This window comes from Corvus cornix, chromosome 2, assembly GCF_000738735.6.
Source record: "Corvus cornix cornix isolate S_Up_H32 chromosome 2, ASM73873v5, whole genome shotgun sequence".
In the NCBI taxonomy this organism is placed as follows: Eukaryota; Metazoa; Chordata; class Aves; order Passeriformes; family Corvidae; genus Corvus; species Corvus cornix.
Genome location: NC_046333.1, coordinates 62310486 through 62526966, shown reverse-complemented (window position 1 = coordinate 62526966; position 216481 = coordinate 62310486). Strand labels below are relative to the sequence as shown.

At 42.0% G+C, this 216481-nt stretch overlaps 3 long non-coding RNA genes across 4 annotated transcripts; 2 read left to right on the top strand and 1 right to left on the bottom strand.

The window, feature by feature from the left end:
* The first annotated feature begins 10049 nt into the window (after positions 1-10049).
* LOC109145074 lies at positions 10050-18903 on the top strand. Its single transcript, XR_002046273.1, has 3 exons — positions 10050-10146; positions 10956-11027; positions 18648-18903. It is a non-coding gene; the product is annotated as an uncharacterized LOC109145074 (long non-coding RNA).
* Positions 18904-53333: 34430 nt separating this feature from the next.
* LOC109145073 lies at positions 53334-164946 on the top strand. The gene is made up of 3 exons (XR_005601502.1): positions 53334-53534; positions 71934-71999; positions 162579-164946. It is a non-coding gene; the product is annotated as an uncharacterized LOC109145073 (long non-coding RNA).
* On the bottom strand, positions 156727-181623 carry LOC104691434. Of its 2 annotated transcripts, XR_002046269.3 has the most exons (6): positions 181503-181623; positions 181307-181399; positions 176213-176331; positions 162968-163042; positions 162605-162681; positions 156727-161812 (listed from the first exon to the last, which is right to left on the bottom strand). It is a non-coding gene; the product is annotated as an uncharacterized LOC104691434 (long non-coding RNA). The 2 variants fall into 2 exon arrangements; XR_752159.4 differs by lacking the exon at positions 176213-176331.
* Positions 181624-216481: the final 34858 nt, after the last annotated feature.

Below are 216481 nucleotides of genomic sequence, written 5' to 3'. Positions count from 1 at the left end.
CTTCATGGCTCAAACACCACCCTGAAAGTTGTAGTGAAGTTCAGGGGAAGAGAGGAGACTCATTCCCTTTCTGGTTGGGTAAAGTAGTTGCTGTATACTATTTGGTACAGCACTGGCCTCCAGACCAGAAGGTCCCCAGCTGGAATCTCATCACTGCCACTGTTTCTAGATTAAATTCTAAATTGTGTACTGTCATTTGGAGGCCTTCTGTGCAGGGTCTCACTGAGTCACCAGTTATTAGGGATGCCTCCTATTATCGCAGCCCTAAAAGCTATTTGAACAGAAGCCTAATGTGAGAGTGATTTCCAAGGGCCATTTGCTGTTATTGCAGCTCTGCTTTGCTGTGACTGAGAAACAAACCAAAGTTGCTTTCAGATCACATGAAAGGGAGGAACACGGAAGCAGTAGAGCTGGAGTCACATTCAAGCTGCCAACAAATGTAAATTCACCAAAAATAAACAATCTTTTTATTAACGAAAGCAGGGTCATTTCTAATGCAAGAAAACAAAGAGGTTGCTTTTCTTCAAGCAGGCATATTTTGAAATTCTTGCTTTTCCAAGTAGCTGAAAAATTAGCTGCTGAAGAAGTGTGCAGAACCTATGCAGCGCCATACCCTATGGGCCAGAAGGACCTTCTCCTCCGTAGAGGAGGAGGACATAGCAGAAAGGCAAATGCCTGCTCTCTGGGAGAGGAACGCAGTAACTTGTGTGCACAGAATGGGAAACTACAAATGCAAACATTATTCTGAAGACACACAGATGCATGTAGAAATATATATAATGTGGGAGGGTTTGGAGTCTGAATAATACAGTTTATGGGCTGGATTTCAGAGCAGTCCTGATTCTACTTTATTGCTGACTCTTTCTAAGACTTCTTAGTCCTAAATCATCTCCATAAAATGAAAGTGGAGTTCTGCCATCAAGAGGGACGATTAAGGTACTAGGAAAATAGGCCTTTCACAAAGAATTTTTTAGAAATTCTGTTTTATCTACAGCTGAATGTGCTGTGAACAGCTTGCTCCTGTTTAGAAGGACTGATGTGAAATGGCACTGGTCCATTACAACTAGTGGTGCTGGGTTTGCTGGTGGTTGAATATTTTGACAAATATTTATATTCGTCCTGTATTATACAGTTGTATACATGAATTAGCCCTGCCTTTTCCTTAGCCTAGTGCTGGGGTGTTTGGCAAGGATGAGGGGCTACATCAAAGAGTCTATTTTGAGCAGGAGGTGCCAGACATCATCTTCATATCAGACGGACTGCAGCCAGCCATGCTCACAGAAGGACAGACGTCTGGTGAGGGAGAAGACAACTGAAAGCTGGGGCCATTAGAAGAAGGCAGTGGTGCTCCCAGCTATATTTCCTGTCCCAGCTGGATATACCCCATTTAAGATGCTGCTGTGTTGCCTCTAGCAAACAGATCAGTAAATAGGGAAGGAAGGACAGTAGGATAATAGAAAGGTGGTCAAAAAGAAGAAAGAGCAAAAATGTTTCTGCATCCATTTTATGCATCCATATGCTCATAGAGCTAGCTTGCTGTACTTGGAAATCTTTGAAACTTAGGACAGAAGTTTCAGTGATTTCAAAGTGACAAAAATCTCAACTGCAGCAGCAGCCGACACAGTTTCTGGGCAGCCTGAGATGCAAAAAGGATATTCCTACCATGATTGTCCCCTGGAATCTAAAAGCAGCAACTGATCCATTTCTGTTGAAAACTGGCAGCCTGGAAAAAGTCAGGCCTGAATGTCCAGTGGAGTCACCTGAGCACCAGCAGCCTTTGTTACATGTTTTAAACCTCCTACAGGCATTGCTTTTGCTTAATGGGGACGGAGCCTAGGACAGCTTGCTCCTACCCACACACAGAATTCGATCTCATGGCTTGGGGGTGCAGGTGAAGTGGCTGCTCCCATACTGATGACGTGGCAGGCTCACCAGACTTACAGTCTGTGTCAGGGCCAGCTTGCTGAACCAAAGTGGTGGCAAGCTGGAAGACTTCTAGGATGACTGCTTTGACCCTGAAGAAATGTAAGGCTACTGGTAACACCTCTCAGGGGCTGCTGGTAAATGAAGAAATGTTCTATCTGCAGGCTGTGACTAAAACTGCCATTAAGAGTCTGCTTAAACTAAAGGACTAAAGGTTTGATTGGAGTGTCTCCCACACCCTGAAGTCCTTAAAGTAAGTTTGCTCAGCAAACCCATAGGTACCTACTGGCATTATCAAAAATTTCTGAGTGCCCAGTTCAGGAGGATCTGAACATGCGTGCTTTTGGAGATTGCTGCCAGTATCGTTCTGCTGTCTAAATCTTTAGGTGTGTAAGCAGTAGTGTGTTGTTGTGCTTAAGAGAGCGTTAAAGATGTGACTTGAGCAGCCTATCACTTAAGACCCTTTATGAGAGGTCTCATCATTTAATTTCTTATCATTGCTGCAGGTACTTTCCTCCTTTTACCAGATTGTGAGGTACAGCCTCTGCCATCATACACTTATGTGGCTCTCAGCACAGCTGGCTGAGACTATAAGTCCTCCCAAGATGCAAACAGTAAACAGGAATAAGAGCGTGAGGTGGGTATGCAGTGACAGAAGTGAGATGCTCACAGCTGGCAAGTTGTGTGTCACTGGTTTGTAGATTTGAAATGCCATTTATATCCTGAGTGCTTGTCTCAGTGCACTGACTTTGTTCCTGTGCCAGGTGTTGCATTTGGCCTTTGGCATCAGCCTGTGCAACCATCATGATCTTCATCTGAAGCTGTGCTGGAGTGCTGCACTGTGTTGCCTTTTCCTTCCCCAGAATTTGTTTGAATTGCTAAGCGTGTGATCCTTCTTCCACTTAATGACACAGGATGGTTGTACTTTGTCTTTTGTCAGCTTGGGGTTTTCCTTTAGCATGGTACAACTGGGAGCTGCTTTTGAGCCCTGATGGTTTGGGGCTTTTTTCACCAGTCCCATGAAAATCTTTTGCTCTTGCTGGAGAGCACATCTGGGAGCACAGAGCATTAGTATAAACTTCAAGCCCTGATCTGCATTTGAGGTTCTTGTTAAATCTCGGCGATACCAGCTCAGGAAACCTTTCCAACCTGCTGCCTATAGGATGGAGCTGCTAGCACACTCCGTGTCAGGCTGCTCTGCAGCCCTCCATCTGCCTTGCTTAGATGGAGCATTTATTGTCCAAAGCCCTCCTGACAGGAAACATTCTGGCTGTAGTGAAGTATCCACAGAGATTATTATGGTATTTGTTCCCAAAATGTCTCCCAAACCCACAGTACTGATTTCTGTGTCCTAATTATCCTGCATCTGTTTCCAGCCTTGGAATATTACCTCTTAGGTGGAGGGGCTGATGTAACCACACTGTCTCTTGGTATCCATTGTGGTGTCTATGTTGTTCACGACCTAAGGAAATAACATGGTGCTACAAGGATCCAGTGGAATCTGGGATCCAGGGACAATCTGGGTTTATAAATATGACTACATGTCTTCTGGAGGCATTTGAAATCCTTGATATAAAATCCCTTTCTCGAGAGTACTTATTTTATGGCTCACATTTTTTTCTCTGTGAATGTCAATACATGTACATGCATATGCATGTGTTTGTGCATGACATATATGACAAATTTTTGTCCCTAAATAGGGAAAACATGGATTGGTGTGTGTTTTCATGAGCCTGTGTGTCCCATCCACAGCATCAGCTCTCACCCTAATGAGCTGAAGCTACATTAGCAATATCCCAGGCAGATAAATTGACTTTAAACCTTGGTTTGATGATCCTACTAAGACATTCAATTAATTCTGTTTTGCTACAAGCTAATTTATGACTTTGTGTTTATTCCAAAAAAATGTTGAATGTACAAATCAGTAGCAGACAAGGTAATGAATTATTCTACCTTCCTTCATGCTCTTGTCTTCACACTTCACTACCATAAGAATGGAAGAGGAAATATGAAAGAAATGTCTTTTGATGTATGAAATGTGGGTATTTTCTCATACTGAGCTGTATCTAACTGGTGTAAACACATAATCAAGCCCTCTAGGAGATGCTAATTAGTGCAGTAAATGTTAGTTTATTAATTGCCATTACGTTTCTCTTTGTTTCACCAGTGAATGTGCCTTTTCAGGAGAACAGATTTGATATGGCATGTCTGTAGAATTTGTTTGTGTTCATGGCAAATGAAGACAAGTAGCCTAGCAGAGCTGTGATGAATTAACAACATTCCATGCGATCAACGTTTCTGTAACAGAGTCCACAAAGTGCATGGGCTTCTGTGTGATCTGAGAAGAAAAACAACACAAAACAAAAAACCCCAGAGGATTTGATAAAAATTTTCTGCTCCATCTCTCTACTTGGTGTGTTTTTAATGAGCCCTCCAAAAGCACAGGTAGTAAAACTTTTTCCTTTTTGATGTGGCAGAATACACTGCCAAGACATACTGCAGGAGAGGCACTTCAAAGGCAAACAGCCAGCGAATACAATTACGTTAGGTGAGGCTGCTGGGTATAATTGAGTTCCTCCCATCCTTGGAAAGTGATAGAAGACAGTCCCTTAACAATTCCCTCTTCCTGCTCCTCCAGCTTGTCATTATGAATCAATACTTACCCTGTGATGTTCACATTTGTAAACTTTACCATTATCACATGCTACATTGCCTGTGTCAGGTACTGGGAGCCAAATAAAGGATCAAGTGAGAGGTCCCCCGCTAGGCAGCTGCAGCATGGAGTATGGAGACAGCAGAACCAGCAAAGCCTGGAAGACATCCCTTTGCCTCTGTGAAGGCTGCCAAAAATTGCTGGAAGCACTCATGCCAGGAGGTGCCGGTGCTTCCAAGAAGCACCAAAGTGGATGGTTGTCTGGGTTGCAGAGAGGGGGCAGAGCTAAGGTGTGGGTGTGGCAAGCTTGTGTTCTACACTATCACATCATCACTAGGGGCCTTGGTTTTGGGAGGAAATGCTGGGTACCCCATCGGAAGTGTGCCACTTTTGCCTTCCCCTGTCCAGTGGGAAGGTGTTTGGGTCAGCCCCTGTGTGTTTTTGCTCCCAGTGGTGAGTACCTTTTTGTGGGTAAGACACCTTCTACCTTTGTATACTTTTGGTATTAAGATTGTTATTATTATCAGGTACGTCTCATTCCATTGCTTTTTGCTTTCAGTAAAATGTTATTTCAACCCATAGTCTCTGCTGTTTTCCCTCCTTTACCAGAAGACGTAGGGGGAAGGGGAGTGACTTATTTGGAATTTAATTTCCTGCTGGTGTTAAACAATCACAGCTGTGTGTGTTGAAGCAACTTGCTGTCCCAGAAGGACCACTGTGGAAAGCAACTTTGCTGGGTGTGGATCTAGGTCATAGCTTGACCAAGCTCTCAGGATCTACTTTTAGACTTTGTATGGAGAGAAAGGCTTTGCATGTTTTTAATCACTTGTTTTGTGAAGCCAAAGCATAGGAGGAGGTGTTTCCTTCTTTGTGGAACATGAGCAGTTGTTGTGTTTTCATGGATTTTGGCTAACACAAACCAAACCCCAGATATCTCTTCATACTCCTTTCCCTGCAGAATAGGCTCTACAAAGCCTTAAACTATGAAACAAAGAATATTTTTCACCCTGACATTTGAAAAAGTTTTTTCATAATTTTCTTCAGTTATTTGCCTAGAAAAGTTTTAGTAGGCCACTGAAAATCTGAGGCTAGAATTCTTGTTTCATCTTAATCTTTGAGAGCAAGGTTGCTTTGCAATGTCTTTGAAGCATTCGAGTCCCACCCTAATCCTGTTCAGGACATCTTCTGTTTTATATTATTGTTCAAATAACAACATTCATATGTCAGAAACTTCTAGCTTGGACTTCTAAAGCTGTCTGTTCAAGAGGCAGAATCCATCTTGCCCCTTTCCCTTAGGCACATATCTTGCCTCTGTGCTTCTGCAGAAGTCAAAGGCAGGCATGGATGACTCTCTGCTGGGACTCTGCATGGCAACAGTGGGTGTTGCTGCTGCAGGTCTTAGTTGCCATTAAGTCATTGGTTTATTTTTTGGTGATAAATAATCATAACAAGTGTATAAATATGTAGTTCTTCTACGCTGAATTTGGAGGTTCTGTCCAAATGTTTGCATAATGAGTGACAAAAAAAAAATATTGGAGCACCTTTTATTTTCCAGATTGAGAAGATTTAAAAAAAATTGTAAATTTTGTGTTCAGTGTTATACTTCAGCACAGCTTGAGCAAAATTTCACATTTTAAGTAGGGACCTTTGGGTTTTTTTGGACTCTAGCAGCAGAAGTGTATGGAGGATGGACCTAGCTTAGAAATTTGCTGCAAATCTGGAGATAGAAACTGGCTTATCCTCTGAGACACGCTCCATATATGCAGAATCTATCTGAATAAATGAGCCCCTTACTTAACTGGGAACGTACTGTATATTCCATCTGCAGACTGAATGATTGCTCCATTTCAAGCCTCCTGACTCCCATGGAGCCATCTGGTACATGCTAGTTTGTACGAATAGGTGAGGATTCCTGCTAACACAACAGTCTTCAACTAGGCAGAGTGCTGATATTTAGCACTCTGCTTCACATCTGCGCGCAAAGCCGTAACAAAAACCCCAACATTTTCTGTGTTTAATATTTAAATGAACCTTCCTTTTTCTCCTGAAAAACCAGTTGGGACAGGAACAATTAAAGCAATTGCATCAGAAAATGAGTTGAGCTATTAATACATCCAACTAAGCAGAGATTTCCTGTTATGTGGCATTGTGAATTTTTTTTTTTACCCATTGAGTGCGTAGGGTTGAGCGGGGAGGAAGGTGGGAGAGGAGAAGGTATGTGTCCTATAGATATTTTAATATCACTTTGAGATATTGTCAGAAAATTAAGCTAATGGACATAATTCATGTCTGTAGGCAGCAGTGGGCTGGTCAAAGGACTTACCAATAGATATGTAAAGGTTGTATCCTTTTTGGCTGCCCTGCTATGTCGCAGATGTATATATGAGATTGGTGGCCTGGCACAACACCACAGAGAAGGTGCCTTTGTGGTAGGTGAGTCACTCCAAAGGGTTTCAGTGAAAGCGGACAGAACAAGGTGAATGGGGGAGAAAGGGAAGCGGGCTAAAATCCAAAGGCTGCCTGCATACTCACACTTCTATTCTCTGGCACAGAGATCCACAGATATGTTTAAGACACCTAATATCTAGCTGGAGAGACCTGTGTGCTCTTTGGCAATTTAAAAAGTATAAAGAGACATTCGATCCCGTGTTCCTCCCAGACACTGCTCGGGGTTCTGGAGGGAAGGAGGTCAAAAGGACTTTGCATCGTCTGTGTAGAAAGTGCTGCCTCTTCCCTGGGCTGAGCAATGGTAACCCTCATGCCTCTGGAACTTGTAGGGAAGTCTCAGCTCGGAAAAGTCCTACCAAGTCTTGCTGTTCTCAGATGTTTTGCTGAGTGTGGGTTACTTAAGATGTTTTGCTTAGTCTGGAATGACACTTGCATCAGTAGCAGACACCTATCTGGTTTTGGTTTGACTGTATTCATTTATTTATTTCAGCAGCAAAAATACTGAAGGATCTTTCCAATGTAAGTGCCTTTTTTCAGCCTTTTGAGCTAGCTCTAGCTTCTGATGCATCTTGACTAAATGGGAGTCAGTGTGTATGGTGCCAAGACTCATATTCGCTCACACCATGGCAAATACGTGGTTTAGCAGTGCAGGATTGCGTCTGTGAAGATTCTTGTGATTCACGTCACTGCCATCTCACTTTGTTTTGGTAAATGTTGCCTCTCAGACATGGGATCTCTTACAAACTGGGATCTGTGCTCACATGCCTATTGCAAAATACAGCTTGCTAAAAACAGCTGTAAGGAGCTCCCTTTGTCTGGTTGGGGTTCTTCACTTAAGTGCTTGTGGTGCCTGATTAAATTAGTAATCAGAGATATAGTCATGCTATTTTGTGACTCTGAGAGCCTTGATTGTGGATTATATTTACACACTGCAATTTCTTTCTAAATGGAGCTCTTTGTATTCAAGGACTTTAAGAGTCTTTCAGCCTGTGATAAAATCCAGTTTGCTATATAGACTAGTTCTTGCTGTGGTGCCAAGCTCTTGGTCAGGCATGCTGTGTAAAACAGTTTTTCATTTGCACAATAACTACGGCTATGTAAGAGTTCATGCGTGGTGCAGTGGTTTTGCTGACCCTTTACACTGAAAAACTGCATGACGGCAGGCTGGCAGATGCATTGAATGCCTTCATGTTGTGTTCTCTCAAAAAACCAGAGTTTCCTTTTTTGTCAAAACAGGAGTTGGCTTGAACCAAAGTCACATAAATGGTACCAACAAACTTTGCGGTATTTAAAATCCCTGCATGCATTCAAACCCTGTGGCCTATCCCTGGTAAAAACAATAGGGCCGGAAAGTCAGGCAGCCCTTACAGAATATTTTGTTGTGTTTAGAATCCACAGTGTATGCTAAGATGGTGGCTCTGTCACATGCATGTATGTAGCAGAGGTAGGCAGAAGGAGATCTGACTACCCTGCTGATTTTGAGGCTCCAGAGTAATTCAGGTGAGTCCTGTGGTTGGAAGTCCCTGTTTAAAGTTTCTTCTAGTCCTGTTCAGAACAGGGACAGGAAACTTGATCTTCTGCATCAGGCCAACTGTGTTCACTTCCAAAAGTGTGCAGGGAAAATGAGGAGGACTTGGCCTGCCATGACAGGGTGCTCCAGTACGAAGGCAGCCTTGGGCCAGGCTGTGGTTTGAATCATCTCAGAGAGGGCTCTAGTCACTTAGGGCTTTCTCTAGGCATGGCCAGAAATTTCACCCAGGGTTTGAGGAAACTCTTGCAGGATGGGTTTTCTTGCTTGCTTTGCTTTGTTTTTCTTTTTTTTTTTCCTTCTGGAAACTAATGGGTTTTCATGAAAAAAATCATACTTCCTTCTTGATGACATTTGATTCAAGCTCTGAAAAACTCCTGATCATCGTTAGTGGGCACTGTTTTTTAATTTTTTTTTTAGGTGAGTTTTACTAGCAGTACAGTTTATTTGAATACCTTACATTGGTACTAAAATGAAGGTCCTTTTATAAATACGTCAGTGAGGTTAAAACAGGTAATTCTATTTCTTGCTTTAGTATCCTGCTGAAGTAGTACTTCAAATCTCTGTGCCTTAATTTCCCTTCTCCCATTGCTTGCCTCCTCCATAAAAATTCTTTGGAACTAGATTTTTACTACTTGTGCTAGGAAACGGAACTCTGATCTCACTTGGATCTTTGTATTGGTATAATGCAAATAATGCTCTATTTATTGGAGTACCTTTAATAATTATTTTGAGGTATCTTATCAGCTACATTAGCCACTGAGCCTATTAGAAAGGTGAAGCCTTTGGATGAATTAACCAGATGAACAGATACAACTTACACACTTATAATAAAATTCACTCTTTCCAGAAAATTAGAGTACCATCTTGCAGACTGTTGGAATGATGCTGCCTAATGGCCTATTCCTTCTGTCACAGAATAGTTGCAGATCACTCCCTAGTGAACTGAAGAGTCCTACAGGATAGCAAATGGATCAGGAGTGCCCCTGGAGTGAAGTCTCTTTGGGTTCAGGAGGTTTCTTTTCAAACACCTGGAGCTGAACTTGCCTCTTGTGTTTCCTCTTTCAGCAGAAATGTGCCTACAGGCTTGTTGAAACAACCTGCCAGGACAAAAAACAAGTCCCCCTTGCGTGGTGGCAGCTGTATTCACTGTAACGTTGTGCCTCCAAGAAGGCTCCTATCCCCATTCCTGGACAACAGGTGCTTGGTGAAGAGTGTAAGAAGGGTGACACGAGCATGGTGACATGTCTGAACACCCTCTGGTTTTTCCATGGCCCTTGACCATGGCTGGTCATGGCTCAAGCTGGCACGGGACCTGCCAGTGTGAAGGCAGACATTGGTGTGATGTGTAAATCCAGAGCCAAGCCTGAAGGGAGGGGAGGGCAAGGAGGCACACACAAACATGAAGAAGAAGGGTTGTCCCCCAGGCAGGCTGGAGCTTGCCTGAAACATTATTTAACAGGCGGCTTCATCTACCTGGAACGTACTGTCTCCAGTACAGTCCTGCCTGATCACACCCATACCAGCCTTTGCTCTTCAATAGCTGTTCAAATGCACTGGCTATCATATCGGGTTTTGCTACTGGCTCTTTTTGGTAAGTCGTATTTAGTGATCTCACCCTTCATGGGAGAAATGTGGCTGTTCGGATTTGGTCTCTGTTAGGTGTTTGATTTGGGGTTTCCCTGATCTTGGATCAATGTTCTCTGAATTGCAGAGGCTACAGGCTACCGTCTAGCATAATTTAGGAACAGAAAAATATGGCACATAGGTGCAATCGCACCCAGCCCTTTTATTGGTATATACAGCGTAGCTGTGATCTTGAAGGAGCATGTTCCCAGGGGCTCCATGTGTTGTTTAGTGTTAATGGCAAGTCATAAAATCCTAACCCAGGCTTCCTCCTGAGCCTGAGTGCCTCTGCTGGTAGCCTGCTGCTCTTGCTCCAGGCTCTTCCGCTTCACGCATTCAAATGCTTTTATTTTATGTGGTTGGATGTAATGGGACTCACCTGTTTTAACTGCCAAGCTAAGTCAGCAAAATAACCTTGAATCTCTGTGAAGATTTCTTCTAGTCTCCTGCAATCACTGGATTACTGCTCTCCTCCCCAAAATGTTAACATCTCCTTCCCTGCCACCAGAGAAAATCCAAAGCCCTCTAAACCATCAGTGCAAGAATTAAAGCTGTCACAGTCATACAGTTTCCATAGGTAGCACTTTTCATCTTGGTTAATGAACTTTTTGAGGGCCTTATTACTATGGCAGTAGAATTGCTTGGTGGCTTGTGTGGAACAAATAAAACGGGACTAAAATTGTGACTGCAAAAGTTTAAAGGAATACAGTTACTGTGTGTTTGTTAATTCTATCTTTGCAGGAGGATAGCAGCTGCTTTTCTTTTCTTTTTTAACAGATGGAGTGATTTCTCATGTAGTGTTACAGTAATGACCAACGTGACACAGAAGGAAAATTCTGTGACAATATGGTGAGCAAGATCTTATTGACAGCTCCACTTGGTTGTAATTTGTAAGCTCTATACTATTGCTCTATTCTTTTTTTTCTCCCCCCACCTCCCAAATGCTGCTTGTCTTTTCTGCCATATAGAATTAGATTTCAAGCTGAATCAAACAGTTTAATTTGAAGGACTCTTAGCTAAAAGCTGTTCAAAATGCTCACAAGAGTTTACACCCCATCACAAGTTTAAAAAACAAAAAAATAAAAAAGCATTGCATTATGAAACGGTGCGAAAATTATCCTGTATTTAATGTCTCTGTTGCGACAGCTGCCTTGATTCCTTCTGTAGCAGCTGATGCCTTCTCAAGGAAGGGAATTTCCCCCTTTGCAAAAGGAAGCTTAGCCCTAGCATGACGGAGGACACAGCCCAAATGTAGGCCATGAATGACCAGAGAGTAGTGCTTGTAGCTTGCCCTATGACTAAACGGTGTGCAGGGGCTGGAAATAAGCCCAAGGACATGATTGCCAACCAAAATCTGTGACTTCTGCCATGCATTGAGGTGCCCACACAAATGCCACCATCCATTTGTAGAGGAGCTGAAAATCTACCTGGAGACCCCCACCCACAGCCCCTCTTTTGCAAGACAGCATTAATTTTGTCACTATGTGCATTGCTCCATTAGGTAAAAGGCTCTACAAGTCCCCATAAGCTTCTCAGCTACCTTTATGGGGAATAAGCCACAAGGCAATCTATTTATTGGGCAGATAGAATGTTGTTCTATTCTTCCTTTGAATCTATTAAATTTGAAACTTGAAAAAAAAAAGAAGAATGTTTGTTAGCTTGGTACTAGCAAAGTAAAAAGTACAGTGGAAATCTTTTTTCCTAAAGGGAACGTTGCAAAATAACAGAGATGCTATTTTTCTGTGGATGATAAGGACGATAGAACCATCCAGTGGATTCGGCAGCAGTGTAAAGCAGAACTGCAGAGACTATCAGGCCAGTATGAGGACAGGTGGAGCCTGCACATGCTGCAGTCCTGACCTTCTCTGCTCCTGAGGGTTCTATAACCATCCTTGTTCCTGAGCACTGTGGACAGGCAAATTCTGCTCTTGGAAACGGTTCCCTAAAAAATAGTCCCAAGGGTTGGTTTTCATGCTTGCTACCAAATGCCAGTGGCTCTAACAATCCTACTGCACAATGTGTACAGTGCTAACACAGCCATTTCTTTATAACAGGGAGAAATGCCCCTAAGAGAGACATTTTCCTTTACAGTTCATAAATGGGACTTAACTTTTTGTGTTTTCTACACACACAAAATGAGGCTTTTTTGATCTCTATAGCAGATTTAACTTTAATTTCTGGAATTAGTGGAAACTTGTGATAGTGTTTTTCAGAAGGTTAGTTTGAATAGGGGGAGATTAGACTGATTCTTTATTTCGCATTAACTGCCTTTAAAATTTCTCCAAGTGAAGGGCTACCAGCCTGCTGCTCAGTGACTAATAAATTTGATTCATCCTCACTCCCCACAGGGTTATCCTCCTTCTTACTAATGTTTGACATTTTACATTTTAATTAAAATCACCCTCCAAGCAGCAAACCACTAAGAGAGTGACAGATATTCCTACTGCAACAGGATATAAGAAAAAGGGCAATTTGCTAACTGTATCTTCTTCAATAGTGCCTCTCACTTATTTGCTACGTGAGCACCTAATGCCTGTGTGTGTGTATGTGTGTGTGAGACAAGACAATGCCTATCTTAACATTCAGGGTGTTTCCAGTGTCCAAAGACACTATCTTTTAATGTCTGCATTTCAGTAGGAGCAACTGGGACTCAGGAGTAGCAGTGCTTGCTTGATGCTATATCCTTCCCTCCTCTTAGGCTACAAGTTGTGTAGCTTAAGAGAAGGGAGAAAGGGCAAAGAAGAACGAAGTAATTGTAAGCTTTGAAAGCAATTGCGATAAAAATACTGCACATTGCCTCATCTGGCTGATGGCTGCCCCAACCACTGATGATAGGCTGGTTTTGTGGGACTTTCCTGCAGAGAGGAGCAGAAAGAGGATGACTGGTGGATAAATAAACCTGGTGGACAGGTGTAGAGAGGGGGTGTGTGTAAAGACCTGTATTAGTCAGCACATTAAAACATCACAAGAAGCTGAAGAGCAGGCAGCAAAGCTGGTGTCAGTGGCAGCATGGAGGAGATACTTGGTGGGAGATGAAGCCAGAGGCTGGAGTGCATACAAAAGGTGTGGGGTGCACGAAGCTGGAGATCAACATTACAGTGTGCTTAGAAGGAAGAGGAGCTGATGCCATTGCAAAGGATTAATATCCCTTGCAGAGGGAGTCTGTGGGCCTCAAGAGGGGAAGTAACAAATGTTTTGATTATTTGAACAGAACAAAGGACGACCTGAAAATAGAGCAATGGGGTTTTTCTAACTGCTCTGTACATAAGTCAGAGAAAGGATAATCCATGGAAGTTGCCCTCTAGTGTACAGAGCTTGATGACAAAATGATGGTAGAGCCAAAGAGACAAGGATGGATTCAGGCAGAGGGACAGAGCAATGCTGTAAATACATTGAGGAATTGTTGCCTGACTCTATATGGAGAGACAGAGGAGGGAAAGACATTTATCTGCTTCCTGAGGAACAAGCATGAAACCCAGAACATACCCATTGCTTATGAATCTTATCTACCTTTGACAGAGAGCTCTGGTGAGATGTGTCCAGGTGTTCATGACAACCCAATTTTTTTTAGATAGCAGTGGTTGGACATGTACAATGTAAAAAATTCCATGTTTCCTCATGCAGTTTAAGTGGCAAGGTTGTGATAGGGCAGTGTCACAGCCTACACCTCACTTGTTTCTAACCCAATGCAGCATCTTCCTGATTCTCACTTGTGTCTCTTCCTCCATCTCAAACCCAACCAAAAAAAAAAATTTTCTCATATGTACCAAGTCTGCTGATATTTAGAATTTGATTTCAAATGTTTTTAGAAAAGACAGTGTGCAGGAAGATCTTGCAAAATCCTGCAAGTTACAGGCTTGTCTGGGCCTTTCTGCATTATGATATGAAACCCAAAGGAATAGTGGAGTAATGACAACTCCCTTTCATGTGATATTCTGGCTGCCCTTAGGAGATGAACAGTGGAATATGTGACTCCTTAAGAGAAATATACTGAATAAAGAAGAAGGCAGCTTCGATATAGTGGTATGAATATATGGGGAAAGAGAGAAAGCTGTAAGGTGAGGTTTTGCATTCACAGCTCATTTCTCCTCCCTTCTGGAACAGAAAAGTCAGAGAAACATGGTAGTTTCTCTTGAACAGCTTAAATGAACTGCATTTCAGCATCACCAAAAGCAATCAAGTGGGATGGACTGGTCTCCTGTAACTCCAGGGAGAGACCTGTTTTTGGTTTGCTGGAATCGCTGCTAGGTAACAAAACCTGTGTGTCATGTCCCCTTGGAAATAAAAGCTTGATGAATAAAAGTTGCTCTAAGAAAATAGTGTTTGTGTCTCCTCATGACTTGGTCCTTAGGAGGCAATTAACAAAAAATGCTAGAGGCGCCCCCTCCCATCCTGATGTCTCAATTTTGTGTGGAGGAGGCTCTTGTGTCAGGCCTGGTAGAACCACCTGGACTTCCTGAGTGCCATTGCTGGGTGTCTTTGTGTGGTTATGATGGAGAGGATTCGGGATGTTTTCAGAAGCAAGTTTCTTTGAAAACTGCAGGGGCATGTGGATGCTTGGTCAGACTTTTTGAGTGCACACAGGTATGTGAAAATAGGAAGCAGACACCAGGTCTCCAGGAAGATGGGTGCAGTTCTGTACAGGTTCTTACTCTCCGTCAGCCATTCCTCAGATATGTTGAGTCATAAGTTAGTCTACAGAGGCATGTGCAAAGAAAGAAAGAAACCCAAGCTAGCTAGATGATCTGAATTTGAAGTGGACTGATTAAATTCCATTAAATCCCTATGTAGATGTCCTTGTTCAGAATTAAGGTAAAGTAAGGTAAGTCTCATAAAGGCCAAGTTAATTCTGAAGGAGAATATGTACACAGAGATTTAATGCGTTTTTAACTAATCCATTTTAGCAGTTAATTCAGATTAACTGTACTCAGTTTTCCTCTCTGACAAAGCCCTTCAAGGGAATGAGATATGGAAAAACACCAGTCTGAGCAGTGCAATGTTTTTAAACATCCCACGCTGTTGATTACAAAGCAGATAATTGGTGCCACAGCACTCCTGTACTGAATGACTGCATGCAGACCTACCTGTGTGGGTGCTGTCAGAGGGGACAGTGGTGTTGGGAAGGACTTGCTAAGAGCATCCTTGCTTCCAGGAAAGTGCTTTGAGAAATGCCGAAGCATGCTGGCAAGGCCTTGGCTAACCTGCTGCTACAAGGAATTTTGATCATTAATGAGGTGTCTGTGCTAGCAAAGTGAATCCTCCTCACAATGAATGTGGAGTCAGCTGATACCTGTGTCTGCCCATTGTTTGTGTGCCAGAGATGCAGGGTGAATGTTAATGGTTTCCCTCCTACCTAGAGTGATGTATTCTTGGGCCAAATCCTGTCTTCACTCTTTTGTGTAAACAAAGCATTGCTTAGCCCTGTGCAGTCTCTAGATTAAAAAGTCAAAACCTGGAGTTCAAGCTTTACTATTGATTTTAAAAATATACTGCAAACAATAGTTTAAAAGGAAATGGGAGATTATGAATAAATAATAAGGTGCATAGGTGTACAGGGAAAATACAGCAGTCCATAAATATAGTTAAGAATTCAGTTTTACAGTAAAAAGAAAGGGCATTAAAATGTAGATGACTAAAGCAATATGTGTGCAGAGGAATAATAATATACCATGAATTAAAATCTGCAACTATTGGGGACTAAATTGCTTTTACTACTCTATACATTTTTTTAAAGTACCTAGAGGCCTCCAGGTAAAAGTACTAAAATAAAAATATTATTATTATGGATTTTGGGGGGCAGATGAGTTGGAACTCAAGGATGTCTCCTGTGTTTTAGCTCTATTGCATGTGGTTAAACACACTGGGCCAAATTTATCCCTGGCCTGCTATATTTACTGTTGAAAGCACTTTGGAAAAGTGCATATTAAACCTATATGTTAAAAAGCACTGATTTTTGAGCAGGCATTTAAGGCCAGGCAGTAAAATCAAAGACGTTCTCTCAGGTCAGTTTAATTTTGGGTGAGGGGAGCAATTGCTCAGTCACATTGGTCCAGTGAATCTGAAACAACAGCGTGTGAAAAGATATGGTGGCAAAATAATGGCTCCTTGTGGGATAAGTGCTAATGCTAATCACTGGCTAGGCTATTTCTCAGTTTTTACTCATGGATTTTATCCTGTTTTTTTCACTGATTATTATTCTGCCTCAGTAACCACCAACGTAACTTTTCGCCCTGTTTCACAGGGAAATTTAAGGCCAACTTTTTCTGCTGCACTATGAAGTTCATGTAGGAAAATTTTTCACAGAATTGCTTAGGTTGAAAAAGACTTCTAAGACCATCAAGTCCAACCATTAACCTAACACTGCCAAGTCCATCACTAAACCATGTCCCTCAAGGCCACAAATGTATTTTAAAGACCTCAAGGGATGGTGACTCAATCATCTATCTGGACAGCCTGTCCCAGTGCTTGACAACTCTTTCTGAGAATTTTTTCCCCCTAAGATTCAATCTGAACCTCTCCTGGAGCAACTTTGAGGCCGTTTCCTCTTGTCTTGTTGCTGGCACTTGGGAGATGAGACCACCTTCCACCTGGCTACAACCTGTGGAAGGGAGCTGGCATGTTGGGGCTCAGCGTGGCTTTTGCTCAGCACTTGGGCAAGCATGCAAGCTGCTGCAGCATTAGCCCTCATACTTGAGTGGAAGAGAATGTGGTGCTGGGGTGAGCCATGGCACCCAAATCAGCACTGCTGAGTACCCAGAGAGAGAAATGGTCAGGGACAGAGCTGGAAACCAAGACTGGTCAATGTGGTCAGCAGGGTGACCATAATGAAGCTATCACATAAAAACCCTGGGAAGAGGCTGAACTTGTCCATGGCAGGCAGCAGAGTTGGAAGAGGTTTTGATCCCAGCCTTTTTCTCCCTGGAGGAGCAGGAAACCACACATGGCCACTTTGAGGCTTTGTCCTATTTTTGTCCCCTTCATTTAAATGCTGTGGTCTGCAAAGAAGGACAAGGGAGGTTTCATTCTTGTCTGCCCCTGTTTTGCATCTGTGCTGCATCAAGATTTGTGTGTGTGTGAGACTTAAAATCTGTGTAGTGAGTTAATGGGGTGCACATATGAAGAGGTATCTCTCTTTCCTAGATGCTCTCAGATGCATCGCCATGTAGAACTTGCCTTTTGCCTTTTATTTCTATTTCTGGTAGTTGAAAGTATCCCACTAGTTGCCATGCAAGCAGCTTGTACCTCATATGGCTTGGGTTTGTTACCCTGCACTTTCCTGTGGGGAGAGGCTCTTGAACTCAGTGCAGAGGCTGCGTTTTTATTGGCAAAATGGCTTCAATGCACAAACGGTGTGAGGGGAAGCTCAATTTTCTGTTCACTTTAAAGTATATGGATCACCCAGGCTAAAAGGATTCAGCTGTTTCCAGCAGCACCTTCACAGACATTTCTGTGATGGCTGCTGTGCCTCCTGGGAGGTTCGAGTCCAGTGGATAATGCCCTGCTGTGCTGCTTCGGCACAAGATGCCTGCCAGAAGTCAGTCCGCTCCTACCGAGATCAAGGTAGAGCTGCCACTGATTTTTAAGGCTGCATGGCTACAGACTAGATCAGGTGTGCAAATCATTCCTAGGGATCATGCTTTTTTTTCGTTACAAGTGTGAAAATAAGGTTATCCTCTCAGATAGACAATTTCAGCCCCTCTTATCCTTCAAGCTGAGGAAAGCCCTTTCTTATCATATCCTTTTCTTAATCGCTGTTTCCTGAATAGAGGTAGCTGAGTATGGAGGAGCAGGGCTGTCTGTATTTTGACTGTATAGCAATTCAATTTTGTTAAAACTGTGAATCAGGCAATTGGATCAATAGAAGAAAAAATTACCCAATGTTTCCATGCAAAGCTCAGTGAGACAAAAAGAGCAACTCTCCATCAGCTCAGGGCCTGAGCATATTCTCTCTCCAGTGATGCAAGCAATATAATTACTTTATCCCAGGTGAAACTGTTCCTAAAAGTGAGGAACAGCAGACAGAGCCAACTGTCCTGGTGACCCAGTTTGAGACCTGGTGTCATCTGCACAGTGGTTCCACACTGGTGTTATGAAAAAGCAGGTTCAAATGCAACGCTGCTGCCCATGCTGAGGGGTCTCAGATGCCTCTGCTCTGATGCTCCCAGTGATGGAGGAGCCAGGACTGGCAGCCTTCAGCATGGCAGGACAAGGGTAGCTCAGGCCCTCTGTACTGCAGCAGGATTCTCAAAATAAACCCTGCAAATCACTTTTGGGGAATTCACTGTACACAGAGGAACTCCTGGCCTGGGCAAGCTCTTCCCTGCCTGGGCAAGCTCTTCCCTGCCATCCATCCTCATGGTCATCCTCCAGTGGCACAGACATCATGAGCTCACATCTGGGTTCAATAGTTCTACCCTTTGGTTGTTCCTGGCACTGAAGTCTGTCTTTCTGCTCCTGTTTCTGTTCCAGAGAAAGGCAAGTGATGTTTTGCCCATTCGATGGGTTGGTTGTGAAGATGTAAAGCCCTTTGGAGGAGATAAGTCCTGCTGGCATCCTATTTTGCAGAGCCTTATGCCTCACCCTGGATTCGAAGCACTGAGATCTGCCAGCCACTTTTCCAAGTCAGGAGCTGAAAACATCTGCATGGAGCGGGACTGACACATCTTGGGCATGGTGCTGGGGAGATAAATGTGACAAAGGGAGAAGAAAAAGTAATACCACCTCACTTTTTCCTATCTCCTTTTTTTTCAGATGGTAGGTTTTGCTCCCTTCCTTGTTACAGAGGTAATGGAGGGCAGCAGTGGCGTGCCCAGGATGCCTTTGGGGTCATGGCAGCTGCTGCGACTAAAGGGGAGCGTGGTGGGCTGGCTGGATCAGGGAGTGTGCTTGCAGGAGGCAGCAGAAGTTTACATTTGTGAGAGCAAAGTGAAGAAGCATGGGATTGGAGAACACTGGGTGCTGCCATACAAGCACCATAGCCCCAAGTCTAATGGGTAATAGAGTCATTAATTCTGCTGATTAACTTGGCCTTGGGGTTCATGGAAATGACATCCACCTCCTTTATTTTTTTTCTTCTTTCTTTTTTTTTTTTAAGCTCAAACTGTGGAACGAGGGAGCATAAAAAAACAAGCTAATTAGAGAGAAATCAGGAGAAAAGAAGCAGGGAGAAAAGAGAAGACAGTCTGAGCATTAATGAGACTGATTTGGGAAGAGGATGTGACAAGCTCTTCAAAAGCATTATTGTCAAATGTGTCACTGTTTCATAGATGGCTACTGCTACCTTTGAGCTTCACGCTGATAGTTAATGATTTGAAACTATAAAAAGATTGAAAAGGTAAAAGAGAAAATGGCAGAATCGACTGGATTTTAATGAGAGTACCCCCCTTCCCACTTTTCTCTTTTTCCATATGAAGCAGCCTTGGAAAGTAGAAAAAAAGTCCAGTTTCCCCCTGCCTGCTTGCTCTCTCAAGGCAAAAAATGTTCACAGAGGAGAGGAGAGAGTGCAGAGGTCCATCCGTCTCACTCTGACCGCCATCCATCTTCCCTTCTGCAAACCCGCAGCTCTCCCATTCACTGTCAAGCAGTGGTGGGGTTGTGGTTGTACAGGCAGAGGACTGACAAAAATAAGCTGAGATTGATGGAAGAGACAGCTATAGCTCTTGTTTGTTTTTTTGTGACGTGCTGAGCAGAAGCAGTCTTCACACTGTGAAATGTAACAAAGAAATCTGAAGTGATTACACAGGTTCATTTGTCAGTATCACTGCTCCAGCTATTGCTGTGTGCAACAATGAGATGACAAGGCATTTATTGCTGATGGTTGGTTATTAGCTGCATTATAGGAAACATTAGCACAGTCTAGGATACATAGACCAGGGAGACAATAGCTTTCTGGGCTCCAAACTCAGCAGGGTAGCCTTGTCATTAAATTTGGTGGCACCAATTTAATTTTTTTTACAATAAATTGAAAGGAAACTTTGAAAACTCAGTCTGTAACCCTGCATTTACCTTAAGACTGATCAGCGTGCTTTCTTTGGATGCTACATTTTGCGTCAGAAAAACTGTGCAGCCCAGCAGGCCAGCAAATCTAAAAGATGCAGTGGAAAAGCCGTATAATATGTGGCCTCTTGGCTGATCCCATCACTACCTTCCAGCCCTGACCTCCAAAGTGCCCCTCTGCCACTGGGGTGGACCAGGTTCTTCTCAACCAAATTGCAAGCAAACATACAAGGAGGAAAGTCTTGTATAGTTTACAGAAAGGCTTCTGTAAACTTTTGTTATGACCTTTGTCTTGCTTTTCTTATCTTACCTGGACCTGATTATTTTTTGCTTGTCTTGCCTGGGTCCTTTAGGGTCAGATTTTGGTATCTCTCTCATTCTTGCAAATGGCCCTGTAGAAGTCACAGGAAGTCACAGAATTGTGGAATGTCGTGGGTTGGAAAAGACCTTAAAGATCATCCAGTTCCAACAGCCTCTCCAGGGGCAGGGACACCTTCCATGAGACCAGATTGTTCAGAGCCCATCCTGGCTTTAAACAGCTGGCCTTAAATACTTACAGGTATGGGGCATCCATAACTTCTTTGGGCAACCTTTTCCAGTGCTTCACAACCCTAACACTAAAGAATTTCTGCCTAATATGTCATCTAAACCTACTCTCAGTTTGAATCCATTCTCCCTTGTCCTGTCACTACTTGCCTCTGTAAAATGTTCCTTTCCATGTTTCATGTAGGCTCCCTAGGTACTGGAAAACCATAACTAGTTCATCCTGAAGCCATCTCTTCTCCAGGCTGAAATATCTGAATTCTCTCAGCCTTTCTTTATAGGAAAGGTGCTCCATACCTCTGATCATCTTAGTGTTGCTCACCTGGACTCACTCCAACAGGTCCATGTCCTTCGTGTGCTGGGGACCCCAGAGCTGAATGCAGCACTGCAGGTGGGGTATCATCAGAGAAAAAAAGTCTTTGACAGTGAGGGCTGAGTGTGGAAAGTAAAGGTTTGGCATGCATGGGATGTGACTGGATGACTGCCGTGTTTATTAAGCCATAAAAGAACATGCCTGTTCCGTGGCAAAAGCTGTGTTTGCACAGTGGTGTGAAGCCAGCCCTCAGTTCTGAGGTGAAGTGCCTACTTTTTGTAGCCTTTCAGTACTGAGTTGTGCAGTAAAACTAGAAACTCTGGTGGTGGCTCGTTCTTTTCAAGGAAGGTTCTTTTATTATATAATTCATTCTCTTATGAACTCAGTCAGTGAGTAATATATTCCCTGTTCCCTTTTTTCTGACACTCAGCTTCAGTTTATTTTATGCTACCATCAGATTTCCAGAATGCCCCAGATTTTGGCACTGACAGCACTTAAATAAACTGAAACGGTTGTCCTGGGAAAGTTGGAGGTTTTGACAGCTGCATGAGGGATCATGGGACTTCAGCCCATAAAATACCAGTGTAAGGGGAATTACAATGTTTTAAAAACCACTATCACTTGATAACATTGTAAATAGCAACAGGAGCTGGATTTGAACAGATTCAGGCCAAACCCAAGTATCTTTGAATATAAAAATGAAATTTTGCTGGAATCTCTTCATCACCAGATTTGCGTGAATCAGATGTGGGGTTTTTTTCATGTTAATGAAATTTTTCATATTCTGTGCCCTATATATTGTCTGCCCAGCAGTGAATTTAATCTAAACTGTTTGTTCTGGATTCATTGATCAGAGAGGTAACCTGAAAAGATTCTGCCAGACTCATACCCTTAAGATTCATAAGTCAGGTTGTAAATTTTATAGCATTTTTGAGGTTAAAAAGTGGTAATTTTCTTTCTAAACTGCATTTACCAAATATGTGTGAGAAAATTAATAGTCAGGTCTCTTACATTTATTGAGCAAGGTGATTTCGCCCCCCACTAGACACACTTTGGGGCACATCATCTGTCTCTGCCCAGAAATTAATTTTGCCTTGAACTACCCAGACAATACTGTTCCCTCCAGTTTCAGGATCACTGGCCATTCTCTCATTATTTCTGCTCTTGTGTTAATTTTGTCTTTAATTCCAACTTCCTGCTGAAATCCTGTGATTTCAGTGAAATCTGAAAATACAGGGAGCTGATGGCACCGTAAATCAGTTTAATTAAAGAATGTGTGCCTGCTGAACTAGGGTCCCTTGAAACAAACATCCTGTGTAAGATGGACACATAGCAACACCTGTGGTCTAGCTTTCAAGTGAGGGTATTTTGTTAAAAAAAAAACCAAAAAAACCCCAGAGCAAATAATTTAATTCAACAATAAAAATATGAAACATCATCAACAACAACAACAACAACAACAACAATAATAATAGTACTAATAATATCATGCCACTCCAGACATAAGAGGATTTGAAAGGGTAGCCAATAGGTCTTAAATCTATGGTGGCAATTCAGAATCAAATAAGAATAACATCTCTTTTGAGGCCATAAAGCTTGAAACTTGTCACAGAAGAGGAATCTAAACTCTCAGAAAAGAAAGCAATCTCTATTTGAGAACACACAGGCATTTCTGATGAGTACGGTCTGATGAGTCAGCATTCCAGCTACTGAGTTAATGCAGCATTTGGCAGCTGAGCTAAAAAAAAAAAGTATAAAAAAGCCCTTTGGCATGAACTTGGCTTCTGAGATATATGCAGTGAGTGTATCTCTGAGAAGTGGGAAGGTTTTTGAAGTTATAACAGAGGCTGTTTTAATTTGGGGCAGGCTCATTAAGGAACATGGTTTAAAAACATAGATTTTGTTCCCTCTGGCTGTACGCTGTGCTTCACACTAAACTTGGCAAAGACAAAATACAATCCAAGAGAAGGTATCTGTATTGTAAGATAAAATGCCTCAAAGACTGCCTGCTTTGTGGCTGGCTCAGATCAGATAAGGGCTGCATCTATCATACCCTCCTCGTGGTGTAAGGCCAGAGCTAGAGGTATTAAGGGATATGCTAAGATGATGTGTCAAAATTTAATTTAAATCCTACTGCAGTCAAAAAGGCCAAATCTTTCAAAATATTAGATGTTTAGCAGCAGTTGGTGCCAATGGAGCTCTGTTGCCTAAAAGGGAAATGGTGGAAAATGACATAAACAAGCAGTTAGCAACCCTGCGTGCTGGTCCCACCTATTGTCAGCTGTTTCACTCAGGCAGAGGCACACCTTGCTCTTTGTAAAGGCTGAGCTGTGTTTCTGCTCGCTCTTCTCATGGTTGCCGCCTGGAATGTTAAGATTGGCTTTCAATATACAACTTATTGAGGAAGGGCAATGTCTGCTTTTCAGCTGAGAATGAAATGTTAGGCTAAAACGTAGACTTCAGATCCACAAGAATTTGTACATGAGAGAGCAGCAAGTAACTGATGACACACTTACAGGAAATGTATTAAATAAAAGTAAATTGTTCTTTCCCCTGGAGGATGCTAAACTTTCAGAGTAAAGTATTGACCAGCTATCCATTACAAATGATACACAGGTATTTCAGACAAAGGATTTTATTGTTACTATTAATCATTATTTGTGTCATGACAGAGCCTCTGAAGGCCTAGTGAAAGCAGATCACTGATGAACCAGGCCCAACAAATACTAAGAATTCATAGCTTAAATGCACAAGAGAGCCACGAGAAAGAGCTGTCTTATAAAAGCAGCACAGTGAGCTGCTGTGGAGAGAACACTCAGCCTGAAAAATGCAGCCGAGTCCTTGTGGCAGCCCCTGCCTGAGCAGCGTGATTGCTGCCCTGAGCTAAGCCTTGATGAGGCTGCAGGACCCAGGTTAACTTCTCTGCCCAGCACTGGGCTGGAAAACGTGGTTGAGTGGCTTGGAGATGGCACAGCAGCCTTTAGCATGGTGCTGTGTGTGTTTGTGCACCCACAGCACTTCCACCCCTGCAGCCAGCTGGCTGTGCAGGGGATCCCTCCTTCCCCTGGGCTGTGTTTGCTTTCCCGTGTGCGTGTGCAAAAAACACCAGTGGAGGACAATCAAAGTAATGAACAAACATTCAGGGCTGACCCTGAATGTTTGTGGTTGGTAGATTAAAACAAAGCCCGTTGCAGCAGAGTTGCTCAGGATGACCCTTGTAATTTCAGTTTTAAAGGTCAGATGGTAAAAACCACTGCTTTGCTGCTTGTAGGAAGGAGAGTTTAGCTGTAAGGTCACTTTGTTTTCACACTCTCAAAAATGTTACCTCCACCCTTCACAGGGAATATAAATCAAGTGAAAAACCACCCAGCAGGGTTATCAGGGTAACACTAAATCAACACCAGCTGCAGCTGCTAGGGGTGAATGTAAAATTTACAGTGAGGCATATGTCTATTGCTACTGAGCGATTAGCAGTATTCTCAATTAAAACATGCAAAGACCAAGATGATTTTTATTTTAGTGGTCTAAATAAAAGCAAACTTTGAGGCCAAACTAATCCAGGTTTTCAATTCAGTGGTCATGGTGTCTCTAAATCAGGACCATATTGCAAGCTGAAAGAGGATAGGGAGGAGGGCAAACTTTCAGCAATTTTAAAAAAAACTGCTGACTAAAATCTGTATCTATCATCTTGTTATTGAAAAGTATAAGTAAAAGGTGAGACAAAATTGTGTCTGATATGGGATGTTTAGTTGACAGACAGCTCATTGTAACAGATGTGGCTCCTTTTAAATAGCACCGTAAATGAGATCCCAGAAAGACAAGGACAAAGGCTAGGAGAGAGCACTTAGTCTAATTAGACAGAGAAATCCATTTCCTTTTTAACTGAATGCTTCTCTGAATGTGCAGAGATTTCCAAGTTATGAAGCACAAGCAAAGGATGGAGGCTACAGCTATCAGTTCATAATCTGCAAGGCATGGAATAATAATGGTCCTCATTTTTCAAGCACTGATCTTCAGTAGTTTGTTAAGCCTGCACATCAAGTCCTCACTTAAGCACCTGCAGATTAATGGCATGGTTAGAAAGCTTTTCATCTGGTGTGTATGTGGGGAGAAATTGTAAAGAAAGTCAAAGAATGGCCTTAAAATTTGTTCTGTTAAAAAAAAAAAAAAATCACAAAGGAAAGGACTGGTAGTCCAGATTTTTACTTATCCCAAACTTACAGGAGATAAAAAAATTAAGACAAAGAAAGAAAGACACAGAAATGGTACTATGGTTTCTATAGCAATCAGCACTCCAGACCTGACTTGCCTTTCTGTGTGCTTTCTGCTGGCCACAAGATATTAAAGGCCGGACCCCTCTCACCTGACTTCAGGTCTTTCACTGCCAGTCTTTCATATATTACTGCCCTTATAAATGTACATGAACCAAAGTTTTCCAGGATCCTCCTACAGTTAACTTTGGGAGAGAGAGACATCTTCAAAATTTGTTTTATCTTGTCCAGGGCATGTATCTGAGTCTGGCACCTCTGGAGGGTTAATCTGTCAACCTATTGCCCTGCACTGGCTGCAGAGGACAGATGTTTCAGGTTAGCAGATGTGCTTCTAGACAGAGAGGTTGCTATTTCATGAGAAGTGATTTTGCACTTGTCACCAGGAAACAGAAAAATTTTCAACAGAGGTCTGCGCACTTGCTTATTTTTGATCTTTCTCTGTTCTACCCAAGAAGAAAGGGGAGGAATCAAGAAAGGGAAGCTCAAGGAAATGGAGAACATGACTAATTCTTGTTGACTGTTTTTGAGCTGAGCAGGCAGCCAAAATTTAGTGCCTTGGACATTATGTGGAATAACCAGTTACCCAGTTGAGCATTTTTGGTGCAACTTTTGTGTTTTTCTAAATAAGTAATTCTGCTTTCTTGGAAACTGGAGAATCAAATGAATGGAAAATGTTTCTCAGCTCTCACCTCTGTACCTCTTCTGCCAGCATTTCCCTGACCTCCTTGAGAGCCTTTATTTGCAGTCCTGTTAGAGTGCTTACGCAAATCATGTCTTTGCCAGTGATTTTTGATGTTTTTCTGCACCCCACCAATAAGTAGCATGTGCTAACAGGGCAGTAGCAGCGAAGACAGAGCAATGTGGTTTTCAGAGAGCCATGAGAACCCAAAGTCTGTGGGACATCTTTAGTCTGGTTGCTGTCATGTATTGAAGCCTGGGCTGCAGTGCATTTTCACTGCTCTTGCCCATACCAGCTGCATTGACCAGGAGGGACATGCCAACATTAGTGAAAGACTAACTAAAAAGTCTGGCAAGAGACTGAAGTGAGGAGAAATAGAAAGTAATTTTTTTCTCCAAGGGAAAAAGCCTGAACCTCCTCTTCCAGAGCCAGCTCCTCTCTAAAAGAGTAGGAGTGGGAGCAGGGAACGATAAGCCCTGCTCCTTCCTACGTCTCCAGATATAAGAAGAATGTCTAGGATAAAAACATCATTTTAGGAAGGATTTGGTTCTTCTGGGCTGTGCTCCTTGCATGTAAGGGAACGTTTCATTAATTTAAAGGGGAAAGCAAAACCTCTTGTCAGAATGACAACAGCAGCTTTCTAGATGGTCTGAGGAATAGTGCAGTGTCTTAGTAACATATAAGCCAAACAAATACTGGTTTTTTTGAGCATAAGATCTGCCAGATTCTTGCCAGTGGTGTTTAACAGGCAAATTGCTTAACAGTTACAGGATGAGTTCTGCAACTGGGATTTGTGCAGGTGCAAGCTCCTGGTTATAGGCCAGGCAGATTTTGCAATGCCACTGGCTAAATTATTTTTAAAGGAAAACATGATGAAACTGTGTTTGTTTCCATGTATTTAGATACACACACCTTTGAGTGTGTGTGAGCATGTGTGAACACAGATACGTGTGTGTTTGAACTGTACATTGTCTGTATTTGGAGCAGCATAAAAATCTTGCCAACATTGCTGGTGATAAAGTAACCCCAGTGGACTGAGTTTAGTTTGATGACTCTGAAACAAAACAAAGTCATCCTCAGCCCCAAAGATTAACAGCACATGGAATGATTAAATAATGGATGTTAGAAACTCAGCAAAGTTGTTTTGTGTTTTCAAATGGCATGGGATGACATGGGCACAAAAGCATATTGCAAGCACAAGCTGGGCATGGGTCAAGACACCAATCTCAGCTGGATTTCTCCATGAATGGGGGCAGGTAGCTGAGCACACAGGGCAGTATTTTCCAGACTTAGCAGCTTGTCGACTTCATTTGCTTACAAAGCCACAGAATAGGAAATATACAGAATTATTTATCTATGATTTTGATCAGAGACTGCCTTAAGTGAGATACTAAGAGAATTAGCTGTGGAATAGATTTTGGTGACAGATGTCCTGTGCTCTGCTGTTACCTAAAAAGCTACCTTACCTTCTCTGTCAGCTGCGATATCTGGCTATAATTAGAAGAAGTAATATCTGTCAAATAATTGGTTATGCATATTTTGATTAATTTCCTGAGACAATTCCACTCCTGTGCCGCTTCTTATTCTCCCTGTGATTTTTAATTTTCTCATTTGGGGAGAACTCTCAGTTAATTAGACTCCAAAATCTTTCTAACAGCTCTGTAAACATCTGTGGTAAGATTTATTTCCTTATATTTGTGAGATCCTGGTATAAGCATTGTATGAGTATATATAATATTAACATATATAATATACATAAGCAATGCATGGTAATCTTAAAATGTGTCCTCTAAGTTATATAGCACCATTGCTACTTGAAATGGAAGGGAAAAACTAAGGTAGAGAATTTTTCTTGAAAGTTTAGTTATGTTATGAAGAAGGACTATAGCAGTCCAGGAGTGCTGTAAGCCTGCTTTGCTGGTTGGTCTTACTTCAACCAGTTAAGATTGTGAAAGACATTTTTGGTGAAATGAAATGTTTTGAAATGTGAGGCTTGTTCATTCCATTGTGGATTTGTCATATAAATTCAATTTTCTTAGAAAAGGAGTTAACCTGAAGACTTCTTAGCATCTTGAATTTGGTGTATCTGTCAGACAGGGATGATTAACCTGTTCAAAATGTAAAATCAAAACAAGCAAGAGGAGAACACATGCTTTAAGAAAAGGTGTTGTCCCAGGCACGGGACCAGCTGAAAGACAGGAAAAAGGTGTGGAGAAAGCCAAGGAAGCCAGTTCCCAGTCTTTCCCAGGGATACTGCTTCGATAGCATCTGTGTGTGTTGCATTGGCAGGCGAGCTGCCCGAGGGGCTGCAGTCATCTCCAGCGGATCCACAGGTGTTGGAGCACGAGGCTCGCTCCGGATCCGTGCCAGGCGCCCCGTGCCTTGCCTGGCTGTGCTGCCTCAGGCTCCGCTCAGGCAGGGCAGCGAGCGGCAGCAGCTGCAGTGCCAGTCCTGGCCCTCCCGCCAGCAACAGGCACCGGCATGCTGGGATGGCACTAGCCTAAGGAGCCTCCAGGCTCAGGGCAGGGTTTAGGATGAAGAGGTGATTTTCTGCGGCTTTGTATAGGTAAGAAACAATTTAACATCCAGTACTTCTCTGGAATAAGGATAACTGGAGAAAGAGCAGATTTAAAAAATCTTTTCTTTCAGCACTCCCTTTTGGGCACACAGCAGTAACTGCAATCTACCCCAAATGTGCTGTCATATTCAAGCAAATGTGCAGTATCTTCATGGAGCCTATACTGCTGACTATATCTGCTTATAAAATTTTGAATGAGATCCACCTGCATTTTGGGAAAGAAGCAGGTCAAACATCATAAGCATTAGATCAAGACTAATGATGTATTCTCAGGCCTTTCTAAGCACTTTGGAGACTTTTACTAATTTGAAAGGGGCCAAGATTTTTCCATAACATGGTGTAAAAATGGGCTAGACTTGACTTTGATCCCTCTTCTCAATCCAGTATCTACTTATTTTCTATGTGAGTTCATCCTCCTTTATGGAGAAGGCAGTTTTTACTCCAAAGCTGACCTAGGGATGGATTCACTGTGACCAAATCTTACTGGACATAGGGATCTCCCTGCTGACCTGCATGTTGTCCAGGAGATGGAGCCTGCAGAGGAACCCTGGGATTGACTCAGAGGGCAGGGACAGAGGAACCTAAGCCTCCTTTGCTCCTCCTGGGCTGATGAGAAGGGTGCACACCTATGCACAGGAGGGAACTGCACCAGGATGCTCACTTCTGTGGACGGCCTCCCATCTGGAAGATGTGGCAGGCATTGCGCTCAGCCACTAAGCCTCCTTTGCTCTTCCTAGTCCCATCTTGCTTCGGGGAGTGTAGATCTGTGGTGTTGCATTTCTTAGGCACTTTTCAGTTCTAGGGCAGAGCACCAAGGGTGGAATACATCCCACCTTACTCCTCTGGACCATTTAGCAAGGCCAGTCCATGTGAGTGTGCAGAAAGTGGACTGGACAATGCTTCCTGCTGTGCTGTGATAGATAGTGCCATGAAGTGGACGTGATGTGGTTATTAGGCTGTGATTCAGTTCATACTGAGCAGTATTGATTCGTGTTGGTTCAGCGCTTGCTATGTATTTTATCAATTGACCTTTGAGATTGTATTCCTGCTCTGCTACTTTTACTTCTAATTCTCTTTGCCTTCAGTTCCTGTAACTCCTAATCTTCCTGTGTTTGATTTGTCATAGTATCTCCTTAATATTCTAGTACAGAAAAGCTTTTTTAGTGAAGCTATACTTTCCTTCCTTTGCTTCCCTTCCCTTTGTTTGCCTCTTAATTTTTTTTTTCCCAAGAAATCCACCTGCTCTTCTTGATACATCAATTCCATTAAGAGATTCAGCTTCTAAAATATTTTGCCCTCAGCAGAAGAAAGAAGTATAAATGCAGGTGTTTTGCAATAAAGCTCAGGGGTGCAGAAGCTGGTTTTATAGCAGATCTTGTCAAATAGGATTTACAGAACCCGATAACATAATACAGTTCGATAACATAATGCCTTCGTGAACAGTTCTCCTGGCCATCTGTGGAGCCTCACGGTTACACCAGCTGAAGATCTGGTAGCCTATTTCCGAGATGCTGTTTGTAAATACGCACTGAAAACCTGAAAGAATAATTGTAGCTAAGTGCATTTAGCTGGGTGCAATTCACTGCGGGTATTAATTTTGGACTTTCACTGAAAGGAAGGAAGACAATGTTGTCTGCTGGGTTGTTTTAGCACTGGCTGGTACTAAAACAAGGTAGGGAGCTAAAATATCTGCCTAGACCTATGCAGCTGCCTATATGGCAAAATCAGGGTTGAAATGAAAGAGTTTCTGACTCACAGCAGTGCTGAAAACAAGGAGTGTGCTACCTGTGTGTCACAGACCTTTAACAAGCAGATATGCCACATCAAATAAAGTGACTCAGGTTAAAAAAAATGCAGCATGGGAAAAAAGCAAGTTTGTGCCAGTCAGAAAAGTAAAAGATAAATAATATGCTGTTAAGCCACAATGTGCACAAAACTTGCCTTCAGTAAGGGGATGCAGAGCATCAGAAAGAAGGCCACAGGATTTTCAAACCTTTTTTTTAATTGCAAGGGATATAAGATGTCCAGTAGTAAATGTGAATCCCCACAGATATCAGTTAGGATAATTTAAATATCTCAGATTTATATTCCTGGCTCAAGTTTTGAGTTATCCATTAGAAAATGCTTTCTAGGATCTTATTACAGCCTTTGTGTAAGAGGAAATTTGAAACTCACAGCCCAGAAGAGTGGTGGTTGATAGCAAAAGGGGGAAAGGAATGTCAAAATATGTATTATGAAACTGTGATAAAGTGCCATCTTTTTAGAAATCTTGCCTTGTGAATAGTGCACAAGTGCCTGTTCTCCATTCACTTTCATCCAATGCTCTCTTTAATGACCTGGATCATGGGAGGCTTAGCAAGCCTGAAGCTAAAACAAATCTAAGAAATACTGCAAGCACAACAGGAAAAGAGTTAGAATTTAAAGCAATTCTGAAAAATTGAAGATTTTTCCTAAATATAAGATGAAATTCCACAGTGCCTGGTGCCACAGTTCCCTCCTGGTGCAAGGTAGGGTGCAACAAAAAATCATTAATTAAATAAGGGGTGAGAAACTGTTGGTTTCTTTCAGGAGGGATCTCAGAGCAATGTTGGATCACAAGCCAAGCAGCTGTGAGCAACGTCAGCCTGCTGTGAAAAGGAGAAAGTCCACCCTGTGACGTGTAAACAACAAAGACATGAAATAATGCTTTCACTGCTAAAGCTATCTCATGTCCAGTGTCTGGCAGTGTGCTTCATGAAAGCCATCGATCACTTGGAGAGGATGAAGTGAAGATTAAGTTATTCAGAAAAATGTGATCTAAACACATAGCCTAAGAAGAAAAAAGGCAAAGATTTGGGTTACTTGCTCTAAGGGAGAGCACATTCATGGGGGAAATGGGACAGGATAACAGTTTTCAAGTGGAAAGAGAGGGAAATAATCTGTTCTCTATATCTGCAGCAGGCAAAGCAAGAAGCAGTGGTCATAAGCTGCAGAGAGAAGGACCTGGGAGAGAAAGCAAGAGAAAATATGAGGATAGCGAGGAACTGGACAAGAACATCTGTGGAGATGAGGAGCCATCCTCCTTGGTGAAGTGTTTTTCAGAGCAGGGGAGACAAGCAACCACCAGAAACGGCACTGAGACAGAGCTTGTCCTACCCTGGGACATCTCAGGGTGTTTTTCAGCTCTGTCTCCTGTGATTCCACAATGTCTGTATTGGTGAAAGCTGCAGGAAAGCATGGGACAGTCAGAGGATAAACTGGTCATGCAACATCATTTCTGTGTCTGTGTTGATGCTTGTGAGAGTTTTTCCACCAACAACCAGCAAGTACAGCACCCTAACGCTTACCTTAGAATTGTAGAGCTGCACTTTGGTGTTGTGCTTTGTGATGACTGAAAATAAGAAAAAATTGTGCAATCATAAGGATGCCCTTGAGACTGCTGGGGTTTCCCAGAGCATTCTTCTAAGGAGCCTTTGTGGTAGTGCTGCTTTTCCCCTCAGTTTCTCTGAGTAGGTAAGAATATTTATTCTGCACATCATCCAGACTACCTGTCGCTTGTCTTTTGGTAGATGTTGTGGTACCATTAGAAAGAAGCACTTTAGATAATAGGGTATGTACTGGGAAGCAAGCATTGATAATGACACTCCTATGGAAGCAGGCAGCTTGAGTGTATTTTGAAAAGGTAGGAGAATTCAATTTCATCGACACAGGCTGTCCTCTGCCAGTTGATCTTACTCCCCCAGGATGGTCCTGGTCATCCTTCTTTTACTAGTATGGATGGAACCTCTCTTGTCAGCAAATTCCTCTAAAGAAGTTGTTGCTATTGAAGAAAAAATTGTCATGAGAGCAGTGATTCTCCAAGCTCAATCCAACAATCAACGTGACTTCACTTAAAGAAAGGTAGTCCTGAAGAGATTCTGTCTAGTTCCCAGAACAGTACACAGTGATACTAATACATTACCCAAGCTCCACCAGCTTCAACAGATTGTCAGCAACTTTCCAACCTGCATGGCTCTTCCCAGGCTGTCTGACCCAGACAAAGCCAAAAACCAATAGACAAAAGAAGATAAAGCCCTTTTGGTCTAAGCTCTCAATGCAATGTGGAAGTGTGATGTCAGGTCTTCATCTCAGCACAGGGGGCATTCAAAGTGCCTTACCAAGCCTGTTTCTCCATCTTGTACTAATACTAGAAGGAAAAAATACGTCCATTTTAGAAATTGCCTCTCATTCACCCTGGTAGTATTTGAGTGTGTTTGTGAAACCACTTCAGAATTACACTTAAACAAAAGGATAAAAAATATCTCCTTCAATAGTGCCTGAACAGATTGTCCTGTCTGATAATAATACAGTATGAGGGCAGTGGGAGAATTATTTCACAGCCAAATCACTTACCAGGAAAAATGGTCCATTTTCTTAAAACTACCATAATTAGTAAGTCTAATATATATTCTTTTTGTTATTTCCCAATGCATTAGAAACAATTGCCATTAACATCTTTGAGATTTTAAAGTAAATTATAATGGTTACTCCAGGGGTTTGTTCTAACTTTTTTTTTTTTAATTTGTTTTAATACACTCCAGTAGTTGAAAAAAAATTTGACACTTGTGTTATCTTGTAGTGTCACATGACTACAAATGTTTGACCAGTTTTGGAATCCAACCCGAATATTTTCTCAGTTTATACCTTTGTGTGGCTCAATGATATAAAAATTAAAGTTGGAAAGATGGTGAAGACTCAGGGTGACTTCTAGCAGAGCCGACATTATTAAATATGAAGAATGATATGAAGAATGACATTTGAATATATGTACCTTGGGGTGACCATTTGGGATCCTCTGCCTCCCAAATTTTGCAGCTCAGCTTTTTTACTACCCCACAAACTGCAGGGCTTCCCTGAGGGAGCCAGAAAGATGCAATCAGTTTCAATACATGCTGTAAGAGCCACAAAGTCTGGAGAGTCTCTGGAGGTGCAGGATAGCTGAAGAGGGTCTGGCCAGAGAGTATCTTTTAAGACTGTTGCGAGGCAGACAGAGAAAATCTGTAAGATGATATTGAGAAGGAAATTTGTGTGCACCAGGGAGATAAAACAGCTCATGAGAGGGAAGAAAGAGTGAGAGATGCAGGGAAAGCATTTTCCAGAGCAAGGGGAAAAGAGGATGTTGGGAGAAGAGAGAAGAGAGAAGAGAAGAGGAAGAGAAGAGGAAGAGAAGAGAAGAGAGAAGAGAAGAATAACCTCAGTGGTTTCATTTTTGGGGCAATAATCTTGGAGCTGGAGTCTCATGATATTTTAAGTAACTTGTTTTGAAATTGTTTATCATTGCAACATTACTTACATTCAGCTTGAAAATCCGGGATGGTAGATAGCCAAAGACCATTTCTATCAACTGCCATGTTTGATCACTGGCCACCTGGGCAGTGAAAAGTAAATGGAGTAATTCTGCACCCTCTTTCTTTTTAAAATTTTTTTTTATTCCCAAGAGCCACACATGGCAGAAAAGTATGTGCCTTCAGTCTTAAAAACTGAGGGAACGTTCCCAAGGGCAAGCCGTGGAGTGATTTCAGGAATGACCACATTGCTGGCCGAAGAGCCAAAGCAGCCTGTAATGGTACAGCCCAGCGGAGCCATCCTCCACTCTCTGAGCCCACCACAGCACCTCCCCACACCAGCAGCTGAAAACCTCGAGTGCTTACGCAGCAAGGACTGGGTTTTGCTCTTTTTTTTTAATGAACCTTTCAAGCATTGATAAATTTTATTCAGTCTTCTGCAATGTGAACAGAGTGTGAAATTCTGCATTGCTGCACAGTGGAAAGGGAACAGCACTGTCTTGTGATGTACTTATTTGTCTCCATGAGGGATTGCTGCCAAGCTTCTGTGAATACACTTTTTTTGGCTGCCCTCCCTTAAATGAGCAAGAATGCTGAAAATTTATTCCCACAACCCCCAAAACTTTTTCTGGTATTTTATGACATTAAAACACACACATACAAACATGTATACACATGTGCAAAACTTTACCAGAATTAAAACCACTTTTTTTTTTGTGATGACAGCATCTTCTTTCTTAAAGCCTCAGAAAATGTGTGGAGACATCTAAATTACCAGTTTACTGAAGAGTTTAGGATTTTTTTATATCTCTGTAACACTAAAATTTTTGCCATTCTGACAGACAAAAGTAAAACATGAGAAATATATGCACATCCTCTCCAGCTTTATTAAGACTATTTCTGAGATGGAGGAAAAAAGAAGGGAGAATAGTTAAGCCTGACATTTAAGAAGTAGGCAAAAGTTCACATTCCATAGCTGCAGTAGTTTTTTATTAAAAGAAAAGCAAATAAAAATGACTGATTAAATGGTCCTTGCATCTTTATAGATCTGCTGCTCTCCAAAGAAGGCCAGGCACTTGCTTGGAGTGTGTGCACGTGAGTAAGTGTGTGTGTGCATGTTATATCTATTTCTATGAGCAGGACATATTTCCAGCAGTGGCAGGTAGTAGAAATGATGAGTACAAGATGGGAAAAGGCTTTGGTGATGAATGATCAAATTTTCGGAAACATCTCACCTCATTTGATTTGTTCATAAAATCCATTACAAGAATAAATAGTATTTTCCTACCTCAGGCATTCTGTGGTTGGTCACAGGATGATGGTTTTCTGCTGTATCTGAAGTTGGAGGTTTGATGTTTTTTGTTAAATAGTATGTCATCAGAAAAAATACCTGAATTTTTTTTGAAAAAACATTGTGGCATTGGGAAGGTGACAGCATCATCAAACAGTCAGCAGTAGTGTGTAGGTAAGGAATTTGTATGAAGAACTTTCTAGCTAGAGCGATCTATTTAATAGCCAGGACTGGGAGAAGGAGAGTGAAAGAGCCAAAGGAATGATTGTGCTGATACAAATGTTTCTCCTGTCATTTTTCTTCCTCTGAAAATAGGAGCTTCTTGAATAACCAGCATTGTCCATTTCCATCAGCTTTGGTGGGGTCAAGGTGGAAGCTTGGACTCACAACCCGGGAAAGTTTCTGAGGCTTGCAGAGTCAGAATCAATGTGTAGTTTCCTGCAAATATTGCTTTACAGTTTAATCCCAGAAAATATTGTCTACTGCTACTACTGTTACTGGCTACTCCTTTTTCAATAGCATTCATCCCTTTTTAAGCAATAAAGAAAAAAATACTGTTATTCACTTTGCTGGAAGGTGCTTTTGAGAGTCCACCTTTCTGTGTGGGCTTGTAGGACATTTGGTGAGGTTTTCTGTCCTTACATATAGCATATTATTGAATGTAGCAGCACTTCTGGGTTCCTGAGCCTGGGGACACGTTTTCTTAGGATGAAACTCTAGTGCACAATAGTCTCTGCAAGGAAAATCCAGGCCCAGTGAGAGCAGAGTACACCATGATCCCTCAGGACCCCTGGACTCTGTGGTAGATAGCTGAGCAGGTAATATAGGTGCAACCATAGTGAGTGACATTTGCATTAACTACAAATGTTAATGATTAGGCTACAGAGACTCACAAATAATTAAGCTTATTAATGTATGTAAGGCCTTAAAAAGCTGGGAACCTTTATCAGAGGCTAAAATACTTTTTTTATGGTATTGCAGTAGGGAAGTTTTGTGGTTCTTGCATCACGCACGTGCTATGGCTTCTCCTTCTCAATCTTGGCAAAATTAGCAATTAGGAACCTTTTCAGAGCTCTGACATGAGAACTTCCATGCAGCACAACTGGTGCATAGGTTCCTGCAAAATCTTCAGAAAGTCGTGCTTTTGCGCATCTGCCCCTCCCAGGCCAACAGGAAAAGGGGAATTCTCAGCCATGCACCATCCATGGATAATCAGAGAGGCTCTCTGCCATGCTGTGGTTCAGAGCGTGTCCCTGCAGATGGGATCCTGTCTGACAGTGTGCCATTTGAAGTCATGTTGGAGTTCAGATTGCTCTCTCCCATCTGAGATTGCACCAGGTGCAATAGGCAGGGCCAGACTCTGCCTTCGTCCCACATGAATTTTGTGCAAATGTGGCCTCTGCGAAGATACCGTGTCCCATGACTTGTGCCTGCCTCTAGAAAAAATGCTGTGGATGCAAACCTTTCTCCCCATCTGGCTATTTATGGTGCTGTGTCTATGACATGGTGAGAACTGCCTAGCAGGTTGCACCCCCTGTCTCAGCTCTGAACTCTGTATTCCTGCTCCCTGCTAGGTGCATTGAACTTTTTCCAGTGCTTACATTGCTGGAGGAGTGTGAACACTGGTCCAGAATGGGTGACTTTCTTTGCTTGGCAAACTCTTGTTATGGCGGCACCAAGAGTTTTTTCTCCCAGCAGGCTCTGACTGGATGTTTTGGTGCTGGTACTGATCACCCTCTGCTCCCTTGGCAAGGATAGGTTAGCCCTCTCAAAATTGATGACCAACTGCTCTGCCTTATGTACATTACAAATTCTTCTACAATTTCACAGTCTCTTCAAATTCTCGTCTGCTTTAAAACAAAATTATATTCTGATTGTTTTCCAATTTGCAATGAAGCATTATTCTAAACCTTTTCCACTTACAAGTTTCCAGAGAGTTTAATCTCTATTGCAGGTTTTACTGCTTCATTATCTTTGTAGATACTTGTTTAATTCTTCTGATGGCTAGAACCATATGCTATGTGGTCGTCACTGAGACAGGGAGTCTGAGAGAGGTTAAAAGTGCACATTAAAAATACCATTTTTCACAGGTTGCATTGGGAAAAACACTATTGATCTTCTGTCAGCCATTTGGGCTTTTTATGTGTAGTTCTGCTTAAAATGCCTTCGAGGAAGTCCTTTGAGAATGAAATTTTAGGTCATGAAAAACAGAAAGGCTGAGAACTCAAAAAACTAAAATCCTTTGTTTTTTAAGAGTGCAGCACGTCTCTTGCACCAGGCTGGTAGCAATGTACATTTCCTTCTGCCCTCCCATCAAGGTACTGAACTGGAAGGAGCTGTGCACTGCTCAGGGGACATCGTGCCGAAGGTGGGTCAAGCTCTGTCCTCTGTGGTGAGCCTACGAGAAGGAGCAGTGGGGAGGACTGGTCAGGCAGGACTGGGCTGTGGGATCAAATTTTTCGGTAGCCTGAACCACCCAGTTTATTTGGAGGAGGCTGCAGCAAAGTCCTCAAACAAGTCCTGCCTCTGCCATTTCTCAGGCTTGACCCAGGGTAGGTCTTCTGGCTGTTCCCACATATTCCTTACAGGCAACAGGCAAAGGTACCCTCCAGGAAGGCTGAACTTTGCCATTTGGGTGTCATGCTATTGTCGAGATTAAAAATAATCAGCCGCAGTCTCAGCCGTCTGAGTTAAATACTTTAAATTTTATTGCAAGTGGGTTGACTTGAAGTATTTGGACACCATGCTCTCCATGCTGAAGGAGCTGAACTTCCCTCTTCTCCTTTCTTAACTTACTTTTTGGCAGTAGATTGCAGAAAACACATCTGCTACACTTGGCAACTAAAGGCACCTTCGTTTTCAGATAGATTCTGTGTAAATACCAAACAAAACATATATTATAGATGCTTGGCTTGGATGTAGTATAAAATTTGCTTTCTAAGCTGCCTTCTTCTTCTCTGGTTTGTGCAGGCGTAAGGGCATTTCTGCAGCTATGTACAACTTTCCATTGACATAGTATTTTCATATCTAATTGAGGTCTAGTGGCCACCATCCAGCTGACCCTCCTTCTGAGCACATATAGCCTGCAAAAACACAATCTGAGGGAGCACTGCTGCTGTTCATTGCCACAGAAACAGAAGGGAATAAACCCCATTCCACCTCAACCTCAGTGGAGCTGTGTCAGGCCTCGCATGTACTTCCTGCTTTCACCAAATGTGATAGGCACACTGAGAAAATAATTTCCATGAGATGATTGCTTCATAAATTTTGTCCTTCCTCTCCTTCGGGTTTTGGTCTGCTTGTAAGCAAGCTGGGATTTTATCAGCCAGCCCCAGTACCCCTCTGAAGGATTCTTTGTCTTTGCTGGGCGCCTGTCAGGCTGGCTGGAGACAGAGGTTGTGTGGTATGTTTCTGTCCTGCGAGTGGACTTCTAGAATCCTTTTTCTGGGATAAATATTTTGGTTTGCAGTTTTGAAAATGGCTTACCACAAATATTTGCCTAAAATTTGCCAGTGAAGGGAATGTTTCTTCAGCAAACACATTTACCAGCATGTTTTCAGTCAGTAAACACCACTGAGGTGTGAATAGAGTCAAAGGGAATTAATTTTTAATGCAAATCATTATTAATATAAAATAATTTGGAGATGACTGGAATCAGCTTTTTGTCTTCTATTTTGGGGAGCACTCATCAGTTCAAATGCAGACACACTCCATGCAAGCCTGTACCTTTGGGGGTGGGGCTGAAAAGAGAAGTGTGCTTTTGGAACTCAAGATGCAGTGACACGTACCCCCATTTGGAGAGCTGAACAGGGTATCTGTGTGTGCTATGAACCAGCCCATTGAACTTGTCTGGGCATGAGTGATGAATCGTGGCACTGAGAAGGTCCTCACAGTGTCCTGGTGACCAGCCTTTTTTGTGGGGTGAAGGGAAGGTGGGAAATGGATGATCTTGATGTACTGGGCCTCAGTACAGGCAGCCTTCAGCGGGGTTGGGAACCAAAGAGCTGGTGGGACTCAACCTGATCCTGTGGTGATGTAGCCCAGGAAAAACAGGCAAGCTGAAGAAAGAGAGGTTTGGTTTTCCTTCTGCTGAGGTGGCAGCTCCTGGCTAGGCTAGTGAGTGCAACCACTTGTTTTTTGAGCTGCCTCTTTGGTGCACTTCCTTCCCCATTGAAGTTCTCTCCAATTTGGTGGTAGGGCACTTTATCCTGTGATCAGATTTCCATTGCAGGTTCTCCTGCCTTCCTTGGTGGAGAAGTGCTGCGCTGGAGTTGGTTCTCTGAGATGTTGCAACTTTGGAAGGAGAAAACAGGGTGTGGTGACATCTGCTCTCTGCTGTCCCCCTAGCTGGGGTCAGCCTGCGGTGGAATGCATTGACTCACTGTGCCCTCACTGTGCCTGGGATTGATGAAAGGAGACTTTTCCTGAGGAACTGGTGTTGGCAGTCTGTAGCAAGTCTATGGCTTGATAATTATGGATTCCCACTCCAGTACTAGAGCTAATTTGCAAGCTCTAGGGAAGTGATGGCTTGGCAGAGGGGAGATGTCATTATTCTTATTAGCACTGGTAGTTTTAGACCAAACCCTCTGTCCTCACTCTCTATGAGAGTGCAGATTTTCAATCAAGAAATGTGTGACCCAAGTTTGGGTAAAACAATTATTGTTAGGCTGTGCAAGATTATTTCATGGCCAGGAACATGAGCAAGAAATCTTATTTTCATTGCAGAGCTCTCGGAAGGTTGTCAGGGCTTCTGAAGATAATAAAACCGCTGTCTTATTAAAGGTTATTTTCTTCATCAGTACATTGTCCACTAGCAAGATGGGAGGCTCAGTCACTGATGCCAGAGCACACTGAGGGCTTCTCATAGAGAAGCTAATTATATTTAGCCCCTTTTTTTCCTTCTTTCATTGCAGAAAGACAGAATAGTTGTGAATAAATTGGGAAAGGGGAGGGTGAGGAGAACTCACAGTTCATTAATATTCATACTTAGCCACAATACACAGAAAAGGTGACAAGGAGCTGGCTGCCCAGAAACCTATGCACCTTGGTGCTAGATAGAAAATTTAATTTCATTATAGTTACCTTTAGCTCAGCACCTAATAAGCATGTTTGAAATAATGGAGGGTTGCTGTGTACTAGAAGAAGACTCAAGACTCAAACAGAAAATGCAAACCATCCCTCCTTTTTCTCTGCTCTGCCGAATTTAAAATAATTCTGCCAAGGCCCAGGAGACCAAGTAGACTTTTATTCTTGTTTTTTCAGTGATTATCACAGAAAATCATCCAGAAAAAAAAATCAAATAAGATGGTCAGTAGGGGGGAACAAACACATTTTAATGGGTAGTAAAAGAATGGAGACTTATTCCATTCTCACTTTGCCTAGTGAGCACTGCTAGGGTCTTGAGGTCCTTGTATTTCCTTTTTGTCCTCTCATTTCATGCTGTTTTATCTGTTCTCTGATAGCTCTTAGTGGTTTTTTTAATCCTTTATCTTATTTTTTGGGAGACTACTATCTGTGGAGTTTACTACCTTGTTGCTAGGGGAGAAAGGAGCCAAGGAGATTTCTTTCACACATTTGCTAGGGTTGCTTCAGAATGTTGGTTCTCACAAGAAACTTTAAAATATCAGACCCCAATCCTTCTCTGTAGCCCACAGGCACAGGCGGGGATGGAAGCTCGTGGAGATGCTCCATATAAACTTATGTGAGTTTAGGGGACAGCAGAATGTGATCTGTGCTTGGCTGTTTGTCTAATACCTTTGCCTTGCTGAAATGAGAGTTGAACAAAGCATTTGGAGCTGCTTTTAGTCTTACAGCAAGGACCTGATGTTTGTATTACAAACCCAGCAGAAATTACTTGCATTTTGGTGGCTGAGATAGGAAAGTGAGTGTCACAAATTACCCCTTATATTTTTAACCCATGCTGAAATTTATCTTTTTACAGTCCAGTCATGAGCTGTAGTTAATGACCTAGCAAAACATTGCATTTATCTTTAAGGCAAAGCTTCTTCCAAAGTGACCAAACCTTAAAAGATTTGCTCAGGGGTGAAGCCATGCAGGCTGGCAGGATGGAGGGCAGCGGGCATGGGTACCAAGCTATGAAATGATGGTCACAACCTGGCCCTGAATCTCTCAAGTTTATCCCAGTCATTTCTCAGCTTCTATTTTTTTTGTTGAGAAAGCACCATCTTTGCTTCTTTCCTGGCTCCGTTCCCAGGGGAATTTCGTAAACCTTGGGAGAAACAGAAAATCGCACGGGTTTCCATTTGGTCTCGCTCGTCTTTGGTTCTTTGTTTGGAGAAACTGTGCTAATGGCTCATGTTGATTAAATATCCCTACATTCCAAGGAGACAGATAACACTTGGCACTTGAGAGGTTTTTGAGATAAATCTCTTATGGACACATGGTAGTTTCTACACCACATGTTTTCTCCTTCCTCCTTCTTTAGCATGCTTTTGGTGATTTGTTTGTTTGCATGAATTAGTCCCAGCTTCAGAACACATCCATGTCTTTTATTTTTTATTTCCTTAATTCGGGGTGGTTTTTTCTGCTCCTGCTCTTTTTTGGATTCATATTGCTTTATTAGCAACATTACAGTCTATTTTGGGTGATTTAGAACAGAACAGATAGAAATGCATAAATATTATTCCCTGGCAAATAAGCAAGCCTAGATACGCCTCAAACACATTTTAAAACATTTTAAACACTTTTTCACAAGCAATTTGTGTAGCTGACTACTGGGCAAACATAAATCCCTAAATCCTTCTTTTCCTCCATTTTGATGAGCATTTCTTTGTCTTTCTTCTGCTTTTCTTGTCAGCTTATTTATAAGGGATGGTAGATGCCACCATGCTTTAAAAAATCCTGTTATTTTGCTTGTTTAGACACCTGCATACCACAGCAAATTTTTACCTCAGTTGCCACTTATTTTTTTGACTGAAAACAATCTTTAATTATGATCAAGACAGAAACCCTCTGTGTGTGTCTGTCTTTAAAGGCATGATAGGTACCTTGGCTGGATGCTGCTGCCACTGTGCTATCTTCTGTTTATTAGAGTCCAGCCCCTTACTAGGCTGTCAGCCGAGCAGAGGAGATGCAGAGTGACAGGCATTTCTGAGTACACTTCATGGATGTGCCAGTGCCCCAAAGTGAGTCATGAGGTGTGACGGGCATCCACAATTTTTCATCTATACGTGGAGCTTGAAAAACTGTGAGACGGTTTTCTTTGGGCAAAATAGCTGCTATCCAGAGAGCTGTGGTCCAGGCGCTGTGGGCCCTGTCTTGTCAGTGCTGCAGGGAAGGAGATGCTGTTGTGCAGGCTGGAAATGGCACAGCCCCGTTAGGAAAGAGTTATGGGAAAATCTCCTTTGGCTTCTTGGTCTCTCATGTGTGACTGTCATGGCCATTGTTATACCTTGCGATGCGTAGTGAGCATCACTTCATTGTGCTTGGGGAATGAGAAGGGATGTCCTTCGCCTGCTGTCTGGATTGCCAGTAAATGTGGTCTGAGGAAGTGTGGGGAAAGGGAAAAATACAGAGTCTGTGCAAATGTGAGCGGATTCTTTTTTCTACACTCTCTTTGCATAGACTCCCTTGGGAAAAAGGGAGTCAATGAACTAGCACGTCTCCTGAGGGACTGCAGCCATATTTCCAGTCAAAAAATTTTGGTTTTCAATGAAATGTATGTCAGAAATATTTTGGTTTCAGTGAAGTATGTGGCAAAAATATTTTCTTTAATTTTTTTTTTTCCCAGTGAAAATACAGCAATGGGGAATAAGTAGGCTTAGCTCTATTGGTAATACTATTTTCTGTCAAGAAGCTAGTTCATTTTAATGGAAAAATTATAATCAAGCATGGGAAAAGAAGCACTATTCTAGGCAGTGATCCTGTCACCTGTAGAGAAGAGATTTGGGATCTGGAGTGGTTTGCTTCTATTTTGAGCTTTAATGTTAACATTTTCAGGCTCCTCAAGTCAGCCTCATGCTGTGTGGGCATGCACAGCTGGAGCAATATGAAAAATAAATAAAAAGATATTTCTAATCGAATAGCCAGAGTTGGTAAAAGTGGCTTCACCTGCTCTGCTAAGAGGTTTGTGAAGTGATGTTCCCCTGTGGCAACAGACATGCACCCATCCTTTCCATCATCTGTATGGCTTCATGCATTTCCTTTGAAATACAATTCCTTTATGTCAGCTCTATCTTTATCAATCAGGGTTGCACGATAAAGTGCAAACACTGAGATGATAAAGAGAATTTAGATTGTGGCTAGCACTGATACCCACTGGCTGATCCTGAACTGTTGTGTAGGAGCCTGTGGGAGGATGTAGGGAGGTGTCCCTGCAACAGCATAGATGGACTATCAGATTGCACCAGGCATGAGAATAACTGTATGTACAGAATGTATCCAACCCTCAGGCACATATCCATATGTTTGGATGCTGGTGGGTGTTTTTTAAAGTTACTGTTTTAAAGATATCCACACAGGTGGCTAGCAAGCATTTGTTAGATGGCACAGCATGAATGTTGAAGCAATCTGACTGCTCGTGGGTGAGAAATAAAAGGAGAAGCAGTGCTGGGTGTCCAGGCTTTTCTGGATAATGGTTATTCGCCTTAAGAAAGAAAGGACTATTTTTTTTTCCAGTTAGCTTTGGGAGAATGCAGAGGGCTGACAGCAGCCTCTTGTTTCAGAGAAAACAAAAACCCCATCAGGCAGAGGCACTTTAGAAAAAAAAAATCCTGTTTTGGTTATGTGACTTTTTTTTTTTTAATGATAATGCCCCTGGGTGCAAAGTAGATTTCTTTTAGTCCTTCAAGGAAAAAAAAAAAAGAGAGCTCCATGTATGCGTGGGGGAAGGCAGTGTTTCAGTTTTGAGGTGGGTTAATTTTATTATTTTTGATAATGGAAGCATAGGCTAAGGCCAGAATGTGCCACTGTAGAGCAACTCTGTGATGAGCCACAGGCTCACCATAGAGGCACAGTCCTGCACCACTTCCTGACAGGACGATGAGAGTTTTCCCCTGTGTCCAGCCAGCTTCTCTGGGTTTGCTTTCTTCCCTCCATGTCACACTCAAGGGAGCATCCTCTCCAGGAGGACAGGTTTGTTGTACGGGCAATCACTTAGAGCACAGCAGATGTTCCTGGGCAGGTCCAGAAGCAGCCGAAAGGATAAAGAAGCCACTTTCAATCCACAGCTGTCTCTAGGCCTAAGTTTGCTCAATGCAGAGAAAGCAATAAACACTAAATGAAGCTAGTGTAAATGAACCAACTGTAAAGGAGGTTTCCCAGGGAGATATTGTTATGAGGAACCTTTTCTTCTAAAGCAGTAAGAGCAGCTACTAAACTGAAGGAGACACATCCTTGATTTCCGAACAGTTGCTGAGAATAAAAGGACTGTAAGAAAAAACCTCAACCTAATTAATTCTCCACCTCTTATCCAGAAGCTCCTGAATCCATGTAGAAAACAGAATTTCTTTAGGCCATCCCACGGCTTCTCCAACGTCTCCAGCATGAATACTCTCATCACAACTTTTTGTGGCTTCTACAAGATTTGTACCAGTGCTCACTGAGGAAAGCAATCCCAAAGTGGATTTGCTGGCTCATTAGCTGCAAGTCTGTAAGGACATGAGTGACGTATGAGAGAAGTTAATTAAAAGAGCTGTTGTTGTGAGGATGGAATAAATGCTGGTGGTCATACAGGGTGGGAGTAGGACTCAGGTAGTATTCATATTGAGTTATAGCTGGGATTTATAGATGCCTGAGCCAAGTAGCAGCAGAACCACCCATATGCTGATGAAGCTGTGCAAAGAGAACAGGATCAAGACTTTGACTCAAAACGCCAACATGAATCCCTCACCAAGCTGACCTGCACCAAGCACATCTGTGTATTGTGAAGGGAGAGCTGTGGAGACCCTAATATTTTAACCTGAAGCTCTTTGTAAGTGGGTCTGGCCAGCACTTGTCTGTAAAGGCAGCAACTGTCTTTCACAATTTGCTTCAAATATAATTGAAACTCAAGGAAAATTAGAACAGCCACACTGATACTATCAAACTGACTGCAAAAAAGGTTAAAATACAGCAAAAAAAAAAAAAATCACAAACACCTGTCTTTCTGTTGGAAAGCTGTGGCGCTCCATGGGAAATCTTGGAAATGACGGAGTGATGCTCCAGATCCTTTGTCTGTCAACTCTTCATGGCTGCTGTCCGCACCCCGCATAGACTGTGCGAGCCAAAGACGGTGCCCCTTGGGGCAACTCTCTTATTTCCTAACTTACCCCCTCAGGCTATTAAACTGTAGCGTATGTGGGTGGGCTTTAAAAATCCTTACTGAAACCACACCTTATGCAAGCACACACACACGTTCCCCTGCGCGCATCATGGACCGTGCACCATTTTTCTGTCCTTTGTTTTTGGTCATTTTGGGAATACCTTTCCTTGTGGGCTCTGGCTCATTCTATTCTTTTGCCATCTCTGAGTGATGTTTACTCTGCATTATGCTGAGAAGCCCCTTAAATCTTCACATGCCCCCTCATGTGCGCATGCAGACAGTCCGGCATTATCCAACTCCGTGGTGAGGATGTTCACATCTCTTCTCATTAGCGATGTGCAATGTAAAAGGCTTGCCTTGAGTTTCTTGAAGACGGCAGTAATGAAGCTCTGAAGAAATAGTCAGGGGAACGGAGCTAATTAAAATGCAGCAGGGTGTAGAAGTAAAGGTAGCAGCAGCTCACTATGCCATGTCTCTGGCAATCAGCAGTCCCTAGTTTACCCACACTAATTGACAGGAGACGCAGTGCTACTGAGTGTGCACACAGCCAGCGTTAATGGAGTCAGCACACGCTGCTCTTCCTGCCTGACTTGTCTCATTATCGACCTTGAACTGGCAAAGGTCAGTTGATGGTGCTGCTTTCATCAAGATGACAGGTGTCTGAAGATCTTCTCTTTGTAGTATAATAATTTGGCAGTTGTCTTATCCTGTACGTGAATTAGTGATCTGATCCCGAAGAGATGATGGATAAAAAAGACTGGCTTACTGTGGTGAGAAGCTAGGCTGTTGTGTGCTTAAAAAAATAACAGGTACCAAAAGTCCTGGAGGAAGGAAACAAAAGTATATTGCATAATTCCCCTTGGAGAAGAAAGTGCCTGAAGAAGCAAACAGGCAAATTTTCACACGTGGAAATGCAGTCAGTCCACTGTTAAAAATCAGCAGCTTGTTTGAGCTGATGATGAGCACCAGGTGCACTGCTGGCACTCGGCAAATATATAATAATAATAATAACAATAGCTGGGGCACCTGACACCTGCAGTAAGCCGTGAGTGACAGTGTTCTTGGGGAGATGTTTCATCTGAAGGCAACGTTTTCTCCAGGAGATGCATCATTATAACATGCTGCACCTGGGCTGCATCTCATGTGCCTTCCTTTTTTTATTTTATTACAGATGGTCTCAGCAAAGACACTGAAGACTAACAGAAATGCTTCTGCCATCTTCCCCTTCAAATCTACAAAACCAGCATTTTTGAGCATTTTTAATGAAAACCAGTGCTTTGGTTTTCTGAGAGATGGTCTGCAGACTCCTGTGTTCTGTAGCTGCTCTGGTTAGAAGGTTGCTGAAGCCTGAGCTTGCATCTCCTTTCCTCTCCCACTGTCAATAGTGCAAGGTGTGTGTAAAAGTGCTGTGTGCTGCCACAGCTTTTAGCCACTTGCTTTTGGGTACAAATGGGGTAAATCAGGGCTTAGACATGGGAGGAGTCTATATCCCCCAGTAGAGCAGACAGAAAAGTGCTCCTTGCTGAAGAGCTGAGGGGAAGTCTTTGTGGCAAATGACTTGTTGGCAGCACCAGACTGCATTTTTCTTGGCTGAGATAGGGAGGATGAAAGTCAGTGTGAGCCCAGATACCCAAAGCAGCACCTGCAAAGAGACTCCTTCAAAGAGGTTCCTGCTCCCTCATCTCCACGTTGGGGCTTTAGCCCTACTTGCTGACTCATGGGCAGCTCTCTTGCCCAGTCCTGCTCTGGCTCCACTGAGGCAGTGGGAGGTGCTGGTCCCCAACCTGCTGGGCATTTCTTGAGGAAGATTACAGAATCATAGAAAGGCCATGGGCAGGTCCACCTTCCACTAGACCAGGTTGCTCAAATCACCATTCAGCCTGGCCCTTGAACACTTGCAGGGATGGGGCATCCACAGGTATTCTGGGCCACCTGTGCCAGTGCCTCATCATCCTCACAGTAAAGAATTTCTTCCTAATATCTAATCTAAACCTACCCCCTTTCAGTTTGAAGCCATTCCCCCTTTTCCTATCACTACATGCCCTTGTAAAGAGACTCTCTCCTTCTTTTTTGCAGGGTCCTTCAGGTACTGCAAGATCACAGCTCACCCTGGAGCCTTCTCTTTTCCAGGCTGAATAAACCCAATTCTCTGAGCCTTTCCTCACAGGAGAGGTGCTCCATCCTTCTGATCGTCTTGGTGTCACTCACCTGGACTCGCTCCAATAGGTCCATGTCCTTCCTGTGCTGGGGGCCCCAGAGCTGGGTGTAGCACTGCAAGTGCAGCAGGAGTAGAGAAGCAGAATCCCCTCCCTTGCCCTGATGGCCATGCTGCTTTGGATGCAGCCCAGGATATGATTGGCTTTTGGGGTTATTGCAACCCTCACCAGAGCTGGGGAGAGGAGAGTAAACCAAACAGAGTTTCTTTTTTCTTTACCTGCAGTTTCCCAGAATATTTTTAAAATATCCTTCTCTGATAGTGAATTCTCTTTGCTAGTATAATTACCAGAACACTTCTTCATTTATCTGTAATTATAGGAAACGGAAGTATTGTCTGGGGAGCAAAATACTCTGTAACTGGAAAACAATTTATAGCAGCTCTCTTTTTAAAGATGTGTGAAAATAAAATGCTGGGCAATGTGACGTCTGTATGGCTGCAGTCCAGCTATAGAAGCAGAAGACCAGGAGATTTTTACCAGGGCAAGCCTGAGGGCACCAATGGAATCATTCTTTAAATAGAAAAATGTTTTTGTTATTGAGCCTTCCCAGTCTGACAGGTTTTTTCAGCTGCCTCTGTGGTGACTGTCAAGGATATGGGATGCTGCTGGTCTGTATCTTCCCAGTACCTGCACTGGTGCTGCAACACCTCCCCATCCCCTGTTCCCACACACACACACTGTTCCCTGGCATTCAGAGGGGCTGTTTGCACTGCCCTCAGCACTACATCTACTCTACCATGTCAGATTGCACTCTCCTTTGGGGACATGAGAGCAAAGCTCCACCTTTGTGCCAGGTTGTGAAAGCAATTGTTAAATAAATGTTAAATGAAAAAAAAAGTGTTGCCTAAGTGCACACTGAGATCAATAAAATATGCAAGAATGGACTCCTGCTGTTCAGGGCTGCAGCAGTCTCTAACCTAGAGCAGGGAGTCCTGGAGGAACGCGTCGGGGCTGCTCTAAGCGACAGCTGATAGGAATCCTACATTAATGCAACAGGTAGGGCTTACATGTTTGCACCCAGAGGTCTCATGTTCAGGTGCCAGCTATGAGGGTACCCTCAGGAGGCCTCTGTCTGAAAAGGCAGTGAGAAAGGAAAGAAGTAGCAATAAAGAAAATTCTAGGTTTTATGCCTGGGTTAAGTCCTTCCAGCAACAGGTCATTTCTTGTTCTGCAGAAGAGGCTCTATCCCATTTTTTTCCCCAGCAAGGAGATAATCAATTATCGATGAGGTGAAAAATAAAGGTAGTGATCGTTTTTCTTCTGCTGGGGAAAGAGAGATGCTTCCATCGAAACCAAAGACAAATGAGATGGATTCAAGAATCATTTCTTCTTATAATGAAAAGCTCAGCTTATGCTGCTGAAACCAATAACAACACGGTGGGACAAGAGTTTCTCTCTTCTACCAATGGAAAGGGAGCACTAACATGCATATGGGAAATATAACATGAAAACCATGACAAATATATTGTGTTTGCCTGTTGGATCAACCTTGGTTCCTGCTATCTCCCCGGTTCTCTCTTTCATTACAGAAAATAAAAAAGAAAAAACTAATAATAAACAATAATAAAAAAAAGTAAGTACAGGTAAAAGCATCACACAAGTATTATAGCTGCTTCCTTGTCATATTTATTGGGAAGAATCTACTAGGTCCCAAACCTAGATACTCTGTGAATGGCAGTTTGCATGTTCCAGAATTAAGGCACCACCAGAAATTTCTAAGGATGAAAGTATTTGATTTTAAGCAAAGGAATCTGGGAATATTTGTGGCTCACAGGAGTCTTCGTGTTAAGAACATTTGTGGCAGTGATTTGGAATCTGAAGTGTTTTGTCTCTGTCCTTCCTCTGTGTATGTGCTGGGAGGGAAGTCAGGACTGAAAAGGAAAGTGACCTCTGATATGACAGCTTTCCTAAAGGGTGTTGGGAGAGGTGCTCTGAGAGATCTGGTGCTGGTGTATCTTGAGGAAGGAGGAACAGGACCCATGAACACTAAAGCAATTTGTGCAAAAGGAACTGGAGTTTTTGGGACACAAAAATGCAGCAGCTCTCCCACTAAGGTCAGGTGTTTTGAGTGATGCTCCCACTTTCATCAGCAGTTAAGGCTTTTTGTGCCAGTGCTCTCTTAGTGCCAGTTTACACAATATCAATGAAGTGTTTCACTCTGAAAGCCTGTCACTTCTATCTCACAGCTACTCTGCTGTGGTCAGATGTGATCTGCCACTACCATGATATTAATGGCATTAATAACATCCAGGAAATTACGTTTGTCCCGGTGCACTGCCTTGGGATGTGAATCAAACTCTGTCTTTAGAACCCTTCACAAAACCCGTTATCCCTTCTCCAGAAGTATGATTCTTTTTTCAGCTCTTTCTGAGACTCTTCCCAAGAAGATCTGGAGTGCCTATTTTATTTTGCACTCATTTGGAGCAGCATGGAAGCCTGTCTGAATTTTCACACTGTCCTTCAAAGGAAGCGGCTGTGTCTTCACACTCTTCTGTTAGGAAAGAAATTCTCTCTTGCCTTTTAGTCATAGCCTGAAAACTCCTGTATCTCAATAATTTGATTCATATCATTTTTGATTCCACAACTGGAAATACCTAAGTCCTGAAAAACAATTTATTTTCTAATCTGGAAAGAGCTTAGAAGAAAATGTGCTGAGAGAAGGACAATGAGTACCATTCTTATATCTTGTTTGTTTTGTGTCAAGTCTTCTATTAATCATCATCAACATAGCATAGCAGAAATGTTTACTACAGCAGAAGACTACGAATTTAGTAGAAAATGTCTTCTAAAATTTTATGCCTCCCTTTACTCTAAGGTTTTTGTCTGACAGGCACATTCTCTATCACATTGCTATGTCATAGGAAGGCCAAGAAACGTGTAAGGAAAAAAAAAATATAAATAAAAAGGAGACAGATGAAGCAACCTGCAATACTCTTCAGTTGTGCTTGTGCTGTTTGGATCTGTGCATAGGTCCAGGAGCATCATTGCTGGTGGCCTGGTGAGCGAGTGCTCAGCAGTTAGAGGGGAAATTTACGGCAGAGCCATGATGAAGACGAGGCTGCAGCAGGGGACTTGGTGAGGAAACACCACTGATGTTTTCCCTAAGTGGGTTGTTTTTTGGTCATCCCTTACACTTAACCAGAGAGAGGGGATATGTTGATGTTAGAAGAGAATGGATTTGCCTGACTCAGTGCAAACCTGAATTCACAAGATGCCAACACAGCTTTGCAAATCCAAATACTTCAGGCATTCTTATCTTCAGATAAGAGTTAGAAGAAGACTTTCTTTTTTTCTGTTTGTCCACTGCTGCCTAAAAGCTAATACCAAGAATGTAATTTTAGCAATTGATTTTTTTATCATTCCTGCACATATGCTTTTTTGTGGTCTGGATTTTCTTCTGCACTTCCCATTTTCATGGGTTTTGGTCTGTTATATAATGGCATGATCAAGCTAAGGAAAAAGGCAATGTTTCTTTGCTGTGTGCTGCATTTGAATAAAATTAAGGTCATGGCAGAAAAGCAGATGAGACCTAGAGAACACAGAGATCATCTGAAAATCTTGGGAGAAGTCATCACTGCAAATATTTGCAACATGAAATGTCATGGAATATTTTTATATGGGTGGCTTATTTGTCTTCCAGATTCCAGATTTCTGGTTCTTGTGTCTAGCCTTTGCGCTCATGTCAAAACTGTCTTTGCTTTGGATATGTATAGTGATCCATTTGGCTGACCCAAAGCCAAATGAAGTCAACAGGGCTATGTATTTCCATTAATTTTAATCTGTAAAAGGCTATATTTATATCATATTCAGCAGTTTGGAACCTGATCTTCTGTATTTGCAATGCAAAAAAAGTGCTTTTGTGCCTATATCCCATTTATTCTTCAAGAAACTCTTTTATTTGTATTAGTATTTGGGGAAAAAAAATAAAAGGAGCTATCTGCCCTTTGGTGTAACATATCTTTTATGAGAAGATCACTGCTACACCTGGATGTCAAGAAAACTATGGGCATATTTTCTGTGATAGAAGCTTAAAGATATAGAAATAAGCATTAAAACTGAACTGACTGGACTAGTCAGCTACAAGAAGTGTCAATAATTTTCTCCAGCTTGGCCCAATCTTTCAGATCCAAAGAGGATCACTGAGTTTCAAAATAAGACAGTTTTTGAGTTTTCCCTGTTCTTCCCGTGCTTGCTGCTGGAACTAAATGCAGAAGGATAGAAATAGTGGGAGGGGAAAAGACACCTCTGGGAAGCACTCACTTTGCATACATTGGCAAAGTATGAAGTGACAGGAAAATGTAAGATTAAATCCTGGGGGATTTGCACCCCTAATCTATTTAAATTACAGAAGAATACTCAGACTTTAAGGGAGCTCATTGTGTCTCAGCCTATGAATTTCTCATGTTCCCACTGCTACCAATAATCACATGTGCAGACAGTAGCTTTATTATGACTACAGTCTGATCCTCAGTTCATATCTGGGCTTCGTCGTTCATTTGCAAAATAGCAGCCTGAGGCATCCTCCATGCGTTACTGTAAGATGCTTGAAACGAGAACCCTTTTTTCCATTCAAGCAGGAAAACAGGCAGAGAGGAGGAGAAGATATGGGATGAGATGTTCAGTTTCTCTCCACTTCCTGGTGGGAAACATTTGTAGTTAGAAGTTTGGCTCTTTCCCCTATTTCTCAGAAGGGGAGCTACCAGGAAGGGAAAGAAGAGACACTTATTCCGTCTGGTCTATGTCCTATGAAAATGTGTGACTGGATTAACTCTTCCTGATTATAGTCAAAGCAGAAATACAGGTGCTTTCCTTTCTAACCAGTCAGACTGGCCACAGTTCCTACAGAAATACATCTTCTGCCTTGTTATAAGGGAAATTAATCACAAAACACAGTAACAAATATTACAGAGATAGCTCAAAGTAGCCCTTATTAACAAGGCTACCTATTCCAAAATGGCAATTTCTTTGTCATTGTGGCAGACACCACATGGCTGCTCCTTCTAACAAAGCCAACATCATGGCTTGACCTTTTGGACCATGCTGGCCTAGCAAGTCTAGGTACACCCTCAGCAGCTATGGTGTGACCTTACCTCTGTGGGTTTTAGCATGTGCCTGCTTAGACTTTCACATCTTTGTGTCCATAAGGGGTTCTCTTAGAGCAACCCAGTGGAAAACAAGTCATGTCACAAGATTTCATTTCTTGAAGCTCTTTGTGAAATCGGTGAGAACTGAAGATAGATTTGTGCCTCCAAAATCCAGTCATAAAGAAGCTGCTATTTAGCACCCAGTTCTGCTGTCCTGATCCTTATGTTATCTTCCTTTGCTAAGCCTTCTCATTAATTCCTGAGAGCCTAGTCTAATGTGCACTCAGTGCAAGAAATGATGGTAGAGCTAACTTTAAAGAGAAGAGGATTGCAAATGAAGGAGTAAGAGAGACAGGGATAGAAAAATAGAGAAGAAATCGAGTTTTGCTGTGGGCATTGGTGCAGTCTGTCTATTGCAGTGAAGAAAACCCATGAATCTCACCACTGTGCTTAGGCAAGACCTCAGAGATGAACAGTAACTCTTTACTGGGGGTGGCTGTGAGGAGAACAACCCTTCCCATTTAATCTTTATTATCTGTATGGGATGTTTTGGGCAGAGAAGCCAAAGAGAACAGGTTTTTCTGGTATTGCTTCTGTGCCCAGGTGAAGGGTAACCCAGGTATTCCAGGCAGATTGGATGTGTGTGGGACTGAACTTTGAGCTCTTTGTCTCCTGCTTGCCTGACCTCCCTGAGCTGTGAAGGCTTCTTGTCTCTGATCTCTCAGGATCCTTGCTGAAAGCTGTTTCTTCTTCTGCTGCTGAAGCACCACCACACAGAGGGATCATCAAGACATGTCCTGAGGCAAGTGAGGTATTGCTGGGTAAGGCCTTGGATTTCAACCTCATTCCTGTGTTATGAATGCAACTTATTTTCTGCAGAAGATTTTGGAAAGTAGATCAGACTGTTCTTTAAAAAGAACTATTACAAGGCTAAAATAATTCCAGCAAAGAAGATTGTAACATCACTCAGTGAAAAGGGATCCTTACCAGACTCTCAATTACAACCTGCAGCTTCACTAAAAGCAATGGAGCAGTGTAGGCTTAAGCAATGAACAGTGCTGTCCATTTAACTTCTGAGGCTGGCAGGAGCTGAGGCAAAGATACACAGTTGTTGATATAAAGTGTCAAAGATTTGGATTAGACCCCTTGCTTTTTTTTTTTTTCCACTGGGATGCTCGGGAAGCTGGTCATGACTTTCCTATGCTCAGTGATAGTTCACCCGAAAAACACCAAAGATCCAGCCAATGTCAGAGCAGCTGTGAGCTGCATGGAGCCAGGAAGAAATTCTGCCCCTTTATCTTAACCTTTATCCATTTGGGGACTTTCCTCTTTGAAGAGGAATATCTTGCTATTCCACTTGCTATATGCTGATAAAGCTATGAATTGACTCGTTTGCTCTGAATTTTCAACAGTTCTGTTCTTTTAAAGATCATCTTTCTTCTTTCCCTTCTGCTCCCGCTTCCTCCGAAGTCCTCTAGCCATGATGAAATAGCATTGGGCATGACCCAGGGAGAAAGGAGCAGTGTTGAAGTGTGTGTGCTTTGTGGCTTTCCTGTCCTTTCATTTGGCATTGAACTATCCATGCAAGGGAATTAAAATGATGTGGACCTTTTTTTTTTCCTCCTCAAAGTTTCCGTTCCTGAACTCCACATAACAGCTTTAGGTTTTTGCTGGAATAATCTCCCTCAGGACAAAGCCTATGGGCCGTGTAAGACCGAGCGTTGCAGAACTGCAGCATGCATTGAAAATCATCCTAGCACACACTTGGGGGCAGTTGTGTTTTTCTGTGATTCAGTCAAGCAGCTCTCTAAACTACAAATCATTATATTTGATTCTAATGGCTAGCAGGATGGCTAACATGACAATTTGGGTGATAGTTACCTCTTGTGTCCCCCTGTGGAAGCTGGATAGTTACCATCCCTGTGTACCTGCAAGAGCAACTGCCTATGCTTTTTTCCCTGTGATACTCACAAACTGCTGTCAGAGACAGGGGAAACAAGTTCACTGTAAAAGCAAAATATGTATACAGTTTGAGTGTGGTGAAAGTGCTTATGGTTTCGTACAAGCTGAAAACAATATCAGCCCATGACTTAGAATGAATTCTAATACAAAGTATGTATGTTTGCTAACAGCAAACCCTGAAAGCCATCAAAGGAAAAAAAAATAAAGGATCAAAAGAAACTCAGAAGAGGCAAAGAGAGCAAAATTTGGCTCACTGTACTCCACTAGCCCCACTCTTGCTGCCACTAGCCTTGCTGCCACTAGCCTTGCTGCCACTAGCCTTGCTGCCTTGGCAGGGCAGTGCTGGGAGCTGCTGTCTGACAGGGTACCTCTGGCTGCCCCCTCTTTCTGGGCGTGGAGGCAGCCTGCTGGGTGCTGGTTTTCTCAGTGTTCTGCCCTCCTCAGTGGTGGTAATGGAAGGAAACTTTATGGAGAGAGGCTGGCTTTAGGCAAGAGCTGATCCAGGCTGCCTGCTTGCCTGCCACCACATCAGCTGGTGCTTTGTGCGGAGAAGAGCTACCCCGGGTGTGGTAGGAAATATCCTGCAGGCTGTTTCTGTGTTAAATCACATCTCCTCCTACTTTTTTGAATTCAGCAGAGGGGCAGGGGTTATAAACTAGCAAAAAGCATTGGCCCCTTGTGTGTGTGCCTAGTCTGCTCAAGTTAATTCATTTTTTGGCTCATTACATTTTCTGCCCCATTGCTAATTGCCTCTTGGGCTCTACTCATTGCCAGGGTTTTCTGACCATCAAAACATTACTAAACAAATGAACTAAATAAAATAAGCCTTCTTTAAGAGCCTTCCCCCAGCCCTCCCCTTGTGTTAATATTCCAACGGCGCCCAACAGGTAGGCGTCTGCACTCATGTTATCTGTATTAATTAGACTGTAATACCCTTGGCACAAGACAAGGACAGGGAGGCAAGAGAGTCTCTCCTGCAGCTCTCTGATAATTTATACCAACTGAAAGCCTGCTGCAATGTCTTTCTCTAGTGCCACATGTACCAATAGTGATGTATAAATAAGATTAATTTCTATTAGGTGTTTTCCCTTCCTTCCAACTAATTAGTCCCTTCTCCACAATATCTAAGCCCTACACAGTATTTAATGAGCATTCTGCAGCAACTTCCTGAGGCAGAAGTACTTTTATCCCCAGACAGATTGACTGGGTCACCCATGGCCATAGAAGTTTCTGGTACAGTGAAACATGAACTTCAACTTTCCCAAGGTCTAGATTAGTGCTCAAACCACTGAACTCTCCTGCCTAGCAACTACCTCTAGTAGTTGCTTACTGCTACCTGACTTTTCAGCTGTCAGGTTTTATACCTGAAGGATTTGGACATGTTCAGCAGAAGATACAAGTATGCAATCTGTCCTTTGTATTGGGTTTCCCATCTTTGCTGCATCAGCATTTCTTAAAATTAGAGGCAACAGGAGGGTAAACATGACTGACTCGAGGGATAAGCTTGCCATGTTTTTCATTATGGCTGATTATTAATATAATCAGTTTAGTAGCAAAAGTACTACAGTGAATTACTTAACCTTGGGCCTTGCTTGACCAGGCTCTGAAGGATCTTCATCCCGTGTTCATGTTGCTGTAACAGCGGGGCAGGTTTCATTAAGCAGCCAGTAATACTACAGTAATAAAAGAAACACCAAATGTGGGTTTGTTCATTAGTGCCTGAATCCATGTTGTCTGCCAAGGGCTGCATCCTACACTGATAAGCATCTTCTCTTAGCAAGATAGCTTAGCAACAGGGGTTGGCCCGTCTGCTCACCTCTCTCCCCTCCTCACACTCACCCCAGTGGCCTGTCTCCTGCAGCCCTTGCCGAGCTATATCCCTCTTCCTCAGCAGCAGGAGCAGCTGGTAGCCTCAGGCGCCCCTTTGGCAACACCCATCTTGTGCCTCTTGCGGTGCAAAGGAGAAGGTGGCACCTACACCCTGGATCACACTTTTTGAAGCACCTGCTGCTGTGCATCCAGAGTGGGAGTGAGGGATGGTGCTGGGGCCCTGTTGTCCCAAGAGCTGAGGATAGGTGGGCAGTCTTCAGCAGGAGGGCAGTATACTAGAGCCAAGGAGCCCCTGAGACTCTGCACGAGAGACCCAAGGTTTAGCCTTCGACGTGGTTTTCTTCAGAGCAGGGCTTTGTGTCGCCGCTGTATTGTTAACGCTGTGTTTTGAGCCACTTCGGGAACTTGCGCAGTTGCCAAGGTCTTTGCTTTACCACATTCTTTTGGTTAATAGAAATATTTAGCTGAAGCATGAAGGCATTGTATTTCCAAAAGGAAAACACACAGAAAAAGGTCCGATCTTTTTTTTTTTCTTTGGGCCTGATTGTCTCTGCTTGTTTATGGCTGCCACTAATTTGCTCGTTTGCTTGCTGGAAAATAGCTAATTAAAACCCACTTCAGCTAACAAGCTGACTGGGACCATGCAAATGTCACTCTCTGCTGTCTGCTATTTTCGTTTATACTTTACATTATTAGTGTTGTTTTTCCTCCCTCCATAGTAATAAACGCGAGGATAGATTTAGTACCCTCTTCACAGGTGTGTGCTTGTACATCAGCACATCATCCCGAGAAAAGTGCTGCTGTTTTACTGCACTTCAGTACTTTGAGTGTTATTACCCCTGACAGTTAATGGTTTCAGACTACACTGCTTGTTAGCACTAGATTCTGAACAGCTTCATCTATCTTTTTGTTTTTACACTGACTGGTCACATTAAGTATATGTGTCTGAGCTATTAGTCCCGTCTGTTCATTGCATGCATTTCATTTGCTGCGTTTTTTCGCTAAAATTAGTATGTATTGTCATCCATATACTTCAACACATCGACTTTTGTTATAATTATGCTGTCATCATTTTGCTTCCACACACTTGCTAATTTATTGTAGCTAAATTAGACCTAATATTAGCAATTTTGCAGCTGTTCCCATAGACCACGCTCAGCCATATATTTGTACATTGTTTGGTAATTGGATTTGAGGGCTCAGGAACGGACGATGGCACTCTTTAGAAACAAGGGAAAGATTTGAGGAAATGGGAGAAAAATAAAAAACACAAGCCCCAGAAGAGGCTTCAGGGGTAAATTTCCAGAGCCTAGCTTAAAAGGTTTTCACAAGGCCAAACAAATCAGAGAGTTAGTGTAGCAGATCACAAAGTGTCCAAATGGCATGTTGCATTCAGGCAGGGGATTAGTAATTCACCCCAAATATGCTTTCTATTTTAACGAAGACTGGACCATGAAAAATCCTTGGGGACTTATGGAGGGTCTTGGGAAAAAGCGGTTTTTACTGTAGTATATTAGAAATCTCCAGGAAAGGTTCTCTGCATCAGGGTAGGCGGCTCTCAGATGATTTCTTTGAATTGAACCACGGGCAAAGAAGGAGGAGGAAAAATGGTTTTGTTTTGGAATGTGAGCTCTCCATCCCTGAGTTTTGACACCCACCTCGTGCTGCTTATCCAGGCCCACTTCAGATATCAATACAAGCAGAGAATAAAAGGGAAAATTGAAAAATAACACCACCACCAACAAAAAAAGAGTGCAAATGGGGAAAGCAGAATAGAGCTGTACAGCTCTTACTTACCCTTTCTGGGCAGGAGTTATTTTATTGCCAAAGGGGGTACAACTCTGGCAAAAGAAGTTATGAGTGCCCAGCTGAATCCTACATGGTCTTTTTGTAAATAAGTTTCTGACATGATAGAAAACAAAACTCTGAGGGAGACTGTTCAGACTGTTGTAGAATCAGTTGAATTCCCAGTCCCGCAGAAGATGTAGATGAAACTTAATCACTGAAGAGCCTACCCTTAACCAAAATGGAAATAAATCCTGTCTGCTCACGATTCATCCACCTGCTTAATAAGAATATTATAGCAAGATGCAGTGCTGCTGGCAGATGCACATGCAAGTTTAAAAATAAGACAGTGAAATTAACAACAAAAAAGAGAAGGGTATTTGATCAGCTCTCATCTATAACACAGAGTTCTTTCCAACTCACTACAAGCTGTTGTAGCAGGCTGCATTCTGCTCTGCTTCTCCCTTGGCCAGAGCTTAATTTTTGTTTGGAGAAGAATAGAGCAAAATGACCTGCCAGAAAGTAAGACAGAATAGGCCAAGTCATGTAAGAATCCAGGCCCTACAAATGTCTTGTGCAGGAAAGGAAAGTGAAGGCAAAAAGCCAGGCCATTTAACACATTTTTAAATGATTTAAACTCATACAAAATATTTAAAATAACCAACCCAATTTAAAACAACTCACTTCCCCCAAAAGCCCAATCAGTAATAACCAAATGATTGCCAGATTATATTCTCTTGTACTGGCAAAGCCTTCATTATGCTTTCTTTCTTCCCAAGTGCCAGGAAAATATATAGATAGATCTTGCAGAAGCCTGCACAGTTACTGGATGCAGTGATGGAGGAGTTGGTCTCTCAGCAGGTGTTTCCAGTAGATGCTGTGACCATGATCAGCATATCCTGTCCGGAACAGGGAAGTATCTGCTTCATTCATTTGCTTTGCTTTGGGTTTCTTTGGGGTTCATTTTTTTTTGTTTTTTTCATGGAAAACTTTCCTCTAGCCAGTCATCTCCTAGACTCCTTGACTCAGGCACCCAACTAGGTCAACTTGTTATTTGTGTTTATTGTCAGCACATGTTACAGGTCGCTGGTTCTGGTGTTGTTTCTCCTTTTATTTTCACTCTGTGTGAGATTGTCTCTCAAGTGGAGGTAGACAATTGCAGTGATTCTCAGTTATGATGAATATTGCTGAGCAGAGTAGAAACATGCATGCAAAGAGCACTTGCAGCAGCAAATGGATATAATATATTGTATCATATCATACATTTCAAGGCGAGCATAAAAAGAGGGAGCTTGCACATACTCTTTTTATTTTTACTACTTTACTGTACCATGTTTTCTATCAAGCTGCTAAAGACCTACTAAAAGGGTACAAAATGAAGCCATTAGCAGAAACTTGTTTAAGATCTACATACACATATGTGCTCTTCAGGTAGCTGGCTGGGCAGTGCTGTGAGGCTCTTACTTGGACGCTGGAGCAATAAATGTCATGTCAGGGGCCAACTGTCTGTAATCACAGTTAGCAGGTTGAACAGACTTGTGAAAATATTTTCTTTATGTGAAGGGAGACACTGCACACTTTGCCACAGCAGAAGTTGCTAAACCTAATGTAATATGACAAGTCCTTTGGCAGCAGAAGCCACATTTAATAGACATGCTGCCTGTGAAATGAGAAAGAAACAAAAGCAGTTTTTCTGCAGGAATGTCACCTCCTCTGTTTTGCAGTATCTCTCACCTTGTCCTGCTCCCACACCTTTTATTTCCTGGGTGACATTGGCCATGCGTCATGGTCTCCTTCCACATCACTCCCAGCCGTCTTCTCCTTCAGGTACTCTGGGACCTGGCCTTTCCCACAGCCCAGCTAGCAACGCCGACCTTGTGTTTAGAAATCCAGCTTGTGAGGTGTGCCTTGCTCTGCTGGGAGGAACACTGGGCATGGAGGGGGATCTGTCACAGCCCAGCAGCTCTCCAGGGCTGCAGCAGAAAGGAACCCCTGTCACCCCACAAAGCACCACGAGCAGGGTACAAATCCCACATGCCACTGTCAGTGACAGACTCACGTTGCAAAGTGTCTGCAGCACCTTGTGCAGCTGATGGTGAGATTCAAGAAGCTTTAGGGCATTTCCCTGAGGCAGTCAGGAGTCTGTCTGTCCTCTTGCTTGGCCAGTGGCATCAAGTTAAAAGTGAACCAATAACTGCTTGTCTTGTGCAAACAAGAGTGGTGTGCATATGCACCCTCTGATGATTTCCAGGCTCACCCTCCATTGCCCTGTCTGCTGGAATGCTGCTGGAGTTGGACCTCTCTGCAGATGTGTGAGAGTGTTTTGCACTCACTTTGCACTGATGTAAATGATTACATGAGGTGTGAGGCAGTGGAGAATCAGGCTCCCGAGGGCTTCTTACAGGGTGGCAAATAATTAATGATGGTGTGCAATACAAATGCAATAGCAGGAACAGTGAAATCAAGGCTTTTTCTTGCCAGGCATTTGTCTGTCACTTGAGCAACAAACCGCCGGCATAAAAAGGATATTCCCATGCAAAGGCTTCCAGCATCACCCAGAGTAGTTTCTGCAGTGGCTTTCCACAGAATCAAAAGTCAATCTTTTCAGCCAGCACATCTTCAATACTGAGACATGTTTAAGGAAGGGATAAAAGGAGCCAATCAAGAAATGGGGTTCTGAGACTTCTCCTTCCTAAGAATTATTGGCAAGCTTTATGACAACTGGCAGCAATTCTTGAGGGCCTATAGAGAAGTACAGTGTTAGTCCACCTGCCATCCACTTTGGGTTTTTAACTCTGCAGGACTTCTCTTCCCCTGGCCAAGATGCTTTTTCTCAAAGTGGGCAGATACAGGGGCTCACAGTAATTTTCTGATCTTTTTCCATTGAATGACCAAGGCTGAGATCTTACAGAAAAATGACAAAAAAGCCATGAATAAGTGAAACATTTTACAGTTACTGCACCCTTTCACGGTTCTTTTGGCTTCTTAGTAAGATGATGCCATTAGGAGCATAGGAACAAAGCATGCCTGAGGGTCTGTAAAGGGAGGGAAGTCAAGGAATACCCTGCAGCAGGATGGCAGGCCCACATTTCTTATTCTTGACTCATTCCCCAGCACGTTGGTCCACACAAAAGGATGTAGTAGCAGTGATTGGAAAAGCAAGCATAGCATCCCTTGAATTGCAGAACATTTCCAAGTTGCCCTGAATGTGACTGGTAGACAAGCTGATTTAGTGGTGAGGCTGTACATGCTGCTTTTCTTTGAAGCTGTAGCAGGGAAAAGCAAGGAACCAGTTAGAAGAGACTCCAGGCACAAACATTATAGATGAGAAAATGAACAGATTTGTACTTGAGGTAATAGTGTTTTACTTAAGAGAATGATTTAAGCATACTAAGGAATAAAATTGTAAGAGACGTACATGTTCCCTCAAGTTTTACCAGAGGTCAGCCTTTGCTGTCTGTTTTGAAATCAGTCTACCTTTCTGGCTTCTGCTTTTCCTCCAAGAGTTCATCAGACTTTCAGGTTCATTTCATGTAGGATCACAGCATACTGGTCCCCCACAGCCCTGTACCTATGCCAACATCTAGGGAGCTCATTTGAAGGCTAGTGGTCTACGGAGTCTGAGACTGGCACAGGTGGGTGTCAAGGTCTCCCCAATACAAGCTGAAGTCAGGAAATACTGGAAGAAATAAGTGAGTTCGAGCTGATTCATATTTCAATCACATCAACTTGCTTCGTAGCATTATTTTCACCATCATGGCCTCTTAAGCAGCATTTAAGCCTGGCCTCTTAGCCACAGCTGCATGTTGGAAATGCCGTTTTCCAAGTCGCTTTGAATGTACATATAGATTTACAGCCTCTGCTGCAGAGGAAGTATTTTTTGCTGACCCTGCTTTGCTTCTTAAACCTCAAGTGGATCCTGAAAATGTTTCATGGGCTGCACTGGCTAAACCAGTAGCACTAATGTTGCCATCCTATATTTTAGAGAGCTGTAACTGTACTGTTTTTACCATAGGACTGATATTAATTTTGGATCTAAATTCAGTACATAAATGTATAACAAATTGTTCAGTGATATTAGGGCAGTAACTTTTTTTTTTTCCCTGAACAAACTACCCAAATGACTGAACCAGTGTAGTTAATTAGAATCGATCTCACTTTTTAGCACCAGGAAGTGCATAATGGAAGATAAGATTGATTGTAACATTGGATCACTTCATTTAAAGACTGCTAATAGGCTAAAATGACAGAACCAATCTAAAATTATAATTTCAGAATCAATATAATTTTTATAACGTTGTCAAATCTAAAAAATTAATCTAAATTTATGCTGTGAAACTAGCAAATCCTTCCTAGCTATTATAATGAAATGAACCAACATTTTGTTATATTACTTCTTTAAATAGAAAAAAGGCTTCTTTATTGGCATGGCATTTCAGCAAGCTAGATAACCAAGTTTTCATTTTGGGAGGTATCTGCTCATTTCCTGCTTAGGGCAAGAGTAGAACCTTACCGTACCTCTTTCCATCGTGGACCCATTTTTCCACATTATTACACCACCACAAAAATGAGAAAGCAGGCTTCTTTTCAGAGGAATAAATCAGGACTGGGAGGAGAGTAGCACTTCATGAGGGAATTCAAGTTTTCTAGCAAAGCTGTAGTGGAAGCATGTGCCTATCCCTACACCCTCAGAAGAAATGTAGAGTCATCTTCTCCAGAAGAAAGAAGGGGACTGTGGTGGTGGCTTGAAGAAAAATATTTTCCTTTCCATACAAATTTATTCTGTGTGTAAGGCCTGATGGAAAAACACAATACCAATTTTGATAATACCAAGGATTTTGGTTTGTTCTGCCCCTACAGAAGCCAAAAAAAGCTACAACATGGCTTCAGAACACATTGATGTTTCTTTGGATGTCAAGTGTTCAGGTTGATATCTTTTTATTTTTCCCAGTAATAAATTTTCTGCAGAACTGGCAATGACTCATTTGCTTTAGGTTTATAAATGCTCTTGTGGTCTGAGCCATAATGACATTGAGTGGGCAGAAGTCGTCCCCAGGTGCTTCCAGCTGCAGAGCTCACCCACGCTGGGGATCACTCCTTTCACTTGACTTCCTCTGCAGCAGCAGATGTCTCAGGAGCTTTAGCAGCCACATGATAAAGCAGCCCTGGCCACCACAGACGAGGGCTATTTGTACCCTTGAGCCCCTCCTGGAGCTCCTTGTGTTCCTCCTATGGAGAACTGGAAGTACTACTTGGGAATATCAGAGCTACTGCTCTCCAATAACCTGTGACTAATGAGTCTAATCAGACTCAGGGTAGTGCCTCACTGTCTTTGATTTCTGTTTGCTTTTTGACTGATGTTGATGTGGTTGGCAATAGCTTTATATTCAACTCTTTGCACTGTGCTGCCCTGGGATGAGGCTGTTCTATCCAGCAGTGATATCCCTATATAGCCTTCTTCCTTCTCAGAGTAAAGGCCAAGCTAAGGACAGTGCTTCCTTCTGAAAGCACAAATGCTGTTGAACTTCTCCCAGTGCTGGCTGTCATCACTCAAGACTCCACAGGTGTGAGGGCCATGGTCTCACTGAAATCAGGGGAGCCGTGGCGTAGATGCTGATCAGGCCAGGACTGTGATTTGACAGCTCTGCCTTTAGCAGAGGGAATTAGGATGTGTCCAGAGAAGTTGGTTGGAATACCACCATCCCTATTTCTCCAAAGAAGCTGCAAAAAGGGACTAAGCCTGGAAAAGTAGGGCAGGGCATCCTTGCGGACAAGGCATTTCCCTCGCTTCTGCGCACAAAAGCTGAGGCGATGTGCAGGCAAACCCCATCCTGAATTCCTTTTGCAGCAATGGGAGGCAAGGCTGTGTGTCGGAGTGGGACCTGCACACAGGAGCTGACCCTGGGATGGCAGTAATTATTGCAGGAAAGAGCAAGAGAACACATGTATGGAGACCCCAAAGAGCACTTTGGAGAGCTTTGTGTTTTTGGAGGTTTAATGTATTATAATCTGATTCGGCACAAGCCAGTCTGGGAATAAAAGAGAACTGCAGAAAGACTAATGATTTGAGGCGCAGGGGGAAGTGGAAAGAAAACAGCACTTTTATGTGCATTTTTTCCCTTTTATGCAAGATCTGAGTGGGGCCAGGCAGAGAGAGCAAAAAGCTTCTGTGAGTTAACACAAAAGTGGAACAGTACTTTAAAGAGAGACTTTATTTGCTCCTTAGAGTCTTCTTTTGATTTTTAATATCTCTGAGACTTGTCAGGGAGAAAACAGAAAAAGACATTAGATTCCGGGTCTTGAGCAAAGCTCAGGGACTTGAGACTTCCACAAAATGAAAGAAATTCCATCCTGGAAAAGTTAATGACCTTACCCTAAGTGCTGCGCTACGTCAAACAGAAGCAAGCTGGTCCATCCGCTGTGGAATTCTCTTGCACTGGCTGGAGAAGTGCTTTAGGCTGATCTCATCATACCCCCAAATTTCCAGATGAACAGTTTTGGCTGGATTGAGGATAGGGAGTTGGGGAGAAGCCTGGCACCATACCAGAGCTGCTGCCTCCATTAACTCCAGCAGGCAGGAGCTGTCCCAGTGGTAAGAACACACAGATTACATTGGCTTTCCTAAACCTGCTTCCATACTGCCTGCTTGGGGCCACACTCTGCATTCACCAGTCTCTGTGTCCAAACTCTGTTAGGGAAAGATGAAAGTCCTGAAGCTGCTTGAGCTTGTGAGCCAAGAAACCATGCTTGGTTTTCACTCAAGGTCAACTTGATTTTGTTATTTGGGTCTGGTTTAGCTGCACAAAAGAAATAATTTCAGTTTCATTGAGTATCTGTCTGCTTTCTGAGAGTTTCATACATTTGTGACACTTGCCTGCCTGCCTATCATTTCAACCAGAAGAAAATAATGCTAACAGTAAAGATGACATAAAAAATAGAGCCTGAGGTAAATTTTGCCAAAAGCCAATTAGAGACTTGAAAAACAGTTGTGTTTTTCAGTCCAGCTTATCAAATTGAGCTTCTGGTGGTTCCAAAAGAGTGTAGAGACTGAAGTGACTATGAAACATCCAGCAGATGCAGCCAGAGAGATGGCAACTAGCTGGGACTCTCTGCTGGGAAAGCATCAAGGTCTGCAGGAAGCCCAGAGAGCTCAGTGGCTGCAATGGGACATAAAGAAAATGTCTGTCTCTTTGTGAAGTGAGTCTGACATGGAGGGATCTGCCAGTCTTGGTCAGCACCACACGTTTGTTTGAAAGCAGACAGTGACCACTGCAGAATATTTAGAGGGCAACTATTTTCTGAACCAAATGGAGTTTTCCAGTGATGGTTTCATGAAGAATAAGTTGCAGTACGCCAGCCTAGGGACTGCAAAAATGTTGGCATAGGCCTTGATTTGACTCAAGCATGGGAAAACTTGGGTTTTCATAATCATGTGTGGAATTCATTTGTGATAAAACATAAAAGCAGCTTTCTAGGTTAAAAGTCACTAAAGCAAGTTGTGAATTTGTCCATATTTATTGCCCGATTTAGGGTAAGGAAGTGACTGCCATGAAAGGAATGCACAGGGAATATGTTGGGAGGGTTAGATATTTTTAAGCCATTGGTTTCTGCTGAGTGTAAGGCCTATGGACACTACTGAATCCACAGGACTGCCACCATTTGTCCCAGCAAGGACTCCCACACATATCCTGTTTTCCACATTTCTGCAAGAACATCTGTTTGTGGTTCCTCCAACAGATTTTGAAAATAAAAAAGTTGCTCATTGTTGCAGTGGGGATCCTGCAACACGCATATATCAAACCAGGAGTCCCGTGGAAAGGAAATATATAGGACAGACAGATTCTTGCTAGATGTTTCAGAGATGTTTATTTCTCCAGCCGCATGGCCGGAGCTCTGCCGAGGAACTGTTCCAGTCACGGGACCAGGGGTCCTTCTGCCCGCGCAGGGAACACAAACCAACCAATGGGAACGAGGCTGAGCAGGGGCAGGGAAGCCCCGTGTCTGTGCCCTCAGGGCCCCTCTCCCAGGGCACATGGCGGGGGAGGGACCCCAACAGCTCATGATGGGACTTTCCATCATGACCTAAAAACTGTGATTGTCCATTCTGGGAGAAGACTGAGTGGCTTTGACCATGCAGAGAACTTTGATGTATCTGTTTAAACTTACCTTTCTGAGAGTGGAAACTGGGGTAAAGATGAGGGAGAAATGGCCCCTTGCTAGTAGTGAAAGAAAAATAAAGACTTTTGAGATATCAGGAAAAGTAGGCCATCTACTCCAGCAGATCCACCAGAGGGAGAAAATATGAAAGATGATGGTCTTCTCCAGCCCACCCAACCTGCTACTAGTGGGATTTGGACTCCTTCTCATGCCCTGCTGCTCACTCACAGAGGTGTATTTTAAGAATACCAAGAAATTAAGCCAAAGTTTAAACCGCTCGTTGTTAATATTTTTTTTTCCTGAAGAAATGTCCATGTTTTCCTTTCAAATACGAGTATATATGCATGGGAAGAAGAGAGCAGGTTTGTCAGCTGTCGTCAGAAGACAGCAGCAGTCCTCCTCCTTCTTTGTGCTAACGCATCAACTCTAGATAGGAATGATGCAGGGTTAAAAAGCATCATAATCCCAAAGTTCTTACAGTGTACAGTTGATGTAACCAACACTTCTCTGTTGCATCTGTAGAAGATAAGGGTTTGCTCTCTAGACAGCCCAGTTCTGAGGAAAAACCCCCCACACTTCAAGCTCCTGCATTCAGCAAGGAGTCCTCAAGCACTGGACCCTCCAGTCTGACTGCCAGACTGAACATTACTGGCAAGGTAAGAGCTGGCCCCCAGCCCATGCATCTGGATCAGGGGTTCTCAACATCTGCTTTACATCTGTCCTCCGCTGCAAGAGAAATGGTTTCAGGATGCCCCTAAACAAGCAAGAGTGCTCATGGCCAGAAGTTTTCTCTTACATAGTGTTTAATTTGTGGGAAAATATACTTTTAAAAACTTAAACCTCCTGCATGTGTGTATGTTTTATTTTCAACTTCTTATCCAAACTGGAAAAAGAGCTTCTTTCACCCTGAATAATAGCTTGGGGTGTTCACTAGAAGTAGCGATGTAAGTCTCACTCTTACAGGTTGGAAATATGTGTTTGAAGCACCAAGCGTCTGGTTATTCTCAAGCAGATATTCCCCCCACCCCACTTTTTCTGTGCATCCTAGATAATAGTCCTCCAATTCGGAATATTTTTAAATGGTAGGAGAGTCTCTAGTTGTCACACATGAAAGCTTTTACAAGGTGTGGGTTCTGCTGTGGAAGAAGAACCCCATCTTTTTTTCGGTTTTTTTTTTTTTTTTTCCTTTTTTTTCTTTTTAATCTCAACACGTGTTTTTGGGGATGGCTAAGCTGCTCTCCCACAGCTCCTGTTTTGATAGTTTGAAATCTATTTGTAATCTTCAAAGTGATAACATGTTTCCCGAGGGCCTTCATTAGCCGTAAGAACACAAAAAGTGGCTGGACATGAAGGTCAAGTGTATTCCCTCTGGAAGAGAAACATATTTTTAACAGTACCAGTGACTAGTTGAGACCTTCACTGGTACAGATGACTTTCCTGAATCTTGATATTGTCTGTCACAGGCTAAGCACCTAGCAGGAAGATATACTGTAGTCAATCTGGTGTGAGCATAATAATGCAAAAACTCTCTGTTCTGTAACACCCAGAAGATGCAATCAGAGATCTCTGCACCCCCCAGCCTTGCCTTTGGGGAGGCGAGATCCATCTGCATGCATACCTGGCAGGAAAAGGCAGAGGTGCTCTGCTGATGTCCTGCACTGATGACCTGTGTACGTGGGGTGTACCTGAGGCTGTGGGGCCACGTTTGCACGGCCTCCTGTGCATCAGCTGGGCTCTGTGCTGGCATGCACACCAAGGAGCAGCACAGCAGCTGTGCTCTGCAGCTCTAGGTCATCAAACACCCACCTTAAAATCTACACAACGATGCAAGCACATGGTACGTGCTGCACAGGTAGATCGTGAACTATTATTTTTCCTCTCTGTGCTTTCTCCTCTGAATGCTACCCCAAAGAGCTTTTTATCTGGATCATAAGGAAATGGAAGTGGAAGATAAAACCAGAAGGATATTCCTGGGTTGGAAGGGTGGTAGCTTTGTCCTCTCATCACATTCATAAATGTGCCCAGGAAAGAGTTAAGCTATCCTGAAAATACTGCCAGGGAGAGGAACTCGTGGAATCTAAATGCTGTTTTAGAAGGCAGGGGGTAATTAGGGCAGTTGGTTTTTAATTATCACTGAAGGCAGTCCTCGCAAGGCCCCCCAGCCACAGCCAGGTTAATGGTCAGCACTGTATGCTGAGTCAGCAAAATGCTTGTGCTGGCTTTCACCAGGGGCTCCCGTCAGCTGAGGGCAGCTCTTTTTGCTGGATGTGCCCAACTTCACTCTGCAGCCAGGATGATTAAAAGAGAAAAGCATCTGCAGCTTTAATCAAGCTTGCAGGAACACACCTTCCCGATTTTGTGAGACGAGGTATTTGTTACCTCCTGTCCTCTGGCATGGTAGCAGTTTAATGAAAGGCTGCATATTTTTCTGTTAGCAGCTCAACCACTTAATTCTTAAGTTCCTTCAGAGCTCTCAGATGTATGCCATCTGGTCATGGTGACTTGTTGCTCTTTAATTTGTGAATTTGTTCCAGCACTTCCAGTTTTGACACCTCAATCTCTGACAGAGTCTCATCTTCATTACTTGAAAAGAATAGCTCAGAGGGTTGTCTCTCTCTTGCATGCATCTTCTTGTAGCTTCAATTTCATTAATACAATTTCAACTTACAGCAGAATTTATAGCTTTCCCAAACCAGCCATCTCCCCACTTCCTACATATACTGCAATATTTTATTGTGCTATATTTTTATTAAACAAAAGCACCTCTGAAAACTCCATGGAATCCATGCAGTCAGGTAACCATGAACTTTGCTGTCTTTTAAAAAGGCCTGAAAGTGAGTTCAAAGAAATATCTATCACATCCACCAAAGGAATGTTATTAGATCTCAGAAAACAGGGAATTGGACAGCCTTTTTAAACATATCTAGGATGCCTCTTCATGGCCCAATGTTATTGATTTATGTATCATAAATAGTATCTATTATTTATAGTCTATTTGCATTTCAGGTGTTCAGGGAAGTTGAGTCCCCATTGTAACAGGCACTCAACAAGCACACGGTTAGAGGCAGTTCCTCTTCTGAGGAATTTACAAATAGGGAAGACAAATGGCTAAGAACAGACAGCATGCAAAGAAGTTGTCAAAGATGGATGTCTTTGTATTTACATATTTAATGAATTTTCCTTTCATATACGGTGTCCTTCACCTTCCCTCCTCAGTGTTTCTCCAGGCACATGTCCCCACCTAGCCTAATCAGGATTTCCTAATATGTTTTATTTCCATCCTTTCCCTACTGCAGGAAGATATGACAGTAAAAACCTTGGCAGTGTAGCAGGCCAGCCCATGCCAGCCATTTTTTCCTCTTCCTGGGAGACTGAGGTGGTTTTCCAGAGGTGTCTGTGCTTGTGGGGTTCAGGGCAGTAGGCCCACCTGACTTGCCACCTCCATTTTCACTCACAAAGCACAGGTGGCACGGCACCTGCATTGTCCTAGCAGCAGAGGTCACTGCTGGAAAAAATCCTTTGCTTTCAAACCACGGAGCAGCCCTGGCTTCTCCCCATCCCCCTCCATACTTTCAAAATGCAGGAAACTTTTCAGCAGTGCCATCTGCAAACTTCAGAAATGGGCTGTCTAGAAGAAGGGATTATGGATGGGCACGGAAAGGGCAGAAACTCAAAATTTCTCTTCACTGCTTTGTTACATCCAGGAGATGACACAAAGCACGCTCCCCTTCTGACAAAGTTGGAGGGTCTCTAGTGACATTTATGTCACTGGAAAGGCATATAATACGTACACAGTGGTTTAATTTTATCTTAATGAAACAATATACATATAAAACTATCCATTAAATATAAAACAGTGAAGTAATTTGCAAATTTTCCTACGGCATAATAAATTAAGCATGGAGAGCACTAAGGAATGCAATTTGCAGTCATTTATAATGCAGTGTTTTATGTTAATAATTCAAAATCACATGCTATTTGGAGACACTTCTAATTAATGTATTTATGAAATTGTGAACTGTGACTGTTTTGGTTCCATTTAGCTAAACATTTCAACAGAATGCGCTTGCTGTTGTTTTGTGTTTGCTTAATGGCACCAGCAAGCATCAAATGTACAACTGGGGAAAGTTGGGGGTGGTATCTGATGAGGTTTTTTTTTTATGGGTATGTGTTTTTGTCTGTGTACTGTATACATGCATGTGATTACACTCCTGATCTCACTGAGGAGAAGAAAGTTCTGCAGTAATTTGAGGAGGAAATAAGGAAAGTTTCATGGATGAATAATTAATTGCAAGGAAAGTTCAGTACCTTTCTAAAGAATTGCTAAAATATTCAGTACTTTGTACATAGCAGATCCTTATACACTGCTATTTCTCCTGACTGGTTAATTATGACTAATACAGATTGTAAATTTGTATTCATATTTTTATTTTGATGTCTTTCAATTTTTTTTCATCATACTAAGTATTTGTCAGGCTGCTTCTTTATTGGAACACTATGAGAAATGATTGCCCAGAAGGTTAGTCTCCTGAGAGGAGACTTGCAGGGAATTTGGAGTATTTTGAGATTTCAAGTACATTTTAAGAAAAAAACTCCATACATATCAGAATTTTTAGGGAATTATCACATGTCAAGGCCCTGATTCTGAAAGTGGCTTGAAATGAATGAGCTTCTAGGCATATGCAGAACCAGATGCTAATAGCACTCTGTTGTAGCTCTGCACAGGAAAGTGAAGGGAAAGCTCTTGAAATAATTTTCTATGAACAATCTGTTTCACACAAGAAAAAGAGGAAAAAAAAAAAAGCAAGAAAGAAACCTGAAACTCCTCAAACCCATAGTAAAGACATCCAAGCTATTGTATGGGGGTCCCTTCCACCTTCCAAAATGATCATGAAAATTCAGTGGGGTGCTGAATCAAAATCTTCATGTCTCCTGGTAATTTCAAAGCTCACTTGCAGAGCAGTACCTCCCTGCTGAATGTTTTATTTCACAACTGTGCTTTCTGTACGGTTTCTGCTCTTTTTCTTTCTTGGTTACTTGCCTTTTTTTCCCCCTAATGCTTGGGACAATATGTATATGGCTGGGAAAATATTTAGAAAGTTCTCATGGCCTTTAGCTGTGGTCTTGGAAATCGACCAATGTAATCATTAGACTGAGAATTAAAGCTGGATTTGACCACTTTGTGTGATTTATATTTTAAACAATGTAGGAACTGTTATGATTTAGGAGGCAATATGGGTGTCTAGGACCTAGCTCCCTTTTACTTGTCATCATCCAAGTTGCTTTATTGAGTCTTTTTATTTCCTTGGTATCAAATAACAAATACTGGCAACACATTACATTAGCTGAATGATAGTCTTAAAAAAACTCCTTTTTCCTACAGTGAAAAATATTACTATATCCATTTCATGTTGTCCTTTTTGTCCATTATGTATACGTTCTGTAAAAGCTCATGTATTTATATATTTGTCTGCTTCTGTTTTTAGTCCCAGACTAAACTGGATTGTTGGGAACTGATGAACATAAAGGCTGGGTTTTGGGTCATATTTTAGGTGAGTCGCTGTATATCCTTTCTTGCTGGATTTTTAAGTAAAATTTGTCTTTCACTAAGTGAGATGGATTTGTAGGAGATTCCATAAATGAGGCTCAAATTTTTTAGTGAAAATTTTTATCCCAGCTATGTACTTGTTTATTAAAAAAAAAAAAAAAATATATATATATATATACACCTGTCACAGGGTCCTAAGATGTTAGATCATCAACACAGGATATAAGATGATGTAGTGTATCAGGAAATATACTGTGAGATAGGGGACTTTGCTAACTAACCAGTTATTACCTTTTTGCCAGCAACTGAGGTGGTCTGAATACATTACCCAGCTCCATTTCAAGCCACAAGCTCCCAGGTTTATGTCTGAATCCGAGTTTTATGGTTTGTGCTCATCTCTGAAATTAATTTACAGAAACAGAAGGAAATTGCCTTTGCTATTTGTTTTTTTTTCTTCCAATTTGAATGGAAAATTTTCACTTTATTTTGAGGCATGGTGACTGCTTACTGCTTCTGTTTCAGCCCTGTATTTGAACATTCAAAAGATTATGGAGGGCTTGTTTTAAAAATCCTTTCTCCAGTGGTGGGAAAATTACAAAACTTGGGAACATGTGCATTTTTCTTGTTTCTTTTAATTATTTTAGCATGGTTTATAAGACTAGATCCACAGCTGCCTGTGGTTAAATGATGTTCATTAAAGGTATTGTTAAACAGAGCAAGCCCAAAATACAGATTCTAACTGCTCTGCTCAAAGCAATATTGCCATTTTTGGCAATATTGCTTTGCCAACTTTGCCATATGGCAAGTTTGTCCTAAAGTTATGGTTTTCTTTTTTAACCTATAAAGGCATAAATCCAGAGTAACCATACCAAAATCCATTCATTAACAAAGTCTGGGTGTGACTAGACACCTCTATCTTTCACAATTTGTAAATATCATTATGCTTTCTCTCATGTCTTATTATCAGACGGTAAAAATCTTTGGAGTGCCTGAAGGCACTTCAGGTGCTTCAGCACGTATCAAACAAGAGTTAAATTAACCAACATGTTCTGAAAAGAATAACAAGCACAAGCAAATTTGACTTGGATGTCTTGTGGAACACCACCATGTAGCATGTGAAGATTATCTTTCCAATGAACACTGGGGCCCTTAAATGTAATTATTAAATTCAGCAGATGAGCTGCCATCCCTTGGCATTCTAATTATCTTACAGGCTTTTTATTTGCTGATTTATGTAGAATTCATCAATCAGAGTTATTTCTGTAGAAACAGTGCTCTATTTCTGGGGAGCCCTGTTGCTTTACCTCCTCCATTTGACATGGTTTTTTGAAATAGAAGACTGTTTTTAAAAAGATCTTCAAAGATATTAAACTAATGGGTTTGAAGAGAAGCAAAGGAACACAGGAAAACAAAGACTGGCAAAGCTCCTTAAGAAGGAAGAAATACTGTATTTCTATTTCTTTTTAGCTATGTCTACTATTTCTTTAAGCTATGTCTACTAACTTGATGTCCTGGGGATAACTGTACCTATTTATCAAACGGTAAATGGATGCTAGCTAAGGTAAACACACCATTTATTTTTTAGATTTCAAACAAAAACCTTACCTGTAAAATCCCTGTCCCTCCTCTTCCCCCTTGGACTGTAAGAGGACATGCCTGTCCTTGTTTGCAGTTCTACCAGAGGTATGATTTGGATAGGTAAGATAGTTACAAGGAAGAATAAACATACTCTGGAGATGGAGTATACAAAAAAATGAGTGAGAAATACTGCAAATCTCCTTGGTGCAGCCAAGAAGAACTCTTTGGTGCAGCCTCCTGGGGAGGCTGAAGCTTTGGGGCTCTGAAATGGCTAGAGTCTGTAGAAAGAGCAGAAGCTCTGGGTCTCTTCAGTTGCAGAAGCTCAATAAAACCCTACACATGGGAAGAAGTGTAGGACTTTTTGGTACATTGCAATCACAAAAGGATAAATTAACCAATCGATAAAAGGAAATTCGGCACCTGCTGCAGCGGCAGCATGGTTAGAGGTTAAGGATTTTGCCACAGAGGTTAATCCAGCTCCCACTGAGGTCCTTGGGAACTGAATTCAGCCTTTTCAAGTTAAAGCAAAGGAAGTTTTCCAAGCTGTTCAGATTATTTTTATTTCCATGAACAAAGCTACAGGGTAAGGTGTAAGCACACAGAAAAAAACCCCAGATACAGTCATTACCAGCAGTATATGGAATTGTCTAGCAGCAGTAAACAAGAAAAAAATCCACACATCCTCTGCCGAATGGGTAAGCATTTGTCTCAGCCATGTTTGTGTCCCCGTTGCATCTGCCTGCCACATACATTGTGTGAAGGCGCTTGACTAGACCAAATGTTTTGGGAAAATGAATTTCAAGTGTCACATTTCTAATATTCTTGGGCAGAGAAGTTGAGAAATCTGAGGAGGATTTTTATGGGCCAAATTTTATGAGATGTATCCCCATGAGCCACACCAAACATGCTGATAGCTGGCCTGCAGTTACTCCTACCAAAGAGCACAGGAGGAACTTAGAAAGACCCACATTATGGAGGCCACACCATATGAAGAGAAAATTTCAAGTTAAATAACATTTTCTATATACTATTTAACCACCACTGCACTTGAGAAAATAGTAGCTTTGAAACCATTAAGCAAACTGAAAAATGGGGGAAAATCACCAAATAGATAAATAGATGACCCGCTCCAGGGGATATCTCCAGCTCTTTCCCCCTAGCTTGGTTAAACAGAACTTGGAATACCTGTTTTTAAAAGCACCTGTCTCCCTCTCTCCCACGTGTTATTTCATGGTGTTTGAGTCTAAATTAGGTGGGATATGCCAGGAATTAACAGCAGTGCTTTCCAGCACTTCTGCAACCTGAATTCAAGGGGCAGGTGTTGGCACTTAGGCAATGTAGAGGGTTAACAGCCACTGGAGACCCAAGTGAGATAATGGAGTTATCTTGGGCAATCAGTCCTAAAGTTCTGGGACAAAATATTCTGGACAGAAAAGAAAAAACCCCAAGCCCCAAACAACCAACTTTCCCCTCTCTAGTGCATTTATGCTGCCAAGTCCACCTATGATGCAAGGGTGTTGTGAAATGTAGCTCACTTGGTAAACGTTGTTTTGATGTGTTGTTTGGGGCACAGGGAAAGAGAAATGTACTGCATTCAATCTCTATTAAAGCAGAGGGATGTCTTCCGCAGAATTTATTTTCAGCAGCTTTGTGCTAACTTCATTTTCTTATTAGCTGAAATTGCTAGTGAGACAATTTCAGCCAAGATGCTAAATGCCTTCATGGAAAAGATGTGTTTGTCTGTGCTCAATGAATTGACTACTGTTGTGTCGGCTTGTAGAGAACAGATCTTTACTATGGGATTTGGGGATCTGGGATTAGGTCTTAGTGATAATTCATGTGGGAAAAATGTTATATTTAATTACAGAAAGGCAATTAGATGGGAAGATAGCAAGAAAATATTACAGGTACTGGAGTCACAGGAAAAAGCCAGGAATTTATAACCCACACACACACAAAAAAATCTGATATTAGTATTTGTGATTCTTGAAAATTGAGGGGGGGGGGGCAGGGGGGAGGGAAGAAATTGAGTGGTTTTTTGGAATTAAAAGTCCAAAAGAATTTTCTCAGAAAAGTGCTTTTGGGGCATTTTTTATATCATCATGAAACCTTGAAACAAGCTGAGAGATAAATTAAACAGAACCAAACCACACCGGGTCACCAGAAAACATGTTTTCTGATCATGGTATGGTGAAGCTGAAGATGGGGAGATTTATGCTCCCACTTTTCCTACAAGGGACTAGTTCCCTTTTTGGGCTAGAGTTCTCACAAGGCTGAAGGGCTTCCCTGGAGACTTGGGCTCTTGGGAGGAAATGTGCCACTAAAAAGCAATCTGGTTTAAGCTGGAAGTGCTGGAGAATGAATGGCGTAGGTCCTAAGTTTTATCCTAAGTGTTACCAAGCCACCATCTTGATACTCTTCAGGATGTTAAGCCATAACTTTAAGGAACTTGGCAGCGCAGCTTTAACTCTCATGGAGATAGTATTTTCTCCCCACTCATTCTTGTGTGCGTATTATGTACTGCACAGCCTAAGCAAAACTGTATCTTTACAGGAGCATTTCTTTGAAAGACTTGAGGAGTTTTTGTAGAGTAACTGGAAGTCCCACAGACTACACTATTTGCGCTGAAAAAAATCCAGAGTTAGATCCCATCTTATTCAGCAGCCTGATCTCTAACACCTCCCCCTCCTCAGAGGTGAAGCACAAACTGGAACTAGCAGAGGGGAGCAAATTGTTACTGGCAGAAATTGCAGATTTCAGGTCAGCACCACTTCAGATTGCCCTCAATCCGTTTGGATAGCCTGGGATGAGATTAATTTGGGGGGTGGGGAAGCTGTATGTTACTGGAGAAAAACCTGCCATGTCTTGTGCTCCCTTTCCTGGGGTGAGCTACGAAGACAAGAACTGCACAGGATGCTGAGATGCCTTTAAAGGAAATGTTGGCATCGATCAAGCTGTCACACTGAAGTGTGTGGAGAGCCGGACTTGGGGCTGCACAGCTGAACTTGTTAAACCAAGGCAGTACCTTTCAACATCTCCACAATAACACTGGGTTATGCATGTTTGTACATACATATACAGAATGTACAGGACCATGTTCCATCTGTTTACCTCTGTGTGCATCCCTCCAATAACTTTTGCTCATTTCAAGTGGAGTTGACATAGGAGTAGGAGTTCCTAGGTATTTTAGGTTTTGACCAGTTCGTTAGATGTGTATCAAACATGGAGCTACACAGAACATGATAGCTGGACATGTTGTGATGGCTCATTTGCAAGATTGTGCTGCTGCTGTTCACTCGTGTTATCCTTACTTTCCTATTCCTTACTGCTTTTAAAAGCAGCATGAAGAGCAGGAGCAGCTGCTGCCAGGAAAGGAAGCTGCAGGAGCTGGAGGGACACACGTGAGGAAGTGCAAAGACACAGGCTTTCACAGTTGATGACCTTGGCTTCTAGCACATCCCATGATTAGAATAACTGCTTCTAGAGCTGGAAGGCATGGGAGCTGAAATTATGCATCCTATTTAGGACTCAGGGAAAGGAAAAAGTCTGTACTGCTTAACAAACTCAGTGAAAAAATCAGTGAATTTCCACTTATGGTTACTGCAACCTTATGAGGGGAAGAACACTCTCAGGAATTATTTTTTTCCGTGAAACAAAGAGCTACTGCTGCATAGCTATTAGAGAGAAACAGATCAGTATTTGTTCTGTCTCCCATTCTCCTCTCTGCTGTTTCACACACTCTTGAAAGTGTCAACACTGATGGAGCTTTGCACTTTTTCTACCATTCTGAAAGTGCAGCTCTTTCTCTTAGGAGTCATCACAGAAGCATCATATTATGGTTTGGGTTGAAAAGGACCTTAAAGATCCAACCCCCCTGCGATGGGATGACCCCCACTAGATCAGGTTGCTCAGGATGAAATAACAGAATGGTTTACCTTGGTGGCTTCCTCCCCAACAACCTCCTAGTCAAGAGTAAGGTCTCTTTATGTGACTGGGGCTGTTTCCATTAGCTATTCAGTAGCTTTAGGAGCTGTGTGTAAAACTTTCAGGCATCTTAGGAAACCCTACTCAGGTGGTGGAAGATATTGCCAAAAAATGGAGAATTAAAGTAAATTAAATTAGGTCCTCAAAAAGTCCTGTCTGCCCTTCTGCAGTGATGTCCTTCACAGAGGCTTTGTTCTTTGATGCAGCTGCATACAAACTGAGTTGGAAAACTACTAAATAAAAATGACAGGTATCGACTCTTCCACTTACCTCGTTGTCAGGTGACTGTGGTAGCAGGGAGGTGGAGAAGAATTGTATCCCAGGAACCATCTTGGGACTTGCTCGTCTCTGAGGCCTGTATGTAAAATTCTACATGTCACTTCACAGGATGTTCCCTTGTTGTCACAATTTTTCCTTCTCTCCCCATCTATCTTTCATCTTCTCATGCCATCTTTCCATTTATTTTTTCTGTTTATCACCTACCTATTTTTTTGTTTCCATTTTCACCACGGGGATGAGAATCTGGTACCTGCCTATTCAAACACTTGCTCCATGATATTTGAATGCACTAGGAATTACAAAAAGTATGCATTTCCATTTCTTGGTGCTTTCAATTTGAGTTCTTTCTTCACTTCCCCAAAGACAACAAATGCTAAATGCAGTATAGCCAACCTTAAATATTTAGGTTCACTAAGAAACAATCAGAAATTACCTATAAAGATTTTTCCTAATGGAAACATCTCTGAGGGAAGGATGTTGGGAATGTTTTTTTAATGTGGTGTATATACAACATATGAAACATGTACAAAATAAACTACTGAATACATTTGTCCTCTAGATTTCAGAAAAGTAAAATTCCTGCATGCTATTCCACAGTGCTGTGTGAATATCCATGAATACTGGATTATTTTTCTAGAGGAAATATGTAAAAGCATGAAAGTGATCAACAGCTGACCCCTGCTCCAAGCTGAATTGTGCAGTTTAGGAAACAATGGGGAAAAGAAGTTTATTTCCAGCTAGAATTTGATCCAGCAGATGCAGCCAGCGAAATAAATAGGAGGCTACTTCCTTGCAAGTCTGAGCTAAAAGGAAGAGGAAAAACTTTACATGCATCAAGAAACATCTATTTTTAAAGCTCTTAATAAGCTTTTCACCAGGACTAAGATTCTGCTTCCATTTCCCTGAGCTGTATAGAATCACACTGATCACAACTGACTACACAGGGTGTTTCAGTTCCAGTGAAAAACTTAAGGCAAAGTATTTTCTTTTTGCATCATGGCTTTTTTCCCCTAACCACTCTGTATTGCCTCATCATTATGAACTTTTATGTACTGTCCTGTTAGGATTTAACCAGCTAGAAAATTTTAGATAGTAACCGTGGTAAAGAGCAACTGCATCTCTCCTTCAGGTACCCGTGCTCTGCAGTGTTTGCAGGGATGCTCTCAGCACTGTGATGCTCAGCCTCCATTCACACACCCCACCTTCTGTTGGAAGGAAATTCAGGGCATAAGCAGGGAAAAAAGTGCAATACCCTCCAAAAGGTCAGTGACCTCTTCTGGGGAACATGGTGGGGCATACCTGTCCCACAGCACAGACACAGATATTTAAGTGGAGTGTGTTCTGAGAAAGTGTGTTAACACCAGCTGGTCCCAGTAAAGGATGCTGAAATAGCTATAGCTTTGTGCTGCTAAAAAGCTGAACCAGGAGGAGCCAAGAACAAGGCATTCTCCTACATGGAATTCCTGCCTTCTCATCCATAATTCTCTCTGAGGAAAAAAGTGAAAAAAAACCCTCTAAAAATAATAAAGAACCCAGCTTTTGCACAATGACACATAGCCTGGACTATGAGGAAGGTAACTGAATGAGAGTTTGAACTGTGTTCATTATCCACACAGTAAAACAAGCCTGGTATCTTTTGCTTTGCTTTAGTGAGGAAAGGTTAGAGCTCATTCACTCAGTCTTGTTGCACACCGTACTCTTTTCAACTGTCTCCAGCTGAGGCAAGGTATTTGAGTAATATGAATAGAGGCTCTTATCCTGTGAGCAATTATACGTGGGTTTAAAGTAGGTGTTAGGCTCTAATGGTCTCACAAAAAACTTTTCTTGGTGTTCTATGTTTATAACAGCTGTTTTATAATAAGAATATTCTGTATGAGCACAAGGTATAACCCCTTTTTGATACACACAAAACTGTTTTCAAGAATTCTTTAAAAATAATACATAGGCTTTTTCAGAATAAAAGCTTTGACTTCTACCTGGCTATACGTATTTTTGAAAGGGATAGGGGATTTTTTTCCCCTACTGTTCTTTTCCTTTGGCTTTAATTTAGTTTGCTTTATTCAGACCTTAGGTCAAAGAATTTTTGCGTTTAATATATGTATCCTGATGGGGGCTCTGAGCACAGTTTTGAATCTGTGAATTTAGAAGGGCACCTCTATTTGATATATGGAGATGTATGCCTGCAAAGTCTCAGCCTGGATCTTTCAAACCTGTGGGCCTTACACTTGTGATCACACACATTTGCTAATTTGTGCATGTACCTATTGTTCCCTTTGATTTCAGAAGCTGAGGGAATTTAATGTCTGAATACAGAGCTCAGGACTGAACTGGAGGAACCCAGGCCTTGTGAATGCTGCTCTTGGTTCACACAAAGTTATCAAATGGCAAAATGCAAGTGCCCCATTCTTTTATTCCCTGATGTAGGTGTCACAGTAACACAGTGACACCTTTCCCTTTTCTTGCAGCAGCATCCCTACCATGCCTTTGAAAGAGATGAAGTCTTTCAGATCTGTGAGTTGTGTCTTTATAACGCCCAGGGAGCAATTGCTCCTGTTCTTCAACCAAAAGCACAACAAATTCCCCATGTAATTAAGGCTGAACACACAGCCATTGTTTCCACCCCTTCTGTGTTATAATATTATAATGCAAGATGTCACTGTGTGCTTAATAGTGTTTCCCAAGCACAAACAGTAGGGTGGCCCAGCTCGTCTTCCTCTCAGCACAGAAAGGCGAGGTTGCAGGCACCTCTCACTGGCTATAACTGCGTTATGCCATGTGCTGTAAAACAGCTTCTGCCAGCAACGCTGCTTTGTCTCACAGAGAAGCAATTTTTTAAGAGGTTTGATAAATTGTCTTGTCACACTTGGATTAAACTATTGATTTACCAACACCCTTTGTATGTTGACCCAGGAAAACACAGTGGATGCTATTTAGAATATTACAAACCCTCTGCCATATGCATGTTGTCTAGCCTACACTTCAACCCTATCACCTCTCAGCAGATTGCTTCAGACAAGAGATCTCATGGGCAGGGAATCTGCAATGCATATAAGCTTACTTGCTCATTTAATACAAGAGAGTCCTAGACACTGACCTTGTCTATAGCTTCCAGCTTGGCAGGGCTGTAACACCGCAAAGACCTGCAAATCCCTTTTTAACAAGGCTACCTGAACCAAATGGCCCAGGTCCAAATAGATGAAAACATGAAGAAGTCCAGCAGATCTGTTGCCTACACTCATCACTAGAAAATTGTCTGAAGCTGCTGTACTGGTGCCTGCTTACATGGTTCAGTATCAAATCCTGCCATAATAACATGTCTGTTGTCCATTCCTAAACCATTATTTTGTTAGTGAACTGTGGAAAGGTATGTTACATGGTAGATATGGAACTGCAAATTTTTATCCAAGACGTCTCACAGTTTGAACCAAAACCCATATTCCATCAAAGTGGATTTGGTTTTAAATTGTTTGAAATAGACAACTGTTTGGCCTTCAGTTGGAGAGCCTAGCAAAAGTCTCTAGGCAAATGAGAATGAGTCTCTTTATTTGTGTGATTGTACCATGATGTTAAAGGAATAAATAGTGTGTGAGTTAAGAAGATTGGGGAATGTGTGGGGAAAGGAAGGTGTGTGGCTTCCTGTATTCCCCCCAGCTTGTTTCTGCACCACTTTCCATGAGTCTAGCAAAGAACAGAGGGAAACTGGATATGGAAGCATACATGGTGGGGATTGTCAGCACCTGGGTGCTGTGTGGCATGCTGATGTCCTGAAGGAATTTTTTGCTCCACAACAGAGACCTTCACTTAGCTGAGATCAGTATTTCCAGTGTAAGCAGGGCTCATCCCATTGTAGGCGATACTTCTGGGCTCTTTCATTGTTTCCATAACCATCATATGAGCTGTCTCATGGAAGTGCTATTGTATGTCTAGCACCAGAAATAAATATTAAATTGGAAAAAAAAGTATAAAAAACATGTGTTAGCCCCAGGAGAAAATGCATAGGATAAAGCTTAAACCGCAGTTCAGCAAAACTGTATCAATTGTTACCAAAGACCATTCCCACCTCTGGATTACCCAGGTCAGAGAATCCCAAGGTAGTGTCAGAAATAATGTAACGAACAAAAAGGTTTTCCCTTTGTCTTGCCTAGGAATAGCTTGTGTGTTAAAAATTATATCAGGTTTTCTTTCATCTGTGATAAAGGAGGAATGACATGGCAAACTGTAGAGTTGGTTTTAAAGCAATAGGTGAGTAGCAATTGGCAAAATCACTAGGCTATTGTCTATCAGATACTTATTTTAATACTTATCGGACCAGTGGGGATATTCCTGCACTTCTCAGAATATCCCATATAATTCTTTTGTGCTGGCTCATGGATAATGCCACTCAGCTTCTATGAGGTTAGGTCAAATGATGTCACACAGTATGATGTGACATGCCCTGGTACACTGTGCAATGTTACAACCTCTCCAGCTTCTAAATAAAAAGAGACAAGCACTCTTGAACCTGGATGCATTGTTGCATTGTTATTTATAGACTTGGAGTGTCTGTTGACAGAGGAGTTAGTTGAATATGAACTTTTCAAGTAAAAATAATAAAGTGCAAAAACTCATCACATGCAATGGCTACAGTTAAAGTTGTCCCCCTTTTGTCTGCTTTACATTCTGATAAAATAAAAACCAAACAACTGAAGCCCCTACAGAATCATGGAAATCTAAACCAAGTAAACTCCTCTTGAATGGCCCTCTGAAGCTCACGGAAGATGTGCATCAATAGGCATATCAAAGGGAGGGTTTCCAGACAGAAGTCCTTTCCTAAGGAAACACTGTCTCTGAGCCTGATAGCTCCAGGGACTGCCTGCAAGAGCTACTCAGCTGCACTTATCTCGAAGGCTGGAGGGGGAAGGTGGCAGACATATAGAAAAAGGTGGTGTCCTTCCTACAGCAGACTCTGAAAAATACAGGGTTATCACTGACATCCTGAGCAGTGATGAGCATAAGTGAGGATAAGAGTGGGAAATATGACACCTGTGTTCGCAGGAAGCCCCTAGCAGGCAGGAATGGTGGTCTATGCAGTTGCTGTTATCACTGCTGACAATAATAAAAAAACCAGCACTGTGTGCATCGCAACGAAAGCATCCAGATACAAAGTAGAACAGAGGAACATTTGCAAATCCTGTTTCTCAGCTCTTCTGTAATTTAACACATGCCCAGATTGTGTCCTCTAGGTGCAAGAAATGAAATTCAAGGGGGAAAACCACCAACCTGTGACCATGTGATCTTAGAAACACTGCCCAGAACTTACACCAAACATTACCAAAAGAGAAATAAAATCAGTCAATCAAACTTTCGATGAGCAACCAGCAGGTAACTCTCACCCTACAGAAGGGACTTACACCTCTCCTTCTTCCACAGTTGCCAACATAATGATCTCCAAGCAGGCTCCTCAGCCCTGCAAATTCTTTTCCTATACAGATATCCTGTTCACAAGGACAGATGGGGAGAGTACCAGTAATGAAAAACACTGTCTGCTAAGTTTTCTGGAAACTAATGCAGAAGGATATTCAGAAGAAAATTCTAATTAAAAGAGCTGCTTGCTGGCATGTAGATCTCGAAGTCCTTGATGATCCCCATTTAGGCAAAAAATAAAATATTTCCAATTGTAAGGAGGCAAACTGTGTCTCATGGAGAAGGCTGCTTTCTGTCTGGATTTCATTCTCTGCTGTTAAGAATCGGGCAGGGTGAATGATTTTGTAGGCTGACTGCCAAATAAGAAAAACTCCACCAAATTTTGAATACCCAGGCTATAATTCCCAGAATCACTTGTGACGTTTTTGGTAGTGATAATCTCTGTCTCTGACTGACTAGATTACATAAATATTCTTTGCAATGGAGAACGTTATCTGGAGAAATAGGGTTCGTCATCTCAAAATATTCTTTAGTCAGGCATTGAAGATACTTTCTGAAAGATCATAAAGCCTTTCTTCAAGCTCATCTCAAGTGTACTTTCCACCAGTCTTGTTCTTTTCTGGTTTAAAAGTTCCTGTAGGTAATGTTGGTGGTTCATGAACCTTTTCCTCCCTAAACAGTTTATAGATTCTAATTAGTATAAGTCCTTTCTTCTTCTTTTACTTCCATATAATTTCTAGTGTTATTCAAATTAATTGCTCCTTACCATTAATTTTATAGACAGTCCCTTTGTCTCCTCATGTCAACCTTTTGTTACTGGTTAGGTTTGAGCACTGTTTAGGTTTATGAATCTTTTTTTAAATATCACTGGGATTTTTAGTGCATGCATTTTGCACCTGTATTCTCTTTCACAACCTTCTAGAACTTGGTGTAAAAATAAGGACCAAGTAATTTCATAGTATTTTACCTCCTGTAACTCTATGTGAGTGATGAGATCAACATCTACTATTCAAGTGACATCAACATTATTCTAACAAATGTTATTGACAAATGGACCCTGCCACAAAGCCATTCAGGTCATGCTTGCACACGAGTTGTGACTGGTTTTGAACTCAAGCCTTTGTTATTTGAATGATTCAACACTGGTACAATTTTTACTAAAAAAGAAAGGGGGAGGATTGGGGGAGAGAGAGAGAGAGAGAGAGGTGCTATTTGCTCATGATCATAATAAAAACCTAAATTTTGTTGGTTCTCTTAAGGATGATTTGGCTCAGGCAGATATGAACACCCCAAAGAAGGTGAGCAAAGATCCCACACTTCAGACCCACTGCTGCTGCCTTTTATTCAGTCACCCACCACTACAGTAATCGGATCTTGAGGTACAGGTTAATGAGATAATTAGTCAAACACAATCAAACCTGTACACTGTGTGGAAATGGATGGTTGCTGTCTTGCAGCCACTTCTTGTACGGCACCAGGGCAAACTGCCTTTCTTTTCAATGGCCAATAAAGTAGGAAATGAAGTAGATGTAGGTTGTTCTGCCTGCCCACAGTGGCAAGGGCAGCTTCACTGGTACTGAATTTTAAAGAGCAAATAATATCAATTAGCAATTGCGTCTGGAAGAGTGTTGGCAGGGAGGTCTTCCGCTCATCGCTCTCCTGAGGCAGGCCAAGCACTCAAGTCTCAACAGCTTCCATTCGAGGACTTTCCTAGGGAACAGTGCTGCCAAGAGAAGGACTGCCTGCTAAATTGTCCTCTTAAAGAGGACCCTGAAGACTCTTCATTTTTGGTAATTTTATAATAGAACTGAAATAGGCAGTTTCGATAGCCCGTGGAGCTTGCTCAGAGACTTCCTTCATAGCTCATGGCTGACATGGATCTGACCCATGACTTGTCTCCTGAGATTGAGAGGGAACAGGCATATATGTTCAGACCTAAACAATTTCAGGAATCTTTTCAGAGGAAAAGACTTCAGCTTTTAATTTGGGTTTTTAGGACTGTTACAAATGCTCTTCATTCAGAGATCTTTTTTTAGATCAGGCTTTAATGACACGAATGAACTAATATTCTTATAAAAGTGTTGGCAGAGACCTGATTCACCCAACACTGATTGATGAGGAAGTCCACAGAGCAATTTTTAACTAATGCCAGAAACATATTTTGTGGTAGATTTAGGAATGCCATCCCAGTCTTCAGCCTTTTATTACTGACTCAAGAGGCCATCTTCTGCAAAGTCAGTGATTCATGCAGAATGATTTGAAAGGAATGTGTTTGAATGAGCTTCCTGTGTATTTGTCACAGTTTATGACTTTTAATAACAAATCATTATTACTGTGAATTTTTCAAGCCCAAAATCCTCCATAAATCTTTTCAAACTCATCTCTATTTATAATCTAGGGAGGAACCTGTTCACTGTTTTTGTTCATTCCACTGTTGTTGATTCATGGATTATTATTAGACAGGTTACAAAAAGTTAAGATGGTGTAGGAGAGCAATTCACAAACTGGTGATTTTTACCTTTTCTTTCAGTCACAGAAGAGGGTCTGCTCAGTTTACACTGCAGGCTCCATGACTGAGCAGAGAGACCTACTCTGGAGAGTGCAGACTTCCACCCAGGAGAACCAAGCCTGACATGCAGCAGATATTGCAGGGCATTCACCTGTAAATCAGGTGCAAGGGGGTAAACTCACTGCAGGGGTAAACAAGCCCGGCACTGTTGCACTCCATTTTCCCCCACTGGCTGCATTTAGAAACAGTAGTTGTCAATTAAAATAGAAATAATACAAAGTGCATGCAGATAAACATCCTGAAGTTTAGCAAGTAATTTTGAGCTCACAACATTTATATTTGGACTTTCCTTCCTTGTAAAATTTCCAGAGCATTCCGTTTCAAGCTCAGTAATAGCATGAATATGTGAGGGTATATAGAAAGAAGGGATGAAGTGAATGCCTATTTAAATAGTTGGAAAACTTATTAAAAAAATATTAAAAAAATAACGATTGTGTTTACTTCTAGACTGTGGTTTCTATTCAGTGGGCAAACTGGAGACTGGGGGCTGAAAGCTGTTTCTTCTTAACTGGTTCAGCCTTTCCTATATGTGACCAGCATGGATCCTGAACCTGCAAGATACTGATAAATCTATAGGAGGCAAAGACATTTATCATCTCATAGAAAGTGCTCATTGTCTAGTAGCATGAGGCCATGATGTTTGTACAGTTTTCTAAATTGGTGAAAGCATTAATTACACTGAATAATGGTAACCCTGGTATCTTGGCAGACATCTGAAACCTTGGATAATTATAGCTTATGCTAGACAAATTTTAGTTCTCTGAATTTTGATTTTAGGGGACAGAAATAATTTTTAGATAATCCAGTGCCTGAGAAATCAGGATGTGAAGAACTGGAGTTTTACCTGTATGGAAATGACTGATAGACAAGTAAAAGACTGCTTCTAACCACTTCTGATGAGATCATACATTTCTCCTAACTCAGAGGAGATGGAAAGTATTGAAAAATCAGTGCAAAAAGCAAACCAAACAGACTTTTAGCAAAGGAACACAACATAACAGAACATGAAATGAAAAGAAAAAAACAGAATCTGTCTTGACGAAGATTGGAAAATCTACATGTCAGCAAGAATAAACTTGTTACTTAATAAGGTTAATAACAGATAAAGTCCCCTAAAGATAAATTGTTATCACATTTGACGACCATTTTATTAAAATGTTAATGGCCTCAGGCAAAAGCAAACTGTTCCCTTAATCTGCCAGAAGAACTGCTTTCTCAGGAATTATACACACCAGAGAACTTGGGATCTGAGCTAACTGTAACAAGCGTGTTTGAATATTGGAGCATCCACAGCTTGTGAAATTGTGGCTAAAAGGGAATAGATCTCACATGTCTCAAAATGGCTGTGCCCTTTTCTGCCAAACACAACTTTCACTCACATTTTTGAATGCAAAATGCATTGGATTCAATTGCTGCAGTCAAAACAGCTGAGGTGTCAGTGATTGAAGGGAAGATTTTTTCTTTGCCTTCTTCCATACTAACTGTGAAAAAGGTGTAGCTTAATAAGTGCAATTGCTGTAATAGCAAACAGACACAAAATATGTTTTCCTCAGCACCTCTAAGCATGGCAAAACTGTGAAGCAGCCTGGCAAGTACGCTAAGCATTCAGTGAATTGTGATGGATTGCAGTATGGTTTGTCTGGGATGAGAATACCAACAAAAGATCCTCCACAAGATTTGATGAAAACTCAGCCCATACAGAGAGACTTCTTGCTACAAGCACAGTATCAGCTCACAACAAAACGGAGCTGATGAAATTGAGTTCACATCCTGTCTTTCCTTCTGACATATGAAATACATTTCCCTCTAAGCCCTTGGACACCTGAGCAACGACAAAGAAAAGGTAAAGCCAAAAACATCTGTGATGCTGAATGCTGCATTTCTTTTCAATGTATCCCAATGGCAAAGGTACAAAGAAATTCATAAAAGCTGCACTAGAAATACATAAAAGCTACACTATAAATACATGCCTCGCACCCAAATCTCCTCTGCCAAAGTTTGCATGAAATAAAAGGGAATGAGTAAGGCTAGATCAATTTAGCACAGTCAAAGCTTTTTCCATCTTGGAGGAGGGAGGTATATCCTGGTTCCAGCAGGGATGATCCAGGAATGGGAGTTAGTCTGATGCAGCTCCACCACCGAAGCTGGATTGTTTGTGTGTGCAGCAGGCATTCAGAGTCCACAGCCTCTGGTTTGGGGAGGAATATTACCAAAACTTACTTCCTTCTTCTCTCTTTTACCTGAGGTCCTTGGCAATGATGGCTTAAGTTTAGCTGAAGACTTTTGGGGCTGAGGGCAAGTGTGCTGAGAGCAGCCTTGCGTTGGGCCACAGCCAAGAGAGACTCTGGGAAGAGGAATAAAAACCTTCACCCTGACCCGGATGGAATAGCCTGTGGGTGAAGTATTTTTGCATACTCTAGGTCCCCAGTTAAGATTAGACAAGGGCTTATACCATCTTCTTTTCAGGCTTTTAACGAATCTTCATATGCATAACCTGCATGCAGTTTTTGACATGGGTTCTCCGCTTCCACTCAGGGTTCAATTCTTTAAAGTGAAGCTTTCTCCTGTCCCTTGCTTTTGCAATACAAAAGGCAAGGCTTTCATGGATGTGTATCTTGTCATCGGTCTTTTGGGGAGGTACTTATTGTGCTTTTACAGAATTTTCTGTGCCAGTTGGATCAGAGCAGGGGCACAGATATTTTGGTGCAGAGATAGAAGAAGGGTCTATTTTTTCTCTATTTCACATGTATGTACACAATTATTCTTCTTTAGTGCCTGTTTTCCAGGCCAGCTATTAACCTTCCTTCAGAGAAAGTGCAATTTTCCCGGCCCATTTTATCTAACTACCTTGCAACACCTGCAGTTCATTTAGTAATTTCCTTCCACAACAGACACCAGTCTACCCCTATGGTTGAGTATTAATCACTAATTACACTCCCACATTCTGTCATTCAGCCTTGGTATAACACAAATGTGAGAAGCATTCTCACCTGTAATTTTTCTTTGATATAAAAATTACCACCTCATTAGTGTAGTTAAGAACTCAACAGGGCAAAAATAGGTGGTGTGTGCAGGTATTTCTGCATAGTGAAATGAGCCATACACTCAGAAGACATTTCCACCTGCAATGATGGCACTTAATCCACCTGAGGTTTGTACGTGAAGTTCAGGATATCTACTCATGGACTAAGCTGTGGTATGCTCAGTTGTGCCTGGCTTATCCATACTGCACCAAGGTTTTTGATCTATGCTAAAGCCCTGCTCATGCTCTCTCCCCTCTGGAAATGCACCTGAGATGAGTCCATCTCTGCAGTTGAGAAAGCACTAAGCTTTTGCAACAGGCCCACTGTGTGCTGAGGTGATAGGGTAAACATCTGTGCATCTGCCTTCTTTCACCACTGTTTACTCTGTTTTTTCTCCTCAGAGCATCCCTGAATGCATGTTGCTTGCTAAGCGTGTTCCCCTTGCAGTAGTGCATGCCAGGCTGGCCTGTGCATGGGAGGTCAGGGGACAGCAGGTGAGTGGTAGTATAGTCCTTGGCAGAAACAATATAAGTTGACAGTTTTCCAGACCCCTATAGACAGAGCCCTTGCTCCAAAGCAAGAAACAAAGGTCATGACACTGAAGTAAGCAAGCATTGCACAGATTTTAACAAATTACTTCACATTTCTTGTGGGAGAAAAGTCTTTTATTATTTATTTATTTACTTTTATTTATGATAGTTTCCTTCTTTTAACCTGATGTGTAATGTTGCGAGAAATTCAGATGTGGGACAGTTTGGTGCTAAGCAGAAAAGAGGAGATAGCTAAACTACTCCATAATTTTATCAGACTAGAGCACTTCTGCACTGTAGTTTTGAGGAATATAGTGCAGCAACACAGTCCCTATGCTGGTGCTTCTTTTGCAGACAGCTGGGCAGACAGAGCTGACGCCACCCACATAAAATGCACACACTGGGTCCACTTGCTTTTGCAAGAGTTGTAATCGTTCAAAAGCAGGATCTGTAAAGGGTGTGGGATGGCAGATGTCCGGGGCCCTCCCCAGCAACTCTGCAATGAGGCTGATGTGTGTTGGGCTGGTCTGTCTGGGGAGCAGGGATGCTGTGAGGCAGGTGTGTTCTCCAGGCTGGAGTCGGCAGCCTCTAATCGCTCTCGGAGGGGCGGCAGAGAGCACTGTCCGTGCGGCGGGGCTGGCCTGCCAGCTCTCCCCAAAGATGACAGTCTCGTGTCTGGGAGTGCCAAGTCCGGGCTGACAAAGCCAGACTCCTCGCCGAGCCTGGGAAGAGCGTGGCACCCGCACAGCCACACAGCTGTCAGACCAGAGAGCGCTTGAGCACGGCCAGCTGAAGCTCCAGTGAGCGCCCGGTCTGCGCCCGGCCCACAGTGTCCAGAAAGGCTTAGTGATGGAAAATTAACAGCTTCCATTATAGCACTCTAACGAGCCCATGCAGGCAAGCCCTCAGAAGCCACATTAACCCGAGTTTAGGCCATAAATTGAACTCTCTGGCAAAGGTACTTCCTAACTAAATGCAGAAAATATCTGTGACGAGCAGTAACAGTGCATATAAAATAAAATAACAGCAGGACTGGGGAATAGCAATGGCACATCTTTCCTTCCAAATTGAATTGTTCACTTCACTGTGAGAAGAAATAATTACCATGTTTATTGCATTTGGCTCAATTAGACTGGAATCTTAGGCCAGGAACCTTTCTTTTTACATTTCTGTAAATGTTGTCCATGTATGGCTGTGTCAGCATTGATTTTGCTGTCATGAAGGTACCACAGCTGTCTGCCTGAACTGGAACATGCAAACCTGAACTAATTCTTCAAGTGTCTATTTTTCTAGCTTTAATCAGCCAAAATTTCTAGTAAACTGAAAGAGGACCAAGCAAGCCTCCTATATTATTTCTGTAGAGTTTTGCTCTTGAATGTGCTAGGGACGGAAGGATGGTTTGAAACTGTTTCCTTTTGTATGTTGTGTAAATTTAACTCACGGCAAGATGGATTAAGACCACATGCACTGAGAGGTTACAAAACGTGCATGACTCTCCTCAAGTGACCCATATCTGTATAAGACTGACATACATCATAGCAAGACCAGAGGAGAAGACAGTGAAGCTTGTGGTAGACTCCAGCATGATGAACAGAAGATAAATGCCTGATACGGAGAGCACAGGTACAAGCATTATAGTCAGCAGTGAGTCTTCTCAGGACTGTGTGCAGCAGCATCCTACTACTTTGCATGGCAGGGATGCATGTAAGAGCTGTATATTTAAACCCTGAAAGAGGGGCACTCTCAAAGATACCTGTCTTCAGTCTTGACTTGTAGAAAGTGGCCGCTACCAGTGATCAGTAAGGGCGAGTAGAGGAGTCTAAATCTACGTTTCTAGAAACTGATTTACATCCACTTTGTTTGATTATTTGAAATTTCCCTTTTCTATACGAAGACACAGAGAAGCATAGAGAGCTACAGTTTATAAAATGTGTTAACAATGCAAGATGAAAAGTGAGGGACAATATGTATCTTTAGCACTAGAAAAAATTCTGGTAAAAGGCAAACTCTACCTGAGTTAGAGAGATGAGCTCTTTGGTAGAGAAGTCTGTGATGGGTAGATTAAGGATAAAATGATAGGTGCTGCCTTTCAAAATTTTTATTAGGATGCTTGATATCAGGAAACGTTTCCATATCTCATCAAGGATTGGACCAAAATCACAGCTGAAATGTACGTAGCACATGTTTTGGAATGGAAAAACAGTCTAGAGAGATGGGTTTTGACTATTGAATGCAATAAGAAAAGACACTTAAATAAAAATCTGATATGCCACTCTGAGAAGAGTGCATTACAGAATGCATTACACAGGAAGGGCATGTAAAGAAAACTGTTCTGTTTCAAATTCATTAGAGCTGGGGAGCAAGATGACCATGATGCCTGCATGTTAGTTCAGTTTGTTTTAGTGTCCAAATGTGTAGAAGGGAGAGAAATGTAGAGAAGAGCTGTATTAGAAAAAGAGTGTTTGGAGTTTCTTCCTCACTTCATGCTAAAACCCACAAAACTCTTTATGATATCACAGCACATAGGTTTCAAGTCTAACCTGAACCATATAGGAAAAGGCCAGTCAGGATGTAGAGCATTGTGTACAGCACATAGGATGAGTTCATATGACATGCATAGGTTGGTGTCTAAGCTCTTCCATCTGGCTGGTTTGCTTGAACAGCACCTTCAAGAAATTTAAAGTCCCTTGAATCTGCTCTTAACATAAAATAAAATAAAATAAAATAAAATTCCAAATCCCTTTTTCCCCTGCTGATGCACTAATTTCAGTGTCCAACTTCACTTTCGATGGCCCCAGGATCTGGTGATTTTCCCTGCATCGTAATGTGGGATTGCACATTGAGCACAACTTGAGCCACTCCTCATTTTGCGAGAGTTGTCACTTCAAAGAAGGCCGTGCTGCTTGTCCTTGTGCTGGTATGGAGGCACGTGCTAAGCAGGGACTGACTGCCTCAAGAAGTGAGCAGAAGACTTTCCATGGCACTGGATTCTTCTGTAGCACAGAGTTGGGTAAAGTTTTAGAGGCAGAGCAATTCCATGCCATCCTCAATGTAGGCATGTAGGGAGTTCTTGGCAGCTCACATGATGGGTCATAAATTCTCCTTCACTAGTTTGGGGGCTTGATTATTCTTTTGTGCTCTGCTGGAAACATTACTTATGAGAATTGGGGCATTTTAATTTGGCTGTGCTACCACTTTATTAATATTTGAACATCTCACTGTTTTCTGTCTTGGCACAATGGGATCCACAAACAGAGGCTAAAAGAGAAAATGCTCCCCTCCCTGGCACCCGATTCCTGCCCTTTTATTTTTAATTATTTTGAATTATTTCTGGAACTTTTTATACCATTCTGAGAATACAAATTAAGTTTTGACTGTAAGAAAGAATACTATGGAAAGCAAGCAAACGTGGCCTTACATGCTCATCCAGAGACTGCATCGAACAAGCAAGGGACACACACTTGCCAATCTATCCATTATATCCTGGCATACAATGATCCATTAGCCTGAGCAAGGCCTATGTGAACTGTATGCACATTTGGCTTAACCCACTCAGTTTATTTAGCCTCTGGTGTCCTCTGGATTAAAGCAGGCAGTCATTAGAGAATAGTATTTCTTCCACAAATGCTGTTTTCCTTCATCTGAGAGAAGTGACAGAGCTTTTCAAAAGCCTTTGGTATTTGAGGATAAATGCTCGCTTCTTGTAAATGTTCATCTGAGACACAACAGGATTTAACTGTGAGTGTTTCTAAAAGCAGAAGTTGATCTTGAGGCTAAAAGAAAACCAGAATCATGGAAGATTGTGCACCTTTAGCTGGGATTTAGCACTTGTCTGAAATGTGTTTCTCTTCCCCAGCAGCTCACTATAAAAGGCTGAGCCCACAAAGCTCAACCCCCCTGTCAGCAATTGAATCATGGTTCCAGACCGGCAGGGAATCTGAATCGTTTATTCAAAGGAGTGAGTTGGTTTTATACTCTTTTTCTAAGGCACAGTATTTCCTTATACGGTGTGACCCATCCCGTGTTACCACATCAACAACACACTTCCTAAATGGCCTTCTGTGGGGTGATCACTCACTGCTCACCTGTCTGTCAGCTCCTGGCAGGCTCCTCTCCGTAGGGGTCTGCCCTGTGACACCTCCTCCCCCAGGGTCCAGTGGAGACAAGTCTGTGTGCCACCATGTGCTCCTTTGTGCTGCCATGTGCCTCTGCAGGCAGATTTTACAGCTCACAACCCAATTCTCTCTTATAATTCCCCATAATTCCCCCTTTTCTGTTTTATACAAATAAGAATTATGACAGTGATTGAACAGATAGAACTTTGAGAAACAACATAAAGTTGTCTAAAGCTTTTACCATCACTCAGAGTCTTCAACTGCTGGAAGGTTCTGTTTCATAGTAAGGACTTAGAAAGTCCTTCCTAGGCAAGACTTTTAAGTTTACTTTGAAAGAGGGTCCAGTTTTTGTAAGATCAAATTAGCAAGTCAAAATGACTTGATTACACTTTTAGAGCAGGAACACCTGGATCTGATGGTATAATCCCTAGTTCAGCCAGGGCTAGGGCTTGGCCAGAGCCTTAAGCTTTGACTGAGAGGGTTTCCCTAAAATACTTAAAAAATTGTTTAAACACATTATTTATATCATTCTGAATGCGATTGAAAAATTAAGAACATATAAACTTCTTTACAGTCTTTCACAGGGGCATACCTCATCTGTGCATTCCCCCTTTTCTGTTCTAACAATATGTAACACAAACATTTTTCAACTTACCAAATTCAGGAAAATGTGTAACATAGCATGCAGTTTTCTTACTATGAACAGTGAAATAATACACCCAATACAACAACAAGTGCGCACCAAGTGAAAATAAGCAAGGTAATATTACTAACTGCTTAAAGACTTTCACAGAATATATATAAATTCAGGCCTTGGAAAATTACAATTATAGTAACATTAACTAAGTAGTTTCAAAAGGTTTCAAAAGGTAACAAGCCTAATTCTTGCTTTAAAAAAATAGCTTACAAATTATAATTATTATTCATCACAAAAAGCAATCAGAACAATGCAGAGGGGTTACAAGGTGATATGCTGCAGCTCCCCCCCCCCACCCCTGAGGAAGGGGTCATGGGTCCGCTTAGTGCTTTTTTCCAGCATAGTATCAGCTCCCAAGAGTCTGCAAGGGACAGGAGCCCTGGCTGTAGCTGTTCCCGCCAGCTGCGTGGGCTGGGCCAGCCGTGTGGGCTTTGCCAGCCACGTGGCCTTGTGGGTCCGGCGGCCTGCAGAGGTCTGCCGGCCTGTCTCCTCGCTTCTCACATGCAGAGAGCCACTCGCGGCTCCTGCCATGTGCTGAGTGGAGCCACGGCCCCGCCAGCTCTTAGCGCTGCCGATCCCGCCCATCTGCGGTGTGGGGGCGGCTGCCGGGCGTGGCCGTGACCCAGCTCTGCCGCTCGCCGCGGCTTTGAGGCTCCGCCATGTGCTCGCCGCCATGGCGCGGCTCTGCCATGTGCTTGCCGGCGTGGCGTGGTTGCTGGCGTCTGTGGCCCCGCATGCTCTCTCCTTGCCGCGTCTGCTGCTGCCTCTGCACTCTCACAGAAGGCAAACGGAGAGAGAACACGCTCCCCCCTGGCTCCAGCCACTCGCCGTGACCCGCCTCCAGCTGATGCCGCATAGCACAGGGCGGTGCGTGCTTTTCTATGGTACCCTCCAGCTTCCCTCCAGGGTCAGATGGGTCAGGGGACGAGGGGCCATCTTCTGGTTCTCCTCCCACAGCCCCAACAGACTTAGGGTCGCTCGCTGATGGTGCAGAAGGGCTCGGCACGGCTGCTGCGGTGGCACAAGCGTCTTTCTTTGACCAGTCTCTGGGTGCCACCTGTGCTGCGAGCGCCTTACACACTGTCCTCCACGGACACAAAAGCTCTGTCAGTGCTGTGTTGCCGTGTGTGACTCGGTTCCACAATGCATCCTCTAAAGTGTCCAATGTCCGACGATCAAAAATACTATCTAAAGTTGAATCACAGTTCTTTGCCCAGAACAAGAGTCTGTTCAAATCTGTAGACTCAACTTTCCTGCCATGTTTCTTTAAAATCTGTTTTAAAGTCTCTGGGATTTTCTGTTCCTGGGATACTCTATCCCCTACGACCCCCATGGCTCACCTACAACTTGTAGGGATTATCGCTGGCCAGCTTTCCTGCTTCTCTCCGCGGCACTTCAAGTCCCATGGGGCTCACCGATGGATGCACAGATAGGCGTATAATAAATTCCTCACACAGGGCACCATTTATCAGCCATTGAATGACAAACACAGACTGGCAGGGAATCTGAATCGTTTATTCAAAGGAATGAGTTGGTTTTATACACTTTTCTAAGGCACAGTATTTCCTTATATGGCGTGACCTATCCCATGTTACCACATCAACAACACACTTTCTCAATGTCCTTCTGTGGGATGATCACTCACTGCTCACCTGTCTGTCAGCTCCTGGCAGGCTCCTCTCCGTAGGGGTCTGCCCTGTGACACCTCCTCCCCCCAGGGTCTGGTGGAGACAAGCCTCTGTGTGCTGCTATGTGCTGCTTTGTGCTGCCATGTGCCTCTGCAGGCAGGTTTTACAGCTCACAACCCAATTCTCTCTTACAATTCCCCATAAGGCTGAGCCCACGAAGCTCAACCCCCTGACATTTCTGAAGCATACCTTGAGACCCCAAAGTAAAACTTACCTCATGCAGCAGGATAATTCTGTACAGCGGCTTTCCAGAATTCAATCAAGTCAGGAGTTAGAAGAAAAATGCACCACAGAGTATTCAACAATTATCTGATTGTCAAATGGAGGGGATGTGTTTCTCAGTAGCACTGCACCATTCTTACACCGATTGTATAAAGAGCTTTAAAATAGTGTTTTCAGTCCCATTTTACTCTCCTTCAGGCATTCAGACTCCAGATCACTTTCCAGGAGAAGAGAGAATATACTTTATGTGCCAGGGCAACATAGCATTTATTTTCTTAAAATCACATTGGTGTATTTTTGGCAGATTCACTGGGAAAACTATTACTCATTACAGTAAAGTAATTTAAATACAACATGTATCTTTCAGTCAACAAAAAACCCCTGCAGGTTAACCCCTGAATCTAATTAAAATTAATGCAAATCCTCATATTTTTTCACACTAGTTCATGATCCTAAAATGGAGAGGATGATTTGTTCAGATGGACTTTGCTGCCCTAGACAGCTGAATAATAATTTTACAATGTGTCAAATTCAGTCCAGATACAGTTCTGTTATCCAGAACTGCTAGTTCTGTTGCTATCCAACATGTATAAAGCTTCATAGATTAACTTAGAAGACTTCAATTTGCTTTTATATTTAATTTGAGTTTCAGTCCCTTGCCATGGACCAAACCCATCCACTTTTGAAATTATGTACTTTGTGGATTCAGACATATAAATAATAACACCTAATAAAATCAGGAATTAATTCAAAACAACTGTTTCCAAGGACAAAACTGATTTCAATTTTTTTTTATCCTTCCATTTTTGGAGCACAAAATCTACAGACTGTGTACAATATAGTTTACTTTGGGAGGATAAAGGCAAAGTAAGTGTTCCTGAAACCCATGGCTTGCCTGTACACAACATTGTCACAGTTCAGTATATTCCTTCCCCCTTTCAGCCAGACCCTAGGGCTGTGCTTTCTGATAGTAAAGAACATCTAGGTCCAGGCTCTGTCTCCATCCCTGAGGAATGATGTGTAATGTAGGACTGTATTTAATAAACAGGCTGCTTAAAACTCATTGGTTCATAATATCAGAGCTTAAATGGAAAAGGCCCAATGGATCTTATTAAGATATTATTTCATATTGATTTGGTGAAAGGTATTCATTCAATATTCTTGGCTCAAGTATGAAGATAATTATTGATATAAAAAAGAGATATAAGAAATAGTATACATTAACATCAAAAAAGAGATTTAACAAAATGAACAATTTTCAGAAGATAAAGGTTTCCCTATTTCTCCAAAATGCAGACCCAAATTAATGCATCCTAAATTCTACTGTGCATAGGATGAATCTTTTCCATAGGCTTTCAGAAGCACCAAACTTACAGAAAGTGGGAGCACTTGCTGGAAAAGCAGGGGACATGTAACCTGGATGAACCTGCACGAACCTGCACGAAGACCATGTCTCTTTAACAGAGATACTTTGGGAAGGTTTGGGTTTTTGTTTGTTTTGCAAAACAATTTGAAGGTGTGCAGACCTGTGGGTAAAAACAGGTAGGAGATTAAGCGAGCTGCACCAGCAGCAGCCTCCCTCCACAAGTCATGAGAGAGAGGTGGGGCAGAGAAGGGAATGCTGCGATCAGCACGTCGGCTAGTCTCAGCTACTGCCCTCAATAAAGTCTGTGTGAGACCTCATGTGATCAATGACAATGACAACTATAACTGAATCCAGGAGCAAAGAAGCTGGTGCGGAGGACAAAATGTAGGCCTATCCTCTCAGGAACGTCCTGCCTGACTTCAGCCAATGTGTGGAGCAGAAGGTACTGGCAGAGGGCACTTCTTCCTGCCCTGTGTTTGCACATCCTATCATGTGGTCTGTCTGACTCTCTCTCTCTCTCTCTGTTTTTCCCAAATCAGTGAAAGGGCTCAGATGCTCAGGTAGGTGGGATGAATTCAGGCTGCCATGCTCTCGCTGCCTGCAGGGCTAAAAGGCATCTTGAGATGCTTTGTCTGCTGTGGTGTATCTAGGATAAATACAGAGAATGGTAAATATATCTCCTGGCTGCTCCTGCTGTTTCCTATCCCTTGATACTCAGAAATGGATGGGAGTCTGTCTAGAAAACAGATCTGCCTGAACTAACAGGTTGGTTTTGTGCACATTCCCCAAGCTGAGAGACCTTCTGCTCCTTCTTCCCCAGGTTGCTTCCAACTATCCACCTAACCTCACCTCTGTACTCCCAACAAGATTGCCCTACAGCTGCTGGATCTCAGAAGCCTGGGATCCAGCAGCCAGTCCCAGCTAAGTAGGATTTGTACGTGATGCTGTTGTGCTTTATTTCCTCTGCTGTGCACTGAACAGAAAGGGAGCCAGACCCCTGTTACCATCAGGAGATACAACCTATCAGACTTCTCAACCTGCTCAGTCCCCTCAGAGGGAAGGGGATGGGGCTGCTGAAAGGCAATGTCATACTTCCTGCCATGTCAGCAACACTTCATATGTCAGAGGCAGCTGACGGATCGCCAAGGAGAGTAGTAACTTTATTAACCACTTCTCTCATGTTGAGCAGCTTTAGTAGAAATCTGAATAACCACCCTGTCCCCTGGGTTTATTGGACGTGGTTTGTTTTGCAAGTGGGAAAACAATTGTGAGTTTCATGCCTGGATGAGCTAACATGTTTACACAAACACTGCTGACGCAGCAGAAACAGGATACAATATGTGTCAAATATTGCTTGGCCTGCAGGCAAAATAACTGTGGAGCTGAAAAGCAGTGCTTAGCACAGGGCTCTTCATGCCAGAGGCAGCTGCCGGGTACATGTGAGGGAGAGGGAAAGGGAGCAGGTCTCTGTGTCCCAATCCCTTGTTGCCAAGTAGTTCCCAGAATAAGGAAAAATTTCCAAAGTTGATACTACTCTTCTGATAATGAATAATACCTATTCTCATAAATCAGTTTGTTTAAAGAGGAACTTGAATCGTGCAGAGACCTCAGCTTCACCCTCAGTATCTCACTCAAAGCCACTTGAAGCCCGTGGGAGACTTTTCACTGACTTTGATGTGAGGCTCATTTCTTATTTTGGATTGTGAGGAGATAGATTTTCACAGCCTAATTTCTGCATCGGGATGCCTGCACAGCAAGGAGAGAGGGAGATTTGCTTTTTCTGACACAAAATATCTCCGACCACAGAAAGATGGGCATTTAAGATGATTGGCTTAAAAGACACATCCTGTAATGGCAGCACAATTATAAGCCTGCAGGGAAAATTTCTGGGTTCTTGTATGAGAAAAGAGCAAGGAAGAACACAAAAAGGTTTTACTGAGTTACAGTGCCAGGGTTTCAGCTATCAGTTCTGCTGGAAAGCCAATAATAGGGTTTAACGAAAGATATTTCCAGCATCAAGCCCATACACAAAATGGGTGGTTGTGCAAGAGCAGGGCAGGAGGCAGAATGGAAAAGGAGAAGGGGGTGTGATACCAGGGCAACCTGCTGCAAACAAGAATCGCCGCAGAAAGTCACCAGACCAATGAGAGCAGAGACTTTCTGGACAGAGCAGGGTGGTCTGATGCTCTCTAAATAAATGAAGATTTGAAAAAATTAAAAGAAAGGGAAAGAGAGATAGTGAAATCAGCTGCCAAGAAGTGCTGGGGCCAGAAAAAGCAACAAAGCCCTATTTTTAATGTAACTTTTTTATTCTGCCAGTAAAAAATCAAACGATAAAATAGGCTAGAGAAAGGAAGCAATTGGGAATGGCTGAAGAGGATTCCCAGCTGTGCTTGCAATCAGTGCAATTCATGACTCACAACATGCTGGCCACATCACTTCCCAGGAGCAACATATTCTCATGAACAAGCAAAACAAGTGGGAGACAATCTTTACAGGCTTTTTGGCTCATTCATGGCTTAGTTATGCAGTCACCCATGAAGCAGCTCGCTGGCTTTGGGGGTCAGGGTAGTTTGAGGATTGGTCAGCTTTCCTTTTCTTTCCGCTTCAGCTGCTGCCCCATCCACCAGCCCTTGGCAGCACGGCTGAGGACAGCCATTCTTTTCCTTCTTCTGACCAAAATGAAGAGCTGGAAATTGAACTGCTTTACTGGCTTTTGAGCAGTTCTTTTTTGTGAGTCCTTGTGTTTCTAGTTTCCCACAAGGACTTTCTGCTACTCTAGAAAAAGGCATCTGAAAATAATATTTATAAGTTTATGTGAAACCAAATGTCTCAGAATTGACTGCCTACATATAGATCTTGCTAGTTCTCACCTGGCTGGTACACAAGTCATCCGATCTAAGTGATAACACTGCAGGTCCCTCCAAATCGCAGCTTCTATTCAACTGAATCAGACCACTGCTCTTACTAATATTTTTTCTAAAGTAAAATGGTGTACTTGCTCTACCACACAGTGGAATTTTTAGCAATATGTATAATTAACACATAGCTATACTGCTAAAACAAAAAAAAAGAAAAAAAACATTTAGCACTGCAGTGAGCTTGAGGGTTTGTTCATGGTTGGTGTTTATTTACTTATCTTCATGGTGGATTAATTTTTTTTTTTCTCATTTTGGAAGTCACATCACTGATTAAAGGTTACAGGGCTCATTTATAATAGTTGTGGGTATCACACATTGACTGTTAGTGTTGGAGTCCAGCTAAAGTTCCAACCTTCTGAGCAGTGCCGTTCCTGTCATCAGCTTTCTTACCCGGCTGTGACAGCTCTCCTGTGTTGGAGTTTTCTGTGCAGAGGGTACAGCTACACCCGCATGCAGCAGACAATCCCTTTTCCTCAGGGAATGGCAAACTTCTCAAATTGATCAGGTTTCTGAATCTGAATTCCAAATCACGATTTTGAAATTTTCAGGGAACCAGTGCTGTGAAAATAACAAATAGAAAACATCAAAATGTTTTGTTTCTACTTGATTGAGGTGCTGAATCTTACTTTAAAAGTATTTGTTATATAAATTTTGTATTACTTTTATAAGTAGAAATATTTATATCTTTTAATATCAAGATGATAGAAGTCAGTAGATGCTTGATATATGGAAAATTTTAATGAATAAGGAAAATAACACATACTATACAGTAACACAGAGCAAAAAATAATCTCCAAATGAAATATTTTTATATTCTTGGAATAATGTATTTTATCATAATTGAAAAAAATTCACAAAAATGCCAAAATATTAATGTAATTGGATTTTGTGTGTATTTTTTAAAAACAAAATGCATTCTGTAATGGAAGAGCATGCCTCATATCCTTTGAACCAGTTCTCTTTTTAGTGCATCTTAGAAGAATGCAACTTATGAGCTTTAATGGAGAGAGAGAGATAACTTCTATAAGGAAAACAAATTTTCAGCTGAAAGGACATAACGTGTACAGGCAAGCTGTGTCTCAGTAATATCATGGTAAACCAGGTGACAAAATGCACAGATTATTTAATGCACTACAGCTGATCCTCATCAGCCTTTAAATAGGTGTTGTAAAAATATTAACCCAATGGGCCTGTTCAGTTCAGGGGTCTCTGCTCTGAAATGAATTTGATGAGTGTGAAAAAGGTTGCAAAACATTATATTTGCCTTATATTGCAGTAATTAATAAACCCTCTAGAAACAATTATTACACCATTTTAATTTGTTCAGAATCTGTCCTGGACTTCATCTCAGATTTCTAGCGAGTGAAGTCTGACAGTTGAATTTTAGACAAAAACGTGTATGAAACCCATGTGGTTTTTTTTCTCTTTTCAGTTAGTGTCTACTTTTTAAGGAGGCAGATCATTTCCAAGTCACTGGGAAATTTAGAGTTTAACACATCAGTCAACAGACCATTAGCTTTAGCATTTGATTCAAAGTGGGGTCCTAAAAGTGGGAATCAGAGGCATACAATAGCACTGGTTTAGCCTTGCAAAGGCCAATTTCACTATAAACAAGTCACATCTTCGAGATGTTGACCTTCTCTTGACAGAATCCCTCCATCCCTCCCAGCAAGTAAAAGGCCAGAGTCTGATCAAAATAACAACAGAAAAAACCCCAATAGTTTTTCTGTTGCCAAGAGACTTCATTAAAAAAATCCATGAAGTATTGACATATCTATGGCTTCTTCTCTTTGAAATTCTTGCTCGACAAGATTTGACTGATTTTGTTTAGTCCAGCTGGCAGAGGCTCTGGGATTGGCTACCTGAAAGAACTTTCACAGCAGCATTTATCCCTGCACAGTTTGGAAATCTAGGGAAACTGCAAATTACAGTATTAAAATGCTGAGCCAGAAGAGAAACAAGGAAATAACGTTTCAATTTTCAGCATGAGAAAGGGGATGTTTCAACCTAGCAATATTTATGAGCTGGTAAAAAGCTGTTCATGCCACAGTGGTCGTATGTTCCTTAAATGTCAAGTCGCAATCAATAACCTCTCTGAAATTTGACTCTGTTGGGCATGGTGTAGGAGAATTGGATGCTCTCCAGCCTATTGGTTGAAAGGCAAGAAACAGCAAGCAACTGATGAGAAGCTGTCAATAAAACCTCAGTATTGTTTTGAGTTCAATTTCAAGTAATTGCCAGACATCTGAGATTGAGTCTGACAGACATGAAGAAGGCTAATGTTGGTTCCTGGTAATGAAAAGTAGGTTTCTTGTTCAAAATAGCACAATGGGGCCTAATAGTGAAATGGCTTCCTCCTCGAAAAGCAAGTTGCTGTGTGAGTGTAGGAACCAGTGAAGCCTGTGTCTTTATGGACTTATGCCCTGTGTCCTTACAGCCTTCTCCTGTGGAAACTCCTTTGTCCTTCCCTCTTCCCCTCAGCTACCCCAGTAGCTCCAGTTTCTCTTTCATATCCTCTGTTCGCTGCTTAAAGCAACGTATCCTGTTTGTTACTCCAGCGTTCACCAAAAATTGCAGGTCAGGGATGGGTTTTCCCTTTTTTTTTCCTTTTCTCTCTTCTCTTGCTTCATAATAGAAATTATGCTGGCACAAAATATGCCATGTCAAATGTTTTTCAAGTGAATTCTCTGTAAAAGTGCCAGCTTTCTTCACAAAACTGGGGCTTTCTTGACACCCTAAGTTAGAGCAAAGGTCTAAATGGTACATCTTGCCTCTCCACTGTAGGCAGGTTAAATGCACATGGGGAATTACAGTAGCAAGATTGAGAAAGAGTTGCTTGTTAAGCTGCTCTTAACATAATTATCTCTGATAATGTGTTGGAACCCTCTTTTTATATTATTTAACGCACTCTGCAAAATAATTTGTCACAAGGCTCTTCAGTGGTGCATAAATCAGGAATCAAATCCTTAAAAGAAATATCTTTCCCCCTTCTCATGCTGCTAGGTAGAAGCTTGCAGAACACAAACTTCTGGCAGAAACTGAGCATATAATAGCACCAAAATCATTGAAGGAAATTGCAGTCTTCAGGAGGCTTTTGCTTCCCACACATCACTCCACAACTGTTTTTGAGCTGAGTTCTCTTGTACTTTGACCCTTAGTATTTTGGGAGGAGAACTCAGAGGCAAGCACACGAGGTTCTGTGTAAGGCTCAATCCTGAGGCTGATTCAGGACTTAGTGTTCAGACTGCCTTAAAGAGGTGCTGAAACTGCTGAGGCAGTGCCCTTACTACAGTTACATCCTGACCACCAAGTGACACTCAGTGACATTTTTTAAATTTCCTTGGCCAAATCCTCGTGGAGACAGGTAATAATGTAAAATTAAAGTTGCATTTGGAATCTGTTGAGGTGGGTTTTTTTTCAGTTTTGTCCTCTTTGGGAGGGTTCTTCCTAGCTTTATTCTATCGCTTACCCTCTACCCTGGCTATAAGCTAGGGCCACACTCCTGGAGAGTGCACATGTTGACTATAGTGAGGGCTTGTGATTTAAAAAGTGCACACTGAGTTTCTGGCAAGAAATGGTTCATTTGCAGGTGCATTTTCCTGCCTTTTACTGAATATTCAGGAAATTTTTTCAGAAAGCTTCACTATGGAACAGGAAACCAAGCCTAACTGGACCTACCTGATGGTTAGTCCCATCTATAGGGACGTTGCTATGGCTGGTTGATACCACAGCAATGTGATTTACGTTTCCAAATCATCTCTCTAACTTTCTGCAGGTCTATGTATATGCCTTTCCTCCCACTGCCAGAATTCCTGATCTATTTTCTCTCCCTCAACAGTATACAGGCCTCATTTTCAGTTCTTTGGAAAAAAATTATTCCTTTGTTTCCACATCTGCTATGAGACTTTTTTTATACTTAGCTCTTTTTTCTTGTTACGGCCAAGACATTCTATTGTGTTAAAAGACAGAGGGCAGGAATCATACAAAGGGTGAAAATGCAATCTGTACCTTCTCTCTGGCAAACCAAGCTTTACTACTTGAATAGCTAAGCTTCTTCTTCATCTCTCTGCTGAAGTCTTGTGTGTGCTGAAGTCAAGCCCAGGTCTAAGTGTGAAGATGTGCAAATCTCAATATAAGTACCACACAGAATTTCCTTTGAGCTTTCAGCCCAGAAGTCCTGTTAGATGTGAGTTCTTAATGAGGTATCCTTGTGATATCCTAGTGATAACCTTGCAACTGAAGCTGCGTAACTGCTTCATTGGCACTGTCATTATATTTCCTTTTGCCTGTCGGAGTTCACCTCTTCTGATGGGGTCAGGAGTGGGAGATTCTGCTATTGCTCTTCATGTGCTTTTTTTTTTTTCTTTTTTACTACTTTCATGAGCTTGACATTTGGAGATTCTAGTTCTAATCTTTCTCTTGACATGAATGTGGATAGATGTGGTTATTTGCCTGTGGAAATCACTGTGCTAAAATTCATGCTTACTTTTAAGGTCAACTGACATATCCTGAAATCACACCTGCTTCAAGTCGCTTCCTTCATGAACATGCTGTGCTAAAACATATAAAATTGTACAGCCTGAAGCCTTTTAAAATCTTTTTAATAGAAAAGAGTAGCTCGATCAAGGGAAGAATGATGATGTGAAAATAGCTCCAAATGTGACAGAAAAACAGTTTTTCTTTGTGAAAGATTCTCAGTGCCTGTGATTTGCAGAGGAGAACTGGATAGAAAAGGGGCCACTCAGTGCCTCCCTCGTAACAACCCAGTGAGGTGCACCCTTGCCTTTGGGTTCAGTTTGCTCTCTGTGCCCTATGTGAGATCAGGAGGCTGCATTACAATGGAAATTAGCCTAATAGAAATAGAAAGCCCTATCCAACCAGGAAGTGCCAGTTCCAGATTGGGATGCAGCATGTTTCAGAGAGGGTCAAGACCACCCTTGCTTCTTGGTGGTGGTATCTGCCTCTACTCTGTACTGACACCACTGATCTCAGTGGAGGAACAAGCCATGTGAATATCATTTGCACATATTTCTTATAAGGATAATCTAAGTTGGATCCATTTGGGTGGTGTGAGCAGAGAGTGAATTTTGCTTTTTAACTGTATATTTGAAAGAAATTCAAGTAATTTGAACAGCATGGGTCTGGGGAAAAGGTTTTGGTGTCACTCGTTTATGTTCCCAATATTCCCAATGTTGGTCACTTCAGGAAGTATTCTGATTTTTAAAAGATGTTTATTTTTGGATGGAAATCAAGAGAACAAAAATGAGAACCTAGTGGTAATAAGAACATCCTCCACTCTTGAACTTCATTACTGATTTGATTCGCACTCAGTTAAGTTTCAGTCTGAGATCTGGAGAGAAGTGTTCTTCACTCTCAGCTCCACAGGGTGTGAGGGAGCCATGATAAAATAAGTGTCTCTGTGGTGTATTGTTTACTGACAGCTGCCACTCTTCCTGTGGTTCATATGGCCTGCATAGATGTGATGGGAAAGACGGTGTCATTAGATTGCTTGCTTTCTTCATCAAAAATACTTGCAGAGGAGGTCTGGATACAGTCCACCCCCAATGCATTTTTTGTTTCTTCAGAACAGGGGAATTTTGATGTACATCGAAAGCAGAACAGACACTGACCGTTGAGCTATAGGGAAATGTGATTGTGGCAAGGCCAACTCAGCCACTTGAGGCTCTGCTTCATGGGGTGCTTTCTAATGGGCTCCTGCAACCTCCTTACCAGCATCACACTGTGAACACTTACTTAAAAGAGTCTGCTCCGAGGTATGTGTTGGTGAGGAGTCCCATCAGCAAAGGTCAAAGCAGACTGAGTGTAAAACAATCACCAAGAGAGCAGACATGGCCTTTTTATTTGTTTTTGTTCAAACTGTGTTTCTTCTCTATTACTTTTTTTTTTTCCACAGAGGGATCTCAAAGTGGATGGGTATAAGTAGGACTGAGGGAAAACATCCCTGCTTTTCTCTGTTCTAGAAGCACAGTCTGTATAATATGCCAGCCTAGCTTTCTATGGGAAGAGAATGGAAAAAAGAAAGCTGTATTAAAGTGTATCTGTATTAAAGTTTTTCTCCTTCAGGAGTGCTTATCCCGAACCTTAGAGCCTCTATTTCCATGAAGCTAATCTATCCTGCTAATAGCCATGTGGAGCAACAAATTGCCTTCTTGCCCAAGTGGATAGAATGCATTCAATCTAATCACCATCTAGCTAAAGGGGTTCAAATTAATCTTGCCCGGCTGCTTTTTTTATTGCTTACTTCCCCCCAACTCCCTGTCCCCAAGAGCACCCATTCCACCTCGATCCTCTTCTTTTTCTTACACTTAAATGAAATGTTGGCTTTTGCCCTGAAAATGGTAGGAAGATGTTTCTTTTCCTCTGGAGTTCAACTGGTGTTGGGAAACAACATGAACCAACCTTTCCTGAGAATGCTCTAACACATTCACTGTGGCATGTTTGACAGAAACTCTGGGAAGGATGACAGCCTCCAAAGACAATTTCCTTTAATTCCCCCATATTCATAGAACTTCCCAGCAAGCTCAAAGACCTTTGCAGAGCTTCTGGAATAATAAAGGACCCTGGGATGAATCTGCTTATGACGGAAAGTTAATTTCCTAGTATTTTCTAGTATCCCTGAAAAGAGAGATGAAGAAACCTTTGAACTTCCACTAGGGGTTGTCTCCAGTGGGCAGGGCTCTCTGTTGTTTTAGGAGCAATCCTTCCCATGTGCAGCTGTCTGTGGTGGCCAGCATGAAATACCCACTCCAGCCAGATCTCTAACAATGCATATCACCAACAAAAGCAGAGCCTTGCATCTATGGCAATTTTCTTTGATCAACAGTTGTTAATCTCATTACTTTAAAGACTTGCCTTCTTGGGATTGGTGAGTCAGTAATTTGAGTACACTTTATAATCCAATCTAATAAAAGTCAATTATGAAAAATAAGAAATGAGAAAGGAAGCAAGCTTGCTAGGTTCATTTCTCTTCGTATTTGTCATGAGCTGATCTTCTAAAGAAGGCAGAGAAGTATTTCCTTCCAGCCAGCTTTGAATACGGTTGTGAATACAACTTAGGTTTTAGAAATTCAATCTCTGTCAGCTTCCTACCGTATCAGCTTGCATGTGAATCCTGATGAGGTGTCTTTTGGTCTAATTGTTTGTTTCCTTTTTTAGAAGTTACTTAAAAGTTTAGTTTATAATAAGAGCTTAATTGGTCAGATTTACAACAAGAATATATTTAAATAATCTCTTTTCTCTTTGTAAATTTTAAAAGATCCATAGGATTTACAGCAAAAAAAGTTGCATTTTGACAACATATAAATATCTAGCTGCATAGGAAGCCGAGTAAACTATAGCACTGATAACTATCCTTGAAGCATTTGGTTTTCAGTAAGTCTCCATTTTATTTACTTGTCTCCATGAGAGCACTTGCATGTAGAAATGGGAGGAAGAGTATGTACCATCCCTTCCTCTTACTCGCAACATGGAATTAAGCAAATCTCACAAACAGATGTTTTCTCCAGGTCGGACCCTGTAAGATTTTTTTGTGGCCTTTTCTTCCTTGAGGAATTGCTGAACACAGTGCTCTGTTAAAAGGTTTATGTTTAACACTGGGGCTATTTGCAAGGCTATTTGTAGAGAAACACATAGTGGGGCATCAGTGATCATATATCATAGCCTCAGAATGTCATTAAAATTCAACCTTTTTGTAGTGCACTGTTGTGAACATTTATGACCAGGCTGTAACAAGAGAAAGGAGATAATGTTAATGAAGCTGAAGGTATTTAGGACGGTGCCATCTACTTAGACATGATGCAGAAGAGAATTTACTTCCAAAAGGAGACTGAACACAGAGCAGATTCAATACCTGACCTTGAGTTAAGGTGCAGGTTTGGGGTAGAGAGGAGCAAATTGTGGAAGAAGATAAGCCCCTAACCTGGTCTCAGTGCATTTCATTCTTGATGACAATTTAACATCACAACGTCCTAAGGATCTTACTGTAGTATCACAGCAGTATTCACATTTTCACCTTCCCAACTCATGTATGTGACCCGGATGTTAGTGTAGTATTGTAAACATACTGTACATACTGTAAAAATACCACATATTCGTGCAGTATTGTAAACACTGTGCATGGTTAAACTGCTGCCCTCCACATCAAGAAACATCCAGCCTTCAGCTGCAAGTGAAATCACCGCAGGACACTTTATCTTGGGAGAAAGCTCCTACCCTTGGTGCTTGAATGATATGGGTATACCCTTACTTGCTCCAAAGTCCAGTCGGATGAGGCAGTTTTAATGTTACTTATTATCCTAGAAGTTGTGAAGCTGCAACTCAATGCACCTCCTGAGAAACAGTTTGAAAAACAACCCTTTTGTTAAACCACAACAGTTTTTTCCATGGGTATCATTGGTAGTCGGATTTTTTTTTAAATAGCAAAGACTAGCTGCACCTGAGCTCCACCTCTTTAGTTTTACTGAATTGTAGTTTGATGTAATAGTATGAACTACTACTATGAAGATGAGAAACTTGGACACACAACTGAGAGAAAAAAATTCAAATTAGATTCAGTCAGAACTTTGAATTATTACTAACACAGAAAATTATTTTATATTTGTTGTAAAAAGTTTTAGTAGAATTTGATGATTTTTATGCTAAGAGAGATAATATTTTTTTTGTCTTCAGAAGAATGTAGTTGCAATGTCATTCAATTCACCTAATGGCAGCTTAAAAGAAAATTCAGCAATCAGAGGGAGGAAAGATGCCCTCTTAGCGTGCTTCTAGCACACAAACATTAGTAACTTCCCTCTCCTGGACTTCAGCGTCCATATCCTGGTGCGCTGCTGAGGAACTATTAGGAATGATGGTGCACGTCACCAATGAGATGTGCTCATTGGTTTAATTCACTAAATGAATGTGTTTTCATTCAGATGAAAAGGAGGCATAGCAAGGTTAAGGACTTGATTTTGGAATTATTTTATTAAATCCCATTGGTTGCTCTGACTTCTACCCTGTAAACTGCAGCTCATGAGCCTGTCAGTTGCCTCTGATCTAGGCTCATTTGAACTGAATTACAGAACTGTAATTCCCACCACTGTATGTCATATGGGCATGCTGGTTACGTCTTACCTTTTCTAGGAAATATTAAATATTGCAAACCAAGAAATTATGGATGCTTTCTTTACAAAGATATCTGCTTTTCTTATGCCTTCTTCTTGGGATTGAACTGAAGCTAGTTTAAATTAAACACAAAGACATATGGTACAGATACAGAGTGCTCAGCACCATTAATTCCACTCTATAGATGCTCTTCTGGCTACAAAACTTGCTACCGAACAGCCAAGGTGCTTGCTTTTCTCTGTTTTCACTCTTCTCAGACTGCTCCTCAGGCTCAGGAAGTTCAGCTGAACTGAGGTATCTGAAAGGTGTCCCAGACAAGGTGAACATAGCTTGAGCTAGTCCCTATGAATGTGTTCGCAGGAGTTGTTGCATAATGCATCTGTGATAATCAGAGAGAGCTTAAAATCAGAAGGTGCCAAAATGGAGAGCTGAATTGCCATCAAAAGACCACAAATGTGTGAGGGGTTAAATCTGATGACATTTTTGTGCTTAAGCTTTGCAGACTGGGTTGTCCAGGCCCACAGCAGCCTTGAGATATAGTTTCCTGAGAAGAAAATAAAGCCAGAGCACACACCATGTCTCTGACTGCGGCAGGTAGAAGAGGAAGAATAAGGAATATACACAGTGGTTGTAGCTTCAGAAAATCTGAGACTCTTCCTGACCTGTAAAATTGCGGCTACATTATCAGGTTTAACCCATCATGGACCTTTCTTCCATTATTTGTACAATTTCTTTTTGAACTCATTTATGGCTTTGGCCTTGCAAGCATCCTGGGTAATGTGTTCCACAATTTCATTATGCAGTGTGTAAAAAAGTACTTCCTTTTGCTTTAAGCCTGTTGCCTGATAATTTCATTAGGTATCTTTACTTCTTATAATAGAAGATAGAGGGAATTGTTTCTTGTTTACCTTTCCTAAGTAATCTTTAATTTTATAGACCCCTATGATAACCTTTTCCAACCACCTTTCTTCTGGTTTGAACAAGAAAATCCTATGCAATTTAAAAAACCCAAAACCCCAAACAAACAAACAACCCAACCACTCTGCATCTACATTAGCATTTTTACTCAAAGTGAGATTTGAAGCGACTACTTTCGTGTACTGTACATTGCTTGGTTGCTTCTGGCTGTGCCAGGCTAGAAGCTCTGCTCCAGGTTTGGTATAAAGATGTTCCAAGTCCTACCAGAAACGGAAGGGTCCAACCCATGACTGATTCTGCAGTCAGCTTTGGCCCCCATGTGTGGGAACGACATTCAGCCCAGGTGACTGAACTAAATCTGGCCTGGAATTATTTCCCTTCAGGAGCAGAGCTCTCAACAGCAATTGCTTTGATCTGTCAGTCCACCCTTCAGCACCCAATTACCTTCTAATATAGATATGACTTTATTCTTCCTGTATGGAAGCTTTATCTAAACCCCAGTCATCCCAATTGCCTGCTCTGCACTTTGTCTCAGTCTAGTAATTCCTGTTCATATTTATACAATTTATACAATGCATTTATTGATGGTGTCTCCTTTTTTGCCCTTGATTTCTTTCCTACTAATTACTAACAGGTTATATGCTGTTTTAGCAGATGATAGGCTGAACAGATCTGTTCGGAGCCTTGTCCAAGTGACACAACATGTCTTGCCTGAGAGGCTCGAGTTCAGCCAGAACACACTCTGTGTATGTGTGCACACAGACGCTGTTTTCTTTGTGCATGGTATGTCACAACTGTCAGAATCGAATTTACTTTGCCCTGTTATTTTCAGTCACTCAATATCATGAGATGTTTCTGAACTCTTTGCAGACAAATTACATTTTTGCTGCCTTGAATTATTTAGTAACATCTACATACTTCATTATTTACTGAGGCTTTCACCCTGTTTTGTGCATATAGCTTCAGTACATGTCACTGTGATTCCACTGAACTTCCCTCCGCTGTGAAAACTGGTCATATATTTCTGTTCCTATCTCTTACCAAGTTACCACTCCTCATGAGAATCTTATCTTTTGATGTAAGACTTCATAAAAAACTTTTTGGATATGCAAGTAAACTTTATCAATGATATTGTCCTTTACTGTCTGTTCACCCTTTGAAGACCTTCATAAATTTTGATGGTGTGACTTCCTTCCTGAAAAGCTTTGTTGACCATACCATTATAACGAATTTATCTATATGTAAACTGATTACTTTCTTATTCACAGTTGGAGTGGAACTCGGACAATTTGCCTCTAGTTTTCTGGACCAGCTACCCTGAAGAGGCTTTATTTTAATAGTGGCATCACTTCTGTCCCTTTTTGTACCTCTGATATGGAGACCAGTTTTGTATGTTTGACTTCAGAATTTTGGGTAACACCACAAGAATGTTGGAATTTACTATTAATTTTGATGATGTATTTTAAAACCTCTTCTAATGACATTTTGATATTAAACAGTTGCTGAGACTCATTCCTTCAGTTTTCACTGTAGAAATTCCCTAAGATTTCCTGTAATGAAGTCTGATACAGAAATTAATTTGGGTTCTTGTGATTCTGGCTAAAGTCCTCTAGCTTTTGATTTGCAAAATTGCCTTAGATTTTTATTAATACAAAAACCTTATATCCCCACTGAAGTGTTATGGATCATCAGGAGTTAAAGAAATTGCAGAGGGGAGAGCCCTGTTAGTTCAATTGTTTATTCTCCTTGTCTGCTCTGAGATCACTGTGGGGACTATACCAGATAAAGTTATCTGTGGAAACTGGGCATTCTCTTATCTCTCTTACGCCCATCAGTGAAATACCAAGATATCTAGGAGACATTTAAAAGTAGAGATAAGTTAATATTTTTTTCTGCCTCTTACTTCTTTTGCCACTTCCTTTATAGAAATCTTGTTGGAACTTTTCTTACTGACAGTATATGTGAATAATTAAAAAGAAAAATCAGTATCTATACACCTAGTCAAGAAGGCTTAATTAACTTTTCTGGTTCCTTCGCATAAGACCATGGCCATCTACTAACAGGACTCTCAAGCCTTTCGTTTTCAACTTCCATCAGTGATTCTGGGCTCTGACTTCTATGGGGAATTGTAAGAGAGAATTGGGTTGTGAGCTGTAAAACCTGCCTGCAGAGGCACATGGCAGCACAAAGCAGCACATAGCAGCACACAGACTTGTCTCCACCAGACCCTGGGGGGAGGAGGTGTCACAGGGCAGACCCCTACGGAGAGGAGCCTGCCAGGAGCTGACAGACAGGTGAGCAGTGAGTGACCACCCCACAGAAGGCCATTTAGGAAGTGTGTTGTTGATGTGGCAACACGGGATGGGTCACGTGATATAAGGAAATACTGTGCCTTAGAAAGGAGTAGAAAACCAACTCGTTCCTTTGAATAAATGATTCAGAATCCCTGCCAGTCTGGGTCCGTCATTCAATCGCCAACAGACTTCTCATGTTCTAGATCCTTAATCATGAATTACCAGCCAGCTGGAACAGCAGCAGAAGGAAAGTTCATACATACCCCGTGCTCCAGTTAGTCACTGTGAGAAGTGCGCAGGAGCTCCGCTGTTTCTGTCTAATGCCGGCAGAGAAATTACCAGCAGCTTATCACCCCAGCAAGTTTTAAGGTAAGCTTAGCAGCTAAGTGTTGATACTGGAATATTTGTCATCAGCACTCAGGGGAACCATTCACACCTCGGATTTGTATAAACTTTACATCTTAATGTGAAAAACCATATGCATCCAACACATGTAAAGCTGCATTTGAATTCAAATGAGATTAAGAAGTGGTTCCCTGACAGTCTTGCTTTTAGAAGCCTGTACTAATGCCTTGCTGATGATTTTTTTCTGGTCCCTAGTGAAACTGAATGCCATTTACTGTGAACTGCTGAACCTGCAATGACAAAAGCAAGAACAAACCTTGGTTGCAATGGTAGGGGCCACTTCTGGCTATTGTGAATTGCTGTTCCCATACATTTTTGCCATCACTGTTTCTTAGGGCTAAGTCCAACAAATGGCCCTTTGTGGTACTGATATGAATCAATGGAGACACATGTAAGTAGGAGATGACAATAACTGGAGAACCTTGATGACTAAGGAGCTGCTAGTTCAGGGACTCCCAAATAACAACCCAGCCATCTGGCCAGCCATTCAGCTGCCTGCTGTGAAGGCTCTGCATTTAAAAATTGTGTTATCAACTTTACAATAAAGAAACAACCACTTGAGCATCAGCTTGCAGAGCAGACAGGACTAAGGGATCTATTAAATACAACCCTTTCAGTCAGTTAGGAGTAGAAAAAACAGGAACTCTCCCTTATCACTCAACCTCCCCAGCATCAAGAAACGAACAGAAAGAGACAGTTTGAATAGTTAATTCTAGTGCTTCATGTTGCTGGAGAAAAGTCAAATTGGTGGTGGTGTGTCCTTTCCATCTACCTTCTCCCCCTTTCACAGGAGCTTCAGAAAGTATTGTTTCATACAAAAACCGGACAAGATGAAAGGCACTACCAAAACATATACCTTTAAAAAACTAGACTACTGAGTATTGTTTGCATAGGTGATGAAATAGAAATAAATCGATGGGAATAAACCAACCTCTGGAAGTAGTTAGATAAACAGAGGTCTGTCTTCGCCTAAAGAACAACCATATATGGTTTTGTGCTATAATGGATGCTTTCCTCCTCAGTAAGCTAATAGAGCAATTTAAGACAGCTTTTTTCTCTTGATAAGTTGGAACAGTTGACGTGTAATTGCCAGAGAGAATAAATTCCTCCCAGCACCATCCTTAAAGCAAAAACTTTGTTTATTCTGTAGAAAATTCAGTGGACATTTGGTGAAGCTGCTGTAAGAAAGCAGCTCCTTCTGCTGTTGTGAATCCATGATCTGCTCAATGCAGATAATCCAAATTCGCTTCTTTCTGGCATCTAGTTTTACTAATGCTTTAGATCTTCCTGGGCACACACTGTAAATGTTGTCAGACTGAAGCAGTCCACCAAAGTAACTTTTCTTGCTATTCGAGGAGCAAGGTACAGGTTCATTAGCCGTAAGCAGAGTACTTGTAATGAAAGAATAACTAATATGCAAGCATTGTAGGACTTGGCAAGTCTCAGAAAACTGTGTGATAACATGGTATGGGGAAAACTGTGAGGTAGGAGACAGGTCCATGTGATTTCAGTGATCCAGAATGTATCATTAGACACAGAAACACGTATGTGTGTATGCACACACACATCATCAGATGTTATTTATAATGGCCAAACAAAACCTTAGCCATGAATGTGCCCTTCTTGTTCTTGAGGAAAAACCCACCATTTTTTTAAGTCTTATAAATCATTTGTATGATTTATGAATAAAGCATATATACATTTACTGTGTATGTATTATGCACCAGTGGGAAAGACAGGTCCCACATCAAGACTGAAGGTGAATCTCACTTCTAATTTCATCTTCATGATCTATCAGTCACCAGTAATTGTCAGTTATGAGAAGGAGGCACACAGTTTCACATTGGAAAAATCCACAGGAGCCCTCAGGATGGCTATGTTCTGAGCCTTATAGTTGTGACTGCTCCCTCACATTTTGTTGAACCTTGTGGCTGTTCTTCATTGGTCCTTCGTAAAAGATGAGGGTCCCATTTTTCTCGGTATGCTGTCCAATTCTGTGACAAGAAATGAATAAATCTGGTTATCTTCCTTTCTCTCCAGGTGAGATCTCTGCTGTTCTTTTTCCTTTGGAAACCTGTTTCTCATTCAGAGAAAAGTGAAGAGAGAGAGTGGGTGAACAGACACAGGGAAGTGCAGAGGCTTCACAGACATATTTTTTTCTTTTCTCAGCAAGGTATCATCTGTTCCTCAAAGTACTTTATTTTCTCTTCAGTTTGCTTGGAAACATGGTCCAGACAAGGATCAGATGGTTTTTGTCAGCTCCAGGATGGATTATTGAGTTGTGTCACGTCTGAAGCTGAATGTGAACATAATATGCAAGTTTTGGCTGTTATAGAAGTTGGCTGTGCACTTGCTAAAGAGTTCAAGCTTGTGCTCACATCTCTCCCTTACTGATTCCCGGAGATCTTCCAGAAGAACAAAACGTTCAAGCCTTTGCTACACAGGACACACCACTTTGTTTTAGGAGCTCTTCTTCTTCTGGTCAGCAGATTTCAAAGCCCAAGGTGAGGTGTCAGAGACCTGGGAGTCCCTCACTCCTTGCCATTGGGCCCCAGCTGTGTAGGGGGACACCCTCCAGAGAGATCAAGGGAATCATGAGTCTGCCTGGCTGCATGAAGCACTGAAAAAACAGCTTTGAGGAGCAGATTTCTTTTATGCTTGCAGATCAGAAAGTCCTTTTATTCCCATGAATTCCTCAACCCCAAACACAGTTTTGACTTTCTAAATGCCAAAGTGCTAGATACCACAAAGACTACTGCTGTTGTGATTTTATGCTGATGGAGGTCTGTCGATGATGGGCAGCAAATGTAAGACTCATCTTAATGTTGAACATTGATACCAAGTCTTCTTATGTAATCTTCTTGTGCTTAATTTTGATCTCCTATGGAAACAGGCATTGTAGAGGCTCAGAAAAAGGATAGGGAATCGATATGCTTAAGGATGGGAAACCCTTTGACTCCTCAAAGCTTAAAGGAAAAACACGGAGAATAAAAGAGAGTCTTCAGAGTCTGTCTTCGGGCCTAAGGCAATGGAACAACCCTATAATAGGCTCCTTTCTTTTTTCTCAGGCACCCTGGTAAAATAAATTACTTCTTTTCTGTCACAAGATCACATTAGGGATGTGTCCTATAGGATACCACAATCTCAAGGCATGACTCTGAATGGCAACAGAAAACCACATGGTGCCTCAGAGAGTTATTAATTCAGTTCGCGTCACACCCAGAAACAGCCAGATATAGAATGTGCCGTGGCAAATTACAGCCATGAGGAGCTTTGGCAAAAATGCTACTTGGCAACTCAGATCTTTGTCCCAACAATTTCCCTAAAACTACCCATCGAAGATGAACAGACTTGCTTTTTTTCATATTGCTACCAGGAGGATGTCTATGAATCTCAGTGGCTGAGTGCTTCTTGGTCTTGTGAGTCAGTAGTATCTACTGAGGGCTGGGACACACAGCCAACAGAGTCAAACTACTGCGGTTTACTCGGTATTTTACCAGGTGTAACAGACTGGTGCATGACCTGTTTAAATGGTGGTGCAAGCACACCCCTGGTTGAGACACACACATAGGAACTGCTTTAGAGCTGCCTTTGATGGGCCCACATTGTCATGCTGAGAGTTTGGGTCACCAGCTCCTCTTCCTGACCTGTCATGAACAACATTTGGGATGTCTGCTTCTCTTCCAGTGCTCACTTTTCCTTCACAGATGTATACGCCCTTGAAACAAGCAGTATGTGGACGTTTGTGTGGGAGGGGGTGGGGAAGCATTTGGGATGAGTGGGACACCTTCATGGAGTACTGTATGTTAAATAACAGACTGAGAGAGGGAGTGATGAGTCTCTCAAGGAAGCATAAACACTATGTACTCATTAGAAGACTCATTATAAATAAAGTACAGGGAAGGTGCTCTGAGACAAAGCTTTTTTTGTTAGTATTTATTAGGACAAAGAGCTCCTTTAATAGGGCAACTGAAAAGCACTCTGCTGCAATCATTAATAGGCATTACCACTTTTACTGACTTCTTGGGAGCAGTTTTGCCCTTCTCACTTGCATCTGCATTAAAGGGACAGGCTCTTCATTCCATATTTATTCCAAAAAGTACAAACCAGGCCAAGATTAGGGGGAAGGAGTGAAAACCCCAAGAACTTTTACATGTCAGCCCAGTGGCAAAGTTTGGCTGATGGAGTGAAACACAGCCGGCTGCTGATAGACTTGGATAGGCTCTTCTGCCTGGATTTCCTCTATTTTGGGAGCTCCAACTGGGTACCTCAACCCACCAGAGGAAAAATATAGCAAAAAAGGGGAGTAGGAGAGAAAAAGAGGATCTCACTGTCTCAAGTTTCACTATGTATTTTATCACTTCTGCCAGACTGGAGCAGAGTTGTCTGCTTTAACTAAGCACTGAGCTTCTAGCTTTCAAGCCTCAAGGATGGTTGTAATTTGGCACCTGAAAATGGTAGCCATTTTCTCTGTCAGGTTAAGATACCTTTCTTGAAGCTGTAGAACCTATCAGCCTGCTGGAATACAGCTGTGGTGAATGTGATGGTTTGCTGTTTATACTTTTTAGGGTTTTTTCTTTTCCACAGTGGAATTTTAAAGTCTGAAAACACTTTTTTCTGAGATTTCTTTCTTGCTTGTTGTTGGATTTTACCAGGCTGGGCTTGATAAATGTGCATGGAAGGCTGAGCACTGCAAAGAATTTGCAATTTTTGCATTATGTGATCTTGAGCCAACACATGTGATGAGCATGTGGAAAGGGAGATATTAAAAACAATTGTAAAGAGAAGGGAACTTTGTTATTTTCCTTTAAAAAACATACACACATGACTTTGAATTGGCTGGTTCTCCTATCTGCACAGGCACACACACATAGCAGTCCCGCTTTTCAGAAGGAAATGAAACAGTTGACATTTTATTTTGCTGAAAGCCAGTGCCTGCAATTGCAAATGTTACATCCCACAGAAAGTGTTGCCCCTGCAGGACTGCACAGTTACCCCAGCAAGGTGCAGTTGAGAACTGGTCTTTGAGCATTCTGTCTCCTCTACCAGCTAGATGAGCAGCATGGTGCTGAACCCAAGCTGACTTGGATACATTCTTTCTGGGCTAGATATACTTGCTTCAGGCTGTAGCAAAACTTGGAAGGAGTGGACACTTGACAACCTCTGCCCAGAGAGGTCTGTGTCAGGCACTGCCTGAACACTGGCTCACAAGCCCTGCACAGAAGGGGAACTTCTGTGCACCACAGCTTTTGGTCCTTCTTATTGCCCAACTTCTTTTCTCTCAAGGCAAGCACATCAGCTACCAATCAAACCCTTGAGAAGACTTTCTCTGCAGTTCATCCTCTCGATCGTCTGTGTTTCTATTTTCTCTTTGCTTACGTTCTCTTTCGCTCCTCTAGTTCTGCGTGCGCAGTTCAACACTGCAAGGTAGCCACAGCCCCAGATGTATGGCAGTGCTGGGCAAGATAACAGTCCATCCTGCTCAGCACCTTGCTTCTGACAGGAGCCAGAACTGAAGAGTTTAAGAACATGCAAAAATGTGGACAGAAGTAACATCTTTGCCTTTTCATGTAGCATTAGGTTTACCCCGGTGTTAATTTTCTCTATAGAGAAGCTTACTTAGAATGATGAAAGTAATCTAGATTAATTGTCTAGTCCATTATTTCTCATTCTTATTGCTGTCAAGAAAATAAGTATGTCTTTCTAGGTTGTCTGTACTATATATTTCCTTAGGCAAAGTATTAACCATTCTGCCCCCCAAATAACTTTCCTCAGCTGTCTGTAGGTTAATAAGAGAACTGTCAAAATCAGTATTAAGTTGTGAGTTTTGCCTTTGTGAGAAACCTGCAGCCTTTTGGTCAAAGGTTTTCTTTTAAATTCATGAACTCATAAAGTGCATAACACTCTTCACAGAGGCTTAATTCATTTGAAATCAGGTTTATATCAATTTAGATTAGACAGAGAAGAATCAATACAAGGTGTCATCAATGACAGCCAATGTTAAACTGAACTGAGAGTGAACATATTGTGCTTTACACCAGTTTAATCACTGGTTTAAAAATGAACTTAGATTGAACTGCTGTGACCGCCTTGTAAAGAAAGGACTTTGCTTTACCCCTGTGGGCTTTAGCTGAAACAACAGGACCAACAATGAGCATTTCTTAGCTTTCTCCTTCTGCATGCATTTTTCTCAAGATCTTTCTATTTTATATGGTAGGGACCCCAGGATGTTTTAAGGGCACATGCAGGTGGTACAACACAGCCCCGTGTAGCAGGACTTGCTTCATGCAAAGTAGCTCAGGGACTGTATGATACGTGTTACCTCCTGCAGGGATATGCGCAACCTAAGGAAGCTAGGCTATACCTGACTTAAAAGGCACAGCTAGGTAGGACTGTGAGATGTGTGGCATCCTAGAGGTACATAGCATGAGGAAATGTGGATGAGCATTTAACCCCATTCTTCCTCACCTCCCATTTTCTGCTGCTGACTGCTGGGGTCTGGGTAGGAACTGCAGGATACTTGCTGCCATTCCGTGTAGCACAGGTGGAACTCAGAGCCTCCTGGAGCAAGTGGAAAATCCCCTCAGAGCTTCTTCCCTAATTGAGACAGATTTCTGGAGGAGGTCTCTTTCTCTTCTGGATGGTATAGAGGGGGCTCAGTGTTTGGTTATTTTACAAAATGTCTTTGAATTTTAATTTGAAGAGCAAATCTAAAAAGCAAAATGCAGAGAGGTTTGCCTCTCTCCTCAAAAGGCCCCCAAAAATTTGCAATCATGAAAGAACTGGGGGAGCTTGAGCTGTGTCTAATGTCCCAATTGCTTACAACACTGTTACAATCAACACCACCCTCCCCCTAAAAAAACCAAGCGGAAAAAATCCCCACAAAATCCAAACAAGCTTCTTTATAGCAGGCCTGTGTCAGGAATTTAACTCCCTCGGAAATTAATCTGGACAATTTCCCAGATAATGTATCTATCTTTCTAATTCCTATCTCAAGGATAAAGTTGATCAGAGAAGAACTGTAGAGGACTGGTGAGTTATTCTCAGTGTTTATCAGGGTAGCACCTGGAGGTGATCTGATCTTCCCGCCTCCTCAAAAAAATAAATCTGTCTTCCCTTGGCTAGCTCACAAATCTGCACTCAAACCCTTCTGTGCCAAACATGTGCAGGTGTACAGTATGTGTGTTACTACTGAGCCATCTGCAGCCTCCCCTGCATGGCAGTTGTTGTACTTTGGAGTTCCTTTCCCAACCAAATGGAAGTCCACAGAACAGTTTCAATAGCACAAATTAAGAAGCTAATACTTTCTCACAGTGAGATCAGCTTTGCCTGAGCTCACGTTGTGGGAACAGATTTTTCTCTCATCCTGCTTGTCTCACTAAAGAAAACATATGACAAGCAAAAGAAGTGATAGTATAGGATCCACCTTTACCACCCACACAGGGCATTTGTTGTAGAGGCAGTCCCGGTGAAGGGAAACAAATGCTAAGATTAATTTTTACCTGAGGGTTTTTGGTCAGTTGGTCAAAGCATCAAAGCATCGTTGTCTAACAGCACTGAGGATGTGTCCCCCCCAGACCTGGCCCCCTCAGCAGAACCACACCTGATCTCAAGATCACACTGAGCATCCACTGAGCATCCACTGAGCATCAGATGTATGAGGTGTTACTGCTTACCACTCCTCTGCTAAAACACACTGGCTTCCCCCCTATCCCTTAGCCCCCTCAGATTGTGACATGCATGGCATTACTCTGAGCAAACAATGCAGTCCCTGTGTTTGTAAGGGAAGGAAGGCAACAATGTGTCCATGAAAGCAGAAACATCACCCTTTCCAGTTCTTGTTCCAGTTGGTGCAACAGAAAACATCAACGTGCCCTCCTGTTTTCTGCAAACCTCAAGGAGCTGCCAGCCAACACGCTGAGCTGGTGAAATTGATGACTGACTAGATGAACAAAAGTGCACTTTGGGGACCTCCCCATAGTCTGTCATTCACTAATGTTGTCCTCCCCTTGACTTCTGTGGGCTTCCTGGGGAGCCAGCTGTTCCCCACACATAGGACGGCAGCTATGTTGTGTTTGTGAGCGTAGGCACAGCTGTGAGTGGTGAACCAGAAACAGGTGAAGAACTTGTCCTAGTGCCAGCAGGAGGTACTGAGGATGACATGTAATCTGGAGGCTTTCTGAAGCATCTAGGTACTTCTGCCTTATGTGGCTCTGGGCTCCCAAAGCTATGCCCAGCAGACCACAAATAACACATTCTTTTAAAAACAAACCCAGAAACGGTGATAAATTTTTAGTCCTACTGAGCCCCACTTTTTCAGAAATGTCTTCCCAAGAAAAGGCAAGTAGAAACTTCCCTCTGTTTATGGTTCTTTCCATTTCTCTAGCACCACTATTTAAGACAACCTCAGTGCAGAAGCACATTCTGCCTGCGCACACACCTGTCCATGCCCACAAAGAGAGGTGGAAATAATCACTGGATGAAGAAATCAGTGTCTGACTGCTTCAAAAGAAGTGTTAGCTGAACATAGTGCATTTCTGCTCCTCACAATTTGAAGACCTTTTTTTTATTTGCATGTTTTCCATGTCCCTGTATGGTTCCGTGTTTTAGAAGGAGGTACAAAAGAATTAGTTAGATCATATCATTTGATGACAAAAAAGAAGTCTGGGATGTGGAACACTGTGTATCAGTGGGAGAGACATATCAGCTCAGATTTTTCTGGACTGAAGTACAAATGTTTGCAATTTTAAAGTGAGCTGCACAGGAAAGGTGTCTAAAAATTACACCCCAAAAACTGCTGAGATCTTCCTCTATGTATGTCACATAAACAATCTGGAGAGCATAATATTTAATGTAAGGAGTCAAGCTGTTTACATAAGGTTGAGTTGCATTGGAGCATATATACTGCACTGGTAGAAATACTGCCTGTGTTTGCTGAAACAATAGAGGGATTTTGAGCCAGTGTCTCTGCTGAGTGTGGAGGAATTAAGCCTTTGCTTCTCCCAATGCCTACAAAGTACTGAGTGTCTGCATCTCTTAAAAAGTCACCGATGTCTCCAATTCTAAGAAAGCCCTTAAAGTCTGTTTGGTTCTAGTTTGTATTCTCTTTGGTTTTTGTTTTCCTCCCACACTTCCCCTCCCAAGCTTCCTTTTGCATGTTAGTGCCAAAACAGAACAAGAAAAGGGAGAAAAGTGGCTCCAAACTGGCATTCAATTATTTAAGAAAGTTTTTGTAAATGCATTTTATAAGTTTTGCTGTGTGTTCCTTCTGCTAAAAAGATTTACTAATCCCTCTGGAATGAAAATTATTCAAAAAATGTCAGTTCAAAGTTATTCTGAGGAGTAATTAGCAACCTTTGCCAGCTCTTAGAAATATCTGTTTAGGCCAAATCCTTCTGCACAAAACTTTCTAGTGACTTATTGTGTCTGTAGTTCTGACCTTGGATAGATACTCTGTTCACCGGTGGTCTCTACAGGCAAGCAGCCATTAATCTAGTGTAAACATCAATATTTTTGTAAAATATAATCTCCCCTCAAAAAAATTTTATGATTCTGTGATTTACAAAGGTTTAAACTTAGTTAAAATCAGCACAACATTGTTTATGGCTTAATTACATAGTTATTTCCCTGCAACAGTCAGGTGTTATTCACACAGAACTTCTTGGCTGTCCTTGGCTCTGCCTCGAAAGAGAACACACCCTCCATGAGGCAGAGATGCAAGAGTAAACATTTGGCAAGGGTACATTCCTTTTCGACCTGCTCCCTCTGTGCGCAGTCAAGGGTTTTATTTTATCAAAGGTATTGTATTCCTTCCAATGAACCTGAACACTCTGCTGTCTTACTGACATCAATCTGGCAGTTTCCGTGTGAATGGTATTTGTGTCATTCCCACCTAGAGGAACTGTCCGTAAAAGTAATCAGTGGCATCAGTGTCCAAACAGACCGAAGACAAAGCCTTGTCTCACTCATAAGGCATTCCCCAACACGACAGTTGTCAAAGTGCCTATCTCCCAGCCTCTAGCATGTGCTTTGTTTTCATTTTGAAGTGAACTCCAGTCAAAGCATTGATATACATACATACTGTATACAAAACTGCCTATGAAAAGGATCCTTTGCTTCCAGCCTCCCTGGGTTTCGTGGAAGCTGGTCTCACTTGCATGTACAGAGGAAACCAGTCTGGGATCAAACAATTTCATCCTTACCCCAGAAATTTCCACTTTTTAAATGCTGAGGGTAGAAGATGGCCATTTTTTTTTTTCAGGGCGGCATTGTAGTATTCTGCAAAAGGCAGGAATTGAGAGCTTAGCTACATCTGGGAAGCCAAAGCATTACTTTAATGGAAGAAGTGATCAAATTAGCCGAAGAAACCTAACCATGACAGATGCCATCTCGACTGAGCAGTTTACAATTTACTACCGCAGAAGGAGCGCAGAGGAAGGTGAATACTGACAAAAGAGCATTCTTTTCCAAGCTAACTGCTTTTGAGATGAATGTCATCTCCTTACTTTATAATGAGACATATCTATAAATCCTTTATGCGAGAGGTTAATAGGAGCTGGCAGTCTCTTGACTCATGCAGTTCGTTCAGTGCTACAAGGGAAGAACCACGGTTGGCACGTCAACAGAAATGAGCCTAAGCGCCAGGAGTCAAAACTGGTATCCCCTGCAGTGATTAGATGGCATATTTGATATATGCTAGAGCAGGACAATTGACAGATAGCTGGGTGGAGGTGGCAAGCTCTTATATATAGTAACTACTTCAGCTCCTTAGAACTGAGCTATCCCAATAGCTGCATACGTTTTTAAAGAAGCCCTAAAAACCTACAGCCAACCACTGTAATGAATTCAGGGGGTAGTTTAATGGAAATCTCAAGAAGGAATGTAATTAGATGAAGTCAATTAGGCTGCTTGGGGATTTCTAGCTGCTGTTGTTGCTATCTGGGAACCCTAATAGGACGATTAGGATTAACTGAAATCAGCCTGATTGATTAGGGCATATAAACCTACATATGCCAAATTCCAGGGGGACAGCATGCTTGAGCTTGAATCCATCTGGAGCTATGAGTCAGGAGTGTGAGTTTACTTTGCTGGCCTTGGAGAAAGTGACTGATCAAGACTGCATACACACAACAAGCAAAGCCAGGCGGTGACACAAAAAGGCTGCTAGGGAAAGGACTGATTTTATCTGTTATGGCGCTGTATGTGAAGGCCATCCAGTCTATCCTGAGGAAGTGACTAATACTAAGTAAAAAAAAAAAAACAAACAAACAAAAAAAACCAAACGTGTGTATAACAAAATAAATCCTTTGTACAGCTTTTTGTACAGCTTTTAAGGCTCAAGTCCTTACTCAGTATGGCTGTGAAACTTCCCAGGAAGTCAGAATCATGTTATTACTGCAGTTCTGTTAATTTCAGAGCCAAATTTGCAAATGTGAATTTAAAAATGGAAGAAAAATCTGTCAGTGAGTAAATCCTGATGCTTCTGTGTCATGGGTCGAGCACACAAATGCTTATTTGCATACATTTAAAATCCAATCCATGCTGTACAGGGAAACCCCACCTGCAACCTTCTTAGAGGACGGATGAGTTATCTTGGCGGGATTTGTTGCAGAGAAGGATCCTTATGGCCACTAAAGAGTTTCAGGAATAAAGGCTGGGGGAAGGAGGGGAGTTGAGGGGGAAAGAGCAGAGAAGAGGAGAGGGGACAGACCAGATCTCTGTTATTCAAAAAAGCTGCTCTAAAGCAAGGTAAAACAGTGCAGGCAGGAGCCTAAGGGATCTGATCCCAGTCATTACCACTCATGCGAGGGAGAGGATATGTCAAGGGTAGGGAACGTCTTGGGGGACCTGCAATATGGTAACTCACTTTCAGCTAAGTGGAGAACAACAGCTTTAGCTGTACAGTTTAATAACAGGCTAGGCCACTTTGTGCACCGGCAGGGCTGTTAATGCACAGTAGTCTGCCTTTCATTGTTAGGAGAGGAACCCCGCAGCTCCCATTTGACAGCCAGGAGTAAAATTATTTTGCCGCTAACATTTCTCTTTGGCATGAGGCAGTGGGGTTGCGCATTGCACTCATCCTGCCTGCAGCTCCCTGCACCTGCAGCTCCCTCCTCACAACACAGGAAGGTTCCCATGGGCTTGGAAGCAAGGGATTTTTGCTTTCCTCCTGTGGCTCTCATGCTATTCAGCTCTATTTGGGTGGCATACCCGCCTGTGTACCATGGCTGCCAGCTGTGGAGTGCTGTGCAGCATCCTGGAGTGCCTCCAATGGTATTTTGAACAATTAGTAACCAGCCCGGCATGATCATATCCTAATGAATTACTGAACTGCTTTCTTCTGGTTGAATACTGGGCTAAATGCTGAAAGAAAGTGGACACCTGCAGATTGTATTGGCCAAGACCTGTCAGAGAGAATTTGCCTGAGTTAGGACCACAGGACTTGCCTCAAGCCTTCCCAAATATGTTCCATATTGACCTTAATATTGTTAATTTCTCTTACTGTTTCGGAAGCATGCTTCACACAAGCATCCCACAGCAATTCAAAGAAACAGAGGCCCCTATCATAACATCAAATGCCACAATCACTAAATGGCACTTTCCTTAGTTACTTGTTGACCCGTGAAAACATTTCTCTTCCATTAACTGGGCTTTATTAGGAAATGACAGGGAGAAGAGGATTTTTCCCAGTACCACCACCTTGCCCATATTATTAATAATCCAGCTCATGTATTCACAAAGCCAGTGTAAATCTTCCAAGAGAAAAGTCATTAGAAAAAATCGATTACTCGGAGGAAAATGTCTGAATTTATCCAATATTTTTTGTATCTCTTGCTCTATTTTTCAACCTCTTTATCAATACCTTAATTTGAATGGTTATAAAAATGCTACTGGACACTCTTGAAGTAATTTCATTCATAGTACTTGCTTCACCGAAAAATATTTTATAACATATCCAGGAAAAACCTTAACATATAATTTGGTGAAAATTATGAAAAGAAATCTCCTTTGAATTCTGCTTAGTAGAACTATTTTGTTATTCCCCCCCAACAAGTGAGAAATCTTTTTCCTTTTCATAAATGTTTCATGTCTATAGGTCTGACTTGGCAATAGGTGTAATCACACAAGTAATTCTTTTAGTGAAACAGATCACCCCTGACAGAAGATACTACAACAAAGCAGTTATAATTGACTGGGGCATCTGCTAAAAGAGACCTTCTTTGTACTGCCTTTTTGCCTTTTATACTTCTCATAATCTATTTAAAAAAAAAAAAATGTATTGCACCTGGTTTTCTGGAAGATTTCATCTGTATCAGAAATGGTTTGACTCTTCATTTTTCAATCTAGTTTAAAAAACTAAAATCACCATATTTCATGTAGTTAATGTCATTTTTCTTCACAATGAATCCCAGTATCTGAAAATCCTGGATAAGGAAGAAAGACTGCAGCCAGCACTTGCTTCTGTTGCTAGACCATTTCACAGCTTCTTTCATATGCTGTAAGTTTTCACAAGATTCGATAGAAAGTCTGTGAGACTTGGGGGGAAAAATACAGGATTGTTTTTAACATGGTGGCATTTGACCAAACAGGAAGGAGGAGGAGGGAGAATGTGAAAGTCAAAAGTGTAATAGAGGCTGGAAATTCTTGAACAGATGTAGCAGGTGTAAACATGTTTCCTTATTTTGGTTCCTGGATTTAACATCCTCCTACAAGGCTTCAGTGTGCTCAGAAAAAAAGGTTATATGTGCAGATGGTAAACTGCTAAAATGCCCAGAAGGTTCAAACTCATCTGTGCTTGTGAAGACAGGGAGAATTTCCCATCGTCTGACTCACAGGTGTTTGGAGCACTCCGAGTCAGAGGCAGGTTCGGCAGTGCCGAAGCACGGCAGTCCTTTACTTGAGCAAATGCCTTAGGTTGTGTGCTGGAAATGTGCAGGCTCTTTTTCTTGTGATGTCCAAGTGGCTAAGAACATTAGGAGAGATCTCTGGAGCAAGGCGGTGGGGAGAGACTTTTTGGCATGTGGTCCACACAGTCATTACAAATTGAGGCTCTGGGCTGTTGCTGTCCCTGGGCTGCTGCTCTCTCTTCTTGACACATTGTGCTGCCTCGGGTCACTGCCTCGCTGCTTGCCTGCCCATTGTAGTTTTGATCATACATTCCCTTTTGGCACAGGACGATTATTTTCTGCATTCTGCTAGGTCCTCTTCCCGTTTGTCCCTATTAGTCCATGGCCAGCGCAGGAGCGAAAAGAAGCAGGTGTCTTAAACGCTTGGCTGACACGCTGGAATGGGGACGCACTGGGGACAGCTCTGGCTGTGCGAGCAGCGCTCACAGCACGCTCTGACCGGCCGTGCTCAGCACTGACAAGCAGCGAGGAAGCAGGGGCCTGCCTCCAAAAGTCTTGCTTGTTATTTATGATAAACATACCTGTCAGGTTGTGTGGAGGGAGGTACGATTACATCACCAAAAGGTGGGCAAAGAATGGGCACTGCCCTCCAGGTTCGCCCTCAACCCAGCACTGCCCCGCGGGCTCCGCTCAGGCCACCCCACCTCCATGTCAGCTGTCCCCATGCCCATGATGGCTGGCTCCCGGTCTCCAGCCGGATCCTCGGCTAGCGCAAATCGGTTGTGTCAGCTGAACAGCTGGCCTTGCACACGATGGACAGCCTGCACCAGCATCCCTCCAAATGTGCTGCAGGGTCAAAAAGAGCCTGCCAGCACCTCCCTGAGGAGCAGCTGGCTCAATCCAAATCTAGGTGAGATGCAAGCTGTGCTGATGGAAAGACGAGAAATAGTTGCCCACTACTTCCTCCTCCAGCACCCCTCTAATTTCACCAAGCTCTTAAGTAAGTATCAAACCCATCTGCCAGACTCATACACTAGAAAGGGGTTGAACAGCAAGGTGGCAAACTTGTGGGTGACACAGCGTTATTTATGGTAGTAAAACATGGCACATGACAAAAACATCATCTCATGATACTGAGTAATTGGGTGATAAAACAGAGGAAAGGCAACATAGATATATATGTGTATTGTAATGCCAGTGGGCAAAGAAGACTTTACATACAGAGCTGAGGGTGCTGGACTCACTGTTAGCTCTCAGAGAAAGAGTCCTTGAGGAGCTGTGAAATCTAGACATATTTATGAAAATGCCAGATCCATTCTCAGCAGTGTTCAAAAAAGTAAATCAAATTTTAGAATTTAGTATGGAAGAAACAAAGCTAAAAACACTGCTGCATCCTGATATAAATACATCTGATGTGCCTACACCCTAAAAATGGTGTTGTTCAAGCCTGCTAGCTCAAAAATGGTAACACTGGGGCCAGAAGAAGGTCTGGGCTGTGACATGGCTTCTGTACTAGGGTTTCAAAACAGATTAAGGACACATATCTGAAAAAACAAAATGTGAGGGAGGACATGAGAGAAATACGTAAAGTCATGAATGGCACCGAGAAGGCAAATAGGGAATGATTGTAATTGACTCTCATACCACAAGAACTAGGAGCATCAGATGAAATTATTAGGTGGCCTGTTCAAAACAAACAAAATAAGGGCTCTCCTTTAAACCCTGCTTTGTTGGAGTGTGCCACTAATTGTCACAGGATGCTGCAATGTCAAAAATTGATATGGGTTCAAAAAGCAATTACACAAATTCATGGAAGCAAAAATCCATCAGGGGCTATTAAATTTAAAGATACCACATCTGTCTCAGGGAAGTCCCTGAGCCACAGCTTGCTGGAGTTTGGGACAGCATGCCAGGGAACTATCATTGTGTGCTTACCCCTCTCTTATGCTGTTCCCCAGGCATCAGCTGTTGTTTATGTTTGAGACAGGCTATTGGGCTGGATGGACTTGTCTCAACCAGCATGGCTGTTCTTATGTTTGGATGCCAGGAAATTAATTTTTCCACATCCAGTCTGTCGGAAATGATGTCCTTTCTTTCATACAAGGACTTGGGTAGGGTGATTTGGGAATTTGTTAATTCTAGATTATTTTAATCACCTGTAATGGGATTTGAAGACTGAGGCAACATAGACGTTGCTCTGAGCAGGATTTGGTAGTACATCTCCAAAGCACGAGAAAAAGCAGGGGCTACAGGTTTCCCTGCTCTTAGGCTCCCTCCACATGTTAATTCCAGACCTAGTGCCCACTCTTCAAAGCCTGAGTAGCCAGGGCTTCACTAATAAGCAGAAATTCATCAATCAGAAATCTCTGAGATATGTTTTGAGGTCCCACTTCTGTGGGGCTGGAGCAAACTGCAGAGGCTTATGACAGGATAAACCCTCACCATCAGCCTGTGCCAGACAACGGAAGTTTTCCTCCTTATTTATTTATAATGTAGATACATTCTAAAATGAAGCCTAGACTTTTTTTAGCTTTTCACCACCCACCAATGAATCTAGCTGTGACCTTATTCCTATGGTCAGCGACTCCATGATGCTGTTTTAACACACGAACAAGGGATTGCAGATCCTTTTTTCCGTCGCGGCACATGTCTCCTTTGCAGGGTGCTGGCTGAGGTGAGGCTGGAGGGCAGTGACAATGCTTCCAGTGCTGGAGTAGTCACCACGGCGCACACACACCAGAAGGTCGGCCTTTTCCGTCCATTATCTTCCATAGCAGCGTGGCCGCAGAGCCCCGATCCTGCAATCCTGCACTTCACAGGCGCGCAAAGCCCGCGCAGATCCGACTTTGCCTTCAGGAGGTCGGTGTAATCAGCTCTCCGGGGGGAAGTCGTGTGGGGAGACAATGCGCCCTCCCCCCCCCGGCCCCCCCCCGTCTGGCTGGCAGCTATCGCTATTCCAGAGCCTTCTGACGTTTAAAGTGGGGTGTCCATGCAACGATTACTGGTGAATTCAGTAAAATAATAATAATGATAACAACAACAACAATATCATTATTACCAGGGAGGGCCGGAGCCCGGCCGCCCCATCCCCGGCGGTCCCCCGGCGCTGCCGCCCCCCGCCGCCTCCAGGGGGAGCCCGGCGGCCGCGCCTCCGCCGCCTGAGGGGCCGGGGGCGGCGGGGTCGCGCCGAGGAGGGCGGGCAGGATGCCTCCCTGTCCTTTAAAAAAATATACCTGCCTCCCTTTTAAAAAAAGCTCCTTCCTTTCCTTAAGTCCTGGGGAGAAAGCTCCGCTTCAGCCGCCTTGCCCCAAGCACCCCTCAGTGCTCCGAACGTCCCTCTTGCACCCAGCACCCCCTCGTTGCCAGCGATTTCAAGTACGCGCCAGAGCAGTTCTCACTCGGGGTGTTTTTCCGGGAATCTTGACGTGTTGAGGACGTGTTTGTTGTCAGGGGGAGGAAGGGGTGAGGCTGAGGATTGGGCCATTTCTCCAGCTCTCTGAGGTGGTGTGGGTTATCCTCCCCTGCACCCCATCACCGAAAAGAGGTTACAGGCTCAGACATCGGATGTCTTTTTTTTTTTTTTTTCCTGTTTTTCCAGTCAGTTTTTGCCACGTCGTTATGGGTAAATATTATAGGGAGAGTAAGTGTTGTAAGAGAGTAAGTATTAGTAGCTGAGAGTACTGAGAATGGCCTGAGAAAGGACATGGACCTGTTCAAAGGAGTTCAAAGGAAGTCCACCAAGGTGTTCAGAGGGCTGGAGCACCTCTCCTGCGAGGAAAGGCTGAGAGAGTTGGGGTTGTTCAGCCTGGGAAAGAGAAGACTCCAAGGAGACTTAACAACATCTTCCTTTATAGTACCTTTATTAGCACCTTTAATACCTAAAGGGGGCCTGCAAGAAAGCTGAATAGGGACTTTTGACAATGGCATGTAGAGATAGAACAAGGGGGAATGGCTTTAAACTGAAAGATGGTGGGTTTAGTTTGGCTGTTAGGAAGAAAATGTATACTGTGAGGGTGGTGGGGCAGTGGAACAGGTTGCCCAGAGAGGCTGTGGATGCCCTGTCCCTGGAAGTGTTCAAGGCCAGGTTGGATGGGGCTCTGAGCAACCTGGTCCCTGTTCATGGCAGAGAGGTTGGAATGAGGTGATCTTTAAGGTCCCTTCCAACCCCAACCATTTTATGGTTCTATGAAATAAGTAAAACTACAGAAGGAGTATTATGAGATGATTAGGTTTGCTCAGGCGTCTGACATAGGGTATTGGGGCCTGTTTTACCATGGGGAAACTGGGGTGGTAACAGATGAGTTCCGTGATCTTGGTGGTCTTTTCCAACCTTTACAGTTCTATGGTTCTGTGATTTGCTCAAAGTCACAGAGGGAGCCCTGGCAGGTCCTTGCCTGAAGCCAGCAGTTATCTGATCCCTTTGCTCTGTGTTTGAGGGCTGAGCTTTTCTCATAAATGTATTGCCTGTGTGCTTTGTTGTGGGTAGAGCCTGGGTGGGCAAAGGAACATGCTGCCAGCAGCTCAGAGGTTATACAGCCAGGACAGCCCCAGCACAGAAATGACAAGTGATTTAAAAGAGAGAGTGTATTTTATTCTTACATGACCGCACACCAGTGCTTGGCTCTGGGGAGAACAGAGTAAGTGGGGCTTCTTAAAAAAAAGGTAATCCGTCAATTTATGTTCTCACGGAAGTCAGTTCTTAGTGCCAAATCTTGTGTTTGGCGTATTCAAGGACAAGGAGGTACTCTGGAAATGGGGATGGGAGGTGTAGTTGCAGGACAGCTACAAATAAAGACTCTGGTTCACTGCAGCACAAGTGTTTCAATGCTCCTGCTTGACTCTGGTGCCTCTACTTATAGTCTGTTTTGGGAAAGGGTTTTTTCCCATGGATGACAGACATCCCAAAGAGTCTCAAAGGGGCAAAGCATGCATACAGAGCAGCTCTGGAGTGGCATTATGAAAACTAGAGGCAAAGAGTTCCCTCCTCCAGCTATTTCACTTCCCTGCAATAAACTTTAGCATGCAGATGTCATGGCTCTGTTGACATTTTGATCTGCCTGTGCTGATTCAGCTTGTTCCTGCTTCTCACTGTTGCTCTCTTGATCTGGCAGTGCTGCCTCCCTTATCAAGGAGCACATCTTGCTGGCTGGAGGGCTGTTTGCTGGGAGATGCTCAGGCCCTGGCAAGGTGTGTAGCAAAGCATGTATGCTATTCAGGAAGCTGTGCCCCTGCAAGGAGGCATCTTCCACTAAACATGGGAGTGCCTCAAACACGTGCAACTACTGATGAAATGGCAAACCAAAAGGTGTTATCTGGGACTGCCACTGGTGGTTTCTTGATTCAGCAGGCTGGATTATGTAACCTGGAGAGCAATATTCAGCTGAGGAGGGGATGTGTCTTCTACCTGAAAGATGGTATTTTCTTCATGGTGCTGATTTGATTAAACGTACCCTTGCCTTAACCCTGAGGAAAAGCAGTCCCTCCCGCAGTGCTGCATTCTTTCTGGCATACCTTTACTCATCTGTCACACAGCTCTAGGTACACTGACAATGAAGAGATATGAACAACGTTCCCTACCTTTGGCAAAGGGAGTCAAGGATGATTGCGTTAGTGTTCTTTCATAACAAACTCCAATCATTGGCGGACAAGTTACAATCAAGGTTTTCTTTCCATCCTCAGCCCCACTGCTGGTTTGAGTAGCGTATCATTAGGATGATTGGATAACAGATTCATGCACAGTGCTGAAATTAAACTTGACCTGTCTAATCACATTGTAAATAGCAATTGGAGGTTGGGGGATTTTTCAGCCATCAACCACAGATCTTATAAAAAGTGTGCTGGCATTGGGGAAACAGTTGTAGGTGGGGAGAGGAGGAAATATTAGCAGAAAAGGTATGCAAAATATCAAGATACACAAATGAGTTGTCTTGCACCCGACTCGTGTTCTTGCTTAGGAAAATACTGTAGGGAAAAAAAATCTGGTGTACTTGGCAGCTGGGAGGCTGAAGATGAGTGCTTCACATTGGACTTCTGCAATTGGTTTGGCGTAACTTTACAAAAGATTAACTGGCCAGGGCTGCACTTGTCGGTGTTCGTCAACAGTCACAAGAGAGCTGAAACAGAATTCCCCTTTCTAAATACAGAATAAGGGGAGCTGTCCCTCCTCACACCACTCTTGAGTGACAAGTATCATACATCATCAAACAACCAAGAAAAGACATGAAAGTGCAATGATTTATTAAAACATCAGGCTAAATAACATAAATAACCTATACACTGCATAAAAGTGTCATAGAAACCAAAACAAGAAACAACTTCTCAGCTTCATCCAAAACTTACCCAAATTGCCTGGCATGGAGTGTGATAGAACTGACTCATATTGGTGATTTGGAAAGGAATTCAACAGAGGTCTATTGTTAAAGTCTTTGTCCAGTAATTTAGGTGCGAAAAAGCAAGTGAGAGTTCACTATATTGTGGTGTTTCTAAGGTGATACCTTTAGTGTAAGTCTTTAAAAAAAGGAAGGTAGACTGAAATAGATAGGAGACTGCAAAATCTGCCCCAGTTTTATGATAGATGGTATCCCCAAAAGACCTGTGAGCTAGCATAAGTGCTTAATGCATAATAAACACAGAATTTGACCTGGCATGTAATTCAAAAAGGAAGTATTTAGAATGTAAGCTTTTATTTGTGGTACCACCAAAAAAACTTCCAAACACAAAATTGTTTGGTAACAAGATCAGCAACATGCTACCAAAAGCCCTAATTATCTTTGTAGCTGGGGGAAATTCAGATTTTATATTTCACTGGAAATAGTTAAGGTGGTTTTTGGTTTTGTTTTTGTTTTTGATTTAGGAGAAAGCAGAAATTTAAACCATTTTCAAAGTCTAATTCAGAGATGAGAAGGATTTTTTTTTTTTATTTCACTTTTTTATTTACATTTTTTTTGAAGTGTTCTTTTAAAAAAAATTATTAAGGGTAATTAGTAACAGATTAATTAGTGACAGATAAAGATAATGATATCCATTTAGTATAACTGTCTTCTTTCTTAGTACAGAGTGCTTTCTGTTTGTGTTGTAATGCTCAGGCTGTCAGTATTATTTCATTACAAAACAAATAGGATATTTATGAGTGTTGCAATTGTTTTGGTACTAGATAGCAGGAGTGCTTAGTGATATGCCAGTAAAATTAAATCATTTTTCAACTTCCCTGTTACCACATAAGTAGTAATAATGCACACAGCACCAACTAGTTATGAATATGTGAAGACATAGTGTGAAAAGATCTGTGTAAAACTTAGCCATTAATACAACATTTTAAACTAGCCATCAACATAAAATTCAGATTTTTAAAATGTGTCTAGTATTTGTAATTAGAAATAGGAAATTTTGTGAAAAATTAATTATTTGCCCCCTCCCTGTCCTGAACTATATTGCCAGGAAACTTTGATAAAAAGAGATGTCACTAGTTCTTGTCATGTCTGATTTTTAAAAGGATTGGGTGTTCTTCCTGACTTTTCAGGCTCCTCCCCTAAGCAGCCCCCAGGTGAAATGTGCCTGAACAGGTGCTGTGTCTTATCAGTTGTCCCAGCAAACAGGTTTCCATTTCCATACTTGCAGGTGCACCTGTGGAAGAAGGCTGAGGAAAAGACATATGCCTAGCACAGATTTCAGATTTCTGGACTTCAGGTAACTCTCAGTGAGCCCTAGGAAAGAATCACTGGATTGCTCTTAATTGATTACCTCTTCTGTATGCTCAAGTTCAAACACTGTCATGCAGAACCAAAAAATCAGACCCTACCTGTGCTTCCCGTTTTTACTTGATGTTTTTGCTCTGGACCCTTGTTCAGTGCTCTCAGTCACTTGCTGTGTTTGGTTTATTTTATTAACAAAAAATATTTCAAAGTTTAAAACAATTACTTCCACAAAGATAGTGTGTCCATTCTTTAAATTAGTGGTTTTCCACCTTAGTTTTTTTTGTTGTTGTTATTATTGGCTTTTTGTTGATTTTTTAAAAATTGTGACTGAAGCAAATATTAGTCCTTGTGTGGCCAGTTTACACCCACAGGCTGACATTAGGCTTACTTGTCTGGTTACCTTTCACAGACCTCCCTTAGAAGTAAGCCACAGCGCAGGAATCTGCCAACCAAAAGTAGAAAAAAAAGCCTCACTGTAATGACAGATTACTGGAGACAGAAGATACGCAGGGGTTCACATCTTAGACCAAGAAAAACTATATTGCTGGCAAGCTACATTTAGCAAAGAATTATTTCATCTGCCAGTAATTATTTAGAGTACATGCACACTTTTCATATAGATACACACAGATCCAAACTAAAAAGAGCTTCCTTCGCCAGGGCCTCCGAGTAGTGCCACGATGCAAATGTTAAAGAATAGTAACAAGGCTCTAATCACAACTGGTTTCCCATTTGCTGCATACAGATATTCAGACATTCTATTCCCAGTGAACACACTGGACACAACACAGAGCCTGGATTTGTTAGGTGTGTAATGAAAGAGGGTAACACACTGAAGAGGATGAATTTCAATGCAACCAATAAGAACAATCTCTGTATCAAAGTATTTTAAATAGATTTGATGCTAGTAAGATGAGAAATCACAGAAATCAAAAGCTAGCCATTGCAGAATGAAACCTGCTGCAGACAGAGGAATTATAATTTTATAGGGAACACTGAAGTCAGTTCCAGGAAAAATGTACATGAAACATAGCTGTCTTGACAACCCCATTCAACGAGCTACTCAAGATGGAAGCTGTGTGAACAAAAAGCCTTCTGAAACCATAAAAGCAGCCCTCAGAAGCTAAGGTGAAAAAGCTCTAAAATTATGGGGAGGTGTCACAACCTGTCAATTTATTAGCAGATGCTTCTAAATCAGTATTAGGAACAAAATATCAAACCCTTCGAAAGTGGCAAAATGGAATGTTCTGAAAGAGGAAAGAGAACATGTGCCACAGGACTGGGGTTTCCAGGACTTTCGCTAATGGTGTTTGGAATACTGTAGACAAAAAAGCAGGGCACAAGCAGCTCATGTCAGTTTTTCAAAACAGTAATAATTTAAAGCATATGCAACTGGAAAAAGACTTTGCAGTGACTTTTTGTGCAAACGTTTTTAGTCGGGAATAATAGCTAAACAAAACAACAAGGAGCTGGTTTTGCTCTACCTTGCTTTTTGTTTAGAAAGTGTGAAATGCTATCATCAAGTCAGAATTTTCTTTTCCCACAGGGGTTTGTTAATATTTTACTTCCAAAGATAGGCATGGCTATAGCTAGTGACAACAGACAGTCTGTGCAGTCTAACCTAATGTTCAGGGGTCATAGCCTTTGATTGAGGAGGCTTTTGGCCTGTGGGGTTAAACAAGAAGCGGCTTTAACTAAGTGTCGAGAGTACTGTTTTTCATCAAAAAGCTGCTTATGATCAGCAAGAGTGAAACTGAGAATGTCACTGAATAAAAACCTGGAACTAGACCACTCCTAACAAAGCTGAAGGTAGGATCGCTTTCATGGGATGATGGCAAGTCCCAGGTCAGTTTGCTGATAATAACTGCTGCAAACATTAGTGTAGCCGCAAATGGTGTTCCTGATAGAAAGGGAGGAGGGTGTGAGGATGAGGGAAGGAATAAATCACTTATCTGGCCTCTTTAAACATGGTGGAGCTTTAAACTAATCCTGACAGCTTGTTTGCCGGTGGCACAAAGGAGATGCTGACCTGATACATTAATTTTGTCAGTCAAGTCCTACCAGTCAGGTTAGGATTGGGGGAAACTGTCTGCCAAGGTACCTGGCAGCCTTAAGCCAGGTGCCATAAACAGAAGAAAACACTTGTGGTGGAAGGATGCAGGCAGGATGCAGGACACAGGCAGGAGAGTGCGGCGAGCTGTTGGGAACCTCTCTGTGTGGTTGCTGCACTAGCCTGGGGCTACAGAGCTCTTACAGCTTGCACTGGAAAAGAGTGAGATGCACACATGATGGCTGGGTAGGAAAGGACAGGATGAGACTGAACCCTTCTCCCTCATGGCCAGTGGTCTTGATGCCTTAGGTTTTAACTTTTATATTTTTCAAATTCTGTACTGCTTAGTGTGTAACTCTGAAGTTTCTTGTAGCCTGTTAATCTCTGCTCTCATGCTAGGTAGACATAACAAAGCCTCTCTGGGTCTGCTCTTCAAGGACACTTAGGCTGTCCTAGGCCCAAAAGTATAAACCAAAGAGCCTCTAAGGGGCAGGAGGGGGTGGGGGGGTGGGCGGCGGGGTAAGCTGAGGGGAAAACTGAAGCTTTAATTGGAGAATTAACCCTGGTATGCAAATGAGCCAAACCTATAAAAGAGTGAAGAACTTGTGACCTATCGTCCATCTTGGGGTCCCTCTTGGCAACAGCCTCTGGCTCTCCAGGGGGTACCTTTGAAGGCCTTTCAAATAAATACCTACATTTATTCCCTTACTCCTGTCTAGTCTCTGTTTCTAGGAGGCCTCATAAGGCATCAGTCTCAGCTAGAGCATGGGGATGGGGATATCAATTACCTCAAGTGCTCTATCTGTCCTCCTCCAAAAATGGGTGGCTAAGCAGGCCAGTGAATATTGTGGGGCTGGAGGTGGCTTGTTGCTCCTGTTGACGCTGCTGTACTTTACTGAAGTGCCTCAGTCTGTGCTGGAATTCAGCAAGTATCCTGAACCCTTCACTGAAGAGTTAGTCTCATGCTCCCTGGCTTAGTGAATGTGCAAGCATTGTGAGCAAAGTGGAACACATCCAAAAGGAGAGATTGAGGCAAAATGACGTCATAAGGTAATCTCCTTATATTTAGAGCATGCTTCTGGGCTGTGGCTCAGTGCCTTAAGTCCAGTTCCAGTGCTCCCCCTATGCCATCAAATATATTTCAGCTAGACTTGTATGGCAAGTGGTGACACTGGGTTTGCACGGGTTCCAAAAATGTTGATGGGTTATCTTCAACACCCAGCTTTATGCTGACAGAGACTGACTGTTGTCTTGTAGCCAGCAAAAGGTCAGTGCAAGGATACAGGCAGCATAAAGACCGGTCACATGGCAGGTTCAAGAGATATAAGCTTGAGTGCTCCCCTCTGGCCTCGATCAGACTGGGGCATGTACCAACTTGTACAAATCTAGGATTGATCCACAGATTCAGGGCTGAGTGACAAGTTCTCAAATCCTTGTTCTGAGAGTATGACAGAGAATAATTATTGTAGAGTGGACTGTTAAAGATACTTGCTTGAGAGGGGAGATCTTTTGCTAAGACTCTGACCTAGTGACTATCACTTTATTGATAATGTAAGAAATTAATAACCTGTAAACCTGAGAATACCTAATGCCTCTTTTGGCAGTCTTATTGTGACAATCTTACTAGAGGTTTTTGAACTGTTTCCTTCAAAGTTTTAAAGTGAAAATTAACTACTCCCCCTCCCCACTGCCCTCCAAATCCATTTTCCTACTGTTCAGAATACCTGTCTTGAGAAGAAATGACCATCCCAAACTCCATCTTCTGCTGAGAACTCAGCAGAATCAATCACTTCAGTTTACATACAATATACCCATAACTGGATGCTTCATGTGAAGAGATGCTTATCCTCTAAAGTGCTTGGAGAAAATTCACCTTCTTTCTCAAAGGCTAAATGAAATATATGTTTCAAAGGCTAAACCAAATATATACTGTTCACTGTCTATTAATTAAGAAATAATGGTCTCAGAAAAGGGCATTTCCTAGGGATTAAGGACTGGCTGCATGTGTGAATGGCCTAAGATTTTTAATTAAAGTTGCAAGCTCCCTCTGTTCTGGCATATGAAATTCCATTTAAATGAAGTTTTATTGAATTAGGAGGTTTTTCATGACGTGAAGTTCACCAGTGCTTACAGGTCCATGCCCACCCCAGTTTAATGGGTCTAGACAGACAACTTCTGACTGTCTCATCAGTGCCAAAGTATTATTGCTGTAAATCTGGCCAAAGACATCCATTTGTGATGCTGGGGCCTTCAGAAAATTATAGCTGGTTCATCTGTGGTAGTGAAGGAGTTGTTTCCAAAGCTGTAGGTCTGTGAGGATCTTTTTCATTCAGAGTCTACACTGGAGCCCACCACAGACCATCACCTACATAAATATGAAGGTGGGAATTTGGTAGGACATGGGTTTCTGGTAGAAATGATAAAAAGAAAGTATATGAAAACCAGAGATGTGTCATGCCTGAGAGCAACTAGAAGCAGTTTCCTTATGTGTCGAATGGGCCATGTTAATAGCTATGGCATAAACATGAGATAAATTAAAACTGCTTGTGTCTGTTTCCTTAAAAGCAAAAGAAAATGCAACTATTATGAGTTTTTGCTGTTCAAAATCAAAGACCTTTCGCTGTCTGAGTGGAGATTATGCTATATGCAACCTTTGTTCCAATCAAAGAGCCCCAAGGGCCAGCAGCAGAGCTACTGCCAGAAGCAGTGTCTGTGTAGCTCAGTCAGGCCTGGACAGGAGACCTGTTGGTCACAGCAGAGATGGGTCTAACCCAGAGCAGGAATGCTGAAATTACCTCTGTTGGCCAAAAAAAGTCCCAACAGCTCAATCCCACACCTGTCTTTCGCTGCTGAGCTGGGCCATTATTTCTGTCTTTAGTTTGTCTGAAAAAATCATGCATTATCTCCCTCTAGTACTCATTAGCAAAAGAAAATCAGGATCAGGCCCTAAATTTATGGAAATTAAATGCTGTCAAATCTGTTTAAGTCCTCTAGGACTTTTTCACAACTTTATTATAGTTGCATCAGAGGCTGTTTTGTTAGGAAATAGTAACATATTTTCTGCTCCCCCACCTTATAGCACTACTGTAGAGAAACTGATCTGACAGGGAGCAAAAATACACTGTTGGAAATAAATTCGGTGTTATGCTGAAAGTCAGCCATGAAGCCTCACTGAAGATGGTGGGTGAGAAAGCTTCCTTTCCCTAGGAAAAGAACTGCCTTCTTTTTGGGACATCTTCATTGAGACTCCAGGAGCCGCACCATAACATTCCGCACCCTGTGTACTGCGACACACATGCCTACAGTGCTGAACTGTGGGGGCTGAGGCACTTCTCCAGGATCCAACTGCAAAGGCTGGGGACAAGGTGGCATATGATGAAATGGAGCAACTCAGAAAGTGACAGCAGAAACATCAGAGAAGCAGACATAGCAAGCAGCAAGGACATGCCAGAGCCAGCAAGGAAAGCCCTTGTAGCCTGACCTTGAGAGAAACCTAAGAGAGAGATAACTAGAGCTGTGGCTCAAAAGAAGTTTGAAAGTATGAAAAGAGAAAACACTGACTATTGTTTTGGCTCCCGCTGTGCCCAGAGTAAGGGGACATCATGTAAATTCTTTCTAAACAAACAGAAGCACATTAAAAAGCTCAATTCACTCCCTCATCCGTTTGTTCTCCAAACAGAAACAACCTGTAGGGACCTTGAATATTGGTCAACTACCTGGGTCAAAGAGGGGAACAAGAAGTATATTAATAATGGGAACTTTCTCCTCAGAACTGATTTTGTTTTTTCTTGTCTCTAGTAAAAGATATAGTTCTTGTCTGTGGTGATATTGTCATTAGCATTGTCATAGCAACTGATAAACAAGGAGAAAGCTATGTGCAACAACTTTTTTTTTTTAAAGGCAGTCCAAATGTCTTACTAACAAGTTATTTGGTGACAGAATTTAGCAGAGCGGTTGCACAGTAAATGGATTTATCTTTAAACATAATGCTCTTTTCCATTTTAACTGAGAATAAAATCGTATCTTTAAAGAATCGGCAAAAAACGGGGCTTTATGCCTCTTGAGTAGTTCCATGTGACATATGGTCTTTCCAAGCAATAGTTTTATCGGCTGTGCACAGTAGCAGCAGATTTGAGCTAATGTTCCTGTGAAAACAAGTAAGGGTTTATCCAAAAACTGAAGAAAGGGAGGAGAAAGGCACCTTTGCCCTGCTGTACAGAAAAAACAAATCATGTCTTACGTCAAACTTACAACATCCCTCTATAAATATAGCAGCTACTGGTAGTGACTAACTTCAGCACATGCACTGGGTGGGTTGAAGAGGACTCCACGACCTGTTTGATTCCCTGCCCACCAGTGATGTTCCGAGGAGAGTTTCAGCCCTGTGCCACCCTGAAGCCTTGGACGGAGCAGGGTGGTTCTTGGGAACAGATGAGGCATCCCTGCCACGAGGGGCTTAGCTCCAACTTTTCCTATGTAGCCACATTGCCAGTTCCCAACATAGGTGTTTATAATCAGCATCAGGCACTGGCAAACAGCACAGGTTAATTGTTGTTAGATGCATCTCATAGGGTGCTGAGGAGCATCCTGTCTCCATGCTTCCCAACATCCTGCTTCACTCTGGGATAAGGGTTGGGGACTGTTCACTTAGCAGCTGGGCAGCGGTGCAGGGCAGGATGAGTCTCATGCACAAATACACACCTCCGTGTTTGTTTTAGCGCACAACTCTGCCTAAATATTGGCCTAAAATTATTTTTGAGCTCGCTGCCACCTCAGTTGAGGACCACTGCACTAGAAATAGTCCCTGTAAGTTAATTGGTTCTGGCATAACAAGTGCGGGAAGAAGGCAAAAATTAATGGATTGCAAAACATTTCTGCATATAGAAGAATTCTGCTATAGTAGTTGTACACACACAGAGGATGCAAATAAATAAACCATATGCTCATATGGTTATATTCTTGCATACACACATGCACACAGACACATATTTATACTTACATTTATATATGTATGTGTAGAATGACCTTAAATAACAGGTGACGCAGTGGGGAAAATTGATATATAAAATTAAAAAAAAATTTTTTGTAGCTTAAAAACTTACCAGAAGGCATGTTTTCAGAAAAGCTTTCAGAGTGTTTGAATGGTCCTGTGATGCTTTTGTAGTAATGGGTGATTTTTTTCTCATTGTTACAACAATGCAATAATTTTGAGCTCCTCAAGGCCTTCTCATCAGCAAGAATGAATTCCTTTCCTTCTGAAGTCTTTCATGAGCATTTCTCTCTCCCCTGCTGTCTGTGCTACTCTCTTATGCCCAAGCATACATGTCAATTTTGCTTCTATCTGAAGTTCAGTGAGATATTTTTCTGGTGGGTAGCTGAGATCTCTTTGTAGCAGCCACGCAAGTTTTTCAGAATTGACATGAGGTGTCACAATAGTGGCAATGTTGCATCTGCCCTGGGAGACATGGAAAAAGATACTGGCTCAGAAGAATACCTGAATCAGGACTGAGGCATTAGGAGTCCAGCCTGTGGATTGTCCCAAGTCCTAAAACTATAAGGGAAACAGATACATCTTTGATTTGAGACATACCACTGCACTTAGAAATAGCATCTGCCTGTAGTAAAACAGCACAGTGGAGAGTAGGAAGTTACTCTTTGGCATTATATATAGATACAGGAGGAGCAGACAGAGGCACAAAAGGAATATCCACCATTGGTGATAGATGCACGGCGTTACAAAATAGGAGGAAAAGGCAGCTCCTGAAAAGTGTCTTTCCATGTCTGAGTTTCTCTTGGGACAGTGGCACCCTGCTGAGTTGCTAACCCTGGGAATACCAGACCTTATGTATTGCATGCTTACAAAGGACACTGTGGCACACACACTGCAGACAAACTACTCTTCAACAAAGTAAGAAAGTAAGAAAGGCTTTGTGCTGACTTAACAGAACTAGGTAACAAATGCAGCTTTAAAAATGACTCTTTCTCAATAAAGGGTAATCGGTTCTTGCCTTTTCTCATTGTGTGAGATACTCCATAGACTTTATTCATTAGAGAGCACTCTGCAAAGTTGAAGTAAGAAATGGGAAAAATAAGGATGGCAATACAGTTATAAATTCAGCTTGTATGTCAAGGAAATTACAATAAACTGATAAGCTTTCTGTAAAAAACACTGACTGATGGTGCCATTCCTAGAATAAAAGCAGCAAACATTCAGTATGCCAATACCTGCAAGATATAGACAAAGACAGGGCTGTCACAGAAGGGCTGAGGTGGGAAAGGACCTCTGGAGATAATCTACTCCAACTCCCCTTCTCAAAGCTGTGTAAACTAGAACTCAGTCCTGTGGGCTGTGTCCAGTGAGGCTTTCAATGCTTCCAAAGATGGAAACTCCACATCCTTTCTGGGCAGTTTATTCAACTGTTCAATTACCTACACAGTAAAAAAGTGACTGGCCTCCAGCTGGACACCCCAGCCACATAACAAGCCTTTGAGCCCGGTAGTTCTGCCAGTTTACAGTCCACCTGTAAATTGACAGTCCACTGTCCATTTATTTACTACGTAATTCATCAGTTTGTTGAATGTTATGCAAGTGGTGTTATGGGACACAATGCAGAAGGTCCTGCCAAAGTTGAGAGAAATCACATCCATTGTTCTCCCGTAATATGTCAAGCCTGTCACCTCATCATTGAAGTTTATCAGTTTGGCCAAGCATGCAATAACTGCAGTGTAGACCTTGCTGGCTTGATAGGAGAGAGTGGAATAACTTCTAAGGGACCATTTATTTAATGGTGTCTGAATTCCTGATCCCAAAATGTCCCTGAGCAGGCCATGTGGAGTTTCCCCATGTCCCTTTGTGTGTCCCCCCAGTGTATTACGCATCCTGAGATTGGAGTCACTCTTGCTTTGCATGTCATTCACCTGGTTTATTGTAATCTTGACTAAATGTTCAAAACTTAGCCAATCTGACTGACCATTTATTCGTATAACATGCTTGGTTCCCTCATTAATTCTTAGAATGAGGTTTCAAGTACATCAAAATTGGCTTCCAGCAAGTACTGATATGCAGTGAAAAACCACTGTATTTCATGTGCATCACTAATTTTTTTACAGGAAAATTTGGGGAAACTTAGACATGGACTGAAGACATTAAGTTAAAGTGAGAGCTAACGTCACCCAAAAAATACTGGCATTTTAATGGAGGAAAATTACTTAAGAAAAATACTTGTTTTGATGTTCCTAGAGTCAAATTTGTCAAGATATTGTGTAAATCCTGGGGACGCTCTGCCTTTCATGTTTATTCCTTTAGTGGGTTCTCAGCTCCTGGGTTCCTGGTGGAAGAAGACCCCTGGAAACAGAAAATAACTAATGAACCCTAGTCTCATGAGCTGCCCTGCCTTGTTCCAGTCTAGTGGGCCTTGCTGGAGTGGGCAGAAAATCGGGACTTAAGGACAGGATTTAAGCTACTGCTGTTCTTGCTTTTCCAACATTTTCTTGAACAGAATATCATTCTTTACGCTGAATTAGACAGGATGGAGTAGAAGCATCTTCTGCATCTCCTTTAATTCTTGATATCTTTGCAGCAGCTGTCAGCTTTAGTTTGTTCATCGATCATTCAGTTGAGCAAGAGCAAGAAGATGAAGGACCATTCACCCCTTGATGCTGTTAACAAGCCTGTCAGGCTTTGACAACTTAAATGAGAGACATTTCATAAAATTATGAGTGAAATTTTAAATGTCTCATTGAGGCATACCACAAAATCCTTTGCTGTCAAATGAGCACTTGCAGTAAGTTGGTTTTTTTCCCTGACTCAGCACTCTGCTCACGTCAGACCCATCAGGTTTTTGGAAACGTCTCCTTTTTATAGAGGGCATGCTCAGAAACATTAACACAAGCATTAACACTCAATTTACCTGCTGATATTACTGTTGCACATCAGTACCGTCATTTATGTGCACACAGCAGAAGGGCAAGATAGTTTAATGAAGACTCTTTAAAATGGACTAAGCTTCTCTGTTTCCCTATCAAATACCACTACTTGATTTAAACTGACAGTATTTCACAACCAATTCAATGTACTTTTTCTCCTCTGCCACTGCCTGAGTGGTCCACAGTGTTTAAAGGTGATGCTTTAGTCCCACAACAAGAAATATGTGTGGTTTTTAATGACTTTTTACTGCAGCTATGTCCTGACTACACACATATTGCAAAGGGTAGCTATTTGGCCCTTGGCCCAAACAAAAGCCCTGTGCAGTAGCCAGTGCCACCAGGGCTCTTAAGAATGGCTGTGGCCCAGCTCTGTGGCACAATAGCTACACAAGCCCTAAAATCTGCCATGCTTGAGGAAGCCCATCACCCAAAGCACAGGGCCAGAAGTTTGTCTGTCTGCCTTTCACTGGGACAAACGTGTCCCAGCAGCCTCTATGAGATCTTCCCAAATTTTGCTCTTCAAGGTACAGCAAAGTGGGGTAGTTTCTTTCAGTACAGGTTTCAGCTAAGGAGAGAATAAGCAACCTTTGCTCAGTTGACTGCAAACCCCATTTGAACAGAAAATTTTGTTTCACATTGTCCATGTGTGTGGCGCCAGAAGATTCTGTTATATTACATGAATAACAGTTATTGTAAGCTTGCTTCAAACAGAATAGGTATCTGTTTTTGAGCCAGTAGCCAAAACCAGAAGCAATCTTGAAATTTATAGCTAACTAGGTAATCCATCAGCACTTGGGCTCCAGCTTGGAAAAATATTTTGAGTACCAGCTTAACTTAAGTATATGGATATATACATTGATTCCAGTAGGGCAAACACATATGCCTAGACCTGTGTGTGACTGGAGCTGTGTATGATTAAATGCATCGCTGAAAGAGTGTCATTAGAAAAAATCCTAAATTTTAGCTGTATGAATTTGTCTAGATATAAATATAAGACCAATTCCACCTTGGCTCTGTTTGTCTTTTGGTGCAGTACAACGTAAGCAAGATCGTATTACTCTGCAATATTGACGGCATACCTTCATGCATAGGTGATAACACACTCCCAGCATATTATAAAATTTAAAACTGATCTTCTCCACTGCTGAGATGTTTGGGTTTTTTTACCCAGTTTTACTCCCCAGAATCTTCTAGAAACAATAATACTGATCCTGTGTGTTCAGACTATACAAACAAGAGGAGCTTATACAATTGCCTAATTTCTTTGTTTTTCTCTGCCGCCCTTCGTTGCCTGTACGTTTTCCATGCTCAGGAATGAACATACTTTCTGTCAGAGTTTCAGCATATTTTCCTGTCACACATTCTCCTGCTTTGAGCTCTTTTGTTCTAATACTCTTGACATTTAAGCTGGGCACTTTAAAGGTTCTTTCTCTTTACTTTATTCTATGATTTATTGATTACTTCCAGCTTCTGTTTCCCTAAGTCTATTTCCTTTCAAGTTTTCTCACCCTTCCAACTTGTTATTTCATCCCTCGATACAAATAATGCTTCACAGTGCCAGTTTTAAAGCCACAACCACGGTACATTTTTTTCTTCCATTGGCTTGGCATAGCAGCATTTTTTACACACGGAGGCCCAAAGACATTGTAAATGATTACAGGAGTCATTGTTATTGATGAATGTGTCATGGCCACACATTTACAAAGGGTCTGCTCAGCTGCACTGTCCTTTGCAAGTGGCCCCGAAGAAGCCATAGGCGCTACTCACAGATCAAGGGACTGCTCCGTGTGGGAAAGTGACACTCTGCACTGGGACACAAGTCAGCATTGTGCGGGGAGAAGCCCCCTTCCCAAAGGCTGGGCAGTGCTGGCTGTGTGAGTCTGACTGAAAACCAGAACAGTGTGAGATGCTGGATGAGGGGGCTTGCCAGCAGTTAAGGATTATCGAGCCTACATATTGTGGCACACAGTCTGTGCTGATTGCTACCTGATGGGAGCCACGCAGTCAGTGGCAGAGTGTGGCTGTGTGTGTGCTCCCATCCACATTTCTGCAAGGCACTGTTTTGTTCTGGTGTTTCTTCTATGCAAGGAGGCTTCCATGCACCAGAAAGACCAGCTCTAGCATGAGAAACGCAGCAGGAGCTGTACTAGGTGTGGATCTCAGTGCGAGTCTTGGACTGAAGTTACTTAATTTGGCTGCATCCCCAATTCCCTGCCATGACGTTGGCATAATATTTGTGTCCACCTTGGCATCTTCCAGTGACTCAAACTATACGAACAGTTTTGGAATCATTAGATGGGAGAGCCTAGAATGAAGCAGGGCGTTACTACCTATGCAAGGCTTTGAACAGCCTTCCTTCTCTGTCTCCTGCTCTCTTATAGCAAAGGACTGGAAAGGACCCTGTCTTTCTCATGTCTGTGTTCCCATCTTGGACTGAGTGACACACTGGGCCCTTTAATTTCCCCTTGCTGCCCAAAGTAGTGCAATGATTCACTGCTGTACTTGTGCAACAGGAAAGCACAGTAATTCAGCTAGATCCAACTAGGAATTTGTGTATTAGGCATTAAGGGGTAGATTTCCCAAGGTGACAACCGGGTCCTGTGCTGTGACAGTAGAGTGCTGTGTTCGGAGGGGCACTTTTGCCCACTCCCAGCTCAGATACACGGGTGTTGAGAAGCAGACTGTAACCAACGCTCGCATATAAAGCATGCTGTAGTCAATTAGCTAGTGATTTTCCTGTCAGCCAGGATTCTGTGCAAATGAAGAGATATCAAAGATGTAGAAATTGATTGAACTCAGCTGAAAATGTACCTCCTGCTTGGCTTCTAAAGTAAATAAAGACCTTTTACTGGAAAAAAAAGGAGCATTGTTCTTTACATTTTATTATTTCAACAGAGATGAAAAATTAAATTGCCAATAAAATTTTATGAGAAAGGGAATTCTTCTTAGAAATTTTATCTCAGAGTATTGATTTTGCTACTATGAAGAAAATTTCCCTCTAAAAGTTAATAAATAAAAGCAAACAAGGATAGAGTTTTAATTGATTTAATTTAAAATCTTCTAGCATATACAGTATTGTGTTTTAAAAGAAAGATGCAACTTGCCGGTTTTCCTAGATTTAACTGTCAGTTAGAAAATTTTAAATGGTGAAAAGTTGGTCTTAGGTATATGTACATCTGTGAACACAACTCCTTATTAATCTGTGAATATAGATGACTGAATCCTTGGCCCCTGGTTTGTCTGTCAGAATATCTGATGCACATACCAGCAGGATGTTACTCTGGTTTATTTTACATGCAGCACACCAAAGGGGTATGTTGTCCTAGAGGCTTAAACTGTGTTTTACTTTACACTAAAAATTCAGCCCAAATGATATAGCCAAGAGATTAGAGATTAATAAATTGTAATAACAGTGCTTTTATTAACACTGGAAAATTGGAAGTTATGTTTCTGGTAAGAAAACTGATTTCACCGAAACCAACTATTAGTATGAAATACTTTTGTTGTGGTTTTGTACATTTGTATGTGTGTATCACCATAAGCACAGGTATATTATACACAGGTATTTGCCTTTCCTTTAGGCAACCACACGGTGACATTTTCCGAGGAATAAGAAGCTGAATGAGCAAGTAAGACAAAGCTGCGGTTTGCTCTTTTTCAGCAGTGGAAATAATGTTAATCAACTATGTGACTAGAAATTTTTGGAGACAGCCTTCAGCAAGTTCCCATTGATTTTCTCATTTAAGAATCTCCACAAAAGACGACAAAAAAAATAGTCAAGATATTTCAAGATAACATATTTTTGTTGTAAAGGAGGAATTTTAGCTTTTTTTATAGAAGCTGTTGGTTTCTTTCTTCTGGGATGCCTGGAGAATTGCCTCAAAGCAACCAGAGGTATATTCTCCTTCCTTAGGGCTTTAATATGATCCATGGGACCCTGGTGCTCTGCCAGCTCCAGAGGCACAGGACAAGTGAGGGATTCTGCATTGGAACCCTGTGTGTCAGAGTGATGCTCTTACATGGGTTTTAATGGTGTTATCCTCAGATGAATTGGAGTGAGGCAAGCTCAGGAGCTGACAAGCACAAATAAATCTCCAAGTGAATGACCTGGTAGTTTGTGTGCCTCCTTATTTCCTATTTAATTTTATTTTGGGAGTGGCTACTGTCTTGCGCTGTTGTGGCTTTTTTTCTCATCTCACAGATGTCTGCCAGCTGCTGGATACTCAGAAGAAGACAGTCGCTTGGGCTTTTTCCTTTAAGCCATGTCCCTGAGTAAGTTCTCACACACAGAAAAGAAATTCAGGGCAACAAAGAGATATCAGTGAAAAGGTTCTTTTAGAGTAAAAATTTGGTGGAGATTAAAATAGGGCAAAAGTTCAAATGAGAACAAGCCACTGCCAAGCAAACAAGAATCTTGGCAAAAAAGAAGGAAAAGAAACATTGGTTTAAAAGACAAGTAACCATGGCGAGGCAAGAGCTCAATGCTAGAATCTGGTTAAGAACTAATATCACACAGAGCTGTGATTGTTTATTCAAGGCTAGCCCATGGGAGAACAGTTGTCTCCAATGAGTGTTCTCACAGCTTGGATCCAAAATTATAACTGCATTTTTTTAAGCATCCAGCACTTCAACACTACCCATTTACTGTTAGACAAAAGCAACAGAAAGTACGAAATTTTTTTCTTCGTGTCCCTTGTGTGTTTAAGGCAGAGCTTTACATATGGAAAGGCATTTCATGTCAGCTGTTGAACCAGTAACATGCTATTCTGCAGCAGTTGCCAATGGAAACTGTTGATGCATTTTCAGTGCCTCTCCCAAGTTTCAGAAGAAACTGGAAGCAGTGTATGGTTTAGAGATGTTTTATTTGTGTGGGTTTTTGGAGGGCAAGAGAAGAGGTCTTGCACCCCTGAGCTGCATTACTGCAGTTGTGACACAAAACAGCTAATGAAGTGTGGGAGCTAACAGCTGTGGAATTAAGTTTAGGCATGAAATGAAAATAATGGCAGCTTTGATACAAGTAATAATTTACTAAAGATGTTTTGTGGCTATCAGCAAACTCACAACATATGCACACATCCATACACCTGCTTAAGTTGTGCACCTGTTGTCCTACAAATAAATCAAAAGGGAAAAATTGAAGCTTCCAATGTTCTGCTATAAATAAAAGATGATTAATACCATTATAGTGACAAACAGGTATTGGCAGCACACAGAAAGAATGGAAGATTGTCATCTAATTTGTGCTTTTGTTTCAACATCTAGATGAGCTTGGAATATATATACAGTGCTAGAGGGCACAGCTGCAGCCCAGCAGATGAGAAAGAGAGAGCAGGTCAAATTCATCTCTCACTGAAAGTCAAAAGTAGCTCAACCAAAGCACGAATTATCATTAAAATGAACACCATCTGATTTTTCTACAATCTGGAGGATTTTGTTACTTACACAAATTTATTGCTCAGAGCTTCTCAGCCTAAGCTACGACACAGTGGTCTGTACTGCAGGTCTTGGCACTTCTGGGAACCTGACTTTGCACTGTTCTTCAGACACCTGTAGGTCTCCGTGGAAGGTCTCTTTTTGGAATTAGTATGCACATCCTTAAAAACATCTTTCAAGCTAAGACCTAAATCCCCACATTTTCACTTTGTGGAATCGTTTACACATCTGCAGAGGGCAGCTTTGAATATTGCTGGAGTCTTGGGTCTCTTCAAGTTAACAGGGCACATGGAAATTGCTGTGTAGACAATTTCAAAGCTCCCATTTACCCACAGACTAATTAAAATTTAGGCAATAGAAGCACAATTTCTTTGAACTTCCCTACTTCAGAGCTGGCTACCCTGGCTGTCAAGGTGATTTAAAAATATTTTTTCTTAAAGGAGAGGGTTTTTAGCAAATAAAGCTAAATTCTTTCCCTTGCCTCTGTCCTGTCCTACTCCTCCACCTCCCCACCCCACACCCTTGGATGCATGGCATTCCCCTCCACCAAGGCAGCTAGCAGCCTGTGGAATTGCCTCTCCTGGATTCAGACTCTCAGGTAGGCTGAGAATGGCAGCTGGGCAAATCACTCCATATGAGCGCCATTCCTTGTTTTATGAGGCAAGGCACCTCTTCTAAGATACAATTTATTTCAGTGTGTTAATGGCATCTGAAGTGTGTTTTGCCAATTCTTGAGTAAATATTAGGGGCAGAGAGATGTGGAGCTCTGTGTCTGTTATGGCTGCATTTTCCCTATGCCTTCACAGTTCTGAGGAGCATCTCCCAAAACTCACAGCTGCCATTGTATCAAGCCAGACTGCTACAGCACATTAGAGAGATATGCACAGTCTTCTATTAATTTTTTTTCTTCACCTGTCATCTAAAGTGAAATCACTCGGAGCAGGAGCCCCTCCTCAGTCTTTCTGTATGGAGAAATCATAACCTTGTCCTTTTGTGGTGTTCTGCATCCCACCTGCACTGTGCTAATCTCCTACTGTCAGACTCTGCATCCCTGGCACATCAATGGAGCTGCACAGGAAGAGCAGAATTTGGCACCTCGGTTTTATCTATTTAAGAGCTCAGAGGTCTACAGGAGTACTGAGGCTTTACATTTATTTTTATTATGTATACTTTGCTGGGAGCAGAACAGGAATGCCCACATTTGATGCCATGCTCTTGTGCAGGGCAAAATCTGCTTTCAGATTCTTTCTGCATATTTCTGATCTCTGATGAAGATCTCTGTCGTGTCTTTCATATTCACAGCCTGATCCAAGGGGCACCGAGTCCCTCTCCGCACAGATACATCCCTGCTATAAACAGGCGCTTGCACGGAAATCAAGAGGCAATCCAAAGCATATGTGAAAGCGAACTCGGCCCACTTTTAGTGCATAATTTAAGTCTGCTAAACAGGAATATATGTTCCACTTTTGTGTTATTGTTTTTTCCTTGGTTGACAGTGAGAGCCTTTGGATTCTGCAGTATGGAGTGAGGGCAAATTGTCACTCTTCCTTGATGACTTTTTCCTTCTTCACCATTGTCATGAATTCACAATCCAAATGACTCACATTAGGTGAGTAAATATTGCCCTAGTTTGAATTATTTTATTTTTGTTGCAATCACCTTTGAATGTTACTATAGTAATATCTCTGGTTTTTCCTGTCAAGTAACTGTCACAGACAATTTCATAAACCTTTTATGCAGCTACAGTGCAAAGAAAATGATGCATATATTTTACTATTATGCTTGCCTGTAAATAATAAGGATATTTTCAATGCATATAATTGCATTACAAGGAAAGAATACAAAGATGCCAGAATAAAACAGGTTAAAAATGAGAAAATATTGAAATCAAGGTTAATATTATCTCCCTTGCTCAACCTTTGCCCAAAACTCTACCTCATCCCATTCATGCCTTTTTCTCTGGGCATGAACAGTTCTAGAAATTGGAACTGAAAAAGAAAATTCCCTTGCTTTGTGCTCCATTGACACTAGCACACTATCCTTCAGCCAGTATAAGGAAGGACTAGGTTGTATTGCTGTCTGGAACATACCAAGTCACTGATAGCAAGACCGTATAATTTGGTGTCTAGGCATGAGAGGATGAAGTGTCCCCATTGGAAGGGTCTGAAGGTGGAATTCTTCAGATACTTCAACTGCTAAGCTTCAAAAAGTCTTCTCCAGACACAGACATATGGTGATTTTCATTTTATATATGTGTGTATATATATATATATATACACAACTTGATACATTTGAGAAAAATGTCCACTAAAATGGCAAACAAGCATATGCACAGTAACATCCTGAAAGCAGATACTCAGTTTCAAGCAGCACAATGTTAGGGCATCTTAATGAAGGCTGTATGCTTTTCCCAAACAAATAATTTTCCTTGATTTCAATCTCAACTTCATAAAAACCACAAAAAACTGAAATATTTTGATTGAATTTCTCCCAAATCCTTAGCTTTGGCTGGACAACAGGGAAAGAAAAATATTCAGTTTAATGATTTAACAATTAAATATTTAAACAACCTGGCAAAGTTCTGAGAACACAAGAGCAGAGTATTGCAATGGGAAGATATTCAGGGCAGAAACTGGGACTTGTGCATTCTCTAAAGCACAGAGGGAAACTGGGACCTGTGTGTCCACTAATGTTTACATACATCTGTCTCCTGTGACCCACAACATTCCATACTGAAGAGTTTGCCTGGCACTCCTATGTGTGTGGCTTGGTTCATCATCTTACATTGCTTATCCAAGAGTGGCTTTTTCTGAAATGTAAGAGCTGGCTCAAAGCACCTGAGATGGGGTTGATTTGCAAGCTCTTCTCCACAGATTGACATGTGCGCAGTGAGCAGACATAGACCCAAAGAGACAATTCAACATTCCTGCAGTGTCTGGCAGGAATTCCTCTTTCTTCTCGTCTCTGCCTGCCTTGAGCTTCCTGCTGCCAGTTCTCCTCATCATAAGAATGGAAGCGTCAATACTCAAGATGTCAGAGGGTGCAGGAGAAGCTGCTGGCTGCTGCTGTATGAGCAAAACCAGCCAAGTGTCCAAGTTTGTGTTTATGCAACAGGATCTGACCAAAAAAAAAAAAAAAAAGTGAACACAGGTTTTCTCTGAGCCTGGGATGAACTAGAGAACCATCCACACTCCTGGAAGAGTGGAGCCTCAGCAGCGCCTCAGTAAGGCATAATGAAGTCCAGTCCTGCCCTGGGAAAATGACCTCTTTTTCCAGTGAGTAGGATTTGTCCACTGAAACAATTCCTGAGCAAATTATTATCTCTCTAAAGAGGTTGAAAACACAGACCAACTAGGAGAAGACACAGTATTCCCCATGTTGAGTGAGGTTACCATGGCAGAGTCCCACTGCTAGAGTCACAATTTTCTGCTGCTGTACCATATGCTTCCCAGAGAGGCCTGTTATTTAAGTTTCCTTATATATCTCCCAGAAAAGGGTGCTGTTAGGTAACAAAAATCTGTCAATTTCTTTATGGCTAGATCAGTGGTAGACCGAAGACAAGGATTATTGCATGGATGGATGTTTCTTTCAGGGTCATGAACAGCCCACACAGATTAATTTTTTATTTTAGACTTCTTGTGGTTACCATTTTATCAGTCACTGTAAGCAGGCAGCAGGCTCTCACTTCAGCTGTGAAGAATGAAGCATTTTAGATGATGAAATGGCATTAGGAACTTGATGTAGCTGTGGGAAAGGATCTTTAAAAAAGTATGTGCCTGTACCTTATACAAATAAACAAATGTCCATAATTGTCTTGGGGCAAAGGGTGAAGGAAGGGCTGGTATGGAAACACTGCTGCAGGACAACTGCCAGGGGAGTTCACAAGTACTAACTGGAGTCTGTAAAGTAGAGGAAGGATAAAACATTGATGGTATGTGATGGGATATTGCAGAAGAGGAAAAGAAATGAGAGGAGGCAGTAGTGAAGAAGAAAAGCTGGAAGAAAAGAGAACCACTGGAGAAGGGAGAAGAGAACAGCAGGCAGAAGAAGCATGGAGTTTAGAAAAAAATATAGAGACTAACAAGTACAGGAAAGAAATATTTTAGCACTGTAGGAGGATAAAATTGCAGGCAAATTCTGTTTATTTCCTTGGCCAAAAGTGGGCCCTCATGCTTTATAGAACAAGCAAAGCTCTCTCTGGTAGCATCTCCTATGCCAGCTCACTGAACTTTCCCCTTCAGATGCAACAATTATTTATTTGTGTAGGCATGGCTGCACTCCCTGTGGTGCATGAGGAGGGTGATTGGAAGCATTTTGTCAAAGTCACTTTCAATGGGACAGAATTCCAACACCTAGGGCCAAGAGTCCAATCTGAAGCACTTTGTACACTTGAACGGTTTCACCTCAACTTTCTTTTTTAACAAAAATGTGTTTGAAAAGAGGAATCCATTGTTCAGCATTTCACTTAGCAGCTCTGAACTGAGGCCATATTCAGACTATCTACAGGGATGTATTTGCAGAGGTTTCACCACTAGCAAACTATACTTGGTAGGTTCACAACGTAAAATAAAGACTTATTACTTCCCATCTGTTTTGCCATTCAGCATTTGTCCATCATACACTGACACTTCAAGCTGGCTTGCTGTGATTAGCTTAGCGTGGCAGAGAGATTGCTCACATCATCAGTCAGAGCTCGTGCTCACAGTCCTGGGCTGAAGCTGAAAGTCAAATCCATGCTAAACCCTTGAACTGTTGTAACAGCTTGATGGCCTTTGGAAAATTCTTTCCTTTTTTCTTTCTTTTGCTGTTAGAAAGTTTTTGGTGAACAAGATCTAGGAAGAAGAATGAGGTGTGGGGGTGAGGAAACAGCTGTAGCAGGGGGAAGAGCAGAAAAAGCAAGTTATTTCATATACAAATGTGCTGTGCATGTGCCATGACTCACCAGGCCATGCATCTGCAGTGGAAATTAGAGAGCAAAGGGAAAAGGCAGAGTAGGTTTTTCATTTGGAGTCATGCTGACTTTTCTTATAAAGTCTTTGTGGTCTTGGCTTCCCACATTGATGGGACTGGTCAAGGCATTTGTAATTAAGTAATGGTTCCACCTGAAGCTGTTTAGGAATGGGAGGGCTGACTGGCTTATGTGAGCAGTGGTCAGTCGGTCAGACCACCAGCTGAAATGTGCTCAGCCTTGTACAGTAGCAGTTCTGATTGGATATTGCTTACTGTGGCAACTGTGAGTTGGGAGATCTTGGCTCAATTTTGCTTGGCCACAGAAAGGAAGGAAGGACAAGCTCTCATTTAAGAATTTCCATGGAAGCTTCTGCAGAGACCATGAAAGCACAGACATGGAGAAAATCCTACAAAGTGGAGGATGTGCCATTCAGAAGAAGGCAAGCCCATCACAAACCTGTCACAGACAGGAGAGAACTTCATGTGCAGGATCATTTGGCACCTTCTGGTGAAGAGGTAGAAAATGCCTGACATTAATTTTGTATTACTGCCTGAATGCCATGGGAGTTCCTTTGAGCTGTAAGAAATCATGAAAACAAACACAGTGATCATATCACTTTAATTTATGCAACCAGCAAGGATGTAGAATTATGAGGCAAATATGTAGAAAAAACCCACCCATCTCCCTCAGGGAAAGTTGCACATAGAGACCTATAGCAAAATGAGGTTTACAGAATGACAACAGCTCACCTTTATAAGAAAAAGATAATATTTATGTGGCTGGTTCCTCCCTCTTCCTCCCCCCCAACACTAAATACTGTTTGTATTTAGTCTGAAGCTCCTTTAATCAGGGGCAAGTCTTGGTTCCATAGATGAATATTCCCATTCAATTGATAGATGCAGAATCAAGCCCTGAAGTTCCCTGGATCCAGGAAATATAAGGATTTTAAATTTAGTAGTTTCCACTGAATTAAGAATTGATGACGTTTTTTCCACTGCAGTAAATGGAAGGTGCTGTTGCCAAAATACCTGCTTACTGTGTGAACATGGAAAACCTGATGACTTCTTAAGGTGTATTAAGGAGCTATAGACCTTTGAAATGTAAGTTGCAAGAAAATGAATTAACACATAAGGTACATTCCATGTGAAAAACAAGAGAAGCATTATGAGATGCTCAAGAAACTTATTCTCTTGGTCTGTGGTACCTCAATAGGAAATCAAGGCCACTACAGGCACTCTCATAGATCAGATAGGGCTGCCTCTACCCTTATTTTGAGCCACAAGTGCCATCCAAAGGCCATATGATCATCTCTGGCTGCTTGTTTAAGGGAGCAGGGCTGCACATTAAGTTGTCCTGTTAGTGGTTTTCAGCACACAACCAGACCACTGTATACCTAGGTACATTACTCTGTGCCTCAGTTCCCTGTTGCAACAGGGCATCAGAGGCTTCAGTTTATAACATCTCTGAGATCACAGAATCACAGAAAGGCAGAGGTTGGCAAGGACCTCCAGAGATCATCTTGCTCAAAGAGGGCCACAGCTCAGATGCTCAGATGCTCAGATGCTGGACACTATACAGTAAGGTAAATTGGCTCTAGCTAATCGCTGTTTTTAAATAGGAAATAATTTCAGGTTTGAGGCTCATTGTTCTTGAAATGCAGATGAACACATGCCATTCCCTCCCCCTCCCGCCTCCTCTCAGACCCAAAACTGGTATCAAAACTGGCAACTGTCTTTGCATTTTTTTTCGTTCTTCATTCATGAACACAGCTAACTGTGAGAGAGAAAAGATGTGAAGACAGTAAACATCACATTTCATCTGATGAACCCTCTCTACCTTCACATTTTAAAGTACTGTGGACCAGTTTCATTGGAAGGGATTGATCCTTGAGCCCAGAAGCCAAAAGGTAACTCACTCCCCACCCACTCTACCCCCATCCACTGAGGAGAGGCACTGCAGATGCCCAGGGTACAGTGTGCCCAGCAAGAGCACCCCAAGCTCTGTCCCATCCCAAATGGTTCTGACCTGCCATGGCAGCCAGCTTTCCTGGGCCATGCTCAGCTCCATCCAACTGGGGAGGAAGCTGGCATTGCAGCAGCTTGGGAAGAAGTGCTCATGCTTCTCATGGTACCATCCAGGACACTCAAAGGCCACAAACCCTGCTTTCCATGGAGGCTCAGTGAGGCAGGGAACCACATCATCTCCTGAAGAAACCTACTCCAGGCTCTGACAGACTCTCTCGACCCGTGAGCTGCCTGGTGGAGGCCAGGCTGGCAGGACCATTCCAGCCCTGTGCCTTGTCCTCCTGCTGGCAGCAGGAGTGCCTTGGCCACACTGGGCTTCTGCACAGGGTCACAGAGCATCTCAGATCACCCACGTCCTAAACCATTCAAGGCTGGTTCTCTCCCTCTCACACAGTAACTAGATTGATAGATTGAGATTTAATTAAAAATGATCAGCTACTGCAAGGACAGGCTTTTTCTTTCTTTTTTTTTTTCTTTCCCCAGGCACTTGGTTTGCATGTTTACTGTGCTAAAAACAGTTACGAGCAATCTGGATAGCCCTCTGTTAGCTGTGATGAAAACATTCTCCAGTATATCTGACAGTGCCTGCCACTTAAGAGGCCCAAGAAATACTCCAGCTTGATGGGGAATGATCCTAGCTTTCTACAAATGACATACTGAAGACCTGATGCTGCCTTTCACCTGGAATCAGTGCTGTGGCATCACCGCTGATGGGGACTCGGGCTTGTTCATGGTTCTGACAGCCAGGACATGGGTACTGATGTCTGTGGACTGCAGTGGGATACACCCTGTGCTCATCTTCCCTCCACCATCCCACAGAACTGTGGTGGACATGGATGTGGGTGGCAAGGAGCTCGCTGTCAGGGTCTGATGCTCTTGGGGGTGACTGCCACATTCAGCAGGGAAAATAACGTAGCTCTTTACAATCCCTGGCCTGTGGTGAGCTCGGGCACAAAAAACCAAGCTTATACCCAAAATCTTTGCAGAAATATTAGCCTGACAGCAGACTGGGGTAGGACACAGTAGCAGCTCAGAATTCTCAAGCCAGATGTACCCTCTGCCTTGGAAATGACTGACCATTTCATCCCCTCATGAGACATAGTTGAGGACCACTGCCCATTCAGCAACAATGTGGTGCTGTGGCCATGGCCAGCTCTCCTTCATCTCACTTCAGTCTACCTTGTGGCATCTTTTTCCAGGAGCAGTTATACAACCCCTTTCCTTGGCTGTAAAGCTGTTTCCTGCTCCTGCATGCCGCTGTTCATTCCCACACTCATCCTGCAGTTCGCCACCCTCGCTCTTGTGCCAGTCTGGGGCCATCTGTGTGCTGGGGCAGTGTTAAGAAGTCCTCAGTACAGAGTCACACTGAGAGCAGTGGTCAAGTGGGGCCAGTCCTGCAATCAGGGCTGTCAAAAAAAGGAGAAATTTCATCTCTCTTTTTTAGTGATAAGGAATCCATTCATTACCAATTCAGTGCTCCCAAGAGTCCTTCTGGTTTGCTTACAGACCTCTACTGATAATGCAAAAAATTGTCCTTCCTTCCATCCTTCCTTCCCACCTCACACACAAACACAAACATTTGGTTAATCTCATGGTAAGGATTATTATTTTTGTAGGTGCTAGTGAGCTGTAGTGAGTCAGAGCATTCCCAAAGCAAAGCTGCTTTATTACCAATTTTGAAAACGCCTCTGTCCATCATTATCAAATATCCTAAATACCCATGTTCAGCAGCATTCTGCTGGTACTTAGATTATGAGTCACTGGGTAATTTAGCCCTGCGAGTGAGACTGTAAACTGTTCTCCCCCTGCCTTTTCCAAGAGGAGATGCCAGTGGGGGACCTTCATTAATATTCACTGTAACATACATCTGTTTGCCCCCTCAGCCACTGTATGAAAATACACAAGGAGAGGGGGAAGGGCAGAGGGAAAGCTTCAAAATGTTTGTAGCTAAGGCAGGAGTCAGGGATGCACCCTGAGTTGTGTCTGTCAATCTGACAAGGACAGCAAGCATTTGCCATCTCTATGAGCCGTTCTTTGTGGCTGTATAAGCATTGAGGCATTTGAAGTAAGAAAGGCACTGGCTCTGGCTGAGGAATAATAGCAGAGCTCAGGTTGATAATGCTGCTCAACAGCTCAGTGTTAGGGCTGGATCTTGGGTGTGGATGCAAGTGACCCACTTAAAGATTTTTGTTGCTGTTGTTCAAAAAACCTCACCGTTTACCTTCTGTCCCATTGAGACTCAGCTACGACAGAGTCATACTTCATATTCATCTATAGGAACATCTGGCCCATGTCTAACATTTAATTTCCACACCATTAGAGTCAAACAATACATGTACATCAGTAGATAATGTAATGCATTATCACGCAAGGCAGAGAGCAGCAATTTATTAGCCTAATTTAAAATAGCCTTCAGCAAAAAATAGTGCATCTTAATTCATGGATCTGAAAGGAATGACATATTTTCCTGTAAAATGCAAAGGTATGAACAGAGACATGCTTTTCCACAGTGGTGCATATATTATATCTTTTTCTTGTAAATCTTTTAAAAGATGAAATATCAGTCCTTTGTCCATAAAGAAGAAAAAGAAGAAAAAAGAGAAAAAAAACAGTAAAAAGGAAAAGTTCAAAACCAAGGTACATCCATAATAATACAAAAGGAGAGATCTTACCAAGGGGACAAAAGAGAAAAAGCTGCCCCAGAATACAAGCAAAAGTGACCTTTCTTTTACAGTGAAATTGTGATCTGAATGTGAAGATCACTCAGACTTTCCAAGCTCATATTTCAACAAATCTGGGCACCTCAAGTGCACATCAAGCATTTCCCCCTCTTTTTTTATCTATTTCTTTAATCTGTCTTTTCCAATAAGAGACATTCTCTGGATAGAACCAAAAATATCAAAACAAATTAGAAACCTTTGCCAACCTAGCAAAATGAGTCACTTTTCACAAGCCTTTGATTAAAGGCCATAACTTCCTTCTAGGGGGAAATTAACTTCCCAAATGGCAGAGCAACACCAGGCTTACGTGACACCCAAAGTTCACTTCAGTTCTCTGAAGCGGGATAAATTTTCTCACTTTTGGTTAATAAATACATCACAGGCTCTGACAATACTGCTCAGCTCCTATCTCTAATGTACCCAAAGTTTACAGCTGTCTGAAGCTGAGATTTGTATTTGGCAGCTTTTCTGGCTATCTTTTTTTTATTTGACATCAAAATGTCATTGAAAAACTACATAGCCTTGGAGCAAAGTCTAACCCAATAAATCCTGCATTGTTTTTCCCACAGTGGAGCAACTTTGCTTGGAAAACTAGCAAAGTTGGGGGGTTGCTGTGCCCCACCTGGGATATAGCCTGGAGGTGGGAGAGTGCCACTCCCTCAACAGCACTTTAAAAGAAAGCAACTCAATCCTGTGGGCATATGTCAGGTGCTTTGAGAGCTTCTTGGAAGACTTAGGTACAATAACCCATAGTTCTGGATCTGATCAGTTTGAGCCCTGCCAAAACTAAAACCATGCAACAATCAAAGCAAAGCAGAACTTTTAGATGACTGGGAAACGTTTAAGGTAAAAAAAAAATTGCTTATCTCAAATATCTTTGTCAGTGCCACCCTTGTTTGGCAGCACCTGAATGGGGATTACCAAAAATCTCAGCTGTGGACTTTGCCCCAGATAACATATAAACGAAAATCCCAAACAAAAGAAGCCTTAAGGTTAGTTATTCTTTTGGCATTAAAGACGATGATCTCCTTTTCATCACGATGAAGTGCTCCTTTCAGTGGGCTCGCACAGAATAGCATAGGGATGATTGGTCATGGGGAATTATAAACATAAAAACACAGAGAAGAAAGAGAGAAATGACAGCAATCCCAGGTTCTTGTGGGAGTTCTTCTGGCCAGCCAGGGGCAGGATCTGCCTGCAAACCATCTGCGATGTCAAAACTGTGCCGAGGCCAAGAGGGTGGCAGGGAAAGGGCGAGGGTGTATGAGCACACTTCACATGACAAGGACAATGAAACTGGAGATACAGCCCCATGCAGAGAATCCCGCAGCAGAACTGTAATAAAGCATGCTTATCAGCAGTGGTAAGGGGAATTCTGGAGCTGAAGCTGAAAAATTGGTATGTTTTACCAAACTGAATAAGTGTTCAACCAGAGAGAGAGTTTCCCTGCTTGGAGAAGGACTGGTATTCATGAGCTTAGAAAAATACTCTGCTACTGACTTAAAACATGAATAGAGGCAAGAACTAGGGAGGATCCAAAATCCAGGCAGGTGACCCAGCTCAGCAGTCAAATAGATCACTGATCTTCTGAAAAGTACTATAAAAGCAGAAGGTCTCAGAGATTCAGAAAGAGTCACACCTGACATGTCCACTTGACACATGTCAACAGAAAGAGGAAACCAGTAAATCTTACACCGAACAAAAGTCCTCTCATCCAAATGGCTGGTGTACTGGAAGGCTTCCTCTGGATGGTTCACTGACTGGCTGCAATACAGCACCATGCCTTGCGGTGGGGGTGGGGGTGTGCACTGTGTGAAAGAAGTGAATGATGACACATTAGGAAAAGATTTTGGCTTTTCCATCTCAGCTGGAAAAGAAAGGGAGAGTCTTCTCCCTTTACCATACCTCATGATGTATAAAGTAACTAGGAATAAAGCTGGTGTATCTTACCTGACCTTCTGTTTATCATCCCCTTAATAAAAGGCATCAGAACATATTCTCCTGGCACAGTTATTACCTTGTAAGGATGCGGCTTATGCCGAGGTACCTGCGTCTCTCTAGGAAGGAAATAAGACAAAGAAAAGGTGCTTCCATTAATGCTGCCTCAGGGCACCAGCAAGTTACGGGTTGGTGGGTTTTACAAGACTACTTACTATGCTATTCAATTAAAAAAAAGAGCAGTTACCATAGCAACACCCACATCTAATGGCTCTTATGCTACCTCTGAGATACAAAGCACCTTCTTACAGAGATACATTGACCAATACAGCATGTCATGGGAAGTTTAATGCTTCAAGCAATGGTTTAAGGAGGAGAATGTGCGTTCCAATAACCAGACATATTTATATCCCCAGGTTGTAATATTAATTTATAACAAATTGTTTTCATTCCTTGATATCTCTTTTCTTCTCATTACCATTTCTTTTCTAATAGCACCTCCATTTCTTTCTTTTCCTCCTCTCCCCGGATGGATGATATTTGATTAAGTACAGAATGAGATTTGCATATGGGAGCTCTGGGATATGTCCCACAGTTAGGTGGGTTGTATCTGGCTGTAGATCTCGTATCTAGGAAATGCTACCACGTTATCATAGCTGAGCACTCATGGTGGCCAGAGGAAAGCCAGGGGCAAGTAAGTGTTTGTGGAATGCAGTCTGGGACTACTGGTGGTAAAAGATGGGTTTGCTGTCCTGCAAAGGGATGGAGGGCATCAATTTTTGTTTCCTTTGCCCAGCAGGATAAAGTGGGAAGGTGAGGTGGTGGTGCATCTTCCCCAGAGGTGTAGAAGGGCTTCAGAAGTCTCTTTCTTGTCCTTTGTTACAGGCATGGTTGAATGGGAGAGAACTTACTTGACCCCTTGAACATGGCAAGAGCCAAGTTAACATCCTCCCAGACATGCTGGAGCTGGAGAGCCACAGTCAGAAACCTGAGGAAGAGAGAAGGCACAGCTGGGCCTCAGGATGTCCTCCTCCCTCCTTGGCCCTCTCTATGGACATTTTATTTCTCTGGAACAAGTCACAGAGGGCACATGCACTGTTTATGAAAGAACAAGATGCTGCAGGATTCTGCATCCCCTGTCCCCAGCCACTGCTTTAAATGTACCCCTACCAAGTGTCACCTTGCTGGGCCACGGTCACTTGGGCAGCCAGGACTGGCTTCCCTGGGGACCTTGGAGGGATGAGGGGCAATGCAAGAATCCCAGAGCTGCTTACCTTTCCCTGGGAAAAGCCCAGCTTGGCCACTCTGGGTCACACAGCTTGTATGCCACTTCAGCTCCCACTGTGTCTCTGAAATGTGGGGTCAAAGCTGACAATTAGTTTCCAGAAACAAAAAAAGAGAAAGTGAATCTTCAATAACCTCTGATTTTGAGTCTTCTAATTATCTAGCCAGCTCAGTAGGAGAGGAACAACATGTTTGTCCTTCCTACACCAAATATTCCCTGTAAGTCTAAACAAAAAAATTCCAGAAAAAAACCCACTAATGATTTCAAGAAAAAGAGATACCAATTAATCACAGTAATTATTATTTAGATATAGATTATCTTCAGAAACACTGCTATTTTGTTACTGCAGCATCACTGAAAAATGTCTTTCATTCAAATTGTAAGATTGAGCATCAGTTCCATGTTATTTTTCTGTGAACATAGGGCTCCATGTATTATTTGTGATGTTCCTAATTTTTAATTACCCCAAATTAAAACAATGGAATGATATATGATGAATGAAACCAAGCATATGTTAAAAACGTCTAAACAGTTTTACCTGGCAAAATGAACAGAAACATAAATTGCTTGTAGTGCATATTTAAAAATTCAATAGCAAGCTAAAATTATCATTTGCATTAATGTATTCTGAAATATGAATTATTAAGTGATTCACATTGGTGCAACAAAAGCCAGTTTGGAAAACCTAGCTTTAGCCTGCAGCATTCCTCAGCAGCCTTATCTTCCCAGTACCCTCTAAATAGTGCTAAATATATAAAGGAGATTCTTCTAATTGGAAAAATGTATAGAGAACACCTGTATGAAAAAAAGAAAGCCCTTTACATTTCCAAGCACCCTTAAAAAAAAAAAAACCTTCTCAAACAAAAGAAATTCAAATGTTCAATGCTATTCAAGTCTCCCATCTCTTTTTCTCTCTTTCCTTTTTTTAACCCCCTTTGTACTTTGCACTCCTGTAATTTTTTTCTTTGCCTCAATCCCAGCCATCACATAGTTCTTTCTTTGCTTTTTCTTCATCCTTTTTTTTCTTCATCCTTTTTTTTCTTTTTTTTTTCTTCCCTCCATTCTTTGCATAAACTTTCATTGTTTAGAGGCCAAGTCAATGACCTGCCAGAGGGAAGCGTGGCAGGCACCTCTGCCTGCGATGCTGTGGAGGAGCCAGGGACAGCTGTGGCAGCATCCCGGAGGAGCACTGGGTGGTGGGACAAGGAGGCTTTCCCACCTGTGGGGCAGAAGGGCTGCCTTTCCTCTCTAGACAGCATCAGGGGGGCACGAGGCATTGTGCAGGATAAGAAGTCAGACTGAAATATTATCTGATGCTTTATCAGTGAAATCTTAGTTCACTGACTAATACTTCCTCCTCTCCATTGTATAAAAAGGGGGAAACCTGTCAGTGAGGTTTTCTGGGTCTGGGGCTTGGGCTTCATAATTCAGGATCCCTTTATAGGACATTTTTTCCCCCCTGCCTTTTTATTTTTGGCTGAGGAAATGAGATCCTGATGCATAGCAAGAAGAACAAGTGTTAGTTAAAGAGGGACAGCTCAATGATGGAAAAGCAGTCCCAGGTCACTCTTGGACTCCTGTCCTTCTTCTGTTGTGCTGAAGGTCAAGCAATGAGTTCGTGGAAGAGCCAAAGTTAGCAGCCTGTATTCCCAGCACTCTGCTTTCACTGTACAAGCTTGATTTCCCAGAACACTTCCTTAGCTCCAGCTAACTTCAGTGAGAGGACTGTTGCAAAATATCTTTGTCTAGTCAGGGCTGAGATGCTGCTGCTTCTCAAAACAGTTTATCAGTCATGAATGCCAGATCTGTGATGTGCGTTGTACAGCTCAAGTTTACAGACTTCCTTCTGCACAGAGACAAAAAGCTCAGCATTTTGGAAATTGAATTTCTCTTCATGCCATGTGATTACAGATATATTCTGACTCACTGTTTCCATTTCTCCTATGTATTAGTAAAGAGGAAAAAATGGTCGGAAAAAATTATCTCTGTAGCATTATTTCTATAAAAATTCATTTCGTATGCAAAGTGTCACTCTGCTCTGGGAAAAGTGACACCAAAGGACTTATGTGTAATTATGTCTATGTGTTGTGCATGTACAAACACACACACACACACACACACAGAGCCTGATGAGCTGTGCTAATAAAGAAGCAAAAAGCAGATTTGATATTTACCCAGTACAATAAACATAGGTCAAAAATTAAATTACCACAGGATCATTAGGAGCGCAGTTATGCATGAATAGCTTTACATGGCCTGCAGTCTTGCTACTCCAGCATCTTGTCACCACACAAGCATCCTTAGGAACCCTTGTTCCCAGTAATATTTTAGTCCTGGTCTCCACTCACTCGAAATGGGTATAAACCTTGAAGTGTTTCTTCTGCTTTTGTCAAATTTATTATACTGGCTGGATATTTTTGTTATATCATTAGGTATCAGGTCCTTGAAAAAAAAATCTGCTATGTTCTTGGCCCCTGAGATTTCCTGGAGCAGAGAAGAGGTAAATTACATGCATGCAGGCAGAAGAAATAATCTGTCTTTCATTAGATTTGAATTTTCCTGTTTTCTATGTCTTTGAATTTCCCTGTGTCCTGGTGCCAGAGTCCATCATGCTCACTTGGAGAAGAGCAGGGAGGGCACTACCTGCAGAACAAGCTCCTGCTCCTACAAAGCTCCCAGATTTCTGCCTGAGAGTTCCCAGTCCACAGTGCATCTCTCAAGCTTGCCCAGTGAGTCCATACTCTGTGCCTGCCCTGTGTTGGTCGACCCATGAAGACTGAGCATCACTCAGATTTAGCGGAGATGAAAGTATGTGGAGATATGCGCCACATAAACTTCCAGGTGGCCAGGACATGTTGACAGATGAACTGCAAGAGGAGTGTCTACTCTGGTCCACTTTGCCCACACTTAATTCTGACATCCTGAAGTCTCACACTTTGCTGCTTTTCATGGGATGTGGTCCCTGGTCTGAAGCAAACATGGATAAAGTGACTGGGCTCCACCTACCCCTGAAGATGCATTTCCAGGTAAACCCCTGGCTCCTGAAGGGATGCTTCCAGCCACTGGTGGTCTAGAGCAGCTAGATCCCTCCCAGTTTTCCACATGGGACAGAACCAAGGCCAACAGTTCCCCCAAGGCATCCTGTGCCTCACTGTTACCCAGATCAAACTGTGTCTGGGGAAGGGGGTACCTCTCCAGCCTGCTTCACGTTCCTTTTTGGCATGATTTCTAATCTCTTACTGGCCCAGTGAGCATAGGGAGGAAAGAGTTCCTTTTGGGCATCTCATAGCTGGGTTCCAGGAACTGTCTGCTTGTGTCTATCTGCTGAACCTCATGAACTGGGGCACTAATTACTGCTCGAGCCCCTTCTTGGAGACAGCTTGCTCCCACCTGCCGAGCGTAGCCAGGCAGTGGTGAGTCAGGGGCCAGGCTTGCCCATTTCTCCACATTGTTTCACGTTCAGTTAAAAACAAAGCTGTCAGTAATTAACAAAACATGAGATATTTGAGAAACCAGATTTGCCAACTGCTATTTTAGCAAATCATAACGGTGTCGCTGCCAAAATCATCACTTCTCTTCTCCCCTCTGCCTTCCCCTCCTCCAGCATCAGTTGTGCACTGTGAAATTGAAAAACTCTGTGTGAAGGAAGAAAGTGAGGTTCAAAGAGAGCTGTGTTTTTTCAGTTTGTTACACTACCATGTAACATGCCATAAACAAAATTAATGGCACTGTCTAAAAAATTCTCACTTCCTTGAATTTTTCTTGCTGTCTGAGTAATAATGAGCAAGCTGGTCCTAATCAAACAAAACAATCACCTACCATAGAGCTTTGTGAAAAAATTGGCATTCTCTTTCTTTAAACCGAGGGAAATTCGGGCTGGCAGAGTTGTAGTAATTCATACAGTGTGGTTTATAGGCCAGGAGTGAAGTATGCAGCTCCAAGGACCCAGTCCAGCACTTTGACTGCTGAACTGCAGTGTTGTCCCCTCCTGTTTCAGGATGGGCTCCCAGCATCAGAAGTTATTACAGGCCCCGTTCTGCACCATGCTTTCTTAGTGTTTTAAGATGTGCATGACTCTTATATCTCAAAACCTTTCGCTGCAACAGAAAGCTCTCACTCTCTCACCACAGTTGCTTAGTATTAGCCAAAACCTAATGTGTGGCATATTCTACAAGACTTTATTGTTTAGATGTGTATTTGTTTAAAGAAGCTCAGTATTCACCAGCCTTTAGGCTTTGTTCTGAGTTCAACCATGCTAGCAAACTACCTTGACATTTCTAAGAAATCAGGCAGAAGTCAGGTACCAGACAGAATGAGATCTCCTAGGATTTTTGTTACAGGAACAAAGCTCTATGAGGTCAGGCATTAAATAGAGCTGAAAAAGCCATATTAAAAGCCTGAGACAAGACCTGCATGAGTCATCAGAAATTTTCTATGGACCCTGGATGAGGCTGTGAAAGAACATTATGATTTCACATGTCAGTATTCAAACTTCAGGATGTCAAAGTTAGGATATTTACACTGCCCTAGGCATTTGGATTTGGTACCACTATTTTTCATACAACCCAGTCTAATAGGAGAAAACATCTTTTAGAAACTGTATAATAAATGTTGAAGAATAATTTCATACTGGGATGCTAATGTTAAACTCACTGATGTAATTGATTAGCACATCTTTGTTGACTCATGGTGACATTTTCTGAAGTGCTTAAACGGCTGAAGAATACAAACTAATTAAAATGAATTTATATCCCTTTGAAAAAAAGGAGGCATTTTCAAAGGTGTCCAATTAGGATACCCTTTTCCCACTAGAAATGAGAAAGAATTGAGTGCCAACTTTCTAAAAGTAGTTCTGAAAATCTCACCTTTAATTCTTTCTCTGAACCATATTTTAGAATTTTTCCATCCCAATACATTTATGCAAGCACTGTCACTCCATCTTGCTCTTCTAACAGGTACTTTCGCCAAAGACAGCAATACTGAAATACTCGTGTAACCAAGATAACTCCTCCAGTACTGCAGCATCACACTTCTCAACATGTGAGACAACGTCTATCCAGGGATTCGATGGAATTTCCTGGAGTGCTTTAGCTCCTATGTAGTTTCCCACTCTCTTCTTGCTGGTTGCCTCCTATCACAGACCCTTAAAGCTAAAATAGTCTACCACCGGCTGTGAGTGCATACACAGACGCAAGGTTGCCTTTTTATCCCTAACAGTGACCCATCTTGGCTGAGGACTTTGCTGAGGGCTTCTGTTCTGTTGTGCTCCTTTGTGGGAGCTGCATGCACTCAGTGTACCTGATGTGCTGTTAATATGGGCTTTGGCTTTTATGATTACCCTGACCTCTTCCTAGAGGCATTTGCATAATTATTTCATGCTAAGTGGAACAGCTTCATGTCTAGAGGAAGCTTCTTTGCACCACTTCCAACAGTGCACGTGGGAGCACTAGGTTCTGGCGTACCTTCAAAACTGGGTCTCTCATATCTGAAGATACCGAGTACACAGTCTCTTCTCCCCTTTCCTCTTCCCGGCACTAGCTCTCAAGTGGAATTTAGGTGTGCTCTGGGAGCCCCTGTTTGGCTGGGCTTTAATAACAGCTATTAAACACAGGGGAAACCCAGAGCTTGAGAAACCCACCAAACCTCTGATGTGAGGTGGGTTTCTGATGAACAGCTCAACAGTTACATGGCTTAGAGTTTTGCGGGTCAGCACAGGCAGAAGAGAGGCCACTGGTGGGCTGTAGGTACCTCCACAGTCAGCAGAAAATTAGGGGTTGTAAGGAGAAAGTCCATGGAGCTCCAACACTGAAGTAAGACTGCTCAGAGATGCTGTTTAGGCTGCTGCTGATCCACACCAAGATACAGCCTCTTCTAGCCCAGTCCAAGTCATGATTGTTGGCTACCATGCCCACAGCACACATCCAGGATTATACTCCAACCTGGTTAAGGCAAACTGTGCTTGTTTATCTTTAATACTTTGGATAGTAATTTTTATTTTTGTAATTTGACCATTTTGGCCAGGCAGAGTGATGATGATACTGGCAGCAGATCTGAACTCAAGGGGAGAGGGAGGCAAGTGCCTGTAAGGAAGATAACTAATGAAAATGGGCTGTTTGATAATCTCTTAGTTCATATCAGCTGTAGCCCAAAGAGCTGGTTTACATCTGATTATAACCTTTGTCTTCTAGAGAGCTCTGAGTCCCTTGGTGGATCTTAGCAGTTTCAAGAAATTATCTGCTATCTGCATATCCTGCATTGCTTAGGTATACAAGCAAGATATTCCTTACAGCCCCTTCCTCAGACACTCTGGAGACACGAGACAGATGATTCCAGTCTGGATCCATTCCACTACAATTATCCACTGTTTTTATGTAACATATTTTTTATTTAAATAAATCAAGAGGTTCCATTTAGCACATTGCGTTTGTCTTGGCATACACTTCACACATGCAGAAACTCTATATTAAGTCTTTCATACAGCCTTTAGCAAAAGAATCAGCCAAATGCATCCCTGGTGTGTAACTGTACTGACTTCAGTGAAGTTTCACCGGGGTATCCCTGTTTTGTTGATTTGTCCCCCTCGTTCTCATTCCAAAATACAAAGCAGAGGAAAATGTATGTTTGTGTTTAGTCAATGCAACATATTCCTCATATGAGACACTTGTAATCCCCTGCACTTCACTGTCTTCTACATTGCTTGCTGCTTTATAGGAGTGATTTTCACATTTATATATAATTTTGGTTTTAGGACAGATGCCATAACAACATAGAGGTTGCAAGAACAAGCACTAGGAAGTCAGGAAACATTAAAGTCACCATTTGCCCATGAACATAAGCTAGCAACCTTGAAGTAAGCCTGTTGGCACCAGCAAACATAAGAGCAGCAGGAATAACTTAGTTTTGAGTGCCAGTCTCCAAGGATCAGTTCTTGGCCCTATTTCTATCTCAGGGTTCGAGGAACAACATCAAAAAGGTAAGAAGAACCAGATCCACATGTGTTGGTCTGGTCTGAGAGGTGGGCAGGATTTCACCTGGCTTGCAGTGCAATGATTGCACTGCCTGCCTGTCATGGTTCCAGGTTTGCTTCAACAGGTGTCAAGGTAAGCAGAGTTTTGCCTACCATGAGAGTCAGTTCAGAAAAGTTAAAGCAGAATGACACCAGTCAAGGGGGTGAGACTTGGGCGAGCTACCCTAAAAATTAATTTTTACCACTTTGCTATGAGACACTTTTATCAACAACATGGATCGAAACATAACTGTGTTATGAACTGTCATAGAATCATAGTCATTACACTTGGAAAAGAACTCTACGATGATCAAACACTACAGGCTGGGGACAAAGTGGCTGGAAAGCTGCCCAGCAAAAAAGAACCTGGGGGTGCTCGTCAACAGTGGCTGAACATGAGCCAGTGTGTGTCCAGGTGGCCGAAAGGCCAATGGCATCCTGGCCTGGATCAGCAATAGTGTGACCAACAGGACCAGGGCAGTGATCAACCCTGTACTTGGCATTGGTGAAGCCACACCTCAAATTTTGTGTTTGGTTTTGGGCCCCTCACCACAAGAAGGATCTTAAGGAGCTGGTGAAGGGTCAGGAGCACAAGTCTGATGAGGAGCAGCTGAGGGAGCTGAGGGTGTTGAGCCTGAAGAAAAAGAGGCTCAGTGGGACCTTATTGCCCTTCACAACTGCCTGAAAGGAGGGTGTAGCCATGTGGGGGTCACTCTCTTCTCCCAGGTAACATGTGACAGGATGAAATGGCCTTAAGTTGTGCCAGGGCAGGTTCAGTTTAGATATTAGGAAATTTTTTTTTTGTGGAAAAATTTGTCCAGCATTGGAACAAGCTGCCCACGGAAGTGGTTGTAGTCACCATCCCTGGAAGTGTTAAAAACCCAAGCATATAAGGCATTTGAGGACCTGGTTTAATGGTGAACATGGTGGTGATGCTGGGTTGACAGTTGGACTTGATGATCTTACAGATCTTTTCCAGCCTTAATGATTCTATGACTCTACGGACAGGAAACACTGTTTCTCCTGCCACTCATGTGTCTTCCCTGTGTTTTGTAGTGGCATGATCTCTGCAATATTGAGTTTCTGGGAGTTGAAGCACTGATAAGCATTCAGAAAGTATCCTTTCAGGATAATGATAGGCTTGGGGCGCATGGCTAGGGTACGGACTGAAAGGCACAGTGTGGTTAGCATGTCAAGGAGAAGGCAAAAGACTTATTTAATCATCATTCAAACAGGGTGCAGAAACCTGATAATATGTGGTCTTTTCAATTTAGCAGATATGTAACAACATTCTGTGGCTGGAAGTTGAAACCAGTCAAAATCAGAATAAAACTGACGTGCATATTTTTAACATTCAGGATAATGAAAGTGGAATTATTTCCCAAGGGCTACAATAGAGTATAGATCACTGGAAAACTTTTCAGTCAAAAGAGAATGAGGCTGGATTTTTGTTTTCCAAACAGATATGCTCTAATTCAAGGAGGAATTAATTGAGGCCAGTACTGCAGTCTGCACAATAAAGCAGATCACATTAAATGTAACCCTTGATATTTTGAGTATCTTTTACTGGCATAGAGGCCCAAAAGCAGGATTGTCCATATATAAAAATAGTCTTATTTATTGCTAACACACACAGCAGTGGGCTAAGACTAACATTATTAGGCTAAGCATTCATATGCTCAGTATCCATGGGGCAGCCACCTTGTGAGTCTCTGCTGGCCAAGGTGCTGTCAATCAAGCAGAGAAGTGTCAACCTTTGTTTCTCCTTAGAACATGCAGATGCTCAGTCCTGTTGATGCACTGCCTGCCTCTTCTCTCAGAAGGTTTTTAGATCTTGACAAGTCAGTGATGGTTTTCTGCTTTTTTCCCCTGCTCTGCTCCCTCTGATGATTTTACTTCTCTGCTTCCAACCATTACTAACTGTTACTGACCTAACAAGCTCACTTCTGTGGTCCCTCTTTGTTTCTGCCTTCTTCCTATCAAAATCTCTCACCTCTGTCTTAAAGGGGGAGTGACAGCAACAGCTCATCTCTGGTAAAACTGAACCCTGAGTCACATAAATGGTTCCAGTGGTACTGTTTGTTTTTACAGTCAACAAACACACAAGGACCCATATCTGCTCCAAGGCTTCCCCTCATGGATTGCATCCCATGTGGACATATCTCTTAATGGAAAGTGTCTGCTCAGCCTTATTATGCATGAGGGCTGCAAGCACATCCAAAGAGACAGAAGGAATGGTTCCCACCTTCCTTGCCCCCACGTAATGTGAGCCATGGCTATGGAAAGCTGGAAAAGCAGTAATTAAAAAGAAATTCTGCCACTGTATACAAATACTGAGGGTTATGTATGAGGGCATATGATTAGGATCTCATAGAGATAGGTGAAACTATTGAATAATTAGCACTAGGTACAGCTGTGCTCTTATATTTCACTTTTCATATTTCTCTTGATAATTTTAAGCACACAGAAAACTCAAAGTCATGGCTGTGGTTGGGGATAATGTATGTGCCAAAGTTCAAAGAGCTACACCAATTCTCTAAGGTGTTAAAACTGCCTAAAAAACGTAAGAGAAAGAGTACAGTTCCACCTCCCCCCACACCCCCATTTTCTAAATTCAAACCTTAATTACAAAACAAAATCCAGCAACTTCACTCTGTGTCCTTCAAAGAATATGTGGTATTTTGGACAAAATGTCGACAGAATTATGAACATTCTGCAAATGTCCTGTAGAATTAAAGTATTTTAATTATGGGAATCTTCAGAATGGAAGGCAAAGGATTTTCTATCAGTGATAACAAGTGGTATCAGTCAGTCCTTAGTATCCTGCTTCACAAGCCTCTGTAACATGCCAGTGTCCTGCGAGCTACACGGAACCTGTGCATGAGTCCCTCTCAGCATTGCTGTGGCAAGCAGAGGGGAAAAAACTTCCTTCAGCTTTAGTGCAAGATTTCCTTAGTGGCTAGGCAAGTAATGTTTGTTCTAGCAGTAGTATCTCTTTCAAAGGCTACATATTGCTGTGCCTGGAAACTCTACTAATGGCTCTGTGTGTGTGTGTGTGTGTGTGTTTGTGTGTCTGTGTCTGTGTCTGTGTGTGTGTGAAACTGTGACAGATGGATTGCAGAGATAGATAACACTGGACATTTTTATGTACTTGTAACCCGATCAAAAATATTTCATTTTTATATCCATGGATACTTTGGGGAGTAAAATAACAGCAAAAAAACCCCCAAACAACCCCCCAAGCCCACAACACCCTAGCCCCAACCAACTAAAGCAAAACACTAGAAGAGATAAGAAATAATATGAGAGGACAGTGACATTATTTATGCAAGCCATTATTTATACCTCACCTCAAAATAAGATTCAAGTGAGTTACACCACTAAGAGCTCTCTAAAACCTCCCCATGTGAAACTTCTGCAGGAGGATGTGACATGCTTTCAGTCTGGCTCAGAAGGAAAAGCCCACCTGATGAATCTGGCTAAAGGTAAAACTCACTAACTGAATGCCACTTCACATCTCTCTGCTTATGAGATGAGTACCTCTTTTTCCTTCAGCTTATGGGAAAGAAATGCAACTCATCTCTTCTTACCTGTTTCCTCACCCAAGGAAAATCAGCATCAGAAAGGTTCTCAGAAATTAGTACACATTGTTTTTCTTCCTTTTTCAAAGAGTCAGGAAGATTACAGGTTAACTGTTCTCCAAGCATTAGGCCACTTCTGCTCCTAACAGAAAAAAACCAGGACAGATCCCTGCAAACAATTCTTTGCTTTTGTTTTAAATTAAAGCACTTCCATTCTCAGAGAGACTGTTTTGATCTGGATGTTGAGGCAACATTTTTGTTGCTTCTTATTTAAAAGAGCTCATCCATACTCAGTCATGGCAGGGACTGAGCACAGCATTACTTAGGTGTCTGCCTGGGGTGTATATGTGTGCATGGATGTGTCCTATTTTTGAGCTATTTTAACTTATGCTTTATATTCTAGTACTTTCTGATAAGTGGAGTTTATGTCAGAATAATTGGCCTGAGGATTTTTCTTTCCAGTCCAGTACATTTCTGAGGTACAGCTACATGGGAGATAATGGAAATGCCTCTGGAGTATCTGTCTGACAAGGGAAATAGCAAGAGTAAGGAGTGAACACAAAACAGGGACCCTGTCAAAGAGTGTGCAAGCGAATCAGTCCAATCACTCACTGTGGGTGACGTATCTGAACAAATTGAAGCTGACACAATGGTCAATTTGACTGAGGAAAGTATAATTTTGGATTAGGGTGAACACCTTTAATCTGTCAATTGTGGCAGTCTTAAACCTGTAATTGAAAGAGCACAGCACTGCTTTACTCCAGATGTCAGTCAAACCCATTCACCCTCCTCTGATCACTGATCAGTTTGCAGTCTCTTCTGCATTTACTGATTAGGCTCCTAAATACATCCCCTTTTAGACAAGATTCTTTGCTCCACCTAAGGAAAATATCAATCTAATAAGAGCAGCCCTTCAGAATAACACTTTTATTCACCTGATTTTCAAGCAGATGGTATTCAGGGCACAGGAAACAACAAAACAGAGCATCGCCATGTGTTTAATTTTAGCTCTTGCTCCTGAATTGCCATTCGAGCTATAAAACACTGTCTTACTTTTAGTGTGCCTGTGTGCCCTGCCATTCCAGAATTGAAGTCATGTCTCTCTAGTGTAATTCAGAAGAGGGTGATTTCTGCCCTGGGAGCACCACTCCCAGAAGATGGTTGAGTTTCCAGCCCATGTGACTTGTCCCACCTGTCCCAGAGTGGGACAGGTAAGTGAATTATTTCCATAGGCATCTTAGCCTGAAACCTATCTGTGAAATTACAGACCAAGGATACTGACTCATGGGAAGTAGGATATCTTAACAGCTTCAGGAGAAGAATTACTCCATCCCTGCCCACTTGCATGCAGATGGTTCTATGATTTATCAGGAGAAATGGTCCATATGCTGCTCACAGTCTCCTGAGACTTTTACCCTAACATCACCTCTTCCAATGTTTAGATTAAGGCAACACAAAACGGAGAATAAAATTAGCCTGACCTTGCAGTAAGCAAAGAGGTATCACAATGATTTGTTGCATGAGAGGCTCTCCACTGCTTTGCAGCATCTCAGGGAAATCACAGAATTTTCTGAGTTGGAAGAGACCCACAAGGATCATCGAGTCTGGAGTTTCCTTTTCTTAGCTCATGCTGCAGGTGAGCCATGCTCCACACTGATATCCTTCTCTGCATACTGAACCTGACATTTTCCACAGCAGTTTGAATTCTAGCCTCTTTAATTTTATGATCATCACTGATACCATTGTTTTAAATGTTTGCTACTGTTGCAGCTCTAGAGGCAAAAGGAGAGAGGAACATCTTGTCATTCTTAACAGCACCCTTCCCTTTGTGAGGCAGGCCACAGGGAAGTACTGAAGAGAGAAGCAGATTCCCGTTCCCTGGCAGGAGAAAATGCAGCAAAGTATTAAAGTAGCTAAGCAAACTCATTTCTTCAGCATGTGAGGTTGAAATAAACAGGCAAAGAAGCATCCCACCCTCCAGAGCTTCTCAAGAGTAAATCATCCAAACTGTTAGTTATCCATCCTCTACTCTGTCATTATTCTCTGCCTGTCAGCTCCTTGTAAGGGCTGCCTGTTCCACCCCTCTTGTGTTATTATGGTTGCCATGCCCTCCTCTCACCAGCTCCTATCAGTTATAATGACACAGTGAGGGGAAAAAACCCACACCCAGGCTTCCAAATTACCAGGAATTAGAGGAACAACAATAAAATTGCTTTAAAAAAAAAAAAACGGAAAAAAACCAACCAACCGGAAAAAAAAAACCAAAACCCAAACCAAAAAAACCCCCAACAAACAGAAAAAAATAACCAAAATGAGAGAGTGAGAGAATTTTGCAATGTGTAGATGATTTCTGCTTCTGGGATTGCATACGTCATTAAGATTTATAGGTCAGTGCAGAGCTTAAAGAGCAGATGTTTTCTCATTATTTATCTTCCTAGCTAAGGCAGAAGATTCCTTTTTAAGGAAATCTGCGTAACACATGCAATGAAAATAGATCAGGTCCTGCGATCAGCCTTTTTAACCAACTCGTAAAGGGTGAGCTGAGACACCCATCAAAGAGAAGTTTCATTTTACCCTCCACAACAGAAAGAAATGTGCTCACTAGTGTCTGATACTGAAAATGTCAAATAACAGAATGGAATTTTACCTCTTATCTAGCTGTCCTCTGACCAAAGCTGTGAACATTCGAAGAGTTTCTTGTATGAACAGTCAGCTGGCTAGCAGGCTTCAGTTTCTGCACTTCATCCCAAGACTTGGATTTTTGAGCTTTAATCAAAAGATTACTTTAATCAAAGTACTATTCTGACTTATATCAGTGCTATACATGCTCTTTGTAAAGCACAACCTGTTGGTGCTGTGCCGCGGTCCTCCAAACTGATCAGAGCGATGTCACTTCCTCAGGCATCTGTCCTCATCAGAGCCCTTTCTGACCTTTTACTTATGTAGCCACAGAAATTAAGCAGCTTTCGAGGACCCACTTTTCCAACCATTGCACCCTTTTTTGGGCCAGTCACTGGGCACTTTGGAGGCTGTTTCCACTGGTCATCTTCTATTGTGAAGTTGGAAAGGAAAAATCAAAATACAAAATATTCAAACAAAATATTCCAAGAACGTGAATTCTGAATTTTCTCCTCGCATTCCTTACATCAGAAATACCTGATTCAGAGCTACAGAATATCCTTTCCATCTTGTAACATTCTTTAAAAATAAATGAGTTCTACACATTTATAACCTCCATTAATTTTTGCATATACTCTTAGGTCTTTTTTGTCAGTGTAATTGGTCTGAATAGGGGTCTCACATATTCCTAAGGCAGCTGGGACTGTGTCTGACCTTTGAAGTGTTTCTAACTCCAGGATCACGGAATGGCTTGTATGTGAAGATCCTCTTTCTGAAAGTCTTTCTGACTTTCATGCTCTTCCCTTGAAGAGATGCCTCTGCAATCCTCCTGCTCCAGGCCTTAAAAGCACTGCTGACACAGCTTATGCCTGAAGAAGCTACTCAAGGCCACACACCTTCAGGGTGATAGATTCACTTTAGAATCAAAAGCAATTAAAAGAAAAAGGAACACAGGCTTGCACAGCAGCCTCATTATCAAACAACAAAAACAGTAAAGCTCTTAAAGTAAATAATCAAAAGCCTTCATAATCCCCTGCAAAGCCAATGCCCTCTTCTTGGGACTCTATGGGATCTCCTTTCCTCTGCAGATGTCAAGGCATGGAATGAAAGAAACCTTGTCTCTTTTCCTGAGATCCCAATTTCTTACAGCAGCCACCCTGATTCTCAGCATCTTCAGGCAATTAAAGCTCAAAACCCATTGCTGATGATCTGGATCAACCAGTTCCCTGAAGCCTGCCTGCCCCCTTTAGCAAATCTTTTGCTCTGAGAAATGCCACCACTGACCCCCACAGCAGCTGTGATGGTGAAGTGCTGTGTGAGATTTTAATTCTAAGCAGGGATCTGGACAAGCTGGATCAACAGGCCAAGGCCAGTTTTATGAGGTTCAACAAGGAGAAGTGCCGGGCCCTGCACTTTGGCCATAACAACCCATCAGGTTTAAAGTAGACAGGACCAAAGACACGAGTGGAAAAAAAAACCCCAAATCATACATCTGAGAGAGCCATCCAGAAGCCAGCTACAACATGGGTCTGAGGTCCACTAGGGAGAAAGCTCCAGGATCAGCATTAGACACAGGCACACCTGTTTCCTACTGTATTTAGCATTGGTGCAGCCTTACCTTGAGCACTGTGTGCAGTTCTGAGCCCCACAATTTAAGACAAACATGAAGGTCTTTGAGTGTGCCCAGAGGACGGCACCAAAGCTGGAGAAGGGGCTGAAAGGCATATCCTGTGAGGAGCAGCTCAGAACTTTCTGCTTGTCTAGTTTTGAGAGGAGTCTGAGGGGCAACCTCACTGCTCCCTACAGCTTCCTGAGGAGGGGAAATGTAAAGGGAGGTGCTAAGCTCTCCTCCATGGGACCTAGGGACAGGACATGTAGGAATGTCATAAAGCTGCATCAGGGCAAGTTTGGACTTGACATTATGAAACAGTTATTTACCAAGAGGATGGTCAAACCCTGGAACAGGCTTCCTAGAGAAATGGTTGATGCCCTGAGCCTGTCAGTGTTTAAGAGGCATTTGGACAACGCCCTTAATAGAATGCTTTAACTTTTGATCAGCCCTGAAGTAGTCAGGCAGTTGGAATCAGTGATCATCGTATGTCCCTTCCAATGCTACTTTTCCATTCCACTCTACCCACAACACAGGTCAAACACAGATGGAGGCCCAGGCCTGAGCTGAGATGGGGCTCTTGGGTCCATGGGAAGGGGTGTGAGTGGAGGCCACAAGTTAGGCTAGTCATGAGCATTAAGGACCACTAGTGCCTTCAGGGCTCTGACATCCATCATGGGGCATTGATCTGTCTACCTTTAGGTAACCCAGTGAGGTAGCTCAAGCAGCCTGACCTCTCAATATCACCCATGGCAGACATTTGGATTCACTTTTACAATATGTAGTTGGAATTTGCTTAGATTAGCTGGATGATGTGACTGTCCCGCTGCAGATCTCACTACCTGTTTCTCTCTGGGGAAGTATGATAATAGTTCTGTACTGGGGACCTTCATGCTCTGCTGGATTTTCCTCTAGGTAGACTTCACTCTCTCTTTAGTCCCACAAATTCCAAAGTTTTCTGCAGTCATTCTCAGAGCAAATTACCCTCTGATTCTTGTCTTTAACCTTTTTCCTATGTATTTGCATAGCAGCTCAATGAGCCATCTGTAGTGCCAGTCTATCCATGCTCTGTTCTACTATGTCATGAGGAGGTAAAGAAAATGCATTAAAAAGCTGTAGTCAGTGCTGTGTGCCAGCTGCTAGTGTCCCTTAGAAAATATTTGCACTGTTTTTTATTGACATGAAAGTTCTCTTGGTAATTGGTGTGCTGCTTATAGTTCTTCAGGATTCCTTCCCTCTTTGGCTACCCCAGAGAAATGTGCTGTACAGGCCAATATGAGCATTCAGCTGAGCTGATCCAGTCCAGTACTTTTCTGTATTAAACGAAAATGTTGTTTTCATTACCAATCTTTAACTCTTAAAAAAAAATAAATCCCTGCAACTGTAACTGTTTCTCATAAAGTCCACATTGCATAAACAGTTGCCCCAGGTCCTGGGAACAACAGCCCGTTTACACATGGACTGCACCACAAAAGCAATAGCTCACAGTGGTCAGGCCAGGGCAGAACAAGGACGTGCTCTCTGAAAGGGACAGATGGTATCTATTTAGCTAAACATTCTTCCACTAAGGCTGTTTTAACGCCCAGATAATTTTTATCAGCTTCTTATCACATTTGGGAGCCCAGCATGCTTCTGATAGAGACTGTGTAAGTGCTTCCCAGAGAGCGCTGTAGTTTCAGGGTTCAAGGCAGCATATCAGCATGAAGAGGAGGTGTGTGGATTCGGAAGGGTGGAATAAAAACAACCCCATGCCATGTTTGCTGATTTTGAAATGTTCTGGGATGAATTTCCAGGTAGAATATAGATGCAAGAACATGGGAGGCCTTTTTCATCCATACTCAGTTTTGCTATACATTCAGGGCCAGACTGTGAGCCTTTAACTCATCTGTGTCTGTGTGCTGTTTTTAGGCTGACATGAAGGAGGTCTGCCAGTGCTCTGAGCAACTCAGAGATGCCTCACTGGCATCTGTAGCATGGTATCATGGTATTAAGCCCAAGCTATCCTGGCTCACATCTGACTGCAAAATTCAGTGTAGACATGCAACTTAGCCTGGCACCCACTCCTAGGAATGCTTTCCTTCCCAGATACTTCTGTTGTGAGGACAAGGTGTTACTCATCCTCACTACGCATATCACAGGGTGCCTTAGTGTTAGACTGTCAGGCAGAGGTGTCATCTGAAACCCCCAGTGCAGTGAGGCGACACAGCCCTGTGTCAGCCCTCTTGAACTGTGACAGTACCACATGCGACACGAGCAGCACGACATCTGCACAGTGTAGGGTGCCCCAAAGCACCTTGATGTAAGGAGTGGTTGGGTGTGCAGAGAGAGAGCAGAGAGGAAAGTATGGGACACTTATGAAAGGCAAAGAAAAGTCTGTCTCTCTCTCTCTCTCTCTCTCTCTCCTTTTCTTTCTTCACCAGGGAACTGGCTCACACAGTACTACAATAACAAGAACTGGCAGGCTGCCCAGCATCGCTGTACTTTGGTTGTAAGTGAACTATGAGGCTCAAGCAATCTTCTGGGAAAAGTTCACACCAAATGTATTGTATGTTATGTTTTCCCCTCATTGTACTTTTTTCCAAAACAGTCTATTATATTCCTTCCCTGCTGCATTGTGGATTTCTTTAAGATCCCCAGGAGCTGCCCTTTTTAAAACCAAACATTTGGGTAATCGAACAGATCTGTTTTTTGAAGTAACAAAGATAAACTGGTAATCCTCCTCTCAGAGCCAGCCTTCAGAATAAAACCAGAGCACAATTCATTGAATGGTGGGGGTTTCTGTTGTTGGAAATTGGTTTGCTTGGGGTTTTTTTCTCAGTTAAAGCCAAAAAGTTAAATAAAAGAAAGAAGCGTGCTATTGAAACACTGTCATTATCTGTACGATGTACATCTTCCATGGAGTGGAAGCCAAAGCAGAGGGGACTTTACAATAGTAGTGCAGTAAAAGGGAACATGTTCCAAAAAGCATGTTCTCTGTTCCACTTGAAGCTTTCAAAAAAAGTCTGATGTGGTTTTCCATTATAGTCTTGGACACCTCAGAGATGACAGCTGTAACTTCCACTAAGATGCCTTAATTTATTTTTTCCTGTTTCTCAATGTGGCTTTTGCAGGGGTATAAGAAGATACATTTTTTAAGTTCAGAGAAACTATGAACACACTGAATAAAATTTATTTGACAAACCAGACCAGGGACAGTCAGCTGGAAATTGGATAACAAAAGTAACCAGCCCAAGTACATATTCTCCATTGCCCTGCAAATACAGATGCTGTGAATTTATAATTTACTGTTGTTTTTACTAATTAATTTTATTGCATTGTTGCCTAGAGGCCTTTGCTAAGCTCTGCATTGCTTTGTGTGAGGTGTTGCACCTATGCATAGGAAGTTTCTTCCTCAGAAGATTTAGGAGGTTGGTTTGGGGTTGTTTTGCAGATGTGTTGGCACGCTACACAAAGCAAACTCACAACAAACAGGAAACAGTTAATTCAGCTTAAATTAGCAGTGGTATCAAGTACCTGTAATTCCAGGAGACCTTGGTAGGAGTTTTGGGTGTTCAGCACTTTTGAAAGCCAGACTGAAGTTCCTTGCCATGCTTCTGACAAAAAGTCCTTAGAAATTAAAGACAGAAAAGAATTATTAGGTTATCAGTCCAAATTCATCCCAGAAGAAAACCCATTGAAGTCAATGAAATTTCACTGGGGATGGATTTACCATAGCAAGATTGATCCCTATAGTATATTTAGAAGTGCTTTGTCCTATGCAGTTTTAATTAGCTCTACATTAGTCAAGGTACTGTACCATTGTTTTAATCAGCTACCCTAGCAGAGAACTGTCTCTAGCTATCCTTGTCCACATTTCCCCTCCCACCTCCATCCTTTGCTGCCTCCTTCTCACCCCCTCATTATTTTATGTCTAATTTGGCTAATGAGTTTCTCAGACAGAGCCTTCTTTCATGTTTGAGAAGGACCTTGCCTGTATTGAGGCTAAAGAAAAAAACCCAAATTACAGAAAAAAAAAATAAGACCAGAAAGAAAGAGTAAATTCTTCTACTGAGAAAAGCAAAGGTGTCTATGAAGTTTCAAGCTGTTCTTTGTCACTCCATCAATCCATGTATAGCTAGGTTACAGTTCTTCACCCCATATTCTGCATTAAGGTGGGCATGAGTACTTTAGTCTCAACTTTCCAGTTTCAACACTGACTCACTGCATTGTCAGAGCAAGTGGTTCTTGTTTCAAATCTCTGCTTTACCACTGTTGCAATAGCTATAGTCATGCATGTGTACATGTAAAGGATTTCTCAAGTGGCTTCACAGAACAGGAAAGCATTTTAAGTTCTCTAGTGGAAAAGTACATGTGATAAAAGGCAAAGTACTGTTGCCATCAGTACTACTGTCTTTTTTATTTGTAATCATTCTAACACAAACATTAATCTTCTCTCTGTGTTTGCCAATTATTTTTTTACCTTCTCTAATGAAAGTTCTAACAAGATTATAGGGAATTTGTAGACTCTGTATGCTTTCAGTCGTATAATTACAACTAAAACAATTGTGTCGAGAATAACTGCAGAAACTGTGGGTTCGGTGCTGCCTTCTGCCAAAGAAAAAAAATGTCCACAACTAAGGAAAAAAACCTCTAAAACCACATTGGACAAGTTACTAAATCCCATCTACGTAAACACATGTGTGTTCATTTCTGAGTCACTGTATCATTTGACCATACAAGAAACAAGACAGTTTGCTTGAAGAATGTCAGGAAGACCAGAATATAATTTTTTAAAATGACATGTTTTCAGTTTTCTTAATGCTCTTCTAAAACAGGCCCACACTCACTTTAAAATTAACCACAGAGCTTAATTAAGCTTCTTCTGATTGTGCTGGGAGGGTTCTATGTTGTCTTCCTGTGGTCATTTCATCAGCCAGGGCTTTTCATGTAAGAATGTGCTGCATCCATGTCACAGCATGGGGTCTCATCACAGACACCTGCTCTCAGCCTGTGAACACAGATTTTAATCCCCTTCCCTGCAAAAATGGTGACAGAAGGACATGTTATTTAATTACTCATGCATGCTCTCCAAGACAGGGTCCACAGCTCCACTTGTTTCATATGGCTTGTGCTATTTTTGGGGGGTGATCAAATAGGATGGTTTAAAAAAAAGGAGAAAGCTTCACAATAGACTTCTCTTTCCTATTTGATGAGAACAATATATAAAAAGATTGGCAGGATAAGAACAGAGTGGGAACTGAAGAAAATCTAGGTATGGTAAATATAGCCATAAAATTATTTGTGACTTCTGCTCTCGCTGTGAAGATATGTAAGCTAAGATGTACTGTGTAACTTCACTTTCCTCCACTACAAGATCATGGATCCAGCAAAAATTAACTGTGATAGCCACCTCTAACATACTGAACAAGATGAAACCAACTTAAATTTACTAAAGCCTTCATCTAAGTAAGATCTGCCATAGGGGTTATGTTTCCCTCAGGTGCCAGAAGAGTAAAAAACAGGAGGAAGATGAAAGAAGAAGTATAAATTTTTAGTTCTGCTTAAGCAGTGCATTTGCTAAATCACTCCAGCCAAAATCATTCAGCAATTCCTACAAATTCCTATCATGGACCAAAGCAAAGCACAGCTAAGTGAAACGTTATATATTGTATCCGGCAAGCAATCACTGTACTTGCATTCTCTTTGCCCTCAGCAGCACCTGCATTCTTTGATCACAGTCCTTTTATGTGCTGCACTGTATACAAAAGACTGAGCCAGCAATTAGCCATTCTAGCAATGGGTCCTGAAATCTCTGCAAATGCTTCAGCTCTTTAATGAATTCCTAAATAGAAGGAAGTTGCAAACAAAGTTCAGCTTGTGTATTTTATGCCAGGTTCCCACAGCACTGTAGGTTTTTGGAGCTTAATTAATGACACTTGCATTCTGTATGCCTTCCAGAGTTTTAGTGGAACTTTTACTGGTCACTTCAAACTTTGACATCTTTTGGACAATTGTCCTCAGAATATTGGGCAACCTCCCCAGGCTTTGGAAGGAAAAAACAAGACATTGCTGCCAATCATGACTCATCTGTATTAACGGGATGAACAAAAACTGGAGGGACAAAACGTGCATCATTTCAAGTAAACTACTCATCAGAAATCCTATGCATTGTGTATGAACCAAAACGGGTGATGAAAATTAAAACCACAGCCTAATATACCAGCATTTGGGAACTCTGCCAATGCCCCTAATTAAAATTTTGAACTAATCTCTTCAGGGAATCCAAGAAATTCTTTCAGAAAATGGAACATTCTTCTATGCACATCCAACTACTTATCCTGTAAGAGGGAATATAAAGGAGATTGTATACGATCAGACAGAGGTCAGTCGAGTGGAAAGGACAGTGTGAAAGCTACAGGAAATGAGCCATCTATGAATGAAAATACTGGAATTCCTTCTTGAACTCTGACTCACATAATGTAAGATTTTGCTGGTCCTCATCAAAGGATCATTACATCAATGGAAAGTCTTCATTAATTTTAGTGTGATTTTAATCAGTTCCCAAAACAGGAGAATACAAAAATAGTTTTTTACAATATCAAGGTATGCCAATATGTCCCTTCTCTTCTTTTCTCTCATTGTTAGAGAGGTTGGCGAGAGTGGTTTGAGATAAATGAGAAGTGTAGAGGCTGGACTGGAGAGGGTCTAAGACAGCCCCTGACACTGGCTTATAGACAATAAACAACAGATCCAGTACTTTTAGAGATGCAATCAGACATGAAAGAATGGAAAGGGTTGGTAACTGGCTAGTAAGTGGAGAGGGAAAGGATGTTGGTAAGTATTTTGTAGAAGGGAAAGCCCTAATCTTCTGTATTGTTAATAGAAAAAAACCCCCTAGAGTAAGATTTTAAGAAGAAAAATATGATGATAGGCAGGTGTGAAGAAGAGGGGAATAAAGTAACTGGAGCAAATACACAAGGCTAGGTTAGACTCTCGCACATGGAAAAAGAGACAAGATAGGTAGGAGTTACAAGGAAAGAAGTTACAAGCAGGGAAACTGCATCATACTAAGTAAGTTTTGTCTTTGGAGAAACCAGCAGGGTCCTATAAAGAAAAATAAGTGAAGACATTAGGAGTGAACTACCAAAGATTAATCTAGGCTGGCTCTGCAATGAGTAAATCTGTTTAGGTATGCAACTGAGCTTCATAAATCAAGCAATCCTATCCTGAGCTCAAATTATTAAAATCTATGGCCATTGTTTGGCTAATGTGGAACTACAGGGTTTAACATTGTATTACATTTCCCATAGTCCCTGACACTCAGGCAGACTGGCTGAATTTAGGGAAATGGAGGCACAAGTCTCCCTTTGCATGGCTGTAAATGACTACATGCAAAGCAAGGCTGTGAGGATTCAGTTCTCTCAGCAAATTCTCCCAAGTGAACCCAAACACGACTTCAGCTCTGATATGCTTGTCAGTTGCAGAGCTTTCCCTCTTCTCTCTGGCGTAGAAACAAACAAAACTTCATCTCTGCTACCTTTCTCTAAAGGATCTTTCTGCGACTAAGCCATTTATGTGTCTATATTACATGTAATTCTCTGATGCCGGATGAGATAAGAGAGATAATCCTCAGAAAGGATTTGTGGCACTATAGATTACAGCTTCCTTTCGTATGTTGTATGCATTGCCTTCAAGGGGCCTTGAGTGATGCTATAGGATCTCTGTATTCAGATTACAAGATACTTGCATTCAGCACTGACTTATTATAGGTTTAGAAATGCCAACAACCCAACTAAGTGGCCAGCTGTTCAGATCCTGCTGTTCTCTTAATCCATGCAAAGGTAAAGTACTATTGTGGTCAGTGGGATTCTTGCCAGGGTAACAAGATTGAAACCATTTTCCTTGTATTTATTCAACTGCCACTTCACTATAAAGTGGTAAAGTAAATAATAATAAAGTGATTGTTCAGCAGACAGAACAAATTATTCCAGGAAAAAGTCATCTTTGCTTTAATCATACCTTTTGCAAGCCAGAAATGTACTTAGTTACTCTGCCTTTTATTATTATTATTATTAATATGCAAAGTCCTGTTGACACAACCAGCTGGAATCCTGAAATTGGATTTTACTTATAATTTAAGGGTCTACCTAGGCTTTAAAGAGTTTCATGGATCTACCTGAAGGTGCCCTCACTGGGAACCTCTCAGAACAAAAAGCTGAATAAGAGCTAAACTGCTACTCTGGAACTCACTTTCTCCATCAGAATGAATATGGCATTAGTTCTTCCAGGAGGCAATAATCACTAGGAAGATCTTTAGTTGTGTTTCCTGCTGTGCAACATGCTCTTTGGATGAAGGAACTGAATAATTTTGGGAAACACAGAGGAGCTATGTTCAGCAACTTCACAATATGACTGTTCTGATACAGGGCCAACTCTGGCTTCTAAGCCTGGCAAACAATATAGCCAATCTCTGTGATACTGCATGGTGTGAACTATTCACACAATGGTATATCCTGCTTAGCACATGTGAGATATCTCTAGGAGGAACATGGCTGATGATAAATTTACATGACATTAACACAAATGTCATTTACAGTGCTCATTTGCCTAATTAATAGTGTATTTATGTTTCTTGAACATTGCAGCGATCATTTTTTAATTTCCTCTCCGGTGAGAGCATTTAGTAGAGTGACAGAATTTATGTTTGCTCTCCAATGATGGTACGTTAATCTCTACGGCAAAAAATCCACATTTTCTAGTCTCACCTACACTGACATTTTGCCTGCTCCTGAATGGATCAGCAACATTCCACTAACAATAACCTTTTTCAGTGTGGAACAGTGATCTACATCTTAGAAGAAGTCTTCACACCTCTTGATTTCTATTGCCCAGAAAGAGAAAGTGAAGTATGTAGCATAATTCTGCTACATACGAGCAGGCAAATATCTAATGGAAATACACCTTTAGCACCTTGTGCCTGCGTGATTTAGGATGTCGGAGATCTCAGCTGTTTGCTGTCTTTCTGACTCCCCTGGCTGTGTTGAAATCGCCACAGTGACAGCCAAGATGAAGTAGCTGACTATGTGAGCATTCCTTGTCCTTTCCAATACACAGCAAAGCTACTTAGCTTAAATCACCACTGACGGGAACTAACTTTTTAAACAGGTTTGAACTTGATCCTTTTTGAGCACATCTGACTGTGCCCCAGATTGCCTAGTTCAGCTCCACGCCAGCACATGTACCCTATTATCAGCAGCAGCAGCCCTGCATCAGTCAGCAGCTGGCAGACGGGCCCTTGGGGACTTTTCTAGCTGAGGCTAGTGCAGCCCTATGGCTGCTTCAATATATTCTCCGTGCACAAAAGGGGACATATCTCTGTGCAAATGTTGTTATTGCACAATGGGTGTCATTGATAGCAGGAAAGAGACAATGCTTGGGAGCTGGACATGTTGTTCAAACATCATTCCAGTCTTTTTATATACTCTGATTAAGGCCCTTTACTTAGAACTGCCATCAAGTTGTTGCTGGCTGCTTCGGGTGCACAGGGAATATCTGGAAGCCCTTTTCACCCTCTTTTAAAGAGTCAATTGAACTGTATTTCAGTGCCTGAAATTCTACAGTTTGTGACTTTCTCTTAATGTAGATTCTGACTTATCTACGTAGGATACACAAACAGGTACATACATCCGTAGTACCCATATTTTCAAGCACTATAGATATTTTCTCTATTAGCCAATTCCTTTTCTCTACTGCATTTCCAGGTCATAACCCCACTGTTGTCAGCATTACTTAGCCCTTGACACCCTAGCAGTATTTCTTCAGTAGTGGCAGACAGGGCTCTTAGGCAACCAGGAAATCTAAAACAGAGAAAAACTGTTACAAGGAGAATATGGGACAGACAGAGGAGCAAGTGGAACTAACAGACTAAAGGCCCAAGGGAAAGAAATTAGGTTGAGGCTGGGAATAAGGGCAGCAATGTTTCAGAGGATTTGCTCCCAGGGCCGACAGCAACTGCCGATTCTGCCAGGGAGAGCATCAGTCAGATCAGCCAGGAGTTCACCTGTTTTCAAAGTACAGCATCAGCACAGGGTAAAGGTATTAGCATCCTGTGTTCAAAATGATGCACAACTAAGCACAGAGACAGAACGTATGACTAATTGAAGGGATTAATTTTCTATACCTAGATATCTCTTTTAGATTCCTGAGTCTCTCCCAGGGGACCTGTGATGCATCAACCATCCCTGTGCCAATGTCTCAGATAGATCACTACATTTAGCCTACCGAACACCAACCACCATGTCCTTTTCAGGCTTGAGAAAATGAATGGGGACAAACTTCAACCAATTTGAGATAGAATAGCTCTGATGGCCAAGGTGGTACCTGAAGCTCCTTGATGATCTAACCCAGGGTAGTGGGCCTGGCTCAACCACTTGGTCACCTCTAAAAGCTTACAGAAACCCCTGCTCCCTGTCACATGTCCTGAATGCAAACTGTGCTGCTGAGCACTGTCATTTCCCACAGCACAGCTGTAGAACTCCAAAGAAACAGCATAATCAAGCTCCAGGCATCCCCCATCACCGTACCCATGAGATCTAAGCCTTGCCACAACACAGCCTTTTCCCCCTGCCCATCCCACCTACTTTTACCTGGTCTCTGTCAGTCACTGCCATGCCTCCCTGAAGCTCTCAAGTGACTGTGACAGGAATGTCACAGGAGATGAGATAGAAGCACCTATAGCAAATAAATAAATGAATAAAGCACTAAAAAGACCAAGCTGGAGAACAAGGGGGACATGAGCTGTTCAGAGGCTCGAAGGCCAGCCCATAGAGTCACTCAGTCTAGACTCCAGATGTGAACGCAGAGCCTCAGTGAGTGCAATACGGGACTGCGTAAATATCTCAGCCAGATGTCTCAGGGCCCAAGCTACAAATCCTCACAAATGGTGACAGAGTTGGCTGTTGCTGTTTGTATAGCTCTGCTTCCAAGAGAATCAGTGGTCATTCAGTCAGCAGCACTTCATTTTTGCTGCCAGATGGGAGGGAAAACCAGGCTCAGAGTTGCAGTTAGTCTCATAGCAAACTCAGCAGTCGGTGGATGGGTCACGGAGCCCTCTGTGGGTACTGAGGTTAGCTCAAAATAGCAATCTGGGGAAAGAGCTGAAAAGATTATAGTAAACATAAAAGCACATGATACTAAACTCACAAATAGGCTAAAGTGACAGGCTGCCATGTTAGGCGCTTGAATTAAAATTTAGGTCTTCCAGACCCCTCCCATTTGGTCAACTAAGCTTACAGATGCTTAACATTGCGTGATGGAATTACCTTACATTTCAGTTGCTGGAGACGTGTGATACACTGGCTCTAAGGAGCTTGATGCTTGTATCTGCACTTTCAAACTAAGCATTCCTCTGCCCCGCATTCATGTTCCCAGAAATTGTCTCCTAGGTAGGTGCCTCACAGAAAGCACCTGGAGAAAACCCGACCACCTTCCTGTCTATTTGCGGTTGGATCTGTCCCTGGGGAGGCTGGAGATTAGTTTCAGCTCCCTCTTCTGTATGAGTTAGACCAGGGAATTGAGGCTGTCTCTCCCAGGAAATGTTACCACTAGCCTACAGTGTATTTCAAACCAAAGCTCTCCCAGTCTCTTGGATTTCTCTCACACTCCATAAAAAAATTAAGTATTTATTGCAGCAGGGTATAGGACCTAGGGATCTACAGTAAAAGTCCTTTTATAACCTACCCTGTCACTGGCCCAATTTAGGATATATCAATTTATGACCTAGATTCTCTTCAGCAATTCACCAAAATTGGAACTGGCTGAATAATTTATGAGAAGATTTGTAAGCAAAAGTCCTGAGTTGGGATACTCTGATTCACAGGGATAATATTATTTATGATTTCTTGTTCAGGCATGAACATGTTTGAGGATGGCAAATAATTGTCCCAAGATTTGCAAGAGGATGGTTTTCATTCTCCTATTTTAGAGTACCAAGAGAAAAGTGACTCTTACAGTATAAAAAATGAGCTTTTGAATCAGCTCAGAAAAACCTGACAAAGAGACATGTGCCAATCAAACAAATCAAACAGCCCAGAAAAACTTGACAAAGAGACGTGTGCTACTATATCAGTGTCCTGTTTCTTTAGGTCCAGTTACAGCCAAAAGTTGCACCTCTTGGAGAAGTATTTAAAAAGGTCATTGTCCCTGTCTTCAGACCTAGGCTCACAGAGATAACTTGAAGTCAAAAAAGGTTAGGATATATTGCAGTACTTCATACTCACCTCAGGCTAAGAACTCATATATGAGCAGTAGCTGATGCAGGGTGACTCGTTTATCTTCCATGGCAAACACTTGGGACTGTGAGCCCCAACTCACAGACACTTTTTTCTCATTCCCAAGGTTCTAATGGAGGTCAGAACTGCCAAAAGACGTTCTGAACAGCACCAGGTCCCCATAGTGGTACATTTCCCATAAAGGTTGCAAGGGCTTGCTCTGTTTTATACCTCTGTCACTTCTGACCCTCAAACCATTGCTGGGATCCACTTAGTTCCAATAAAAATGTTTCTTGAGCTGCCACATTCAACCCTGGGTCTAAATCAGATTTATCTGAACTGACAGGTGTATGCTTTTGAGGTTTAATTAATTTCCCTCCCTATCCTCAACAACTTAACCCCAAAAACCACAGTATAGAGAGGCCTGTGCTGGACACAGACATCCTTTTCCTTATTATTCTGCACTTTCTAAAGAGAAAAGGCATTGAGTGCAATAACCCTAAATAACGTTTAACTCCATGATCTAAAACAAGTACACTGAACAATTTATTCAAGCACATCATGCTGTTCTTCCACCTCCTTGGTAATAAATGCACAGCATCACCATGGCTGAAAGTTAAAGGGGATATTTCTTCTGGCAGTGCCCTCTGGGTCCATTAGGCTGGCTTATCCAGCAATTGTGTTGGCAGTTTGGAGCTTTACCCAGGACCTTCTATGGCCAGGAATGCTACAGGCCATTTTATTAAATGTCAATGCCCATTGCAGATTAATTTCTGGGGGGAGAATCAACCTTAAAATGTTTTCCTTCTGCTTCACATCAAAAACTCATCTATTTAAAAGTCTTTTTGGAAGGGTCCTTTCTTTTGGAATAAAAGAGTTGTACTTGTAATCCTACTGTGCAACATTGACTTTTCCATATCAGGAGATAGAAAATTTTCCCTGTCTTGCCCTTGAATCTGCAGTTGCAACCCCTCTTCCAGCACAGGCTCAGAACACACCTCTGTCTCATAAATGCCAGTTCCAGTGGATAAACAGCAAGTAGACAAAAACATGAGATAAGTGAAACCTTTCCTCTTGCAGTACAGAGGGAGGTAGAACTCATGTGGACCAGTAAAAAAGTAGGTGTTGAAATACAGTGTTGGAGGAGGATGCAGAAATTCCATAATCCTTATCTCTGTCCCTGAAAAAATCAGTCTCTCCAACCACAGACCACAGCAAGTTCCTATCTGTGGAAAATCAGATTTATTTTGCCATTCATGCAAGGGCAGTTGCCATCAGAGAGCCTCAAAGCTGCATTCCTCAATGCCTGTGGCCATATCAAATTTTTTGGGAAGCCATGAAGAACCATTATCAGGAAAATGGTGCTTCATTTACTCTTTGACTCTCAAAGAATGTTTTGTCTTCCTCTCTGTTTTGTGAAGTGCTGTCAACACTTACAGTGAAGTTTATTGTAAATACACAATAATAACAACTGTGCACATTCATCTCTGATTCAATTCCTATGTAAATTTATGTTAATGTGTATGCAGATTAGGTCTGCCCCCCTCGGTCCTGGAAAGCTGTCAGAATGACACATGGGTTCTGAAGAGGTTGTGTACTACTGATCTGCAGTTTTTGTATGGTATTCAATAACTGGCAAGCCAGCAACGAGAGACTATGGATATTTGTCTTCACTTTTTCTGGATAAATTGATGGAGTCTTCTAGGGTTTGATTAGCCTAAAAAGAACTCTTCTAGAGTCTAGCTAGAATTAAAAAGAAGTCTCTAAAACCCATCTCCAAAGCCATGATCTGCTATTTTTATTTATATTTATCAATAGAACAAGTACACACTGGATCTTTTGAGAAAGGGGGTAGTACAAGGGAGGCTAGTAAGCTTTCAAGATTTGATATGCCACTTATGAGACAGAAAAGCATTTTTTCTCCTTAATATTTAGTAACTACTAAACCAATGCCTGGAGTTTATGGGTAGTCCTCCTCACTTTTTGTTGACTAAATCAGTACACATTTTAAGAAAGCTCCAATAAGTCATTTATTTTATTCTTTCCTTCTCAACCTCCCTTTTCTCTGTTTTAACTTGAAAAAACACTGATCTTCCACCTGTTTGTGCAGCCAGAGCCATTTTGAGCGCTCAGGTCAGACCACTGCGGAGGCAGCTGGAGTGCTACAGTTGGCTGTTCTTTGCTTTCCTGACACGGGTGTTTTGCTATGACACTTTCTAGTCCTTTGCAGTAAATAGAAACTAATCTTTAGCTCATCCCATGACTGTGTCCCTACAAGGCTCCCAGGCACTTCTCAAATAATCACAACGGGACATAAATTCAGACTACAAGAGATACATGTGCTCTTTGCACAGGGATGAATTTCTGGTAATCCAAAAGGGGTTGGGGAAATTGCTGTCAGAAACAGCAGGTGCCACAATTGTTGGCTAGGAAGATATACCAGACAACAAAAGTCCAATTGCCAGAAAGTATTTATATTCCTGCAGTTCACAGCTGAGGACTTGGTCCTGACCTTTGATAGACAAAAAAAAATTTGTTCTTCAGTTGGAAACTCGGTTGTGCTTGGAGGGAAAGATTGTGCCCAGAGCTGATAAAGGTGGGAGCTGAGTCATCAGTTCAGAATAAGGCAGCAGTCTCCTGACCAAAATCACCTCCAATCCTAATAATATTTCATGGACTGAGGTGGCCGGTGATTTTGGGGGAAAAAAACGTGAACAAACCAGGAAATAACAAAACAACAAATTAGGACAGAACTGTACCTCATAGACTGACGAGAAACTTCAGTCACCATTTATTTCCTGCCTTTCAGCTGATTTAAAGACTGATGCTGAGAAAATCTTTCTCCTCCAAGTTCTTCTCTCTTGATCTGGTTCAGAGTGTTATTTCACTTTACTTTTTTAATCTCATTTTGTTGAAGGCAATGTTAGCCCCAAGAGCAAAACAAGCAAAATAAAAACAATTAGAGCCTGGAAAGAATCAGTATTTTTTCTAATAGAGCCCCATGTCAGACAGCTTTCCACGTACCTTGTTCAGTGTAGGTTACATTATGGCATCCCATCAGGCCCATTCAAACCAGGTTGCAAAGGTATTGTGGCTGGGATCCAATGCTGCCTTCCCTGCCCGTGATAGCTGTTGGTGGTGATTTCATCTTACTCATTTTCTCTCTTTCCACCTCTCATGCAGCTGCCTTCCTGTCTTGATAGGACCAAAGTGCAGCTCATGGAATCTATATGATAATCACAAAAATAGTTATATCTGTTGAAAAATGGATTTAATTCCCCCTCTAAACCTTTGTGGATTGCCAACTGGGGGTGTGAAACCAGCTGGCAAAAGATGCGTTCATTTTGATTTCATGACTCTCATACACTGCAGCTTCCAGACTTTAAATGGTTCCTCCCCTCTCTAATGAGAGCACCAAGGCCTTGACTAACAGCCCTCACTTTAAACAAAGTTTTGAAGTTTCTTTTCATGGTAACTTCTCTGGGAATGTCTGACAGCCTGCTCAACCCAGGGCAGCTGAATGCCTCTTCTTTCACAGCATGAGCATTTGTCAGAGGCACTAGGAGTCAGGCTTGGTAAGGATTTGTATCCCTGAGTAGTCTGCAAGTAACTTGTACAACAGCGTGGGAAGCAAGCTCAAAAGTAGTGCTGGTAAAATTGTGAAAAACTAATCTCATCAGTTTTCAAAATGTAAAGGCTTGGAATGGACAATGTTTTACTTTTTTAAACTCTTTTATCCCTATTCTTATAAAATACATTTTTATTTACAGAAAATCTTGTCTGCAGTACATTGTAATTTTTTTTAGTCTAAATAGGATTTTAGAGAGAGGACTGGGAAGTGTGAGAGAAGAGCCTGGTATGTTTATTCACAGTTGATCACAGAGAAGAGAAAGGCTATTTCTGGGTAAAGATTCCTCCAAGACAGGTAGAACCATCCAGATCAGAGCTTTGAATCTGGACTTAGAGGGCATGACTGAGCCCTCTTAGATTTTTGTTTAACATTTAGATGAAGTTTTGTTTTGGTTATGCTTGACAGTCAGAAAGTTCCACTTACTTTCAGCCAAAGCATGAAAGGAAATACTGGGCTCTTGGGGGATGGAGGGAAATGGAGAGAGGGGGAAAACTCAACCCTAAGTAAAAAGCTTCCATGAAGCTGGTAGCATAACCAGACAACCAAAGCAAGAAAAAGAGAGTGAAAAATTTCAGTCACAGAAGTCAAAAGCTGCAGCTCTCTTCCAGAGAAGGAATACATTGCATCTTATTTCTGCTGTGCTTACTGATACCATCTACAGAAAATCTATCACCAGTTGAAAGAGGGTTACATTCCTTGTCAATGCATTCCACCACGTTGGTGTCTCGACTTTCAAGAGTTTATTAGATGCACAGTCATGGAACTTTCTTTGAAATAGAAAGCCAATACAAGCTCCTTTAATATGGCCTTATAGAACCATTAATAACGCTATTTCTTTATATATTAATTTCTCTCCATTTATTGCTTCAGCTATCAGCAACACAATAAACTTACCTTAAAGCAAATTGTGGCATATCTTTCTCTATATATTCCCCCCATGCATGTATATATATACACCCCCCACACAAGTGTGCATATACATACCCATAAAACCTGAACGAACAGTGAATAGCAGAATTAACTGAAGGCAAGAAAAAAACTAGCATATTCAGAAACAGGAGAAAATTAACACTGAATTATAAATAATACAGCTTAGATATTAGACGTATTTTAGGTTCTGTTCTTCTGTCATAATTCTGTTTCTACGATTATGACATTTTCTTCTTGCATATCTATCTTTCAGGAAGATAGCCCCTCTGGAAGATCCCATTGAACTGGGATACACAGAGGAAGATCTGACCAGTTTGTTTAGAGGGAAAGGACAAAACTGGAGTCAAGAGACTGAAAAGAGCACGCTAAGAATACAGCACAGTCAGTGGAGAGAGTAGAGCCTTTGTCCTTGGGCAGGAGCTGAAAGGCACAAATAGATCCAAGCTAACAGTGCCAGACTGGCAATGCAGTGAAGTCATTGCACATGTCCCCACCAACTACAAAGAGCTTTGGTCCAACATTAGGACTTGCTTCTGTGCTATACTTTCTTGCCATGCAATACCTGCCACCATAAATATTTGTTTCTAATAGTAATATGGATGCAAACTTCACTGGAGGAAGACAGAGGACTGGGAAAGCAGAGCATGCTTGAAATGTGATTTAACAGGAGTCCACCAGACTTGGTGTCAGGGCTTCTGTCCCTAAGACTTAAGAAAACAGTAGGTTTCTGATCATCTTAGAAAAATGTTCTCTCCTGATTTGAATTTAGAAGTATCTACAAGAGTCAAACCAGTACATTCTAATTTTTACCCATTGAGTTACAAGTACAATGAACGATAAATGAAGTCACCTGCAAGTAATTGCTGTACCTCATAAGCAGAGCACAGAATTGTTAGTCTCATTAAAGATGATAAAAGCAGGACCCTTCATCTGGAGAACCTGTGAAATCACTGCTTGTGAAGCATCATTTAGTCCTTATCCTCAGCCAGAAATGATGGGAAGCAAAGTTGCCCTACCTCTTCACTTAATTGGGAGCTTTCAGCCATTAATAAAACACATGACCAGAGTCAGCACTGCACTCATGGACTTTGCTACTGGCAGGAATGGCATGAAGTCCACGTGTGGATCAATACTAGAGAGATTGTGTTGCAGAACACTGTTGGTGCACTGTTAGTGGGAACACTATAATCTCAGGTTCCAGATCCATGGCTGTACATACTTAGCACTTCATTATATACAAGAGACAACTATTATATAAACCAGTAAAGATGTACATATCCCAACCCAGACAACAAGGAAGACATGCAAGTCCCACCTGTAATTCAGATTTAAACCTTACCCAGTGTAGCAGCCATTTGAGTGTCCTAACTAATAAAATGAGCATTTTCAGAGCTTTTGCCAGGAAATAAAAAAAGAAAAAAAAAGGAAATTAAATACTACCTTAACATCTTGAAAGGAGGCAGTCACCTCTCCAGGACTTCTTCCTCAATGAGGCAGGGCTCCTTGCCTTGGTTGGATAACAAATGCACGTTCATAACTCCACATGTGTTCAGACATCTGTAAGACAACACCATTTATTCCACAGCCAAAATACATTCTTACTTTCCCTGACTAGTAAGGGGACAGCTCAAGCTGCTGTAACTTAACTTTTGTCCCTCAGCAGACAATTCTAATATAAAAATGGAGGCAACACATAACTGGTGGGAGAGGAGGGAAGTAAGTTTACATTTGTCACTTCTGTAACCCTTCAGAGAATCTCACTAAAACAGTGTTTTATTCATGTGTTGATGCAACTGTCTCCCCCAAAATCAGCGTCTTTTGCATTGAAAATAGGCTTGTTTTGATTGCCCTGTCCTAAGTAGAACACCATAAAAGTGATACAACATAGGATCCTCCTCAGAAACATCATCTGAGCCTAAACATTTCCTATCAGACACTTTATTCCCAGAGGACCCTGGCTTTCTGCAAGAGCCCTTTGTAGTCCAGCTGGATAATTAAGCCTGTGAGCCAGGAGGTAGTCTTGAGCATTGCAATTTTACAATGTAAGATCAAAATGTTATTCTGTCTTTCAGAAGACCTAATGCCATTTGTTGTAGTGCCTTTATGCAAGAGATCAAATATAGTATTGATTATTCATTATTACCTTTAAAGAGGTCAGGAAGCTTCTGGAATTCAGAAGATTTCTGGGGATCTGAAGTGATATCAGGCCTCAGGGTTTAATGACTCTTCTTGACCTGAAGCTTTGAAATATCACCTGCTGTCTGGATTGTTCCTACTTGCTGCCTGGGATTTCAAAGTCTCTCTCTCTCCCTTTTTTCCCCCCAAGGCATCAGTCTTACAGACATTGCCAGATCAAGAGAAGCAAAGAATGCAAAAGAAAGTGAAAGTGAGAAGACCAGGAGCTGGAAGCCCAGCTGGCATACATCTGCTTTGCTAAGCTTGAATTGAAAATGAGTATCATTATTCTTGTTCTGCTGCATCCTACTGTGTTTGGTTACTGCATCACACAGAATAGACAATGGGCATAACCTGTGGCCAGCTCCATTGCCTTCAACATGGGTTTACCAACTGTCCAATATCCCAATAGAGGGAGTTTTTAAACCTTTCTGTGCCGATTTGCTCTTCAGGCACATTCAATTGGAGGAATGTTTAGAAGAGACTGGGAGCGTCATTATGTGGAGACCCTGACAAAATTTAAGACACTAGCTTCATCAGTGAAAAAAAAAATCAACATCATATTAATCTAAACACTATATTAAAAGTTTCCATTTTCAACAACAGTGCCTTTATGTTGTAGAATAAACCTCCAAGACTGCTTTTTGGCAGATGGTTAAATATTTAAGTAGTTGGCTACAGATTTTAAAAAATTGAGATAATTAGAATATTTGAAGCAGTTAATATTTATTAGTCATGAAGAGTTTGACAGATTAGATGTTTTCCTACCCACACATTCTCTGGCAGAAAAAAAACCCCAAATAACAACCCCCCTTATCTTTCATTCTATGGGTAGCAAACTTTGATATGAGGCAGAAGTAGAAGGCATGGACTTCCCAGTTCACTCAGTATGAGACATTGAGAGTAGTTGCTGTTACTTAATTCAAGAAAAGGCCAGAAAAAAGCCAATGGGAACAACAAGATCTCTGGAAAGTGCCCAAGATTAAAACCCGAAGACTGAATCTTCCACAACACTTCAGTTTTCACTATAAATTATAGTGTCCCTAGCAAGGTTTCAGGGCTACTCCAGTCACTGGGGGTTATGAGACAACCCATTTCCTATTAATCTTGTTCCTTCTGTTGGCCTTTTTTGCAGGAGAGGAGATGCATGGAACAAGGGCAGACCAGTTCTGGGGTGCTCCAGAACTGCATCAGAGAAGGCACCAAGACACAGTGGAGTCTTAGCCTCTTGTCCTTAAAATGGGAGACAGGAGGCCAAAGAACTGACAAATTACTGAGGCTGCTCTAGGGGCCAGTTTTTTTCACCAAACATGTCCTCTTTTATCTGTCCAGAAATCTGGCTGAAAATAAGGATTGCTGGCTGTCCCACAGACTTTCAACACTTGTAAATATTCAAACAGTATCTGGGCATAGACAAATGACACAGGCGTAGATAATTCCTTTTGCAAGGAATGTATATGTTATTAATGTATAATGGAGCAGCCGCATGAAACTCCTAGTCAGCAATCATGCAAAACATGAAAGTACCAGCAGCGTTATACTATGTAGCTGGCTGGCTGGAAAGATGCCACCTCCATTATATCTTACCTCTCTTTTAATAGCACCACTGAATGGTCACTATGTGCCCCCGTATGAAGTCCCTTGGGCTCCTTTACCCTCAAAGGCAATAAGGCACCTGAGTAATGACATTGGCATGTATCCACACGCAGTGTTAAAAGGAATGAATGCATAGGATTGAGTGTGGCAGGCAGGGGGATGAGTGGAAAGGATCTTCATCGGTGTCTACGCAGCAAGGCCAAGGGCAGACAGTAGTAGATTATACTCCTGCTCTTACCTGGTACAAACTAGTAGGGCAGGACCAACTGCCCTGGCAGAGCTCAACACAGCCCTGATCTGGAGTCACCCCAGCACTGCCCTCAAGGAAATCAAGAGACAGATTGGAAAGTAACGCTGGATACCCCCCTGTGCTGGTGCCAGTTTGCTCTCTTAAGGAGATGGTAGCTGGAGCAGAGTGATCTCTCAGCTATACCCTCCCTTCCTGTGATCAGCAGAGATGAACTGCTGAAATCACTGAGGAGATTTTTCTTTATCCTAAAAAAATTCTTTAAGGGCCATCCCTGTCATAAACAAAATGATAGGGTATTTTTTTTCAATTTTTTTTTCATTAATATGATTTTAGACGTTTTTTCCCAGTGTCACCTAGTCTGACAATAGCAATTCATGCTTTAATTATCTCATTGGCATAGTGAGACTGCAGGAAAACTGGTAGGATTATAAGCTACAATGAAAGAAAAATGTGGTCTAGATGAGCAAACACTCAGAAGTTTCCAGCTTTCATAGGTTTTCTTTGATTGCTAAAAAAGCGTGTTGGAGAAAATCTGTTAAAGTTTCAGTACCCTTCTTCTTCAAGGGGAATCCACAATCCTTAACCCTTAAGAGCACCATCAAGACTCATTGCAAACCAGAAGACAAGACAAGAATAGAACCCAGCAATAAAAAAGAAGGCACAACCTTTTAGAAAACAAATATCACAGGCTTCCATTACTCACCGTAAAGAAACAAAATGGAAATGAACTCACATTGTTTCCTCTTGAAGTACTCAGAAGAAAAATCTGCACCTTTAAAAGGTTTGACCTCAATATAGGCCATAATGTAAAAATGTGAGGATCTTGGAAACTTGTGCTTTTCCTGGATTGAGGCCCAGATTTTGTAATATATCTTGCCTGTTACTATTTTTCTTGCTTCTTCTAAAGTAGAAAAGGTTCTTTTGAAGAAATGTGTTTTCTAGACACTTTGATACACCAGAATTGGGGTCTGTTTAAATACTTCAAATTTGACATATATACGCATATAGTTGTAACATTTTGTGAACGTGAGCCAACATTGCCTTCTCTGGATCCAGTCCTTCCTATCAATATGTTGTAAGACACTAGACAGAGTGCTGTCTACCCTAACATGCAGGGTATGCACTGGGCCAGACAAATAACAGTGAAACACTCAACTTGCTGTGCCTTTACCTTCTTCACCACAGTTTTAATGAACAGCACGTGACAGAATTTATGCACATGTCGAAATTGGAGTGCCAGGACACAGTGGTAGTGCATCATTTCTGCTCAGAAAAGGAACCTTTTCTTCCCCTCAACCTTACTTCACACAACAAATCCATCAATAGTTTGAGCCAGTGACTATCAATGGCAGGAGTCCTCCCTCAGAGGCCATTTTCCTACCCCGACCACAATGTGCTTTTGCACGTTGACCTGCTATTCGGTTCCCAATGCTTTCCAGGCTGAGCTGAAACTGTGGCTACAGGACATTAACCCCACCCTAAGATGCTTGTGGATTGGCACGTGCATCCCTCTGCTTACTTGTTTTTGGTATCTAGAGAGTATGTAAGCAAATTCTTTCCTGTGTGTTATCTCATAACAATTGACTGAGGCCACCAGAGCAACTGAGAGGCAAAGTCTGATCAATACTTTTCCTTCAGATACAACTCTAAATCCAGCTAGAAGGGGACCAGCCATACAATAATTCATGATTACTAGCCCCACTAAAATTAATTCCTGCCATATCTTATCAAAAAATCAGCCATGAGAGAAAGTTTTCCCTAGTGGAACATGCATAAGTCACTCCAAGTTTTGTGGCTGTGAATTGAAAGCAATTCTTTCTCCACCTTCCAATGTTTGCTCAGGTGCAGTTTGGTTTCCACGTGGACTGATTGAGGAGAACCTGCCTCAAGCAGCGAGCTAACAGGAGCCACCAACCAACTCGCACTGACTGCAAACAAAGTCCTCGTCCCAAAAGAGTCTGTTACATAAAAGTGCACAACATAAAACCATCTTTGTATTTGTGACTTACTGTAAGTCCTTAGGAGGTTTGCCTTTAAGGATGACTACATTTTTAATCAATCAGCAAGGCATGCAGTATGTAAAGTTCATGCTAGCTTGAGCGGCAGTGCACTGTTTTTCCCCTGGTGAGCAGCCCCCTCTCAGCCCCTGAGCTTTAGCTGGTGAGGTTATGCAGCCTTGCCTATTAGGACTGCTCTCAGCCACATGCCTGACTGCACTCTCAAGTCTCAGGGCCAAGAGTAAACTTTGAAGGAACCCTGCCAATTAAATGTAAGCAGAAAACAAAGTCCTTATTTTTCAGCAAAGCTAATGTGGTCAGAAATGTTCTCATGCTGCTGCTACTGATAATTATTATTTTGCATTCAGTAACGACGGCTTTTAACTCAATTTGAATATTAAATTCTGTCATGAAAATGAAGGTATCTAAAAATGAGAGTTGATCAGATAGTCCATTGGCCACTGTAAATAGACTAAATACATTTTACTGCTGGTGAAAAGTAAGCCCTTCTGTGGCAAATGTTTTACAGTCTTGTTTTGGGGATCTTACAGGAAAAAAAAAGCCCAGATGGCATACATTATCTACAACAGGCAAAGACAAAACATTGCAGAAAGGTTAGCCCAGATTAATTCCAATAAACCCTTTATATAATTTCATAGTCCAAATAGACTACAGCAGGTTGCAGAAAACATATTTGAGGAATGACATAGAATTTAATAGAATATACTTGGATTAGTTCTTGTACTTTCTTCATTTAAGTATAATTGTTTCAGTACTCAGTTCAGATACAGTAATGTTCCAATTTCAGTGTTTAACTGTTCTGCTGGATTGTGACCCTGCCTACAATGAATCTAACAGCAGAGACAGACTCCAAAGAGGTCTTAACTTAAAAATGACAACATTTTCAATCCCCTTATCTTCTTTTTCTTTTCAACATTAGAAGCAAGTGATGTGCATGCAACTGGATAACTTTCCAGTGCTTGAAGGGCCTTGATTGTAATCTTGCCACCCTATGAGACAGCTAAAAGCTATGGCAGGAGAGATGGTCATCTGTTTGTCAGAGCTTGCTCAGAGCTTCTAGCCTAGTCTGGGCACCAGGAAAAGCAAGAAGCATATAAAAAATTCAGACTGTCCCAGGCAGATCCTTGGTTGCCTGCTGCACAGCATCAATGGATTTCTTGGAAACAGACCTTGTGGGAATATATTGGATTCATTTCTCTTGGGGCCTCCTAACACCCTCATGAAGGTCTCAGGTAGGTGCCAAACAAAAGGAGAACAAAAAAAAGGGGCCTTAAAAAGCCCTTAAAAAAGATCAGATGAACTTCTGCTTAAAAGAGAAGTAAGAATGTGACCATTCCAAAGGGATGCCTGTAATTTCTACCATGATTTACATAATTCAATACCTTAAAATTATGCATTTCAAAGTCATCTGAAAGTACCAATAAAGACAGATTGATTACTTTATTTGTATACATTGCTATGAGACATTATCATTCAATGCTGCCAAAGCCAGTTCCATGCCAGCCCTTGATCTAAAATTAGAGTAAGGACAAGGAAGTGTTCTTTCCTCTACAGTGATCACCTAAACCTGAATGAGCCAAGAGAGGCTGAGCGACCACAAAGCAGTTGGTACCAATGGTGATTGCTGATGGAAAATCACAGGACCTCCAAACAGGCCCCTTGCAACTTTCTTGAGAACATATACAAATTTCAGCACCCAGTCAACAAAGTGCTCAAAATATTCACTAGGGATAGGGCTTGAAATTTACCCAGAGAAGGTAACTAGGCAGGGGAGACAGACTGTGCAGCAGCATGAAGGACTCAGAGTGGTTTTGGTTTCCCAAAAAGCATAACAGGTCATAACAGAAGTAGAAAGTATTCTGCATTGACTTTTCTCCCTGCAGTTGCTCCTCTGAGAATAACAGAGATCCCACAGCCTCCGTCCCTGCAGCTCTTCCCTGCCTGGGCAGTGCAGAAAATCTCAGCCTTGTGCCTGGGCAGTGCCACTTCACAGATACTGAGCAGAGGTCAAGGAAATGTCTTTTGGCTCTGAATTCCAAAGGCACATCGACCTGACTGCTCTTGAATTCAAGCACTTGGTTAAAGTAGGGGATCTGTTTGTTGCTCTCTTGAAGACAGTGCCTTCCATATAACCCCGACCCAGTGCAGATATAAGGTACTGCACCACAGCTGCTCCATCGAGGACCACCTGTGAGGAGAGTTCACACTACACAAAGGATTGTCCTCATCTAACTCCACAAGTGCTCAGCCTGCTTTCACCTTGAGACACAAGATGGGTCTGTACGTGTGTAGTCGGGACACACACCTCAAGTTATTTCTGTGCACACTTCATGTGCACATTGGCCTGGATCCACGAGCATGTGTGCAAGCAGATGGATAAACAGATACTCTGGAATTATCTCAAAACAAGGGAAACTTTCCTTTCCTTTCCTTTCCTTTCCTTTCCTTTCCTTTCCTTTCCTTTCCTTTCCTTTCCTTTCCTTTCCTTTCCTTTCCTTTCCTTTCCTTTCCTTTCCCTTTCCTTTCCTTTCCCTTTCCTTTCCCTTTCCTTTCCCTTTCCTTTCCCTTTCCTTTCCCTTTCCTTTCCCTTTCCTTTCCCTTTCCTTTCCCTTTCCTTTCCCTTTCCTTTCCCTTTCCTTTCCCTTTCCTTTCCCTTTCCTTTCCCTTTCCTTTCCGCAACAACTTGGCCTTGGGATCTTCCACAGAGCTGTGTGTATGTATGAGTGACACACTTGCCTGTTTTCACAGCTCCTGACTTATGTCAATATAAGCATCTTTCCTACACCTGGAGGAGTTCAACAAACATCAGCTCACAGGTGTCACCCTCCATTGGCTGAAGGCTGGCTCCAGAGAGTCTAGCCAATATCTGCTTTGGCTATTAAGAGCCTTGGAGAGGCCAAGCTCCATGTGTGTGGGGAAGCAGGGGGAGGAAAAGGTGGAAGGAAAAGGAAGGGGGGGTACATGTATGTGCATGTGCATTTGCTGCTGCTTTAACTTTCCATCCATTTAAGAGTTTAAATACTAGTCAAGCACTTAAAAAAACATTAGGACACATTCCAGCTTTCTCTGCCAGTCAGAGGGAAAAAATGTTTGAAACCCTGCATCTCAGCACCCCAAGGGCTTTATGATTTGTTAGGTTTAGTAGTTCAGAGGATTAAAAAGACAGAAATATTAGTAGAAAAAGAAGAGGAAAAAGTCAATGTATTCACTGAAGCAAATCTAATGGGTTGCTGGGCCAGAGAAGAAAAGGTTCTACTACCTGACTGAATCTTATTTATATTTCTTGTTCCACAATAAAAAAATAATTTTCTAGACATTCCCCCCCCTTTTTTTTTGCTATGCTAGTCACATTTCCTAAATCCTTTATCAACGACTGCTCTGCATATGAATGGGCTGTAATTGAACTGTCACATTCATGAAGGTCAGTAACCTTTCATTAGGAAGAATGTGTCTTTCTTGATAAATTGGAAAGTCCCTGAGGATTTGAAAGCATTTTTTTTTAATTTCAGTCTTTCAAATACACCTTAAAAATCTAACACAGATCTTTCTTTCTTTTCACAGCACTCTGACAAACCCCTCGTCTTTGTCTTTGTCATAGGCAGTTCCACACAAAATATGCAATCACAAGCTTTCACTGTGACCTTCTTAAAAACAAAATGGGAAGCATAAGCACCCCACCCTCAACCCATCACTTTGAATTGCAGATAGCTAATACTTCTGCTTAAAAATCCCCAAAAGTCAAAACCTTGAGATTAGAAGCTGTGCCATGTTCTTGCTTCTTCAGATTGATTTGAGTTTCTACTGCAATGCGACCTAAGTCACACTGTTTTGGTGCCAGTATATCAGTCCATCTTCTTGGTGTGTCCATTCATGTGCAGAGATGGACAGACAAATACACCAAGTAGTGACAGGCTGTGTGAGAAAAACAAAGTGGAGGAGAGAATGGCGCTTAAAAAAGCATATTTAGTACTGCAGACAGTTTTCAATCCCTGCCATAGGTTAGCTGCATACAACTCGTTCTTCCTTATCTAAGGAAAATAAGATTTTCAGGGGGTTGGTTTTACACCTTGATCTGCATCCTGACACAGCAGGGTCCTTAAAAGAAACTGACTGGCAGCCAAGTTCATAACTGCTGCCAGAAGTTCAATTCCTCCTCCAGATTCCGATCAGAAAGCGTGCAGCAGGATGCATGGAAATGTGTTGAGCTTCCCACCCTTACCAGTGCAAAGGTGCCTTCGGAGGTGTTAAAATACTACCAAGGCTGCTGGGGCAGAAGCCATCCGTTCCTCTGCTGTGTTCTAGCTAGCTAAGCCTAGGGCCCATCTTCAGCCAGTTGACTGCCTGGGGATTGACTGTCAAGGGGTCAGAAAAAGGCAACTTGGTGAAAAGTCAGTCATGATCAGGATAGAAACACCACAACAGGAAGTAGGTGAGACTTGATAAACGGAAGCAAGAATCTGGCATTCTGTGTTAGCTATTCAAATGCTTCAAAAAGTAACATGAATTACAGGTTCTTGAGAGCTGGCAGAAGACTGTCCTTTTATTGTCAGCACCCACAAAATCCTGGTGATTTAAGGTGCACCACCATAAGATGGAATACAGGGGAAAGAGGAACAAGGTGTAATTGCTAAGCAGCTGAAATACTTTGATGGTATAGGCCACACTGGAAACTTTTTAGCTGGAAGGAAAAAAGAAGCAAATATTTCTTTTGATTTTTTTCAGGAATGATTGAAAAATTAATACTTTAATTAGGCTTAACGCATTTTTCTCGAGACTTCTCTCAACTATTGGACTTCTGTTGGGTTCATATGCCCAGCTTTGAATGGGAATCCTTTACAGCAGTGCCACAGAATGGATCTTTTTATACTAGAAACAGAAGCCATAAAAAAGAAAGACTCTCACAAAGCAAAAAAATATAGGTTCCGCCTGACTTCCATATTAACAACCTCCTTCAGCAGCAAGAGTATGTTTGAATTCACATGGAGAGGGTCTTTATTTAAAAGCTAGATGTTCTCTTATGCTCCAGTTCTGCAGTCATTCTCTAGACACAGAGTTCATGGTAAAGGGTAGCCAGGGGTGCCCAGAAGCATGAATCAGCCTAGACAATCCATCATCTGAATTGTCTCTGCCACTGGTGAAGTAAGGTACTTGTGGTAACACTGTGGAGAAAAAGACCAGACTTCATCAGTGGCCAAAGGTATGTGGCAAACACTACCTAGGACTTTAAAACAACAGAAAGGCCTTCATGGACTATCACTTTCAGTGCCACCACATTCAGGCTGCTCCATGTAAGAGTCTAATTTAGAAACCCCCACTACAGTGGCATCTAAGGTCAATAAGCAAAGAGTGATTCAGACTTCTAGTGAGCACGAGCCACGATGCATCAAGCAGGCAGGACTGACTTCTCTACATGCCTAACTTGGGTACCAAGATGATTTTTCTTTCCACTGACTGCACAGGGAGCCAAGGTCTAGCAACCTGGTAAGGTGTGCAGAATTGCTCACCAGTCTCTTGACCTGACACATTGTCCTTGCTCCTGTTCCATACTGGGCAAAAGGAATACAGCACCCAGTTTCTAGCTCCCAGCATCATTGCTGCTCTGTGAAATAAATAAATATGTTCTTGTGTGGTGCTTTTCAACTGTACATCAGGAGATGTCTTTGTTGTGACCCCCATTTTGAAGGCAAGATACCGACTGCTTTACTAGAGATTGTAAGCAAAGAAGAAAAAACAAGTTATATTTTAATGTAAAACACATTAAGTGTTGGACCAGTTAATGTGGTCCAAGTTATGGACCAGTTTTCCCACGTGTTAATTTGAAGACCATTGATTATTTAATCTCCTGCAATGTATTTGAGTGTGCCAGTGATCTGGAGAATGCTTTCATGCAAACGCCCAATCATCCAGATACTTTCAGTTGACAAAAAACCAGAATTAACAGACAGTCAAATTAACTCAAGTGGAAGACCACAATCTTGGAAAAGAAATAGCATCAAAATAAATATTTTTGCAGATATTTTTTAGCATGCCCGCCTTAAAATGCCTCTGAGACAACAATTTCTAAGGTGTATTGTTATTTTTCTTCTCAGATAAGACGTTAATAGCCAAATGGATGTGAGGTTACTACTTACAAATCTCTGGAGAGTTTTGATTCATGCACTTTGGTCCTCTGTCCAGAGTATACAAATTTCTTTCCTCACTTGAAACTGGAGGTAGTTTCCTACATCACAGTTCTCAGATTCATACACAGCTAAACCTTTCTGTATATCAGGGAATTCAGATTCCAAGATTTCAGTTGATAACTGCATATGGAAAAACAACAGAGCAGTACATCACCTCATTGTATATATTAAGACCAAAACAACGAGACTTCTCAAGCACTCCACACTATGTATAAAATAAAAGTCATTAAAGAATTTGTTTAGAAGTGTGTTAAGCATTTTCCAGGCAGGCAATGAATAAATCCACTTTACCACTTCATGGCTTTACAAAGAAACCCATCCATTAACATGGGAACCCTCTTGTTTGCATTTCTTAACAGCTGACATTTGTACCTTTGGAAGGAAAGTGAAGGGCATCTCATTGCCTCATTGTTTAAATCAGTGTGAAAATAATAGGGATGATAGAGAATTGGAGCTAATTTCCTTTGTCTCCTATTCAGCAGATAATGGTGGTATGTGTGGGATGCTAAAGGCCAGGCAGAGGAGGTGACCTGAAGATGACTTCATTCTTATGAGGTTTATCAAAGGATCCTGTCAGTCAAATGCATGCTGAGAGATTGGGGACTGGCCATCTGGTCCAAAGTTAATCAAAGAGGAAAAAGGAAAGTGAGGAGGTGAAAAATCCCCCTGTCAGCTTTGTGGAAGGTGGAGGGAGAGGCAGACAGAAGAGGGAACTCCTGTGCTCCAGCAGCCCAGCACCCAGACTTGACGGCCACAGAGGAGACACGTAGCAGAGTGGGGTGGAGGAGCAGGAGGGAAAGGGAAAGATACTGTTGTTTTGAAATTTCCCTGGGATGATCCCACACCAGCTTTAAGTGGCAAGCCTGAAGGTCACTGCTGCTGTTAGCCATGCAGAGCAGAGGCAGAATTGTCTCACTTGTCCTCAGAAAAAAAAGGGGGAGTGACTGACTCACAGTAGGGAACTGGTGTAATATAAAGCACAAGGTTTTCTGTCACAGAGCCAGACTTCCTTCCTCTGAGTTTTGCTTCTTGCAAGAAGGAAGAAGAGGTACAGCCATGCCACCTTCATGTCCTGCAGACTCAACCATACCCAACTCCTCACCTTCTATCCCCTCCACCCACTGGGCTCAAAACCAGTTGTCCTGCAAGCACTACCCATATCTAGAGACTGGCATCGTATTCCCATAATGGCTTTTCTGTCAATACTGACGCACATACATTTCTGCACTGTGTGTAAGCTAAGACGGGTATAGAGCTGGGATTTATCTGCAAACAATTTGGTTTATGCTTGGCATCACACAATGCTTGTACGTAAAAGCGAAGGCACCAATCGGATAACTAAAATGCTGTTTAAATGTGTGTGCATGTGTTATGCAAAAATACATTTCTTCACCAATGATGCATTCTGAAGCAAAACACCAGAGTGTGACAGCCTGATTTCCATAACTAGGCCTGTTCAGATGCTCAAATCAGCTAAATAGAGACATATTTTTAAAACTACAAAGGTCCAGATTGTGAATCCCTCCTTCATGCTGGCAAGTAGTCATGCTAATGAGTAGTCTCCTTGACTCCAGGGGAAAAACTCTTGTCAGCAAAGGTTTCACAATCCCAGCCCTAAACATTTCTAAAATGATTAACCAAAGTGAACTAACTTAAAACAAAACAGAAAAAAAAAATGTAAAAAGAAGAGGAAATACAGGAAGGATTTTTTGAAGGGCTGCAGATTACAGCTGAGCATTACATGTGTACATGGAATTAGCAGAGCAAGGGATGAATGTGCTGCCTCTCGTACACACACACACACACACACACATGCTCCTCCCCCCAGGACAGAAACATTGTAAACCAGAGAGAATGAGAACAAAAGACTTTGGCTGCTTCATGTACCTGGGGGCGGGACTCGCTTCTCCATTAAGTTTCAATTCTGCATCTTCCTCAGGTCGAGGGCCAGTCAGGCCCCCATAGAGAGGAACATATGGAAAACAGTGGCAACGAGTTCTGCTCTACCTGCAGCTTTGCTGAGCTGAGTCTCCTCCAATGCCCTGTTTGGGAGCATCACTTTGCATGGCCAAATGCTGCAAAATAGAGCTGAGAATAGTGAGAGTAGAATCAGATGGGACTTTAAAACTAAACCATTACAAAACACCTAACCCAAGGAACCTCGCTGAACAGAGGATTTCAGTCAAGGATATACAGCTCTGTCTGTACATACCCAGTATATACACAGCTATACAATCACTGCTTGCTGCCCTCCTATTTTTAGTGAGTTTTTAAAAAAGCAAGCAACCTGCTGCACACTAGGCAGCCTGGAACAGGCACAGCCAAAAATGAACAGGGGTGGATAGATATTGGGATATCTAGAATTTTCTTGCTGCTGATGTCTGATGTGACCCTTATGCATGGTAATAAAAGTCAGTGAACAATCTCATAGGCACCAAACACACACTTTCTTTTTACATACCGCAACCTGCATTTACTCTCTACTGAACTGCTTTACCTGAGCTGTGATGACTTCAGAAGGAAGGGAGTTAACAGCCCTAAGGGTTCTTTTTTGGTTTTGCTTTTATCTGCACAGCTCTAGATCTCAGAGAAATATGACTAAGAAAATGAACTTTCCCAACCCCTGGAAACCAAATGCAGCCATTTGGATCCCAACATAAAAACAAGCATCAGCATGTCTGAAATTCTCTGCCTGCTATAATTAAAACTCACAAGCAACTACAACACAACTGTTTCTGTCTTTATGACAAGAAACATGCAGACATTTAAAAGTGGGCTGACAGAAAATTCAGCGAGGAAATTTCACCGGAAACATTCTATCCCCTGGAAAAAATAGGTATTTTTATCAGGCAGCAAGCCATTATCATAATATTTATGATTCCCCTTGCCCAGTTCCTGCTGGATCTCGCAGAAGGAAAAAGCTTTAGGCTTACCTGTGTCTGGCACAGATCCCTAGTCTAACACATTGGTTGAATACACAGGCATGAACATGCTGTCATCAGCATGTCCTCCTCCTTCTTGTGGGCTTGAAATAGTTTGGTATGCCAAATTAGACACTGCCTTAAATCAATCAGTAGATCCATTTTCTCCAGTGGCTGAGACTATTTCCAAAAGCAGGTAGGAGATTTAGCTACCTAACCCTAAAGTGATAGAAGATAAACGATCACATCCCCTTGAAGACACTGAGAACACCCAACTGTGCTCTTTCCCCCACACTTTCCACAACTCCCTTATTTCTAGTTAGAAATCGCGTAATTACAAATTTCATAATATTAAATAATTTCTGAAGGACCTTTTTGTTGTAAAGTATTTGAACCTTGATAGTGCGCCCCAGACAACCCATTTTTAGTTATTTTTACCAGAGCCCTCAGAGTGGGACCAGGCTGGAATTACCCTCACCGGCTTTACCTGGCCTTTCCACCTTCAGCTGCAGCACATCAGCCCCAAAAGGGTTTTTAAAGCTCCAGTCTGAAGGCTCAAGGAGAGAAGTGGGATAGGTTTATATTTGTTCCCTGTCCTTGGCTGTCTTGTTGTTTGGATTTCCTGGACTAACTTGGTTGCTGATCACTGGATGGGTTTTGTTGTTGTTGTCATCATCTTGATGCTGCTTGCCTGGGTCAGGAGCCCCACCTGTTAGAGCCCTCAGGAATTCATCAAAGACTGAAAGGTAAACTGTGGAAAAGAACTGGGAAAGAGGAAGCTGAAAAACTAAATACCAAGACAGCAAGGAATAGATAAAAAAAGGACTGTGCTGCACTAGATTAAAACCAATCATGTTATCAGAAAAGTGTGTGTGGAGCTCATGGACAAAATAGAGAAACCAATCAAGCAATGTGAGATCTCATGCACAGCAGTTGCAAAATGTATAAGTAGTGTATTATGTATAAGTAGGTAAAATGCATAAGTACTGTGTTATGTAGAAGTTGTAAAAAGTAAAGTAAGTAAGAAAATGTATAAGAAGAGTGATGTGTATGTGTATAAGTAGTATAAGATAAGCAAGTGAAGTGTATAAGTAAGGTATTATGTCAAAGTTGTGAGATGTGTGAACACAGGGGTATTTTAAACAATAAGCTACTTCTGTGTAATCATATTGATTCGTCGATCAGAAGGCATGAGTTCCTGCACCTCTTCAACTTCTCTGTTATACTTCATGGTCAACAGCAAGCATGCTGAACACATGCTTAAATGATAGCCACAGCAATAATTCACACAGAAACAGTTTTCTTTCAAACACTTCAGAATAGTAAGGAGTTGGGGGAGGGAAGTTATCAGTACTAATACAATTTATTAGACAAACCCTGTGTGGATGCCATGGCAGGTCTGCTATCGAAGGCAAAAACCTTCAGGCTTTTTACTTCCCATAATCCCAATGAAAGCCTGTTTTTGCAGATACCCTGCAGTTCATGAATCACTGGCTGTAGCATACAAAATCCCCTATTTAAGTAATTACTGTACAATAGACAAATCTGCACAGTAGCTGATGTTATATAAAATATTCCAAGGCAGTCTCAAAAGCACAACATATAAAAAAATCCAATCTCAACTGGAAAGAAGTGTCTTACAGTAATTATATATTGTGAAATAGGGAATGCTGTGATCTGATCATGTTAGATCTGTCCTGAGGGCCAGAAAAGGTCTGGCAATAGAGGAACCCAAGCCACTCATGGCCCGTGAATGGCTCCTATCTCTAGACACTGTTTTCTATTTGTTTTCACTTGGGCTTCAATACACCCTCAAGCTCCTGATCTTTACATAGTTGGATGGTTCTACTGTTGCCAACTTAGTTTTCAAACATCAAAGAACACAGAAACATCTCAAATCCATGCATTGCCTGAATAACGGGCCTGGCTTCCATTTATTCAGCAGAATGAACCATAAGCCCAGTATTTTCAGGAAGATACCAAACCTAAACCCTGGTCTCAGCCATGCATTGCCTCAGTAATGGAACTGGCTTCCACATTTTCAATGAAATGAACCAAAAGCCTGGTATTTTAGAAAGACAACAAAATTTCACCAGCAGTATTAAGTCTTCTTTCTGTACTTGGTTCTGACTTATCCCCACATCTGGGAAGTTCAGCTTCTACATTGAGCAACAAGGAAGATAGGTTTTCTTCCATGCAGAGCCCTTATTTGACTAACTTTGGTTTCATCTATGGATGAATTACTTCACCAAAGCTTGTACCCTTCAGATAGTCTGTAAATCAGACATGGAGTGACAAGCAGGTGGCATTTTGCCAAGTCACTTCCAGAGCAGACCAGCAACGCTCAATCATACCCATGTAATCAGAAAACAAACAAAAAAGGATAAAGAAGGGCAGAATTGTGTTACAATTTACAGAGCATGATGAATATGTTCAATTTGGATTAATTATAAAATATGTTCTATTTATCTACTTACAATTTAAGATCTGGTGAAGGTCACAGCTGAAAAAAAAATCTGAAATGGAAAATTAGCACTACTTTAATTGCAAGACTACTGACTTTCCTCTTCCTTTCAAAGGAAGCACACAGTTCTTCTTCAGTCAAAGCCATGGCTTTAGAAATGTTGATCTGAATCAGACTTAGCATTTTCAGAAATCTCCTGTACCTCCCACAATGTCCAAGGTTCAGTACAAACTTTATTTTCTTGTTCTTGGTGCAAGAAATCTGCAGAACAGTTGGAACCTGGTTTGCAAAAAGAAAAATTATAATGGTCCATGAAACAGAAGGTCAATCAACATTTTGGAAGTGCTTTATGAACTGGAAATCTTTCTCCAAAGTATTTCATTACAGCCCAATAAAACATTACACACTGGTGGAATTTTATCCTTTTAAAGTTGGCAAAGCTTTCTTTGCCAAAGAGTAAGTTTTGTTAGGTCTAATTTGGTTTCTATACTCCTCCCAAAATCAATGTAATTGCTCTAGTGCAGTTTGACAGATTCCTGAGACAGTGTAAATTAAGTGGCCCACAGCAACCAAGGCACAAACACCAACTACACAGCAAAAGCGTGAAGGGATGGCAATTACCAGTAAAAAAGCAAAATCTGGCCAAGGCTGCCAGTATTAGGTTTGTGTGGAGCTCCCAGGCATGTTGTTAAATCAGGCATAAGTTTTTGTTTGAAGGATTGCAGAGCTATGATGCAGAAGATGTTTCTGGGTTAGGTCTGCCTTTTGCTACAAGCATCAATCACAAAGAGTGCAAGCAGTTTAAGACAGTGAAGAGTTTGGCAGAAATTTGGACTGCTCTGTATGTGGGATGTTGTGATTCCTCCAGCTGCAAGTCCCTAGGATGCATTTCACCTAGCCAACACCTGACAGGAAATATTTAGGAGGTTATAAGTCTTCTTTAGAAGAAAATTATAGCAGAAAGAGGTCCAATATAACAACTAAAACATGAAAAAAAAGCTTTCTCACAGTTTGTGTTCTAGGTGCCTGGCTGAAATCCTGGCTCCATAAAAAGTCTTTTGCCGCGCACTTCCAGGAGGCCAGGTTTGTCAATGTCTAGCTAGCTTTCATATGTATTTGACCTACTATGTTGCCTAGCATTATAGTGAAAGAATAGCAGATTCAGTCTCAGTGTGAAGAAGAAACACAGTACACGCTAAGATGGTTTGCACAGCCCAGTACATCTCAGGAGGCAGCCATTTTATACACAAAGAAGGTGCCCCCATCTTTGTCATTTACTGGATTTATTTGACAGAGGCAGGGAGGAAGAACCTTCAGAACATTTTTTGACACAGTTGATGTGTTGATGATGATCTTATTTTTCTCTGAATAGTTTTATTGACTCAACAGATTACCAAGATTTTAGATTCAGGGCTCACATTGCTACAGCATGACAACCGATTTGTTTGCTCTAACAGAGAAACGGTTGTACCAGAACTGCTCCACAGTATCTAATCATCCCTTTTCATACATATATAGGTTATTTGGTGGCTTTAGTTTAAAGAACAGAACAAAATATCCAGCTTTATGGAAAAGGGTATTTGTGGCTGTCATACAGATGTTTTGCTGAAAAAAGTGCTAATTCACAAAGAAAATCTGAGAGGTGGGAAAGAATGGGTACAGCCTATTCACTCCTACCCTTTCATGTCAGTTTAAGAAACCACTGTGGTCAAAATTGCAGGAGTATCAACAGATAAGACAGGCAGTATCATCTTCTCAGCATCTAAGCCCAAGAAACAGAAACAAAAGTTTAAAAAGCTGGCATTTTTTTTCCTGAGGCATGTCCAATGCATAATATCAGCCTTTTTCCTGTGTTCCTGGTCAAACTATCAATGTGAATGAGCACTGGAGTGAGTGTCCATCCCAGCAGGGTATATGACCTCATAGAACCATGACTGAGAGTAGAACATAGCTTCCAGAAAAAAACCAGGCATTAATATATGCCTTTTTTCTTGTACTTCCTGTTAGCCCCTACCCTTCCAAAATACAGAGAATGAAAAGATAATCAGAAGAAAGTGGCATTAAGTGAAAGAAAAAAAGTGGTTCTGGTAATCATCTGGAATATTCTGTATAGCCACCAAATTCAAGCAGGGATCTTTGGTCTATTGTGCTGTATTATGTGACTTCAAGAAAATGAGATGGGAAGGTAAATATACAAAGCAGGACTTAGCAAGATGCTGGGTGAAGAGGGACAAAACCCCTTCTTATGGTTGTCAGGAAAAAGGAGGATAACATTCTTATGGAGTTAGAAGGAGGTCAATAAATCATCATCCTTATCTTGCAAACAGAGCCTGTGACTTCAAAAATTAGCTCATTTATTCTGCACAATTAAATTTATTGAAGTGTGACAGAAAAGTTTAGCAGTCGCTGATGCAGAAAGGCAGCAACAACGGAGGCAGGCAACTGACTGAATGACACAATTAGTTGATTTTCATTTTATTTATCAATATAATTATTGAATTGTATTCATCTTATTTCACAGATTTTTACCATTATTAGAGCCTGGGCCTCAAGGGAAAGAATTAGTTCAAATTTTCAGTCTAACTTAATGTGATTATAGTGCTGGTAATAAAAGAAAAGTTCTATAAAGTGCTACACAATCTTGTATTCAATGTCACACCACCATCCAGCTCTGAAATCCAGAAATCTTTAACGTAAAAGCAGTAAATTGAATGTGAATTGAGAATGTCCTACATTCCCCAGATGGCAACTGAACCTATGTTTGTTGGATCCCACCTTGAAGCGACCTTAAATGAGCCAAGAGTCTATCTGGGTTTGAAACTCAGGTATATGTTTCTTTCTTAAAAAAAACCTCCAAACAAACAAAAACCCCAACTAAAACAAAACCAACCAACCAAAAACAAAACCCTTAAAAACCCCCCATTGCATCATCTTTGACCCCACCCCTGTGACAAGGTTCAGTAAATTTATTTGTAAATGATGTGAAAACAGTGCAGGAATATTAGAGAAAGACTGTCATGCCAGAGGAACAGTGGATGAGTATGGTTCATATGCAAAATTAACACACTGGCCATTTTGGTATACACTGAAAAAATATCATCCCAAAACTTCTGGGAGGATTTTTTAAAAACAAAATACAATAAAAGCTATTTACAAATTAGAGAGGTTAGCAAAAGTTGTTTTTCTTCTTGTCCAGTCCAGTTTAGAAGCACCTAGACTACTCTGGTGCTCTGGCTCACTTCTTGGCATACCTTCCTGTCAATCACAATGTCTGCTTTGGTTTTAAACTTGTAAGAGACACAATGAGAAAGGCTGGACCTGACTGATGCACGTATTCCACACTTGCTTTCTGCACACGAAAGGAATCAGGCATATGTTCAGCAGTCAGCTATATAATAATTCATGTCCTTTCTCACAGGTTCAGGAAATTAGACCACATGCTACTGCAAGTGTCTAACTTTTCCAATGTTTTGAAAGACTATTTCCATTGCAACTAGCTTATTCAGTTCTACCCTCCACTTACCATTCCACAAAAATTAATTTATTTGCTCTGAGAAAAAGACATACAGGCCATTTTTTCTAAATGTTGGTCAAAGTGTCATGGAGCATTGCCTAAAACATTAAAAAATGGAAAAGGTCCAACATAATTCTATAGTCATAATTAATAAGCATGAATATTATTACTTACGATCAATGACTGATTTTGAGTGTTAAGAGACTTCCAGAATTCCCACTGATTAAACAATATGTTCCAGTTACTAGGATCTTGATGTCTGTGTAGGGTCAGACTATATTTTGGGAATTTAGTGCTGGCTTCTTCCGAAATGAACAGGAAGAGAGTTTTATGTCTGTAAAACATATAAATAATTAGTGCTAATAAACTGGAGCTCACTGGTACTATTTGAGTTAAAATTGACATGCATTATCTACAGAAAAAGGGATCAAAAGAAAGAAAACAGTATATTGCACATTTTCCTTTGTGTGTTTCTTCAGGGCAAAGCTTGGAAAATTGCCTTTCCATTTATGAAGAATTATATGCCCCACTGGGACCTGGAGTGGATGGAAACCATTCCATAGCAGCACCTTGTAGTGCGCTACCCACCTCCAGAGATGCAGGAGCAGCAGAGGTGGCCCTGTCTCCAATGAGCCTTCTCTTCAGCATTAGAAAAGATATAACAAAAGGACAGGTGTGTACAAATAGGGATCACAGAGCAAAAGATAATTTTAATGGTTTAATTGACTGAAGATGTTTCCACTGTGGTCAAGACAAGCA